Here is a 287,429-nt window from a genome sequence, read left to right as displayed (position 1 = left end):
AGAACTCAAATGTGAAGTTGCGGAATTGTTAACTAAGGTTAACTGAGGTTTGTAACCTGTCCTTTAAATCAGCTTCTGTACCCAATGACTGGAAGTTAGCTAATGTAACGCCAATATTTTAAAAGGCTCTAAAGGTGATCCCGGCAATTACAGACTGGTAAGTCTAACGTCTGTACCAGGCAAATTAGTCGAAACAATAGTTAAGAATAAAATTGTCCGACACATAGAAAAACAAACTGTTGAGCAATAGTCAACATTGTTTCTGTAAAGGGAAATCGTGTCTTATTAATCTATTAGAATTCTTTGAAGGGGTCAACCAACATGTGGACAAGGGGGATCCAGTGGACATAGTGTACTTAGATTTCCAGAAAGCCTTTGACAAGGTCCCTCACCAAAGGCTCTTATGTAAATTAAGCTGCCATGGGATAAAAGGGAAGGTCCTTTCATGGATTGAGAGCTGGTTAAAAGACAGGGAACAAAGGGTAGGAATTAATGGTAAATTCTCAGAATGGAGAGGGGTAACTAGTGGTGTTCCCCAAGGGTCAGTCCTCGGACCAATCCTATTCAACTTATTCATAAATGATCTGGAGAAAGGGGTAAACAGTGAGGTGGCAAAGTTTGCAGATGATACTAAACTGCTAAAGATAGTTAAGACCAAAGCAGACTGTGAAGAACTTCAAAAAGATCTCACAAAACTAAGGCCTGTTCTACACTACGAGTTTAGGTCGAATTTAGCAGCGTTAATTCGAATTAAGCCTGGACACGTTCACACAACGAAGCCCTTTTTTCCGACTTAAAGGGCCCTTTAAACCGGTTTCTTTACTCCCCTCCGACGAGGGGATTAGCGCTAAAATCGGCCTTTGCGGGTCGGAATTGGGGTAGTGTGGACGGAATCCGACGTTATTGGCCTCCGGGAGCTATCCCACAGTGCTTCATTGTGACCGCTCTGGACAGCACTCTCAACTCAGATGCACTGACCAGGTAGACAGGAAAAGGCCCGCGAACGTTTGAATTTCATTTCCTGTTTGCCCAGCGTGGAGAGCACAGGTGACCACGCAGAGCTCATCAGCACAGGTAACCGTGATGGAGTCCCAGGATCGCAAAAGAGCTCCAGCATGGACAGAACAGGAGGTACGGGATCTGCTCGCCATATGGGGAGATGAATCAGTGCTAGCTGAACTCCGTAGCAGTAAACGAAATGGCAAAATATTAGAAAAAGTCTCCAAGGCCATAACAGGGACGCACAGCAGTGCCGCGTGAAAATTAAGGAGCTAAGGCAAGCCTACCACAAAGCCAGAGAAGCAAACGGAAGGTCCGGGGCAGAGCCGCAAACATGCCGCTTCTACGCGGAGCTGCATGCCATTCTAGGGGGTGCAGCCACCACTACCCCAACCGTGTGCTATGAGTCCCTCACTGGAGAAACACACAGGGAAGCGGGTTCGGGGTACGAGGAAGATGAGGATGGAGATAATGTAAATAGCTCACAGCAGCAAGGAAGCAGAGAAACCGGTTTCCCCAACAGCCAGGATATGTTTATCACCCTGGACCTGGAACCAGTAACCCCCGAACTCACCTAAGGCGTGCTCCCAGACCCTGAGGGCACACAGGGGACCTCTGGTGAGAGTGTACCTTTGTAAATATTACACATGGTTTAAAAGCAAGCGTGTTTAATGATTAATGATTCATTTGCCCTGGCAATCGCGGCCAGTACAGCTACTGGAAAAGTCTGTTAACGTGTATGGGGATGGAGCGGAAATCCTCCAGGGACATCTCCAGAAAGCTCTCCTTCATGTACTCCCAAAGCCTTTGCAAAAGGTTTCTGGGGAGGGCTGCCTTATCCCGTCCACCATGGTAGGACACTTTACCACGCCAGGCCAGTAGCACGTAGTCTGGAATCATTGCATAACAAAGCATGGCAGCGTATGGTCCCGGTGTTTGCTGGCATGCAGACAACATCCATTCCTTATCTCTCTTTGTTATCCTCAGGAGAGTGATATCATTCACGGTCACCTGGTTGAAATGGGGTGATTTTATTAAGGGGACATTCAGAGATGCCCGTTCCTGCTCGGCTGAACAGAAATGTTCCCCGCTGTTAGCCACGCGGTAGGGGGGAGGGGGGAAGTGATCATCCCAGAGAATTGGGTGTGTGGCGGGGTAGTTGGGTTTGTGCTGCATGTTAACCTGGAAACCGCAGCCTCTCCTTTTACATTGCAAACTCATTTTAAATGGCCAACCCAAGGGGAGCTTGGTATGGGAAATGAGGGCGCTACTGTTTGAAACCATTCCCACATGTTAAGAAGGTTAAAAAAGCCAAAAGACTGTGGCTTACCATGGCTGCCTGCAAGCCGAAATCTGTTGCCTGGCACTGCGTGAGTGATCTCTCACACCAACCGGCAGGCCCTCAATATAAGAGGAAAAATGCGACCTTGTAACGAAAGCACATGTGCTGTGTAATGTGAACAGCAAAATTTAACGTGAAAGAGTGTACCCATTGTTCTCTAAAATGTGTCTTTTTTAACCACCTCTCCCTCCTCCTCCACCAGCTGCAAATGTTTCTCCTTCACAGAGGCTAGCGAAGATTAGAAGGAGAAAACGGTGGACTCAGGATGATATGTTCACGGAGCTCCAGATGTCCTCCCGCGCTGACAGAGCACAGCAGAATGCGTGGAGGCAGTCAATGTCAGACTACAGAAAAGCACAATATGAACGAGAGGAGAGGTGGTGGGCTGAATCGCGGGATGAACAGAGCAAGTGGCGGGCTGAAGATGATAGGTGGCGTCAGCTTGCAGACAGAAGGCAAGAGTCGATGCTCCGGCTGCTGGAGCATCAAACTGATATGCTCCAGCGTATGGTTGAGCTGCAGGAAAGGCAGCAGGAGCACAGACCGCTGCTACAGCCCCTGTGTAACCAACAGCCCTCCTCCCCAAGTTCCATAGCCTCCTCACCCAGACGCCCAAGAACACGGTGGGGGGGCCTCCGGCCGCCCAGTCACTCCACCCCAGATGATTGCCCGAGCATCAGAAGGCTGGCCTTCAATAAGAGTTAAAGTTTTAAACTGCAGGGTGTCCTTTTCCTTCCCTCCTCCCCCACCCATCCCGGGCTACCTTGGCAATTATCCCCCTAGTTGTGTGATGAATTAATAAAGAATGCATGAATGTGAAGTAACAATGACTTTATTGCCTCTGCAAGCGGTGCACGAAGGGGGAGGGGAGGGTGGGGTGGTTGGTTTACAGGGAAGTAGAGTGAACCGGGTGGGGGGGCGGAGGGTTCATCAAGGAGAAACAAACAGAAGTTTCACACCGTAGCCTGGCCAGTCACAAAACTCATTTTCAAAGCTTCTCTGATGTGCACCGCGCCCTGCTGTGCTCTTCTAACCGCCCTGGTGTCTGGCTGCACATAATCAGCGGCCAGGCGATTTGCCTCAACCTCCCACCCCGCCATAAATGTCTCACCCTTACTCTCACAGATATTGTGGAGTGCACAGCAAGCAGCAATAACAATGGGGATATTCTTTTTGCTGAGGTCTGAGCGAGTCAGTAAGCTGTGCCAGCGCGCTTTTAAACGTCCAAATGCACATTCCACCACCATTCAGCACTTGCTCAGCCTGTAGTTGAACAGGTCCTGACTACTGTCCAGGCTGCCTGTGTACGGCTTCATGAGCCATGGCATTAAGGGGTAGGCTGGGTCCCCAAGGATCACGATAGGCATTTCAACATCCCCAACGGTTATTTTCTGGTCCGGGAAGAAAGTCCCTTCCTCCAGCTTTCGAAACAGAGCAGAGTGCCTGAAGACGCGAGCATCATGTACCTTTCCCGGCCATCCCACATTGATGTTGCTGAAACGTCCCTTGTGATCCACCAGGGCTTGCAGCAGTATTGAAAAGTACTCCTTGCGGTTTATGTACTCGGTGGCTTGGTGCTCCGGTGACAAGATAGGGATATGGGTTCCGTCTATCGCCCCATCACAGTTTGGGAATCCCATTGCAGCAAAGCCATCCACTATGGCCTGCACGTTTCCCAGAGTCACTACCCTTGATATCAGCAGGTCTTTGATTGCCCTGGCAACTTGGATCACAGCAGCCCCCACAGTAGATTTGCCCACTCCAAATTGATTCCCGACTGACCGGTAGCTGTCTGGCGTTGCAAGCTTCCACAGGGCTATCGCCACTCGCTTCTCAACTGTGAGGGCTGCTCTCATCCTGGTATTCTGGCACTTCAGGGCAGAGGAAAGCAAGTCACAAAGTTCCATGAAAGTGCCCTTACGCATGCGAAAGTTTCGCAGCCACTGGGAATCGTCCCACACCTGCAACACGATGCGGTCCCACCAGTCTGTGCTTGTTTCCCGGGCCCAGAATCGGCGTTCCACGGCATGAACCTGCCCCAGTAACACCATGATTTGCACATTGCTGGGGCCTGTGCCTTGTGAGAGGTCTATGTCCATGTCAATTTCCTCATCACTCTCGTCGCCGCGCTGCAATCGCCTCATCGGCTGGTCCTGGTTTTGCTTTGGCATGTCCTGGCTCTGCATATACTCCAGGACAATGCGTGTGGTGTTCATAGTGCTCATAATTGCCGCGGTGATCTGAGCAGGCTCCATGATCCCAGTGCTATGGCGTTTGGTCTGAAAAAAGGCGCGAAACTATTGTCTGACGGAGGGAGGAGCGAGTGACGACATGGCGTACAGGTACAGGGAATTAAAATGAACAAAGATGGCTGTGCATCAGGGAGAAACACAAACAACTGTCACACAGAATGGCCCCCCCAAAGATTGAATTCAAAACCCTGGGTTTAGCAGGCCGTTGATTTCACGGAGGGAGGGGGAAGCAAATGAATACAGAACAAATCTATTTTTTACATCTTAAGCTGGCAGCCGATGGTGCAGCATGACTGATAGCCCTCGGCATCTTCTGGGTGCTTGGCAGAAAATACTGGGCGCTTGGCAGAAAATAGTGTACTACGACTGATAGCCGCCATCATCATTGGGAAGGCAGCAGAATATGACTGGGGGACATACGGAGTTTCAGCCATCATCTGATCGAACTGCAGTATGACGACGACGGATACCAGTCGTAATACACCATCTACTGCCAAAAGGCAAGGGGCTGCTGCTGTGTAGCAATGCAGCCCCACGTCTGCCAGCACCCAGATCGCCGATGAAGGCTACCAGTCATACTGCACCATCTACTGCCAAAAGGCAATTAGCTGCTGCTGTGTAGCAATGCAGTACCACGTCTGCCGGCACCCAGATGACATATGGTGACGGTGAGCTGAGCTGAGCTGAGCGGGCTCAATGCTTGGCGTGATATGTTGTCTGCACAGGTAACCCAGGTACAAAGGCGCAAACCGATTGTCTGCCGTTGCTCTGATGGAGGGGGAGGGGCCTGACGACATGTACCCAGAACCCCCCACGACACTGTTTTGCATCATTCAGGAATTGGGATCTCAACCCAGAATTCCAATGGGCAGCAGAGACTGCGGGAACTGTAGGATAGCTACCCATAGTGCAACGCTCTGGAAGTCGACGCTAGCCTCGGTACTGTGTACGCGGTCTGCCGACTTAATGCACTTAGAGCATTTTATGTGGGGACACACACAATCGGCTGTATATAACCAATTTCTATAAAACCGGCTTCTATAAATTCAACCTAATTTCGTAGTGTAGACATACCCTAGGTGATTGGGCAACAAAATGGCAAATGAAATTTAATGTGGATAAATGTAAAGTAATGCACATTGGAAAAAATAACCCCAACTATACATACAATTTGATGGGGGCTAATTTAGCTACAACAAGTCAGGAAAAAGATCTTGGAGTCATCGTGGATAGTTCTCTGAAAATGTCCACGCAGTGTGCAGAGGCGGTCAAAAAAGCAAACAATGTTAGGAATCATTAAAAAGGGGATAGAGAATAAGACCGAGAATATATTATTGCCCTTATATAAATCGATGGTACGCCCTCATCTCAAATACTGCGTACAGATGTGGTCTCCTCATCTCAAAAAAGATATACTGGCACTAGAAAAGGTTCAGAAAAGGGCAACTAAAATGATTAAGGGTTTGGAACGGGTCCCATATGAGGAGAGATTAAAGAGGCTAGGATTCTTCAGCTTGGAAAAGAGGAGACTAAGGGGGATATGATAGAGGTATATAAAATCATGAGTGATGTGGAGAAAGTGGATAAGGAAAAGTTATTTACTTATTCCCATAATACAAGAACTAGGGGTCATCAAATGAAATTAATAGGCAGCAGGTTTAAAACAAATAAAAGGAAGTTCTTCTTCACGCAGTGCACAGTCAACTTGTGGAACTCCTTACCTGAGGAGGTTGTGAAGGCTAGGACTATAACAGCGTTTAAAAGAGAACTGGATAAATTCATGGTGGTGAAGTTCATTAATGGCTATTAGCCAGGACGGGTAAGGAATGGTGTCCCTAGCCTCTGTCTGTCAGAGGGTGGAGATGGATGGCAAGAGAGAGATCACTTGATCATTGCCTGTTAGGTTCACTCCCTCTGGGGCACCTGGGATTGGCCACTATCGGTAGACAGGATACTGGGCTAGATGGACCTTTGGTCTGACCCGGTACGGCCTCTCTTATGTTCTTATGTTCTTTATAGTAAGTGACAGAACAAGATCAGATATGAGGATATTCAAAGCCAAACCCAGCAACTGTCTCCATCAACACTGCTTTTGTTTTGGTGACTTTATTGGTAAGGACATATTATTAGAATGAAAGACCAATGAAGCATGTTTTCCAAGGAATGCTACTACACTGATCACATAGGCGCCAAAAGCTTTGGTGACATGAAAAGATTGCCAGTAATAGATATAAACTATGAATATCCAGCCAGACCACCTTACGGACCTAGCCAGAGATTGATCGGGTGGCACTGATGCTTCTGCAGATCCCAGGCAACTGAAGTTGGGCACCCAGAAAATCATAGAATATCAGGGTTGGAAGGGACCTCAGGAGGTCATCTAGTCCAACCCCCTGCTCAAAGCACGGCCAGTTCCCAACTAAATCATCCCAGCCAGGGCTTTGTCAAGCCTGACCTTAAAAACCTCTAAGGAAGGAGATTCTACCACCTCCCTAGGTAACCCATTCCAGTGATTCACCACCCTCCTAGTGAAAAAGTTTTTCCTAATATCCAACCTAGACCTCCCCCACTGCAACTTGAGACCATTACTCCTTGTTCTGTCATCTGGTACCACTGAGAACAGTCTAGATCCAGCCTCTTTGGAACCCCCTTTCAGGTAGTTGAAAGCAGCTATCAAATCCCCTCTCATGCTTCTCTTCTGCAGACTAAACAATCCCAGTTCTCTCAGCCTCTCCTCATAAGTCATGTGCTCCAGCCCCCTAATCATTTTTGTTGCCCTCCGCTGAACCCTTTCCAATTTTTCCACATCCTTCTTGTAGCGTGGGGCCCAAAACTGGACACAGTACTACAGATGAGGCCTCACACACAATTAGTGGCATCTATAAAAGTTGGGTTTAAGTAACTTGACAAGCATCACACAAACTCAGTGGCAGAGACAGGATAAAATTCACTTCTCCTCACTGATATTCAACTACATAAACCACAAAACTATTCTGACTTCTTCACTATGCACTTTCCAACTTCTGCAACAAATTAAAGGGGTCCTACAGCCAGTGCCTTATTACCTACACAACTCTGATTCATTTCCTAAACACTGTCCATCCTGTACACTTTGGAACCCTAACATTCTTTCAACTGTTTTTTGGGCGTAATTTCCAAGGTTCTTAAAACAAACAAAACCCTTGAAAACAGAGAAATTCCATAATTTGGAACCATTTTGACTCCCATATAATTCCTAAAGTAATCTTAGAACCCTTAGATACACAGCACAGACCTCTGCCATTTGGGGCTAATGCAGTAACTGATAGAGGACAATAACCTACTGCTGCTATGTGAGCCAGCCAGTAGGGAGGGAGGAGGCACACATTTTTCCAGGGAGTTTCACAGATATTTGCTGACAGCAGAGGGATGTTGAGACTCAAGAATCTTTGGTTCTATTCCAAGTTCTAAGAGGATTGTATCCAGTGGTCACAGAGATTTTTACCCCAGGCCCCTTCAGCTCTCAGAGCAAACCCTTCCCCCCCACACCCGAGTCAACGCTGCGTCTCAGTCCCAACCACCTACCAGGTCTCCCTCAGCGCTCTACCCCAGTCTCTGCATCCACATATCCATGGCTCCATGTCCCAGTTCTCATTTCCCTCCCCTTCATCCCAGTCCCCCACTCCCATTTGGCCCCTTGTCCCAATCTCCTCTGTTATCACCACCCCAAGGCCCGGCTCCTCACCCCTCTGTACTCTAATCAGGCAACTTCCTCCTCCTTCTCCAGGCTGCCTGGCAGTGGGCCCAGCAGCAGAGGGAGCACTGAGAGAGACAATCTTCCTATTCTCAGGTCCTGTGCCTAGCATCACAGCAGCCCCTGACTGCGAGATGCATCAATTGCTGGGAAAGTCCACCTCAACCTCTGCAACCACAGGAAGGGAGCATGATCAGTGAAAATGTAATCATCTGAGAATTTAGCTGCCAAACTAACAGATATTTCAAAAATTTATAACTTGGCCCAAACTGTGGAGATTTTCAAAGGATACTAAAAGACATCCCTGACACCAGGATGAGCACCTCTAGCTCTACCAGATATCAATAATGTAAGGAGGAAGGGCTAGAAACCATAGGCAAATTATGTTTCCCTGCAGGAAGGCATTCTGTAAGTGGTTGCTGAGGAGACAGAAGGAGGGGATGACTTGGAGCACAGAATGCTCCACATCTACTTACTACACAGCCGAGATAATGACCTAGACAGGCAGGGTGACCAGATGTCACTATTTTATATGTAGAGTCCTGATTTGGGGCTTTTTCTTATATAAAGGCATCTACAACTCCCCACTCCCATTCCAATTTTTCACACTCTCGGTCTGGTCACCCTATAGACGGTGTATGGTGGTGGTCTGTTTTTGCTTTCCAGCAATGTAAGACCAGTTGATAAAGTTATAGGTATTACACTGGAAAGTGTGGGACAATCTTAACTACAGACTTCACTACCTGTGCCACTTATAACAGGAGTTGGATGACCACATTATACAGTAACAAATATAGTAGATAGAGGAATATCAAAGGTAGCTAAGGGCTTCTTCAAGATGGGGATGGGCTTGGAGGAAAAAAATATGGCCTTTTAAAACGTTTGTAAGTGACAATTATTTGTATTAAATATTTTAATTTTTTTTTTTTCCAATAGTTTCCACTTAAAAAAAAAAAAAGAAATCTGGTTAGGTTTTTTTAAAAAAACCTCTTTTAGTGCATAAGCTAATATGACTGCTATATGTACTTCTCTTTGCATGTGACCATTATCAATAGTATAATAACTGTTGGTGACCTCTGATGGCTCTATAATTCAATTATAATATTGTTGCTTGGCCATATAATATACTACCAGGAATCAAGAGTAGATTTTCAAAATTATTTCTCAATATATAGTTTTTGAGAGGAGATTATTAAAATGTGTAATCTTTAAATAGCTCAAATTTAAGCCCTAAACTAAATTAAGAATATATATATTATAAAACACACTGCAACCGTAGGGTCCAACCCTACTCCCACTGAAGTCAAAGAGAAGTTTGATCATTAATACCAAATGGGAGCAGAAACTGAACCACAGTATAATTACATGGGTTAACAGACTGTACCTCTCAAATGGCCCTCACCCTCAAGAGATATCATTCAAGTTAGTCCCAAAGTCACTAACATTTTACACAAATGTGGTGTCCTCATCCTTTTATCACTGAAAATTGACACACAGGCCCACTGGTGGTTCACTACTCGGTGTCAGTTACTGAATGGGGGAGGGGGTAAGAGACACAGGACGGAAACAATAACAGAAAATGTGAAAATGAAAGAAGTGCTAAATGACCTTTTTGTTTCAATTTTCACCAAAAAGTTTAGTAGCAACTGGACACCTAACTGAATGCCAATGAAAATGAGGTAGAATAAGAGGCTAAAAAAAAAAAAAAGAGAGAGAGAAAGAAAGAACAAGTTAATTACTTAGACAAGTTAGATGTCTTCAAGTAATCAGAACCTGATGAAATACATCCTAGAATACACAAGGAGCTGACTGAGGAGATATCTGAGCCATTAGCAATTATCTTTGAAAAGTCATGGAAGGCGGGTGAGATTCTAGAAGACTAGAAAAGGGCAAATATAGCACCAATCTATAAAAAAAGAGAATAAGGAAAGCTCAGGAAATTACAGACCAGTCTTAACTTCAGCACCCAGAAAGATAATGGAGCAAATAATTAAGCAACCAATTTGCAGACACCTAGAAGATAAGATAAGTAACAGTCATCATGGATTTGTCAAGAACAAATCATGTCAAACCAACCTAATAACCCTCTTTGACAAGGTAACAAGCCTTGTGGATGGGGTGGCAAGCAGTAGATGTGGTATATCTTGACTTTAGTAAGGCTTTTGATACTGTCTCACATGACCTTCTCATAAACAAACTAAGGAAATACAACCTAGATGGAGCTACTGTAAGGTGGTGCATAACTGGTTGGAAAACCATTCCCAGAGAATCATCATCAATGGTTCACAGTCAAGCTGGAAGGTAATATCAAATGGGGTCCTGCAGGGATCAGTTCTGGGTCCGGTTCTGTTCAATATCTTCACAGTACACTTATAAAGCTGGGAGGGGTTGCAAGTGCTTTGAAGGATAGGATTAAAATTCAAAATGATTGGGACAAACTGGAGAAGTGATCTGAGGTAAATAGGATGAAATTCATCAAGGACAAATGCAAAGTACTCCACTTAGGAAAGAACAATCAGTTGCACACATACAAAATGGGAAATGACTGCCTACGAAGGAGTATTGCGGAAAAGGATCTTGGCATCATAGTGGATCAGAAGCTAAATACGAGTAGTGTAACAGTCGCAAAAAACCATCATTCTAGGACGTATTAGCAGGATTGTTGTAAGCAAGACAGGAGAAGTAATTCTTCCACTCTACTCCATGCTGATTATGCCTCAACTGAAGCAGTGGCATCCAGAACTGTGCGCCACGTTTCAGGAAAGATGTGTACAAATTGGAGAAAGTCCAGAGAAGAGCAACAAAAAGGATTAAAGGTTTAGAAAACATGACCTATGAGGGAAGATTGGGGGGAAAAAATGGTTTGTTTAGGCTGGAGAAGAGAAGCCTGAGAGGGGACATAACAGTTTTCAAGTACATAAAAGGTTGTTACAAGGAGGAGGGAGAAAATTGTTCTTAACCTCTGAGGATAGGACAAGAAGCTATGGGCTTAAATGGGCAGCGAGGGCAGTTTAGGTTGAACATTAGGAAAAACTTCCTGTCAGAGTAGTAAAACACTGGAATAAATTGCCTAGGCAGGTTGTGGAATCTGCTTCATTAGAGATTTTTAAGAACAGGTTAGACAAACACCTGTCCTGGTCTAGATAATACTTAGTCTTGCCTTGAGTGCAGGGGACTGGACTAGACCACCTCTCAAGATCCCTTCCAGTCCTATGATTCTATGAAAAGAACTCCTTTTTTATGCATCACTGAAGGAGCACAAAGGACAGTGGTTTTTGCATCCATGAAAGCTGGATATTGGCCTCGGGAGCTGGTGATGCTGAGAGGTAGTTTTAGATGAGAAGCTTATCTTAGACAAAGCTTTCAGCCTGCTAATGCTATGTTTAGTCTCTTAGAAGCGTGTTTTACTTTTGTTTTATTTGTAACTATATCTGTTTCCAATATCATTGCTCAGTATCACTTAAATAACTATCTTTGTTAATAAACTTCTTTGTTTTATCATACGTAGATTTCAGTGTTTAATATTAAACCAAGTATGAAGTCTCTGTTGAATGAAAGAAGCTGGTTTATACACTGTCTTTGCAGATAAACTTGGTAATTTTTGAGAGTGTTCATTAACAAGCTCTGAATGCTGCAGGGGGATCAGAAACTGGAGTGCACTAAATGTTACCTGCAAGGCAAAGTAAAGGCTGACAGAGCTTGGGAGGAGATTGGTTGGGTGGCTAACTGACTGGGTATTAGAGAACTTGAACTGACATACAGTTTAACACGAGCAAGTCTCTCTTGTGCTAAGGCAGAGGGGTAACTAGATGACCTATAGTTCTGGGCACCCTGAGAAAGTATCACAATGATTTACATCGAAAATAAGCAAGCATGAAACTGAGATAGACTGAATCCCAAAGCACATTAATTTTACTGCATGAATAATTTGTGTCCTTCATATTGTGGCCCTTGTCATACATTGCATGCCGCATTTAGACCTGAGCAGGTTGGGAGGTATGAAGCAGGGTGTGCGAATGATACTTTTGAGAAGCAGTGTAGTCCAGTGGTTAGGGCACTGGACTGGGATTCAGTGACCTAGTGTGACCGAATGCACCCCGTATTAACGCCCTACATACTATTGTAATAATTTTTGTACAAAATATGCCTTGTCAGCTATCATTTTAAGACTAATAGCTCACTGGTCAGTAGTATCATGGTGAAATGGGTGTAGCAACATCATATGTAAAGTTATGAACATAAGCTGAAATTATGCCTGAAATGTATTTATCAGACAAGTCTGGGGAGTGGATAAACCTATTCCTTAAAAGACGAAGGACAAGCTAACACCTCTAGCCAGGTGTCAAAGTTGATTGGCAATCACCACTCAAGTGGCCATTCTTTGGCAATGGGGGGAGGGGTGGGATGTGAAATCAGGAACTGACTGATCTGCATTTTAAGAAATGACAACATGGAATTTCTTTCACCACAAGACTCCATGTTTCCATCCTCACAGGAAGAAGGAACTTTATCCCTCAGTAATGTGCATTTTAAAGGGTGACTGGACTAGAAAGTGAATGGTAAAAACACCCCCATATTTTCTCTCTCTCACCCACCTGAGAAGACAAAGGAACCAGCCTTTTGACTTTGGGAGGGTTCCTGACAAGAATTTGGTTAGTGATGTTGCTGGGAACATGATAAGGATTTTATCTTGAACCAAGTTTTAATTACTAGAAAGCATTTTATCTTTATTTCTCTTGTAACCATTTCTGAGTTTAAAGCCTTATACTCAAAGTGTTCCTCTTTGTAGTTAAATAAACTAGTTTTATTCTTTAAATCAAAAATAATACAGAGATGTGTTTAAACTGAATTGTTTGATAACTCCATTTAAGGTAGTGTGTTGTCTCTTGACATAATATCCGAATGGTCCTGGAGAGGGCTGGACAGTGCAGAACACACATTTGGGGGGAGGCATTTGGACTGGGAATGTGTTGGGGACCCTGCAAGTGGTAACCAAGGTGGGTGGAAGCCAAAAAGTGTGACTGAAGTGTTGCTGGCGGGACACACACACACACACACACACTTTGTTTGTAAGGGGCCCAGGTTGGGACTTACAGCAGCAAAGCATTAGGAGGCACTCAAGGTTGCACAGGTGGTGATTAAAACCTCATTAGTCTGGAGTGCACCCCAGCATGAGACACCCAGGTCCTGTTCCTGGCTTTCCTGGATGCCCTTGAGCAAATTATTACACCTGTTTCTTGGTTTCCGTCCCACCTTTTGTCTGTCTTGTGTATACCTGTCAGCTCTTCTCTCTTTCTGTGTGTGCATAGTGCCCATCAGAATAGGGCCCCAATTTGAGATGATGCTGGTAGGTGCTACTGAAATATAAATAGCTTTCAAGAGCGCTTCAGCCTGGCCTTTAAATTTTTTTAGTGCAGAGTTTTGAGTTTTTCCCTGATGTCCATATTAAATAAAACAACTTGGGGAAACAGAAAAAGCGTATAATCTAAATGACTGAAATGTATGTTGTGTTAAATTATTACTGATTTAAATTTATGGAGCAGGTAGAATTTCAGTAATTACTGTTCTATCCCATGTCCCCACAAGTATGAGTTACTGCAGGCTGAGTGTGCAGTAGTTTATGTAATACATCATGGCCAAGTTCATGTACAAACACCACAGTGATCATGGGGACTGAACCTCAGGACTTTCAGCACCAAAACCAGAGGTCTTTATAACTTGAGATAAAGGAACTCCTTCAAGTGTATAGTCATTGGGAAAACAATGTTTATAGTTAGAAGGGAGCACCCAAGATCACAGATACAAGGGGGGAGGGGGGGGAAATAGAGCCAGATTGCTGATGGGTACATTTTAAGCACTGTATTACTAAAATTGCTGCTCCCAGATTATATGCAACTCCCACCTTTTTCTGGTTATTTTTAAGCCCTGGGGAAAAGCAACTAAAGGGAGACATACTCACAGTAGGCCAGTTTCTTATATTCAGGGCCAGCTCCAGGCACCAGCCCAGCAAGCAGGTGCTTGGGGAGGCCAACGGAGAAGGGCGGCATGTCCAGCTCTTCTGCGGCAATTCGGTGGCGGGTCCCTCACTCCCTCTGGGAGCGAAGGACCCGCCGCCGAATTGCCGCCGAAGACTGAAGCAGCGGCGGTAGAGCAGATCACGATCGCGGCTTTTTTTTTTCCCCCACTTTTTTTTCCCCTTTTTGCTGCTTGGGGCGGCAAAAATCCTGGAGCCGGCCCTGCTTTTATTTACACCATTTCCCCCCACAGCACTGTAGAATGTTCCCTTGAGGTTAGTATCACAAATGGCAGACAGCAGATGACAAAGAAACAGGGGATCTGAACCGTGGAAAACTGGGGCCTCCATGCAGATTGCCCTTGCTTCCTTCAGATCCTTGAGATCCACAGGGATGACTGCAGGAAGTTCTAGCCTTTTATTTATGTATTATAACGCCCTTATGTAGATGTTAAGAATAGGAATAATGATGCCCTATGTTTATTACAAAACATTTAAAGATGAATTTTCTACATTTAAACCCATTTCTTTCTCCCTTTCCATAATTTGTTAGTATCTCTTATCAAAGATAAACCCTGTGTACACTAGAAAGCAAAATAGCAAGAGTAAGTAAATGAAAACGAAAGCTACTTCTGTCACACTAACCTGATGAGACAAGAATGGAAATAATTAGGGCTTCAGTTAATTGCAGTTAACTCATGCGATTAACACAAAAAATTAATTATGCTTAATTGCAGTTTTAATCGCATTGTTAAGCAATAGAATATCAAGTTAAATTTATTAAATATTTTTGGATATTTTTCTATATTTTCAAATATATTGATTTCAATTACAACATAATACAAAGTGTACAGTGCTCACTTCATATTATTGTTGATCATTTTTAGAGTGCAAATATTAAATACTATTTTCCAATTCACCTCATACAAGTACTATAGTGCAATCTCTTATGAAAGTGCAACTTACAAATATCAATTTTGTTACATAACTGCCCTCAAAAACAAAACAATGTAAAACTTTAGAGCCTGCAAGTCCACTCAGTCCTACTTCTTGTTCAGCCAATCGCCAAGACAAACAAGCTTATTTACATTTACGGGACATAATGCTGCCTGCTTATGTTTTACAATGTCACCAGAAAGTGAGAACAGATGTTCACATGGCACTGTTGTAGCCAGCGTTACAAGATATTTATGTGCCAAATGGTCTAAAGATTCATATGCCCCTTCATGCTTTGGCCACCATTCCAGAGGACATGCTTCCATGCTGATGATGCTCATTAAAAAAAAAATGCATTAATTAAATTTTGGAGGAGAATTGTACGTCTCCTGTTTTACCTGCATTCTGCCATATATTTCGTATTATAGCAGTCTCGGATGATGACCCAGTACATGTTGTTCATTAAGAAAACTTTCACTGCAGATTTGACAAAATGCAAAGAAGGTACCAATGTGAGATTTCTAAAGATAGCTATGGTACTTGACCCAAGGTTTAAGAATCTGAAGTGCCTTCCAAAATCTGAGAGGGACTAGGTGTGGAGAATGCTTTCGGAAGTCTTAAAAGAGCAACATTTCAAAGTGGAAACTACAGAACCTGAACCATCAAAAAAGAAAATCAACCTTCTGCTGGTGGCATCTGACTCAGAGGATGAAAATAAACATACGTCGGTCTGTACTGCTTTGGATCATTATTGAGCAGAACCCTTCATCAGCATGGACACTTGTCCTCTGGAACGGTGATTGAAGCATGAAGGGACATATGAACCTTTAGACCATTTGGCATGTAAATATCTTGTAACACTGGCTACAACAGTGCCATGTAAACACCTGTTCTCACTTCCAAGTGACATTGTAAACGAAGCGGACAGTAAAATCTCCCGCAAATGTAAACAAACTTGTTTGTCTGAGTGATTGGCTGAACAAGTAGTATGATTGAGTGGATTTAAAGCCTCTAATGTTTTACACTGTTTTGTTTTTGAATGCAGGGTTTTGGGGTTTTTTAAACCTAATTCTACGTTTGTAAATTCAACTTTCATGATAAAGAGATTGCACTACAGTACTTTAAATGGGGGAATTGAAAAATACTATTTGTTTTTTACAGTGCAAATATTTGTAATAAAAAATATATACTGAGCACTGTACACAGTTTATTCTGTGTTGTAATTAAATCAATATATTTGGAAATGTAGAAAACATCCAAAAATATGTAAATAAATGGTATTCTAGTATTAACAGCACAATTAATTTTTTTAATCTCTTGACAGCCCTAGAAATAATGCACACCGTCAGTGTGTGGGCTAGAATAGGAACAAAAAGTCTGTTTTAAACTCAGGACAAAAACAAGGGGTGGGAAGGGGAATTAGTGGTGACATTTTAGTCCTATTGACACAGATCAAAAACATTCTGGCTACATGCAGGTCTTTAACCATGAAGGATATTTCAGGAAGTCTTTTTTTTTTTAAGTTAGCTGGCAATTATCCTCTATTTCTTCTTTGATCATTGCTAGACTGAAAGCTTTATGGTCAAACTCTCACTGTTATCTTTACCATCTATTCTCAGTGTGAATTTGAAACAACAGTCAAGGAGGTTGTAACAGGAAAAAAACAAAACAAAAACAAAAAAAACACCACTATTCTTTGGCACCAGCAGGCCAGGTTGCCCAGGGCTGTCGGAGGTAAAACAAAAGGCATCTGGGTTTAAGTGATGAAAACAGACAGTGCCTATGACTTAATTAAGGCAGCTGGGAGAAGAAGAAGAAGAAGAAGAAGAAGAAGAAAAAAAAAAAGATACAGGGACTGATTTTGCCTCCCTTACTCATGTTGCTCATTACCTTATTATGCAATTGTTCCACTGATATCTGAGGAATGCTCAGTGAGAGTAAGGGTGGCAGAATCAGACTCATGGTTCATTAGTAGCAATATAAGCCAATATAAACCAATCAAGGGGAGATTAAACTCATGTTTCCATTGTGCGTTTCTGCCATGTTATTTTAATAGCATGCATAAGCCTGCAAAATCAAAGCATGAAGCTAACAAAGCCTGATTGATTAAAGAGATACCATTTTTTCCTGATTGGGCAACTTCAACACTGTACACCACTTGTATAGCCAAAGAGACAAGTGAGCTTCCAATTTGTGTGTCTGTCAGGATATTCTGATAGTCATGTAAGAAATGACTAGGGCAATTTTCCAATTACAAGGTCTACACCAGGAGTAGGCAACCTATGGCACGTGTGCCGAAGGCGGCACGCGAGCTGATTTTCATTGGCACTCACACTGACCGGGTCCTGGCCACCAGTCCGGGGGGGCTCTGCATTTTAATTTAATTTTAAATGAAGTTTCTTAAACATTTTAAAAAAACCTTATTTACTTTACATATAATAGTTTAGTTATATATTAAAGACTTATAGAAAGAGACCTTGTAAAAACACAATTACTGCATTCTCTTCATTTAAGCCAATGGCCAAATTGTTGCCTTATATTAAGAAGTTTAATAAGTTAAGTACATATCAAATGTAAAAAATAAAATATTACAATTAGATACACAAGTCCTGATCAGGCTTATTTGTGCCATTAGCACCAAACAGCTCTAAACCGAATTGATCCTACCCTAAGGATTTCCCTTTGTAACGGGATACTCCGGTGGTTTAAGCCAACCTTTTCTATACCATGACCTCTTTTTTCCCCCTATACTGACACTTGTGTGGTTCTCCTATCCAGCTAGGCCCCCCTTCCTATTTATCACCATATGAAGGGCAAAGTAGGCATGATCTGGAGAAGCAATAATTAAACCAATCCCTGCGGCTGGAATAGAGGAAAAACCCTATGGGGGGGGGGGGCAAGAGAAGAGGTGTAGCTTACATTTCCCTGTACCCTCGTCACAGCATACAGCCATCGTGTAGACACCAGATGTATCTGACAGAAAGTGAAATAAGAGGCCCAAGAGAGACATGGAGATAGACAGGTTAGTGGCTCCTTGAAGAAGGCTAAATCCAATTTTGTCAGATATGTTCTTGTAAATAGTTCATTAAAAACAATTTATAAAAGCCTGCAACTCCATGAATACTACTGCACAAACAATCCCTGGCTGCTTTCATGTTCCCTTCAGGTGGAACATACATGAGCCATGGGACTGAACCAGGCACAGAACAGCTCCAACATTAGGGTAGTGCCAGGGTAGAGACTGTTCCACCCTCCTTAGCTGTACCAAGTAGTCATTGGCTGCAGCTTAGGTTCTGGCACAAGTATGCTATTTATACAGATTTACTGTATGTATAACAAAAGTTACATAACTACTTGTTCCTAGTATAGACAAAGATTTCTGAAAGGCTAATTAAGACCTTTTTCTAGTGTTACTGTGTATTAATACTTGTATTTTGCTTTTCATCTTCAAAACCCTTTATAAACATTAATTTATCCACACATCACCACTATGAGTTGAGTATCAGAACATTTAGGAGGAAATGGATAGTTTTACTCTTGCAAGTTGTGTCTGTTTTCTAACAAAATTACTACAAATGAGCTCCAAATGGAGTTATTCCATTCAATATCAAAGAAAAAAAGGAAGAGAAAGTTTGATTCATAATGACTAAAAACACCAACTTACATATGGAAAGTAAATCTGTCATTCTGTATTCCCATTCTTGGTTATGGATGGGAAATACTTTGTAGGTCCAGTTAGGTGTTACTTATCATACTTCCCAAAAATAAATACATCAGCTACTCCAACAGCTATTTAAAATAGCATCTAGTCAAACTATTTCTGTCTCAAATACAGCAATTAAAGGAATACTAGTTAATGAATCACTAGTTTGTTTTTCTTAGATAAATCTCCCTTACATGGCTGGATAAATTATTTACATTCTGTGATATGGTTGGAGACTATTGAAGGAAATAGAACTGCAGTTATCAGATTAGGATTTGGCACCACAAAGTAAATTTTTACAATCTGTTATATCGTATGACATTAAGACTTAAAGCTGTTCACATTCCTTTAGTTACACATTCTTTCTGAGCTGTGCACACATTCTTCCATCCATAGCAAAAACTGATGCATTTTTGATTTACGACCAGTTCTGTATTGCTGTGAAGAGCTCTGGCATTTTATTTAGCCAGAAATATTTAGATCATTTCAAAGTAGCAAAAAGCACTTTGTGAATATTCTTCCCAAACCAAAATAGCCCTTTCCATTTGGCAGATACATTATCTGAGTCTCAATGCTTTTAGATCTATCTACGTAGTGTAGTCTTGAGGAATCAACACTGGATTGAGAGTCAGGAAGTTCTGCTTTACGAGGCCCTGGTCATGCAACACACAACACAGGTGTAACTTTAAGCATGAGAGTAGCTACATCTCATTAAAAACTGCCATATTGAATTACTTATGCACTTAACTGCTTCGGTGGATTGGATCCTTCTGATTTGCTTTGTGGCTTGGGGCAAATCAATTTAATTTTGCCTGTTTCTCCATCTGTAAAATGAACATAATACTTATCTGCCTATCTGGCAGGGGTGTTGTGAGGGTTCATTTGTTAATGTTTATACAGTGTTTCTGATACTGGCAAATTGCTATGCAAGTGCTATTTTCATAAGTTTGAGACAAACTCATTCACAATGCCATGACATGTGGCACATTGTGATGCCCTGTGTTGAGGTTGTATTAAAACATTGTGATGTGGTATAAAAGTGTCACAACAACACCGCACAAACCCAAGATTGATTTCATGACTTGTAAATGATGGTTCCAGGAAATTCAAGATGGCTGACAACTCTCATCCTACTCCAAATAATATTTTCCAAATTAAATCTTTTTAGAGAAGATTGTAACTGTTTGAGATTGTAGCACCAATGACCAATGTTGTGCTAGAAAAATGCCATGGGACTACGGGAGCTAGGGACATATGTAGCAAATAAGGCGTAACTCAATGATAGCAGAATGCCATCTTGATAGATGAAAGTCCCTATATAAGGGTCTTTGTTTTTCTTTCAGGCTCCTCAATACAGAAGTCAACTGTGGGCACAAAATGTCACCAAAAACACTCACTTTCAAAGCTTCAGATGGTAAAATACAGTTCATCATTCCTACTCTAGACACTGGGAATATGCATCTCTGTTGATGGTTCTGTCTGTTTATCCTTTGAATCTCTTCTTCAGTACCAACAAGCATACAACTCTACATCTTATGTTGGATGACTTTTCTTATTATGAGACTTAAGTTCTTTCAGCTTTGACATCAATATAGATTTGGGAAGGTTTTTTTCCCCGTCCCAAAATTGGGATGTTTGTCCGAAATGATTTTTTTTAAATGCACAAAAATTGCTACATTAAACTCAGAATGTGGTTGAAAGCTTAGGTTGGCACCATGACAGAGAATGTTTTATAACCTGTTCTGCCCAGAAACACACAAATGAAGTCTTTAGATCCCTTTTGGTCTCCAAGATATGAATCCAGCAGGAAGTCACATGTTAAAGCAAGTGAAACTACCAGTATTCCTCATTCACCCTCTAATAGTGGGGAAAGCAGGCATAGTTCTATCACAAATCTTGACAAACATGTTTAATGGAAGAGGGGAGGGAAATATATACATATTAAGCTATGTTATTGTTATAATTATCTACTCTTTCTAGAATAAATAGATACAGGTACATGTAGACTTGGTGTAATATTAATTTGTTATTACAAGAATAGTCATACCAAAAAGAAAAATCTATTATTGCAGTCAAAACTCCTAAAAATATTTAACAGATATGTCTAATAGTTTCCTATTCTATCTGTAAAAGTACATAGGTCAGTAAATATGTATAATATTACACAATGAGTGCATTTGTTTACACACTATACTTGCATAACAACACAAAAAAAATGCCACCTAGAGTGAAAAAGAATATATAGTGTGGAGGAGAGAGAGAAAAAGAGTGAGAAATCATACCAGATGTAAGCCAAATGTTTATGGAACTGTTGCCCAGTGCATATATATATATTCAGGATCTGGCTAGTTAAGAAACTGTAGTTTGCCAATGGGTATGCAATATTATCATATGAAAACATAGCCACATGTTGGCATCTACGCTTCAGATAACTTACCAGACTTTACTTATATTCAGATGGATCTTGTAAAGGCATTTTCCCCCCCAAACCCTGATGTTTCCATCAGGGAACTGATCAATAGTGCCATATTGGGATCTATTAATCCAGATTTTTATGGAAGAGGATGAATATTTTGGCCATAAAGTTGCTATTAGAAAATTCCTGCATTCACAGTAGGACATTTTGTATAGCTATGACAAGAGTCAAAGCAAAACATGCAGGGTACAAGAGTTATATCCAAACCAAGAGTGAAACTAATCCTTTTTAAAGGTGCTCTCTTACACTTGCACACATGGAGTGTGTTTGATATAATTCTCTGTGCCTAAAAAAAAATTACAGCAATAAGGATAGTAAATCTGTATCAGAGGAAGATACTGTGTGTTCACATAAGGATGATTTTATTTTTATTTCACTTCTAGGCTGAAACCCTGAAAGCATTTTCATAAACCACAGAGTGAGATGGGGGAGGGGGGGGGGGGAAGGTACCCTTAACTCTATTCTGTGGCTATTGTTATTCATACATTGTAAACACACTGCTGGAAGATCTTTCTAAATTGCAACAGATAAAGACACTTTTTATTTTGCTTTACATAATAATGTATTTGACAAAGGTGAGATCTGACTAACCAGTCTCTCTCAAAAAGAGATCCAATATCTGTCAAAGCACCAACAAAGAGGCCTGAGCATTGTCTAATATTTTTCTTACAGCCAAACTTAGTAGTAACCTTCCAATATAAGGGCCCAGTCCTGCTCCCATTGAAGACTGTGTGTCACCTTTACACTCCTGAGATGCCTGAGGCTGTTTGGGGTCATTTAGGCTTCCAGCACAAGTTAGAGCAGCCTCATGGCCTGCCGCATGTAAATCATGACTAGCGTGTGCACAAAAGGGATCATAGGTTTGAAGATCTGGACCATAATGAACCTAATTCCTGCCACAGAAGTGTATCTTTAGCAACCCCATTATGTGACATCCTCAGTAGTGCTACAGAGCTTTATAGAGCTAGGTATGGGAATAGGATGGTGAAGCACAATAACCATAGCTCACTAAAATCATGGTCCTTAGCTCTGATTTTTCCAGTTCAAAAATCAGATCAGGACCATGACAGGCTATGGCCCTTTTCCAAGATAAAAATTCATCCCTGATTCCAATGGTATTACACCAAGTCATTTGGTCCATAATCCTTTATTATTTATTGGCTACTTTTACAGACCCCTCACACAAACTTCGAATGCCTTTCTAGCTACATCATGGTCAGATCAGATATTACTTATTTCTGCCTGAAAGGCTTCTTATTTTTCAACACCTTAAACCTCTAACAAAAATACTGCACATATGTTCGGTGCTTACTGCTCCCTCAGATTAATGAAAATACCCAGCACCTTCCAACATAATCAGAAATGACTGTTTAAGAGTACTCTGTTGCACAATCTATACAAACAGATATTTTCTAGAAACAAGGTTATTATCCTTAAGAGCCATACTTATTGTGGCAGACTTAAGTTAATACACAGGGCATGCTGCTACTTGCCTCTCCTCATTCATACCAGCTCTGCCCATGCTGTATGTTAGAAACTGTGGCAGAAATCAATATAGTCGGACACCTGCACTCAGGTTCTCCCACATTTTGGCAGGCAGCAATTTTTTCTATTCAGAAATAAAAGCTCACTTCCACATCTTCCTTCTTAGTCTAAGGACCTGATGCAGATAAGAGTTGAGCTCCTGTGACCATTTTTAAACTTCAGTAGGAGTACCAGGTGTTCAACACCTCTTCGGATGACATTGTGGTGGAGCACCGGTACTGCTTATACTAGGAAGGTTCTCTTTGAAGAGTGATATGCCCTCTGTTTAAACACAGTGGAAAAACACATTCTTATTCTTTGAGAAGTGGTTTTCAACCTGTGGTCCACAGACTATGTCTAAGATTTCCAAAGGGGTCTGCACCTCCATTTGAAATTGTTCAGGGGTCTGCAAATTAAAAGAAAAAGGTTGCAAACCACTGTCAATGTCTGCATTGCAATCAGAGATGTGACTACAGAACATGTAGACATACGCTAGCTAGCTTTCATCTAGCTAGCTCGAACGATAGCTGTGAAGCTATGGCAGCATATGCTATCCACACAGGCCTTGGATACATATTAAGCAGCCAGCCCCTTCTGCCACCCATGCAGCTATGGCTTCAGTGCTATTGTTATTTGAGCTAGCTAGATGCAAGCCAGCTCAGGTATGTCTATATGTGCTCCAGTAAAGCCTCTGATTGCAATGCAGACATATTTTGAGTGGATGAACTAATAGTTTTTAGGGCCACCTGTCTCCAAAAACATTTGCATTTCACAAGATCTGGTAGTTAGGTTTTTTTAACTGACTTAAACAGGTTGATCCCTCGTTGACTGAGGATATTCCTTCTCCTTGTTTACCATTATGTGGGAATCTTTGGCACTTTAAAAAATTGTTCCTTTCTACTGCATTTGGTTGAAACTTGAACATCTGGCTATTCTTCAATATTATATTTAGTACCTTGTGAATTTACCTGTATCTGTTTTCATGTACTAAGATAATATGTTCTTTTGGGCTCTAATTTATATACCAATAAGATTTTTGAAAACCATCTGACTAAGCAATATACAGTTCTGACATTATAACCAACAAATTCACAGAAGTGAATTACGAGTTACATTTGACATGCTGACAATTCTTTTGAGTTTAAACCATGAAATGCAGCCACATATCTGACTCTTATAGTGATAGATTGAGATGTTTGGTAAAAATGTTGACAGTTATAATTTTATCATCCAAGTTTAATTCCTCTGTTAAATTAAGTTGTTCCTGTTGCAGTTTGTACTTTGAGACACATTTTGTACAGAACAGAACAAGACAGCAAAACTGAGCAAGACAGTAAATACATCTCAGGGTTCTGCTTATATCATAAACCACTCATGCATTGCTTCAATTAACCCTTGATGTACTTATAACCCTGTACTTTACAGTTACCGCTCATTTATTCTATATACAAGTGACTACCCAATGTAGGTAGGAAAGTCAAAACGTGCTCATTATATGTAAACATCAGCCAGCTCACTGTTTGTTAAGACCTCACCTTAACAAGGTCCGCAAGTGTCTCTGAGAAAAGCATTTATCATTTAATAAATACCTCAAACTATAGCGGCAGGCTACTGGACTCTGTCCATACAAACCAAACTTAAAATTACTGTAAAACAAAGCTCCCTAGATAAGGTAAAGCCCTCAGGTTTTGTACTTTGAGGATTCTTTTAGACAAATAGTTTCACTTCTCTTTGTGAGCATTAGACTACTACTAATTTGGGGTCCGAGCCTGCTCCTGTGGAAACCAGTGACAAAAATCTTTAGGCTGGATCCTTGGCTCTTTCTGGTTCCTTTGCATCTCTCTAGAGATCCATGGCTAGCATAGTAGACTCTTGACAGCTACTAGCTTGTACCTGCCAGTAGAACAGCCAGAGTAAAGGTCTCTTTGCATCAACAAGAATTAGGCCTTTAGTGTTGTCATTAATTTCCGTTAACAATTTGACACACACGACCTGATGCAAGGGACAGTTTTGGGTGACCAAGTAAATGAACACTGTCATGGTTCCCTCCCCACTCTGAACTTTGGGGTACAGATGTGGGGACCTGCATGAAAGACTCCGTAAGTTTATATTCCACCATCTTAGGTTAAAAACTTCAAGGCAAAAATTCATTGTCCTTAGACGGTATCTCTGCCACCACCAAGTGAGTTAGACAAAGGTTCAGGAAAAAACACTTGGAGTTCCTGTTTCCCCAAAATATCCCCCCCAAGCTCCTTCACCCCCTTTCCTGGGGAGGCTTGAGAATAATATACCGACCAAATAGGTAAACAAGGTGAGCACAGACCAGAACCTTGGGTTTTTTGGACACTAAAAACCCAGATTCTTAAAAACAGAACTTTATTATAAAGTAAAAGAAGCACCTCTGTAAAATCAATGACTTCAAGTGACAGAGAATCCACCATTTACACTAGTTTAAACCTGCAAGTGACCCGTGCCCCATGCTGCAGAGTAAGGCAAAAAACTCCTAGGGTCTCTGCCAATCTGACCTGGGGGGAAATTCCTTCCTGACCTCAAATATGGGAATGTTAAAACAATGCTTAGGCTGGCTTTTTTTTAAGTGAACAATTCCTTTTCACTGCAGCCAGCCCTCCTATTTCAAAAGGCAGACAGTTGCTTTAATAATTGGATCTAAATCAGGGGTGGGCAAACTACAGCCCGGGAGCCAAATCCAGCCCTCAAGCTTCCGCTGGGGAGCAGGGTCCAGGGCTTGCCCTGCTCCACACGTGCAGTGGCTCCGCATGGATCCCAGAAACAGCAGCATGTTCCCCCTCTGGGTCCTATGCCTAGGGGCAGCCAGGGGGTTCTGCATGCTGCTCCCGTCCCAAGCGCCACTCCCCACAGTTCCCATTGGCCAGGAACTGTGACCAATGGGAGCTGGAGGAGTGGCGTCTGCAGGCCTGGCTGCGCCTCTGCGTAGGAGGCGCGGGGGGGGGGGATATGCTGCTGCTTCTGGAAGATGGTTCAGGTTAGAGCCACCCAGAGCCTGCATCCCTGACCGCCTCCCGTGCCCCGACCCCCTGCCCCAGCTCTGATCCCCCTCCTGCCCTCTGAACCCCTCAGTCCCAGCCCAGAGCACCCTCCTGCACTCCAAAACTCTCATCCCCAGCCCCACCCCAGAGCTCACACCCTCAGATGGATCCCCCCACACACCCCAACCCTCTGCCCCAGCATGGAGCTCCCTTCTGCACCCTGAACTCCCCATTTCTGGCCCCACCCCAGAGCCTGCACCTCCCACCGGAGCCCTCACCTCCCTCCCACACTCCAACCCCCAGTTTTGTGAGCATTCATGGCCCGCCATAAAATTTCCATACCCAGATGTGGCCCTTGGGCCAAAAAGTTTGCCTACCCTGCTCTAAATTCTCCTTGGGAAGAGAGAGTCAGTCATTTGCTATAATGGTTTCTCTTTTTGTAACTGCAATGGAGTTGGGCTATGAGGAATGAAGTGGCATTTGGTAGCTAAAGCATGGAACTAAGAGGTGGGGTTCCTGGGTTACAATTCTGGTTCTATCACTAACAAAATGTGTGACCTGGAGCACGTCATTACTCTTGCTCTGCCTGTTTCCTTAGTTGTAAGAGATAAAATATTGTTGCCCCTTTTTGATCCAAGTGGCTAGTCAAAGTCTAGGGAACTGAGGACATTCCAGTTGGGAACAGAAATTGGCGATAGTCTGGTATTTATACATTTTATGTCCAGGCTTATCCTTACAATTATGCTAATTGAAGGGTACAATTCACATCAGTGTCAAGAAGGTTTTAAACACAACCCTTAACAAGGTTTCACCCAGCTCGTAACAGACTACCTACCTCACAGGGAGAGAAGGGGGGTGTTTACTGAGGAGTTAACTAGTGTAGGTAAAACATTGAGGCCCTTGAATGTAAGATGTTAGAATAAGAGTTTTTTTCTGAGTAGATTGTAATATTACAATAAAGTTAAGAAAACCTTGGTTCCAGTAATTTTTCTAAGAAAACTTTTGTTGCTTAATCCTCGTTAACCATTTATCAGGCATCACTGTGTGGAGGAAGGTATTCACCAAGTTTATGGGAGAGTGAACATCTTTTAGGATTGGGTACAAATAATCCCTCCAGTTGTGTCAAGAGTTTACTTCAACAGGAGACCAAGAGTGGAAATAGCCAACCAAGGAACTACATAAAAGTCACCAGTAAACACACACACACACACACCATTCAGTTTAGTGTTCCATCCAAACTGAATTAACCAGCACCATCTTATGACTCATCTACCACATGCTGCCTCCTCAATTTGTACTTTACCTCATGAACAGACAGACTAAATCTTCATGAAGGAAAGTTTGCAAAACAGCCTTGGAACCTCAAAACCAGAAATACAAGTGGATGAATTTCTATCAAACTAGGACTCCTACAGCTCCCTGGATGTACACATAGGGGCAACACAGTACAACACTAAGCCCTGTCTATACAGACAGGGATATAAACCTTTCGAGGACCATTTAATTTAAAACATTATGGTTCAAACTGTTAAATTCATCCATTTTTGCAATCACAATTGATAATCCAAATTCAGTTGTGCTTTACAATGCACAGAAGAGGACTGAAAAAAGATTAAATGTTTAGTTTAGAGAAATGATAAAGATTTATAAAATGACAGATAAGGTAGGTAGATCAGGTACTTCTATTTACCTTTTCTCTGAATACAAGAATAAAATTCAGTAAAACTGAAATATAGCTATGACAGATTATTATATTAGTCTGTATCGATCTACAAACTCCATTCTGTTTTGTGAATGCCATTTTCATTGTAAACTGTACCCTTCACATTTGCACTGTAGCCTCCATCTTTGACAGGAGACACCCAGGAGGTGTTAAAAGAAATCCTTATACCTAGCAGACACGCTAGCAATGGGAAAGTCATCAGCCTTGATGATATTTCATTCAAATGGGTCCACCCTAAAACATGCCGGACTGTGGAGTTGGAGCGAAGCAACTGATTGCCTGACAAGTGGTTGAACTGCTTGCACTTAATAGAGAGAGCCAGAACCCTAAGAGCTGGATCTTCTCAAGCCAAGGGCTCTCTCATCATTCACTGGATGATAACAGGAAGACTGAGCAGGAGGAGGAAGGTGCAGGAGGATCCTGGAATCCTGAAATACTAACCAAATTCCAAAAGACTTTGGAGTGGTGAGGACATTGGAGGGAGTGTTACTTTTGCATAGATCTATAACTCTTGTGCTTTGTCTAGGAGTAAAGTGTATCTGGTTTACAAGTTCCCTTGCAAAGTGAGAGGAACCTTGTGACAGGGAGGAAACAGAGAAACTATGAACTGGAACCATACAAGTGGAGGTCTAAGGTTGTGTGCTAGACCTACTGACGAGATTTCAGGGGCATCAGCACTGTCTTGGGACCTAGGCCAGCTGAACTGTGTGATACCACATCCCATGAAGGGTATCAAACAGGGGGCCTGTATCTTGGGAGTTTGCCTGAGAGGCTGTATTTAGAGATAGTGTCTGGCCAGTGCTCAGACCCTATAAGCCTAGAAACATAGGACCCAAAGGCTGGGTCCAATACTGCAGCCTGGTGCCCATCCACAAGGGGAAGCTCAGTCAAGGCTATAAAACAGTAGCACATTTATAACTGTTAAAAGGATATTTTTGTGCAGTGTCCAATTAAGCTTTGGAACTCACTGCTACAAGATATAATTGAAGCCAACAGGGCTTTGGAGCAGAGCCCGGAGCAGCTCCGCAGCAGTGGAGCTGCAGGTTTTTGCCTGGAGCTGGACTGGAGCCGGAGCACAGCTCCAAAGCCCTGGAAGCCAAGATGTTAGCAGGATTCAAGAAGGTTTAGACATTTATATGGAGTTTACATTCTGAATAGCAGGGGGCCTGGCTCATTTTCTGTAACAAAGTTTCAACCTACAGATTTATATCTTGCATACATTTAAATACAGTAACACTTCTATTTACTTAGGTTTGTGTTTTCTTGTGCACCTGTCTACTGGTTTATATGTGAATATCTATAGACTTCAAACATTTATATTGGGATGTTCTTTGATTTGTACATAACTTGCTTAGAAATTATGGCAATTATGGTCTCAATTTCTGAACGAAATGGATAACAGTCCCACTCTAATTGCATATTCTGTACTACGGTCCTGTCAGCACTGCTTAAAGAGGTACCGATTCAATGCAGTGGAGAGACAGCCAGCCTAGAGGAAGCAGTTGGTGGCCTTTTACAAGTCACTCAAAGATTGATTTTTGGTGTTGAAGGATCAGGTACAGTCTGTATCTAAGATACTTGTGGGGTCAGGGGGTACCCAGCTGGAACTCTGTATACTAGTATCGGGACCTTATTGTGCTACCACTGGAGCTTTATGTTATACTTTATTGACTATTACTACAATAGCAAAAACTAAATATCTGGTATACTTCCTGTGCAACAGGGAGCACATGTACCATAGTTTATTATATATTTGACTGCATTGCTTCTTGCTAACACCTAGATCTCAAGAGTCCATGGTGCTTCATGTCTCACTGTCTTCTGTAGCACAAAGAATAAAGCAGTAGGAGAAAAAAAAGTACTAAACAGATTTTGCAAAACACACAAACAAAAGATTGGACCACATTGTTACAGATTTGGAGGTACTGATACTAATAAGTTGTGTTTGCTTTGTTCTACCATCAGACCCTAAAACAGGTCAGTGTGACTAATTAAGAAATCCTAAGATTGACATGTAGAGACAATAGAAAAGAACAATGGGCCATATCTTCCAGTTATGCTTAGCATAATAGTAATGCCACCACACTCTTATATGCCACTTTTGATGAATAGATCTCAACATACTGGACAAAGGTGGTCAAAATTGTTGTCCCCATGTTACAGATGGGGAAACTGAGGCACACAAGGGGAAGTAACCAGCCCAAGGTCACTGAGCAGGCTAGTGACAGACAGGAATAGAACCCAAATCTCCTGAGTCCCACTAAGCCACAGTGCCTCACATGTGTGTGAACAGTTACTTTTTTTAATATAAAAAGTAAAGACCAGAGGAGGGAGAATAGGACAAAGGTAGCTTTACAATCTGGAGGCCTGCGGAGGGCGGATAAAGTCCCTGACATAAATTAGAGCAACTCTTGGGATACTTAGGCTATGCTTCCCCTACTCCAGTCCCTCTCCCTACATTGGGGGAGCAGGGTAGGAGATACTTCATTGGCTCTAGGCCACACAAGTATTCACCGTTGCAGGGGGAAACTTCAGAGAACTGCTTCCATCAGCTTTGCGATGCTGGAGCAGTGCAAAATAGTTGGAGAGGGTCTGATGTTTTTCTGCTTTGTTTTTGTTTATTTCAGAATGTTCCTATATTACCTATGGCAATATTTGTTTGTTTTGTTCCTTTGCAACTTTTTACATGTAAGATTCACTTTTTTTTTTTAAGTGTGAAAATGAACATTCCAGTCTGCACAATACTCAGCCTACCAAATAAGGTTATGATTACTGTAATTACATGTAAAGCTACGACTACACTTGTAAAAAAATCTCCACAAAAAGAACAGTGGAGCTGGGGATTCTATTTTAGCCACTAAAACTTTGTCTCGCCATTTTTATAGTAACCACTGTAGCAGGAGAGAAATACAATATTCTAAATAAAGATGTTATTGTTAAAAAAAATATATCACGGAGAGAAACATTGCAAGAGGTTGCAACCCCAATGACATCAGTGGTGGCAGTTGCAGACTGAAAATAAACAAAGACCGGTAATTTATAAAAAAACTACTATACTACAGCTACTCTAATTTTATCCGGTACTGTCTCATGTATTTATAATGCATCCAGCCCCATAAGATTTTAATTTAAAAAACAAAACAAAACTACATTAAAAGTTATTTAGGTTGCAAATTCAAGAACTCAAAAGTTAGGTAAAGCCTGATTTATGGTTGCCTGGGCAAATTCAACTCTTCTCTCTTGCCCATCCAACCACCAATTGAATGAGGCAGGGGCCTGTGGAAAAAAATAGTATGTGATTAAAGATTATCATAATGCATATGCACACAGGATCAAATTTAAGGATGTTTTTACTTCTGCAGAAAGAAAAAGAAAGTAATGATGGTTAAGATTTTTAACAGTCGGTATTTGTTAAGAGTAGAGATGGAAAACTTAAGCTCCTAGGTCTTGTCTGCACTAGCAAAAAACACTAGTTTGTCTGTGGCTTCAACTCCAGTGTTTTTTGGACTGATGAAAGTTCTAGTGTAGACTGGACTTGGGGCATTAAAGGTTTATACTACTACCATCAGTGGGGGAACAGTGCAAGCCCAATTTTTGCTAGTGTAGATGCACCTAACCAATCAGACAGTTCCATCCTAGAGAGTTCTAATATTCAACTTATGTTTAATATTCTTGAAATGTTGCATACATGTAGACCTTGATATGACCTAGGGAACACTGTTTTATTAGGATTATGTTTATATTGTATAAATGCTTTAAAAATACTAGCAGAATTAAACAGAAAAACATGAAAACTCCTTGGTAATCAGAAGTCTAAGAGCTCATTGATATGCATTTTATTATTATAAACACAAACATGATGAGGGCAAAGAGAAGAAATATCATAAAAGGCTGCATTGACATTGAACCCCATAATGCTGTATGGAAATATGCTTATGAATGTATACATGACATAATTGGAATATTCTATGCTACATATGCCATGTAACATCTCTGCAAAGGTTATAATCTACTGAATATATTCATCCTATTTGTATGCATGTATCATTTTTGTATTCAAAGTTATAAATATTGGCTGTGTACTTGTTTGATTTTTAGTAGCCTTAGTAAGGCATTTGGTCAGCTTCTTAAGAATGGACACAACTTGCAAATTCCTATCAAGAAACACTTGACAGACAATGGAACCTTGGAAGACTCCAATTCACATAAGGAGTCTACCTGGGAACGTTCAAGGTAGCATGTGAGCAATGGCTGCCACCTGTAAAAGCTCTGAGTCATGCATGGACCATGTGACTTGCCCATGTGACTCCAAAACTCCATCTTGTAGCTGGGATTCTACACAGGAGGAGGGAGGGGTCTCCACCCACAAGAGAAAGTCTATATAGATTCCTGGGAGACCCCTCCATTTGGTCTTCAGCTGGCTCAAGAGATAGGTATCCTTTGGGGTTGGAGAGGCTGAAAGAAACTGGAACAAAGGACAGTAACCACGGGGGTGAGAGTGATTGCTGGACCCCAGACTAGAAGGAGGCTAGTCTGTAAAAGAAGCTCACTGGAACATCTGAGGGTGAGATTTCATCTGTAATCACTTTCTTACTGTATTAAGTTTAGATGTACACGTTTTATTTTATTTTGCTTGGTAATTCACTTTGTTCTGTCTGTTATTACTTGGAACCATTTAAGTAAAAAATGATGTTATTGAATACAAAATAGGATTTATTAACCCAGAATATGCATTAATACCTGGGGGGGGGGGGGCAGGTGTGCGCAAACAGCTGTCTCTCTCTCTCTCTCAGGGAAAACAATCTTATATAAGCTTTATACAGGGTATAACGGATTTATTTAGGGTTTGGACCCCATTAGGAGCTGGGCATCTGAGTGTTGGAGACAGGAACACTTCTTAAGCTGTTTTCCGTTAAGCCTGCAGATTTTAGGGGATGTGGTTCAGACCTGGGTCTGGGTTTGTAACAGGCAAGTGTGTCTGGCTCAAACCAGGCAGGGCACTGAAGTCCTAAGCTGGCAGGGAAAACAGACTCCGAGGTAGTCAAAGCACATCAGGTGGCAGTCCCAAAGGGGGTTTCTGTGATCCAATCTGTCACAGATACTAGCCTTAACTGTGGCAACTACAGGTTCAAAATAAACCATAACCTATAATTTATAAAATTATAAATAGATAGTGAATTCAAAGGCTAATATGTTATTAACTTTTCTATTAACTTCCTCCCCCATTACTGCAGTAACTTTTTAAAGCTGAAGTTGAATCCAGACCTCAATTTCATCAAAATTTTGGAGTGTTCAGATTCTGGAGCATGGTTTGTGCCTCTTTCTTAAAAAAAAGAAATATTAAATTTTAAAATTTAGCAGTAATTGGTAAGGAATCAATTTATTCCTTGGGGATATGCAATTCCCCCTCATAGCCACTGGGTGGAGCTTGAGAAACTAGAAGTTTTTTTTTTTTTTTCCCCCCTTCTTCTTCCAGATAGCAGTCAAGACTGAAGTATGTAAGCACCTGAGTGAGACACATTGTATTCTGGACAACAGAAAACATTTTCTGAAGAAAATATCTGAACTTAAAGAGCAAGGGAGAGGAAGAGATTTTAATTTCTAATTTTTATTTAAGACTTACTAGAACTCTGGTGCATTCTATGCGGTTTGAATACTGTACTGTACAAAGAAAGCAAATAGTTGTGGTATAGAAATGGATTTTGTAGGAAGAAAATAAACCTGTGATTTAGCAGTAGAATGGAGACTATATTTGGTATGGAGTGCTAAAGTTCTAAGGTAGAATTACTAATGATTAAGTACTATTTCATTGAGTTTTATGCAGGTAATCAAGTCACAATGTTTACTTTGTTGAGCATGTTTGGAAATAGAGACAAACCACAATTAAAGTTCTGTTTGATTTTAAAAAGGAATATTTACCTATCTTTAAATTGTTATATACTGTAAGCATAAGTTATAGGACTATTTGTTCTAAATATTGTAAATTTCTCTGCCACAAGAAACATCAGAAAACGGGAATTGCTGTATATAATATAAAAAAAACACTATAACACTAAGTAAATGAATAAAAATTAAACCTTCCCTCCCACCCCAACTCTGGCTGTTGCAATAGTACTTGGCATTTAGTATGGCAGTATTTCTGATGTTTAAGAACAGCCACTATTTCAATACTCTATTTGCAGTAGTTGATACTCTATCCTGTGTTGCACTGTTGTTACTAAGGTATGTAAATGATACCAGTTATACGTGGGACTAGCCACTAAATTCACCACTCACACAAAGTCAAAGTAAATGGCTTTGCTGTGAGGAACTGAGGATTTGGAATGGAATTCATACTCCTCAATCAGCAGGCAGAATTCAGAGACATAACACATCCCTTCTATGAATGCTGTTCCAGTCTAGAGGCTGGAATAGTGGCTGATAAAGACCCTTCACCCCTCTCTATAGATAAAACCATAGGATCCTGAGGTTGGGTATATCCCACTGTCGAGAGCCCCCCCCCAATGTGCCATATTATCAGGAGCTGGGACAAACCTTCTATCCATAATCAACAAATGCTGTAGAGGTTCCCCTGTATACTTGAACTTCCTGTGCCCTTGCCTTACATTACCTTGGAATGTAATTAACAGATCCATAAGTGGGCTCCACCCATTGGTGTCAATGTCACCCTGTTTATTTTATATCAGGAACTGGCGTGCTCCATAGAGTCCTGGGTATTGAGGGGCAAGGTGTGTTGCTATGGCAGTGATTGAGACCCACTTCAAAGGATGAGTGAAATCTAATCAAAGGCCATCTCTGTGGGTGGAGCAGGGAGGTTTGATCTGACCCACAGTCAAAGGCTGTTGTTCTCAGACCTCTACAGAGACAACATATGGGAGAGACATTGTAAACGTGACAAACATGCACTTCCAAAACTCACTCCCCTCCTTGCAAATCTTCCTACCTTAACATCAAGAACTCTGGATAAAAACTTCCAAAAAGATCAGATTCACAATTTTAGAATGTATCCATAGCTTTTGCTGCTTTCTACAATATGCTGCAAATTTTAACCATTAAAAAAAATGCAGTAATTTACACCTGTGCAAACTCACTATAAAACATTACTAACAAGAGCCCCAGCTCAGCAAGATACCCAAGCACATGTGTAATTTTAAGCATGAGTAGTCAGTGGGACTGAGGATTTCTGCGGATGGGGAAGAGGAGGAGGAGGAGGACGACGACGACAACGAGCTTGCGGAGAGCATACACCACTCCGTTCTCCCCAACGGGCAGGATCTTTTTCTCGGCCTAACTGAAGCACCCTCCCAACCCCCCGACAATGAGGCCATGGAAGGGACCTCCGGTGAGTGTACCTTTGTAAACATAAAACATGGTTTAAAAGCAAGCATTTTTTAATGATTAATTTTCCCTGAGGACTTGGGATGCATTCGCGGCCAGTACAGCTACTGGAAAAGTCTGTTAACGTGTCTGGGGATGGAGCAGAAATCCTCCAGGGACATCTCCATGAAGCTCTCCTGGAGGTACTCCAAAAGCCTTTGCAGAAGGTTTCTGGGCAGTGCAGCCTTATTCCGTCCTCCATGGTAGGACACTTGACCACGCCATGCTAGTAGCAAGTAATCTGGTATCATTGCATGACAAAGCCTGGCAGCGTTTGGTCCCCGTGTTTGCTGGCATTCAAGCAACATCCGTTCTTTATCTCGCTGTGTTTTCCAGAGAATTGGATGGGGGGAGGGGTTAGTTTGGTTTCTGCAGGGATCTTCCCTGATACCAGCCATGCGGTGGGGGGGGGGGGGGGGGAAGAAGAGATAAAGCGATCATCCCAGAGAATTGGATAGGGGGGCGGGGAGTTAGTTTAGTTTCTGCTGCTGCACATTAACAGGAAAGCCGCAGCACTTAACGGGCTTTGCTTGGTATGTGGGAAAGGAGGGCGCTGCTTGTAGGAAAGCTGCAGAAGCCGAAAGACAATGGCTTACCATGGCCGCATGCAAGCCGAATTCTGTTGCCTGGACCTGCGTCTGTGCTCTAACACCAAAGCCGCAGGCACTCAATATTAAAAGATGCAAAATGCGACCTTGTACCAAAATCACATGTGCTATGTAATGTGAATAGTGTTGTTCACCGTGAAAGAGTATAAGCATTGTTCTATAAAATGTATCGTTTTAAATAGGTCTCTCCCTTTTTTCCCCTCCCTCCCGCAGCTGCAAATTTTTCAAGCCTCCCTCCCGAAGGCTATCTCAGATAAGGCATCGAAAAAAGATGACATGAGACGAAATGTTCTCGGAAATCATTGAATCCACCCGCAATGAAACAGCTCATCTGAATGAGTGGAAGGACACGGTATCAAAGTACAGGAAAGATGCCAGTGAACGTGAGGACAGGAAGGACACTTGAGATGAGAGGTGACAGGCTGCAACGCTGGGGCTGCTGCGTGATCAAACGGACATGCTCCGGCGTCTGGTGGAGCTTCAGGAACGGCAGCAGGAGCACAGAGTGCCACTGCAGCTGCTGTATAACCTCCCTCCCCCCTCACCATGTTCCATAGCCTCCTCACCCAGACGTGTAAGGACGCAGGGGGAGGGGGGAGCCTCCGTGCACCCTCCCAATCCACCCCAGTGGACAGCCCAACCAAAAGGCTGTCATTACTTTGAACTTTTTTAGTGGCCTTTTCCTTCCCTCCTATCCTCCTCCCCCCAAACCCCACCCGGGCTACCTTCTCAGTTCTCTCCCTCTTTTTATAATCAATTAATAAAGAATGCATGACTTTTAAACGATAGTGACTTTATTTCCTTTGAAAGCAAGCTGGGATCGAAGGGGGAGGGTGGGTTGCTTACAGAGAACGAGTCAATCAAGGGGGTGGGTTTTCAATCAAGGAGAAACAAACAGAACGTTCACACGGTAGCCTGGCCAGTCATGAAACTGGTTTTCAAAGCTTCTCTGATGCGCAGCGCTTCCTGGTGTGCTCTTCTAATCGCCCTGGTGTCTGGCTGCGCGTAATCAGCGGCCAGGCAATTTGCCTCAGCCTCCCACCCCGCCATAAATGTCTCCCCCTTACTCTCACAGAGATTGTGGAGCACACAGCAAGCAGCAATAACAATAGGAATATTGGTTTGGCTGAGGTCTGAGCGAGTCAGTAACGTGCGCCAGCGACCTTTTAAACATCCAAATACACATTCTACCACCATTCTGCACTTGCTCAGCCTGTAGTTGAACAGGTCCTGACTCCTGTCCAGGCTTTCTGTGTATGGCTTCATGAGCCATGGCATTAAGGGGTAGGCTGGGTACCCAAAGATAACTATAGGCATTTCAACATCCCCAACTGTTATTTTCTGGTCTGGGAAGTAAGTCCCTTGCTGCAGCCATTTAAACAGAGTAGTGTTCCTGAAGATGCGAGCGTCATGAACCCTTCCCGGCCATCCCACGTTGATGTTAGTGAAATGTCCCTTGTGATCCACCAGTGCTTGCAGCACCATTGAAAAGTACCCCTTGCGGTTTACTTACTGGCTGCCCCGGTGCCAAGATAGGGATATGGGTTCCATCTGTCACCCCACCACAGTTAGGGAATCCCATTGCAGCAAAGCCATCCACTATGACCTGCACGTTTCCCAGAGTCACTACCTTTGGTAGCAGCAGCTCAGTGATTGCTTTGGCTACTTGCATCACAGCAGCCCCCACAGTAGATTTGCCCACTCCAAATTGATTCCCGACTGACCGATAGCTGTCTGGTGTTGCAAGCTTCCACAGGGTTATCGCCACTCGCTTCTCAACTGTGAGGGCTGCTCTCATCTTGGTATTCTGGCGCGTCAGGGCAGGGGAAAGCAAGTCAAAGTTCCATGAAAGTGCCCTTATGCATGCGAAAGTTTTGCAGCCACTGGGAATCGTCCCACACCTGCAACACTATGCGGTCCCACCAGTCTGTGCTTGTTTCCCAGGCCCAGAATCGGCATTCCACGGCATGAACCTGCCCCATTAACAGCATGATCTATCAAACCGCGGGTCCTGGCGCTTTGGAGAATTCCATGTCCATGTCCTCATTACTCTCGTTGCCGCGCTGCCGTAGCCTACTCCTCGTCGCCTGGTTTTGCAGGTTCTGGTTCAGCATAAACTGCACGATAATGCGCGAGGTGTTTACAATGTTCATGACTGCTGTCTTGAGCTGAGCGGTCTCCATGCTTGCCGCGGCATGGCGTCTGCACTGTTCACCCAGGAAAAAGGTGTGAAATGGTTGTCTGCCATTGCTTTACAGGAGGGAGGGGAGGATGTACCCAGAACTACCCGTGACAATATTTTTGGCCCCATCAGGCATTGGGATCTCAACCCAGAATTCCAATGGGCGGAGGAGACAGCGGGAACTATGGGATAGCTACCCACAGTGCAACGCTCCAGAAATCGACACTAGCCCCGGTACATGGAAACACATTGCTGAATTAACTTGCTTAGTGTGGCCGCATACATTTTACTTTATACAATCTGTTTTCAAAAACCGGTTTCTGTAAAATCTGAATAATCCCATAGTGTAGACATACCCTTTGTTCATTAAAAGAAGTTGCATTCCTTGTGTGGACACTTGCAATACCTATAAAGTAGTTGGAAAGAAGAAGAATTTGCATTTACAGGAATCTGGATATTCCTAATCCTTTTACCCTGCAATATGTTTTTGTTTAGATATAATCGACTCCCATCATTAGAAAATGGTACCAGAAGTCTTTCCTCCTCTCACACACACACAATTCCAATGTCAATCTCTGAGTTTTAGGGACAGGGTCAACTCTTAATTCCCTAAGCAATGCCTAATTAGAAAACACCACAACCACTGCTGTGCTAGTTTTTAGATCCTTGAGCATCTCCTCAGTTACTTGACAGTTCTTATGGTTCTTATAGCCTAAGGCTGTAAGGGCCAGATTCTGATTTTCATTAAATTTATTCCATTGTAAAAGCAGTGTAACAGATTAACTCATGATTTGTGTAATAGGAAGAGAGCCTGAGACACAACTTAAGTTTGCTTTACATCACCAGCAAAGCTGACACTACTTTAGCCCAGGTCTCAGGCCTCTGATACAAGGGCTTATGTCTCAGGCTCTCTTCCTACTATAAATTGTACTGAGGCAAGTGAGATCACGGATATCACTAGAGTGAAAGGCATGTCTGAGAGCATTTTCCATTAAAATACATAATTACTGTTCATGGCATGCCTATCTGCTCACTAGATTTGCCTGTGGCATGCCACAAAATGCTGCAATCCTTACTGCTTTCATTCATAAAGAAGTTCTTGGTGACAAATAAAATTTGAGAGATGATCAAGCACTCAATATTTGGCCCTACTGTGATATGTGAGCTTTGTATATATTTTCCCTGGCATATATGATTTCAGATCATTTATTGAGGCCCTGGTCTTCCTGTGGAAAAAGTAACGGCACTTCAGATAATGTTATTCCATATATTGACAGGGGCAAAACTATTGCCTAGGGAAAGAGCATAAAGAAAAGAAAAAGACATTGCACACGGAAAACACAGAAGAACCACCACATACAGGCAAAACACAAGTGGGAAGAGTGATGCTGTCCATGTTGAATGTAGACAAACTCAGGAATAGGGTGGTGATTTTGAAAATCCTTACTCCTGAAAATAGCCCTTATTCACATGAGTAGCCCTGTTGACACCAATGGGATTATTTGAGATTTATTCTCACAAATAAAGGTTTGTAGGACTGGGTCCCAGGATTACATCAAAAGAAGCTTCTCAACCATGTCTCGAGAAGTGAAAAAATGATAAAGCAGCCCAGTCTAAACTGTGAATCTCATTGTACAAATAGCACTAAATAGCCCCCTGAAATGGTCCTTCTGAGTGGCGTTATTTAGAAATCCCTGGATTCTTGAATACAATGTATTATATTAAATAAAAAGAAAGTGTCATGTAAATTTATATAGCTATTAAAATAGAAACTGCATCCAAATATGGATACCTACAGACAAACTGCCAGTGAAGGTGTAGTATCATTCACTAGTACAGTAAGGCCTAAAGTCTTGATTTTTAAAAATGTGTCTAGGCATTGCTGCACTCAGTGCTGCAATGCCTAACTGATTTATGAATCTAAGTCTCATTTTCTAAAGGGATTTAGGCATGTAGGAGGCAAAATTCCATAACTGCCAATGTAAAGAATGATTATGTATCTAAACTTTGTGGCTCAAAGGCAGGACTGAAGAAGCAGAAATCACTGAGACCACTATATTCATTTGCATGATAAACCTTCAGGTTAAAGATGAAAATCCATCCCCAAAAGCTATCAACAGTGCTACCTCAGAATACAAAATGAGAGCAAAAGGAAGAGTCCCAGAGATTAACCTGGTGAAGCACTGGATTTCAAAGAGCAGATCTCCAGGAATTTCCATTAAGGAAAACCATCTGAGTGCATCCTAATAGGCAGGTATGCAGCCATTGACTAATCCTGGGGCCAAAACTTCAATAAGTATCTGAACTGTTCAGCAAAGAAAACATGTTTATTTGCACAATAGTATTAAATTGCTATGTTACTCAATTGCTAATAAGATACCAGAAAGCCATAATTCTAAGGGACACATTTTAACATCCAATATGCCTCATGTATAACTCAAACTGTGCAGCCAACCAACATGACAATCTGTCAAAATATGCAACGTCTGCTCAGTGATAGATTTCAAGGAGGTGATGGCAGAGAAATTCACCAGCACCACCTCCTCTAAACTATGCTTTGTGACCTTGGGGAAAATCATTTGATAATAATTAACCTCTCTGTGAGTCAATTTCCCTACCTCTGAGGAGTATTTAGAGATCCTGGTACGAAAGGCACTAAACATGAAAATTACTTCATAGCTTAAGCATGTAGTTTCTCCTTCTCTCTCTATTATCATTTGCTAATTATGGATGCCATCCAACTCCTACTGGAGTCCATGGAAACATTCCCACTGAGCTCAGTAGGGTTTTGATCAGGAACCATGACATAACATTCTACTTCTATTCACAGCTTGACGACCTTTGTGTGGTTTCAGTCCCCATATGTAGAAATTTCACAAATAAATCATTGATTATGCTGCATGCAAGGTTAGAATCCAGAAGCAGTTATATGTTTTCCTACAATAATTTGTGTGGTGTGAAAAACAGCAAAAAGGCATTGATGTAAAACTCATGCAGCTGATGTAGAGTGTGTAACTGAATTAGTATAGTTTCCCCCCCCCCCCCAAAAAAATAAATAAATAAATTGGTCACTGCCCACACCCGCTATAAGAGAACACAACAAGTGCGAGTCAGTGTCTGCTCAAAGCAACAGCTACCTGGCACCTTACCTGCTAAGTGCTGAGTTGCATTTTCAGAATAGAGCCTGACCCCACCTCAGCTGACCCCGAGTCTGTTGTGAGTGTTATCTTGTTCCAGGACAATTGCACTCTATTTGGTAAATCCTTTATAGTAGAGATGGAACAGTGACAAATTGTTTAGAATCTTTTCCAAGTGATATCTGAACATGCTGCAGAGCTGGGGGGGAGGGAGAAAGAGTTACCAGTAAGAGATGCTAACCTAATGAGATCTCAAAAGGGGGTTGGTGTTACCATTTTATAACATTGTCATCAGTATTATTTGGGCCCTACCAAATTCACAGCCATGAAAAATGTGTCAGACCATGAAATCTGGCTCCCCTGTGAAATCTGCTCTTTTGTGTACTTTTACCTATACTATAAAGATTTCATGGAGGAGTCCAGTGTTTCTCAAACTGGGGGTCCCCAACCCAAAAGGTGGTTGTGTGTGGGGGGGGTGTCACAAGGGTATTTTAGGGGGTTGTGGTATTGCCACCCTTACTTCTGCACTGCATTCAGAGCTGGGTGGGCTAGAGAGCTGCGGCTGTTGGCGAGGCACCCAGCTCTGAAGGCAACAGCACAAAAGTAAGGGTGGCATGGTATGGTATTGCCACCCTTATTTCTGTGCTGCTAGCAGCAGTACTGCCAGCAGCAGTACTGCCTTCAGAGCTGGGCTTCTGGCCAGCAGCTACCACTCTCTGGCCCACCCTGCTCTGAAGGCAGAGCAGAAGTAAGGGTGGCAAAACAAAACACCAGCCCACTAAATATTGTGGGTTTTTATTTTTACTATCAAAAATAAACAACAAGGAACAGAAGAGAGCATCCTATAGTGTGATGTACTGCAAGTTAAAGACAGGAAATATAGCTCTGCTTTTGAATGAGAAAAGAAAAGATTTAAAAATATTTGTTTAAAAACAGAATTTGCCTTACAGTAACAGTTTCTCTGCTTTTCTCATGTATTCAGCTGGAAAGCTGCATGGCATACATGGTAATCTACATCATTGGATGGGAGTTTCTGCTGCAAAGTATCTTTAATATGGAAGCTTCCATATTTCACACCACTCACAGTTAAGCAACTACTGATAGTGACACTTCTGAAAGCCTAGTTTAGAAGTTTATTTTAGATAGATATATTCTTGGGCAAAACATTTGTTTAGCTGCCTATAGTGATACACTTAAAGGAAAACTAGTGATTAAAGACATGAGAGTTTGCAACTGTACATGGTGCAATATTTTATGCAAATTTTGACAACTTACACATTTCTGGATAATTTAAGTATGTGGTCCACATTTTGCCATAAGCCATAGTGGAGTTAGAACATGGATTGCCAAAGCTTGTGAAGCTTCGGCAATCCCTCTCCTTTGGTCTACGCTTAAGAAATTTTACCAACATAATTGTCACTTAGGAGTGTAATTTTTTGTTACATTAGGTCAGTAAGAGCCCTAGGGTAGATGCAGTTATAGTTTCATACAGCTGTATGATTTGTTTTAGCAGAGCACTTTTATACTAGTATAACCACATCTACACTAGAGCTTTGCTACTTTTACTATGCCAACATACTTCATTGTACAGTGAGAGTCTCAAATTACTACCAGTTATCAATGTTTGAGTTTTTACCTCTATAAAGTGGATGTAAATGCCTACATAGAGCACAAGGAAGTGATAGAAGCAGGGGCGGAAGCCAGGAATAGAACCCCTGATTTTAATCTAACCAGTATACCCAGTGCTTAATTTGTAATGAAAGAGGTGCTGGGGCTCAAGCACTTTTTTTTTTTTAAATATACATACAGCACCCAGAGGTGCCAGGGCTATGAATGGCCAAGGCGAGAGGTGCCAGGGTTAAGCTCCAGCACAAATTAAGCACTGAGTATACTCCACTACTATGGTTATAGTAAACTATTAAAATTGTAGAATTATCACTTAAATGGTCAGGGGTTTCTGGTTCTGTTGCAAGCTTCTCCAGTGCCCTGTAACTTGCAACTGGAGTCAGGTCAGCAGCAGACAAGGTAGCGTGCAGGTGAGTGAATGAGTCAGTTGTACTTTGGTTTCAGGGAGCAGGTGGCTGTGATTATGAGGTTCTTGATGTAATTGTTTAATTACAAGAACTAAAATAGGGAAATTCTGAAGCCTTTGGCAGGAATATTTTTTAATGTTTATTTAACATCTGTTTGTGTGCAGCGAACATAAGTTACCTTTCAAGTGATCATTAATCCACCAAACAGGCCTGTTCCTAAACCTGAACTTTGCAACAGTTACATTCCCAGTTGCTATTAACACTTGCTTCCTCCACATACCACCCTATTCCTATTTTTCCTCTACATAAGTAGGTTGGGAGTTCTCTAAAAGAGAGATATTGAAGTATTTCAATATTTGTTTAGGGCATGAAATATAATTTGCTTTTAGGACTCTCCTTCTCTGAGGTTAGAATGTTATTAGTTAATTTACAACTTGAGACAAGGTGGATGAAGGAATATCTTTTACTGGACCAACTTCTCTTGGTGGATGAGACAAGCTTGAGCTTCACATAGCTCTTCTTCAGGTCTGGAAAAGATAGCCAGACAAGATAAATACAAGGTCAAACTCATATGATCCGTATTCCTTAAAGTGAGCAAATTCAGTAATTATGTTTAGAAGTGGAATCTACATCTACCTCTACTGCAAGTGTATTTGCTTACATAGATGGCTATGCCGCAAGTCCTGCTTAATTTGGCTCTCATTTCAACCTATACTAAATTTTCCAATGCGGAGTGTTACTAATTGAAAATGCAGGTACATCAAATTACCTGTTTTGTGAACACCACTACATTTTGCAAGTGTATAACAGTGTCTTTTTGAAAATATTAATTCTACATTAGCTGATTTGATCCTGGTTGGCATTACTAAGTCAATGTAAACATTTTACTATTCCTTACTATTAAGGCTAAGATTTAATCATGGGTATTTTTAGTAAAAGTCATGGACAACACACGCTCAGGGCCCATGACCCGTCCATGTATTTTTTACTAAAAATACGTGTTTAAAGCTTGTGGGCAGGCCAGCCAGGGACCACTGCCTTGGGGGCTGGCCGGCCAGGGACCACTGTTGTAGTAGCTGTGTTTCTTATTCCATATTAAAAAAAATTTAACTATTTCACACACTGTCACAGAATGAATGGAGTCTTTAAAAACAGTTAAGTCACCATAAAAAAATATTAGGATGCTTTTCAAACAAGTTCCTACTTGCTGAAAGTAATTAACACCACTTGTGAAAATATGGCTAGTATCACTTGGACTGTTACACTAAAAGTGATATTAGAAAAACGTCAGATAGGGTTCTCTTGGAATGGAAGGCCAATATACTCAAAAGTACTGCATATCTGATTGGAAGTATTAAATAAAACTGAAATGTGACATTATAGCAGATGCAGTATTGCAGCTGGATGTAGAGTATTGCATAGCCACAGTAAGACATTCTCTTAGAACAGTCTTAAAATTCCTTCTATCCTAATATAGAGAGCGTTGTGAAGTTAAAAGGAACCTGATTCACCAATGCATTACTCTAGTTTTATTGTGGTGCAACAGTGAGTTATACTGGTGTAAGAAAGTGATGCAGTGGTAAGTCAGTCCCATAACCAGAGTATACAGATGTGATGTACATATCACACAACTATAGTGCTTAATGTCCTACCATATGGTGGTGTGATCCAAACTTACGCTATTAGCAGAATGGGAATTCTAACATGACAAAACTGTGACAGCAAGTGGGGCAAGGTCTTCTCAAAGGGTCATCAAGCTTGGGGCTACAATAAACCATGTAAAAAGAGAAGCCCATTCCCATCATCATTTAACTGCCCAGACCCAAACAAAAAGTGGTACCTCCACACTTTGCTACTTTAACTGGGTGTCCCGCAAACCCCACACTGAGTGAGGGGATTTTACTAGACACTGATGGTCTGTCCAGGCTTATCTTACATTTCTGATTATGAACATCCTTGGGGGGGCCTAGTTTTCCCCCCCACAGTACCAGCATTTAACTGTACTGTTTCTGCTAATTGTTGCATCACCAGTTTCCCCTCATTTTACAAACAGAATTTATCACTTTCTAGTTCTTATCTTGTGTACCAAATTAGAAATCACCTTTTCAATCATACATATTGGACAGCTGTACTTAGAGCTCATGATGATCAGCTTCCATTTCCTCCTTAGCAGCTGTTTCTCTTCTGGTGACCTGCTGTTAAGAAACTAAGTTCTGTGGCCAATTGCATAGCCTTAAAGATCAATGAAAGGATACAATGCTGTATCTACAAGTCCAACTTAAGATCTGTAAATTGGTCCATTATTGTTTTATCCTGGAAGTCTTCATTGGTATACACAGATGCCAGCAAGACAAGTCTCCACAGGTCCTTTGTCAGTTCTCTTTCCCAGCTCTTAGAGACAGCCATCAATCTGTGATTACTAAAGTACCTATCAAGGACTTGTACCAGATCTGGATAATTCAATCTTTTTCCTGGGTACAAGTTCTGTAGCACTGTCAAAACTGGGCCATTCAAGCTAGCTCCTAGAAATCTCTTTTTTCTGTTCATCTTCCCAAGCATTTGTTTGAGCTTGGATGTCAAACTGAGTGAAATAAGTCTCCCAAGAGTTCCTCCTCCCCCCAAAAAGTGGAGTTTGTGTTATTTTAGCTGGGGCAAACCACCATCCATTCTGGGCCTCTGTGGCTTACAAACTGGGTAGGAAACTTTCTAAGTTCTCTGGCTGGCTCAATTCTACTTCCATCCAGGTGGCTGACTTCCACTATCACTTGGGACCCTTTCATTTCCTAGGTAATTTTTCAGTTTAAGTCCTTGCTGCAGCTCATCTGTTAGCAAGTTCCAAGCTGACAAAGAATTTTCCAGTCTTCACTACTTCGTGGAAAATTTCTGGTCACTAGTCACCTCAGCAATCTGTTTTACCATTCCAGATCGGAAGCATTGCAGCTGGGCTTCCTAGTCTGCCTGGACACTTTGTAGTTGCTCCTTCAACAAAAGACTTCCTCTGCCTGCAGGTCCCCAACCCTTCCTGGAAGCCTGAAGATGCTACTTTATTGCCTTTTGTGAAGTCACCAGCTCTGATTTTAATTCCTTCTAGCCATTTTTGATTTCTGCAGGCACCTCCATTATTTGTTCTGTCTTCGTTGACTATACTCTCTCCTTGTAAACTGGGACCACTCACACCAATATTAATCTCTTGGACTCAAATGGTTAGAAACAACCCTCAAGATCTTAATATTGGCTATTAGGAGAAATAGATGCAATCAATTACTATTTTGATGTAATCCCATTTATTTACAAAGAATGTACACAAAGTCCTGCTTTTCTGACCACAATAGGAATTAAACAGGAAAGTTTCTTTGCTCAAGATGCCAATCCTCTTTTTGCAGCCACTCTACCCAAAAAGCACTCCGCTTTCTCAGTCATACAAATACTTCTCTGGTCATCCTAGCTTTCTTCTGCCTTCTGTCATGTTTCTGGCTGTGTCTGCTCACACAGTGCTGTACCAAGACAATATACCCAGCCCTCTGCATTGACATTCAGCCCCTACTGAAACCCCTCTACCCATATAGGTCACACGCAAGGCCAGTCAGGAGCAAAGCTGTGTTTGGGGGAGAGTTCAATTGTTTCAGCCATCTTATTCCAAAAGGAGCTTGACAGCTTTTTACATTTATCCTGAATGAAAGGTAGCTACAATGTCCATTATCTTCAGAAAGGTATATTATGCTGGGTGTTGTGAGAAACTAGAGCCCAGATTCTCAAAGGTGTTTAGGCACCTGCCTCCCAGAATGCCCCCTTGTGGCACAGCAAGGCCCTGGAGGCACATTCCGCTCAGCCCCCTCTTTAGGGGGTTCAGAAACAAGCCACTCACACCCAGAGCCTTTAAACAATATTCCCCTTCTCCTGGGGCCTAGCTTATTAGTGTAATCAGCTTATCCACAAGAGAGTCCCCCTTTATACTCAGGGGTCTTCATAGACCCCTTCTTGGGGCTGGGTGAGAATTTCATGTCAGGCTGCTTCTTTGATACAGGAGGCCCACAGCCCTTCTTGTTAGCCTGGCCAGAACAAATGAGCACAGCCCATCTGTGTCCTCAAGCTACATTCCTCCTGCCCCCAACCTGGCCCCTTTCTCCATCAGTGAGAAGAGCTCAGCAGACAGTAACCTTCCCCTGTTGGTGTCCCCCTTTGAAGGAAGAGGCAAAAATATACATTGCCCTCTTTCTCAGAATAGATTCTAGTTGGGAGAGGGGGAGCCTCACTCTGACCTCTCTTCAAGGCTTTTTCATGGGCCCTTGAAGAAATAGCAGCAGATTTTCCCCAGGCACAAACTGTTCCCCTGAGACCACTTCATCTCCCCCCATATCCGCTTCTGCCACTTCTCTATGCCATCAGGTACCTCAAAGATGCAGAAATCTTTGAGGGCTATATTACAGAATAGGGGCTGGCTGACTCCCTAGGCTCTACAAGCCTGAAGGGGACAGACCACTTCATTATACTCCCACTGAAATCAATGGGAGTTAGGCAGCCAATACCTTTGAGGATCCAGGCCAGAATCAGGAGGTGGTAAGAGGGAGGGAATAATTTATTACCCTTTGCAGGGATTGTATGGTTAAGATGGGGGTGGAGGGGGGAGAAGGAGAAGAACTTGGTGGGTCTTTATTTTTTACTTTGAAGCATGGAACAAATAAAATTAATAGAAAACAAATTCCATCCACCATATTTGCATGTGTGACCCCCATTTCTTTTTCTTATTTCATGGTGTTCAGCCCAAACCACTTATTGCTGTAATTACAGTTGCTCTCAGACAGGTGGCAGTATAGAGGAGTGGCCAAACTCTGGCTTGTGAGCCACATGCAGCTCTTTTACAGTTAAAATGCAGCTCCCAGAGGGCCCCCCCCCACACACTTCCCCATTCTCCAGGTATAAAACTGGGCAGAGGGAGCTTGGGGTTTCCGCCTTGCAGAGGCTGGTGGGACTAGGGGCTTCTGCCCTGCAGGGGGTGGGGTCTAAGGACTTCAATGGGTGGGCATCAGGGCAGAAGCCCTGCACCCTGGCAGGTACTGCCCCACAGGGCAGATTGAGAGCCACAAGACATGCACAAACTTCTGAAGATTATTGTATGTAGCTTGGAGCGTCAGTAAGTTTGGCCACAGCTGGTATAGAGCTATCAGTGATTGTAAAGTAGTTGCTATTTCAGCACACTAGAGGGAGTGCAGGAAGTTATTAGCCACATTCAGTAAGTGTTTTGAAGCTAGTGTGGAAGGTAGAGATGGATAAAGGTCTCCTAGGGCCCTAGGCCAAAGCAAGTGGGGGGCCCCCAGAACCATGGCCCTGCCCCCATTCCACCTACAGCCCCCCCCCTTCCCATCCCCTGCTCCCTTCTTTACACACACAACCCCAAGAGCCAAGTAGCTCTGAGACTCTGCAGTGGCCCCCTCAAGAGCTCTTCCAGCCCTGAGACTGTGTTGTGGGGATATTTTTCTGGGATCCCCTGGGTCCATGCAATAATCTGCTACTGATGGAAGGCTCCATTAAGGGCAAACATTCCTGAATTTTACACCCCTCTCAGTTAGAAGCTCATGGCCAATTACTAGCGAGTTCTGTCAGGGGTACAGAATTGGCAGCCATTCTGAGCACCAGTCACATCCAGCCCAGCCGGGTAGGATAGAGCTGCACTGGGTAATCCAAACTAAATCTATGGGTTGGATCTCAATATAGTATCCTGTAATTTTACAGGAACCAGTGAGATTGAGACTTGTGAATACTACCATAAAGGAGGAATGAAGACTGCAGGCCAGAGGTGTTCAGGACATGTACTATATCATTGAAACCAAGAGTGCGAGTGTAACACCTACAGAAAATTGAGGTTTTTTCCTTATTTGAAGTGGTTTATGTGCTCAATAGCATGGATGGTGAAACTACTGATTATGTGGTATAACTAAAAGTTTAGTTTAATTGTCAATACCCAGGGTGAGCCTACATGAAAGATCTCAGATTGTCAGAAATCCCAATCCCTGTATTTATTTTGTAAGGTATTATATGTACATTTAGGCCTTGTGCTATATTCTTCATTTTAAAAAGGAAATGAAGGGAACCTCTATTTAGCTATGTTGGTCTAGGTAGGGTGCATTGTAACTGCTGTGCTGTAATGTTTCCTTGTAGTGTTATTCATAAAAAGGAATTTATGATTATTAATTGTGTGCATGCATAACTGTCTGATGGCAAAGACTGGTACTGGATTCCTAAAAAATGAAAAAAGTGACTTCTATTATTTCCACTTTTGGTATCCAGAAGTTTCCTATAGAAAATCCAACTATAGTCTCTTGCAAAGATAGGAACTCATGGTCTGTGCAAATACTTTAAGTCAGAGAGGAACTCTGTAGCACAGAACTGTTGAGTAAGTAGACTTACCTTCCTGTTACATAGATTACACATTCATCAGTGCTGGAGTTCTGTTTACAAAGTTAGGGGCTGATCCTGCTTCCACTTAATTAAACCTTCAGAGGGTTGCCACAAACATCATACTCATACATGAGACTTGAGAATGAACATATGTTATAGTTAAGACACTCATTTGCTGGTGGAACCCCCCCAAGAAAGTCTGGTATCCTCTCTTTAAAAATGTTAGAGAATTATTGTAAATGCAGCCAAAGCAGGCATTGATTAAATCAAAGTCTTATAGGAAGGTGATGGAAGTGTTATAATATATGTAGCATACTATAATTTAGAACAGAGAAAGCTGTATCTCAGAAGAAAATACATACCTATCAGGAGAAATTTTGAAAATCTAAAGACACAAATAGGGGAGATACTACTTGTAACAAGCTAGCCTTAACTGGAGCACCCTCCTGTGGCAGTTCTCAGCATGCCAGGCACACTTGCCTCAGTTTCCCCTCCTTCAGAGTTGCCCAATAAACTCACACAAGCTTTGTCTCGATAAACTGGCCCCAAGGAAGGATATTATTATCAAGGTAGTACAAGTCAGTCCATAACTAAGAGTCCTAAATAGTCCATATCATACAGTGCATATAATCCTTAAAATCCCATTCCCTGATGGGCCACTTGCTAGCATCTTCCACCACACCTCAGCTGCTCTTTAGTCCTCTTTTGTCCCTCTGCCAGGACAGCCACCCAACTGAAGTACAATTCCACATTAAAGTGTAATTCCCACAGCCTCTGTAGAGGGAGATTATCTTAACCAGGGGAGCATCCCTCACACCGCCTGGCTCTCCCACTCTTCTTCAGTTCTCCAATAGTAAAGATATCAGTGGGTAAGCCCCTCTGCTACTCTCCTGCCTTCAGCCCTGGCTCACCAGTTTAGAACAAATAGGCAACTAGCTCTACTACTACAACTGCTTTCAAGCAGCCATTTCCCACCTATGGTCTCTAGCTTGGCAAAAGTTAGCCAACAAGCCTCTTTTGCTGCTATCATCCTTACCCTTAGCATTCCTCCAGGAAACACCTTCTACTTCCCCCAGGAGCCAAAGTCATCTTCACTCCCCTGGTCTCTATCACCTTTCAACTGCCTTTCTTAACTGACCAATAAGCCCTAATTCACAAACTTTCTTACTCACCCGGTGCTTCCTCAACCAACTCTGACTGAGTAGCTTGATCACTCTCTGACCCTTTATAGCCCCAGGTACAACTCCACCCCCTTAATTGGGCCAACTGAGAGCACCTGTTCTGATACAGGGGCACTGGACCTACTTCAATTACAAGAGCTAGCCACCCTATGACACTGGTTTTCTCCTGCCCCCTACAAATTATTAATGTCAGGGATGGCAGGGCCTTTCACAGATGAAAGAGATTGTCATGGACGTTCATGTCCACTCATCCCCAGCAATGGGAAAATAGTAACAAAAGACATGTTTTGGTGTGAATGTAACAGTAAATCTGCAAAGCTTAATGAATGCCTACAAAATGAAGTAATCATCAAAGTAAAAAAGCTGCTCAGCAATAACATATGTAATTAAAGATATTGTATTATTCTATTATGTATGTAATTTAGATGCTCATTAAGATCTTCCTGTAAAAGTACTATGAAAGCATTCTCACTTTGTTTACCATTCTCCTCAATCCTGTAAAAATAGATGCAGATTAATTTATGAATTTATAAAGACACTGAAGTTCTTTCCACAGGAAAAGGCTCTCATCACTTGCAAAGGTATAACTCCATGAAAGGAGCATCAGAGCCTCCATCTCAACAGGCATGATCCAAAACTCACTAACTTCAGTAAGACAAGTTGGTGAGGTATCTTTTATTGGACCAAATTCTGTTGGTGAGAGAGACAAGATTTCAAGCTTACACAGAGCTCTTCTTCAGGTCTGGGAAATGTACTCCGAGTGTCACAATACAAGGTTAAACAGGGATAGTTTAGCATAAGTAATTAACACATATTTCAAGGGACCATTCAAAGTGAAGTGGCCAGTTTCCCCCATGACTGGAGAGTCTCCAGTCATGGGGGAGAAGGAAAAAAAATCTGGGGGGAAGGAAGGTTGAATTACAGATTGTTTTAATAAACCATAAATACAGTGTCTCTATTCAGTCCATAATTTTTAGTGTCTAGCAAAGCTATGAATTTAAGCTGACAGGCTTGTCTTTTGAAGGCATTGTGCAGCAGGTTTCCTTTGAGAATGAGGACTGAGAGGTCAGATATACTGTGAATGCTTTGTGAAAAGTGTTCACCCAGTGGTGATATGGTGTTTTTGTCATTTATCATTTTTCTGCGTGAGTTCATGTGAGGGTAGTGATTGCCTGGTTTAATCCACATAGTTGTTATTGGTGCATTTAGTGCACTGGACAATGTATCCCACATGTGACAGGCATGTGTCGGATCCATGGATCTTGAAAGGTGTCTTATGGGCAGTGTTAATCATCAGAACAGTGGAGATAGATATGTCTACATCTTACAAAGTCCTCACCTAGTGCTGCCATATAAAACTCCCCAAGCCCTGCTCCCCTCACCAGGTGCTAATCTGGAGCATTAGCCCAGCCCCTGGAGTGGTAAAGGGGAGATTCACCAAGCCACCCCAGGGCTAGGGAGCCGATATCCACAGCAGAAAAGCTACCCTACACCTTTATGATAATGGAGGATGTGGGTGAATGACTGCAATACATCTTTAAATAGGGGGCTCAGTGTAGTAGGTGCGCGGCGCCACCTTAAGAGTCCAGGGGAGGAAGCAAATTCTGTGCGAGGATGCGAGTTTATTACCCGCCTGCGGCTCGCGCATTAATTCGACGTTTCGCGCGCTCTCCTGTGATTGCCCTATGGCTCGCGCAGTGGCTCACAGTCCCGCACGCGCCCCAGCGAGATGTACGAGTTTAGCTCGCGCACAGATCAATGCTGGTCTCTCTCTCTCGCGCGCGCGCGCGCGCCTCCTTGGCCGGCTGCGTGTCTCGTGCGCGTCCTCGCGCCTTGGATAGGATTCTCGAGCCACGGCGGTTAAGCAACTGGGCGTGTCTGAGTCTTATTCGTGAGTTTGGCGCGAGCTTGTGAGGGTGACGTGTCCTGCCGGTGACCAATCGGAGCGAGCAGAGGAGGTGGCAGAATGTGCCTCGCCCCCTCGCTCTTCCCTCATGCCCGTATTGGGCGGAGCCGGCGCTGGCCTGGTAGTGATGGCGGACGATGGAGATGGGAAACTAAGAACTGAGGGTAGCAGCGGTGGTGTCCTGGGGGGCGGGGGCGCAGAGGAGCCGCCCGCGGCGGCGGCGGGAGGCTGGGCTGTGGGCGGCGAGATGCTGCTGAACGTGGGGCTGCTGGCGCTGGTGCTGCTGGCGGCCTATCGGCTCTACCTGCGCTGGGGGAAGCGGAGCGGCCCGGGGGGCGCGGCCCAGCAGAGCCAGGCCGCCTCCCTGCCCCGCATGAAGCGGCGGGACTTCACGCTGGAGCAGCTGCACGAGTACGACGGGGCTCGCACCCCTCGCATCCTACTGGCTGTCAACGGCAAAGTCTTCGACGTGACCAAAGGCAGCAAGTTCTACGGGCCTGGTGAGGAGCCGGCGGGGGCTGCGGGCGCGGCTTCGCCTCCCCCCACAGCTGCTCTTCGGCTGGGGTGGGATCGTGCCCCCAAGCGCAGCACGATCCCCCCTCAGGCGGGGGAGCCCCGGCTCTGCCCAAACTCCCCTTCCCGGCGGGGAGCAGGCGCGCTCCGTGTGCTCCCCCTCGGCTGTCTCTGGCTGGCAGGTTGCTCGCTGTGAGGCTGGTGTGGGGATGGGTGGGCTGGCAGGGCGTGCGCGTATCCATGCGGGGGGGGGGGGGCGCTGTTCTAAAGTGCAAGCTACCGTTCATGCTGCTTATCTCATGCTGCTTATCTTAAGCCCGCCCGTGGGCTGCGTGCTTTAAAATAGCCGAGTGCTGTTTTGGGACGCCCACATGTGAAAGGTTCTTGCAGACCCTGCTCTCTTCCCCCTTCCTGGCCTTGCAGCTACAGTCCTGGCTGTTAACACTCTTGCTCACTGAGCTCTGACTGAAATGTAAAGGGGCGTCTGTGAAATAGTTGAAATTCTGAGTGGAACTGGAACTAACCGTCTCTGTTTGCGTTTAACTTAGTGTAGGTATGTAGTACTTCGTTTCTCAATCTGTCCTAATGGAAGGTGGGTCGAAGTGAAAGTTGATGGTGTCTTATTGACTTCATTCTAGCTTTAACAGCTGGAAAACACATGGAAGATTTGCTTATTTCATGGTGCGAATGACCTCTTCTGTTCTTAACACTACAAATCTTAACCTCAGGATAATTGACGTGTAAGAGACTTCAGGTATCAGCACTACTTATGTAGCCTTTAAGAGTTTAAACTTAATCTCTTGGGGGCAGAGATTGCTTGTAAGATTTACTTCTCAGGAGCAAAAAACCTACGAAATTAAATGTAGATGTGTAGCAGTGTTCGTCCCAGGATATTAGAGAGACAAGGTGAGTGAGGTAATATCTTTTATTGGAACAGCTTTTGTTGGTGAGAGAGACATGCTTTTGAGCAAACAGCTCTTCTTCAGCTCTGGGAATGATACTCTGAGCCTGACAGCTAAATGCAAGGTGGAACAGGTTGTTTAGCATAAGTAGTTAGCACATATTCTAGGGACCATTCAAGGTATACTGGCCTGTTAACACCTCTGTGTGACAAAAAGCGGGGGTTAGTGGGTTATAAATCCAATGTCTCTAGTCAGTCCATGATTTTCATGTCTAGCAGAGTTAGGAATTTAAGCTCCCAGGCTTCTCTTCTGAAAGTGTTCTGTGGATTTCTTTTGAGGATGAGGACTGACCCCTTTGTGAAAAGTGTTTACCCACAGGTGATGGGGTGTTTCATCTTTTATCATTTTCTTGTGGGAGTTCACTTTATAGTGATTGTTTGTTTTCACCCACATAGTGGTTTTTGGGGCATTTAGTACACTGGATGATGTATACCACATGTTGTGATAGGCATATGTAGGATCCATGGATCTTGAAGGGTGTGTTTGGGGGTGGAGTGGGTTAGATCATTGTAGCAGTGAAGATATGTCTGCAGGTTTTGCATCTGTTGTTGCTTTGATTTGGTGTGTCCTGGTCTGTCGGGAGCATGGCTCTGATGCTGAGCTTGGGAAGGTTGGGGGGTGGTTTAAAGGCCAGAAGAGGGGGTTCAGGAACAATTTCTTTCAGGATGGGGTCCCCCTTGAGTACGAGTTGTAGTAGATGATACACCTATGGGTTTCAGTATGGGGTAGTAGGTGACAACAAGGGGCCACTCTACCTTGAATGCTTGTTTCTCTCTCCAACAGAAGTTGCTCCAACAAAATATATTACCTCACCCACCTTGTGTCTCTAAGGGCTAGTCTACACAGGCAATGCTAAAGCGCTGCCACGGCAGCACTTTAACTTGGGTTGTGTAGTCATGGCAGAGCGCTGGGAGAGAAAACCACCACCATGAGAGGTGTAGCTACCAGCACTGGTAGCGCAGCTACCAGCACTGGTAGCGCAGCTACCAGCACTGGTAGCGCAGCTACCAGCACTGTTTACACTGGCACTTTACAGCTCTGAAACTTGCTGCGCTCAGGGGGTGTTTTTTCAGACCCCAAGCAAGAAAGTTGCAGGGCTGTAAATTGCCAGTGTAGACAAGCCCTAAGAAGTTAGTGTTGAATTTCTATATTTACATTGAAGCTTGCCCTGTGCTTTCATACCTTTTTTTTGCCAGTGAGGTGGGTAACTTTAACATTGTACACAAGGCAATTCAAACTATGCTGAAGGAATGTATAGTTGTAATCAATCAAGAAACTCCTCTGTAAACAAGGGTATGTTGGAAAACCTGGGCCAACTCAGCACCTTGAGAATTTTTTTTTAAAGTAGGTATGACACTTCTTTTCTCTGTATGAAGAGATGGGAGAGATGCCCATTTTCTTCAAAAGGGACAATGTCAAGTTAAACAATGTGTAGTTATTTAAAAAAAAACCAAAAAACTTGTCAGCTCTTTTACTACTAATCTGATAAACAAATTTTATAAATCTAATGTTCCTTTTCAGCATTCCTGATGTCTACTCTTGAATTTGAGACCAAATAATGAAACTAGACTAGTCAACTTCACTTTCTGGTTCTTATCCGCTAGTATAGTAATATAAAGTCTGTGCTGCAAATACTGCTGTATAGTGTATACATCCAAACCTCTTTAATATACTTCTTCAAGTATATTAAAACATTTTTACTACTGCGTATTGTAAAATCCTCACAAATTCTGGGCCTGCACTACCTGATCATATCCTCTGTCTAATGGGCAGTAAACAGAATGAAGAAATCTTAGTACATTGTGTCATAGATATATGAATTTTCTTTCTTCTGTTTTTGTCACAGCTTAATAGTTTTATTTTTATGTATTTCTTTGTGGGTTTTTTTAAACTGACAGCATGAGCATTTAAATATAGTGCATATGTGCGTAGAACAGAGGTGGGCAAACTACGGCCTGCGGGACCGTCCTGCCTGGCCCTTGAGCTCCTGGCCGGGGAGGCTAGTCCCTGGCCCCTCTCCCGCAGCGCGCTGCAAGTGCTCTGGCCTGCCGCTCCTGCCCGGCAGCGCGGGCGGTGTGGCTGGCTCCGGCCAGGTGGCGTGGCTGCAAGCTCCTGCTGCTCTGAGCAGCGTGGTAAGGGGGCAGGAGGTCCCAGGGGACAGGGGTGGTTGGATGGGGTGGAGGTTGTGGGGGTGGCGGTCAGGGGACTGGGAATAGGGTGGGTTGGATAGGTGTGGGAACCCTGGGGGGGGGGGGCAGCTATCAGAGGGCGGGGGTGTGGATAGGGGTTGGGGCAGTCAGGACAGGGAGCAGGGGGGGTTGGATAGGGGCTGTGGTCCCGGGGGGCAGTTAGGGGTGAGGGTGTGGATAGGGGTCAGGGCAGTCAGGGAGCTGGGGGGTTGGATAGGCATGGGAGTCCTGGGGAGGGGGGGCCTGTCTGGGGGCAGGGGTGTGGATAAGGGTCGGGGCAGTCAGGGGACAGGGGGTGGGGTAGCGGGGGGTGGTTAGGGGTGGGGGTCCTGTAAGGGGGTGGTCAGGGGACAAGGAGCAGGGGGGGTTGGATGGGTCAGGGGTTCTGAGGGAGGCAGGAAGTGGGAGGGGGCGGGGGCCAGGCTGTTTGGGGAGGCACAGCTTTCCCTACCTGGCCCTCCATACAGTTTGCAACGCCGGTGTGGCCCTCAGGCCAATAAGTTTGCCCACCCCTGGCATAGAATCTACATGCTGAAAAGTTAGGAAGTGTTCTGTAATCAAAATAACTCCATGTAGTAATTTTAAAATCTTCCATCTTAAAATTGTTTAACATAAGTAATATGATTAGTCCACGCCTTGAATCTCTATTAATAGTGTGGGGGGAAATAAAACCCTATCTTTCTAGGAAATTAAACTGTTTTCTGACCCTCGTCAGCAACTATTGTCCCTGAACAGTGCTGATAGTGGATTAATTCCTATTGTAGATGGACCAAACCATTTTTAGCACTGTTACAGAAATCTGTCTCTCTCTAACGGTGCTGAACACATTTTTGTCCATCATAGTAGTTGTCAGACCTCTAATGGCATTGGTTTAGGGAGACTACTGGGGACAGTAGTAGTCCAGTTTCAAACTAGAGATAATTTAAAGGGTGTCAAACTATCCGTTTTTGACATGAATATAAAATGTCCACTTATGAACAAGTTTATCAAAACAGTCTTTTCTACTGAATAAGTTGAGAGCATAACCATGGGTTAAAAGGTGACTTAACTACTGGTGAAAATGATTTGAAGGTTACAGGAATGGATTTTAGATAGTTAATTCACATGGTCATCTTTCTTTGGTGAACAGACTTTGTTCAAATTATACGTGTAGAAATAATGAACACTAAATTTGTTATTTTGATAACACGTTTACATAGCATGCAAGTTTCAGATTGTGCCACTGATAAACAAAATAATTTGTTACAGTCAGCTAAAATACTACATACCTCAAGGGTGAATAAATCAATTTTACCATAGTTGTGAAACCGGCTTAATTGTTGTTGCTGCAGTGTATTTTTCCTGTGCTTAAGCAATAATTTACTTATGTGGGAGCTCCTAATGATATCTCAGAAGGGGCAGATAGTGAAAGCTTGGTGATGTACTTTATTTTAATGCTCAGTCAAATCAGTACACTCGAAGTGAGTTGACTGGCTTCTCGAGCATTTGTTTTATTAGGTCTGGGGTGGTGCTTCTGTGAATAATAAGAACAGGAGTCATGCTTCACTTGAATTTTCATCTTAATACGATGGAAAGACAGTAAATTTGTAACAGTTAAGGTCACAGCTTTGGTTTGTCTCAGTTAAGGTTGTAACTATCTTTCTCTAAAGGTACTATATTGACTGGGTTCCTGCTCTTGGGTATTGTGCTTCTAGTTAAAGACAAGCTGGAACTTCTTCACTCTCAGGGCAGGTCTACACTACAGCCGGGATCGACGCTCTGAGATCGATCCACCGGTGGTTGATTTAGCAGATCTAGTGATTATCTGCCAAATCGACAGCAGATCGCTCTCCAGTTGACCCCTGTACTCTACCCCCAATGAGAAGAGTAAGGTAAGTCTCCCGTTGACCCCCCCCCCCCACAGTGTAGACCCTGCGGTAACTCGACCTAAGGTATGTCGACTCCAGCTACGTTAATAACGTAGCTGGAGTTGCGTAGCATAGGTTGACTTACCACGGTAGTGTAGACATAGCCTCAGGCTCATTGAATAAGTGTGTCTTGAGCACAGATGTTCCACCAGTTTTATTTCACTGTAATTCTTTTGTGACTCCTTTCCTTGTTGAAACTGCACCATTTTGGCCAGTTCTAGCTCTCTGCTGGATTTGTGAACTTAGGTTTTGTTTAGGCTGGTACTGTATCTTCTGACTAATTTGTCCTGTTCCAGTACGTGCCTTAGCACTCTGAACCATGTCCTGGTAGTGGTGGTCTAACTTAGAGATTGCTCTTAGGAGTTGCTTCAATGCTTATCTGTGCAGGGGTATCTCCTATCTACTTCAAAAGTGTTGATTCTCTGTTGAATCATGCTTAGTACTCTCTTGCCTCTGGTGACATACAGGTTGTCAGAATGCATTGTCTTACTCCTATTTTTTCCCTAGATTTGACTGAAAAGACTTTGGAAGATGATCTGGGGTATCTCCCAGTTCTGAAGATATTACCTGAAACTCTGTGATTGGAAGCAGATTGTTTTTGAGGCCTCTAAGTGAGATGGCTCAGAATACTTCAGAAACACCTGGCTCTAAGTAGATTTCCAGGCCCCGTATCTAGAGAAGTTATGGTCTTGTTTGTATGCCTGCTGGATAAAAGGTTCAATGCAGAAATTGCAGAGATTCCCTCCCAGTGAAACCAAAGTTTGGTACATGCTGATTTCCTCTTTGTCCCTCTTTCCTGAAATGTGGCACCCAGAACTGGACCCACTACTCCAGTTGAGGCCTGAGTAGAGCGGAAGAATTACTTCTCATGCCTTGGTTGCAATATTCCTGCTAATACATCCCAAAATGATGTTTGCTTTTTCACAACAGTGATAAACTGTTGACTCATAATTAGCTTGTGGCCCACTATGACCCCGTTCCCTTTCTGCAATACAGTACTCCTTCCTGGGAAGTTATTTCCCATTTTGTATGTATGCAACTGATTGTTCCTTCCTAAGTGGAGTACTTTGCATTTGTCCTTATTGAATTTTATCCTATTGATTTCAGACCATATCTCCAGTTTGTCCAGATCACTTTGAATTTTAATCCTATCCTCCAAAGCACTTGCAACCCCTCCCAGCTTGGTATCCTCTGCAAACTTTATAAGTGTACTCTTTGCCACTATCTAAATCATTGATAACGATATTGAACAGAACTGGACCGCAAACTGATCCCCGCAGGGCCCCGCACTTGATATGCCCTTCCAGCTTGACTGTAAACCACTGATAACTACTCTCTGAGAATGGTTTTCCAACCAGTTATGCACCACCTTTTAATAGATCCATCTAAGTTGTATTTCCCTCGTTTGTTTATGAGGAGGTCATTTGAGACAGTATCAAAAGCCTTATTAAAGTTAAGATAGACCACATCTATCACTCCACACACAAGGCTTGTTAGCCTGTCTAAGAAAACTATTAGGTTGTTTTGATACGATTTGTTCTTGACAAATCCATGCTGACTGTTGTTTCACTTTATCTTCTAGGTGTCTGCAAATTGATTGCTTAATTATTTGCTCCATTATCTTTCTAGGTACTGAAGTTAAGCTGACTGGTTTGTAATTCCCCGGGTTGTCCTTATTTCCCTTTCTATAGATGGGCACTATATTTGCCCTTTTCCAGTCCTCTAGAATCTCACCGGTCTTCCATGACTTTTTGAAGATCTGGTTAATGGCTCAGATATCTCCTCAGTCAGCTCCTTGAGTATTCTAGGATGTATTTCATCAGGCCCTTGGTGACTTGAAGACATGTAACTTGTGTTTTTTCCCTATTTTATTTTCTGATTCTGCCTCATTTTTCCTGGCATTCACTATGTTAGACGTCCAATTGCTAATAACCTTTTTGGTGAAAACTAAAACAAAAAAGTGTGTGTCTGAGATAAAGGCAGGCCTTATTGCTATGTAGTTTTAGTACAAAGATGTTCCCTGAAGTGGGAGTGTCAGCCTGGTAACTTGTCCCTTGAAACCTTTAGGGTTGAGCAAGTAATATATTTAGCACATATATTTAATTTTTCATCAATAGGTCTGTGATTACTTCCCAATATGGGTAAGCATTATCACCTTTTTTGCATATGGGGTAACTGAGTTGAGAAGTAATTTGCACAATCATGCAGCTCTGCCACTAACTTGCTGTCAATAAAACCCAAGTCACCTGACTCCCACTGATATTGGTACCTTGCAGATGTGGCTCTGGTGCAAAAAAAACATTGATTCAATTTTTTGTCACTATAGCATTAGCACAGATTTCCCCAAGGCACTTACATCCACTGGTGCAGGACAGTGCAGTGTTTTTGTCCTCAACGTCACAGCCTGGTGGCATCCAAGTCTCGAAGCTGTCTGTACAGGAGACTTCTGACACTTGTACTGTTTACATAGAGTTTATTCTAAATAAAACTTGTGCACAGAATTCTGCGCCCATGCGGGGGTGCAGAATTCATATTGCCTGCATATTTCTGTGCCCCCTGTGCAGAAAAACGCAAAAGAAATTTGCCGGGGGGACATGTGTCTCTTCCCCTGGAGCAGCTTCAAAGACGCAAATCACTGCGGGGGAAGGGGGGCTGGGTGTGCGTGCCTGCGGGGGCGACGTTGATCACCGTCAAGGGGAGGGGCTGGCCAACAAGCGAGAGACACCTCTGTCCCTCTCTCGATACTGCGGCTCGAGGGGCGTGGAGGAGGGTAGGTCTCTTTGTTATGCAGGAGGAAGGCTCTGTCCCTGAGGCAGAAATGTAGCTGCCTGCCTGCCTAGTAAAATGGAACTTCTTGAGAATTGAAAAAACACTTAATTAATATTCGTATCATGTTACTGAAAATTATTTGTTTTTAAGTTAAAGAAAATAGCTTTTGTAAAAAGCCCCCACATTTTGTTCATGTTGCTGTTGATGGTTAATTGATCTCATTCTCTGAGGCAGAAATGTAGCAACCTGTGTGCATAGTAAAATCGTTATTCTATTGTTAGCTAACTGTTCCCATTCTCACTCAGTTCCCCTGGGAGCATAAAAACCTGTAAAAGTTTTAAGGCCCCTACATTGCCAGAGTGATGTAAAGCCTTATAAATGACAGTAAGGGAATCCGCTAGGAAGATCTATGTGCTTTCTCACTTTTTTCCTGTGCCAAAGTGGCACAGTGGGGTTAGATTTTTACTTACCCATTTAAAAGGCAAATTCACATGGTCAACATTTACCAAGCAGTCAATAAAATGTCAGGACAATCAGAACCAAACACGTACCAATGTACCCACATAGGTCCAGGATAATGATTAGCAAAACTCTGACTTTCATGTGTGAAAGTCTGAGCAATTTAAAATGACGTTCTACGTTTTTTTTTTTTTTTTTTCCCTGTTTGGTGTTCTGTAATGTAATTTAAATGAAAATCCAGGATTAGAACTGGAATGCAGGGTATTAGTTACCAAGTATTTGTAACTTAACGTTCATGTGTTTAGGAAATGCTGAATAGTTATTGTGACTTTTTTCTGTATTGTAGTTTAAATAACTTACCAACACATTTGAAACTGGTGTGATTCTATTGGATTATTTTGACAAATAAAATTTGCAGACTTTTTAAAAAAAATTTGTGCAGAATTTTTAATTTTTTGGCACATAATTTTAAATTGGCGCAGAATTCCCCCCAGGAGTAAAAGCTTTGCCCTGTTATTAGATATTCCAAGATGGAGTTGTAAGCATAATTTTTGCAAGTTGCAGGTGGGCTGAAGACATTAAGACAAAACTTGATGTTTAGCATTGTTGTTTTTTATGGCTTTCATTCCATTCAAGGTGCCTAACCACACAAGCTTGAGAGGTACCCTGCTTTTCAGAGATATGTATTTTACTAATCAGATATACAGAGCCAGTGAGGATGGTATTGTATTTCTGACTATGTACTGTGTTGTACAATGAGGTGGAAACAGGGTCAGAATTTGCAGACTCAACTCTCTTAACATCTGGTGGAATGACCAGACTCTGGGGTTGATATGAAGCTATCAATGGAACTTGCTCCAATCTGTGACTGAAATCTGTGTAACATAAAATAATTTCCTTGTCTACCAACTTGTTCTAATTGAATGTTAGTCAAAAAGTTACAGTGGTAACATAAGCTTCCTGTTGGCAAACACAGCATCCCATTTGACCTCTTGCAAAAGACTGCTACTGTCCACTGTCATTCTGTGCATACTGATTACTCATTTTAATTTAGGTATTCGTTGCCAGCTCAAATTAGGACTTCAGTCTATAGTCAGAGTTTGAGGGGACAAACCACTAAGGTCCAAGACTTAATATTTCAGTTAATTGAATTAATTGCACACACGGGTAGTGTACAAAGTGGTAGGGTTAGGTTCTGAACAAGGTGAAGTACCCCAACTACTGCATTTCCATATACTTTTTTTTAAATATGCCAACTTAAAAATAATTAGTGTCAGGAAATTCTAAGACTGACACTAGCGTCTTTTCTGGTAAGTTACCAATTTGTATAAACCATTTCATCTTGTATCTTAGAATTTGTGGTTGGTCATGTTCAAGAAAAAAAATCAAAAGCAACAAAAAGAAGGTTGGAATTTTGCATATCATTTTTTTTTAACTATTACTATGTTGGAGTGGAAAAACATCCATTGCCAGAAACGGAATGCTTCCAAGTAAAGACTTAAATTTAACTGAGGCAACTTCTTTTGTATAGCATCTTTCATATACACTGTACCTGAAAATACTTTAATGTTAATTTCTCTCAGCAGTGCAAGTAGGCCGGTACGCTCCGGTACGCCGTACCAGCAAGTTTATTTATAGCCAGTACAGCGTACCAGAAAGACACAGCAGCAGCCCTGCCGGAGGAGAGGGCTGGGGGGCAGGGCTGAGGGTTCTGCTCCTCTCCTTGCTGGGAGGGGCAGCGGGAGAAGGAGCAGAACGCCAGCAGCTCCTCTGGCGGCTGTACCGGCCCCAGCTTTGCCCCCCCAGCCCTGTCTCCGGCAGGGCTGCTGCTGTAGTACGAAGAAGGACAGACGGAGACGCAGCTCTGTGCCTGGAAGGGGCAGGGCTGGGAGTTCAACCACCGGAGGAGCTGCCAGCATTCTCCCTTCCATGGAGCTGCATCTCTGTGTACCACAGCAGTAGCCCCGCCAGAGGAAAGGGCTGGGGGGGTGGGACTGGGGGTTCTGCTCCTTTCCATGCTGGGAGGGGCAGCGTGGAAAGGAGAATGCTGGCAGCTCCTCCGGTGGTTGTACCGCTGGCCCCTAGCCTCGCCTCCCCAGCCCAGTCTCTGGCATAGCAGGAGGAGGACAGAGGGTCCTCCCCACCCCCCGGTAACATGGGATGGATATGGGGAGGGGATGGGGAGAGCGTGGGGGCGCTGGGCTGGGCGGTGAGGAGTCCATGGAGAGGTCACGTACCCCCCCTGTACTGGTAAGACATGGATTTTACATGCACCACTGAATTTTCTTCTTACCTATGCCTGTTAACTTAAACTAGCAGGCAAGACAAGTTTTCATTTGACACCGGAACTGAATTTGGGAGATACAGGAAACCAGTTCCTGACAACAGGAGCTACAGAGAAAGTAGTATTCATGCTGAATTTGAAGGGGACAGGCTAATTCTCAAACTCCCTCAATTTGTTTGGGAATAGAGATAGATCTATGGAAGGCTGGAGCAAGCTCATGGATTTTTTGTTGTTGTTGTTACATTTTATATGTATAGTTGGGATTGGAAAACATAATCCCGACTATACATATGAAATGATGGGGTCTAAATTAGCTGTTACCACTCAAGAAAGAGATCTTGGAGTCGTCATGGATAGTTCTCTGAAAACATCCACTCAATGTGCAGCGGCAGTCAAAAAAGCTAACAATGTTGGAATCATTAAGAAAAGGATAGATAAGACAGAAAGTATCATATTGCCTCTATATAAATCCATTGTGCGCCTACATCTTGAATACTATGTGGTGATCGGGTCGCCCCGTCTCAAAAAAGATGTATTGGAATTGGAAAAGGTTCAGAAAAGGGCAACAAAAATGATTAGGGGTATGGAATAGCTTTCATATGAGGAGAGCTTAATCAGACTGGGACTTTTCAGCTTGGAAAAGAGCTGACTAAGGGGGGGATATGATAGAGGACTGGTATGGAGAAAGTAAACAAAGAAGTGTTGTCTCATAACACAAGAAGGGGGGGGGGGAGGGAGGTGTAACCAAATGAAATTAATAGGCAGCAGGTTTAAAACAAGAGGAAGTATTTTTTTTTTATTTTTTTTTTTCCCACACACTGCACAGGCAGCCGGTGGAACTCCTTGCCAGAGGATGTTGTGAAGGTCAAGACTATATGGAAAGGTCCATCAATGGCTATTAACCAGGATGGGCAGGGATGGTGTCCCTAGCCTCTTTTGCTAGAAGCTGGGAATGGGCGATGGGATGGATCACATGATGATGACCTGTTCTGTTCATTCCCTCTGGGGCACCTGGCATTAGCCACTGTCGGAAGACAGGATACTGGGCTAGATGGACCTTTGGTCTGACCCAGTATGGCCATTCTTATGTTCTTACGTACATTTATTTAAAAGGGTGATTTTTTTTTTTTTTTTTTTAAACTGGATTCCAAAATGAATGTGGGTGAGGTAATCACACTTCTTTTTGGGTGGTAGAGGGCAGGCAGGAGCATTTGGCACATGCTGCATCTTAAATAAATGAGATTAGAGAAAATCATAGAAGTTCAAACACTCAAGGTGAAGAGATTTCAATATAGGGAGACAAGATGCATAGCTATTTATGGCCATATAAATACACCATGAAAATTTTTTTAAGGAAACATCGATTTAATCACACTTGTCAGAAAACTTTACCTACAAATGTAACGACTGACAACTAAGATACTAGGAGAAAGGAAGAAAGTAGGGCTGTTGATTGATTAAAACTGTGATTAATCGCAATTACACTGTTAAACAATAATAGAATACCACTTGAAATTTATTAAATGATTTTTCTACATTTTCAAATATATTGATTTCAATTATAACACATTTCACTTTATATTTTTATTACAAATATTTGCACTGTAAAAATAAGCAAAAGAAACCGTATTTTTCAATTCACCTCATTCAAGTATTGTAGAGCAATCTCTTTATCGTGAAAGTGCAACTTACAAATGTAGATTTTGTTTGTTTGTTACATAACTGCACTAAATAACAAAACAATTAAAACTTTAGCGCCTACAAGTCCACTCGGTCCATCTGTGGTGGTAAATTTGAAAACGGAAATTGGCTGTTTTTAAAGTCCCATCTCAACAAGGCTTTGTCTAATTTGAAGCTTATCCCCAAAAATCTTTGTTATAGTCACTATATGAGAGAGTTCAGGTGGAAAACTTTTTTAGGGTTTTAGGAGGGATCCTCAAATTCTGGTTTGGAATAGAAAGCAAATTACAACCGTAATAGAGGAAATTCTAGTATGACAGCCAAATTCATTTTATTTGGCAATTGCTCATTTGCTCCCTCACTATAACCCTATATTATATTCTTGATTAAAAGAAATATAACGTGTCCCACATGTAGTAGTGATGCTGTAGCCTATCTTACAAGCTGATTATTTTTCCTTCTGACTTGTCAGCATTTCATTAAGGAATTCCATCCCCTCAAATTTCTTAGACTCAGTCCTAGATAAGGCTATTTCAGGTGGCCGTATACGATGTCTAAATGCCAAGAGTATTTTCAATCTGGAATTTTTGGCTACCACTGCGTTAGCTAAACAAAGCTTCACAGAAAAATGGAAGAATGTAAATTGTGATTAAAATTAACAGAACTTGTATCTTCCTCCTTGATGGTTGGTAACTGCACTCCAGCAATTGCTGGTATGGACATTTATACCTGAGCTGTACCACTTCCTGTATTGCTAGTTGGAACAATCCAAGGTTACCGCTAAAGTGTTGGTCCACATCAATGGTCTGGGAGCATTAGTCTGGTGCATTGTTACATTAAGTCAAGGGCGTAGGACCTATCTGTAACCCTTGATGGCCTGTCGTGACCTAGAGACCTCCCCCCTCCCGATTTGGAGACATACTCAGACCCAATTTGCCTCCCTTCTGCCCCCACAGGGGTTTAGGGGAGGGGGGCTTGGAGCTAGGATTCTAGACACCCCCGCCAGCTGTGAACAACTTGGGGGAGTGGCAGTGAACCAAGACACCACCCACAAAACACAGCCCCCCCACTTAGCCCATGTGGGCAGAGGGTAAGGGGTGGGGGAAATTTGGGGGTCCAGCCATGATGATTGGAGTTTGGGGGCTTGGCAGTATAGTGAGGAAGGAGTTGTTGGGGGGTGGGGAAGGAATTTGGGGGAGAGCATTGTGGGGGTGTCTGTGGAGTGGGGGGGCTCAGCTCAAAAAGTTTGAGAACTGCTCAGAGTGCAGATGGGTTAGCGAGCAGCTCTGTGAAGCAGGGGGTGTGTGTGGATAGCTCGGGATGCAGGGAGAGGGGTAGCTAGGGGCTGTGTGATGGGAGCCCCCCCCCATCGTTGCTGCTCCCCCGAGTGCTCTGCTGGCCCTGGAGCTGGGTTCTACCGCCCGGGTGGCAGCTGCATGAGCAGTCAAAGGGGTCTGGAAGGTGAGGAGCAGCTGCAGCCCTGGGCACCAGCAGCAGGAGATGGGGGAATACCGCATCTGCCTGCTCCATAGCACCAGCCAGAACAGGAGCTGCCCCACACTTCCCCGCTCCAGCTTTCAGCCTCTTAGCTGGGCTGGGGGAGAGAAGGAGGTGTGGGGGTGCATATGGAGCTGCCTCCTGGGCTGCCCCACTCTGGGTAAGGTGCTACAGTTTTGGGGGGGGGCAATGCCCCCTGCACCCTGAATTCCACCCATGGGTTTGGGACTTTATCCCCGTGGGGAGCACTGTGGCCCCCTGGTTGAGAACCAGTGTTCTAGAACAAGCATATGTATATCTTTATTTGTATACCAGCCCATCAGCGTACATGGTGGCTTTTAAAGCATGTTAAATGAGTTAAAAGACTGGCTTCTTGCCTTGAAGAGCTTACAATCTAAACTAAGTAGACAAATATACAGAAGTTAACTCAGAAAGGTCAGGGGAGGGAGAAGAGGGGTCAATCATTTAACCTCCTCCCAAACACAAAGAGAAAAGATATACAGCTGTTAAGTTGCTTGAAGACTTGTTCTGCTGCCTACCCTACCATAAGTGTATTTAAAAATGACTTTTCTTTTATGTTTTGCTGTTTAGTCTATTTGTTTTATTTTTCTTTTGTAACTGTTCAGTCTTGAATAACATTCACATTTAAATGCTAACCTAATACTGCCAAAAGCAATATATATATATATATATATTTAGAACTCCGTTTAATTTTCACATTTTTCTGAGTTAAAATAACTGTGTAACTTTTTTGTAATTGGGTATAATTATGTCAGGCTAAGCCCATTGCATACGATAAACTGTTGCTCTTTTTTGTTACTGTTATTATTCTAATAAACTAGTGCTTTAAAATATCTGACCATTTTTCACTTATTTAATAATATTTGACTAATTTACCAGTTATTTTTGGACCAGTCAAATGCCCAGCATTGCTTCCTGTCTTGTCTGCCTTTCCATGTACAAGTTGTTATACAGTTAATTCACAAGAGGAAAAGATTAAGTATAACTACTTCCACACTAGTTACAACTGTGAATTGTTCAAACCCGACCAATCTTCCTTGGGTCATATTTGCAGTAGGCCCAAATATAAAAGAAAATGTGATTGATTTTGAGTGCTCAGCTGTGACTGATTATTTTCAGGGGTGCTGAACACTCTCAAATCCAAAATAAGTCCAGATGGAGCTATGGGTGCTCAGCCCTACTTATTTCAAGCTGGGCATCTAAAATTAATGAATACATCTAAACATTTTGGCAGCCCTAGTGTTTGTAGTAATGTAGGTGCCCTTTGCAAAATAGCCTACATCACTTGTGACCCTTTGTTTTGCTTTTTTAGAAATTAGCTTCTTAAGACTCTTAGCTATATTTGCTTTGTTTTTTAGGAAATCTTAGTTTATGTGCTTTTGGTATAAAATAACTAGATCTGAATTTCTAGAAGTCAGTCTGCCCATCTGGATTCTTGTACTGAACTCTTCACCAGGATGTCAAGCACATGTTTTTGTACTCTTCTATATCAGATTACATTGCAAAGGACTCAAAAGAAGTATACAAACTTTTACTGAAATGATTGGTTTGTGATTGGCATATAACTTTCTCTTTGAGAGAGAGCGAGAGAGCATGTTTTGAATGAATTGGATTTTGTGCACAAGTTCATATTTTACAGGAAAGGATATTCAGGTTGTAATATGCTACTCTAGATGGCTATAATCATCCACTTTGTATGTGTCAAGTTTCAGTACCCAATTTGATGCTCAAGTCTTAACAAGAGTTCTTGGCTGTTGGAGCATGCTCAGTGTTGTACCTCTTGTGTTCATGAGAAACACAACAGTGGTTAATCTGATTCAGTATTTTTGTGTGTGTAGATCATGTCACAAATGTCTTTGTATCCATTTTCTTTTTCATATCCTTCCTGATTTAGGATTACTGAGTACCGAAATACAGCAGGGTTGTTAATATTATACTGTATTTAAGAGAAGCCTTTTTGGGATTGGAGGAGGTGATGTGGAAATACACGTACCCTTGCCATGTTGGCTTGATGTTACCCTCTCACAAACAAGGCAGTTATTTCAGTGAAATAGTACTGAAGAGAAGTACATTCCATGAAAAGTGCTATGTAAGAGCTAGGTATCGGAAATAGCTCCCTCAACATTTTTCTGTTTGTTCATACTACGGTATGTCCAGTGGGACCTCTAGTTGCTTATAGCCCTATTGTGCGATGTTCAAACACTTACACCCTGCCCTGAATAATTTACAGTCTAAATAGACAGGACAGACAAAGCATGGGAGAAAGGAAGGATTATCATCTCTGTTTTACAGATAGGGGAAATGAGGCACAGAGTAAATTTTACAAGGCTATATGGGAACTCAGTGGCGCAAGGCTGACTTAACACAGACCATTCTGATCAAGCATCTTTCCCGCCCCTAAATTGAATATACTTGCACCTTCCTGGATGACTCTTCTCTGTTAAGTACAAAGAAAATTGTTCCATAACACCTCTTTAAAGTTGGAGTTTGAAAAAATATTTTTAAAATATAGATGGGTGGCAGCCTATTAAATCTTGTAACTAGGTAATTGCCACAGAGGGGCTCAGCAAAAGCAAACAGTGTAATCCAGTATTTGAAATAAAATATTGTTTACTCAGAAATTTACATTCAATGAATCCTGGTGTAAACAACCAGAATGAGAATGTTTTCCCTCTTACTCCAGAAGAAATTGGTGCCTCTTTGGGAGACGTTTCAGAATCACTGCAGCACAGGGTGATGGAAGGCTTATTTCTAATGAGTTCACTTTCTGGAATGGTCAATATACAGTACCTTCACCTGATCTTTCTTCAAGGAAGAGGGAATATGTGGTAAATTCATGCTGGCAATTTTAGGTCAGTTAGACTTGAAATACAGCAATTTGAGTTCCCATACAATGGCTGAAGTCCTATTTCAAGGACTAGCTAGCATTAAATGTAGTGATTTAGACATGACCTTGCTAGTTGAAAAGAAACTCATTTTTGCTTTTGTAATGAACATGTTAAGTCTCTGGCAGAACATTAATATTTGACCATTTTATTAGAAAAGAGACTACTGGAAATTACAGGTCTTATTACTCACCTATAATCATTTTTTGTTGTCAGCAAAACTGGATGGATGCATAATTCTTCACAGGTTGCAAAGCAAACAAAAAATTCCAAAGGCCACCCTAAATGCTTTGAGATAGATCATGAAAACATAATTACAGTATCTTGTTATTTTTACCAATATTCTTGTTATTTTTAATGGAAAATTTTCTTAAAGTAAATAATCATAATCTAATTTCCTGTTTCAATTAGCATGGGTTGACTAGCAGAGAAGTTAATTTTCCTTAAGGAGGGCCTCAAACTGGAATAATTTGCAGCAGGTTGAATATTACATTAAATGCAGCTTTCCAAAGAAACATACAACTTCCCAATTTACAGAAACAGCTGTAAAGCTTGTAAAATCCTGGTAAGTTTTTACTCTAGATACATGGAGCAAAAGCCTTTCTGAGAAACTTTTGCTTAGACATATGTCAGTCCACACATTCCCATTAGAAGACATTGACTTTATACTGAAAGCCTAAGTTACTTAAGTAGGTAATGCATTTATTGAAACATTCAGTATGGGAAAGGAACATTGTTTTAAGTACTTCGGGAAAGAAAAATCTGAAATAAAATGTCATTCCATTCTGTAGGCTGTAGTTAGTAATTGCTTTTTCTAGGGAGTTATGATACCATATGGTATCAGGCAAGGAATGAAGTTTGTGTAGTCTAGTGGCTTATGTTTTTCTAATTTTTTTTTTTTTTTGTACTCTAATTCAGAACTTCAAGGACTAGGTGATGTTATAAGTAGATGTATTGGAGTACTGCAGATTGACTTCAGGAGGATTGTCTTTAAAGAAATTGGTTTTGGTGCTCCTGCTTCAGTGACGAGGGGCCTTCCCCCCTTTTGCTCTGGCTTTTTAAGTTACTATCAATCTTCATACTCCAAAAAGAGAGTCTGTAAATAGAGCTGAAATGATGGTGACTAATACTTAAAATGCTGCAATAGGCTAAAGGCTATTAATAGATATATTGAGTTCTGCATACTTCTTGAGTAGCCTGCAAAATATTAATCATTCAATTTTTAGCCATTTCAATCATTTGTTTCAGTGTTAAGGCTAAATTGACTGTTAAAAGAAAATGGTGAAGGTGCATGTTAAATTGTTTTTTCCAGGGTACAATTAAAAAAATTAAAATACATGCATTCTGGAATGTATTTGGAGTAATGTTTTATTTCACACTGAAATCTTTATTTTAAAAGCACTCTGTTTTCCTTTGTGCCATAAAACAAGTTGGTAAATTTTTTTTCATTCCGGCTTACTTAAATGCTTGTACTGCTTTTTGTGCACAGTTAGTCATAATTGCTTAGGCAAAGCTCCGAGTACCCTCTGTGCTGAGATTCATAAGCTTCAGGCAATCAGTACATATAGTACTGCATACATAACAGGAGTTAATAGGCTATGTGACTTTAATAAAGAATTAGCTTTGCATGTAGAGTTTCATGATCACACTCCTCCATTCATATGCAACTTCTTCTGTCTTCTATTCGCCAGTGTTCTAGTAGTGTGGGATTATAAACAATTCAAAGTCCATCTTTTAGGGTTTAGATTAGTTACTTATTGCCCTTTGCCTATTAGCATTTATTAGTTAAGATTAAATAAGGGCTGAACTAGTTAGATCTCTCTCTAATCAGTCTTGGTATTCCTCTGAGATTCTATCAAAGTGCTCATACTTTCACAAAGAAGTGTGTTAGATGAAAGAGTACTGAATATCTGGTTCAAAAACTTTTTTTTTTTTTAACTACATGATTGGTAGCTAACTAGCCGTAGTGTACAAAAATTGGGTGCTGTTCCCCATTTCAAATACCTTGGTGCAGAAAGGTTTGTTTGAGCTGGTATGTGGCAATGCTGTACCAGCATTTATCTGGCAGCATTACCAGTTTTTGAAGAATCTAAGCTTTCACTTAAGTTTCTTGCTGTTATGTTTGTGAAGAGAACAGTGTGCATATGAACTGATGTCATGGCTATGTCTTCAGATTGACCGAAATGAGATCGGAGTGGTGTGAACAGCCCCGTGATTTAAATATGAATGTTTCATTGCTGATCTATTTAACAGAAACATCCAGCAATTTTTGGGACTGTAGCCAGATATTGGGTAGAGTAGTCCAATCACATTTTCCCCTCCACTCTTGGTGCCTGAGAAAGGGCATAAAAACTTAATTATCCGGCATTTTGGGGAGGGGGGGATGGGCAGGTGCTGGTTAATCAAATATTCTGGTTAACTGAGTTATATTTTATCAGTGGAATACCAATTTTCAAAGTATTAGAATACAATAAAATGAATACTGTATAAAATACAGTAGTACAGTATACAGGTATTCACCAATCCAGTAGTAGTACTGCGCTGCAGAGTGGTTGGTTTCTTGAAGCACTTAAGTGTATACAGGTAAAGTTTTCTATACGTTAGGTTATTTTATGACACTACATATTACTATGGGCAGCACAGGGCGTACACCCATATCACTAAAAATACACTTAACACAAACTACTGAACATAATTTAATCTTTCTTTGATTTAGAAGGCACTTCAGGATCTTGCAGTGCCTCAGGATCATCATTATCAATGTCAATTATCATTGTAGATGTAGGTGGTGTAGGAAATTGGGCTGAATCTGTAATGACCCTATGACACACCCTGGAAGCTGCTTTTTTGAATAAATCCCTGATGTCTTTTGCCTCTTTTGCATAAAAGTAGAGTGCAGAATGTGCCACTGCATAACCTCCTGGGCAGTATATTAGTCCTGGTTACTAGATCGAATATTTGTATTGGAAGATATCAGAAATGCCGGTCAGAGCTTTCTAGTTGATAAAGTGCCGGATAACACAGCTTTTACTGTATATTGTACAGTACTTGCTGCTAACATATTAGCAGGATCATAGATGCATGGTAGGAGCTCAGAACCAGCATAATGAGTGCATATAGGAACCTTAGTGGAGGGGAGAAGCTGGCAAGTCTGGTTTATACGTCTTAAAAATGTCTGTATTTTACATATGACCGTACACTATTAGATGAGATCTTTAGTCTACCACATAGCTATACTAGACAAAGTAATGTCAGTTAGTTATTCAATATATTTTTTCATAGAATCTAACTTTACATTTTGGTTTGTATTTTTTTTGTTTGCTACACATTAAAGAGTTGGTGCTTCAATCTGTAGTATGTAACTGGTTTTTTTGGTTTCTACAGCTAACAGTTCCCAAAGGTTATGTTAAGTGTGTTGTGCTTGAGGAACTTGGCCACCTAACATTAAACAAATTGCCATCGAAGTTTTTGTATAACTATATTTCTTTGTGGTAATTTTTTTTTAATATGTAATCATGCAACATTTGGGTTACTTTATGTATGTAAAGGAAACTTTTTATGGAATTTTAAAAATCTGTTATTACACTTTTGATGAGGGCAAAGAGTTAAGATAAATTCTGGAAAGCTATTTACCAACCTCAACAGGAAATCCTATCCATCAGAGAGTCAGACTTGCTTTCCATACAGTAACCCTCTATTTGATAGTTTGAAGTTTCATTAGCACAGTTGTATGGTTCCTCGGGTTATCTACTGCACTATGTGGTAATTAGTTGCACTGCTATGCTGGAGCCTGACTCAACTGCATTCATGCAAGTGTATCAACTAGCTTTCTGTAGGGAAAAGGTTATGTCCATGTTTGTTCCTGTCAAACTCCAAATTGGGTAACTGTTTGCCTGTCTAAAATTCCTCTTATGTTCAGTTGGATAAACTATTAAAAGTAGAGGCAAGATGTTTATGAATGTTGGTCTGTTATTCTGAAATAGGTGTGGAGACTAACTTGCCTGTAATCTCCACAGAAATAATAAAAGGGTCAGAGATAGGCAACTGCAGTCTTCAAGTGTACTTATAAAATCTAAGATTAAATTGGCAGTTGAAAAACTTGTTACTTTTGTTTTTGGAAAAGTAACTGGCATTGTTCTCAACTCAGTTTTAGTCCCAAACTTTGATTTGTTTTTACAAATAAGGTCAGTAGATCAGCTTCCATGACTGGGAATAAATAGCTGTGAATGGAAAAAATTTAAGACACTGCTATGTTTGAAACCCAAAGGTGGCAGAATGGAGAACCTGAAAATAAAATGGACTTCCATCAACTTTCATTGCTCTGCCTGAGAAAGAAAAAGTAAACAATACAAATTATAACGTAAACTGGATTAGAAAACTAGTAAACTTTAATATAGGTAAGAATGCTTGTTTATTTTAAACAGTTATATGCCCCTTTAAACACTGATATGCTGTGACTATGATTCTGACTCGATCCTGCAGTAAGCTGGTTATTAGCCTTCAAGTTGGGACTAAACAGTTAACTGATTTACACTACCAACCTTAGACATCTTGCAGTCCAGACCTTCATTATAGAATAACTTGGAATCAAATCAGTGTAATTGCTTCATTTCCCATTTCATTGTGTTAGGGCAACTTTATAACAACTCTGAGTTTGATGGTTCATAAAGCATTTCTTTAAAAGAACTGTGTAAAATGGTTGGACCAATACCCTGGTTTTACATTAAAAAACTGTTCTTCCACCCTTGGTATCACAGTTGAGTTCAGTGACTTAACATCAGGGAACTTAAGTTGCAAGTCTTTAATGGATTTCCATTTTAAGATGTTGGTAGGACTTGAGGTCAGAGGGCTAAGTCAAACTTAAATGGTCTCTTTTGTATGTATGAACTATTTCCTAGTAGAAAAGTTTTTCCTTTCTCATTCTGTTCTCATGTGCCTTCAACCTCAGAATGCAGAAGCACTTGAAATCACTTTCTCACATAAGACGACAGTTTGACTTTTGATTTGGTCTTGTCAGGTAGCTGTGTAAAATATTTATTTTTCCTGCCTTTGCTTCTCTTGTCAGCCTTCCCTGTCCATCTCATAGTGATGCCCATTGTGGAGATGCAGTGCCATTAAATGCTTCAACATTACAACGCTGCTGTTCCCAACAACTCCTCCAGAAATATGGGATGATGTAAAGTCTTGTTTTTCCTGCTGTTTCTGCCACACACCTCTTACTCAAGTGTTGAGGTCAATCACTATAAACAAACTTTGAAAATATCAATTCTGTTTTCTATTTTCAGAGGGTCCATATGGAATATTTGCTGGGAGAGATGCCTCCAGGGGACTAGCAACTTTCTGTCTAGAGAAAGATGCACTCAGAGATGAATATGATGACCTATCGGACTTAAATGCTGTACAAATGGAAAGTGTTAGAGAATGGGAAATGCAATTTAAAGGTAACTTTTTAAACTAGCAAAATGTAATTGTTTACTTATACTACTGAATCTCACTGACAGATGGGTGGGCGCTTTTTAAAATAAGTTTCTTGCTCACTGTACAGAAGTTACGGCAATATTTTTCTTATTGGAAAGGGAATTCTGACTTACTGAGTTTTATCTATAAAAGGAATTTTAATAGCACCCAGGTATGTATTTTTAATTACTTTTGTTTATATAAATAGCTAAATAGGAAGTGTCATATTTCAGACTTGATGTGTTGAAGTATAGAATTTCACTCCACTGACAGAACAGGTCTTGGAGTGACTAATATAGAATATGGCACCTTACAGTACTAAGATGTTCAGTGTAGATTCTATTTAATCTTTCTTGTTTGGGTGTAGTACTGATCTGTTTGGTCTTAAAAGTTGCATTTTCATCAGGCACAGGAGATTAAAGTCAATTTTCAAACCACACTAAAATCAACAGGCTAATCAATGGGGTTGCAAAGGTATAAGGATAGAATTTTCACCAACTGTTAAGTTGTGGGAGAGAGTGGTCAAAGAATGGACAAGTGGAAAATCCCTACAAAGATATTTCAGGGTCTGATCCTGCTGTCAGTCAGTGTTTAAAATTCCTTTGACTGCAGTGATGTGGAATCAGAACCTTAGCATGAAAGAGGGGGGGAAGGGGTGAGGAACCTGATCTGTAATGCAAGTTAGTTACAGCAAAGAGATTAAGTGGAAGTAGCTGCATTTGACTGTAATGGATACATAAATGTCTTTTCCAGAAAAATATGACTACGTAGGTAGACTCCTAAAACCAGGGGAAGAACCATCAGAATATACAGATGAGGAGGATATCAAGGATCACACTAAACAGGATTGAACTTTGTAAAAACCAAAGTCGGGGCCTTCAGAACTGCAACCTCTTATTTCCCCCATCACAATGTCCTGCATCTTTGGGTACAGTTCATCTGCTGCAAAAAAAACATTCAACAGGTTTTGTACAAAGAAAATAACACAACGACGATTTGAATACTAGGCATTATTTGTGCTGCAAAACTTTTTGTTGCAGTTTATTTGTAATGTGTGGTAAAGGCTTCATTTATGAGGAGGGGCTAGGGATGTAAAAGGTAAAAAAACAAAAAACAAAAAAACCCTACTCCTTTTTAAAAGTAAGATGAAGCGTTCACATAGTCCATACTTACAGGCTCTCTAAGCAAGTTTTTTAAGAAAATGACAGGTTGAGTTTTGTTTCACACATTTTCTCCTTCCGCATTAAAAAATATTTACTCATGTACATCAATACTAGAAGTCTGGGCCACTGCAACTGGTGTTAAAATGTGAATTTCCAAATTTGTTTTGTATGTAGGCAGTACTAGCCCTGGCAGAAAAACTTCAGTTTTCTTGAGAGACATCATTGCAGATTTGAAGGACATACAAGTGATCTTTCTCTCAAAAGGATCTGGTAAAACTATCAGCTGAAGCCTGCCTTTTACCTGTCCCCTAAATCAAATCAATATTAATTGTGCCTTATTTCACTTAAATAGACTTGAATTGTTTTAAGGGAAAGCCCCCAATATGTGGTTTCATAGGCACCATTGAGACTGAAATTAAAATGTTCTGTTGACTAGCAAACCTTGATGTCATTCTGTATATAGAATGGAAAAGGACTACTCAGTGTTACTGCCATATGTTAATATACATAAACTTAATTAGCATTGTGATGGCCAAATGCATTCCCTCATGCTTCCTTTTAAATAAACCACCCCACCATGCCCCCTCAACCCCCAGGAGCTGCCTAATATTTGGGAGCCTAGCCTTCACAACGCTGTAGTGAGGGTGTGTGCCTCTGGGTGGGTGTCTGACTGCAAGACTTGGGAGGGATTATTTCTGCAGATACTGTAAATACAAGTACCATTTTAATAAAGCATGTACAATACCAAATGTGCTGTCAGATTGTGTGTGTAAGCTATTAGTCAGTACATTGGAACAGAATGCCCAGGATTGCCATGTGCATGTAAAATAAGGGAAAAACCTAGGGCATTTAAATATTTGTGTACTGCCATTGAATAAAACTATATCTAGCTCTGTTATTTTTCTATTACACCCTCATTCATGAGGAATCTTAAATGAGATTTGTTCAGGTAAGGTTTGGTTTGGCTTAAATAAATGTGAACCATAATGCATTATGGTTCAAGAATATAAACTCAGTGACACAGAAATGAAGCATTCCAGGGCATTGGTATAATACACACTAAGTTAAGAGGCTATGACCACTGTTGGCTGAAATGACTGAACTAGCCATTTAACAAATTTCATTGTTTAATCCATTCTTTCAACATATTAATTGCATGGCTGCTTTGTTATCCAGTGAGAGGCAAGTTGCACTAAAACTACAATCCAGTTAAGGGTTTTTAATTTTATGAAGACTTGTCTTGCTGTACTGATTAAAGTTATGTGGCACTAGTAGACCCTATTAAGGGAGAGAGGTGTTACAAAAAAGACATAGATAAGTCCTTTGATTTCAGTTAAATATATTCTAGTAGTTAGAATATTTTACACTATCACAAATAGTATTCAATAAGGCTACTCTGAGGGGGATTAGAGTTTGTGTTAATCCAGAACTTTCTGTAGCACTCTTCAAGACCAGAACACTTACAAAACAAGATGCTGTCAAAGATTCTGTCTTTGTCTAATATAGAAGTGTTAAAGGGAGTTCATGGCCAGCATCTTAAGTGCAAACACTAACTACTCTACAAATCATTTGCAGAAGCCTGTTGATGTAGCGCAATCAATTTGTCTAAAATGCATGTAAGGATTGTGTGGCAAATTCCAACATCACACTTTATTACTATACAATTGAGAGAATACATCCCTCACAGGCAGATAAAACAAATACATGAACCCCTTAAATTGAATTCTGCTCCTAAAAACTCTCCCTTAAACTCACTTGATCACAGGCCTAAACACCAAGAAACTTCGAAAGTTGTTAGTTTATCACACTGAAGACAACTGAAGAATTTTTTTTTTTTTTAGTTAGGGGCTGCTAAACACCAGTTTGATTTTTCTCTTTTTCACTTGACTAGAGCTCTAGACTTGTCAAAGTACATTAGCACTATTAAATAAACATCCTATTTAAATTAGTCAATAAATCCATATTTATATTATAGGAAAACCCCTTAATCAACATTGTACTATAATTCAGACCCTATAAAGATTGTTGCATTATGTTACCTTACATGAATGAGAACCACCAGAAACAGTTTTAATTAACTTGTACCTAGAGGAACAAGATTGGGCAGGCTCAAAGTGTGTAACCTAATGCTAGGTGGATCAGACATCCTTCTGACAGGTACCTCAAGTTTTTGTTTTCTTTTTACTTTTTTTTTTAAAATACTTTGGCAATGCTTGTACAGTTTGTCATGCCAAAAAAAGTTTCATCTAAATAAAGTTACGTTGGTGGTATACAAGAGGATACTATAGAATGGTTTGTATGGTTTCACTTATAGCATTTCGTTTTGCACATACTAATGAATCAAGCCACATCACCCCACAGAGAATGGAAACAGAAGAGACAACTTGCAATTGTTACACAGGAGGTCTGCCTATGCCAAGGTATCTACAGTAGAGGCTTCTCTACATGGTGGGGGTAATGTGCTCTACAGGGGTGTGATTTCTAAAGAGCACCTACATGCTGCACATTAATTGGTCCATATAGACCCTGCATAACTAATGTTTAATATTAAATTAATTAGTGCAGTCTGTTAGCAGACTTTAGAAATCACACTCCAGTAGAGCCCATTACCATATCATGTGGAAAAACCTGTGATTTCTTGCATCAGTGCTTCTGTGAATTTGGCTCCAGGAGGGTGTATCAGTGTTGTCTAACCCTGCACAGTGGCAAAAACAGTTCAGCTAGTCTGTCTTGCATACAGTACAGCTACCACTCTTGCCATGTGCAGTGCAACTGCATCTCTTGCTATTTAACCTGATGCCTACACACAAGCACATTCATGTGACAGTTTTTTCCGGTTGCAGAACACTACATGTGTACAGATACTAAAACTGGTGCCTATTTTTTTAAAATATATATTATGTATATAAACATAAAACTAGATTCAATTCAGTTTTTAAAGCTGCAATATATGATGAATCAACAGGAGAAACATTTAAAAATTTACAAGCTAATAGTAGTAACTAATCTCTGAATCCCAAAGACTACATAACGGTCCCACTAGAGCAGAAAGATGCCCAATTCCTGAAAGCAAAACTTAAGACTTGATATTTGTCAATAGAGGATTATAGGTCCTATACTACCATCAGTAGACAGTGCTCTGTTGCATTAATGCAACTACATGTACTTCAGTAGATTTAACACAGGTGTAAGAACAATTAGGTCCACTCTGTACAAAGTGATTAACACTGGAAACTTCTTAAAAGGTATCAAATTCTTAGCTCTTAAAAAAAAAAAAAAAAAAAGGGTTGTTAGTATTAGTCTTTCATTGAACTACTTATTGGAGTCAGACAGTAAGAAGAAACCGAGGGGGTGCAGGGTTGGCAAGGCTGTTTATACCAGCACTATGAGCATGTGGCACCAGACAGCGCTGGAGCTGACCTGAAGATGCCACTCAGGGAAAAATTCCACCAACTCTGCTCAGGGCACGCACACACCTACATTGGAATTGACACATGCAATACATCTCGAAGAACAACAGCTACAGAAAAGTTAGTAACAGTTTTCACTCGCAGGCTGTAGGACACTAGCAACTTTGTAGCAGGACAGAATATAACTGGAAACCCGTTTAGACTCTGTGGACATAGGTGTACCTTTAATCATGTCCACAACGGAAAAAAAATCAAATAGCTCTAGTCCTGTCCAAACAGAAGGCTAAACCCCTCCAAATATCCAAGGTGTGAAGGACTGCATCCTCCTTAGACCGATGAGGTTTAGGGTGAAACCCCAGAAGATGAATAGTCTGATATGAATCTGATGTGATGGTAGGTAAGAATCCAGGATGTGGGCAGAGGGATACCTTGTCTTTAAAGAAAAGAGCATAGAGGGTGGTGGTTAGCCATCAAAGTACTTAACTTACCAACTCTCCAACCAGAGATGATATAGCCACAAAAAAAGCGGTTTTCAGGGACACTTGTAAAAGTGAAGACATAGCCAGAGTTTCAAAGAGAGGCTTCATCAGAGAGGTGACAATTAAGTTCAAATCCCAGGTCGGGGTGAGTTCCTTGATATTTGGAAACAGGTTAGATAACCCTATAATAAATCTAGAAGCAAGCGTATCCGATTGCCATGAGCAATGGTACTCTCTTGGTATGGAGAGTAGATTGTGGGCAGACCATCTGCCCTCAACAGTATGGTCCTATAGGGGAGCTCACCATCCTAGAAGGGAGGAATCAAACTATGGGATGACAGGGAATGGATAGTTGAAGGGGATTCCTCAGCAGACCTGTGGATTTTTCCACTAGGTGAGAGACTAGCACATGCTGAGGAATGCAGAGCAACTTTCAAACTGTGTCTGCTGGGGTATAAATGTCCTGAGCCAAGCCTGGAAACAGCAGAAGTGCAAGTGGGCATGTAGCATGATGAAGACAGATGCCACCATGTGACTGAGGAGCTACAAAGGCTCAATGGGACATGAATAATCAAATGTGTCAGAATAAGAAATCTGTCTTCCGGTAGGTTGCTGTATTGCTGAGCAGGTAAGAGAGGACTTCTCAACGTTTAATTGAAGTCCTAGCATGGTGAGCAGGGCTGAAGCTCTCTAGATGGCAACCTGGACCTCAATGCAAGAGCATCCTTTAAGCAGTCAATCATTGAGGTAAGGGAAGACTGACTCCCCAGCAATGAAGTAGGGTGGCGACAACTGCCATAACCTTTGCAAACATCCCAGGGGCAGTAGAGAGCCTGAAGGAAAGCACTCAACACTGAAAGTGCTTTTGACTGATGACAGATCACAGAAACCTCTTGTAAGAAGGATGGATCACGATGTGAAAATACGTATCTTGTAGCTTAAGGGTTGTGAACCAATCCCTAGGATGATAGCTGTGAGTGTTACTATCCTTGTGTCTTGAAGTGCCCCTTGAGGCGAAAGCTCCATGAAAGTCAGGCTGAGGTAGATGATCAAAAGAACCTTGGATAGAATATTTTGAATCAGAAGAGCTGTTGTCTCCACAATCCAGAAAAGGGGGCGGCCATAGACAAAGGTGGAGGAGCAGATTATCTGACAGTTTGCATAGGTACCAGGGAACCAGTTGGTACTGGGGATGAAATAGACTATGGTACCATGAATCTTCTCTCACACATGAAGGAAGACTCACTTTCATTGTTAGAGACAAGCACAACTTTGGAGAATCTGAATTCCTGCTGTACTGGGCAGATCTGCGCAGAAACCCGATGAGTCTCTGCAGCAGAAGCCTGTGGTACTGAGAATAATAGAGTGTGTTGGCACAGATTGACTGGTAGATCTGGGTACTTTAGGACTCTCTGAAGAAGTGGAGGTTGCCACTGATATAGGTTTCCTCAGTACAGGATCAATAGTGTCCACGGGATTTAGATGTGAATGAACCTTCAATACTGAGATGACTTGGAGCATCAGCAGTACCTTTTGTGAGGAGCAAGTTCTCCCATACTGCAAGTTTCTTGTGGCCAAATCCTTCCTGAGCTGGTTTGGAGTGCCTTTTGGCAGATTTGATACTATTACCCACAAATCTCTCTTGCACAATAGTCAGGAAGGCGATCAAGCTGCAGAAATAGTGTGTTGTGGTCACTTAAACTGATACACAGTGGAGTATCTGGGCTTGGATCTAATACAGGTTGGAGGGATTGCTCCATATGTCCCTGTCTGTCCTGTAATGACTCTTGAATCCCAAGCAAATCTTGCACTTAGAAAGCACGTGAGTATCCTCTGAACAGTGGATATGGTGCAAGTGGCCATCACTAACTGGGATGGACTCCTACCAACTGAGGCAATACTTAAATCCTGGGAATTTAGGCATACCCCAAGGAAAAAAGTTCTTCAGTAAAGGAGAGTTCCCCTGGAAAGGAGGGAGGCTAAAAGCCTCCCGAAACTTTTGCCCCCTTTAACTAAACTAAACCTATTAAAAATAAAACTGTTAAGATAGTCTGTTAGGACTACCAGAGATTAAAGTAAAGATTAAATAAACAAACAGATAGCTAGCAAAGCAAGTGAGCGCTACTGAATGCTCTGTCTCAGGCATAGATGGTGGAAAAAAGAACTGGGGATGGTTCATCTCTCGTAGCCCTTTATGCCCTTCGTATGGGGCCTGAGGATAGCTAGGGTGTGTGTGGACCGAACAGGCACTGCAGCTGAAAATCTCTGACCCAAGGCACATGGGCAAATTAAGATTTTAAGACTACGCTTGAGGGTTGATTTGCAGATTTACTCTGTGCAGAACATTAGTCTCCTTTGTTTATCAAATAGCAATGCTACGGTCTCTTTCCCATCCCAAAATGTTTTACATGCCTTCTGAACAATATTCATGCAGGCACTGGAATGAGATGATTTTTTATGAGTTTTCTTTTTATATTTCTAACACATTTCAGAACGAGTTTCTCCATGATGGGTCAAATTCACTGCTGGACTAAATGACTTGAATAAAGTTTTCTTTTCCCCAGCTGTGAATTTGGGCCCACGGTACACATTTGAATTAATTCAATCACTATTTAGTTATAGCCCTTCTACACTCCTTGCATCCATCATTTGATTATAGACTGCCCACATTTTAACTGCTTATCCAACTCATTCTATTCGACGTGCCATTGCGGCTCCGTTCTATGCAGGGAATGGGATCCTTGAAACTGATGCAGGTCAAAGTAAGCCGAGTAACAACAAAAGGAAAATCAAATGTATCTACAATTTTACTAGATGCTAAAAGAGTTCTAGTTTTCCCCCTTCCTCAAAACCCTTCATTGTTTCTCTGCATAAAGTTTGAATTCCTCATCCTCATTTTCAAAGTGCTGTTCCAACACTACGCTTGCATTCCTCTTTAAGTAACTTCCCACCTCAGGACGTAGAGACTCTTCTTGCTTAGATACTCCTTTATCCCCTCCCACTTGGATCCTGGTGCTCTTTTCAAACTGCCTTTTGACTGGAATAACCTCCTTTTCCTCTTCATAGAGTCCTAGGACAGAAGAGACCATTGCGATGAACTAGTTAATAATTTACACCTTACTTCCAGTCTGAACGTATCTAGCTTCAACTTCCAGCCACACTGGAACAAGTTACACCTTTCTTTGCTAGACTGAAGAGCCCATTAAATATTTGTCCCCTTATGTAGGTACTTAAACTGAAATCAAGTCACCTCTTAACCTTCTCTTTGTTAAGATAGACAGATTGAGCTCTTTGAGCCGATCACTAAGGCATGTTTTTTAATCCTTTAATCATTTTCATGGCTTTTCTCTCTGAATCCGCTCCAATTTAGCAACATCATTCTTGAATTGTGGACATCAGAACTAGATACAGTATTCCAGCAGTGGTAGCACCAGTGCCAAATACAGAGGTAAAATAGCCCCTTCTCCTACTCAAGATTCCACTTGATACATCTGAGGGCTTTAAAATCCTCCCTTTAAAACCTACTCCCCTTTGCCTGATTTTGCACATCTATTTTACAGTTGCCATATTCACAAAAAAAATAAAAAATAAAAATTTCAGATATGAATGCCCCCCCTCCTGTTTTCTTTTTCTTATTTGTGTTCTCTCTTATCCCTAATGTGTGATATCATTTCCTGCACTTGTCTAATATAAATGAAAGGCCTTTGGGCAGTGACTGTGAATTAGTTCTGTACAGCACTAGAGAAACTTATGTCACTACATAAATATTGAATAGTAAACTGGATTTTTAAAACAGTTATTGATCTTGTACATCAGAGCTACAACAACTTCAAAGGCTTCCACTCAGTGCACAGAATCAAGCAGGAATAGTTTTTTTTGAAAAGAAGTGCTGCAAATTGAGCTAAGTAGACATTTTGGACTAGCTTAATTACAGCATTAAGCCCCAAGAAGCAGCATGAGCCAAAAGAGAACATCTAGGCTGAAAGGCAGATTGCTGTTGAATTAGTTTGAGAAACTTTTCTTTCAAATGAAGAGGCAGAGTTTGAAGCTTTTCATCAATTACATATGATTCATTCAACTCACAATATTCTAAGAGCTGGAAAGATCAGAAATTCAAGAGATGGCAGATCCCAGGTATGTATACTAAATTGTAAGATTATTTACAAAGGGGATTTGTAAAAACACACAGCATATTTGCCTAAACAATTTAACTATTTGGATTCCTACATTTTTAGGAATTTTATAAACATACCATACTCCAAGTTACACAGTCAGTCAATCTCATGCTGAAGACAGTAAGCTACATCTTCCACCTCAAGAAAAGTAGGTGTACACATTACTGATTATCAAAAGATCATGTTGTGTTGCTTGCTACTTACAAAAAGTCATATCCACTTCTGTAATATTGCTTTCTTACCATTCACACATTTCCTCCAGTTCTCCAGGAAAAAATAACTTTAAATCATGGAATTCCACCAATATATAGGCAATACATTTCAACTAAGAATTATTTCCAATTTTGGGTATTATCTAGTACTGGTGACTGTGTATATGCTGGATATTTAATAAGATACTGGATACTCAGAAGGAAGTATGGGGAGAGACATGCGGCTGCAGTTAAAGATGGTTGCAGGAAGGAGTTGTATTTGTTTTTGAGGGAAAAATAAGCTAATCCATCTCAAAGAAGATTACTGTCTTCTGCTTAGGGCCATGTTTAGCATTTTTTACCTGCCTCTTTGTTTTAAACCAAGAACAGGATTATATGAAAATGATTCTATTAAAATTGCAGAAAACTGGTTATGAATTGGTGAATCAAGCCATTCCTAATTTCAACAAGATTAAATTCCATAACAAATGCCTTCACTCACCTATAAAAGTAAAGTTCATACAAGTCTACAATCTCAGCTTTAAACAATGTTTTCATGTATAATTTTACAAATCACAAACAACACAATTGGGTTTTTTTGATATTTTTATAAAATTTGCAAAGATATAGCACAAATTACACACACTGAATGCTAAATATGCACACATTTCATTCAATAAAAAGTGAAAGTAAATATTCAAAGTCTATTACTTGTATATACAGTTTCAATCCAAATTTACATTTGCATCATTTTCATGGATAGAAAGAGGCATGGATCAAACAGCTCTGAGATGTATGACTAGTATGTTGAAAAGATGCTATTTAAAATGTTCATTTGCATCAATTCCTATTATGTTAGTTCCTATTTTCCTTTGAAAATAGGTTACTTCTAAAAGGCTCAATTGTGTATTGAAATTACTTTAACTACTAGGAAGGCCACTGCTATATACTCATTTACAAGTGCGTATGTGTTCATAATTGTTCCATTCAGATTCACAAGGTAACATAACTGAAAAATTTTAATGGACTTGAAGTTACATCAACTTCTAAAATCCACTACAAGTTTAAAAATCATTCTTTGGATGTTGAGTCGTTTAGGACACCTCCCAGTATTAAGGCATCAGTGTTAGACATTACTTCTAGTTATAAAGTTAACTGAAGGCGGTTTGGCAGTTAACAAGTATAGCAAAAATGAACTCATTCCTATCTTCCCACCTACCTAAGAAAGAAGTCATTTCCTCAGTTATACTAAATCTTCTAAATCAAAATAAATGACGTTAATAAGTAATTACGGGTGATAAAACTCGTGATTTTACTCATGTTCCAACACTAGAAATGAATGTTTATTTGAATTGTTTACATTTAATGAAACTAATGTCTTGACCGGTTTGTTGAAATCTCATTTAGTCTTATACCTAGCAGAATTTTAAATTATAACTTCATTCACATACATTCTAAAATAGAAAAACAAATTTAGAATGAGTGCTTTAATTTTTAAATTTGTCTCAAAAGTAAAACTAAATATTTGAGTTGAAATTAAAATAAAATCTTAAAAAAAAAATCGATCTGCTATACCTCTCGTAGCACACTTTATAACCATGAAATAGAGAGAAATGAAAAAACAAGAACCTCTATGAAACTGAGGATGATTTGAATGTTATTTGCTATTTTATGAACCTGCAAAAACTGCAGATATTTAGTGAATTTAGGACAGTACATAAATCAACATACCCACTTTCCCCTTCTACTTTACTTTTGCTCACATTCATATAAAAACAAGTGTTGAACACTTCCTTAAAACTAAACCAGTTGATGTCCACTTAGAAAACTCCACACCTAACAAAAACACTAACTATGGAGATCCTGAAATAAAAAATAGAAAGCAAAATAATTAAATAGAATCCAGAAGCACACACAGTTCCTTAGAGTTTCACATCCTTAAATGTGCTTTTACTTTTTACAAAAAAAGCAAATATTTTTATAGTTATATATGTAAGAAGGAGCCTACAAACTTAGATCCTTTCTGTAATTTAAAAAAATATACATTCTCTCGGCTTTGATACGTACAATTAATAATTCATAATGGGGAAATTAGGTGGAGAAAGCTCAGTAAGTAACATGAATATACTGTATCTTCTTTAAGAAGTATGAGCTCAAATGTAAGGCATTCCCAAAATATTTTTTGCATATAGTACAGGAATGCCATTTTTGTAAACAATAGCTCAAGGAAAGCAATACTGAAACCATAGACATTTTCCTAGAAACCCTTTGATGATCTCAGAACCAGCCACCCCCAACCATGGGAAACATTTTTAACTTTCTTGTGAAAGAGAAAATGCAATCCTTTGTCTTCCCATACATTTGTTTTTAATCAAGCATTAGAACAGCTCCCCCTGAAAATTTCTGAACTAAAATATTGATGTAAAAGTTGGCCTCAAGAGCACTAACTTGTCTTAAGTCTATTTTTCAGATATGTCACCTTCTGTTGATTTTGTGGCAGCACTGTTCTGGCCTAACTTGTCAATTGATTCCTGCGCAGTATTCCCATCGTGAAAGTTTACTGGGATCTGAAACTGATGGTCAGCTGTGGTTTCAGCAGCAATTAGAGTCTTAGAAGAGGATGTAGGCTGATGTCTATGACAACCACTCTCCTCACCTATTGAAGGTGAAGGTCTTTTTCTCCCAGATATTTCACTAAGAGGAGGCTGAAAACATTAAATTAACCAGTTTAGTATTTTTTCTACAAGTATGGATATTACTACTTTTACTTTCATAGTAGAAGATCCAACTAGAATGACATGTTTAAAAGGTAGGAAGACTAACCCACTAAAACAGTGCTATTGTTATGAAAAATCTTTAACATTATAAACTCAGTAATGTTCTAGTTTTTTTTATAGACAACGTCCATGCCCCCAAAGATTATATAGTCTAATTGAATTTTAAGATAGGTATTTGACTCCGTCCTGGCATTAAAAAAAAAAAAAGTCAAGCATGAAAAGAATAACCCACAACAAAATATGTGGTAACAGTTAAGAGAAACATGAATTAAACAAAACTGTCACACGCTAATGCTCTGGTGGTACACAAGGTCCCCACCCTGTGCACTGAGCACCATCACCTACCCCAAAGTCACTGAGTTGGGAGCACACAGCACCTAAAGGAACATTAATTGGCTACCCAACATCACAGTCTTAATGCCCAGCCATTTATGGAAAATTAACATTACATGAAAAAGCACAGAGTTTTCCTTTATACCAGGAGACAGACTCACAAACAGCAATTGAAGTCAGTAGACACTAAATAGTAAGTGTGATGGCTGTCAGTGCAATTCAGTAACAACTGCTCACTGGACATTATTGACTTGCTGCATTCTTATAACTAGCTGTTGAGAGATTACCTACACTAAGAGCACTAATTACAGGTACACAGTCAGATAATTAAAAACAAAAATGTCCTTACTTATTAGCTTAAGTTTATGAAATTGAACATTTTCTAAATCTATTTTTTTCCATTAGTTCTATTTAGCATTGGCATTTCACTCATCCTAGACAGTGAAAATGGATTGATCAGTTTCAATTTTGTTTAGTTTCACATTCTGGCTTCTTGTACCATGCTGCAAACATTAAAAATTAGCAAATCTAAACAAAAGTATTTTATTTAAATGTTGTAAAAAAACCCAAAACAATCTTGGTTTTACAAAACCTAAATTAACCTGATAGTGTTCCTTTAGCAATAGTACACTGAATGCTTTGTTAACAGAACTTACAAACTTACATCAACTCTGAAGTCCTCCAGTCTCTTAAAGTTACAAAGGTATTCCTGCAGTTTGGGGTCAATGGGTAGAGTTTTGGATTGAGAGTATTTCAGATAAGCCCAAAACTTTTCTAATCCATAAAGCTGACCTAATAGCAGAAAAGATCATTGACAATTTTACAAGTTACAAAAAAGGAGTATTAAGTACCTAACTGTAAATAGGTAATTTCTCACAATTCCCCCTATCTTTAGAGAGCCTTAAGAAATGGGAATTACCAGATTCATAGTCTTTTTTTGTTTCTTCTTGGAAATCCTTGAAGATCTCTTGTCTGAATTTTTTTTCCAAACCATAGCTGTAAAATCTAAACAAGCATTCCAATCCATACCTGCAAACAGAGAATAATGATTTAAGTGCATATTACACTTCCTCAAGGGATGTAAATGTTCTGTCCTTCCCCTTTACACTTGAGTAAAAATTAAATACAATGGTTTAAACTTTCTTTCCTACCCATCTGATCCCTTCCTTCCCTCCATCCATTTTTACTTACTTCTAAATTTCTTTCAGTGTTGTAAGTATTCAAGGAGTCAAATAAAAGAACGGCTCTTATAAAAACATACTACTGACAATGGGTCTCAGATGGTCCCTCAGCTCCCACAATTGTGTGTGCAGCCCAGTGGAAGACAGGTTGATGCTTTGTTTTCCTATAGATTGATATTTTTAACTTTGCAGTGAGGAAACGTGCAGAATACTTTAAAGATGCCAAGAGCTCGTTGACTTCATTCTCTACACATTTTCCTCCACTTTGAACCAAGTGCTTTGTGGAATAATCTCCACTTCTAACATGTCAGTCACTTGAATCCTTGAGCTTCTGGAGATGTCAAACATATGGAATCTGTAGATGCTAAGCAAGGACTTCAGATTTTCTTTATTCCTTGATTACTTGGAGACATTCTCAACAAGATTTTGCACTCAAACCTTCCATGGCACACCCCCTTAAAACACAGTGTAATTGTTTGTTAAACTCCAACAATATGCTTGTCACTGGTACAAGACAAATAGTCTCTGCCTTCTTGCTTACAGTCTAAAAAATTAAGACAGCGTCTTAAACAAGTTCCTTGAAACCAATGAACTGCCGTTTTGTACATCTTCACTTCTCCCAAATCCAGGGAAATCTATCTAAACTCAAAATCCCAGTTTTGAGGAAGTTATACCAGAGAAATATTATTGGAATATTTTTGTTGTTTTTCTAGTAGTCTGAACAAACAAGAAGTTTTCCTCTTTTTCTGACTCCCTATATAGCTGTGAGCAAATTATTATATAATCTATATATATTTTAAATAAGGTCTACCTTAAGCAGAAGTTACGAACCAGATCCAGAAGTCACTTAGTGAAATTCTAGGTCCGTGTTATGCAGGAGATCAGACTAGATGATCCAAATGGTTTCCTCTGGCCTTAAAAATCTATGAATCTAAGCAGCAGCAGCAGCATCTCTACCTCATATTCCTCACAGTCAGTAAAATGGGTAATACTTACTCTGCCTTCCTTATTGTGAGGATTAGTGTTGATGTAACACTTTCCAATTACAAAGGTGAAGTAGTAGTATATACTACATTAAAGGATTTGGAAGAAGCTCTATCATGTGCAGGGGAAAAAAATCTTTCATGGATAAATCACAACTAGCGTGATCAGATCCTACATCCTACTTTCAGTATTATACCAATTCTCCAATTCTAAGCACTGCAAAAAATATGAAGACCGCTGTTTGAACAAATGGAAAAAAAGAGCTATAGACTATTGAGCTACATGGAAAGAATGAGCCAAGAAACTGTTTATACCACAAAAACTATTATCATGCAATTGTGCATTCCCTGCAGAGCCAAAACATCCTGTAAGTATACATACCAATAACTCACTAAACTGTCCTAAATATCAAAGTATCTGAACACTTAATTTTATAAAATACCAAATTGATAGTCTATTTTGTCATACTCTCTCTCCATTTCCAAGAATAGAAGGGATGTGTTTTTCTTCTTCTATTATCTTAATTATGGAAAAGGACAAATAGATGGGTTTTGCATTTTGTCTTGAGGACTTGTAGGGTTTATAGTCATTTTAGATCATTCAAAAAAGGAGTGTGGAGAGTTCCATCATCCTTGCAGCTATGTCGGGGCAGAGGGTGGAAGAGAGCACATGCACCAGGCCTTGGTAATTTAAAGCCAGAACCTTAAAACCTGACTGACTGATGAGCAGTCAGTGAAGTGACCAACACACCAGATGGATGTGTTCTTGTCAGCTTTGTGTTGCTCAGTAGGCAGGCTGCTGTGTTCTGGAACAACTGCAGTTTCCTCAGCATCTGCAGTTTCATTCCCAGATACAGTGTGATACAGGAAGTCTGGACTTCAACGTACAGGTTGCTGTGGCCTACAATTCATAAATCAAGATAAGGTGGAGTGTCCTGGACAACAGTAGGCAGAAGCAGTTCATTCTGGCTATTGTTATTTGGGTAACCAGCATCAGCAAGTTCAGCAAGACTCAGGCTGCATACCAATTTGATGATGGGAAAGCCTCTCGCTGACTGGTAAGGCATTAACTAGTTCCTCAGAACATTTCACTCTCCTCATCAGCATTATCTACGGTACTTGTCCAGTTTTGCTTCAGTCAGCTGTTCTTCATCCAACAGCTGATCTCATTCAGGCTCAGGGACAGCTAGGAAACAGAACTTATCTTTATTTCATAAGCACACAGTAGGGCTGGGTGTGTCTCCATAGTGCTAGCTTTTAAAATCATGGTCTGACAGACAATAAATAGGATTTTGGAGAGCATAGAGCTTTGGGGATTTTCACATATAAGCTCTGGATGTGCACTTCCCATTTCCCAACACAATCCTCTGAATTCAGAGAGTGAGGAATAGGAACCATACTATCATTCTAATGCCCTATTATATCTTTGAAAGTGAGCTAGCAACATTCCATACAATATTCTAGGACCGCATGTACCTTCTGCCAAATCTTTTGAAGAACTTGGAAATCACACTAAATTGTGGCGGGTGTACTTTACATCTAACTCCCCATACATCAGAGACATCTGTCACCAGATTTAAGAGCAGTCAAGGACCTAGCAGAGTTTAATTACTTTTGGAGTTGTATCTGATAGCAAAAAGATCCATCATCACTGGATGACCCTCTCAAAGATTTACTTTGCTACAAAACTTCTGCTCATGGTGGCCTATGATTCTGTGATTTATTGGGTAGTATGACTTTTTCCTCTTTTTTAAAATGCTGGTCAGATGCACCAATGAGGAAGACATTTTTATCTGAGATAAACCATTCCCAAAGACTTGCTGCTTCTTGATATAATAACAGAAGACAAAATTCTTCTGGGATTTTAACAGTACATTACCACTATGTTACCTGTGAAAACCTGTCCCAACTTACATTTGATCAGAGGAGCAACATTCAGCGAGCAATTTACAGGCCCAAAAATTGTGCGCGCCATATGACCTCCATCAGTCTGCAAAGGTCTTGGGTCACCAACAGGCCCAGATGAGTATCCTACAACCTAAACTACGAATGTCCATTTTAACAAAGACAGAACTGATAGTGCAAAGGAAATCTCCAGCAAAACATGGTCTAGATGGGATCATCACACTGGAAAAATGACAATTTCCAGAGGAGTCCAAATCCTGTCTAGATTGAAATAATGCATTTAGAGAGGAAATTCAACCAGCTTTTCTTTTGCTCCTGGAATCCAGCTGGGGGTCTACTTTTTCTTGAGCCCTTATGATAGCAGCGAAGAGGATACCATAGGGAAAAGACTACACAGATTTCATCATCCAAGGGGATGTATTCAACATCAGATGATGACAACAGACAAATTAATGGATTTCATTTGTATGACTTAGATCAGACATTGGTATTGATGACTCAAGAGTTTTTGATCCGACTTAGCTGTTCCGTCCTCTTCTAAAGAACCTTGAGATTCCTATCCCTCTCACTTCAGACTTAGGGTGGAAAGAGTGCAAAAGCACACAGCTGTGAGGTGAATGCCCAGATCTCCAAGGCATTTTTGGCTTTGGGCACATTGGTCCATTAAAGGATTACTGCTGTAGTGAATAATGTAAAAAGTGATTACTTTCCACTTGTACTATGACAAAGACCCAAGTTTACCAAGGCTTAGAATGTCATTGGTCTACCTAAACTTTAACCTACTGTACACTGACAGTAGAATATTAAAAAAATAGAAAACGATATAAGTGTAGCACAACAGAACATAATGAGGATGTGCTTGGGGACAGACCTTTCTATACTCACAGAATGCTCGGATCTATGACCAATGCAGGGGTATCCCTTAACAGTTTTACTTCTACCCATGATTTTGTGGCTTGCAAGGCATTACACATGATTTTTAGAGTATGAAATTAAGACAATTTGATGAAGAAGAAACTTTTGATCTTTTCGAGATTAAGACATCATATGTTTTGAATCATAGCAATGTCAAGTCAAAGGTATTGATAGCCACAGGGCAATTACTCCCACAAAAGAGAATTCTTCTGTTGTGCAGAGACAGAATAGCAACTCCTCCGTACTTCTGGCAAAGAACGTGTGACCAGAAAAAAAAGAGACATTAGTGGGGCTCTTCTACCCTGCTAATTCCCAGTTGCCATGTCAGCCTCTAGTGCCACTGGCATCCAATATAACTTATAGAAACGCTTAGGGTACTCTAATTTATACTGGGGTGTTCACACCAGCACACAAACACCTCAGAACTGGGAGGAAACAAAGGTATTAAAACCATACAGTAGCAATTTTCTTTATTATATAGTGCTCCTGGAGGAGAAGAAATAAATTTTCACCAATTTTAATTAATCAAGGGGTTAAATAATTAGGTTGGCTTACAATTCACACAATAGCCAAATTTGAATAAAATTTATTTTGAATTTCATAGAGTCTAATGATCAATAATTGGGGATCTGACATCATGGTATGTCTAATGTCATCTATAGCAGCATTACTATTATTTGATTGTTTACACTTTTCTAATTTGCTAAAACTGCGTTTGTTATTAAAGAAACTTGAAGACTAATTTTGAAAATGCTACAAAGAGTCAAATTGATACTATAAAAGGTTCAAGTTCTTTAAAGTTACTCTGAACACATGGACCCCCATTTCTTAAAATGAAAGGTAGAAAGAAACCCAAATTATTCAAAACTTACAGAATAAATGTAATACCTGTAGTGTTCTTTTGCATCATCTAGAGCAAGCTGTCTGAATTCCTCGTACATTTTCTTGTTAAAGTGATCTCTGAGAAAAAAGGACCAGAAACGAAAGAGTGTGTTCATTTCCTGGGATTGGCCAATTCCCAACCGTTTTCTCTCTGGAGAAAAAAAAAATCCAAACAATGACAAAACAGCTAGTTTTAACTATATAAATACACTATCAAATATAAACTGTTGGAAAAAAATCTATTTTTTATTAGTCGAATATACAATAAAAGTTCAGATGGTGTAAATATAAACTCTCCTCAAAAAACAGTTCAAAACAATTCTAGTTATTAAGTCAATTTGAATGAAGTTTCTAAATTCACCTAAATCAGTTAGATATTACTTGTCAAGCTGATATTTATAAGATCAGTTGTTCAAAATAGTCACTTAAAAAAAATAAGCAAACTCAAAGCCTAACAAATTTTTTACAAAAATTTAACCACTGACATGAAAATTTCAGTAATACAGCAAAGAACTGATGTAAAATGTATAAATGTTTTTTCCCCCTAAATTTCCATTGAATTTAAAAGAAAACCAACCAACCATATATAAATTGCTCCAAATTACTTTCTTTTACAACATGTAAGTGCTTACGTGATAAAAGTTACACATAAAATAAACATGCTCACAAAATCCATCAGAGATAATTTGGACTGCCTTTCCAAGCTAAGTTAAAGTGGGCACCAAATAATCATATAGACATTTTTCTTAAGAATACTTGGTTTACTATATAAAAAGCAGGCAAAGAAAAAAAAAGTGGAAAAATAGCATTATAATAATATCTGATTATTGCCAAGTAAAATTTCTGAGAACGTGTTTGGCATCTTACCAACTAGGCACCTTCGACGATATTTGTGGTACACTTGTTGTGTAAAGCCATTTTCCTTTAAAAGTTCATGAGAAGGATGCTGGAACTTGGGAAGTGAGTGAGGGGTACACCCATAACTTCCTGCTTTTGGAGCACCTTCTGAAGGTGAAGCATTTGAACTGCTGTTGAAACAAAAAATATTTGTAAAAACAATGAGGAGTACTTGTGGCACCTTAGAGACTAACAAATTTATTTGGGCATAAGCTTTTGTGGGCTAAAACCCACTTAATCAGATGCATGGAGTAGAAAATACAGTAGGAAGATATATAGAACAGTACATGAAAAGATGGGAGTTGCCTTACCAAGTGTGTGTGTTTGTGGGGGGGGGTGTCGAGACAATTCAATTAAAGTGGGCTATTATCAACAGGACGAAAAATCACTTTAGTAGTGGTAATCAGGGTGGCTCATTTCAAACAGTTGACAAGAAGGTGTGGGTAACAGTAGGGGGAAATTAGCATGGGGAAATTAGTTTTTAGTTCTTGTAGTGACCCATCCACTCCCAGTCTTTATTTAGGCCTAATTTGATGGTGTCCAGTTTGCAAATTAATTCCAGTTCTGCAGTTTCTCGTTGGAGTCTGTTTTTGAAGTTTTGTTGTTGAAGAATTCATAGATTCTAGGACTGGAAGGGACCTCGAGAGGTCATCGAGTCCAGTCCCCTGCCCTCATGGCAGGACCAAATACTGTCTAGACCATCCCTGATAGACATTTATCTAACCTACTCTTAAATATTTCCAGAGATGGAGATTCCACAACCTCCCTAGGCAATTTATTCCAGTGTTTAACCACCCTGACAGTTAGGAACTTTTTCCCTAATGTCCAACCTAAACCTCCCTTGCTGCAGTTTAAGCCCATTGCTTCTTGTTCTATCCTTAGAGGCTAAGGTGAACAAGTTTTCTCCCTCCTCCTTATGACACCCTTTTAGATAGCAGATTTCAGGTATCATGTCCCCCCTCAGTCTTCTCTTTTCCAAACTAAACAAACCCAATTCTTTCAGCCTTCCTTCATAGGTCATGTTCTCAAGACCTTTAATCATTCTTGTTGCTCTTCTCTGGACCCTTTCCAATTTCTCCACATCTTTCTTGAAATGCGGTGCCCAGAACTGGACACAATACTCCAGTTGAGGCCTAACCAGTGCAGAGTAGAGCAGAAGAATGACTTCTTGTGTCTTGCTCGCAACACACCTGTTAATGCATCCCAGAATCATGTTTGCTTTTTTTGCAACAGCATCACACTGTTGACTCATATTTAGCTTGTGGTCCACTATAACCCCTATATCCCTTTCTGCCGTACTCCTTCCTAGACAGTCTCTTCCCATTCTGTATGTGTGAAACTGATTTTTCCTTCCTAAGTGGAGCACTTTGCATTTGTCTTTGTTAAACTTCATCCTGTTTACCTCAGACCATTTCTCCAATTTGTCCAGCTCATTTTGAATTATGACCCTGTCCTCCAAAGCAGTTGCAATCCCTCCCAGTTTGGTGGTATCTGCAAACTTAATAAGCGTACTTTCTATGCCAATATCTAAGTCGTTAATGAAGATATTGAACAGAGCCAGTCCCAAAACAGACCCCTTGCTACTTTTAAGTCTGTTATTGAGTGTCCAGGGAGATTGAAGTGTTCTCCGATTGCTTTTTGAATGTTATAATTCTTGACTTCTGATTTGTGTCCATTTATTCTTTTGCGTAGAGACTGTCCCGTTTGGCCAATGTACATGGCAGAGGGGCATTGCTGGCACATGATGGCATATATCACATTGGTAGATGTGCAGGTGAATGGGCCCCTGATGGTGTGGCTGATGTGGTTAGTTCCTATGATGGTGTCCCTTGAATAGATATGTGGACAGAGTTTGCAATGGGGTTTGTTGCAGGGATAGGTTCCTGGGTTAGTGTTTTTGTTGTGTGGTGTGTAGTTGCTGGTGAGTATTTGCTTCAGGTTGGGGGGCTGTCTGTAAGTGAGGACTGGCCTGTCTCCCAAGGTCTGAGAGAGTAAGGGATCATCCTTCAGGATAGGTTGTAGATCCTTGATGATGTGCTGGAGAGGTTTTAGTTGGCGGCTGAAGGTGACGGCTAGTGACGTTCTATTACTTTCTTTGTTGGGCCTGTCCTGTAGTAGGTGACTTCTGGTAAACCTTCTGGCTCTGTCAATCTGTTTCTTCACTTCAGCAGGTGGGTACTGTAGTTTTAAGAACGCTTCTTAGAGATCCTGTAGGTGTTTGTCTCTGTCTGAGGGATTGGAGCAAATGCGGTTGTATCTTAGAGCTTGGCTGTAGACAATGGATCGTGTGATGTGGTCTGGAGGAAGCTGGAGGCATGTAGGTAAGTATAGCGGTCAGTAGGTTTCCGGTATAGGGTGTTTATGTGACCATCGCTTATTTGCACTGTAGTGTCCTTGAAGTGGATCTCTTGTGTGGACTGGTCCAGGCTGAGGTTGATGGTGGGGTGGAAATTGTTGAAATCCTGGTGGAATTCCTGAAGGGCCTCTTTCCCATGGGTCCAGATGATGAAGAGGTCATCAGTGTAGCACAAGTAGAGTAGGGGCATTAGGGGACAAGAGCTGAGGAAGTGTCAGCCATTAAAATGTTGGCATACTGTGGGGCCATGCGGGTACCCAGAGCAGTGCGCTGACTTGAAGGTATACATTGTCCCCAAATGTGAAATAGTTGTGGGTGAGGACAGAGTCACAAAGTTCAGCCACAAGGTTTGCCGTGACATTATCGGGGATACTGTGTTATTGCACAAACACCACATTTTTTCAGGTTTAACATTAAGAAGTGCCAGCCATCTTGCATTAACTACTCCCAGAGCTGTTAGAATAGCATAGTTACCAAATGGCCACCATCACATTTGCATTGGCCCCAAGACATGTCCTCCCACTCACACCAACAAAAAAAAGGGATCACCAAACTTTGAGATAAAGTGCACAGGGAGAAATCTAGGATGCCAATGGCACAAAATTAAATACAAATCTATATGCCAAAAGCAAGGGAAAGTAGAGCAGCAGCCTAGGACAGAGAGGACCAAGAGTTAGGGTTGCCAACTTTCTAATCACAGAAAACTGAACACCCCTACCCCGCCCCTGTGCCTTTTCCAAGGCCCTACCACCCATTCACTCCATCACCCCTCCCTCCGTCGCTCGCTCTCCTCCACCCTCACTCACTCGCTCATTTTCACCGGGCTGGGGCAGGCAGTTGGGATGCAGGAGTGGGCTCAAGGGATGAGGTGTTTGGGGTACGGGAGGGGGCTCTGGGCTGGGGCATAGGGTTGGAATGCGGGAGGAAGTGGGGGGTGTGAGCTCCGCAAGGGAGTTTGGGTGCAAGGGGGGGCTCAGGGTTGGGGTGCAGGCTCCGGGCGGTGCTTACCTCAGACGGCTCCCAGAAGCAGTGACATGTCCCTTAGGCTCCTAGATAGCGGGGTGGAAAGGGGGCTCTGCACAGTGCCCCTGCCCGCAGGTGCTGCTGTTCCTGGCCAATGGAAGCTGCGGAGCCCCCATGTCCGCCCCTATGCCTAGGAGCCTAAGGGACATGTCGCCACTTCCGGGAGCTATATGGAGCTGGGTAAGGAGCCTATCTGTGCCGCCAACCAGACTTTTAGCGGCCTGGTCAGCGGTGCTAACTGAAGCTGCCAGGGTCCTTTTGACTGGGTGTTCTGGTCAAAAACTGCACACCTGGCAACCCTACCATGGGTCGATTGCGAAAGAAGTGGAGGGAGCTAGAAGCTAAAGTAGAGATGGCGGAGTGGGCCGCTGTTGACCACCTCCAGAGCTTGCTGGGTCACCTAAAAAGATAGCAACAAGAGCTAGAGGATACAAGTACCTCCTAGCGGAAGATTGATTAGTTGATAGAACTGAACAGGAATTAGTCCAGTTAGGGTGTAGGCAGAGAGAGAGAGAGAAACAGCAGTGCTTAATGCTGAAGCAGGACTTTAGCCAGGCTTCAGGCAGACAAGGAGGCCAGGAAACAGAGGCTGATGGTAGAGCCGTGAGTTCAAGGAGGTACAATGGGCATCCAGGCAGAGACTTGAACTCAGTGGGATACAGTGGAGACCCAGACAGTACATCAGCAGCAGGCCAGAACACGTGAGAGGCCAACAGTGCAAATAGTGGTCCTTTGGGGAAAGGGAAATAGGACACCCGTTTTATGGCTCCCATCATGAGGGCTGGAGATCAGAATTACTGGCGGCCGCAGAATGAGAGCTACATGTAGTTCAGTGAGGGCAAGTCTACACTAGAGGGCAGCAGCGGTGCAGCTACACTGATGCAGCTGCGCTACTGTAGCACATCTGGTGAAGACACGCTATGCTGATGGGAGAGCACTCTCCCGTCGGCGTAATTACTCCACCTCCACAAGAGCGCAGAAGCTATGTCTATGTGAGAGCATTTCCCACCAACATAGCACCAGTGTGGACAGCGCTTAGGTCGATGTAACTTACGTTGTTTAGGGGAATGTCTTTTTCACACCCCTCAGCACATAAATTACATCAACTTAAGTGGTTGTGTAGACCAGCCCTGAGAGAAAGACCTGACTGTGGAAGATCAGGACACTTGCAAGGAAAGGTCACCTGATCTTGATAGTCAGTGAGCCTGAGGGAGAATTAGAGACTGCATGCAGAGACTTTGAAACCCTGGAGAAGATGATGAGGGTCTATATAGACTGATTGGTCTTGAAGATATGAATTGTAATACTGGTATTAAGGACTGTGCAGAACTTGGGGAATCCAGGTATATATGAATGAGTTTATATGGAATTTTTTTTGTTTTGGGTTAGGGGTGAGAGCAGTCCAGATGTGGCCTCACAGCTCAGGGAAAAATTCTGCCTGTGAAAGAGGCAGGTTTTTCCTGAAAAAGGCAGAGAGGTATGTCACAGGGTAGCTGGCCCTAAAACTGAAATAGGTCTAGCTCCTCTGTGCCCGAACAGGTGCTCCCTGTTGGCCCAATTAAGGGGGCAGTGCTGCACCTGGGGCTAACAGTTGATGTGTCTCCTTGTATTCTCTCTTCACTGTTTCCCTGCTATTCTTTTGTATTTTATTCTCACTTCTCTTTCCCCAATCCCTTTTTCCTTTCTTGCTGTATTCCTTGTCCACCAGTCCTCTTCATTTGTAAATACGTTTTGCATATTCACATACTTCTCACCAATAACTGTTCCACTGGCTCTATGCACTGAATAAATCACAGCAAATTATTCCATGATAAAAATTACTACCTCACAGATGATGTTCTTGGCCTGTGATCTCTGGAATCCATTACCCAACCAACATGGCATTCTAGCGGAGGGTTTGTACTATGTCGTGTTTTTCTTTTTCTTGGAATCTAAGAAAACAAATGCAACATTGCAAAGTATTTCACTGATGTAACTGCAGTCACTTTCTGAAAACGGGAAAATCACAAGTGATCAGGTAAGCTGCTATTTCCCCCAAACTACAGCTCAAGGTTTCATGTTGCGTATAACACATTGTGAAGTCATAAAACTCCAGGATCATAACCCAAGAACCAGTCTTAAACAGAAATTCAATGTCTTTGGATATTTTGCCTTTTCATTATGGAATTTCTAATGATATTTACCCAACTCAAAGATGCCATTTCTCAGAACCGGAGAAAACATCAGTAAGATAAGTTGTTTAAAACAATATAAGCCACCCCCCGTTACAGAAAGTGAAGATAACTAACAGTACTGTTGCATTATGTTAATAAAAAAGTTTGACCTGATGAAACTTTATGCACAAGGTTTTTCTGTTTACCTTTACATCAATGGATCTTGTTTCTTTAACAACAGGATAGAATCTTGGCGTTTTGTTAGGATCTTGTAACCTTGGGGTACGAGGTGTTTTGGGTGTTCTGGCAGGATGAACTCTTGGAGATTCTGGGACTGCTGTTGGCAGTGAACGAGCCATTGTTGTTGGAGGTACTTCTACAACACCAAACAATTTGCAAGCTAGCTCATCTGTTAAATCTGTAAATAGAAAAAGAGACTTAGATTGCTAACATACATGTATGCAGAAGTATTTCATTTTCAGTTGACATTTAATGGACAGACACAGAATATCTTTGAAATTCATTTGTATTCTGCCTAAAAATTTCGACATTAATTAACAAAGGACAAAGTATGAGTTTATTGATGCAGCCCATATTGCTTAACCTCAATCTAAATTAACTCAATTTATGTAGTTTGGGTTTTAAAAGCTCCTGTTAATCAAGACATACAAAACTCACTGGAAAAAAGAGAGTTACCTTTTCAGTAACTGGAGTTCTTTGAGATGTGTTGCTCATGTCTATTCCACAATAGGTGTGCGTGCTCGCCACATGCACTGCTTCCGGAAGTTTTAACCCTAGCAGTACCCGTAGGGGAGCGCCCTAGCAACCCCTGGAGTGGCGCCTCCATGGCGCGGTATAAGGGGAGCTGCACGCTCCCCCCACCCTCAGTTCCTTCTTGCCAGGCAACTTTGACAGAGGAGGAGGGTGGGATGTGGAATAGACATGAGCAACACATCTCGAAGAACACCAGTTATGGAAAAGGTAACTGTCTTTTCTTCTTCGAGTGATTGCTCATGTGTATTCCACATAGGTGATTCCAAGCTATATCTGTTGGAGGTGGGAAGGAGTTCACAAACTCTCGGGATGGAGAATGGCCCTGCCGAACCCGCCGTCCTCCCTGGTCTGAGAGACAATCGCATAATGTGAGTTGAACATGTGAACTGAAGACCACGTGACAGCCCTACAGATGTCCTGAATGGGGACATGGGCCAAAAAGGCAGCCGACGAGGCCTGCGCCCTAGTTGAGTGCGCCTTCACAATTGGTGGCGGAAGGATTCCCGCCAGGTCATAACAGGTACGGATGCATGAGGTGATCCAGTTGGAGAGCCGCTGAGTGGAGATCGGCCGACCTTTCATGCGCTCGGCCAAGGCGATGAACATTTGCGAGGACTTTCTGAACGACTTATTACGCTCCAGGTAAAAAGCCAGAGCCCATCTCACAACCAGTGTGTGGAGGCGGCGTTCCTCACTGGACGCATGGGGCTTGGTGCAAAGGACCGGCAGAAAAATGTCCTGACCCATGTGATAGGCAGAAACCACCTTCGGGAGGAAAGAAGGGTGTGGGCAGAGCTGGACCTTATATTTATGAAGCACCGTGTACAGGGGCTTGGAGGTCGGGGCCCTGGGTTCCAAGACCCGCCTAGCCAATATGATCCCAACCAGGAAGGCCACCTTCCAGGAGCATGTGGCTAACAGCTCAAATGGGGGCCCCATGAGACGGGCCAACACCAGGTTTAGGTCCCACTGCGGGACTGGGGGCCTAACATACGGGAACAGACGATCCAACCCCTTAAAGAACCGGCCTGTCATAGCATGGGAGAATACCGCGTGGCCCTGCACCGGCGGATGGAAGGCCGATATGGCCGCCAGGTGCACCTTGACTGACAAGGGCGCCAGGCCATGGCCTCTAAGATGAAGGAGGTAGTCGAGAATAAGTTGGATCGGGGCGGACACCGGGGAAACGCCCCGCTCGTCCGCCCATCTGGAAAACAGAGACCACTTTGCCAAGTAGGCTCAGCGCGTGGAGGGCCGCCTGCTTTCTAGGAGGATGCGCTGAACCCCTTCTGAGCACGTCCTTTCCTCCCTACCTAACCATTAAGCAGCCACGCCTTGAGGTAGAGTGCCGCTAGGTTGGGGTGGAGGAGGTGGCCCTGGTCCTGGGAGAGCAGGTCCGGGTGGGATGACAATGGCCATGGCGGGGCGACCGCCAGGCCCGTGAGGGTCCCGTACCAATGCTGCCTGAGCCATGCCAGGGCAATCAGAAGGACCTGGGCCTTGTCCGTCTATCTTTTCCAGGACCTTGCCGATCAGCAGGAACGGGGGTAAGGCATCGAGAAACTGGCTTGACCAGGCCAGGAGGAAGGCATCGGAGATAGCGCCCCGTCCCAGCCCCGGAGCAGAACCAGGGACAGCAATGGTTCTGCCTAGTCGCGAACAGGTCCACCTGGGGAGTTCCCCACACTTGGAAAAGTCTGTGCACCACCTCTGGGTGGAGAGACCACTCGTGCTGAGAGGAGAAGTCCCTGCTCAAGCAATCCGCCCATGCGTTCCGGGCGCCCGGCAGATGGAAGGCCTGTAGGCAGATGTCGTGGGCTATACAAAAGTCCCACAGCCTGAGGGCTTCGTGGCAGAGGGCAGAGGATCAGGCCCCGTCTTGCCTGTTGATGTAGAACATCACGGCCGCATTGTCCGTGAGGACCCTGACCATCCGGCCCTCCAGGTGTGAGCAGAAGGCCACACACACCAGCCGTACCACCCTGAGCTCCTTGACGTTTATGTGGAGAGTCAGATCCTGAGCCAACCACAGATCTTGCTTCTGAACGTTCCCCACATGGGCCCCCCCATCCCAGGTCCGACACGTCGGACACCAGTTCCAGCGACAGGGCCCTGCCCCTGAATGGGACCCCTTGGAGCAGGTTTCTTGGGGAGGACCACCACCGTAGGGAGGTGATCACTGGCTTGGGCACTGTGAGGACTTAGTCCATCCTGTCCCTGGCCTGGGAGAACTCCGAGGCCAACCAGAGCTGGAGGGGCCTCATCCTGAGTCTGGCATGACAGACCACATACATGCACGCTGACATGCAACCCAAGAGCTGGAGGCACGCTGTCTGTCTGTCACCAGAAACCTTGTGACCGTGTCGATGAGCCCCTTCAGGGTCTCGAACCTGTCCGGTGGGAGGGAGGCTCTTCCTAGCCTTTTTGGCGTGTCCCGTGGACAGGGAGCGGTGCTGACTAGTCGATGGCGCCGAAGGGTCGCCGCACACTGACACCGCAGTGCCCGTTACCGACTCGGAGCAGTGCGCCAGAGCCGGGGTCAGCGCCGACTCCATCAGAATAGCCCGGAGCCTAATGTCCCTTTCTCTCTTGGTCCGAGGCTTAAAACAACTTGCAAATCTTGCAGCGATCGCTGAGATGGGTTTCCCCCAAACAGCATAAACAGTTTGCATGCAGATCACTCACTGGCATAGATCACCTAGAAGTGTCGCACAACTTAAAACCCAGGGCACGGGGCATGCCCCGGCCCGGGTGCTCTAGATAAACTAAACTAACTAAACGTACCATACGCTGAATGAACAACAGTTTTGGGGATGAGCTACAGCAAAGCTGGAGCAGAGCAGTTCCAAAGCACCTTCACTGGTGGCAAGGAGGAACTGAGGGTGGGGGGAGCGTGCAGCGCCCCTTATACCACGTCATGGAGGCACCACTCCAGGGATCCTATGGGCTCCCCTACGGGTACTGCTAGGGGAAAAACTTCGGCACCGGTGCATGTGGCGAGCACGCACATCTATTGTGGAATACACATGAGCAATCACTCGATGAAGAACTATTATGACTTATAAAGAAAGTTAAGAAATTCAAAATTTCACCTCAAACTGCCTTTCTTAAACTATATTCACTGCTAGAAGCTATATCTACATCTTGCAAATCTCTTGCCTTGATTACTGTAACTTTCTGTCCCGACTACCAAATCCAGTTTATCCAAAATGTTTCAGTTAAATCAGGGGTAGGCAACCTATGGCACATGTGCCAAAGGCGGAACGCGAGCTGATTTTCAGTGGCACTCACGCTGCCCGGGTCCTGGCCACCGGTCCGGGGGGCTCTGCATTTTAATTTAGTTTTAAATGAAGCTTCTTAAACATTTTAAAAACCTTATCTACTTTACATACAACAATGGTTTAGTTATATATTATAGACTTATAGAAAGAGACCTTCTAAAAACTTTAAAATGTATTACTGGCACGCGAAACCTTAAATTAGAGTGAATAAATGAAGACTCGGCACACCACTTCTGAAAGGTTGCCGACCCCTGAGTTAAATCACCACAGGAGATATCCAAGATCAGAAAAGGCTTTTATAGGAAAGGGCAGACTGGTGATTTTAGAAAAGCAACAGTAAAAGGATTTAGGAAGAGACTAAGTTAGGGGAGAAAAAGAAGAATAAAAAATGTACTACAAAAATAAGCTGAACATATTTTAAGAAAACAGAAAAATGTCAGTGATTTTCTATCAAGCCTTCTATAAAACACTTCTTACATAAATGTTTAAAAAGAGAACATTACTTAAAAGCTTGTTGAAGTTCCAGTATTTCTATGGCTTGAGCTCATTACAAGAAAACTGTAATGTTGCTAACAGTCATGAAGATATATAGGATGGGGAAAATATATTGCGCACACAAAAAAAACTATGGAGAACATGGTGACTAATGCTGGATTTATGTACATTTTAACAAAAAGTTTTGCTTTCTTTTTGTTTGCATTTTAAGCAAAAAGTATAATAATTTTAGAATCAGATAGATAATCTGTACTTTTTTCCCCTAGGAGCCAATGTTTTCCTGATTCCATTTCCCCTTCTATGTGTAACATAAGAACTAGTGAGTGTGTGTGTTCCTCTTTCTGCTGCCAGATGGAATTAGACTTACCTGTAAGAGGCAAGTTAGGTGCCTAACTTACTTAGGTCCTTTTGAAATACCACTAGGACCCTATCTACATCTTTAGGCTCCTAAAAATCTTTGAAAATCTGGCCCTAACATCCTTTATAAAATGCAGCCACTAGACTGAAATGTGGTCACACATCTGAACAATGGTAAAATTGCCAAAAGTGCTTCAGTGACTTTGGTGCCCAAGTTCTATTTTCAAACCTGACTTAGGCACTTCCTAAGTCTCAATGACTTTTGATGAGCTTCTGGTTCTCTTCAGCACCTAACTAATTTTGAAACTGGAACTTGGGCTCCGAAGTCACCTAAGCTCTTTTGACAAAATTTCCCCCAAATCTAATTCTATCCAGAGGCAGCTATGGTATACACATACCATTGTCTTACACAAAGAGGGAGGAAATTAATCAGAAAAGGTCTGTGTCTTGGGGCAGATGGGTATAAATTCTATCTAAAATTCTTAGATATCTCAAACTGGACAAGTACAAGTTGAAACACAGGCCTGTATATACTGAGATATTCAAAATCAGTGTCAAAACACGTACTACTTTGATTTTCAATATTATAATTCCTGATGTTTCTGTAAATTACAGTAGCAATTTAATGGAAATAAAACATTCATAAAACAAATTGTGAAGTTTTGATAACACTGTATTCATTTATGGAAACAGTGAATTATTCTAAAAACTACATAAGAACAGCCACAATGGGTCAAACCAATAGTCATTCTAACCAGTATACTGTCTTCCGACCGTGGTCAATGCAAGGTGCCTCAGAGTACTCCTGGGGGAATTCCATGCTACTCCACAGGCACAGAAGTCATGTTGTCCGCAGATTTCTTTGCTTCCCTGCAGAAAAATGACTTCTGAGGGGAAAGTCACAAGAGCAGTCATTCGCCCCACCCTGGCACCCCAGAGCAGCTGGCAGAGACAAATCAGTGGGGGAGGAGTGGAGGGAAGAGGGGCATGGGTGTGCATGTGTGGAGAGATGTCAATCACTGCTGGGGGGGCAGGGCGGGACAGAGGGGCGTGCGAACAAGAGAGACTCTGTCCCTCTTGCTTGCTATTGTGGCGCACCCAGTGTGGAGGGGCAGATCTAAGGGTTATTTGGAGGTAGGCCTAAGGCAGGCTTGTCCCCTCAGGCAGAGCTAAATGTAGCAGTCTGACTGCTTAGTTGTTTCCATTGTGTTAGTGAATAGTTCCCATTCTTAGTGAATTTCCCCAGGAGCATAAAACAGGTGTAAAAGTTTTAAGGCTCCTTTACATTGCCTGAGTGGTGTAAAGGAGCCTTATTGTAAAGGATAGTATGAGCTTATGGTGGTTTAGTGATTAGAACTGGTCTAAATTTTTGGACTGAAAATTTTTCCTATCAAAATGTGCTTCATGAACTGTTTACTACTGACCTTGCTGGAGATGGTCAGTAGCCAATATACATTGTGAGTTTGATTCCCCAGCCCTTACTTGCTCTTCAGTTGCCTATGATGTAATACTGAGCATATGGCTGAATATATTAGTTGACTAATAACTAGAAATAAAGGGTCACACTTAGCTACATTATTATTAGATAAAGGCAGTTTGGGGATTTCCCTCCAATGCTCCCCATCCCCGTTCTTCATCCAGCTCAGCAGTCCACCTGCATCCCTGCCTGTGTCATATCTCCCTGTGTACTATCACAGAATAGCAGAGATCATCCTGAGGCACTTTTGCTGATAGCTTAACTTTATAGACCTTTAGAGTGGTACAAGACACATCTTTTTGGTCAAGCACATGCTTGATTTAAAATCTTCAGTATGTTATTTATGGTTAGTTAAGGAATACAAGGTCAGGGGCAGTTACTCAAAAATATGCCAGCTAGTGGGTCTCCAGTGGGTCATCTTCAGCTGGGGATGGCAAGAGCGTAGCATGCTGAGCATACTCCTTCCCCCACCCTTCCTTGTTTCCTATGTAGGGATTGGCATGGGACAGTAGCCAGGACTCTTCTATACCAAGGGAATCCTCAGCTAGGAAGATCTATGTGCTTTCTGGCTTTTTTCCTGTGCGAGAGAGGTTAGATTAGCGTTCAGGATCTATTTTACTTATTGTGACTTTTTTCTACATCGTAGTTTAAATAAATTACCAAAACTGCAACAGGTATGATTATATTGTGTTATTTTGACAAAGAAAATATGCAGAATTTTAAAGTATTGTGTGCAGAATTCCCCCAGGAGTACTCAGAGTGAATGAACAGAACAGGCAAATCATTGAGTGATCCCTCCCATTATCCACTCCCAGCTTCTGGCAATCAGAAGCAAGGGACACCTGGAGCATGGGGTTGCATCTCTGACCATCTTGGCTAATAGTTATTGATGGACCTAACCTCCAACTAATAAAATTAAACTGCTTTTAAATCGTTATTGCGAGCCTCAATATTTCCTACCCAAGATAGGAGACAGCCTGGTAAGTTTAACTCTTTGATGTACTGTATAGCAATATGATAAAGCCAAATACAGTGATATGACAAATCCAAATTGTAAATGGATGTCTGTATCAAGTAGAAAAATATCTTTGGATTGTAAAATATTTATTTGTTCCTTAAAATCTAAATCCTAGTGACCATAATGCCTCACTCCAACAGCAGCTTTTGCTTTGCATATTGTAATGGCATGTTGCACCATAGAACACTTTCTGTTGGTCTGCAGTAGTAGTGAAATAACTGAAATTCTTGCTTATGTGTACTGATGCTGATGCACATTCATTTATTTTCCTGTATCAACATATAGTATGCTCTAATGCAGTACAGGCTAACAAAAATATCTTTTAGATAGAGCTTTGGTTAAAAACAAACCAACCAACCCAAACCCCCAGACTATAGTCAGAACCAAAATTAAAGCACATGAAGTTTCTTTAATGCAGGATTTCTTAAACACCCCCTCCAGCTTTCTGTGGGTGCCCTACAGAGCTCTGTCCTTGGTTCCTTACTCTTCTCCCGCTACACCTTATTGCTGGGTTCTCTCATCCAGAAACGAATTCAACTACCTCACAGATGATTCAGAGATCTATCTGTACTCCAGACCGGTTTCCTGCTGTCCAAACTAAATCTCAGCCTCTCTCTCTGACATCTTTTTGAGAATGTCTAGCTGTGAGCTCAAGCTCAACCTCAACATGGCTAAAACAGAGTTCTTACTCTTCCTCCCCCTAAGCTGTCCCCCTGCCTGACCTCCTTTCTGGATCACTGACACCACCACCATTCTACTCTGACTGAGGTGTATAACCTGGGTACCATCTTTGACTTGGGGCTCTCTCTAGAGCCTCACATCCAGGCTATGTCTAAGTCTTGCTGATTCTTTTTCATTTCTCAGATATGGCCCTTCCTATCCACCACACAGTTAAATCTCTTGTCCAGGCTCTCATCATTTTATGTCTCAATTACACAACATCCTTTTCTCTGGCTTTTACAAATGCCATCTTGCCCTGCTGGTAATGTTCTTTACAACAGCATTCTGAATGGTTTTGACCATGTCATCTTTCTCTTGCAGGATGGATTGATTTAAATCAAGGAGATATAAATTGCTGATTTAAATAATGATTTAAATCACCAAGTGGAAAGCTTCAATTTACATCAGATTTTAAACAACTTTTCCATTGGTTTTTCAATTGTTTTCTAAAGAAAGGTGCATTCTCACTGGTTACATAACCATTAATTTAGTTGATTTACAACTAAATAGAGGCTTTATACTAGATTTGGTACATCTTTTTGCTACCTCAAGTGGTATAGCATAACCATATACATTTATTTAAGCATATTTTCAGATTCTAATTGTACACATTTTTAGTATATTAGAAAATGGTGAATATTGCTTATTTACTAGATAACTTTTTGCTCAAGATTTGTGTCAAACTGCATTAAGATGGTAACTGGAATTTAATTAAATACAAAACAGAACAAATTTTTTTATTAAACAAAATAAAGCCCTTAATATAGTATGTGACCTCCTGTGCCACATTTATAAAGCCTGACTTTCTAAAAAGTATTTTAAGAGATTATAAGTAGTTTAAGCCTTAACATAGTTTGTATCAAATTCAGATTTCATTTTAAACAGGTTTACTTTTAAAAAGGAAAGCTTATTACAATTTAAGTAACAAAATAAAAAAAAAAACACCAATTTTTATCCATCCTGCTCTCTTTGCATCCCTTCACTGGCTCCCTCTTCTCTATCATATCAAACTAGTTACTTGTCTTTAATTTCAAGGCCCTTCATGATCTATCCCCACCCTCTCTGTCCTTCAGTATAAAAAAAGTCAACTTCCATCTCCAATCAGCCCATGTTGTCAGCCTCCATTGTGCACTTGTTAAATTTTCAAACAAGCATCTTTGGGCTCTCTCATGTGCCCCTCACGCCTGGGAGAAACTTCCTTTAAACATTGACAAAATTAACTCCTCATCCTTCAAAACTCTCCTGAAAACTCTACTGTGCTATGATGACTACAAAAATTTTTACAACGGTTGGGCTGCTGACGTGCTGAGACCATTGCTTATCATGCTGACCAGTACTGTCTCATTGTTTCCTTGTACTTCCCTGTCTGTACCCATCTGCTATCACTTGTTTTATATTTAGGTTATGAGCACTTAGGGGCAGGGACTGTCTTTTTGTTCTGTGTTGGTACACACCTGGTACAACGAGGTCCTGGTCCATGACTGGAGTTCTTAGTAATGAGAATAATACAAGTAACAAAAATAATAAAGAAAGTACAATTATATTACCTTGTTGTGACCTTGGAGGCCATGGAAGAACTTCCTGGTTTGGCTCAGGTGTAAGACTGTCAAACTCTTCTTTACTGATGAGATTTAGTTTCTTGAAGTTTTCAACCTCTTGCTGAATTTGAAGAGAAAATTTCACAATTACAAAAGTGACAATTGTGTATCAATCTAAAAACAGACAAGTTCACAGAACTGAGTTGCACCAGCATGCAACATGTCAAGCAGAATTCATTCACAATTGATCCTGCACAACCACAGTCCTTTCTGTTGACTTTGGGAGGTTGCACACAGCAAGCTTGTGAAAGAAAATGGAAGATGAAGCCACCCCTGGACATGTGCAATGAGCTTGGCTTATAGAAGCAAAGTGTGCGCCCCTTAGTATTGTTTGCAATGACCAAATTCATGAAACTAGAAAAAGTTACCCTACTTTATAAAAGAGGAACAGAACCCTCATTTTCCCAGTTTCTGTCCTGTGCCAAACCATCTTTCCTCTATAGTAAGGTGTGCACAGGAAGATTCTGGCAGTTTGGGCAGGGGACGAAGGAGTAGGCATCTCCTATTTACTCTATCTCTCCCCATTTCAACATTAAACACAAAGAATTTCAGGAGTAACTAGTAACTTTGGATGCCCAACTTGAAATTCCTTAAAGATGTCTGTTTTTTCAGAGGGTGGATGCTAAATACTTTCTGAAAAATGAGGCCTCTTTGAAGTATCTCAAGTTGGGAACCCAAAAATCAATGCACCCAAAAAATAATCACTAAGCACTTTTGAAAATCTTGACCAACAATTAAAAGAATGAGGTGGGAGAAAACATTTACCTCTCTATTCTTTCTACTGTCCTCTTGCAGTTTACTGTACAGTCTACAGACATCTTGCATTTTCGATCTTTATCTATTCCTTATTTTCTCCTATATTCTTTCTTCTTCTTTTCCCATCCTTGTATCTATTTCCCCTTTTCTTTAGTAACTCCCATTCTTTTGTCCTCTTTCCTTGTCCCATACTGAAATAGGGTCCTGCCACCATGATTTGCCTCAATCCAGTGCTCACCAAGGGTGGAAAAAATGGAAGTACAAACACTATCCTAAATACGATGGTAATCCAGCTCAGCTGCCTGTAAACTTGCCACTCACAGCCCTGCCCAAAGTCAGAAGTGGATCTGACAAGGAGCAGGGAGGACTAACTCACAAAGAGGGGTTCCTTGGAATGACTGATTAGTGAGCAACATGTGACAGGGCAGGAGTGGAGAAATCTGAGTTCCTGAGGTTCCAGCAGCTCAGCTAGCTTGCTACCACATTCACTGGCCAGCTACTTGGTGTAAAACCACCAGTGTGTTTAAAAATCCATTGGTTATAGATGGAGGTGTTTGTCCTTTAGGGACACAGGCAGGGGTGAAAGTAACTTAAAGGACTTACCGGTATGCCGGAGTCCTGAGTGGGGGTGGCCTCAACCGGAAGAGGTGTGACCTCAATGCAAAGAGGCGGGGCCCTTCAAGTTTTAAAGGCCCTGGGGCTCCAGCTGTGGCTGGGAGCCCCAGGACCTTTAAATCACCCCGGAGCTACCAGCTGCAGAGGCCGACACGGAGCTCTGGGCCCCTTAAATCACCACGGGAGCCCTGCCACCGCTACCCCGGGGCGGCAGGGCTCGGGCTCGGGCAGCGGTAGCCGTGGCAGGGCTCCGGTGGTGATTGAAAGGGCCCGGGGCTCCGGCTGCGGCGGGAAGCCCCGGGCCCTTTAAATTCCCGCCTGAGCCCGGCTGCCAGAGCTCTGGCGGTGATTTAAAGGGCCCGGGGCTCCCCGTAGCAGCTGGAACGCTGGGCCCTTTAAATCCCCGCCGGAGAAGCCGGTCCAGTCTGGCACGACATACCGGCTCTTGCCAGTACGCCGTGCTGTACCGGCTTACTTTCACCTCTGGACACAGGCCACCTTAGTAGTATTCCATATTATAGTATATGGACTAAACTTCTGCAGGTTCACTCCTGTTTTGTGGACCCACAGATGGGCAAGGAAATAGAAATATAGATTAAAATGAGGTTGTGGGTATTAAATCTGGCATTTTACTTGCACTTTCATGCAACCTAACTTTATAGATGATAAAAAAAATTGAAGATAAAATTTACAGTGCAATGACTTCAGTTTCATTCCCTCATACTCTACCCTACCCCCAAAACAGGGAAATCAATTTGTCTTTCCTATGAACACATTTAAAATTTTTATTAAATACAAGCTGTTTGAGCACATGTAAAGTCTGAATTATCTATTGTATACTCTTAGCATTCAAACACTACCCCACCAGCCTAAAATACCCTATTGTTTAAAACAAACTATTCCTTCACTGGCTTAGATCTAAGTTTGAGGGTGAAGAGATACATTTATCTTGAATTTAGCAACCTCTGCTACACCTAGGGTCTATAATAGAAAGCAAGTAATTAAATTGCAATCAGAAGTTAAAATTAAACAAAATAATTACAACACATACTATAGGTATACATATGATAATTATTTTCTATTTTCTTCCACCCAATTAGATTTTTGATAGTATAAGTAGCAGCAATAATAGTCAATTTTAGGCTTGTTTGGTCAAACATCTGTTTAAGTTGTATGACAGAAAAAATTACCTTTATGGCTGTAGAATCATTTTCACCCTGGTCCATCCATAAATCCTGTTCATAATAGTATAAACCATCATTAATAGCTTTAGCAAGTTCTGATGTAATTTTTGCACGAGACACATGGTTGCCAGTGCGATCTCCACCAGGATGTTTTCTCATATAAGGTGGTGTCTGTGTTACAATCAAAATTTTGTTTACATCGTGGTCATCAATTTCATAATCTGAATCATTGTCTGACCAATCAGTAAATGTATTTTTGCGACCTTCTATTTGTTCCATCTCCTCATCAAACAAAAAATCAAGCTCTTCTTGTTCTTGTTCCTGTGAAGGTGGGGCCTGCTGTTGCTGACTTGGTGTGTGCTCTAGTGTATGCACAGATTCCTGAATGAAGAAAGGTAACATATGACATTTTCTTTGGGAAACAAATTACTTGGTTATTCTGTTACTTCTTTTAATGGATACTGACAGGATCATCTCAATGGATGAAAACAACAAACCTTAAGAGGAACATTTTGAAAGGCATTTTCAAAGGCACAAATGGCTGTTAGCTGTCTAATTGCTGTTGACTTGCAAGGGTTTCTTAAGCTTAGTACAAAGACAAAAATTACAGTGCTAAGGTCCATAGAGAATTCTGACACCAGCTTTTCACTAAATTCTCTCTCACACTGTAAAACATATAATTTCTCAACAGAACCTAAACACCTCCAGTTGTGCCACTGCATATGGGCCCTATTTTAAGGCCCAGTTCATTTTCCAAAATTAAGAGTGGTCTTTCCTTCTACTTTTAAATACTCTTAAGATTCCAAATTAGGATAAATTATTACATATATATTATGTATATTGTAATATCAAGTTAGGTGATCCATGATAATATGAACAGTTCTTTGTTCAATATAATGGACAGTTTTATGATCTGGAGCAAATTTAGTTCATTCTGCTCATACAGACTGCAAGTATCCTGAGGAGTGTTAATTAGGCTTATGTGAAGGTATCAGCACTCCCTCTCACTACATAGCAGTGGTATACTGTAGTATTTCAAAAATATGCAAACAATGAATTTTTTAGGGGGGAGGTGTTTTAACATTTTATCAAGGTAGCTAACAGTACCTTTAGTTTGACTGGGGATGGACGATGCCTCTTTTTCACTTCTATCCAAGGCTCAGAGTCCAGATCTGGCAAGCTCGTAGACAATCCTTTAGACATTGTTTGAAGGTTACTTGTTTCAGTGCTTTTCTTTGGGCTTCCCATTCTTGGAGAACTTGGTGCAGACTCTAAAATTGTAAATTAGTTGTGTATTCAGGTTTTTCTTTTTTTTGTTGCATTAGAGATTTTACTTTCATTGTAGCTATAATTCCTATTTCTAATTAAGGTTTAAATATGACACTGATCAGAACAAATTAAAAAAAGACTCAATTACTTGCTATTCTATATTTTAAAGAACAGTTTACATTGGTGACTCCAGCATAAATTAAAAGTGCCTCTGACGGCCTGAGAGATGGAAGTTATCCATAAAACAAACAGCATGATTAGTGACAAATTCAGTGCTCTGTATTTGGCAGTGGTTCGAGCACTGCTAGAATATTGTGTGCAGTTCTTGTGACAACAATTCAAGAAGAATATTGATAGAGTTCAGAGAAGAGCCACAGAATGAACAAAGGATTAGAAAACAAGTCTTATAGTGACAAACTCAATGAGCTCAATCTATTTATCTTGAGAGAAAAGGTTAATGGATGACTTGATTACAGTCTGTAAGTACCTACATTGGGGTGTGTGGGGGGAAATATTTAATAATGGGCTCCTTCAATCTAGCAGAGAAAAGTATAACACAATCCAATGGCTGGAAGTCCAAGGTAGACAAATTCAGACTGGAAATGAGTAAAATTTTTAACCGTGACAGTAATTAACCATTGAAACAATACACTCAGGGTTGTGGTGGATTCTCCGTCCCTGACAACTTTCACATCAACATTAGATGTTTTTCTAAAAGATATGCTCTAGGAATTATTTTGGGGACGTTCCATATCCTGTGCTATACAGGAGGTCAGACTAGATGATCACAATGGTCCAATTTTGGCCTTAGAATCTATGAATTATTCTGAAATCAGTTTGAGGTGATCATCAGTCATACACTAGAGATGTAGTCCTATGGATAGGGATATATTACAGCTGGCTCCTTTGGGGAAATATATGTTTTAATAGAGTTAATGTTATAAAATATGACAAGCAAAGAAATTCAGTTTTAAATCTGAAACTGTCTTGACTCTCTACATCTTTCCATTTACCAAAGAGAAGGTAATCTTACAAAACATGCACATCTCTTGGAAAAACATGCAACCTTAACCACAAGTTTACTGTCTTCTGGCACACTGTGCCTTTCTAACTGCCAGCCTTGCAATTCCCATTCCAACTAGCAGAGTTGAATTTTATACTTGCTATTCCTACTATGAAATCAAATATTAATGAAAAATAAAATGCAGACTTGTTGGACTAGACAGCAGTTTCAGTCCTAAAATTTTGAGTTTCTATGAAATAAATTCTTTACCAGTATATGAACCAAAAGCTTTGCCTGGTATAAATTCTGGGCAGTTGATGAGCTGAGAGAAGTCAGTTTGTGGCTGATTCCGTGAAGGTGGACCAGGAATTGGCCATTTTTCTGGGTCTACCCTTTTTCTCATCTTCTGATCCACTATTTCCACTTCTGTACTATCCTTTAGGGCCTGTGAGATAAACATGTTTCACCATTAAAAAATATACACAATCGCCAACACTGCTGATAACCATATCTTTCACTCTCTCAGTGAAATTAAACACAATCCCATGATTATCTGGGAGGGAATTTAAACTATGTCCTCCTCTACAGATCTTTACATTACTGTCCGATATGAGTAGGAACATTTTCAATGCAAATGAGCGTTAGGCTCTCAAACACCTGCATGCCAGAAATTAGTGACTATTTTAAAGAAAACTTACCTTTAAATTAGGACAACCTGGACGAGTCAGTATAAAACTCAGCACCACTTATTTTCAGTACCATAATTTTAATTATTGTGGCATACAGTTTCAAATATTAGCTGCTAGTTATATTTTTGAAGCCCAGATGCAGAGCACCAATTAACCAAAATTGATGATTCTTTATAATTCCTTATTTAAGGGACAGCGTTCACTCAGAATATGAAGCAAACTGCTTTTCTGGACAATTAAACAATGAAATGAAGTTGAGGAGTTCAGCAACTGCCAAAGTAGTTTATTGCAATTATTTCCCAGTGTTAATGTGATATGACAAAGTTGCAAGAAACAATACCAAAAAAATATTGCTTGACTTACAAGGATTTAGAAGTTGTGTAACTTTTTTCTTCATTTTTGGCGTTTGATGAAAAACGGAGCGGAGTCAAAAAGTGAATAATTTTAGGTAGTCTGTATAATGGAATGGTCTGTCACATGAAGTTGGTTAGTGTAAGGCTGAATGGGTAACTGGTATTAATCTCCTCTAAACTCCAAGGGAAATGGAAGGATAGAAACCAACTGCTGAGTGTGCCCTACAGTGTTGGTTTCTCCTTCCCTTTTTGCTAATAGGTTTACAATTTGGGTAGCTGTGCAGCTTGCTGGTGGAGTTCTCCTTTGACATGAGGGAGGATGCAGTGATTGCTGCTAGCTGGGAAACTCCATTCTGAGTCACGTGGAGAGCGCTGACCGGCCACAGCTTTGTTGACCTTTGAAACCTATAACTTGCCTATGAGTCAAACTCCCACAGTGCTTTGGGAATCATGCTAAGAGGAGGGGAAATAGTTTGCTGAGAACTACTAGAAAAGATCTGACAATTTACAAGGATTGTTAAGCAAGATATATTATTTTTAGTGATGCATTAACAACAAGAAACATATGCTTAGGTTAGAATTTAATATGTTTGTTTATCTCTTTTCTGTAAACATTTAAATATACTGGAAATTTATGGGTAAAAATAAGATGTTATTTCCTGTTTTCCCATACAGAGAACAAAATTGTAAACAGGCGGGCTACAAGAATGTCAATTCATAAGCCAATTCAGAACAAAAACAGTGCAAGCTAATAGTCATCGGCTGCAAAAACAGGTTCTCACAAATTGTGGTAATGTATCTGTTATTCACTGTCCAGTCTAATAGACTAATAAAATTCAACCAAGCTAACTGATCTGACATCTCTTTAAATTACTAAGTAAATTCAAACCCATGTGGGGAAACACTGGTGGCCCATACAGGGACCTCAGTAGCCAGTATTGACTGAACCTGACAAAGCAGGATCATAACCTACTTGCCAGGAATAAGATCAAGCAGTAGGGAAGTTGGAAACACTGACTGAGAGGCATCTAGAAAACTCAGCACATCCTGCTGCCAGGCACCTTGTGGGGGATGTAAGGTTAAATAAGAAATAACAGATAAAGTGAAATGCTAACCTGTGAAACACCGTAAAAAGTAAAATTCTGACTGCTAATAGTAATAAAGGAGCTCTGAAATTCAATTAGGTACTAAAACCTTTAGTTTTGAATTACTTGGCAAATTCATTCAATATTATTTTAACAAGGTTAACTCATCTAACCTTTATAAAGATTTGTTTTTCAAGGGTGAAATTACCCAAGAAGTTTGTTATCTACGTCCTGGCATGTCCAAAGTAAAAAATTCCTAACTTTTCTTTTTGCAGGTTTTTGTAACAGGACCACAAACAGTTTTTCTTTACTTTAATCTGTGACCAAGACACAATTATTGAGGCAAGTGGATTATAGTAACTTTTAAAAAAAAATTAATTCATTTTATTTGCCACTAATCCATTTGCTTTATGCCCATAAAAATGCAGTGTAGTCAGAAGCAATAAAACAGGTACAGATGGGGAAGGAATTGTCACAGGATTCACCTTTAAATCCTCATGAACCAAAATTAATCTTAGCAACAAGGAGCTGTTTGCCCATGTATGGAAGGAAGGTACCAGTGGGATTGGGGCCAGAACAAATTCACAACAATCTGATTTATCTGGTACACAATGTCCCCCATCATAAAATCATGCAAAATTGGAAACGTTAGGCTAGTGGTCACAAATGAGGGATTTGTTTGTGTTTTTTGGAACGTAAGTTCCTACCCATTAATGGTTACAGAGAAAAGCTTAAAAATGTTACCCCTACTACATTGTAAAGACTCAACCCAGAAGGCAAATAAAAGAACCCCACTTTTAAAATCTCATTTTAAGCCAATTATGATATTTGAGGGCCTGATTCATATTTTAAAAAAACATTTGAGGTGGCAATACAATGTTGCTATGGGAATTTTTGTAACTTTATTTTAGTTCCTACAGGACCTACAATTATTTAAGAAAGTAGTATGTTTCACCCTACATTTTTTAATGCTTGTGAGTAGTCTTCTGCCTCTTTCCCCTTCAATCCATAGTTCATGGATGTTGGATTACTGTGAGACAGTGGCGCGAAGTGGCTAGACCCGGTGTGTGATTTCAAAGTCTGAAAGAACATTTGATTTTTCCAAGTCAAGAATACTTTTTGTTGTATACACAAATATAATTTCATGGCAAGGTCTTAGTCCTTCACAGAGTAGTGAGAAGTCCTCTCCATAGCAGAAGTTAGCATTGGACTCTAGGAAGAACAATGTCCTCAACCCAGAAGGGATCTCATTTTCTTTATGGACCGTTAGGCCTGGTCTACACTACGAGTTTCTCTCGAATTTAGCAGCGTTAAACCGAATTAACCCTGCACCCGTCCACACAACGAAGCCCTTTACTTCGATATAAAGGGCTCTTAATATCAATATCTGTACTCCTCCCCGACGAGGGGAGTAGCGCTGAAATCGGTATTGCCATTTTGGATTAGGGTTAGTGTGGCCGCAATTCGACGGTATTGGCCTCTGGGAGCTATCCCTCAGTGCACCATTGTGACCTCTCTGGACAGCAATCTGAACTCGGATGCACTGGCCAGGTAGACAGGAAAAGCCCCGCGAACTTTTGAATTACATTTCCTGTTTGCCCAGCGTGCACAGCACAGGAGACCATGCAGAGCTCATCAGCACAGGTAACCATGCAGTCCGAGAATCGAAAAAGAGCACCAGCATGGACCGTACGGGAGGTACTGGATCTGATCGCTATATGGGGAGAGGATTCAGTGCTAGCAGAACTATGTTCCAAAAGACGAAATGCCAAAACATTTGAAAAAAAATCTCCAAGGGCATGATGGAGAGATGCCACAATAGGGACTCACTACAGTGCCACGTGAAAGTTAAGGAGGTCAGACAAGCCTATCAAAAAACAAAGGAGGCAAACGGTCGCTCTGGGTCAGAGCCGCAGACATGCCGCTTCTATGCTGAGCTGCATGCAATTCTGGGGGGGGGGGAGGGGCGCCACCACTACCCCACCTCTGACCGTGGATTCCAAGGTGGGGGTAATCTCAGCCATGCCTGAGGATTCTGCGGATGGGGAAGAAGAGGAGGAGGAGGAGGAGGAGGAGGATGAGGATGATGACAAGCTTGTGGAGAGCACACAGCACTCCATTCTCCCCAACAGCCAGGATCTTTTTCTCAGCCTGACCGAAACACCCTCCCAACCCCCAGACAATGAGTCCATGGAAGGGACCTCCGGTGAGTGTACCTTTGTAAATATAAACCATGGTTTAAAAGCAAGCATTTTTTAATGATTAATTTGCCCTGAGGACTTGGGATGAATTCGTGGCCAGTACAGCTACTGGAAAAGTCTGTTAACGGAGCGGAAATCCTCCAGGGACATCTCCATGACGCTCTCCTGGAGGTACTCTAAAAGCCTTTGCAGAAGGTTTCTGAGCAGTGCAGCCTTATTCCGTCCTCCATGGTAGGACACTTGACCACGCCATGCTAGTAGCAAGTAATCTGGTATCATTGCATGACAAAGCCTGGCAGCGTATGGTCCCGGTGTTTGCTGGCATTCAAGCAACATCCATTCTTTATCTCGCTGTGTTATCCTCAGGAGAGTGATATCGTTCATGGTAACCTGGTTGAAATACGGGAATTTAATTAAGGGGACAGAGGTGGCCGTTCCTACTGGGCTGTTTGCCTGTGGCTGAAAAGAAATCCTTCCCTGCAGTTAGCCAAGTGGGGGGGGGGCGCTCCTCACCCAGACGTGTAAGAACGCGGGGGGGGGGGGGGAGAGGAGGCTCCGTGCACCCTCCCAATCCACCCCAGTAGACAGCCCAACCAAAAGGCTGTCATTACTTTGAACTTTTTTAGTGGCCTTTTCCTTCCCTCCTATCCTCCTCCCCCCAAACCCCACCCGGGCTACCTTCTCAGTTCTCTCCCCCTTTTTATAATCAATTAATAAAGAATGCATGACTTTTAAACGACAGTGACTTTATTTCCTTTGAAAGCAAGCTGGGATCGAAGGGGGAGGGTGGGTTGCTTACAGAGAACGAGTCAATCAAGGGGGTGGGTTTTCATCAAGGAGAAACAAACAGAACGTTCACACGGTAGCCTGGCCAGTCATGAAACTGGTTTTCAAAGCTTCTCTGATGCGCAGCGCTTCCTGGTGTGCTCTTCTAATCGCCCTGGGGTCTGGCTGCGCGTAATCAGCGGCCAGGCGATTTGCCTCAGCCTCCCACCCCGCCATAAAGGTCTCCCCCTTACTCTCACAGAGATTGTGGAGCACACAGCAAGCAGCAATAACAATGGGAATATTGGTTTGGCTGAGGTCTGAGCGAGTCAGTAAAGTGCACCAGCGACCTTTTAAATGCCCAAATGCATTCTACCATCATTCTGCACTTGCTCAGCCTGTAGTTGAACAGGTCCTGACTCCTGTCCAGGCTTTCTGTGTATGGCTTCATGAGCCATGGCATTAAGGGGTAGGCTGGGTCCCCAAGGATACCTATAGGCATTTCAACATCCCCGACTTATTTTCTGGTCTGAGAAGTAAGTCCCTTGCTGCAGCCGTTTAAACAGATTTGTGTTCCTGAAGACGCGAGCGTCATGAACCCTTCCCGGCCATCCCATGTTGATGTTGGTGAAACGTCCCTTGTGATCCACCAGTGCTTGCAGCACCACTGAAAAGTACTCCTTGCGGTTTACGTACTGGCTGCCCTGGTGCTCCGGTGCCAAGATAGGGATATGGGTTCCATCTATCGCCCCACCACAGTTAGGGAATCCCATTGCAGCAAAGCCATCCACTATGACCTGCACGTTTCCCAGAGTCACCTACCTTTGGTAGCAGCAGCTCAGTGATTGGTTTAGCTACTTGCATCACAGCAGCCCCCACAGTAGCTCTGCCCACTCCAAATTGATTCCCGACTGACCGGTAGCTGTCTGGCGTTGCAAGCTTCCACAGGGCTATCGCCACTCGCTTCTCAACTGTGAGGGCTGCTCTCATCTTGGTATTCTGGAGCTTCAGGGCAGGGGAAAGCAAGTCACAAAGTTCCATGAAAGTGCCCTTACGCATGCGAAAGTTTCGCAGCCACTGGGAATCGTCCCACACCTGCAACACTATGCGGTCCCACCAGTCTGTGCTTGTTTCCCGGGCCCAGAATCGGCGTTCCACGGCATGAACCTGCCCCATTAACAGCATGATCTCCAAAGCGCCGGGGCCCGCGGTTTGATAGAATTCCATGTCCATGTCCTCATCACTCTCGTTGCCGCGCTGCCGTAGCCTACTCCTCGTCGCCTGGTTTTGCAGGTTCTGGTTCAGCATAAACTGCACGATAACGCACGAGGTGTTTACAATGTTCATGACTGCTGTCTTGAGCTGAGCGGGCTCCATGCTTGCCGCGGTATGGCGTCTGCACTGTTCACCCAGGAAAAAGGCACGAAACGGTTGTCTGCCGTTGCTTTCCAGGATGGAGGGGAGGATGTACCCAGAACCACCCGCGACAATGTTTTTGGCCCCATCAGGCATTGGGATCTCAACCCAGAATTCCAATGGGTGGAGGAGACTGTGGGAACTATGGGATAGCTACCCACAGTGCAACGCTCCAGAAATCGACACTAGCCCCGGTACATGGACGCACACCGCCAAATTAATGTGCTTAGTGTGGCCGCATACATTCGACTTTATACAATCTGTTTTCAAAAACCGGTTTCTGTAAAATTGGAATAATCCCGTAGTGTAGACATACCCTTAGAATTCCTCCCCTCAGCCTAGAGCACCATTTGCGTATGCTCCATATAGGCATTTTCTTCTCACTGACAACTGGACAGAACTTGCTTGGACTGGGTCACCAATACTTTAATTGTTTTAAGGAGTTCAGTGATACAAGGACTCCTGTCTCTTTCTTTTTCATCAAACAAGACTAAGCATGTTTAAGATTTACATTTTCTACCTTCCATGTAAGAAAGCACTTTGAGGCATGGTCTACACTTAAACATTTACTGACTTAACTATGTTGCTAAAGGGTGTGACTTTTTTGCTGACAAAGTTATGCTGGTAAAAGCCCCTGTGCAGACAGTTACACTGTTATAAAGGCACTTTATTCCAATATAGCTTTATTTTGCTTCACAAAATTGAAATAAATTTATATATAGAAACAACACTAGAGTGGGTTTTTTTTTCAGCTTTAACTATGCTGGTGTAGTGCAGAAAATACAAATACGTTTAGTTAAATGTAACACTAAGTTACACATAAAATCAGGGAAATAAAGAGTTAATCTTCCAACTGTAAACTTAGCGTCTTTGAATATACTATATGCTTTATAGCAGCAGTTCTCAAACTATGGGGCAGGCCTCCCAAAGGAGGTGCGGGAATGTGTCAAGGGAGGCATGAGTGGTGTGCTTTTTTTTTTTTTTTTTTTTTTACTTCTTTTTTTGAAGAGCTCTGGCTGTCAACCCTGAGTTGGTGGGGCTTGTGCAAAAGAGCCGTGCACACCTGGGAGGAGGAGATCATGGGGACAGCCGGAACCCCACCACCTGGGCTCAGGATTTCCTCCCTCTCTGCCCCAATCCCTCACTGGGAGGCAGCCAGGGCTCAGGTTCTTCTCCCCTCCCCTTCAATCCCTCACCAGGAGGCGGTGGGGGCTCTGGCTGTCAGCCTTGGAATGGCAGCAGCAGCGCAGAAGTAATGGTGGCAATGGGGTGCTAAAGCTGCTGTGAAAAGTGATATCAATGAATATCACTTTTCACATGGCCCAGCCAGCAGCTGCTGCTCTCAACTCTGCCTTCAGAGCTGGGTGGTGAAATATGTACTTGTGGCGGGGGGTGGGGTTGGGGGGGGGGAATGATGATAAATGACTATAGACACAAAGAAGGGTGGCCCAATTAAATAAGTTTGAGAATCACTGCTTTATAGGACATTTTGTATACTTTATCTTAAGAGTATTACTTTTCATATCACAAATAGTATGTGTATAGTGCTGTTAGCTTAACGTCGCTGTTGAAACCTTAACAGAATACAGCCAGCTTAATCACACTTGATCCAATTCATACCTACTATTACCAGTAATGACTACGATGAAAAATAACTAGAAATTTGCAGGAGGTGATCCTTCCAGTTTGTCTACTTTGACTATGGAGGTTGAGGAATGAAATGCACCTTTTTCTCGTGTTGGTGTGGCTCTTTAACACAGCAACAGAGAAGAGAAAGTTTAAGAATGGGAATTTAAAAAAAAAAAAAAAACACAACACAAGAAAGGGCCAGAGCATGACCATAAGATCAGTGTATATTAGTTAAAATTGTAATCTAAAAATGTTTTTAGTAATGCCATCATGTCTGAGCCATGTTAAAAGAAAACAGAGCTAAAAATATGAAATTACAAGATTTGCATTCCTTTATCCTGACGCCAATATTTAAATTACCATAACAAAATTTGTCAATTATTGCACTGTTCTATTTTTGCATATTCTTAAGAAAAAAATCTAATTTAAAATACGTGATTCTACAATCACAATAATTGCCAGGATGACTCAGATAGGTGAAGTACCTGAAACTTTAAATTCTTATTTTACACTTACTAGAATCCCTTACATTTCATTTTATGACTTCAATTTTAATTGAATAACTTTGTTACATACAAAAGATTTCAAGTTTGTTTCTAAAGAAAGATAATTAGAAACAGACATAAGTTGGAAGTTTCCAATCAGTTCCTATTTAGCTGCACACACATTTTCAATGCATCTCTTGTGAAGCACGTACATTACAACTTAAATGTTTTAACAGTATGCACGTCAAACCCTCATACTTAGTCAAAACCAATTGTTTTGAAATCTACGGAGACAGTACTCCTCTCAGTGAGCACGGTTTACATGCAAAATTTCAACTTAAAAGTTTACTCAGTTCCCCCCACCCCCGCAAAAAAAAGTTGTTACAGAACAATATACAATCAAACATGGCTCAAAATTAGCTCAATTCTTCCCCTTCTGCCCCCCCAAAAGGAAACCAAGAAACCAAGCATGGAAAGTTTTAGCAGAAAATGAATTTTCAGAATATTATGAGAAATTTTAAACAGAGGATCAATGAAAACCATTTTGCAACCTTAATTATAGCAAATACTTTAGAGCAATTGCTCTAGTAAAATGAAGGTTACTAACCTGTAACTGCAGTTCTACAAGAGGGACTCCACACATTCATGCTTTTGGGAAGCACTAGCAGTACAACTCATAGTAAAACCTTCTTGTAGCAGTGCCCACTGAAGAGCTCTCACATCTCCCCCAATCCTTCTCTTCATTGTTCCTGAATGTTCTGAGGGCAAAAGTATAAAAGGGGACATGGCCCTCTGGTCAGCTCAGTTCCTTCCACTGCTTTCTTAGGTCCAAGATTTTAATTAGGATTCTGAAGTAGAGAGGAAGGTGGGCAGGGAGTGTGAACGTGTAGAATCCATCTTGAAGAACTCCAGTTACAGGGGAGTAACCTTCATTTCTTCTTTCAGTGACCTCTACACATTCCCACTCTTGGCATAGTTTGATAAGCAGTACTGTCAATTGAAGAAAATGGTACACTGCATCCTATTTCAACAGTGACTGAGTACTGCCCTACCAAATGCACATCACGTATCAAGATCCTAAATCAAGCGGACAACATTTAGTAAATATGTGTACAGAGCACTATGTTGCAACTCTGCAGATTTCAATAATGGGAATATGTTTAAGCCATACTATAGAAACTGACTTAGCCCTAGGGGAGTGTGCCCTCACTCTTGCAGGAAGAGGAGCAGAAGCTAGTTTGTAACTCTCCTTCATATGCAGTCTAACCCATTTGGAGAAGCATTGTGATGGGATTGCCTATTACGATTATCTATATGAAATAAAGTGATCTGAGGACTTTCTAAAGTCTAGTTCTTTTTCAGATAGAAGGCTACTGCCTATTTAGCATCTGATGTGTGCAGTTTTGATTCATCTGAAAGTGCAATAAGTCTGGGAAAGACAGTAGACTAATTGACTAGTTAAGATGGAAGGCAGTTACCACCTTGGGCAGAAATTTTGAATGTAGATAAAGGAACACTGTTTCTATGGAAAACTGAACAGTGGCTCTGCCTTCAAGGCTTGTAGTTCGCTTATGGTTCTGGCAGATGTTACTGCTACAATGAATGCTGTTTTGATTGATAGATAAAACACTAAGCACTCAGTTTCAGATGATGGTCTCAAACTGAATAAGGACTAAGTTAAGGTCCCATGATGACGGAGAATCCTTGTCTGGCACTATACCCTTCCTAAACCTTTAAAAATCCTTCATAGACCTTTAACACTATACCTTTCGTAGACCTTCTCCACCTGGGGTAAGAGCATTTACGAGTAGATTGCTTTCTGGAGTTTAGCAGGATGTGTTGTACATCTGACAAACCGGCTCTCTCTAAATCAGTGAGTGTCCTACAGATCTTGCTGCTAGGTGTACCACAGGTCCATATGCAAAATCCAGCCATCCTGCTGAGGATAACAGATCTGCGGTTGCTGGTAGAGAACAGTATACTACACCTTGAAGAGGTGAAGGAGAGCTGGTAAGCACTTTTGTCTTGACCATGCCTGAGCAACCAGAATTACTCTGTTTTCATCTTCTGTTTTGTTCTTTGGATTAAAAGAAAAATGGGTAAAGGTATGGAAAAGACCTAATCTCCAGCTGAGTAGGAATGAATTTGAAATGGAGCAGAAGCTCAGGCATCTGGCATCGTGTCTCATTGTGACCAGATCTACTTCTGGATGATGCCAAAAAGTGAAGATTTTCTTTGCAACTGATGTATTTAGAGACCATTCGTTAACTCCTCTTAGTCTCTGCTGAGACAATCCACCAGCTTGTTTTTCCCCATTAGGTGAAGAGCTATCAGGTAAATATGAGGTATGCACCAGCTCTGTAGCACTGTAACATCTTTATGTAGTTGTGAGGAATGAGCTCCTCCCGGTTTGTTCACATTGAACATAGCTGTCAAATTGTCAGAGTACTTTGTCTTGTGAGGCAGAAAGGATCTGAGAGCTAGACTGATTACCTTCAACTCCAATACAGTAATATGTAGCTGTTTTTCAAAGTGCTTCCAATGACTGTGGGTTATTAGGTCACTGAAATGCACTCCCATCCCAGAGTGGATGCATCCAACTGATAGTTGCTGATGGGAGTGGAGGCTCGAATGCCACTCCTTTCAGGATGTTGACTGTATCCATCATGTACGAGACAAGAGCTCCTCTTCCGGGAGAAATAACTTAAGGACATGCTGTCTGAACTTGGCAGGTAATTTTTCACCAGCCTATGTTACAGAGCTCTCATTCTGAAATGAGCACATGGAGTTATATAGGTTGTTGAAGCCAGCTCGGCCTGAGGAAGAACATTACCGTCAGGTTGGGGTTCCCCTGAAGTCTGATAATGGCATACTGAGTTTTTAAGGATCTTTCCTTTGGAAGGAAGACTCTTCTTGTTTAGGAATCTAAAATTACCCTGAAGACAAGGATTTACTATGTAGGACTTCTATTCCTACAACTATTTGCAGATCCAACTTGTCCTACTGATAGCACAGAGGCATTGGACCAGACATTCAGAATAGTAGCACTCGTTACAGAAAGAGTATAACATGCTTTTAGGGATTTATGCTGACCAGCCACCTTACGCTTCGGTCTAGGATCTAAGGATGTTATAGGACTCAATCCAGAGGAATAAAAGCAATTTGGAACAGTGACTGGACCTACTGACAGGGGCTGGCATTATGTACCACAACTCCTCCCAAAACCAGGAGTACTGGATTCAAGGGAACTCCTAACAAGATCGGCTCTGCTGACACTGACACCTGGACCATTCTGCTACATTAGGAATGAGGATCCTTTGGTACCAAGGGCTTTATCACCCTTCTTCCTGGATCAGAGGATGGTATCTTGAACAGAAACTTAGGAAGCTTCCTCTTAGTTCCCAAAAGAATGGGGGCCAATGCAGGCCACTCTTTACTCATGGAACCAGATTCATCAGCACTAGAGGACTTGGTCTATAGGACCTCCTGCAGCAGGAGGTCTTGGAGCAGATTTTGACACTCCTTATGGGTTCTTGAAGTAGAAGTCCTGCATACTGTGCACTGGAAAGGAAAATGTCCCTACGATAGCACATGAGACACCTCGTACGAGTGGGGGAGAAAAGACAATAGTGAAGAGGCACATCTTAAATCCTGGCTACCTTCCCTTCAGATCTGCCTCAGAATATGGGAACCACCCTGGGGTGCAGAACCTATAAGTATCCTGATAATTGTAAAACAAAACACATTTCAATAAAATAAAACAATTAAACTACTCCTAAAACTAGCTAATAGCACAGACTTGCTTGCAAAGGTGGATCTGGAAGGGTTCCAGTCTGTTTGCAAATGTAGCTGGAAGAAACTGAGACAGCTGGAGTGCCACCTACTTTATAGCCTCATCCTCAGAATACGCACAGTGAGGGAGTGGGGGCAGGAAGGAGTGCAAGAATGCTCCAATGGGTCTGGCTATGAATCGTTCCACCATCAGAGCTGCACTGCTGGAGCGTCCCAAAGTGGGAATGTGTAGCAGTCAAAGAATTAAAAAACTTTTCCATTCATGGTCTACTTATTGGATCCTTATCAGCATAACCCAATTCTTGTTAGCATGGATTGACAAACACCTAGTACCTGGAGGACTAACTGGTTGGAGGTACTAGACTGAAGGTGGGTGGGGAGGAGAGAACATACCAATAAGGTTTAGCACCAATGAGCAGTGCAGTTTCCAGGCTACCTCATGATACTGTGATTTCTACTAGGGTGCTTTCCCTGGCTTGGGACTCCATCTTTCGGATCATCTCTGATAGTAGGTATCTGATAAATCTGAAGCTCACCACATAACCCCACCAGCTGCTGCGAGAAGCATCATTCTGGTCTTCTCCCTCTACAATGCTTCCTGGATGCTGAAGGGGAGGCATGAAAAGGAAGGGCTCTTCAGTTCTCTAACCTTCTCCCAGACTCTTGGCTGCTGCAAGAAGGGGAGAGGAAAGTTTCTACTGCTCTCCACCTCCTCCAGTCTGTTTTTTGAAATTTTCCCCACTCTGCGAATAACTACTTGTCTACCTGTTGCTATGCAGCTTTACCAACGGCAACGTGAAACAGACATGACTGACAGTTTCACTACTGCCTACCGATTTCTGAAAAGCAATAGCAAAGCCCTTTTGTTAGCTTTACTTTGCCACTTCTTGGCAAAGCTATGAGCAGCAGCACTGCCATCTGCTAGCAGACAGCACTGCATCAGTTTATACTGTTCACAGCTGAAAGGTTCTTCGTGTAGCCTTAATTGGCTGGCAACTTTAAAAAAAACACCCTATATTCTGAAGAAATTGATTGTTTAGGCCAGCCACGCTCACCAAGAAATATTTACACCCAGCCACTTGCAAAAAGGTGAATGGAGTTTTCAAGATTTGATTGTAATACATTTTAAACTATACAACATTTGTACACATGCATTTAAATCACTTTACCTCTAAAATTAGGTTAACATTTGTAGTCAGAGCTTGCACACGATGGAAGCTGGCAATTAAAGAAATAGGCAAGAATCCTTGTTGGTCCATCTTTCTCCTCAGAAAAAAGTCTCTTTCCAAATTTTCTATGCTGAAATAATACTCACTGGAGAGAGAAACATGTAAATATGAGCCCAGTGTAGGGTATAGTCTCTTTAATTTTTAATCCAAGTTCATCCTTGTCAAAACCTTTAATAAAATATACCAAGTTTTGTAATATCAAAAAGATTGATATTTATCACTGTATGTTTGTTACTTATGAGCTAAAAGTTATAAAAACAGCATCGGTAATCAAATAAGCCAAATGAAACAGTACTTTAAGGTGATCAGTACAGTACATTCATCCGAGGTATAATCCAGGCCTCATTTCTCATTCGCCCAATTAGCATAAATGAATGACAAAAGCAAAATAGAAAAGCAATATCCCTTTTCTGATCTTTCTTTTCTCCTTCTTACATGGATGAGAGGGAAATGGTATTCTCTAAGCATTCATGTGGATGATGCCCCATATAGTTGTATCAATATCTCCATCCTGATCTGCATCTTTTTCTACTACTCAGGTAGCCAGCAGATCAGAATGTTTAGGTGCCCTATCCTAGAGTGAAGGCATAGGCACAAGCATGCAGTCTAGATCATATCTTCATGCAAGCTCAGGTGAGAAAGAAAGCAAGCAGAAAAATACACTTTCCTTTGTTCAGTACACTGAGGCGTAGTGCCTGAATGCTCCAAAGGTTACTTGGCAAAAGTGAAGTTCTTCAAAAATAAAGGATATTAAGGGAGTGAGACGTGGGAGGGGGGAAAAGGTGTAACAGGCTCTCTAGGTATCCCAGGTCAGGGGAGGGATAGGTTGAGGGAAGAGGAAAGAGTCTCTAGGGTGATTAAGTTGCTTTATGAAATGATCCCAAGATGTCAAGATCTACCAAATCAAATGATGGTGTAAAGACATGAAGGAATTATAACTGGGAGCCATTACAGAAAGATATAAACCTGAAGACATCCTGGGAAAAGATAAGGAAGCTCAAACTGGCAATGGCTACCAAAAAGCTGGGCCCCTCTGACAGATCCTGTGTGAGACTGTTTACATGCTCCCTAATTTCTTAGGGTGGAAAATACCTTGTATGAATGTGGTCCTTTAGGAACTGGATACTTTAGGAAAAAAAGGGAGTTGAGAGTAGAATGCTGAGACGATCTGAATGCTGAAAAGGTAAGGCATTAATGTAGATGAAAGGAATTTTGGTTTCTGGAGAGAATCATATTACGTGAAGACCTCTCATGAAGTTTAACTAAAGACAGAAGGTACCAAAAAGGGGACTGCAATGTCACCATTGACTCTGAGCTGTAAAGGGGGAACCAAATTTAATCTTTCATAGCCTTCAGTACCAAAGAAGTTTGAAGAGCTAGCCCTCTACATGAAAGACTTAACTCCAGCAGAGAACAGATACAAAACTTCAGAACTGGAAGAGATGTAAGCCTCCTCTTAAAGTCTGAACCAGCACAGAAGAGTCTTTAAGGCTCTTTTTACCTGAAAAGCAGGAACTTCTTCAGCATGCTGTAAGCAAAGTAAACTTTGATCAATGAGGTCCCTATGCAAACTGAATAGGGCCCAACCTTTATTCCCTGCAATAATATTCCACATGCTATTCTGAATTCCTAACTTTTTCCAGCTGTAAGACAAAACAAGTACAGACCAGGGCCGCCCAGAGGATTTGGGGGGCCTGGGGTCTTCGGCGGCAGGGGGCTCCCGCCGCCGAAGACCCGGCACTTCGGCGGCGGGTCCCGGGGCGGAAGGACCCCCCGCCGCGGGTCTTCGGGGCACTTCGGCGGCAGGTCCCGGAGTGGAGGGACCCCCCGCCGTCGAATTGCCGCCGAAGACCCGGAACGGAAGAAGCTCCGGGGGCCCGGGCCCCGCGAGAGTTTTCCGGGGCCCCCGGAGCAAGTGAAGGACCCCACTCCAGGGGCCCCGAAAAACTCATGGGGGCCCCTGCGGGGCCCGGAGCAAATTGCCCCACTTGGCCCCCCCCGGGCGGCCCTGGTACAGACACACTAACACTGTTAACTAATATGTTACCGTTACATCTATAAGGTAAAGGTAAAACCCAAGATGTGTTCGACCTAATCTCCCAAGTTCCAAAAGCAGGAATGAATAAAGGAAACTGAAGAAGTTGACTCAAACTCTTAACTACTTTACTGGTATCCACCATTCTGAAAGAGGGAATTTGAAAGAACATTAATGAAAATGTTTATTTTCATGTTCTTCCTGTTTTTCTCTAAAGTCTTTTGAACTTATTTTCCCTCCCCTCCGGAGATGCAAGTTTGGATATACTCCTGTGATAACTTTAAATGAAATCTACTTTTTGACGTGAACTAAAGCATTTTTGAAGAATCAACATAATGTTTGAAGTAAGTCTGATGCAATATATAGTTACTTTTTTTAAAATAAATGTTAATATGCATACCTATAATAATCCTCCTCCCCAATCAAGTTGGTCCCCGTTACATGTACAGAATTGCTCTATCTTGACATTTTTGTTCTTTACTGTAATCGGAAATCCTCTCAAATCTCAGATGGAGATTTAACATTTTTCATATTAAGAGGTTAATAGTTCTAAAACTCATTTATACACAAGGATACAACCTTACTTATCCAAAATATCCTTACTTTCTTGGACTCCAAAAAGAACTCCTCTCTGGAGGGCTGAATATTCTGTACAAGTTTATTTTGCATGAACTTCTCTCTCTGGCATTCTAGCTTTCATAATTTATAATTAGAAAAATATCAGAAGCAGAATGTTAAAGATTTCCATTTAGATGACATTTAAAAAATAGTTGAAGAACTGTAGCTTTCCACCCCTTTGTTCAAATGCAACGAGAAAAGAAGAGATTATGGAACCTCACAGATTCCCAGAACCATTTGAAATGAGGGGGAAAAATGAAAAAGTTATATTCTAAACCTGCTCAACAGTATCTCTCATGAAAGGCAAATTCCACAACCAATGAATCTTAGGATTTCGAACAGGCCAGGTGACCAATTATGCTGGTTAACCAGCGATCTTAAGCCTTTAACTGACACTTGCCAACATCTTGTTGCTAAAAGAAAATACAAACAACATCAGAAGTGACCAATGTGTCTGACATTTTGCTGAGCATCAGAGGGGGACATCAATCTGTCCTACCTTAGAAGACCTGGATTCTACACTGCATGCCCAAAAATCTGACCAACAGTGGAGCGTCTGTGCTCCTCCCTCACTTGTCTGAGGACAGTGGAGGGCGATTATCCTGACATGGAGCTGCATTGTCCACTGTCAGGTCTCAGAGGGGCCTGGCAGCAGGAGTTACAAAAAACTGCAATATAGGATTGAAGTTGATAGCCATATGTCAGATACTTTCTGCCCTTTAAGAGGCCTTTTTTTTTTTTGCATCGACTGTAACAAAAGAAGCAAGAGTAAAATAAGCAAATAGCTTCATGGAATACAAGGGCAATATAATCCACCACAAAGGCATCACAGACAAATGCCACTGGCAAAGTATAGAATATCAGCCTGTGGTGGAAAATGTCCCTTTTCAGTAGTGACTTAGTGTGTTCCAGGATTTTGCATGATATGCCTCTTTGCGATAATCGGCCTTCCAAATGGTTTCTCACTTCTTAATGATGTGCATGGAAAAGTAAGTATTTCAGATTATTGAAAAATCAAGTATATGGCTCATTTAAAAACATTCTTATTTGGTTCTTTCAGGTGAAACACACTGACAAAATACAGAGCTGAAAAGATTTTTTTTAAAATGAAATTGAGAACAAATGGAGGAAGTCCCTTCAGAAATTTGAGCTACATACCCAGGAAAGAGTCTTACATGATAACAGACCAACAGTACTCTAAGGACAAGCAGACAGACATCCATTCTTCAATGTCAAGCCCAAGTAAAGGAAGAGATGTACCATAAATAAGGAAGGTACGTGGATTAAAGGCAGACTATAGTGCCAGAAGGTTGAAGATCTTTCTCAAAGTTCCCACTTCTCAGATATTCAGGTTTTTTTCACCCCATTACTCAGCATAATTAAGCAGATATTTACTAGTAACGGATAAACCTCAAATGGTTGGTCGCTAGTATCTCCAGCGCTACTTAAGTGGTATACTGAAGACAGAGGTCAAACATTGTTTGAAATGAATTATTTTATCTTAAGTAGATGCCTGAATTTTGTCTAAAAAAAATATTCATACATTAAGCAGTGTACTTACATTTGACGTTTAATGTATTCTTTGAGCAGTGTTTCAGCCACAGAATACATTTGTACTCCTGTTCCATCGTCATAGTAATACATCATACTAGCATTAAGTTCCGGTTGAAATGGCTGATTGGTCCTTTCACCATATAGTTCTTGGTAACCATACGAATACTCATAGTTCACTTAAAAAAGAATGGAGTGAGGAGTAAGGGGAAAGAAAATAATTTAAGATAAAGAGAAAAATCCAATACAAAAATATTGTAAGGTATATAAACCAATTGTCTTATTTGTGTAACAGGCATTCAGTATCTGTTCTCAATAAAAAGTGTTCAAGATATACTACTTGCAACGTGACATGCAAGCCACATAGATTAATATACAGGATTTGATTTGAGGCAAGGGGGGTTGTATAACTTAATGTTTAAATCTTAATATTAAGTTACATTTTCCATCTTTAACATCTATTCTCATACTTCGAGGGTTTCCTCTGCCACGCCCTCTTCCTCTGCCACGCCCTCTTCCTCTGCCTCTAAAGAATCCTCGAATGCTGCCACCTTCACTTCTCACACTGGAAACTTCATCATGGTCATCTCTTTTCTCTCTATCACGGCGCCAAGCTTTTAAAGAGAAAAAAAATAGTACTGTATAGAGAATCAATTGAGAGGTTCTATCATGAATAAATAGCCTCAGATAATTATTCCATGGGTATTAGGTACATAGTTTTGCACTCTAAAGCGTAAGTCAAACATCATAGAAGCTGACTAGTAAAGCAGGAAGTGATTTTCAAGTATAACCGATTTCAAAACAAAAACTTATGAATTGCCTTAGCCATTCCATATTTAAGGCTGACATTCGCTCTTTAACAATATTTTGAAATGTTTTAAAGTCCACAGGCACACTCGGATTCTCTTGGAAACTGTACTGCATCATCAGGATCCTAGGGTTGTTGTATTAATTTAGTTGGAATATGAGCGCTCTAAACAGCTAATATTTCTAAGTGTTCTCAAATCTACATCCATACTCAGATTCTTCTGAAAATTTCAATACCTCATCGTGACTAGGGATAAAGTTAGTAGTGCAAGTTTGGGATCATTTGACCAAGGTGTTCTGCAGATAAAATCAGCTCCCTCTGGGGCAGCTGTAACATTCAAATTGCTCTAAAATTCACATATATACGGTATGACATTGCACTCCATATATTTCATGGAAATATGCTAATGAGTGTGAATATAATATAATGAATATGCTTTATGCAAAAGGTCTCTTGTAAGGTATCATTACAAAGCTTATAATCTACTGAGCGTGTTCATCCTATTTGTATCAATGTATCCTTCTTGTATCTGCTGGGGTCCTATTGTATAACTCTGGGGTCCTATTGTAATTATGCAAAGTATGAGCCATTAATAGTGGTTTGGAATCTGGATGGCTCCCACTAACTAGGACAATTGCCTGTAAATGGCTCTGTTTACTTGCAAACCTTCATGGGTGGGCCAGCTCATGGGTAATGAAGAATGAGGTCTCACAGGACATATGACCACGTCACATAATACTGGAATCCATCTTAAACCTAGTGCTTTTCCATTTAGGAGGAGGGGTGAGGACCCAGAGAGACAAAAGATTCCTGCCTTGTGACAAAGCTATAAAAAGGGGGTGGAAGAAAACAAAGGGGGCTGCCAGTCATGAGAAAACCCCTAGTTACCACCTGAGCTGGAACTAACAAGGACTGTACCACGGGAAAGGATTGGGCCCAGACTAGGAAGGAGTCTAGTTTGTGAAAGAAGCTTATTGGAACATCTCTGAGGGTGAGATATTACCTGTATCAGTTTCTTAATGTATTAGGCTTAGACTTGCGTGTTTTTGCATTATTTTGCTTGGTGACTTACTTTGTTCTGTCTGTTATTACTTGAAACCACTTAAATCCTACTTTTTATACTTAATAAAATCACTTTTATTAATTAACTCAAAGTGATTAATACCTGGAAGAGCAAACAGCTGTGCATCTCTCTCTACCAGTGTTATAGAGGGTGGACAATTTATGAGTTTACCCTGTATAAATAAACTTTATACAGAGTAAAATGGATTTATTTGGAGTTTGGATCCCATTGGGAACTGGGTGTCTGGGTGCTGGAGATAGGTGATCTGCTGAGCAGTTTTTGGTTGAAGTCTGCAGCTTTGGGGGCGAGGACCAGACCGGGGTCTGTGTTGCAGCAGACTAGCGTGTCTGGCTCAACAAGGCAGGGTTCTGGAGTCCCAAGCTGGCAGGGAAAATGGGCTCAGAGGTGATTCCAGCACATCAGGTGACAGTCCCAAGGGCATCTCTGTGACTGAACTCGTCACATACGGACAGTGTCTTGAAGACAGATGTGCCACAGGAGGGCCTGGAGCAGACTTTGTGGTGCAAACTTAGGTCATTTGGTCAAGAGATTCCTCCTCTTCCAAAAGTGAGCTGTTTATAAAATGTTCAGATTCTTCTATTTTTATTGGTGCAGCGCTAGAAAAAGAATAAGGCTTCAACTCTCAGCTATGTATACAATTGGACTGCTCCCAAGCTCAGTTACTAACAGTACTATGGATCATTTTAGAAATTTAAAGTTTATTGCACTATAAAAGCTTAAGCAACTCTACCTAGAGTCTGTTTCCCTGTAAGCTAATGTTTCAGCAGGAAATTCTTTGTGAGTGCCAAAGTCCTGTATCTAAATGGTGGCTCAGGGGAACAAGCACTGACTGCCCCCTGAACCCAAGGGTCATGACTCTCCTCTGGAGATCTGAATGATGTGCACATTAGTGCTCTCAATGTGCCTTTGCTTGGTGTCTGCAGCCACAAAACAGTTCCTTTTGGAAATGTGAGAGGTGCATGCAATGTTGAGGAAGCTTGGCACCCATCAGTATACCTATCCAACCCTGGGATAGTATGGTGGGCAATACTGTGTCTGGGATATGTATGGTGGTGTGGGATAGGCTGTTATGGGAGGTACTAATTGCCAAACTGAGACAGTCAGACCAGAGAGGCCAGTGGAAGAATCCCAGCCAGGATAAATCGGGTCTATGCCAAAAACGCTGGCTGAACTCCTGCCGAGAAGCACTAGATTTGACAAACCAGGAATGTGCTGGGCATTGGAACAAGCACCAGGCACACAATGCTGAGGCCAGAGTGCGAAGTTCTGAACAGGCATGTTCCATGGACAGCACAGGCCTAAAAGCACTGAGCCCCCAAGGGAGTGAGGATGAAGACACCACTGCAATGAATTAAACAGTTCACATCTTTCAGAGCTTTTGTTTTAGGCTGTATTCATCACCATCAGATTCAGCTGACATTGCATTGAGACGAATAGGCCACTATATACACCTCCATGAGCCTCCTATTCTAAAGAGAGGTGTGCACAGCTACTTCTCCATACACACACTAGACCCAGATTTGGGGCAAGGACTCTGAAGTTCCATTCTCTGCCCCCTTTCTGCATCCAGCTGGCACATGTACTCCTCCTCACAGTTGCACCATCTTTCTTTTTCCCCAGATCCATCCACACTCACCACAGCATGGAGAGAGCCATGAGGAAGGAGGTGCTGCTAGCTGAATAGTGAAGAGTTATGTCCAGAAAGCCTCATTGTACCCACCCCACAACCACCCCTTAATCATTCCTGCCTCACTATCACCACATTCTCAAAAGGGAAATTCACTACCAAAAACTATATCAGAGTGAAAGTGGCTTAGCATTGCTTCACGTCCTTCCTAGATTAATGAAGTAGGGCTAAACTGAGGCCGCAAAGCCAAGAAATATAGAAACTTCTCCCGCAGCACCTTAATTCTGCCCTGCTGGAGCTGGCAGTAGGCACTGGGACCAAACCAAACCTAACATACCCCTAACAAAAATCTGTGATTTTCTGTGGTGTGCTGTGTTGTGTCCAACACAATTCTCTACGATCATTCCTGTTGACACAATCTCCATGATTTTCACTAGCTGTACTGATTTAGGGATTAGTAGCAGCAAATTTCTAGATCCCTATTTTCTGACACACATTATGCAGGAGGCCTGAGCGGATGATTTAAAGCAGATGGCCCTCTTAGCTCTAAAATATAATATATTAAAGATTTTAAAATATCTGTTGCATTTCAAGGTTGGTGGAATTACTGCCACTGTGTCCTACAGAGGCTGACATTGCAGTAGGTATTTCAACAAGATTAGGGAAAACAAGATTGTTTCAATTCATTCTAGCTCTCTTACATGTTCAGTGCTCACCAGAATTTCACATCTGCACTGGCACTCTCACTGCCATGCATCCTCTGTGCCATGCTATGGCTCAGGGGAGTTCCAGTGGTCTTCTGGCATACATCATAGTGTACTATAAGGCTCAGTCAGGGCTAACTGAAGGTAAGGTGAGGTCTCCGAGGAAATGCTTAGGACAAGGATGAACAGGTATTAACATCTGACAAGTCTTTAGTCGTTTGTTTGGAGTCAGTAAAGTGGTCAAGAGTTAGCTAAACCTGACCTGCACACATTTGCTAAGCTGGACCTAAACTCAACATATATCCTAATCAAGAAAAGTTTAAGAGTTACCTCCTCACACACTAACCTTCACTTTTTTTGCTGTGCTCCACTGGCTCAAGAAGGGTACCATCCTCTAATCTCTCAAAAGGGCAGCTTTAAGGTTGTGTGGTAAGACAGACATCACTAACTTTTTATTTTCTGGTTTTGAGAGGTTAAGTTTGGCCACTCTCCACATTCTGAAAGGGCACGAGTCAGTGCTCAACAACCTTAACTCTGTTAACAATGTACTTGGCAGTGATTTATTATTTGCAATTGTGTGCATGTATACACACGGACGTTCCCTTCTGGTGTTATCTGGACCAGTCATCTGCTAGGCCTCTCCAATCCTTGACTCTTGGAGCCAACCTTACCGTGCTCTGCTGTGAGGATCCCCACTCCTGGGCTGTTCATGCACAGCCTCTGGCATGTAAGCTGCTCCCAGCTGCTTGCAAGCGAATGACACTAGTCAATATCTCTGGTCCCAGACACAACCCTGGGAACCTCTGTCTTGCAGTGTCCAGTTATATCTGCTGGACGCTGCACGCTTATATAAGTTTGTCAATTTAACCAAGAAATTGATATGTACCAGGCTTGTTCTCCCAAGGGGAGTCTCTAACACACTGCAAACCAAATGCACTGCTTCAGGTAGAATAAACAGATTTATTAACTATAAAGGTAGATTTAAGTGATTATAAGAAGTCAAAGCATAACAAGTCAGATTTGGTCAAATGAAATAAAAGCAAAACGTATTCTAAGCTGATCTTAACATTTTCAATGTCCTTAAAAACTTAGATGCTTCTCACCACAGGCTGGCTTTTCAGTCAGGCTCTCCCCTTTGATCAGTGTTTCAGTCGCTTGATGGTGGTGGTGTCTGTAGATGTAGGTGGGAGAGAGAGAGCATAGCAAAATGTCTCTCCCTTTTATCATGTCCTTTCTTTCCTCTTGGCTTTGCCCCCCCACTTCAGAGTCAGGTGAGCATTACCTCATCGCAGTTTCAAACTGACCAAAGGAAAGGGATGAGCCCCTCCAGGGAGTAACAGATTATTTTATTGCTGCCTAAATTGTTCTTGTGAGGCTGGACTGGGTTTGTCCCATCCATGCCCTGACAAGGTGAGAACTGCCTCTCTGTTCTTGGAGAGTTTTTGCATGGGCTTGCTTTAAGCCATGAGGATACATTTTCAGCCTCATAACTATATTACATGAAATTATAACCTATAACTTTACTATAACATTACTGTAATAATTACTATAACAACCATGCTCAGTGCATCATGAGCCTTCCAAAAACACCCAACATGACAAACTTTGCATTGGATACCACACAATTGTTTTATAAAGATGAACACGGGAGTGTAGGGTGTTCCCCGAGGTACAGAGCGTCACACACACACACACACACACACACAGCATGAGTCAAAATCTTAAACAGTTTTAAAGAACAATTTTTTTCCGTTCACTATTCAACTACTCAATGTAACGAATTACAATTTAGTTCTTTCAGATAAATTATTGCATTGTTAACACTAAAGTCAAGTTTCTGCACAACCAACCATGTTACTGAAGTCTGTTCAGGAGACACTCAATATTGGAATAGTAGGTCAAGAAAAAAGGCCCTGGACAGATGACATGGACAGGCTTTAACATCCAGTCTCACAACATACCTAGTTTCGATCAGTGTTTTACTTTAACTGACATGAACATTCAATGAACAAAAATTTTAAGTTACACTTGGGAACCACTGTAAAAGCCAGAGTTAGGACTGAAAACCACTTACTTCTTGACTCGTTTCGTCTGTTGTTGTATGGCACTAATTTGCTTGTTTCTGGCTGAGATCTTGAACTATTTCGAGAGCCTGTTCCTTCTTGGCTATCTGGTCTTACATCATCTAAATGAAGTGGTACCCACTTCTGCTTGTTACCTTAAAAGAATGAAAAAAATATATATTCTCAACTTTAACTATGGGGCAGCTAGGCATTTCACTATAATTTAGCTGTTTAAAATAAATTGTATAATTAATTTGTAAAGGAAGAATAAGTAGCTCTTAAATTAGTTTACCTAAAATATTTAGGCAATAGGAAATATCTTAATACCAATTCTGCAAGTAAAAATAAAATCAGAAAATAATAACTTTTCAGTTTTAAAAGATGTATCTTAAGTAAGCTTTGAATCTAATAACTGAAGTGAGTATGGCCAAGCTTAAAGGAGGAACCACAAGTGGAGGTTACTTAGTGTAACCGGAGGTTCTTCGAGGTGGGTGGTCCCTATCTATATTCCACATGTGGGTATGCATGCAGGACATGCGCCCAAGTCCAGAACTTCTTCAAAGCAGTGTCCGTTGGCCCGCACATGTACAGTAGTTTTCCTCATGCTCCCGACCAAGGGCTTAAGAGGCAGTGTGGGTTGACACCTCTCCAGTTCCTCCTCTTACTGCAAATCCAACAGGATCCAAAGCATAGGGGATGGGGGGGGGGGGGAGGGATAGTGGAGTACAGATAGGGACCACACATATTGAAGAACCTCCATTTACAGTAAGTAACCTCCACTACTTCAAGTGATTGTCCCTATGCGTATTCCACACATGGGTGATTAGTCTAAATACTGCTGGCCAGAGGCTGGTAAGAGGAAGCTGGTAGCAAAGATGCTTGCAGCACTACTGATCCCACCACATCCACAGCCAAGGCATGAACTAGAGCATAGTATGTCACAAATGTGTGAATCAAACTCCAGGTGGCCTCTTTGCAGATGTTCTGCAGCTGAATGTCTAATAGGGATGGAGTGAGCAATGACACCCCCAAGGGGAAGAATGTTTGATATCTTGTAGCACTTTAAGACACATCCTGAGACCCACTTAGAAATCCTCTGGGATGATATGGCTTGCCCATGCAATATCTGCTATGGTGACAGAGTCTGGGTCATTTCCCAATAGGCTTGGATCTTTGTAGTTAGAACGCCAGGGCCTGCCGGACATCAAAGGAGTGAACTCTCGTGTCTTCAGAGGAAGTGTGAGGTTTCGGTAAAAATAAAGGTAAGTATTGTTTGATGTGGAACTCAATCTTTGAAGGAACTTGGGTGTAGTCAAAGAAAAATCTTTTCTTTGTGAAATGCTGTATCAGGAGGGTCCACCATGTTAGCTCTGAGCTCGCTGACCCTCCTAGCTGAGGTGACAGCGATTAAGAATGCCATCTATAGACAAGTATCAGAGGGGTAGCCGTGTTAGTCTGAATCTGTAAAAAGCAACAGAGGGTCCTGTGGCACCTTTAAGACTAACAGAAGTATTGGGAGCATAAGCTTTCGTGGGTAAGAACCTCACTTCACTTGCATCTGAAGAAGTGAGGTTCTTACCCACGAAAGCTTATGCTCCCAATACTTCTGTTAGTCTTAAAGGTGCCACAGGACCCTCTGTTGCTTTTTATCTATAGACAGGTGGACATGGCACAAGTCGCCATGGGGTCGAAAGGTGGACTAGTGAGCTTGGACAGGATAAGGTTAACATTCCATTGAGGAGTAGGTTTAAGCACTGGTGGGAAGATCCTGATCAGGCCTTTCATGAATCATACTGTAGCTGGGAGAGTAAAGACCACTTGAGGAAGGAAGGTACTAATTGCTGCTAGGTATACTCTTAAAAAGCCAGCAGAGACCCCGGAAGTCTTCAGGGACAGGATATACTGCAGCCATTCCAGTTCTAGACTATCTGGAGAACAATGATGTTGTTGCGCCCAGGCTGAAAAGCATCTCCATTTAGTCTGATGATAGGTTCTAGTAGACTCTTTTGTACTCTGGCTAAAGATCACCTGAACTGGGGCTGAACAAGAGCATCCTATTTCCAACACCAATCCAAAAACCAGGATGTGAGGTGGTATGAGCCTAGATTGGGATGCTTCGTCTTCCCCCATCTGGGTTCAGGAGATCCAGGAACGGGCAGATCCTGATTGGTGGGGGGGCAGACATCAATAGAAATTCCGTGAACCAAAGCTGTCTGGGTCAGTGGGGTACAAGGAGAATGATCAACAAAGAGTCCTGTGGCACCTTATAGACTAACAGATGTATTGGAGCATAAGCTTTCGGGGGTGAATACCCACTTCGTCACACGCATGATGTTGAGAATGATGTTGGCTTTGTTGCGATGCATCTTCCCTATGACTTGCAGAAACAGAGGAATGGGAGGAAAGGCAATCTGAGGCCGTTCATCCAGGACATCAGCAAAGTGTCACCTTGAGAGTCACAATAGGGGGAGCGTTCTGTTCATTTGCAACTCAAAGAGGTCCCATAGCAAAATAACCTGCTGTGCAAAATCTCACTTAGGACTGCGTCATGAACCTCCCATGAATGGCCTATCAAGAAGCTACTGCTTAATTTGTATGCCAGGGAGTTGTGAATACCCATAAGATATGTGGCCTGTATCACAATGCGGTTCCTGACATCCCTGTTCCAAAGTCTGACAACTTCCTGGCAGAGTGGATGAGACCTCCCTATGTGTTTATATAGACCACCATGGTGATAGGGTCCAATATTATGTGTATACAGAGTGAGCATATAAGTGAAAGAAAGACCTTGCATGTAAGGAGGATCAACCTCATTTCCAATAAGTTTATATGTAGTCTGGCCTCTCATGGGGACCTAGTGCCCTGAGCATCCCACCCCAAAAGGGAAGCGTCTGGAAGTGGCATTGCTAAAGGGAACTCCCACTATGACCTTTTCTGGGTTTGACCAGTAAGGCTATGGCTACACTTGCAGATGTACAGCCCCGGGAGTTATACCAGCCCTCGGAGACAGCAGCAGGGAAAGCGCTGCCATGTGTTCACACTGTCAGCTGCAAGCGCAGTGGCGTGGCCACATTAGCAGCTCTTGCAACGCCACAGAGAGTAGTGCATTGTGGTAGCTATCCCAGTGTGCAAATGGCTGCAGCATGCTTTTCAAATGGGGGTGGGTGGGTGGAGTGTGATGGAGTATGTTGTATGTGGGGGGGGAGACTGTTTTGGGGGGCAGAGAGTGTGTCAGCATGCTGTCTTGTAAGTTCAGACAGCTGCAGGGGAGAAGGGGGAAACCCTGACATCAGCCCCCACCTCTTTCACACACACACGCACAAACACCTGCCTCTGCAGCAGGAGCATTCCACAGTAATGGTTTGCTTTGTGACCCGGAGCAGATAAGCATGCCAGCTGTCAGAAACAGAGCTTTGAAAGGGGATATCTGCATGCCTGCAGCCGAGTTCAAAACAATGATGAGAGTGGGCACTTGACTTCAAGGGATTATGGGATGTTTCTGGAGACCAATCACAGTGCAGTAATGCAACACGTCGTCTACACGGACACCCCAGCATTTCAGCCAGGGCACAGCAAGCTCTATGCTTCTCGTGGAGGTGGATTACTGGGACGCTCCAGCCACGGAGTCCAGGTGCTTTATGTGCCTTGCCAGTGTGGACACCTCAGGAGTTAGGGTGCTCGGTGCTGATTTAAAGCGCTCGAACTTGCAAGTGTAGCCAAGCCCTTAGTTCGGGAGGTGACGACTCTAGCAGGAACTACGACCTTGGAGTTGATGTGGTCCTTGCTTGGTTGATAGATCAAGTGGAGACAAGCCTGCAGGCACTGCAAGTGGAGTCTGGCAAAAGGAGTCACAGGTGCACGTGGCGATGTGGCCTAAAAGTGAAAGGCACTTGTGTACTGTGGCTCACGTTCTGTGGGTGATGTGTGACATCAAATTGCTCATTGCATGAAACCTTTTGTGAACGCTTTCGTGGAAACTGAGTCCAAATTTTGCCCCTATAAAAAGTTTATTGACTGGTGGGTAACAAAGACTTTTCTTCATTTACGCAAATGCCCAGGGCAGTTAAAAGTTGTATTAAAAACCCTGTCGCCAACCTGACGAAATCTGAGGAAGTAGTGACCACCTTGTCCAACAAAGAAGCACCCAGTGAAACCATCGGATCAGGTTCCACCTCCTTCCTCCTGGTACACGGACGGAACCAGCTTGCAAGAGGAAGAGGCGTGATATAACTTGAGAGGGGTCCGGATGCCTGCCATAAGGATCCCACAAACCCCAATAAGACCAGAAAGAGGGATCAATCGGTTGCGGGGAACTCCCAAGGAAATCACTACCAGCGGTCCTTGGGTCGTACCTGGCGGAACAGCAAATATAACCTCTCGACTGTCTATTGGGGCTCAACTGCCTCCATGGAGATACCCGTGTGGCCATCTCCTCTGATTCATCTCAGTTCGAGAATTGCTCCATCAGTAGCAGCAGTGCTCTCGGTGCCGGGGCACTCCTGCCAGAAGGCTGGAGGTGAGACAGCTCCTAGGATAGTTATGTAGCTGCCTCCTCTGGATAATGACATCTCTCGGGAGGGCCAGGCCAGAAAGAAGTGGAGACCATGAATAAGGAAGGAATATATCCTCTGGTGTTACACAAGTCTTGGTATGCCTTCCTGCCTGAGAAGTTCCCACGGTTAAAACTGACAGATCCAGTGCATCTGCAGAAACTGGACAGTCTTTACATGGATGAGGCAGTACCGACAATGGGTCCAGACCATCACTTGTAGACAAAATCAGCGAATGTCCATCCTGACGATTCATAGGACCATAACCAGGGCGGGGTGAACCCAGGGTGCAAAGCCAGTGGGGGGGGGGGGGGAAAGAGATGGAAAAATAGGGTGGACAAATAAACGATAGGAGGTAGAACTCTAGAGTCCTCAATAGGGATTTGTCCTTGCTCCCACGGGAGCACCTAGCAAAGATGGGCTCAGATGGTGAGGGCTTGACTCCAAGGCCCATGCTTGGAGAGACACTGCTGATCAATTGAGGGGGCTGATGTACATAGGGGTCCCGATGGCCCATATCAGAGAGGGATGTCATAGCATTCTCCATCAGGGCTTCCATAGGCAAAGTTCCTGGGCAGGAAAGAGCAACAGATACTGCACTTCGCAGAGATATGCGCTGCACCCTGAGAGTACAGGCTGCATTGATATTTGTCACTGATGGAGAAGATCAATGGCAAGAGATGCAATTCTTGAATCCCAGGACTCTGGGCATAGTCCCAGAGCTGGGGAGAGGCTCCCCAACCGGGGAGAAAAATACTTTATACTATACATTTTAACTAACTTAAGAATACAACTATTTACAATTTTTTTTAAAAATAAAGTTATGCAATGAAAAGGACGACAATTGTAACTCAGGCCATGCATCAGTAAGGAACTGGAGAAGCATTGACCGGCGCTGCCTCTTATACCCTCAGTCGGGAGCATGAGGTGAGCTAATGTACATATGTGGGCCAACAGATGCTGCTTTGAAGTATTTCCAGAGTTAGATTCATGGCACACATGCATACCTGTGTGTGGAATATACATATGGACCATCATTCGAAGAAGAATGTGGGATGTTAAGTTGTGGTATGCTAAAGTATAACAAACACTAAGATGAGGCATATAAGAAAAATCTTAATAGCAAAAGGGTAAAAAGATTCATAACACTAGCTCTTTAACAATAACATCTGCTATTCTGCAGTTGGTTGGGAGGTGGGCAAGACACCTTAAATCTTATGCCCCCCCCCCCAAAGTGTCCAATATGGATCATGAATAATAAAAAAAATCAGGTATCAACAGATGAAGCAGATAATTCGGGATTTAAGTTCTTCAGACTTCTGATGGAAAATATATTTTAAAGTTGACAAATATTTTTTGCATCAACACAAATTCACCATTATCATTACAAAAAACAACAGTTTCATGTGATAGAACACCAAGACCTTTACCCCTGTAGTGGAGACCTCTGTTTTAACAAGTATTGTTTGTCAGTTTTATAGGTATAAATGATACCAAACTGTGTTCCAAAGCATAAGATTCTCTGCTAATAGAACACAAATTTTGTTCTTGCCTGGCATATTGTATAACAAGAGCCAAGAATATGACATGTGATTCACTAATAGAAGAACTCAGCTGTCTTTGGAATTTCCAGTTTTGTGCATTATCCACTATTTGCAACTCTAGATCAATGTTTTTAGAAAGTGTTCTGCAATTTTTAGATATATTTGCCTTAAATACCAGTATACAACCTATCCAGAATTCCTTAAAGCTGAAGGCTTATAGATCTCAAGTTATTTTCCAACTTCAGACTTATAGTTCTCATAATTTGTGCTGGCCCACAAACTAATCTAAGTGTATGGGTTATACTTTATCCATTTGAGTTTTGAAAATGTGTCTTTGCAAGATACATATAATACAGTATCCATTTTATTTTCCATATTTTACTGTGGAGAAGGAGTTGGAGGAGAGGAAGGTGATCAGGAACAGTCAACTTGGATTCACCAAGGGCAAGTCATGCGTGACCAACCTGATTGCCTTCTACGATGAGATAACTTGCTCTGTGGATATGGGGAAAGCGGTGGACGTGATACATCTTGACTTTAGCTAAACTTTTGATACAGTCTCCCACAGTATTCTTGCCAGCAAGTTAAAAAAGTATGCATTGGATGAATGGACTATAGGGTGGATAGAAAGCTGGCTAGATTGTTGGGCTCAACGGGTAGTGATCAACGGCTCGATGTCTAGTTGGCAGCCGGTATCAAGCAGAGTGCCCCAGGGGTCGGTCCTGGGGCTGATTTTGTTCAACATCTTTATTAATGATTTGGATGATGGGATAGATTGCACCCTCAGCAAGTTCGCAGATGACACTAAGCTGGGAGGAGAAGTAGATACGCTGGAGGGTACGGATAGGATCCAGAGTGACCTAGACAAATTGGAGGATTGGGCTAAAAGAAATCTGATGAGGTTCAACAAGGACAAGTGTAGAGTCCTGCGCTTAGGATGGAAGAATCCCATGCACCGCTACAGGCTGGGGACCGACTGGCTAAGCAGCAGATCTGCAGAAAAGGACCTGGGGATTACAGTGGATGAGAAGCTGGATATGAGTCAGCAATGTGCCCTTGTTGCCAAGAAGGCTAACGGTATATTGGGCTGCATTAGTAGAAGCACTTCCAGCAGATCGAGGGAAGTGATTATTCCCCTGTATTCGGCACTGGTGAGGCCACATCAGGAGTACTGCGTCCAGTTTTGGGTCCCCTACTACAGAAAGGATGTGGACAAATTGAAGAGAGTCCAGTGGAGGGCAAAGAAAATGATTAGGGGGCTGGGGCACATGACTTACAAGGGGAGGCTGAGGGAACTGGGCTTGTTTAGTCTGCAGAAGAGAAGTGTGAGGGGGGATATGATAGCAGTCTTCAATACCAGAAGTAGGATTCCAAAAAGGATGGAGCTCAGCTGTTCTCAGTGGTGGCAGATGATAGATCAAGGAGCAATGGGTTCAAGTTGCAGTGGGAGAGGTCTAGGTTGGGTATTAGGAAACACTATTTCACTAGGAGGGTAGAGAAGCACTGGAATGGGTTACCCAGGGAATTGGTGGAATCTCCATCCTCAGAGGTTTTTAAGGCCCGGCTTGACAAAGCCCTGGCTGGGATGATTTAGTTGGTGTGGGTCCTGCTTTGAGCAGGGGGTTGGACTAGATGACCTCCTGAGGTCTCTTCCAACCCTAATCTTCTATGACACCTCAAAAATGAGAAGGGCAGGGGGGAAAGTTTTAAAACCTTACACTGCACACATCGTATCCAGTCTCATGCACATACCGAAAGGAGAAAATAGAAAAGCATAAAGCATGTCAAGTCACTCACCTTCCTATCATCTGGAAGGAAGTTTATCAAAAAAATTTAGTAATGCTATAACAATTCTGAGTTATTATTTTGCGTAGTGCCTCGACCAACCTTTTTTCCTTTGATTGTTACACTGAGCCTCATCTTCACTGACATTTTCTCCAGGACCATCAGGCTTTGCTTGCAGGTTCTCAATTTCACTGCTTGCTCTCTTTTCAGTTTTCTCCTCCTTTTCTTTTTTATTTAGTGGCTTTTTATTCTGATGATTTATGGTTTTGCACTGCAAGAGATATTGCTAAATATTTAACATGATTTTATGGATGCGGACAGCATAAGTTACATTTAAAGCAAGTTTCTGTACTTATTAACATGACTTAAGATAAGTGGTTCTCAATCTTTGAGCATGATAAGCTCCAAAGTTATGAGCTGTGTAAATTATAAATTATTATTATTATTATTATAAGGGAGTCCTCAGACTTACGACGCTCACTTACGTTGGACGCCACTTACAATGCTTTTCAATTGACTGCCCATTTTACCCCCATGACACTTGTTTTGCCCTTATGACAAAAGCTGGCAGGGAGAACGGCACACATCACATGCTGAGCCTCAGCCAATCACTGATTTCACTGTTCAAGCTTTCTGATTGGCTGAGCCCGGGGCTGGGAGCTGATCAAAAACAAGCTACCCTGGTCATGGAAGCCAATCAGACAAGCGACTGCAAGGGACCCCCTTCCAGCTTCATTCATTATAACGCGACCATAAAGTTATTTAGAAGCAATTCTGTAAAAAGCAAGCCCAATTCTGCCTAGTATGGTGCTGACATTCTGAGCAGCCGCCTGTCTGCCCAGCCAGCCCTGCTGCTCCAGAGAAGAATCAAGGGAAACCAGCAGCCCAGACTTCAGAGAAGCCCCCAGCCAAGTGCCCTTCAAAAAGTTCTGGAAAGTCAAAGCATGTGTGATTTTGTGTGTTTATTTGAATGCGGTTTACCAAATAAATACATTGATGTTGCTACATTAGTCATCTATAATTCATTTAGTACAAAAATCTGGGTTATTGTGGTGAAAATAGTGCACCAAACCTTGGTTCAGGAACAATCCCCCCCTCCCCCCCATACCATTGATTCCTATGGGAAAAGCAGTTTCGACTTACATTTCAACTTACAAAACAATTCTGAGGAACGAATTGTGTCGTAAGTCCGAGGACTCCCTGTATTATTATTAAACAGATTCTAATTTTTCATTTTAAAAATGTTTCTAAGTTACAAAAATTAACTTTAGAATGCAGTTACAACAATTAGATATACTAAATATGTAACACTGCAGAATATACAATTATAAGTATTTTCAATAACAATGTATAAACGATATCTTGTTAAAGTGAAATTATCTAAATTATAGCAAAATATAAGAAAGGGAAGTTACTTATCTTATTGTATTCAAAATGTGTGGTCCCTATCTGTATTCCACTGTGGGTAAGAAGGTGGACCACATGCCTGAGACCAGAGAATTCTTGCAAGCGGTGTCTGTTGGTCCATGCTTTCACCTCCGCTCTCCTCATGCTCCACTCTGAAGATACAAGGAGTGAAGTGGACTGACCACCTCTAGTTTCTTCTCTACTGTGAATCTTGTCATGATCCAAAGCAGCAAGGAAGGAGGGTGGGTAATGGAATACAACTAGGGACTACACATCTCAAAGAATTCCAGTTACAATAAGGTAAGTAACTTCCCTTTCTTCAAGGGCTGGTGCTTATGTGTATTCCACTGTGAGTGACTGAAACAGTACTCAAAGGACGAGGGTGCAAGAATGGAGGCGATATAACTGCTTATAGAAATGCTGTCCCAAAGCATGTGTCAACGGAGGTATCTTGGACCAAGGAATAAGGTCTACTGAATGGGTGGATGCAACTCCAAATAGTTACCCTGCAGCTATCAAGCCAGGGCATCTCATGAAGTGACACTACAGAGGTTGCTTATGCCCTTGTAGAGTGAGCCCTTACCCTGTGAGGTGAAGGAAGCTGTGCCAAGGATACAGTCATAAATCCACTTATATTCTTTGAGAGGATATAGCTTGTCCTCATACTTGTTCTGCTATTGCAAACAAACAGTCTAGGTAATTTTCTGATCTGTTTCATTCTCTGCGGATAAAATGCCAATACTCACCTAACAACAAGGGAATAGTCTTCTTGCTTGAGGCATGGGGCTTCAGGGACAAAAAAAACCCACAGGTAAGTGAATTGACTGGTTTATGTGAAATTACAAAATTTCAGGTGTAACTGTAGTGAGACTTGGTCCTTATGGACTATTATGTATAGTGCATCGGTCATTAGGGCCCCAAATTCACCTACTCTTCTGGCTGAAGTGATGGCAACAAGGAACATGACCTCCTCTGACAGGTAAGACATGGAACACCTGATTAGTGGTTCAAAGAGGGATTTAAAAGATCTCAGTGAAGGGTGCAAAGGGTGCAAAGTTTCTGAACAGACTCTTCAAAAACCTGGCTGTTACTCAATGAGTAAAGACTGAGTAAATGTCCATTGGCAGGAGACACGCTGATATGTGGCCAGATGAACGTGTAGCGAGCTAAAGGAAAGGCCCATTTCTCTTAAGAGTAAGAAGATAGTTCAGAATAGCAGGAATATCTGCTGTCTCTGGAAATACATGGTTTTGCTGGACCCGGATAGAGAAACATTTCCTGATGGAGTCCTTTCTGCTATTTTTAAGAATTATTTCCACAGCTTCAGACTAGGACCATTCTAGGCTTGATGCTCTCCAAATACCAAGCTGTGAGAAGAAGAGCATCTGGGTTGGGATACCTGATGCAGCCATTCTCTTGGGTCAAGATGTCTGGGAAGGTCTGAATGCTGATAGGTGGACAGGATGAGATTTGTAGGAGACTTGGCAACCAGAACTGTCTGGGCTGTTTGGGGGTGATGAGGCTGTTGCGTGCCCTGTCCAGTCAAATCTTATGAAGAACTGAGGTAATAGAGGGATGACAAGGAAGAAATAGCTCAAGTGATCTGACTAAGGCAGTAGGAGACCATCATCTCTGGAGTACTGTCTTTCAGCTCCCCTGGAGCAATGTATGTTGCTATTCCTGTATGCCTGGGGGAAAACAGGTCCAAAGGAAGGGTTCCCCACTGATTGAAGATCCTGTTTACCACTGAATCACATACTTCACATTTCTGATGGGTGGCAAAATGCTTGCTGAGGCTGTTCGCCGGTGAATTTTGGGCTCTCAAGAGGTACACTGCCAATAGAGTACCATAAGTTGATCACTTCTATAAACAAGGGGGATGGATCTCACCCCTCCATGCTTGTGTCAACAACACACACACACACACACACACACACACACACACACACACACACACACAGTTATATTGTCTGACATTATCAGGACATTCTGGGATTGTAGGAGTGCTAGGAATGCTTTGCAAGGTTCTCATACAGGTCTCAGTTCTACAAGTTGTGTGTGGATTCTGGCTTTCTTAGGCATCCAAGTGCCTTATGTTATATGACCCCAGCCTATCGGGTAGGCATCTGTAATTATCTTGTCAGATGTGCGGGACAGAAAGAGAAGCCCCCACAAACATGTACAGGGTACCTCCCCATTTCAGGGAGACCCTCAACTCAGTGGGGACTGTCACTAAGGTGTTCATGCTGTGCTTGCTCTGGTGTATACACTGTTCAGAGCCATGCTTGTAGGCAATTGAGTTGGAGTCTGTCAAATGGCATCACATAAGTACATGATGCCATCTGCTGCAGAAAAGTGAGGCATATCTGAACTGATGATCAAAGGCTTTGCGTAGCTAGATCTGAATGCCCATGTCATGAAATCTGTCCTTAGGGAGGTCAGCCTTTGCCCTGATTGAATCCAAGGTAGATCCTATAAGTTCTATGCTCTGTGTTGGAGTCAGTGTAGACGAGATGTTTATGCAGATTCCCAGGGATACTAGAAGGTGGAACAGCAATGAGGTTGGCATTAAGACCTCCAGGCAAGAGCTGCCCATCAGAAGCAAATTGTGTAAGTTTCTGAGTTGCCTCATCTGAGCTGCTACTATCGAGAACACTTTTGTGAGGGCTCTGGGAGGTGTGGTTAACCCAACAGGAAATACCCTGAATTTATAGTGCTGGAGGCCTACCACAACCTGAGGAATCATCTGTGGAGTGAATAGCCAAATGAAAGCACATATTTCACATCAAGAGCTGTGAGCCATGTGTCCTTTTCTGGGGATGGTGTTATTGATGCCATTGTACTGTTGTGATAATTGGGTCTACAAATTTACCTAATTGGGAGCTCAAGAGTAAAAAAAAAGTGAATGTTCATAAGATGCCACAACAACCTACAAATGTTGATGTCAAAATTTATGAAAGGGAGACAAAGCCTGAATTAGTTCAAACAAAAAGGCCTACTGATATAACGCAAGGACTGTGTAAAGATCATGCTTGGTAAATACAAGAAATCTGTGAACCAAAATTGGTGTGTACGAAAACAGGCTTAATTAGTAGACAAAATAATGACAGGATGGACTATTCCCCAACCTCTCTCTGTGTGGGTCCTTAAAGAGACTGAGAAGTACTGGCTACTGGAGCCAGCTTTATCATTCTGACTGCCACCCCCACCATCTTGTGGGATGCTGGACCTTCTTCAACCCGATCCTGAAAGATGCCCAGAATGGGACAGAGAGAGGGACCCAGATGACATTGCAACCTTTATTGGCTCCGGTTGAATCTCAACCACTACGTGGGACAAAATAGGATCAGACTAACAGCAACAGCAGCAGCTGTAACCCATAACTAATTTCTCCTTTCCCCAAAAGGACAGTTATTTGATACCTTTTTGATACCATCTAAATAACTGTCAAACAAGGAGATTTTACCTTCTAAAATGTCTTCAGATAAAGGGAAAGGGAACAAGGGATGTTGATAAAATGAAAGCCTTACTTATTATATTGCAAATGTTTTTTTTCTTTTTCTTTATCCTTTTGTAAAAGGTTCAAAGGATTTTTAATGGTGTTTGTGCAATAGTACTAAGCAGACTGAGGGCTCTGAACCTGAACCTTATTTAAACACTGTCAAATGTTGGACAGTAGCTGGGTTAACATCTATAGCCCATATATTCCATCTAAATCAATATAATGGTACCCATATGGAATTTCAGTTTGCAAATAAAAATGTTGAGTCAATGCAGCTCGAGAATGAGTCTCCAGCCTCCTTTCTTCTTAGGAACTAGGAAATATTTCCCCAATGTTGAGGGGGTACCTGCTCTATTGCTCCCTAGTGGAGAAGAGATTCAACTCCTTGGAGGATCCCTCATGAGAGAAGTCCTTGAAAAGGGATGAGGAAGAAAGTTTTGGAGGTGGGGAGAGAAACTCAATGGTATAGCTAGAAGGGTGATATCCAGCACCTACTTGTCTATTATCAACCACCAATTGTGGGATAAGTTCTCTAAACATCGCCCAAAGTGGATCTTGGCGTTGGGTGAAGATGGCATCAATATTGGTTTGCAGCTCTCGATGGTCTCGTCAAAAATATCTCTTGGTCAGGGAGTGAGACCGGGTAGCTGCAGTTGAAGTGGAAGATGCAGCATTGTGACAGTCTGTACCCTTATGTTCACCTCTTCTGCAAGATTATGATAAGTTTTGTACAGAGTATGCTTTGTGAGGTATCATTTGAAAACTTACTTTGCTGCTCATTATTGCCCTGATAAAATGTGTGGCAACATTATTTCCTGAACCTCAAAAGGAAATGATTCTCAAAGAAGAGAGAGCTGTAAGAATTCCTCCCTTTCTCTCTACACACGGCATGCACAACACCTGAAGAACAAAGGAAACCACTTTGGATGGGGGGAGGGATCTTGACTGAAAGGAATTCAGCCAGTAAGATTGCTGAAACACATGGTGAGAGAGACCTTTGCTTTGAATTCACTTAGCTTGTTAAGTTAGGTATTAGCTGCAATTTACTTTTATTTTCTTGTAACCAATTCTGACTTTATGCCTCTTTACTTGTAGTCGCAATCTATTCTTTTGTAGTTAATTTGTTTTCTTGATTCATTTAGACCCAGTGTATTTTGTACTGAAGTGTTTGGGAACCTCCATTTGGGATAACAGTATTTGTGCATCTTATTTTCCATCAATAAAATGATGGACTTTATATGACCTTACATTGTACAGGAGAGAGCTGGGCAGTCAGTACAAGACGTACATTTCTAGTGGGAAGTCTGGGACTGAGAATTTGCTGGTGGTATTCTGCGTTGTAATTCAAGACTGGCTGGCTATAGCACTCATACTATAACTGGGAGTAATTTACATGCTGGAGGCTGAGAGAGAGCAGACCAGGACTGACTGCTCTCAGTGAAGCAGTGTAAAAGGCACCCCACGCTGGAGAACTGAGGGGACACAGCTATTCATCGGTCCAGACTGTACCCTGGATAATATCACAAGAGTATCTTGGCCTTAGCATTTTTCTGCCATTTGCGAGGTGGCTCATAAAACTGCTGATGATAGAAGGGTTGTGGTAAGGGGCTCAGTTTGTAGGGGTGTTTATAGTATTTTCTCTTTGGGGCTGATGTTTATATATCCAGAGAGCAGAAGGTTGCCCTGGAGTCCTTCAATGACTGCAAAGAATTGTCTGTTTTCTCACTGAAAAGATTAGCCTAATTAAATATTAAGTCCTCAACAGTGTTTTGGTCCTCCTTGGGAAACCCTGAAGAGGACAGCCACAATTCCCATCACAGCACAATGGTGGTTGCCACAGATCTTGGCCGCACTAAGCACAACTTAAAGTGAAGTTCTAGCCATCTGTCTGCACTTCTCAATAAGGGCTTGAAATTGAGCTCTGTCCCCTTGATGTAACTTGTCCCTAAAGTCCAGGAGCTTAGAAAAATTCAGAAAATCATATCTGGCAAAAAGAACTTGTTAGTTTGGGATTCTAAACTACAGATGTAAACATCTTCCTCCCCCTACGGTCTAGATGCACAGTCTACTTATCTGCAGGGGTGGCCACTGGATGTTGTGTGGATCCTTCTGGCCACGTACCGTACCAAGGATTTTTGTGTAGGATGGGTGAATAAGAACTCCACTCTCTTAGCTAGAACAAAGTACATCTTTTCCGCCTTCTGTGGCCTAGGGGCACAGGTAGCCAGCATGTGCAATACAGCCCTTGCTGGTTCTAGTATGGCTTCATTTACTGAGAGTGCAGGATATCTAAAAGCTTATGCTGAGAGTCCTGAACCTCGTTTAAGGAGATTTGGAGCTCTTCCATGACACTAACAGCTCCTGAAATTGTTTAGGATAGTCTGGAGGAAGACTGAGGCTGGAGCAACCACCTCGCTGGGTGATGAGGACATATTCCTGTTGGTACCAGACATACCAACGGATCTGGCTCATCTTCCCCTTCTTCCATGGCCTCAGAGGGAGGCTTTGGTTGGAGGAGAGGGGTGGTAAGGCTCCTCATTGGATCACATGGATTCCATGTACCACGGGACCCAATAAGGCCAGTATGAGGAGTCAAAAGTAGGTCACAGTGGTCTGAGACCTTTAGTACCACCCGTCTTCTGGAGGGGGCCTCTGTTTCTGTGGCCAAGACTGGATCCAGGAGATTCTCAATGTCCTGCCTGGGCTGATCTCTTTAGGTGGAGGTGAAGCTGAATCTCCTACCATGGAAAGGTTGGATATGGCTCCACTGGTGGTACTGTTGATTACATTGAGGGGAAACCATGGCTAGTGGACAGGACAGCAGATAGACTTCCAGAATCCCCAATTCCTGCTGCTGGTTAGATCTCCCTGGTGAGGATTAGTCTTGATAACAAGTAAAATGTTGGGTCGAGGAGGAGGAAGTCCCCCTGCTCCACCCTTTGGAGGTTATGTCTTATCATTCCATACCTTCAGAGTAGGTGTAGATGGTTGTTCCTCACAGGGCCATGACAGTACCATCAATGAATGAGTCTCCAACCCAGTTATCAAAAGTACTGGTGATTCCTCGTATGTCAAGTTAGTAGGTACTGCAGTCAGTAACGCAGTCAATGGGGAGGCTGGTACTGAAGAAGCATTGCTCCTATGTGGCTTAGGAGGGGGGACACCCTAGCTCCATATGACTTGTGCCTCAAGACTCACCTGACTTGGACAGGGTCAAAAGGAAGCATCTCTCCTCTTAGAAGGTCAAGGAGGGCATCTGCTTGTGTGTGTGTGTGTAAAAGAATGCCCCTTACTCTCATGATAGGGCCCAAATGAAGGGACCTTCCTTCTGCTCCTATCTGCTCAGGACTCCAACATAATACTAGGGGGCATGTTCCTTGATGACTCTGGCCAATGTATGGGGGAACCTCCTGGCCTAGGTCTCACTGGGGCCTCTTTGCATGCTCAATAAGGTGCTTCCAAAGCTGGAGTTCTTGCACCTGCTGTGTTCAACTGGGAAAAGAGCAGCAGATACTGCACTTAGATACTTCAGATATGAACTTCTCTGAGGCAGTAGAGGCAGCACTGGCAGTTGTTGCTCCCCAAAAAGGAATGGAGCCAGGCGAAAGTTTTTGAAGCCCAGCATCCTGGGCATAATCTAAGTTCCACCCTGGGATACCGTGAAGGTTCCTTGGGGTGGGGATTCTAACACTAACTGGGGAACTATTAAAAAAATAAAACCTAAGAAAATATAAGTTTGGACATTTACAGGGAATGAGAAAGGATCAGCTCCGAACTGTAGGATTCTGACTCAGGCTATGCAGCAGTAGGAAGGAATTGGAGAGGCAGTTGGTCCTCCCCACCTCTTATACCATCAATGTGGAACTTGAGAGCAGGGGTGCAGGTGCAGACCCTGGGATACTGCTTGCAAAAATTCCCTCATCTTTGTTGTATCCATAGTGAAATACACAGAGACCAGCACTCAAGAGATGAAAGTTTACTTACCAGTCTACTTGAACTGTAGTTACTGTCTTTATAGAGACTCACTTACAGGACACTAATCTGTTTTAATCTTTAAAGAGAATATCTCAGAAGGCTCTGACTAGTGGAGCTGTAAGTATGTTCCCTAATCAATCCAAATATTTGTTCAAGGTTACAAAGAACCATGGGCACCAACTCTCGTTCTTCCATTCCATTTAATCAGAATTTAAAAACAGATTAAAAAGGGTACCAGAAGGTGGTTGATGATATCAGTCTATATATTTTACTTACAGAATCCAGATTAAGGAATTTACAAGTAACTGTTTTCCATTGAGTACTGCCTGTATACTGCAGATCACTTCTGGGAGATTCAGTAACAACAACTCTCAAAGAAGGAAAATTGTGTAGTATTTTAAATAAATATTGGAAGACTTTTCTTTAATTGGGCATCATACTAACAATCAAAATTATGTCTTGCAAAACGATCAGAAAGATTTTTCAGAAATGTTGCGACAACTGCTTTGGATCTGTTAGAATACACTTTAGGTATCACAACATAACAGATTTGAATGCAAAGCTTAACCCTTTAGACAATCTTTTAGCAAAGATAGTCTCCCCCTGAATTTATTACCATAAGCAATGTAGGAAATTTGCATATAAGTAACAGTCCTACATATGCTGCAGCTAAATGCAATTTTAACATCTTGCACTATGCAACATAGCCTCATCTGGTAATGTGCAGGATCTTAGAAAAATACTGTAAGATAGACATATTCATTCAGAAGTCAGAAGCCACCAAGTTAGCAATTTGGAATGTACCTTACTTTTATGGAATACTATTTAGGGCACCTCAGCAATCACGACTGGCATCTTACAGACTCTTTTGGTTGATGTTATAACCACTAAATACCTCAAGGAGCAGCAACTACAACCAGGTAAATGGTAAAGATCCTTGATGCTGTAGAGCATGTGAAGGAATCTGTTTTGGTAGTGGTCTACACACAGAGAGAGACTTAAGTACTTTCAGTGGACCAGCTGGAAAGACATACAGAAATAGACTTCTTTTAGACAGAGCCCCAAATCAATCACACTGGTTTAAAAAGGGATTAAAATCATACAGAATTTAAACCTCTTTGTGTACCTGTTCAATTTCTTAGCTCCAGTATAGGACAGTTCCCTAGTCTCTCTTTCCCCCATATAAACTAGGAAATGAAAGAAGAACTCTTTCCAAATATTTCTGGGGAACTTCTATTGTTCTCAGTCGTGGGAGGGAAGTTACTTCATGTTGCATTTTCTCACAAGAGGAATGCCTGAAAAGGTATGGGAATGGCAAAGCAGCTTGCAATAGACTCAAACAGAACTAACACTGAATAATCTCTACATTTCCAGCTATCAGAAGACTATACAAACTCAGACACCCTGACTTTTAGTTCACATATGAAGTATCAAAGAAGGAATGGATGAGCCCCTTTCTGACCTTCCTTACTAATGGCTTATGTCTATTTTCAACTACCCAGGAAGGCACTCTGACAAAGGGAGGAGCTTATCCCAAAGCAGATAGTTTTACCTCACCAGCAGCACCCATAAATTTGTAACTTTATGGTGCAAAGCTGCTGCTGAGCACATCTTATGACACAGTTAAGTTCATCATCTTTGTCTCCTTGTCAAAGAGTGTAGAAAGTGGCTCTCTTCATATCCTTGACCCCTCAGTGACTGCTGAGAATGCCATGGTGTTGCATGGGTATATAAATGCTCAAAATCCAACTAAGGAGCCTGATACAATCTATCCACCAACTTGTATATAGGTGGCATAGATAACAAAGGTGGTATGGCACCTCTTAGAGCTGTTGTTTCAGGCTCTCTGCAGAACCACATGGGCATTGATTGTCACTGGTTTACATCCTGTTCAGGTTTTCCCTGCAACCATAAGGGCTAATAACAATTCTTTAAAAAAAACGGAAGTTGAGATCCTGAAGCAAAATTTAGTAGGAAGAAGTGAATTCTGTGGCAGACTCTCAGAATATACATTATACACTTCTATTGTTTTGAACGGAATCTGAGGCCTGGTCTACACTAGGAGTGTATGTCGAATTTAGCAGCGTTAAATCGAATTAACCCTGCACCCGTCCACACAACAAAGCTATTTAGTTCGACACAGAGGTCTCTTAAATTCAATTTCTGTACTCCTCCCCAACGAGGGGAGTAGCGCTAAATTCGACATGGCCACGTCGAATTAGGGTAGATGTGGATGGAAATCGACGCTAATAGCTCCGGGAGCTATCCCACAGTGCACCACTCTGTTGACGCCCTGGACAGCAGTCCGAGCTCGGATGCTCTGACCAGCCACACAGGAAAAGCCCCGGGAAAATTTGAATTCCTTTTCCTGTCTGGGCAGTTTGAATCTCATTTCCTGTTTGGACATCGTGGCGAGCTCAGCAGCACTGGCACCGATGCAGAGCTCTCCAGCAGAGGTGACCATGCAATCGCAGAAATAGAAAGAGGGCCCCAGCATGGACTGATCGGGAAGTCTTGGATCTGATCGCTGTGTGGGGCGATAAGTCCGTGCTTTCGGAGCTGCGCTCGAAAAGACGGAACGCAAAGATCTACGAGAAGATCTCAAAAGCCATGACAGAGAGAGGATACAGCCGGGATGCAACACAGTGCCGCGTGAAAATCAAGGACCTGAGACAAGGCTACCAGAAGACCAAAGAGGCAAACGGACGCTCCGGATCCCAGCCCCAGACATGCCGTTTCTACGAGGCACTGCATTCCATTTTAGGTGCGGCCACCACCACTACCCCACCACTGACCATGGACTCTGAGGATGAGATTTTGTCGAGGGCCGCTTCTTCGGAGATGTTAGCGGACGGGGAAGATGAGGAAGGAGATGAGGAGGACAAGGCAGTCGACAGCGCTTACAACGCTGATTTCCCCGACAGCCAGCATCTGTTCATCACCCTCACAGAGATCCCCTACCAACCGTCCCCAGGTGTTAACCCGGAGCCAGAATCAGGGGAAGGATCAGTCGGTAAGTGTTTAAAACATGTAAACATTTATTTTGAACAGAACAGGAATATTAACAATATTAACAATGGGTTTTTCATGATTAGTTTGCCCTAGGCGCTTAATGTTTTAGTCCTTGGCAGTGCAACTACTGCAAAAGACTCAAACAATGTCCGGTTTATGATGATTAGTTTGCCCTAGGCGCTCTACTTTTTAGTCCTTGCCAGTGCAGCTACTGGAAAAGAAGGTCTATATGTCCGGGGATAGAGCTAAAATCCTCATGGGACATCTCCACGAAGCTCTCCTGGAGGTAATTGGAAAGCCTTTGCATGAGGTTCCTGGGGAGAGCGGCCTTATTGGGTCCTCCGTGGTAGGAAACTTTTCCATGCCAGGCTATCATCAAGTACTCCGGGATCATTGCCTTGCAGAGCATGGCGGCATACGGCCCTGGTTTTTGCTGGCTTTCACGCAACATGCGGTCTTTCTTTGTCCCAGAAATCCTCAGCAGAGTGATGTCGCTCATGGTGACCTGCTTTGAATTAGGGGAATGTTACTGTTGGGACTGCTTGCCTGTTCCTTTACAGAACTGTAACCGGCGGTTTACAGCCACGCGGTGGAGGCCCACCCCGCCATAAAGGTCTCCCCCTTGCTCTCACACAGATTGTGGAGCACACAGCAAGCTGCAACAACAATGGGGATATTGGTTTCGCTGAGATCAGAGCGAGTGAGTAAGCTTCTCCATCTCCCCTTGAGACGTCCAAAAGCACACTCCACCACCATTCTGCACTTGCTGAGACGGTAGTTGAAGAGTTCTTTTTCAGTGTCCAGGGCGCCTGTATAGGGCTTCATGAGCCAGGGCATTAGCGGGTAGGCTGGGTCCCCGAGGATCACTATAGGCATCTCCACATCCCCAACAGTTATTTTGTGGTCCGGGAAGTAAATACCTTCCCGCAGCCGTCTAAACAGACCAGAGTTCCTGAAAACATGAGCGTCATGAACCTTGCCCGGCCATCCGACGTTGATGTTTGTAAAACGTCCCCTATGGTCCACCAGTGCTTGCAGCACCATTGAAAAGTAGCCCTTTCAGTTAATGTACTGGCTGGCCTGGTGGTCCGGTCCCAGGATAGGGATGTGAGTTCCATCTATAGCCCCACCGCAGTTTGGGAATCCCATCGCGGCAAAGCCATCTATGATGACCTGCACATTTCCAAGGGTCACTACCTTTGACAGCAGTAGCTCAACGATTGCGTTGGCTACTTGCATCACAGCAACCCCCACGGTAGATTTGCCCACGCCAAAGTGGTTCGCGACTGACCGGTAGCTGTCTGGCGTTGCAAGCTTCCAGAGGGCTATGGCCACTCGCTTCTGGACAGTCCGGGCTGCTCGCATCCGGGTGTCCTTGCGCTTCAGGGCAGGGGACAGCAGCTCAAAGTTCCAGGAAAGTTCCCTTCCGCATCCGAAAGTTTCGCAGCCACTGTGATTCATCCCAGACCTGCAGCACTATGCGGTCCCACCAGTCCGTGCTTGTTTCCCGGGCCCAGAATCGCCGTTCCACAGCATCAACATGACCCATTGCCACCATGATGTTCACGGCACGGGGTCCCGTGCTTTGCGAGAGGTCTGTGCCACTCTCAGACTTCATGTCCTCAACGTGATGCCGTAACCTCCTCGCCCGATTTCTCAGCATCTGCCTCTGGAAAAGGTGGACGATAAGGTGCGAGGTGTTGACAACGGCCGTAACTGCAGCGATGGTCGCAGCGGGCTCCATGCTCGCAGTGCTGTGGCGTCTGCGCTGTCACTCACCAGAAAAGCGCGCAAAATGAAATGATTGCCCGCCGGCGCTTTCAGGGAGGGAGGGCGAGAGTGACGGTTGGATGACAAAAGTTACCCAAAACCACCCTCGACACATTTTTTTCCCCAGCAGGCATTGGGGGCTCAACCCAGAATTCCAATGGGCAGCGGGGACTGCGGGAACTGTGGGATAGCTGCCCACAGTGCACCGCTTCCAATGTCGACACTTGCCCCGTTAGTGTGGACCCACAAAGTCAAATTACTGCCCTTAGTGTGGATACACACGTTCGACTTTGTAATATGGATTCCACATATTCGATTTAAGTAAAATCGAACTACTCTCGTAGTGTAGACATACCCTGAGAGAACACCAAGATTAGTGGTGCTGCTTCATCTTACACTCCTTATATGCCCTGATATCACAGACCCAAATCCTAGAGTAGTTTCTTTAATATTTGCATAAGTTTCAATGTTGATGTCATCAGTGCAGTCATTGGTGCCAATGAACTTGGCTGGATCTGGCCCAAAAAGAACGTTGACAGTAGAGGATGACAGTTCCATGCAAAATGCCTTCAGTAGACTCAGGTTCCTGGCAGAATTGAAGAGCAAAGGTTGAACAGATTTTGGTCTGTGAATATCCCTAAAAGAGACCCTTGAGGTGGCTCCTTTGGCTCATATCAGATATTGTACCATCATAGGAAGCATGAACTGTATCACTTGAACCTCAAAACCCTTTGGTTGGTTCCAGCATCAAGAAAATCATGATGGGGCAGAATGGAGCCAAAGACTGAAACAGCACTTGTTGAAGTCACAAAACTAGTATGAAGCCTATCTAAATCCAACAATATATTATGAATGACAAAGAACAGTCATTGGGCCAGGGAAAGAGAGAACACGATTCTACAGCCTGCTGTCTAGGGCACTCACCTAGGATGTTCAAATGCCTGCTCCAATGACTAATTATTTATAAAGTGTAACAGCTTCAACAGAAGAGTTTGAGAGATGTCTGTCCCAGAATACCCCCTTGCCCAGCAGTTAGGGCACTCTCCTGTAATATGGAAGACCCAAATTCAAATCCCTTCTCCACATCAAGCAGACTGGGGGATTGAAGCTGTGTCATCCACATCCCAGGTAAGTGCTCTAGCCATTCAGCCACCCAAAAAACAAACAAACAAAAAAAAACTTGTTTCAGGCCAAAGGAAATGTTTTGTTTAACCCAAAACAGATCTTTTCATTTCATCAAAAGTTGTCACAATATTTTCATTTGGTTTGACCTGAACCAAAGTTGGTTTTTCTTTTGTACTGCCAGTGAACTGAAATAAGAGTTATTAGCCCAGCTCAACACACCAATATCATGGTGACAGGCAAAGTAAGAATTTGAATGTAACAGAAAAGTTATCCAGGGATTCAATGTTCACTCCTGAAGCAGACGAAGGAAGCAGGATGGAGTCAGGGCCATGGCTGCTTAAAGAACCTTGCACTAAGCATTTAGATCCATGAGGAAGCATGTACACAGCCCCAAGGGTTACAGCGTTGCAAATGATTCATTCTCCATGCGCACACATCTCAAAAAGGAAGATCCATGCTGACACTTCTGAAAGGTGAATTAAGAAGTAAAATTATGGGATAAATCCTGTACACTTCCATGTATAGGACGGTCCTGAAGTCAGCAGAACTGGTGGTGTTCCACCTCGGTGGGATAGGCATGTATCACCTGAATCATAAACTGTACTCCGTGAACTCTGACTCATACCGCAAAATACTTTTCCGTTTTTCTGCTGAAACCTTAAAATGCCTAACCAGATTCACCATATAATGAGCTTGCAACAGAGGGGTCCACAAGCTTTGTAGGTTTATAAAAAATATAATTCAGACTATATATAAAATATATAAAAGTATATAAACATAGTATACTCACTTCGTTGTTTGCTATTTCACTTGGTGTCGGCCAATTTGTGATATCATTGAAGTCACTAGCCTGTAAAGTTACAAAATATATGTTTACCAGAACAGCATTTCAGAATGAGTGGATGAGGTCTGGCACACTTAACAGTGATGGTCAAAGATGGACTATGTTTCATAGCAGTAATCAGAATAAATCACTTCTCATTTGATATGTGAACTGTAACGGAAACCAGGTACACCATTACTTTAACCAACAACAACAACAAAAAAACAGTATGCAATCCAGTCAGCTACTCAGAGTGGTTGCCTCCAATGCAAAGTTCTACACAACAGTAAATTAAGATTTAAAATAAAACGATGTTAAAAAGGGGATCCTAATGACAAACTTCTTTAGCTTGCTGTTACTGTAATTGTCAGCCTAACTCTTTGATGGACAGAGTTCTATTTAATGGATATGGCCATAAAAAGCACTCCCAGCAACTAATTAAAAACCCCATATGTCACAGTTACAATATGCTACTGGACAGGTGTATTTCATTTGGATAAAAATCTTTTAGATGAAAGCAACTAGACTGCTAATTGTAATATATGAACTTTTTTTCCCTCTTTAAATCTCTGATAATCTCCCCTCTGCCCACAGTTCTCTTCACAGCTACGTTAACAGTCCTAAGAAAAAGTGTTAAACAAAGGTTACTCACCTCATAACTAGTTGTCTTTGAACTGTGTTGCATATGTCCACTTCACTGTAGGCGTAATACACCCATGCTGCAACTGTAGGGCTGCAATGCATGCTCCCTGGTTTCCCTCATGTTCTGAACAGAGAGTATGAAGGATAGAGCCTTCCTACCAGAAGGTTAGATGAGGACTCCAACGCACTGGGGAAGGAGGGTGGATCTTGGAATGGACATATGCAACACATCTCAAAAAAGCAACAGCTACAAAAAGATGAGTAACCATTTTGTCTTTTGAATGATTGTATAAGTCCATTCCACCGCAGATGCCCCCAAGCGATTTTCAGTGGAGGTGGGGCTAGGTGTCTCATTTGAAGACAGAATATAGGACTGTTTTCCCCACCTTCTCATCTTCCCTCGATGGCACAGTAATAACACAATCTAGCAAATATGTTAACAGAGGACCACATTGCTGCTGTACAAATGTTGATGATGGGGGCGTTTCCCACAAACATAGTAGAGGAAAAATGCAACCTACATGCAGTGTGCTGACTTTTCAGGAGGTGTTCTACCTTTAACAGAATAGCACATAGCAATGCAGCTGGTAATCCATCTCAAGAGCCATTGTGTCGTAACAGGATGACCTCTTAACTGTTCTACAGAGGATCTAAAGAGCTGGGAAGAAACCAAAGGGCTTTGTTCTACCCAGACAAAAGGGTAGGGCTTGGCACACACCTGAAGTGTGCAGCTTTTAGTTTTGTGAGCATGTGGATTCAGAAAAAGGACCGGTAAGTGTATTGACTAATGAAGTGGAAATCAGATACTACTTTGGAAAGAAACTTCAGGTTTCACAGATTCCAAGGCCAGCATGTTGATAAATGCAAAGTAATGCACATTGGAAAACATAATCCCAACTCTACATATAAAATGATAGGGTCTAAATTACCTGTTACCACTCAAGAAAGAGATCTTGGGAGTCATTGTGGATAGTTCTTTGAAAACATCCACTCAATATGCAGCAGTCAAAAAAGCTAACAGAATGTTGGGCATCCTTAAGAAAGGGATAGATAAGAAGACAGAAAATATATTGCCTCTATATAAATCCATGGTATGCCCACATCTTGAATATTGCATGCAGATTTGGTCGCCCCATCCCAAAGAAGATATATTGGAACTCGAAAAGGGCAACAAAAATGATTAGGGGTATGGAATGGCTTCCATATGTGGAGAGATTAATAAAACTGGGACTTATCAGCTTGGAAAAGAGACAACTAAGGAGGGATATGATAGAGGTCTATAAAATCATGACTGGTGTAGAGAAAATAAATAAGGACTTGTTATTTACTACTTCTTCTAACAGAAGAACTTGGGGTCACCAAATGAAATTAATAGGCAGCAGGTTTAAAACAAACAAAAGAAAGTATTTTTTCACACAACGCACAGTCAACTTGTGGAACTCTTTGCCAGAGGATGTTGTGAAGGCCAAGACTATAATGGGGTTCAAAAAAGAACTAGATAAATTCATAGAGGATACGTCCATCAATGGCTATTAGCCAGGATGGGCAGGGATGGTGTCCCTAGCTTCTGTTTGCCAGAAGCTGGGAATGAGCGACAGGGAATGGATCACTTGATGATTACCTGTTCTGTTCATTCCCTTCGGGACCCCTGGCATTGGCCACAGTTGGAAGACCGGATACTGGGCTAGATGGACCTTTGGTCTGACCCAGTATGGCCGTTCTTATGCTCTTAGAAGAGAATCTTGTGATCATCTAGTCTGACTTCCTGTCTAACACAGGCCAAACCCTATACTGCACCTTGTCCCTGTAGACTATATTCATGAAGAATCTGTTACCAGGGCATGTAGCTCCCCCACTCTCCCCACAAAGGTGATGGCTAGCAAAAAGGCCATCTTCACCAAGAGGTGTAACATTGAGCAAGAGTCTAAGGGCTTGAATGGAGGATCTGTAAGACCTGACAGAACTAGATTCATATCCGAAGGTGAATCTGAATCCTGAATAGGTGGAAAACAGTTTATCTAGTCCATTTAGGAACATGGTTGTCCTAGGATTAGCGAAAACAGTCCTTTCAGCAATACAGGTGAAATGTTGAATTTGCAATCAAATGCACCTTAATAGCACTGAATGTTATACCTGATTCTTTAAGATGTAAAAGACAATCCAAAATCTTTTGAATTGTAGATTGTGTAGGAGACATTATGGCTAGCTGCTCAGGTAGAGAAGCGCTTCCATTTACAAAGGTAAGGAGCTTTCATGGATGGCTTTCTGCTGCTGAGCAGGATATTCTGGACTGTCACTGAACAGTGCGGCTTCTCTGGTTTTAAGCACCAAGGAACCAAGATGAGAGGTTCACCACATGCAGATTCAGGTGCAACATGTGCATGTAATGCTGGGAAATCAAGTCTTTGCCTAGTGGCGGAAGTAAGAGTTCTCTGATGGACAATCTGTGCAGATCCGAGTACTAGAGTTGCCTCAGCCAGGCTGGAGCGTGAAGATCATTCTGCCTCGTTCTTGCTTTAGTTTCACTATGTCTTTGGAATGAGGGGTGCTGGGGTGGTATGCACACAGGTTTTTGTCCCATGAAAGCATCTGAAATGGACTGTGGCCAGCTCAGGAACAGAACTGAGGACATTTCCTGTTCTGCTCAGTTGCGAACAAATTCATCATAGGAATCCCCACACACACTCAAATCACTGACCTTAGAACTGTCGTGTTGAGAGCTCATTCATGATCTAGGCTGAACAGTCTGCTCAGGCGGTCTGCCAGGCAATTCTGAACTCCCAGCAGGTATGATGCATTGAGAGTTAAGGAGTTCCTGATACACCATGAGTGTCTCCTAATACAGCTTGTTTGAGCTGAAGGTTTAGAATGGGTCTGAGATCCCCTTTGGCTTTAGGAAATAATGATAGTAACCCCGCCGCCTCCATGTTGAGGAGGCACCTCTTCTTTAGCTCCTGAACACAGAGTCTCCCCTTCTTGCCTTAGCATGGACTTGAGAGAGGAGTCCCTGAAAAGGGACTGGGAGGTGAGAGGAGGATATAAAGAAACTACTGGGTATATCCTGAATCCACCATGTTTAGCACCCATTTCTCTGTGGGGATAGTCTGCCACACACTTAGGAAATTGGATAACCTGTTCCCACAGGCAGAGAAAGGGCCAGTAAGATCTGCACTGATAGGTATGCTGTCCTCAATGGAGGAGTCAAACAGGATGCTTTGAGGCCTTTGGCTGCCTTGACGAAGTGACCAAGGCAGATAGCGGAAGCCTCATTCTTCGCAGCCTGTGTTTGTGCCTGGTTTAGTCAAACTGCCTGGAGAGGTAGAACTGTTGCCTCAGCTGAAACGGAGGATAATATTTTGTCCTCCTGGGAGCAAAAGGAAAAGTCTTTAATTGTCTGCTGTATTTCTCAAGGAATCCCTGACGACCACAGCTGTGAGAAATGGTGCATCGTTATTGCCATCACCAGGATCCTTGAAGCTGGGACAGCAGTGTCCAAGGAAGCCTGCAGAGCTGACATACGGACCAGATGACTTCTCACCAAGAGGGACTGAAACTCATCCCTAGAGTCCTTAGGTAACTTGTTTAGGAATTTAGACATTGGTCCAAGAGAGCGAGGTCGTTGACAATAGGACTACTCAAATGGGGAGGGGCAATGCGAAACTATAACCCCACCACTGAATACACCTCTCTCCTAAAAAGGTCTAGCTTTTTTGCATCCTTTTCCTTTTGGGTAGCCTTAGCTCAACCTTTGCAGTACCATTCATTCGCTCCAGCTACCACCGGTGAGCCCGGTGTAGGGTGCAAAATAGAACTGGTCAAACCCATGAGACAGTATCTGGTATTTATTCTCTGTATTTTGCCACAGATGAAAGGATTTGTGAGTGACTTAGTAGGCTGCATTATCCCCTCATTTTTAGGAAGGGCTACCTTCACTGCCATAGCTGGGTGTAATAGATCTATAAATTTAGGAGAATTTTCCTCCACCAGTTCTATTTGAACACCAAGAGCTATAGCCGTCATTTTCAGTTCTTGGTAAACTCTGAAGTCATCGGTAGCAGAGAAGAAGCTTCTGGTACCAGAGCCTCATTAGATCCCTCTTGAGGCAAGTCCTGCACAGCCAAATTAGAAGGTAAATCCAAGGGAGGTTGAGGAATTGCCCGTAGTATAGTGTCTGTAGGCTATTCTGTATCAACAATCGCTGGTCTATTGATACTGGGCAGGGAAGCCTCTCCTTTCTCAGAGACCGGCTTCTGTGAGGAAGTGGGGATGACAATCTTGATGCCAGAGCAAGGCCAATGAGGAGACGGATATGGTATGAAAGTCCAATTGTGTCAAGACCAGGCCACCCAATCCTTCAATCTGCTCTTGCTGAGTGTCTTCTATGAGAGTAGGAATGAGTTCTGGAGGATGAATTGGACTGTCTGTAATGGGAGGCATAGGAACCCATTCTGGATTCCAATGAGAAGTAGGAATACTTTGAAGGTCAGATTGGTGCAATTCTGGAAAGAGACAAGTGACCAGGCCTAAGATCTATGGTGAGAATGCAGTACTGCAGCAGCAGCAGAGGCTTCCTGGCTTTCAGTACTGAGCACAGAGGTGGAGCAGGTACCGTAGGCCTAGATGTCATCACAGAAGAAGCTAAGGAAGATGGTACTGGTCCTCAGAGAAAGGGTGCCATAACAGACACCAATGCTGGTAAAAGTCTGCGCTGCATGCAATAGTACCAGTAAATGGCCTTCACCATGAATAAGTGGTGATACAAACACAGAGGTACAACAGGTCCTTTGTAACTATGTAGCTTCAGTTTTGTTGACATTAAGATAGACAGTTGATCCACAGTAAGCAGAAGTGCCAGATCCATTGTAGTCACCAATAAAGAAGCCTGCCTTAATGGCCCCCGTATGGGTACCTGAGTCAACAGCTCAGTCCTATGACAGTCACTGTGAGACAGTACCAGGGACCTGTGAGACAAAATAGGTAACCTTTGGTACCGGAGTGGCTTACTTTAATATGGAGATATACCTATCTCATAGAACTGGAAGGGACCTTGAAAGGTCATCGAGTCCAGTCCCCTGCCTTCACAGCAGGACCAAGAACCGTCCCTGACAGATTTTTGCCCCAGATCCTTAAATGGCCCCCTCGAGGATTGAACTCACAACCCTGGGTTTAGCAGGCCAATGCTCAAACCACTGAGCTTCTGCTATAGAGGAATCCTGCACCAAGGACTTTGAAGAAGTCAGATAACAAGAATGCTCCAAGTGCGTAGACTTGCTGGAGGATGACTCTGGTGAAGGAGATCTCCTCTGGTCAATGTCAATTAGCAAGGTTGGAGGAGCACTTGTGAAGGAACGGTCGATTCGCTCCCCTGCACCAACTGAGCCATGTGAAGAATGGCCGCTGTGAAAATATATCTAAGGCATCTAAGGCACTTCCTTGTTCTTGATTTGTAGCTGCAGCAGATCAGACACCTGTCTCTAATGTGGAACAGTGAGAGTGGGGGTTACTAATGAGCCATTGGCTTTTGACACTGGGAGCAAGGCATAAAGCCAGGGGCCTTGGCATAGCCTCCCCCAGTACCAACCAAAGTTTGGAGAAGCCTACTGACCTAGAGCAAATAAATTAAAATAAAGACACAAATGTACAAATGGACAAAAAAATGAGTACTACTAATTAAGAATTATAACTATATACAATCTTTGTGTGTTCATAGAGGAACGAGGGACTGTACCAAAGCACAGTAATATGCTCCAGCCACCAGACAGTTAAAAGGAACTGAAGGAAGGGAGGGGCATGAGAGAAACCAGGGTGCATGCGTGGCCATCCCTTCAGGTACTGCTAGGGAAAACACTCTGCACGGTTGCATGAGCCATGCAACATCTACAATGGACACATGCAATCATTCAAAGAAGAACTCATAAAATTTAAGAATCTTAGGCTTTCAATTAAAAAAAGCATTTGATGCTAAAACAGCCCTAACAATAGCCTTTTTTGAAAAACAAGAAATGTTTAGAATGTTGACAAATTTTCACTGGAAGCAATCTGTTATTGCTCCTAAGGTCAACATCACCAGACATTATTTTGAAGCTTCAGAATCATCTAATTATAAAAATGAAATACAATTGACCCTAAATAAAATTCAAAGACATTTTTAGTCAAAAATATTTTAAAACCATTGGAAATTCGTCTCCAACATTAGATTACATACATAACTGCTGCTTCATGTTTAAAAGTTCAAATTACTTTGTACACTTGGAGTCAGATAAGCCATCTACTCTTAGAAATCAGACATCAGAAATCTGAAACGTTATATACACAATGTAATATACAAATTCATTTTATTCTTACTATAAAATTGGAAAACAACACAAGAAACCTAAGACAACACTAATCATCAGGCTCCAAAGATTACTCCCGAGGGAATTCCATGCCAAAAATCTTAAAAATTCTGCTCCCCAAAAATAAAAATTCTGCACACAATATTTTAAAATTCTTCAAGTTTTATTTGTCAATAAATAAATGTAGAGGCTCCAGCGTGGCAGTGGGGAGTGAAGGCCACTAGTTGCATGGAGGTGGAAGATCACCCTAAAGCACCACCTCTTCCCTGAGACAGGGACTTGGTGGTGAGGCTGCACCCAACCCTGACACAGGGCAAGAGCCAGCCCTGCTTCTCTGCACCAGGCACACAAGTGTGGGCAGATGGATTCTGCTGGGCCGAGCCTAAGTGTGGAGGGGCTTAGTGTGGGGGGATCCAGGCATAGAGTAAGAGGGTTCTGTGTGGGGAAATCTGGGTGCGGGCATCTCAGTGGGAGATGTGAATGCACAGGTGCTTGCTGGGGGGTTGCAGGGGCAATGGGACGCTGCAGTGGGGTCCAGGTGAAGGTGGCTGGAGCTCAGCGGAGGGGATTTGGGGGGGGGGTGTCTGGGGCTCAGCAGGAGGGTCTGGATGTGGGGGACTTAGTGGAGAGGTCCAGGTGCTGGGAGAGTGGGGGTCTAGGTGCAAGGGGCTCAGAGTGGGGGTTCAAAGGGCTTGCTTAACAAGGAACCCCAGCTGCAACTGCTGTTGAGGGGATGCTACATGCCAGTCTCCCGCTCCCCCCTCCCTCCTGATTTCCATATCCCCTCCTCATCTCTCCCAATTGTCCCCTGCCACATCCCTCTCTCCTCACTCCCTCATCCCACCTCTTTCCTTCTCCACTGCCTCTCCCCCCCTTGCCCTGCCACACCGTGGGGACTCACTGTTGTACACAGAAAGAGAGCACAACTGACACTAGGACCCAGGAAGCGGCATCCTGCTGCAGAGTGGAGCAGCACACCCTCCTACAGCAGGGCAGCTCTGCACGTGCAGAAATTGGGAAGGCAATGGCAAGTGATACCATGTGCCCCTCCACGCCTTGCCTCTGTTTTGGGGAGGCATTGCCCACCCCCAACTACGTTCATGGGCGTCCCCAGCCTCCCCTCCCTGCCCCCGCACTGCTTCCCTTTGCTTTCCACGCATGCACTAGTGCACAAAATTCCCCCAGGAGTAAAAAAGATCACCACAGACCAGTCTAGCTTTGCTTTTGTGGTTACCACCTCATCAGAATCTTGTGTGTTCATGAGTACTACTGTTTCTGCATACTATCCTCTATATTTGTTAACCAGATAATCCTACTATACCCTTTACAAAAATCTTTCTTTGCTGCTTCCGATGCTACAGCCTTCAGCTCTTTCTAAATTTTTGATCATGTCCCCTTTTTTGAAACCCCCCCCAACTATCACCTGAATTAACCCATCAGCCAGGGAGATCATAACACATCTTTAGGGTGCAACCTTAAACATTTCCCAGCAGACTAAAATTTACTTGAACAATACCAGCTACTTATACAGATAAAATATTTAGGAAAAAATATTTCTCTAGTGACAATTTACATTTCTTATCATATCAACAGTGCAGTTAAAATGTTAGTTCAAATCAATAGATTGTATTATATGGTTTCAATCTAATCAGACCTGATATTCACAGGTTAAACTGCTTTTCTGGCAAATACAAACCTTGCTGGGTTTCCTGGTCTTCGGTTTCCCTGCTTTTATAACTTTAGTGGAATTTGGCCGTTCTAAAGGGAAGAAGGAAAAACATTTCCAGGTAAGAAATTACATTTTGATTATGCTTTTATATTAGAAAAACCAAGTGTGGAAGAGTATATTCAAAAATTTTGCTCCCCAATCCTTAATACAATGCTAAAGCTCTTTTCTGTGGCCCAATACAGCCAAGCAGGTAAGTAGTTCTACTCTAGTTAGTGTATTTTTAAATAATTGAGACTATTCATGTGCTTAACGTTAAGCACATGTTTAAGTGCTGTGCTAGACTGGGAGCTATATAATTTATTTTCATAAATATTTACAGGTTTCTACAGATTTGAGGGATTTCAATATTAGGTAAATTATACTATGAAAATAAAATCTTTGACACAATTGTCTGCATCATAAAATATTGGGATCTTAGGCCCAGATTTTTAAAGCTATTTAGGCATTGCAGCATTCAGCATTGCGACGCCTAATTGATTTATGAGCCTAAATCTCATTTTCAAAAGGGATTTTGGAGTCTATGGGATTTCCTTCTGGAAAAAAAATGAGATTTAGGCTCTTACATCACTTAAGTGCTACCTTTAAAAGTCTGGACCTAAATCTAAAAAAGGCTGATTAAAAAATGAGCAAAATCTGCAAAACAACATATATCTTATCAAAAGCTATAATATTTTAAAGATCGAATTCTTTCATACCTACAATTGTGTAAATGCACATGATAAAGAACTTATTACAAATTCATAAATCCCTAGTAATCTTTTTTGCCCCAATAACTCATATGCTAGTTTTACCAGAGAACATTGCCTGGAACATAGAAAACGAGAAAGAAAGGAAAAAAAAAAAAAGATACACACACAAACTGCATATTAAACAGAAGTTTGCCCATTTACACAGAAATACCTATTTCAAGCATTGATGACTGCAAAAAACATTGTCCAGAAAACAACTGTTGCTCATAACCAAGCCACAATCAGTCAGCAAAGTAAATAAAAAAAGCTGAGAAAAGCAAGAGTGAAACCCATTCAACAATGCTACTTTATATCCAGGCTTGGAAGGATTAGATTTTTGTCAGCAAATGTCGATTTCTCCATACACACATACATGTGTCAAATTTCAGATAGGAAGAGAAAGAAAAATGCTGCTTGAGATCTTATTAGTTTGATTTAAGGCTGTTTACTTTGATCAGATAATTGTCAACAGCATATGTCAAAATATACAATCTCCTGCATAACATGGGTCATAAAGTTTCATCCAGTAATGCCTGTAATGAAGGGAATTATTTCCCTTACTATCCAGGAGAACATCACGAGGTCCAATAATGTGTGGCTGACCCACTCTGGGCATGTCTACACTATGAAATAGGTCGATTTTATAGAAGTCCATTTTTAGAAATCGATTTTATACAGATGATTGCGTATGTCCACACTAAGCGCATTAAGTCGGAATGCATCCTCACTACCGTGGCTAGCATCGACTTTCGGAGCGGTGCACTGTGGTAGCTATCCCACAGTTCCTGCAGTCTCTGCCGCCTATTGGAATTCTGGGTTCAGCTCCCAATGCCTGATGGGGCAAAAAAAAAAAAAAAAAAAAAGATAACGGACAAGGTAGCCTGGGTGTGGTGGGGGAAGAGGGAAGGACAAGGCCACATTGCTTATTGTAGCCTCACTAAAAATCAAACTGTTTGAATGACAGCCTTCTGTTGCTTGGGCCATCCTCTGGAGTGGAGTGGCTGGGTGCCCGGAGCCTCCCGCCCCCCACGTTCTTGGGCGTCTAGGTGAGGAGGCTATGGAACATGGGGAGGAGGGTAGGCAGTTATACAGTGGATGCAGCGGGGGACTGTGCTCTTGCTGGCTTTCCTGCAACTCCAACAGATGCTTAATCATGTCCATTTGCTCCCCCATTAGCCTCAGCATCGCGTCCTGCCTCCGCTCTTCGCGCTCACTTAATTCTTTCCTGGCCTCTGCCACTGAATGCCTCCATGCATTAAGCTGTGCCCTATCAGTGCGGGAGGACTGCATGAGCTCGGAAAACATGCCCTTGCGAGTGCATTTTTTTCGCCTTCTAATCTGCGATAACCTCAGGGATGGAGATCATAGGGGGAGCGTAGAAACATTCTACGCTCTATGATTCTGGGGGGACTGCATGGTCACCTGTGCTGCTGAGTTCGCCACGCTGACCAAACAGGAAATGAAATTCAAAAGTTCCCGGGGCTTTTCCTGTGTACCTGGCTAGTGCATCAGAGTTCAAAGTGCTGTCCAGAGCGGTCACAATGGAGCACTCTGGGATAGCTCCCAGAGGCCAATACTATCGATTTGCGTCCACACTACCCCAAATTCGACCCAGCAAAGTTGATTTTAGCGCTACTCCCCTCACCGGGGAGGAGTACAGAAGTCGATTTTAAGAGCCCTTTAGGTCGACAGAATGGGGTTGGTTGTGTGGACACATTAATTTTTAAATCGACCTAACGCGGCTAAATTTGACCTAACCCCGTAGTGTAGACCACGCCTAAGACCAGCTTTCTATTTAAATCTTGACTCTAAGGGTATGTCTACACTGCAATTAGACACCCATGGCTGACTCATACCAGCTGACTCGGACTCAGGCTGTGGGGCTGTTTCATTGCAATGTAGACTTCCAGGCTCAGGCTGTAACCTGGGCTGTAACAAAGTGGGAGAGTCCCAGAGCTCAGGCTGCAGAAGTCTGCACTACAGTGAAACAGTACTGCAGCACTAGCCAGCTGGCATAGGCCAGCCATGGATTTTCAATTGCATTGTAGATATACTTTAAGTGCTCTAAAATCTGCGGCCTTACTCAGATTGCCTTGAAATTTGGTGTACTTCTTGGAGGTTAGTGACTCCAAATTTGGGGTAATTTGACGAAGTGGTTCCTAAACAGCCCCCAAACAGCTTTTTAAAAAAGATTAGCTAATACACTCTACCAATGTTTTTTGCCCAGACCTGGGGATCGAACTAGGGCTCTGATCCTGGCCCAGGAATCTCAGGTGCTCAAGAGTTACCCCCACCTAGAGTTTGGCACCCACTGGCCTTTTGGGAGGGCACATTTCACAACAGTGTTCACCAAACAGTTTAGCTCTCATGCCTAATGCTCATGATTTAACAGTTTACACAAAGCATGTTCAGAGAAAGGAGCCAGGAGTCTGTATCACATCAACCGGATAGCTCAAGGAGTTGAAAAATAGCCTGACCAATCCAGCTAGTGTCAGTTTGAATCCCACCTAGAACAGAAATCTAGAAAAGGTCTGTAACCACACTGCTAAAACCCATCTGTCAGGTTATCATTATTTTGGGGGAAATAAAATCAAAATATTTTTGAAAACAATTATATATGTGAATAGTTGCTGGGAGAGAAATGAAATTTGTGAGAATGGGGGAGAGGAATTTGGAGCTGCAGCAAGAGAAGGAGAGAGAAATGGGGATGTGTGGTATGGGAGAGGATTGGGGGCAAGTGGCAGGCAGACTGGGGAAGAAAAGGGGCAGGGCCAGTGCCACGGGGGGCAGAGCCAACCAGGAGTTGGTTGGGGGTGGGAGGTGGGAAATGCCTCTTCTTGCAGGATCTGAGCCCCTCTCTTCCAGGTGTGTGCCAGTATCTGTGGGCCACCTGCCCCCTAGGAGCTATGAGTCCCCTCTCCCTACCCTCGCATGGGAACTAGGATGTGGGGGGCCTTGCCCTTCTGGGGTATCTGACTCTCTTCCTGCCAGCCATGTGTGCTGGGATCTGGGGGGGATCTGCCAGTCTGGTGGTGTCTCTACCCCTCCCACCCCACAAGCTGAGATCTGGAGGACCTTGCCCCTTTGGCTGTTAGCCCTTCTCCCTGCCCCCCTGCATGTGCCAGGATCTGACTCCCCCCCACACTTCCTGCCTCCCATGATCTACGATCTGGGGGAGCCCCTCTTACTGGCCCCACATGGGATCTGAGGCTTGGTCCCTCAAGGAGGGTCAGAGCCCCACTCTCTACCCTACATGAGATGGCATCTGGAGAAACCCTGGGGATTGGAGAACAAGCATCCTCAGAGTATGAGCCAAGAACACACTATTGAGACTGGGGCGGAGTTGAGAATGGGCATGCTTGATGCACATCATAGGTTTCTCAAGCGCCACGGAGGGGAATGGGAACGCCCACTGAAATCAATGGAGCAGCTCACATGGCTCAGAGCTATTATTTCAGGCTGTATTCATTTCTATGGGGTGTTCTCATTCAGCTGAGACCACAGTGCGATTAACAGGGTACTTGTTAGGCTTTTGTTTTTGGTATTTACCAATTTTCTCAGGACAATTCCTGGGTTCTGAAAAAGCCAACATGTGGGTTTTACCAATTTTTACCTGAATTTTGGCTTTTTGGGGGGGACCTGGGAATTTTTTGCAGCGGAAGCAGATGGGGCGATGCTGAAGGACCAGGGTACAGGTGTTTTTGGCTACTAGAACTAGACTCCCTGCCCATCTTGCTCCCCCACTTCACCAACTGGCAGTTTCATTCCTCTGCACAGGCAAGCTGGCAGGGACTCTGCAAGTGGGGAGCCAAAGGCTTCACCCTGTGAGTACTGCCCCCACCTCATGCTGGTGAGAGTCCCTTCCTGAGCCTGGCCCTTCAGATCTGTCCAGCGAGAGGAGGAGACAAGGCTCCGTCCCCTGGGGAGTAAGACTGGCAGAGACCCAGGTTACAGCAGCCAAGACCATACCGCGCCGGAAAGGGCCTCATCCTAGCCCCAGCCCTTCAGCACAGCCCCTACACTTCCCTCTGTGTGGTGGGAAGTGAGACAGGCAGGAAGCTGGTTCCCAGTCACAGAGCACACTGACCACTACATTTTGAGTATTCCCAGGCCTCATAAGTACCAAGCACCTCCCTCACCCTTCATTTTTGTTTTTTAACCAGTTTTCACCACTTCTTAAAATTTATGAATGAACACTGATCAATTCCCAGGAGGAAAAAAAAATTATATATATATATATATATATACACACACACACACACACTTTAAATAAAATACCAAAATGAAGGGCTTTAGCTATTTCATACCTCTCAAAGCCCCTATATGTCTTCATGATTATCCTGTCCTGGAGGTCTAGATATAGCAAAGCAATTGCTGATGATTAATTTCATATTATTCATATCACAGAGTGCCAGCTCTGCTACAGTTAAGATTGGGAAGACTACTGTTTAAAGGACAATTCTTCTAGGTGCTTTACAATCTGATGCACACCTGGATTGTCATAAAAATTGGTCTTTTGGGGGCAGAGGGAAGAGTAATAATCCAAACTGGGGTTCATTTAGGCAAGAGGTTCCTGATACAGCGTTCCCCAGACCTCTTGCTAGCTTTTCTTAAAATTCACAGAATCTAACAACTTTTGTGTGTGCACACCTGGCTTCTAAAGTGCTAATGGTTTAAAGGGCAGATGACCTGGAAATGATGGGGGGAAGCTATATGTTGCAGGGGATGGAAGAAGTCAAGACACACACCAGCCTTCTCTCATATGCTTCAAGTTACTGTAACCATGATGTACTGAAACTGTAAAGTTTGAGACGAAGACCGGCATGGAAAGATTAGATTTTTTTTGGTAAATGTTGATAAACATTGATATCAACACACAAATAGATAAAAATATTTCTGTAAATTTCAGTTATCAACAGATAGGCAAAGTAAGAAAAATGCTGCTTGGGAACTTATTTGCTTTAAGGATATTTACCTTGTATATGTTAACGTATGATGTTGACAATTTGTTTAACTTTTTGAATCTCAGTAGATACCATCACTAAATTATTGTGTAACCTGCCCACAATTTCCTGAGATTGTGAAAACTTAAAATCAATAAAAATTGAAAAAATGCTTAAAACCTATAATTTTGCACAACTTAATATTTAAATCAATAAAAATACTTAATAAATATTGATATTATCCACTGAAATTTTTTTAATCAAATTCCGCCAACCTAGACAGATCACGGCTGAGATTTCTCTCATTCAGCCTGTTATCAAGTACACTTTCCAAACACTTCAAAGCATGACAGTTATCCCCATTCCATTATAACAAAGTGTATGTGTGTGGAGAATGGAACACTTAGGAACCATAAAGTAACCCTGCAGCCTAATGGAGAGGGCAGTGGATTGGGACTCAGAAAACCTAAGCTCTATTCTCAACTTTGCCACTGGCCTGCTGGGTGACTTTGGCAAAGCCTTCACCTCAATGTGCCTCAGTTTTCCATCTGTAGAATAGGGATAATGATTTTTTCTTTGAGATCTACTGACAAAAAACACTATGTAAGAATTAGATATTATCTGGCCACTGTAACATCTCAACTGCACACCTAATATGGTGATTACAACTGCCCAAATGATCACTAACTCATACCAACCACATTTCTTTGTTAAAACACACACTCCCCCTCACCCCCAGGAAATTCACTGACAAAGAACTTTGTTAATGCAGAATGAAGGTTGCCTGTTGCTATTATCATGCTCTTCCAGAACATCAAGTTCAGCAAAATTCATACTTGTGAACATAAGGAAATACAGAATTAAGACACATGCTCATGCAACCTTAACTCTGCCTTCTTTGCATGATGCCTCAAAACGGCCATAATACATACCTGCATTCTTCCTTTACACTGTACTGAACAGGAGTTACCTACAGCTGCCCTGAGCTGAAACACTTAAGCCATTCCAGAGAAAACACTACATCTGCTAAATATTACAGTCCCTTCAACCTCTTTTACTACCCCCTTCACCTGTGTGTGCACAATGCTATCTAACACTGTACTTTCACTTACCCTTCATTAAACTCACAGACCACACACATCTCCCATCTAATTGCTGGCAATCTCCTTGACAAGATAACAATATGCCCCAATACTGACAGTATACACAACACAGAGCTGAAATGAGACATACTAGATCTTTCAAGGAACATATCCAACTATTCCCTTTCATCTCACAGGTTTGGAAAAGGAGATCACACCTCCAGAGGGGGACAACCCCTCAAGATCACTAGCCCAAAAAGGAATTATATTGGGGAAGTTTTATAGCCTTTGTTATACAGGAGATGAGATTAGATCAGTGGTCCCCAACCTTTTCCGTGGGGCAGCCGCCGGACGACTAGCCGCTGAGGACTGTGGCCGCCAGACAAGCAGCCGCCGAAATGCCGTCGTGAAGCGGCAACGTCAAGAGGCGTCGCCGCTGAAATGCCGCAGTGAAGCAGCGTCGTCAAGAGGCGTCGCCGCCGAAATGCCACCGAAATTCGGTGGCATTTCGGCGGTAGTGCTTCTTGACGTTGCCGCTTCTCAGCGGCTGCTTGTCCGGCGGCCAGTAGGCGGGCGCACATGGATGCCCCGGTGGGCGCCATTGCGCCCGCGGGCACCGCGTTGGGGACTCCTGGATTAGATTATCACAATGATCTCTTCTGGCCTTGGAATCACCTCATTTAACAATCACAGCTCTTTCAAAATTGCACCAACTAATTCTTCCACCACCAAATACAGCATACCTAACAATGAATGCCACTGGAATACATGCAGACAATTCCCAGTGGCTATTGGCAGCTCCAGGAATGGAAAATTCAGACTGTATGACCGTGTACCTTCACTATTTTCTAGTTTTCAGAAATGAGTGTTGCTGAACTCAATGTTCTGGAAGGACACCATATATCATTGGGCAACTGTAATTGTGTTAACTTTGTCAGTTAATTCAGTCTCAATTTAAAGATGAATTTACTAGTTTTCATGGTAAGTAGCTAATTACCATCACAATCATTTTCTTACCCATTTTGAATTTTTTTAGCTTCAACTTCCATCCATTGAATCTTGTAATTTAGCAGACAAAAGCATCACAAGGAACCATAATGTCAGATTTTTTTTCCCTCTGGGTAGGTACTTCTAGGGAGTGATCAAATTACCTGTTACAGCTTTCTCTCTGTAAGAGATCAAGCTCCTTAACTCTTATTATGAGGTATATTTTCCAGACACAAATGCATGCAGCTGTTCACTGAACCTTCTCCAATTTCACATCCTTTTTAAAAGATGGACTCAAAACTGGACACAGTTCTCCACTGGTAATATCACCACCCTACTCATGTATGTATCCAAGGAACTTGTATTTATTTGACACAGCATCACACTGGCAGCTCACAATCAAGGTTTACTACAATGACACCAAATTTCTTTTCAGAGTCACTGCTTCATAGAATACAGTACACCATCATATAACCACAGACCATATTCGTTATTCCTTAACATACGATATTGCATTTGGCTGAATTAAAACATGTTTGACTGCATCTATCTTACTTAGCCATCCAGATTACCCTGAATCACTGACCCTTAATCACTATTATCGCCTCACCAAATTGTGTCATCCATCAACTTTTTTAGCTTGATTTTAAACTTTCTTCCAGAGCATTGACAACAATAATGAATAACACTAAACTGAAAACGGATTCCTGTGGGACTCCGCTAGAATATCCCCTCTCATTGTTGATTCCCCATTAATAATTAGGTTGTGAGATCTTTCAGTTAGTTTTTAATTTAACATGTCATCCTGATTTTGTGTAGGGTTAATTTTCTTAATTACAAATATCATTTGTTAGTAAATCAGTGCCTTAGGGCAATCCAAATATAGTACATCAGTTATCTTTATCAAGCAGACTTATAACCAGTTCATTTGGCAAGACCCATTATATTTGTACTCTGATTTTTCAGAATGAAGTCTCATCAGTTGTTCCATTGTTTTGCCTAGGAATACTATGAGGCTAAACACCCTTAATTACTCAGGATGTTTTTAAATAGTGGCACATAATTAGCTTCTTCAGAAGTTTCCCCAGTTTTCCAAAAATTATTTAAAAGTTATTAGCACTCCAGAGTGCCCCTTAGCCAACCCAAAATTCATGGCACAAGTTTTTTTGACTTGTTGATTTTGAAATGTACAGCCTTTATAGATTCTGATTAACATCTTCAGTTAAGGTTGGAATAGAAAGTATTTCATGATTATGAGATAGATGTGTTGTCCAGTGTAATTACAGAATATTTAACATTTTTTCCCCTGCATAATTGACAGTTTAACAATCTGCATCTACTAATGGACTATATCAGCGTTAGGATTTATTTTGTTCCACATTGTCACAGGTTGACTGGCCCTTTAAAGGAGAAATAGGTTGCAGTCCCCCCATGACTAGAGTGGCCACTGATGGATCCACAGAATACACAATGTTCCCACCCTCGCTGGCATGTCCCAGCATACAGATATGATAGCTAATAAAACCTGTACCAAAAAAACACTGCCACATTTAAAATGCCCAGCTCACTCCTATCATACTAAAAGACTAATTCTGATTTTTGGCTAGTTTAGTTTAATGCAAATCAAGAACCTGCATTCAGTTGTGTATGATTACACAAAACAGAATAAAAATTACAGCACAACTCAGAACTTCAATAAAATAGTGTTCGTGTGTATAGGGAACAATGTGACAATGTAAATACAGTTAGACTTGCTAGCGAAAAGTGGATTCAGTGGTGTGCCTAATTCACAGAGTACTATAACCCTTTATTTGTGTTGGCACTTTTGCCCATCATAGGCCTCCTTCAGAAGTTCTTTGTTCTTGAGGAACTCAAAGTACATATTCTTGCATTCCCCTGTTAAATGGACAGATTTCTGAAGCTCCACTTTCATGCTTTTTACATCCAGCCTACTCTTTTCATTTTTTCAAGCTGTGGTCATCAGAGAGAAAACCCTCTTCATGTGAGCATTCCTGCACAGTATTGGGGGGGGGGAGGAGGGGAGATATAAAAGAGCTGATTTTCTTCAAGTTCTTGAAGTTGCCCTGTGTTTTGGTGAAAATTTTCAAGTACCTCTCCCTCACTAGTCAGGCAATCCTTTAACTCAGGAGAAGAAATGTAAAAAACCTAAACACCAAATTCTTCACAGAGCTCATCCATGTCCACTTCTTTCATGCTGCCAGCACAGCTTCCGAAAATTCTTCAGTCTTTCACAGAAGGTCATAAAGTCCTTTTTACACCTTCCAACAATATTTTAAGTTTCTTGAGCTCAGAATTCACTGCATAGCCAAATAACTTGTCCCTAATCCTTCTCTCCAGTTTCATGTTCAGTCCATTGATGAGCTCACACACTGAAAGAACACGTGGCTTCAAAAGCCTCAATAGTCATAAATAGCTTCAGAGTATGGCTCAGGAGGAGAAAACGTAGTTCAGCAACCTCATTGGTAGTCCCCTCATCCCCAAAGCAGTTCCAAATTACTTTGGGACCCTCCTCTCCTAAACTCTGGAAATAGCTAGTTAGTGATTTCCAGCACTTCAGTAATCTATTGATTGCTGGCAAAAGAGACAGCCACCTGATGTGTCTGAATAGATTGCACTCTTCCACCTCAACAGTCACAAATCTCCTTTAATTGTTCTGTTCCGATAGCAGAAATACTAAAGTGGGAATAAACTTTAGAATTAAATGTTCTACACTGATGTCAAGCTTTCCCACAGTGTATTTTGTTGCATTATGAAGAATATGCACTAAGCAGGTGGCTGCTATAATGTCCTCTTTGGCATTTTTCAGTTTCTTGTAAAAGCCGTTATGCTTCCCATAACTTACACTAGCATTATCAACTGCATACGATGACAGCTTCTCCAAACTGAGATCAAAAGCCTTGAGTTTTCCAAATATTTCTGCAGCAATGGCCTCTGCCATTTCCTATCACTGTAAAAATCCAGGAGAGAGTGCAGAATCCCTTCTTCAAAACTGAAATACCTTAAGACTGATGAAAAACACTTTGTTGCTCCCTTATCTGAAGCATGGTGATGATAAACAACGTTGACTTTATTTACCACAGCAGTGACCTGATCCATGAATCAGTGTTTGAGAAAACACCCTATCTGTATGAGCAGTGCAGTCATCCTGACCACGGAGATTATAAAATCCTGATACCTGGTGAAAAATTAAAGACTCAGATTTTTCCATGGTTCAGATACACTGACAGGTGTTTCTGTACTATGATGATTGGGCAGGTACAGTATAAGAACCCAAACAGAGCAATACCAAAAGCCTCAGCAGAACACAATGAAGAATTTTCTTTTTGACTCTTGTATGCAAAATACTGTCTCCAGTGAAGTTTACACCTGCTTATGCCAGATCTGAATCTGACCCTCTCATGATAGCAAACCTAGCATGTCTGAATCTTTGGTTATGTTGTTATTTGCTATCTTTTTCTGCAATGAAGCTACATGTGGGGCCCATTGAGGTGATCATAACATGAGCCAAATATTGCAGCTGTTTTTGAGTGGCCCCAGTAATATGCAATGAAAGTAAACAGGTTATTCAGAAATACAGCTTCCACCAGTGCTCTGCCTAGCTGCAGAGGCAGTGGTGCCATACAAGTGCTGACATCATGAGCAAAAAGTTCTGCTAGAAAGGGATCTATCCCACCATTTTCAGACCAGCACCCAGTACACGGTTAGTGAAAGACTGTTTCATTGTTGGCTGCTTATCCAGACCAGAAATCAGCATTACTAATGTCTTTGATAAACAAAAGGCAGTGATACAATGATGGAGCCACATGTTCTGCTTAGGAGAGTCAAGTGTGGCAGGCTCTGGAGTCTGGATCAAAGAGTCTAAGCACACAGTCTGTTACTGTTTTGTTCACAAAGTTTATTGGTGCAGCATCAGGGACTGAAAGACCTGGGTTCCTGCTAGACCTGAGATTACTTTTAATATCAGGCCCCCGGTTGAGAAGATCTACAGTTCTAACACCTTTTCAGCCTCCCTCTCAGCCACCAGGACCTTGTCCTTGGCTTTGGTTCACAGTTACTTTTCTATTTCTGATTTGTCTCCAACCATTCAATGGAAATCTTGTATTTCAGCCTCACCCTCTCTCTCTGACATCCACTCCTGGTTGTCTTCCTTTATCTTAAATTTAACATGAAAAATTTAACTGCTTTCCTCTCAAGCCCTTCCTACATTTTCCTTCACTGTTTAAACATCTTCCCTGTCAATAACTCAGTCTGTTAACTTGTGAGTAGTCTTTGATTCTTCTTTCTCCCATGCCCCCACATCAAGCTGTGTTTTTCTTTCTATTGTTTCTAAAATCTGACCTTTATCATTCTGTACACCCTGCAAAAAGTCTTGTCGCTCATCTCATATTTTAATTACTGTAATATCCTTTTTCACTGGCTTCCCCGACAGGCTACAGCACAAGCCAGCTGAGCCCCCTGCAGCAGAGTCTAACCAGCTGTTAGCCCTGACAAAGTATTGGCTGGCTGGCTGGCATGCAGTGGCAGCAACTGGCCCAGCTGCATGGAATGAATGGCAGAACAGCATGGAGCATGGGTCCACCCCTGCCTGCATCACTCCACACAGAGGTGCCACTACTGCCCCCACTGGCATTCTCCTGCACCCACAGTTTTTTCTCCTCCTCCATGTCCGGTGCTAAGTCCCTACAGAACAGGGACAGTGCTCCACAAAATTAGGTCTGGCTTTAAACTGGATGAATGGCCTCCCTACCTGTGACACACAACTCACTCCCATAGGTGAAAAGAATGAATAATGTCACATGACTGGCAGGTCATATGGCTATATCAGGTTTTCCAGGGCTACATATGACAGAAGCCTAGGATTACTGTAGGAAGCAAACTGGCTGAAGGAAAAGCCTCAGGAGGGAGTTTTGTTTCCTTTCAAACTCTTAATAATCTCAACTTCAAGAAGGGTATTATTTGACACACAAATGTCTATGTGGAATTACTGAGGTGCTAAAGAGGGGGAAACTGAGGCAGTGGCAAGCCAGAGCCCAGACCGCATAAGCAATGCTGTGACATTTTAAAAACACCTACATATTGGCCTCTCTCTCTACTAACCACAGATATTTTGTTGATATATTAAGCTTCCTTTATTAATTGCCTGGTTCTTACTTTCTAACCCCTATTCATTGCCAACTACCCTCTCCTCAATGTTCTCTGTATTTTTAAATTGCTGCTAAATTTCTCCCCTCTTAATCAGGAAGCCTGTTTCATTTTATTTTTTAAACTAAACTTAAAAATACCATTTTCCCATGACTGACATACAGTGGCTTTTTGTGCACCCAGTAGATGCTTTTAAATCAACTCCCAATTTTTGTTCGCACTCCTGTTTCCGTTACAATGTTTGCTGCTACCAATTCATTTCATTAATTATAATGAACAGAACATTTTTGCCTTTGGAAAATTGATCCCCTTAAAGCACTATTTATATAGGTGCAGCTGGTAGCACTGCGTATTACTATGGTTGCCTAATACTTGCCACTATAAGACCGTTTTCACTTGCTTATAACTTTGCCAAACTTTTCCAACCTAGGCGTCTGCCTCAGGCTGATTTGTTTGTTTTTGAAAATTTCTGCCAAAAAATTCAGCCATTTTTGAGAGCAAGGCTAGGGAAAGAACAGTTACTTATCATACAGTAGCTAGGTTCAAGATGTTTTGGCCACAAATTCCAGCTTGGTGCGCATGCACTGCATATGTGTAAGCTCATATTTTTGAACAGCAGTCTCTTTTGGAGCCATGTCTGACCTGGAAGCCCTTGTGACTACCATAGCTGAGATTGTAAGAGTAGCGGTGCCTCAACCGCCTCTGTTTCGCTGCTGGTAAGAAACCCCATATGACAAAACTCCAAATTAGCAAGGACAGAGAGCAGGCTGTGGAATCTGTGTGGACAGCACATCTCAAAGAACCACCATTAGTGTAAAGTAACCATTCTTTCTCTCTCAAGTGACTGCTGCAGGACAGCTGAGGAAGAGGCCAAGGGATGTGGTTGATAAAACTGTTCTCTTCCTTGGTGGCTCTGAAGTGTTGCTGTGCCTTGTGTCTATATAAGGATTGCTATTGCTCTCATTTGTGTAGAAGCTGTCAAATACAACTCCAGCAAACAAAGGGTCACTTCTGCATCTTTTAATGAGCACAGGGCCTTCTTCGTGACACTATTAAGTGGTTTGTTGCCCTGAAAGGGTAAGCCCTATATGATCACCTGGACCTCACGTGGGATGCCAGACACTTACAGACAGGATGACCTCCTTTTTGTCATGGCCATAGCCATGGTCCTTGTTGTATCTGATACATCCAGCATTGTTTGGAGTACTACTATAGCGGTAAACTGGCCTTCTGGTCTATGAGATTTTAGCTCCTCCTGATATTCTTTGGGGAACTTGTCTACTATGGTCGACAACTCGTCCCATAATAAGAAGGCATACTTCAAAATAAGCGCCTGATAATTAGCAACTCTTAGATTGAGACTGAGGAGTATACTTTTCAACCTAAAATTTTCAACTGGGAATTTCTCTCTCAGGAGAAAGGTTTATGCTGTTGCTTTGATTTCTCGTGAAAGGCTTAGGGAGTTGAAAGTAGTATTTGTATCCCTTACACAGCACCTGGTATCTCCTATCTGCTCAACTGGAGGTCACACAGGTAGATGCAAGAATGTGGCATAATCGTCTTTTCCATTTCCAAAGGGCCTTCATTGAAGGGTAAAGCCATTCTTCCTGACAAAGGCTGCAGAATATTTAACTCATAATACAAGAAAAACATTAGTGGAAACATTGGATATCCAGTTAACCACCTTATCAGGTCTTGAAAAAAATGGTTACTCACCTTCTTGTAACTGTTGTTCTTCATGATGTGTTACTCATATCCATTCCAATTAGGTGTCTGTGCGCCACGTGCACAGTCGTCAGAAAGTTTTTCCCCTAGCAGCACCCGTCAGGTTGGCTGTGGAGCCCCCTGCGGTGGCACCTCCATGGCGCTCAATATAAGACCCTGCTGACCCGGCGCCTCCTCAGTTCCTTCTTGCCGGCTACTCCGACAGAGGGGAAGGCGGGTGGGTTTGGAATGGATATGAGTAACACATCTCTAAGAACAACAGTTACGAGAAGGTCAGTAACCATTTTTTCTTCTTCGAGTGCTTGCTCATAGATTCCAGATAGGTGACTCCCAAGCCTTACCTAGCTGGTGGGGTTGGAGTTATGGAATCACAGACTGGAGCACTGGTCTGCCGAATGCCACATAGTCTCTAGCAGGCTGGAAAAAGTGTGCATGGAGGACCACATCACAGCCCTGCAGATCTCTTGGATCAGCACCGTCGAGGAGGCCTGCGCCCTTGTGGAATGGGCTGAGAGCTGGCACGTTGGCCAATTCGTAGCAGGTGCGGATGCAGGAGGTGGTCCACAATGAGATCCTCTGCGATGAAACCGGAAGACCTTTCATGCAGTCTGCCACCCGAAAATCGGACCAGCTATTCATGGCGAATGGCTTTGTGCGTTCGATGTAAAAGGCAAGTGCCCGAACATCCAGTGAGTGAGTCTTTGTTCCCAGCTGCTCGCATGAAGTTTAGGATAAAAAAAACAGGCAGGAAAATGTCCTGGTTGGAGTGAAATTGGGACACAACTTTTGGAATGAAAGCAGGGTGAAGTCTAAGATGCACCTTGTCCTTAAAGAAAACCGTGTAGGGAGGGTTGGAGATGAGGGCCTTAAGTTCTGAGACCCTCCTTGCCAAAGTAATGGTGACTAGAAAGACAACCTTCCATGACAGGTACAGAAGCAAACAAGTTGCCAGCGGTTCAAATGGGGGCCCCATCAGTTTGGAAAGAACCAGGTTGAGGTCCCACCTGGGGATCGGCTGCCAAATCTGTGGGTACAGACACTCCAGATCTTTGAGGAAGCGGCCAACCATGGGGTTGGTGAAGACAGAGCACCCTGCCACTCCCGGGTGGAATGCAGAGATAGCTGCTTAGAGGCCTGCAATGGCAGAGCACAGCTCTGGGGGCACTAGATTGCAAACCTTTTTGACTTAGCCAGATAGGTGGCCCTAGTGGAGGGCTTCCTGCTACCAAGCAGGACTTCCATAACAGACTCCGAGCACATGAGTTCCGTGGGGTTTAAATCATGAAGCTTCCAGGCTGTGAGGTGAAGAGACTGGAGGTCTGGGTGACGAAGGCAACTGTGGTCCTGGGTGATCAAGTCTGAAAGTAGCAGCAACGTGATCAGGGCGTCCAATGAAATTTCCAGGAGCATGGTGTACCAATGCTGGAAGGGCCATCCTGGTGTCAGCATTATGACCGTCGCCATCTCCCAGCGGATTTTGAGCAGGTCCTTGTGCACAAGCGGAAACGCGTACAGCAACTGATCTGATCGGGGAGGAGAAAAGCGTCCGCAAGGGCGCCCTGGCTGTGGTTTTGAAAGGAGCAGAACTCTGGGCACTTCCTGTTGCTCCGAGTAGCGAACAGGCCGACGTGAGGAGTTCCCCACCTCTGGAAAATGGTGTGAATGACATCCAGCTGGATGGACCACTCGTGGTTGTAGAAGGATCTGCTGAGGTAGTCTGCTAGCTTGTTCTGTGAGCCTGGGAGGTATGTCACCTCCAGGTGAATGGAGTGGGCTATGCAGAACTCCCACAGCTGCAGGGATTCCTGACAGGTGAGAGGAACGGGTCTCACCTTGCTTGTTTATATAAAACATTGCAGTTGTGTTGTCTGTCATGACTCCCACGCACTGACCCCGCAGGTGAGCCTGGAAGGTTTGGCACGCTAGCCGTACAGCCCTCAACTCCTTGATGCTGATGTAGAGCGAGAGCTCGTGCTGGGACCAGAGGCCCTGCGTCTGAAGGTCCCCCAGCTGTGCGCCCCACCCCAACGCTGATGCGCCCGTTACCAGGTATGGGGAGGACTGGGGCCTGTGGAAGGGGACTCCTTTGCACACGTCCTGCAGGTTGAGCCACCAGCCGAGAGACTGGAGGACCTGCGCCAGAAGGGGGACCACTAAGTCCAGACTGTCGCACCCCAGGGCAATAGGCTGACACAAGCCAAGCCTGGAGAAGTCTGAGGTGCAACCTGGCATGCTGAACCACGCATGTGCACAATGCCAAATGACTGAAGCCTCAGGCAGCCGCGGGCCGTGATGTTGGGGTACGGTCTGAGGCCTTGTATGATCTCCGACATTGTTTGGAAACTGGCCTCCAACAGGAACGCCCTGGCCTGACCAGAGTCCATCACTGTCCTGATAAACTCTATCCTTTGCGTTGGCACCAGGGTTGACTTGCTCTCACTGAGAAGGCCCAGCCTGTCAATGGCATCCACCTAATCCCTGGAGCGCTCCTGCCTTCGATGAAGGAAGACTGCCACAATCGATATACACTTGGTGAATACTCGGGGGGCTGTCAACAGGCCGAATGGAAGGACAGTGAATTGGTAATGGTGGTGGTTGACCACAAACCTGAGGAACCGTCTGTGAGCAGGATGTATAGATATGTGGAAGTATGCATCCTTGAGGTCGAGGGCGGTATACCAGTCTCCCGGATCCAGAGAAGGGATAACGGAGTTCAGGGAGACCATGCGAAACTTCAACTTTCTCATGAGTATGTTGAGGCCTCGCAGGTCGAGAATGAGACCCCCCCCCCTTGGCTTTGGGGATTAGGAAATAACAGGAGTAGAATCCCTTGCCCCTTAGCTCCTGAGGAACCTCCTCCACTGCCCCTCCGGCAAGAAGCGTCTGCAACTCCTGCGTGAAGAGATGCTTGTGAGAAGGGTCCCTGAAGAGGGGTGGGAGGGAGGGGAAGAGCAGAACTGCAGAGAATATCCCACTTCTACCGTGAGAAGAACCCAGATGATGTTATTTGGGAGCAAGCACGGTAGAAGTGAGATAGACGGTTCAGGAAGCAGGGATGAGGATACGGTCCACTGGCTGGTACGTTGTCCCCAGGCACACCTTCAAAAGGCCTGCTTAGAGCCCAAGGAAGCGCGCACCTGGTCCTGGTTAGACGAGCACTGGGACAGCTTGCGCCTGCCATTCCTGCCACACTTCCTAGCTAAGTTCTGTCTAAGGCATGGCTGGTAGAGGTGCTGTGAGGGCTGAGGTTTGAAGTGTTTCCGCTGACTGGCTGGGGTATGTACCCCTAGCGACTTCAGCATAGTCCTAGAGTCTTTAAGGCTATGCAGCCTGGAGTCATACAAGAACGAGGGGAGCACCTGCGCAAGCAAGCCGCAGTTTCAACGACCATCACGGGTGGTAAGAAGGAACTGAGGAGGTGCTATGTTGGTAGGGTCACATATTGAGCGCCATGGAGGTGCCTTTCCAGGGGGCTCCACAGCCAACCTGACAGGTGCTGTTAGGGGAAAAACTTCCCGATGACTGTGCACGTGGTGCACACACACCTAATTGGAATCGATATGAGCAAGCACTCGAAGAAGAATGCTCTAAGCTCATCGGTGGAGGATGGAATTGGAGAAATAGTCGCCTAGTTGAGAGAAGCAAAAAATAGCTAGAGGTTGTTGTTGATCAGGGTAAGGTCATCTCAGCTGAACTCCTGCTCTCCTTACAGCAATTGATGATGTGCTTGGGATAGGTGCTAGGGCAGGCTCTCCTATAAAGCCAGCGGAGAGTATTTTCATTTTTGGCTCAAAAAGGCATGTGTGGAGTACATTCTGAAAAAGAGTAACTTAATATTTCCTATAGCAAAAGGAGGTAATTGCTAATTACAGCCATGTTTCAGTTCCCAAAATGATATATTTCCAAGGCAAAAAGCATGAACTCCTAAAGGTACAATACTTAGCCAGAATACAAATCAAGTTCTCTTGATGCCATTATCCATAAATAAGGCTATGTTTTAGTCACGGGTATTTTTAGTAAGAGTCATGGACAGGTAACAGGCAGTAAACAAAAATTCATTGCCAGAGACCGGTCCATGACTTTTAATATATACCCCTGACTAAAACGTGGGGTGTGTGTGTGGCCCTGACGGCACCGCGCGTGCTCGGGGGGGGGGGGGGGGGGGCGCGGCGGACACGGACCGGGGTTAGTGGAGCTGGGGCAGGTTTCCTACCCAGCTCCTGGGAAGCAGCGATCTCCAGCTCCTAGCTCCACATGCTGCCTCTGCTCCGCCCCAAGCCCCAGTTCTGCAGCTCGTATTGGCTGGGAACTGCGGCCAATGGAAGCTGTGAGGGCGGTGGCAGCACATGGAGCTAGGAGCTTAAGGAGTGGAGTTCCTGTCGCCCTTCCAGGGAACCCCCCCAGGTAAGCACCGCCCCGCACCCCAATCCCCAGCCCTGACCCCCCCCCACCCCGAACTCCTGCTGCTGGGGGTAGAGGGGCCCGAGACTGCCCCAACAGCAGCCGGTGCGACTGGCCCAGGGGCTGTCCAAGCTGCTCAGGCAGCTTCCGGGCCAGCCGCACGGACTGCTCCAGAAGTCATGGAAAGTCACGAAATCCATGACAAACATGGAGCCTTATCCATAAACAGTATCTAGCTTTAAATAACCCCTTTCTTAAAGGGGATTTTTTTTAAATACACATCAAGAATTTTGTGTTATCAAGGTACATGACAGTTTAGAGGAAGCTTATAATGGAATTATAAAGTATGCAAATATATATTGGTCTCTTAAAAAATTAAGGGCTTACCTAAAAACGTTTTATTCAATATCCTATATTCTCTCCCACTTTCTTCACCCCTCTCACTTTCTAAACTTGGGGGAGGGGGGCACGGAGGGTGTTATTTAATAAACAAGCAGCATGCAAGTGCTCTTAACTGGGAAGTACTCAATTCAGTCTGTTACTCAGAACCTCCGAACAAAATCAAAGTTAAAGTGGGAACACAATAGTGAATTAGCCAGCAATTAAATTCCTGAAGACTGGGTAAAGTCTAAATTAAAGAAGTTAATTAAAACAAAGATTCCAGTTAATTCAGCTAATTTCCAGGCTATCCAAATTAGTTTCCATAGCCACAATTTTTTCCATGCTGCCAAAGTTATGGTTTACTCTGGTATTGAAATCTGAACAGATATCTTTACATTACTGTAGCCAGAAGCAATACAGTTGATGAAAGACCCAGGTCGTTTAGGCTACTTCTGGCCTCAGCAAAATATTCATGCAGATGTCTACCCCAATGATCCACACAGCTAGCTGGAAAATGGATTTCAGTCAACACAAACATGAAGCCACAAATTCTGAGAAAAGAGAATTTACAAATTCCTCACTTTTTAAAATTACTGTGTATATAAATACAGATAAATAATAAATTTCAGTAGCACACAATAAGTCAATGGTACGCCCTCATGTGGAATAGTGTGTCCAGTATTGATCATTCATCTCAAAAAGGATATTACAGAATCAGAAGGGTTTCAGAGAAAGGCCAGTGATTTAGACAATGACAATTCTTGTATTCTTCATACCGTTCCTTGTGCATCTGGACACCTTATTTGCTTTTTTAATTGCAGCTGAACACTGACTAAAGATCTTCATTGAGGGTTTTTTCTTATTATACCTTCCTCTGAATCAGCTTGTGTTGGCCACTGTTGCAGACAGGATATTGGACTAGATGGAACACAGGAATTAACGTACCAGATCAGACCTATGTTCTTTTATTTAAGACTTCTAACGTGTCCTGAAAGCTATCCAAATTTTTAAAACCAGTTTTAGGCTTTGCATACCTTTAATTTCATGAAGGCTTGTTTCCCAGCTTGAACCCAGTAAGATAGGCAATGACAAGAGAGATGTTGCCTTTAATTTTTCCATGTCTTTACAAAATCCCTTTTAAGTTAAGTTTTATAGTGTCAGCATTTTAGGGGAATTTTTAATAGGGTACAACTGCTCACATACACAGGACCCTCCCTACAGCAAGAGAAATTGTCTCAGACCCTGAACCAATTAAAAAGTTTAATCAATTTTATTAATCGTGCCCACAAAAGCTAGAACCACTTCGGCTGATATAGACTGGGATGGCAACAACTGGCTTGCTAAATCAACCTGCTGCTAAGAAGACTGGTATTGAACAGGACTCCAAGTAGATTAATTTGTATAGGAACAAGTTCACTCTTGTGTTTACTACAAAACCTGTCATTAGGTAATGAGACAAACTCCTAGAATGCCAGAAAAGCTACTAGGTATGGAAAAATTGTTCATCTTCCAGCAGAGAAGAGCTGCTACTACCAATATAGGAACATTTGACACCACAGAGGAAACCACTGCACATGACAAAGATGTATTGAAAAAGATCATGGAACTAACATATGCTGGTAACAATGCCACTGATGGATACCTGGCACACTAGTGCTAAAAATATAATTTCAGCACAGCTTCTTCATTACATTTATCCAAACTAGGAACCCTACTGAGTTGGTTAGACAAACATTCTGATTTAGAAAGCAACAGAGGGTCCTGTGGCACCTTTAAGACTAACAGAGGTTGTAGAGAGGTGAAGTGTGTAATGTAGATCTCCAGTCTTATTTTAGTAAAGTCCATTTGTGTGGAGGGTTGGTTATTTATGAAAGTTTCCAGGTTGGAGAGCTCTTTCTTGATGTTTTTCTGTTTGCTGTATAGGATGCTGATCAGGTGGTTCCTCAGTGCCACAGGACCCTCTGTTGCTTTTTACAGATTCAGACTAACACAGCTACCCCTCTGATTCTGATTTAGAGTATTTAAAAGAATGTGGCAACAATACTGTATAGTTTTTACTCAAGTTGTGCACCTTCATGTGCACTTGAAAGGCAGGTATGGTCTTGGGTACAAGTACTACAACATGTGACCTTTTCAAACTTGTACTTTACTTACTGAAATAATAGCAAAGTAAATTACTGCCTGTTTTTTAAAAAGTTATTTTTAGTGCAACTGACTTTTTCGGGGAGACCTTCCGGTTAGATTTAGTGTGGAGTAATTGAGAGGCAAGGACGAGGAGAGCACAAAGAATGAGAATATCAGAAAATCATGACTGACATGTACATACAAGTTTTGCCCAGAAAGTTGGCTACATTGTTCAATAACATACAGAAGACTATAAGCAATGTTTGTGAAAAAAAAAGTTATTTTGAGGGGTTATTTGTTTGAAGCTTTTTTTTTTTAAACATTATTCCAACTGGGTGGAGAGGGGAAGATGATGCTACTACAGTTTTTTTTTTTTCCTGTCTCCATTTGTGTTAAGGGGACTTTTATTCCCTGATAACAGAAGGAACGTAGAAAATTTCAGTTTTGATACTACATTTAATACTGTATTTTATTGATGTTTGAATAAAAATAAACGTTTTCTAAACTAAGTGAAATATTGTCTTGCTGTAGGAAATAAGATATGCCACAAACACCAATAGCATTTTTACAAAAATGTGCCTCAAGGTGACAATTCTATGACAAATGCCCACAGGCAATATTGTAGATCTTAATGACTTCAGTAGATTATAAGGAAGATTGTCTCTGCACCTTTAATCTTAAATTTCATTATCCAACCCATCTTTGTAGCAAGGTGGATTAGATTTTTATAAAGATTTAGATGAAAGAAATTTTCAAAGTGACAAAAAATGCTTCAAAAGAATTTTAACAAGACCATAGAATTTTAAAAAGATTAAAGTAAGGGCTAAAATCAGACCCTACCATTCTGGGAAATAACAGCAGAACAGTCATCTAATTCAGCATCTTTTCCAAATAACAGTTGCAGCATGTCCTGGGGCTGCCACAAGCCTACAACAGCTCACCTTGGGGGGGTGAGGAAATCGATCTACGTTACACAACTAAGTCGATGTACTTAGACCTACTAACTGCGCTGTCTTCACTGCGGTGAATCGACTGCTGCCACTCCCCTGTCGACTCCGTCTGCGCCTCTTGCGGAGGAGTACAGGAGTTGACAGGAGAGCGCTTGGGGGTCGATTTATCGCGTCTAGACTAGACGCGATAAAATCGACCCCCCTGGATCAATCGCTGCCCGCCGTTACCTACTACTTCAGTTACCTACCACTTCCTTCAGTGTGTCTACCTGCCCTTAGGGTCAACATCCAAAAACTGTCACCCAGTGTGTTTTACAATGTAAGCAGCTTGAGGACAACTAAGAGCATGCAATTTTTTTTTTTTTATTATTATGCTATAAAATGGTGAATGATGTTTCTTATTTCCTAATTTTTTTCTTTTTTGGTTACTGTTTACAGTGTTGTAGCCATGCTGGTCCCAAGATATGAGAGAGACAAGATAGGTGAGGTAACAACTTTTATTGGACCAACTGCTGTGGGTGGAAGGGACAAGCTTTCGGGCTAGCCTACACAGAGCTCTTCCTCAGGTGAGCTGAAGATTTCTGTGAAGCTTGAAGCTTGTCCCTTACACCCACAGCAGTTAGTCCAATAAAAGTTGTTACCTCACCTAGCTTATGTCTCTCTCTTTTTTTTTTTTTTCTGGTGATTTGTGTCTAGCTCTATTTGGATGGGAATTCAAATTCCATTAAAGTGCACAAAAACAGTCAAATTTTATTAAATAACGTTATCTTAAAAGTGATGAATACATAAACTTTTTTCTTATCAAACTATGTTTTGTTTTTAAAACAGAGTAAAATTAAACAAAGACTGTACAGTATACTCCTGATTATCTGAATAGCTTGAGAGAGAGAGAAAGATTGTATTTGGAGAACAGGGAGTTCAGATTTGGAGAGGGCAGGAGCCATTCAGCAACAGAGTGGCCTCCCCCACAGCTGGGGGTCCTGTCCTCCTCCTCATAGTCCTGGCCAGGGGATCTCTGATCTGCCAGCTCACTCACTCCCATGACAGTGAGGCTGCAGAGGACTTCTTTACACTGCACAGAGCCAGTGACACCCAACCCCAGCAGGGGCAAGATGTGGGGCAGAGCAAAGATCCCCGGACGGAACTCTGCCCTATCAGGAGGATTGCAGTCTTCCCTTAATCTTGCACCTGCAAGGATCAGGTGTCATCAGCCCTTCAACAGCCCAGGGAGCCCTCTGCAGCTCAACCATTTCCTGCACTGCCACATAAGCCATTCAACTTATTACATATATATGTAGTTAATTAACTGAACTGATAGTTTCTGGTCACCATGTCCTTCAAGATTTTAGAACTAGAAAGGTTCTCATACTTAGGGTTTGTCTACACTGGCACTTTACAGCGCTGCAACTTTCTCACTCAGGGGAGTGAAAAAACAGCTGCAAGTTTCAGCGCTGTAAAGTGCCAGTGTAGCCATTGCCCCAGCACTGGTAGCTACTCCCCTTGTGGGGGTGGGTTTTTTTATAGCGCTGGGAGAGCTCTCTCCCAGTGCTATGCGGCGACTACACAAGCCAGGTTAAAGTGCTGCCGCCAGGGAAGAGGTGTTCTCAATTTTTATTCAGAGACTGGAAGAACACAAGTTTTCTTGCTTTTTTCGTCTCTCAACTTTGAATGAACTAGTCACTGAAAAAGTTGAAAAGAAAATATTGTCTCTGAACCTGAAAAAGAGGGTACTGTTATCAAATGCTGGTTCAGCACTTCAACAAACTCAGGTTCTAGGTGCTTAGCCAGTAACTTCCACCAGCTTAGTGGCTTGACTCTCTTTAAAAATTGGCAGCAAACACGTACTAATATTTTTTAAATTTAATTTAAACTATTTTGATAAATTAGAGAGAGTTTAGGCTTTAACATATCTTGTCAATTTCAAATTTAGTTTTCAACTGTTTATATTCAAAAACTAAACCTGTATATAATTTAAACAAAAAAAATCCTATTTAAATTAAAAAATCAGATTTTTGATATTTTAACATCGATTTTTATCTACCCTGCCTACTGTATGAGAGTCACAAATCAGAAGTCAACAAAAACAACAGCACACAAAACTATATGTTGAAGAACTGAAACCTGTACCTGAGAATACGTAAATCATGGGAATATTTTAAATCCCTTTAAGGTTGGGAAACTGTCAAGGTGATGTTCCCTGATAACTCTGGAGTTTAAAACCATAAACTAAAGCTAAGTTGTTCTAACACCCAATGAACTCAAGGGTTCATGCCAATAGAAGTGTCTTTTTTTAGTTATACCAGTGGAACAAGTGCAAGCTAATCAGATTGCTAGACAGACACTCATTTACTAAATACAGCCAGAAAACTCAATATTGCTCGAGCACAATATAGTTTTTAAGAAATTACTTTTATAAACTGCTCACTTGCATGAGAAACACAAAACCCACTTTATAACAATTAAGAACATAGCTATTCAAAAGTAATTACAGTGAACTGGTTCTGCTACAGAAACAATCAAATGAGTTATTCAGAAATGCATAGCAGTAAGACAAATAGAATACAACATAAAACAGAATGAAGTGTGCCATAATACAAGTTAACTCTATGCTTCAAGCACTCTATGAAGCACAAAGCCAAAAGGTTTTAAACCACTTGAGATATAGTTACTTTGTGAAGTGTTTTTACTGCTTTCATAAGCTATTTTCAAACAATTAACCAGTGAATCATTGGTGACCCAAGCAGTTATACAAAACTTTTGAACAGTCAGAACTTATCAGCTGGATTTCTTCCTTCATGCCAAATTTACAAAAAAGAGGAAATATCCTATTGAAAAGTTTTTGTGGTTTTCTATGAGCACGAAGTGGGAGTAGTTTTATGTAATAAATTCCATGGTAGAAAACAATAAGTCACTGCAACCATTTTATAAGGGTTGCATTAGATTTTTAGGTGTTCTATGGATCACCAAAATTTCCAGACACAAAACCACCAATGATTGCAATAACTATATTACCAATGACTATATTAAACGAGATAACACAAGAGAAAAGCTATTTTCGTCACTGCCATAGCTGACATTGTAACAAACTAAAATGTTCAAGATTATTTTCTATAGCGCCATTCATGTGTTGACAGAACTTAGTGTCAAGCAGAAGCTCGCTGTGGCTCCAGGTGAGGGCAAGAATCTATCAATACGGAACAAACTGCAGATCAAGGCCTAAGATACCTGAATTTCCAAAAATCACTATAGTGAATAATTCCAATAGCTATTTTTTTTTAATGGCAATTTTCCTCGAAGACATTAAACAAACTCCCATTAAAAACATGCCATGAGAGAGTCACAAATTAATTTTTACAACTAAGTGATCATCATACAAGAATGGTTTAATGTGAAATTACAGATAACTGATATATATGTTATGCTATTACAATTATTTTTTACCTGTTATGACAGGATCAATATCTTACTTGAAAATAAAACTTCAGCTTTCTTAGCATTTATTTTCTTGTAGTAGCAGACCAACTTCCTTTCCCTACACTCCCCAAACATGTTCCTATTTCAATAGTATTGGGTCAAATTCAGCCCTGACACAAATAGATGCCATGCCATTTAATTTCCAGAACTGAATCTGGTCCAACGTCTTTTCACTTTCTGATGTAATTATCATTGCAAAGATAAGGTAACTTTTCAACCACCTGTATCTATACAACTTTCGGCCAAGATGTACTAGGTAAACAAGGTTGGGCCAGGCCATTACTTTGATGGGAGACTGTTTTATATTTTATCAGATTGCTTCTGGTTATTGTTTCGCATCTCACCCTAATCCTTAACATCAGTGACAATTTTAAAATAAATAAGCTTGATTTGGCTAATCACATTCTGCCCACATAAAAGTTACATCTGTAGTTGCAACTGGAAAAGAAATTAGTTTCTTGACCTAAATTGCTGTATGGTACTGCTGATTTTAATCTTACAAGGGGATTAATGGTGGATGAAGTGAGATTTACACATAGCAATATACAGTGGCATCCTGTGAAGTCTTTACATTTGCTTTTGCAAGTAAATGTTACTATAGTATTCCCTATATTAAATAAGCTATACACTGGAAATGCTGTTCCAAACCTGCAACTCAGAATGACATTAATTTGAGGGGCAGTGATGTTACGCTTCAATTATTTTATTTTTACATATTATTTTAAATGGGAAAGTAAACACTTCATGGAAACAGAATTTTTTGTCTTTGTACAGAATCTACCTCAACAGTACCCCAATTCTGACCAGGGCCCTAGAGCACTACCACAATAAAAATAAGACGTTTCCTTGGTGCCGTACCAGTATTGTTACTGGCGAAGCCAGTGAGGAAATTGTGTGTGTCCTATTGAAAATTCCAGGGGAAGTGGGTGGGTGTAAGCCCACCCACGGCTAAAAGACCCTCCCCCAGCCTTTGGGGAGGATCCACTGAGCCGGGGAACTCAACTGATTACGGGGGACAACAAAAAAGAAAACAAGGGCGTGTGTGAAGGTCATAGGTCAAAAAGAGAGAACCTAAAGGGGACACGGAGCAGAGAATCCCAGACAGTGCCCACTGCTCCTTGAAGGGGGTCAAGGGAGCCAGCAGATGCCGCCCAGAGGAACTCCGCCCAGATGCATGAACGGAGGGAGGACTGGAAATAGGCCCCCCAGTCTCAAAGAACCCCCTCAGCCAACCTTCTCTCCCTGGTGTTATAGATGGCCACTTTGGCCATAGCCAGGAGGAGGCTGACGAGGAGGCCCCGCGATTTCGTGTGGCCACGGATAGGGTGTGCGTAAATGAGAAGATGGGGGAGAGAAGTACAGCCAAAAACATAATAAAAGATCGAGGAGCCGGAATAGGAGCTGTAACCTACCGCACTCCAGATAAACGTGCACTAGGGTCTCCCTCATGCCACAGAAGGGATAGGCATTAGGGACGGGTGAAACGCGACAAGTACACGCCCGTGCTCACGGCCAACCAATATCCCCGGCGGGGTGTGTGTGTGAGGGGCATATTTTAAGGTTGCAAGCTGTACATAAATAGGAAAAATTGGCAATCTGCATAAAAGAAAGAACAGACTAAAAGGAAGAGAAGAAAGTATGTCCAACAGTCTTCAATAAGTGCCTACAAGTTTGATGTTTAAACTTGGGCAAAGGTTTCAGTTTTTGAGACCAGAGATATTTGCTAATTAGTCCACTGTGTTAGGTTCAGAAACAGCTTCTCCCTATATGTGTATTTGACCACAATGTTTGTACAGTCCCCTTTTTCATCTTTTTTCACACAGCAGAAATGGAGAACACACTTATTTAAAAAAAACAAAACTTAAATTGCAGTTGTAAGACAACAAAAAATTGGCAGGGGGATTCAGGGACAAGTGCTGTACCTGAAATCAATCCAGTGTCAAAAATTTCAAGTTGAAACAGAGATCTGTTTAATGTCAGTGGTTTGCATCTGGCCCAAGATGATACTGACTGAAAACTGCTATCCTCTGAAAGATGGTAGTTTATGGTAAACAAGTTTGTAATTTCAATCCAGTTCCCCTGCTAGCAATCTGCACACAGAAATCAAATACTCTATAGTGACTAAGACTGAAATAACTTTATATCTACAGACAGGGGGGCCCTACACCTTAAAGAAATAGGCACATTTATCAGGAAACTTGCATTGCAACTGTCTGCACTATACCCTGTGCTATCAATGAACAGTTGAAATCCCCAAAGCTACCAAGTCAATTGCTTTCATTAATATTTACACTTAAAACTAATTTTTAAAACTTTAAACTTGAACCATGGATTTTATCAGGTGCTTTATCATGTAATTATATAAAAATGATCTACAAAAGTCAATTGGGTTACTATTTGTTAAAAAAGGGAAATGAAGTAAAAACATTACAATATTTATTTTGCTACTGCTACATCTCAGAAATCCCTAAATCTTGCAACTAGCACTTTAAAAGCTGTAGCATAATCTATCTCCTAGCTGGTAAAGGAGGAGCTACCTGAAATTCACAAAAACTATTTACTCAGTGTAAACAGTAGTACTGAATCTACTACCATCAGCTCCATACCATAATTAACTTTGAGAGTAACTCTTTTCTAAGTAACTTTTCATTCACTGCAAAAATACTTAATAACCAGAGTAAATATCGGTGTCTAGTTTAAAATCTAACAATTTATTAAGAAATTTATGCGTTACAAGGAATTATGGGTAATATCCTTCCAAACTTATTTCGTTGAAAATACTTAGCACTGATTTTGGAACCACTAAAATTTCTAAACAAAGAGCCTCCAGAGTTTGGGAATTTGCAAAAGAGAAACTAAAGCTCGAAGAAATTAAATATTAAAGGTTTCAAACAGAACAGGATTAAATTACGGGCAAACCACTTGAGTTCACTCACGCAGTCACCCACATGGTTTGCATAAACTCAGGAATAAAAAGACATCATCCTGTTTTAAACTTCAATTTGGTTGTTCGGCCCAGCAAACTGTAATACGACTACAAATCCACTCTCTTAAATGCCCACCTCCCTCCCTGCCCAGAGTAAAAGGACGGGGACAGACCACACCTCTCCACGCTCATTTTCCTAATCTGTCCATGTATGTAAAATGAGTGTGTGTGAACGCGTCGACGACTCTTGGAAACAAATACCTTGGCCTGACCGAGGCGCCGGCGATTTAAGGCAACCGCTGCTACGCTGTACAGCAAAGGGACAGTGTGTTTAAAAAAAAACAAGTTCCCAACCCGGACAGATTCAGCCAGCGGCAGCGAAACTATTTTCCCATCGGACGCTGGGAGCGGCTCTCCCAGCTCGTCCTCCCCAACCCCGCCCGACTACCTTCCCCCCGCCCCACACCTGAGTCCTGCAGGACAAGCTGGGTGTCCGCTGCTGCCGGGGACGGGCTGTTGGGGATAGGTTTTCTCCTGATCCAGGGGTTTTCCTTAGGCAGGGGGGCCTCCACCACCTGCCGCCGTTTCTCGTCCTGCCCTGGGGGATCCGCCTCTCGGCTACCGCTGCTCTCCCCGGTTTCATCCACCTGCGGCAGCACCTGGCTGGGCTCCGGCAGCTCCTGTCCCGTCTCCTCCAACTCCCGGGAGCGAGTCTGTCCCGAGCCCCCACCAGTCTCTGCTCCCCCAACCTGCTGCTCCGGGGGCGCTACGGACACTCGGGCGGCTGCGGACATGCCGAGGGGCCGGGCCGCTGCCGGCCCCCCAGGCTCCAACGGGGCTGAGGCGGTAGCTGCGCGGCTCAGGCGTGGTGACGGACCGACTGCGCTGGGGAGCCGTCTTCTCCGCTCGGCGCCGCCCGCCGGCCCCGTCCGGTCCCCTGGGGTGGGAAGGGATCGCTGTCAGCCTTCCCCGCCCCCCCAGCCCGGCCCGCGGCCGGCGTCACTCATTCACCGCGGATGGTTCAACTGCCACGCTCCGCTCCCCGCCCGATACCGAGCTGCAGGGCGGGGGACGTCTCTGCCGCTCCCTCCTCCCGGCCCGGCTGTTCCCTTACAGAGCCGCCGCGACCGGCCCCTGCCTCGCCTGTGGGGGGGGGTGGGGACGAGGAGGGAGGTGAGAGCGGCAGGCAGCGTCTGTAACACCAACGCTAGGGTAGGGCGGAGCCTCCAGCCACTCCAGTGCGTTATGACCTCACAACGGCCGGCGCCGGAGCCCGGCAGCGCGTGCCTCGTCCTCGGCCCGCGCGTGCTTCCGGCGCTCTAGGGCGGAGCAGCCAGTAGCGGCCCCCACTAGTGTTCGGGTTGCGAGGGTCCGCCCGCCCTACAGCTGTGATAAGGTAAACAGCGGGCTGCGTCCCGCGTCATCTTCGGGAGGGGAGGGATTGAGTCCATCCCACCTCCTCTGAGGCGTGTTGCTGCGGTAGGTGTAGGGTGCAGTCCGTGCCCGGCAGTGCCAGAGGACGGGCCCGGCCCTGATCCTTCCGTACCCCGTGATTCATAGGAGTGGCGCTCCCCAGAGGAGCGAGGAGGGCCCTGCGCTCGCTCCTGAAAGCACCAAACACTTCCTGGAATATCCACCGCGGCATGGAAACAAGGCTCGGTTCGCTCCAGGAGCAGATCTGTTCCCCCGCTACTAGGTTCCTTTCGCCAACCCAGCGAGAGGCGCTTGGTGGTGTTAAGCTGAGCGCACTGACGTGTCCGTTTGTTACGACGTTAGACCGACCCACTAAGACTCTGCCTCCTCAGCGCTGACAGGAGAGGAGCTAAACTAATGGTTGCGTCTTCAGAGGCACCGAGACGCTGGGCTTCCCCCATTTAAGCCCCAAGTCTGCAAAGCGATTCACAGGGGAGCGTCCTTCGGCTTTTTTCTTTTGAGTCCCACTGAAGTCGATAGAAGTTCCTGGGGTCGCCTGCATCTGCCGTCCTAGCTCCGACAGGAGGGCACTATTTGCTTTGTCAGCACCTCACCTCCTCGGGAAGTTTTGACTAGACTTATCCAAAGGCTGTGCTAAAACCATGCTGGACTGATACGCAGTGAGCTCGGCCGTAGGGCAGGGCTTTAAAAATGAATCCAATTCGGATTTCAGCTTTCCTATTTTCACTTTCAGAGCTTTCCACCATTTTGATGCAACAGACTGTTACCGGGCTTCTTTGCAAACAGCTAGATATTAGAAATCTGCATCTTGTATTATAGGGTAGGTAGAAAATAAGGAAGGCAGGCAAGATTACATTGTATCACCACATTTTATCTCTGAGCCCATCCTATGATCTCTGTATTTAGTATCCGCTACAACAGCTATATAATGGAAATATTCTGTACCTTTCTGTTAATTTTTCACTTTGTCCTTCTATGGTGCTTGGGGTGGGGGGTAGTGTGCTGAAGACGCAATTTAAGTAACACTGCAACAGTACCCCTATCAGGCTTTAAGCCATGCAGTCCCTCTAAAATCTCCTTCAATTGCTTTTATAAGATTAGTGCTATCAGTATTTTTTTTTGTATCTTTTCCTGTCAGTGACCCAGTGGTGACAAACAGTAGTTTCAGGAGCATTTTTAAATTTCCACAATTGTTAAGACTGTTAGGTGTGACTTTTGCACCCAGGTTTAAAAAAAGATGACTAAGATCCCTGTCAGACACTTAAGATGATTGCAGTGAGAAATTCCCATTTTTTAATTTGTCTCCGACCAACTAAATTGTCTTATTTCTTTGTAATCTTGGATGGCAGCTTCAGCAGCTTGAACTATATTTTCCATTGTTTGATGGTATGAACTGGGAGTGCATAACACTATACAGATGTCAGATTGAGTGGTGAAAGAACCGTCCACTTTACACTGTTTTAAGTGAATATAAAAATCACACCAATTTCCACATCAGCTGTAGGCAATTCTGGTATTTAGACAAGATTAATGTGAAAAAGTGATAAAAAAAGTATCCAAGTACATTGATATAGGTTGTTGATTGGAATTGATGTTCTGCTGGAAGCCAGTAAATATATATTTTAGCCTTGGCCTCCAGTTAGGAAATCTAATTACTAAAGTTTGCAATTTCTGCAAAGGTTAATCTAACTCAGGGGTGGGCAAACTTTTTGGCCTGAGAGCCACATCTGGGTATGGAAATTGTAGGGCAGGCCATGAATGCTAATGAAATTGGGGGTTGAGTGTGGGAGAGGGTGAGGGTTCCAGCTCGGGGATTGGGCTCGAAATGAGTTCAGGGTGCAAGAGGGGCTCTGGGTTGGGGCAGGCAGTTGGGGTGAGGGACCTGGAGTGGGACTGGGGGTGCAGGAGGGTGCTCCAGGCTGGGACCACAGTTTGGAGGACTGGGGTGGGGGGTTGGGGCCCGGGAGTGGGACAGGGATGTAGGCCTCAGGCAGCGCATACCTCATGGCCAGGTGGCTCTGTGCATTGCCCCATCTGCAGGTGCTGCCACTGCAGCTCCCATTGGCTGTGGTTCCTGGCCAATGGGAGCTGTGGGGGCCGTGCTTGGGGTGGGGGTAGTGTGCAGAGACCCCTGGCTGCCCCTATGTGTAGGAGTTGGAGGGGGGGATATGCAGAGCAGGGCAAGCCCTGGACCCTGCTCCCTGGCACGGGCTCCAGAGCCCTAGTTTGGCCACCCCGATCTAACTGATCCACTTGTTACAGGCTTCTGAATTCAAAATGCACTTTCATATACTACAATACATGGATCAGTCCCAGATCCTGCAGGGACCATTGTTCCTACCACTGATGAGGGGTAGTTCCTGTTTTCTCCGGGCTTCTTTGCTGTTCTTTGCTCCCATTGATGCAGACTCTTTTTTAGGCAGGATGTTTTCAACAAGTGGTTCTTGGACTGTGAAGTTTCTTGCATTAGTTTGCTAGAGTTTGAGTTTGTTGACAAAGTATTCATAAGCATGTGATCAGTATACTTACAAATAGGCCAGACCTAGGGAAAACCCTCTCATCATGGCATGTTCCAACACGATCAGGTAGTGTCTGACAACCTTTTGATTCCTGGCTCTCTTTATACAATTCAGCTAACTTTCTGGTTTTAGCAAAAATCCAGTTTGAAGCAGATATCTTGGTCACTTTCCTTCCTCCAAGGCGTTCCTTTCTTACCTCCTCCCCCCTCCCTGCTTACCAGCAGAACAAAGTTTATGTATGCTTGTATCTTTTAAGACAGCTTTCCTTTGTCTTACTATTCTAGCTTTTCATTTTATCAAGTACTTTTTGAACTGTACATCTTTCCCACACTGTAAATATTACCTATTATTCTGATGGTCTTCTTTTACTTGCTGATTAGCACCTTTTCCATACTAGCCCCAAACCATAAAACAGATAGCTTAAGTTTGGTTAAGAGACTAATAGTTATGAAATAAAGTTATCTTTACATAACTTTTTTACTACTATTGAATTTAACAAAGTGAGAGACTTGTTCATGGAAAAAATAAACATTACTAGTAGTCAGTTATCTACTGTCCCTTAGAACAGTGGTTCTCAAGCAGGTTTCAGGGGGCCGCCAAAATAAACCAGAGAGCAGGGCCACTATTAGACCCACTGGGGGCCAGGGCCGAAAGCCGAATCCTGAGCCCTGCCGCTCAGGGCTGAAGCCCGAGCAGCTTAGCTTTGTGGGCCTGATGGGGCGTGAGGCCCTGGGCAAGGGCACCAGAACGGGGTGGGCCACAGGCCTCCCTGTCACGCCCACCCAGGCTGGCAGCTGGAGCCTGGCTGGGGAGCCCGGGCAGCATGTGGTGCTGTGCTGCGGACCCTCCACCTGCGCAGGGTTGGGCTGACAGCAGCCCCTGGCCCCCTGACCCAGAGCAGGTGGAGGGTTCGTGTTGCAGCTCCCCAGCTCTTACCATGGCCAGGGTGTGGCTCCAAAGCCCTGTCCTCCAGCCATAGCGGGGTTGGAGAGGGCCACGCAGAGAGCTGAGGGGAGCCACAAACCCTCCACCTGCCCTAGGCAGGAGGCCTGCGGGGTGGGGACACAGGCCGGGAGGCTGCTCTCAGCCCGCTCTGGTTTGCCTGGGGCCTCAGGCATAAGGGGCTCCACTACCGCTGGCTCTGGGTAATTGCTCTGCTTACTACTCCATCAGACCTGGCTTTTAAGCTACTGAAAAACAGCTGTGGCATGGGTGGGCCATGGAATTTTTATAGCACACTAGGTGGGCCTCCGAAGGATAAAGGTTAAGAAGCCCTGGCCTTACATCATGCTGTTAGAAGATAATGGATATTATAGTTAAGGTATTGGATTGACATTTCAGAGATCTGGATTTATTTTCCAGTTCTTCCACAGACTTCCTGTCATTTAATTACTTTGTACCTTAGTTTCCTATCTTTATAATAATACTTTCTTCTAGGCTTTGCCAGGTCTATTTAGACTGTCAGCTTTTTAAGAAAAGACCTGCGTCTTATGTTACCTAACAAAAGAGGGTCCAGTCTGATGGGAGCTCTACAGTAATATAAATAAGTTAATATAAATGTTTCCATTTATCAAGATGCTTGATACCTACTTAATAAGGGTTTTCCTGCTCTATTCTTTTCCCCTCGGTATTAAACTTACTAAGAAATTTCCCCCCAATAATAAAGTTATTACTAAAAGGTAAACTCAAGAAGGTAGCAGGGAAGAGTAGATGACAAAGATTTATCAATAATAGTTTCCCTCACTTTTGGAATAGTCTCTAACAGATCCCCCACCACTGGGACTTAGAGGCAGTAATTGTCATACTCTGAGCCCCTTATGCTTGGAATACCTAAGCAAGACTGTAAGAAAGGGAATGACTCAATTGCCCCATTTATTTTCCTTGCCTTCCTAATGCATATGTAAGAGTACATTTTAAAAACTGGCAGGAAAGTGTAGATCTTAGTTCTTCATTAAATGCTACCAGTAAGTTACTAGGTTGGCAATTTTTCATCACTCATTTCTCTCCTCTAGTAACTAGCCACCCACAAGGCAGACATACTCGTTGGCATATTGTAATGACAAGTCTTCTTGGAGTAGGGAAATATGGGTGGACAGACAGTTTACACTAAGAAAGGGGCAGTAGACTAGCTACTCTCTCTATTTCAACATAGGACCATGGCAACAATAGCTTCCAAATCTCCTCCTTGTGGTTGATCTTCTCCACCTCCTTCCTTGCTTTCAACCTAGTTCTGTATCAGATTTCCTTATTTTTCTTGCTACATCTGGCTTTACTACTGAAACAGCTCAACTGGACACATCATTGCTATCGCCGATGAGGAAACATCAGACTTACCACAGTGCTGGCTTCTTGCAACTTGTACTGAATCACAAGATTGGACCAGAGAAAGTTAATTACAGACAGCACCTATGGGGGGCCGCAATCTAATCTGGGATGTACGAGTCTGAAGCATCTCAAAAGTGGAATAGACTGGGTGCTGTAGCTCAGAAATGGAGCTGATTAACAGTTTCAGGGAAATGTGAGCTGCAGAGGCCCTGTCTATTAACTGTCAAGCAGGGAGTTAGCTCTAGCTCAGTTTCCTCCTCCCCTTGCACAAGGGCTATGTGGAGATAATGAAGTAAAGCCATAGACTGTTAAGGAACAACATGGTATAAGAACCTGAATAGAACCAGAAAGAAAGTAGGAAAATGCTTAAGAGAATATAATTGTTATTTTTTAGATTGTATGCTTTCTACTTCCTTAATGAAAGCAACCAACAGTATGTGCACTACTGCAATCTAAATAATATATTAAAGTAAGTTATTTCATTATACATTTTTATTTTAGAATCTAAGTTATTTTTCTAAATTTGGTGTGTACCAGTGGGAAGTGAGAACAGAGCACATTATACAAGGATCTCAGACCACCATTATAGTGGGTCATGGCAATATACATGATAGAGTGGCATTTTATTCATATTTCTGACAATCACTTATGCATGTGATTACATAGCTAGAGAATATGTAAACCTCTGACAGAACCTGCAAAATTTAAAATAAAATAGAGCCCTGCCACGATCAGTTTGTACTAACTGTAAATAATTAAAATCTGTTTAAAAAAAACAAACCCAAAAAGCAGAAGTGCTGAATTTAGTGGGTGGACAAAGGCCATTAAAAAGTGCTTGTAATGCTATGGTATTAAGTCAAAGTAGTTTAATAGACCAACACAATTTTAACTTTATACACTATTCTTTCAAAAATGATGATAGGCTGTGAGGGCAATAAACCATTTCAGTGGAATAACAATAAGATCTCATTAATTCAAGAAGTCACCACTCCTCTGTGGTTTAAATACTGATTCTGTAAGATTAATGTAAAACAGTACAATTTTCCTTTTATTAAAGAATGGAAGTGGCTGTTTTTAGTTACATATCCAAATCTTGATTTGATTGTACAGAGAAAAATCTACAAAACTTGTATATTACAGAATGATTAGACCTGTTTTATCACAGCAACTTTTAGGAAATTGCAAAAGCCTAAGGAATACAAAATATGTTATAGATTATGTTTTTATATAAAGTTTCCATTTTTGATATTTTACTGCAAAAAATACAACTGTGCACTAGCTGCTTGCATTGCAGGTAATTCTGAACATCAACTACTGTCCCACAACTTTCTTTTTTTAAAAAAAAAATTAACGGATTTAATTAGTAATTTAAACAAACATGAAAGTCAGATGCCTTTATTCCCCATGATAAATTTACACCTGATGGTTCCAGTCTAAAATCTGATCTGTGCTGATGGATTCCCTGCACCTGTGTGGAGCCCCACTGATTTCACTGTACAGAGACATAACTGTCTCAGTGACACTAGAACACTTTTTATAGGGGGGTGTTGAAAGCCAGCTAATGAAACTGTAAACCATGTATGTTCAAAAGTAAGGTGAAAAAAGCACAATTCCTGCTCACACCACATGTGTGCAGCATAGCTCTGGGATTCTCAGGAATCGTGAAATACTATTAGCTTACAGCACCAGCAAACTTTTCACAGTGAAAGCTGGGGGTGCAACAGCACCTGCCAGACCCATAGTTCCCATAGCTATGAACGGTCCACCCATCCAGTCCAGCTTGCAGGATTATAACTTTAATAACCAGTTAATCTTTGATCACTAGAGTAGGAAAGTTCCATAAATTGCTTCCAAGGAAGCAAGATCCCAACCTATTTAATTGTAAGGAAATGTTTACCAAAAAAATGAAAAGATTAATAAAAAAATCAGCAAACTTTGCATATAGTAACAATGTATTCCATACTGTCACAGCTCAGGACAACTGCAACTGTATTTCCCCTCAGTGGTTCAGCAAGGGCACCCACTTTTGGCTTCCAGCTACCCAGCTGTTGCCTCTCTTGGGTGGAGTCACATGTCCCTCTCTTTTCTGACGGGGGTATTTCCAGGCTGCACAGTTTTCTGCCTTCACTGTGTATTTCCCAGCACAGACAGATTGCCAAAGGGCACCTGCTTGCTTTCTCTTCTGAGACTGATAACAGAGTGATTGTCAACAATTATAAGTTACCATGCAGCACTTCCTACACAAGCCTACTTTATTCTTAAGGTAAAAGAGCATTACAGAAAAAACATACTAAAAACAAAACAATAAAAACCTACACACATGCTAATAAGCTTGCCAGAATTAACCCCAACCTTAAAATGCATTCTGGCAGCCTCCATCCTTCCAACTCTACCCTCAGGATTGGGGCCCTCCATGGAGCAGGGTTTCTGCTGGATCAGGCAGAAGGCCATGAGCCAGTTTAAAATGGCTTTTTATCCAAAAATCCTTTGTCTACTGATCCTTGGTGAATCAGTTTGTACTAGCATATGCATACCTTTCCAAGTGAGTGGCTTCTCTGGAGATGTTACAATCTGAGTGAATTTGCCTAATCAGCTTTCTGTTCTCCTATTTACCCTTCTTACATAAATACATACAATTCCACAACACATACACAAATTGCATTTTTAATACAATGAACTCTAAAGATGGTAAAATTAATTCAATAAGGTTTAACTTAGTTCAATAAATTTCATTTAGGATATTGCAGGAAATTGTCAGTCTGTCACACATACTTCTAAAATAAAGTAATTGTTATGGTTCAGGGCAAGCTGTACCTTTGACCTCTCTGTCTTTCCATGGGCACTCCTTTCAAGTGACAGGACGCTCAGGTACTACCCTCAAGGTGGACTCCTACGATTGATCCCCAACTTTTAGTCTGTCAGCAGGTTACAGTACCCACATTTACAAACCAGGCCCGCAGCAGGTGCCCTGCCAGAGAGTTTCCAGTAGGAGCCTGAGACCAGTATAAAAATGCAAGTGACAGAACAGCTTATTCAAAACAAAGTTGAATTTATCTAAAGGAACATTAGAGAAAAGAGTTAAACCAACAAAAGGCTTATATGTGTATTATTTTACCTAAACCTCATCCCGTTCTCGCAAGTGTAGATAGGCTCCCATTGTCCCAGCATGCTTCACCAGTCCCAATATGGGGGAGACAATACTCCTGTAGCCTCTGACTCTCAGTCGTGTTTCCCCCTCCCCGAGTTTGCTGTCTTTTAACCATTTCAAAGTCCTTTTGTCCTGCAACACCAGAACATGGTAAATCTGCTTTTATTCACCTCTCCAGGAGGATCAGAGGTAGACTTTCAGTAGTGGATTCCCTGTATTGTCTATTTTAGCACTGGCAAATGAATTGCCTGGTTCCATGGGTACATGTGGAGAGCTTCAGCTGGAACTAACTCTTAGTGTTCCACAGATCAAGCCACACCACAATACTCAGATATGCACATAATATTAATAAAAATACATATCTCCCAATTTTTTCATAGTAGAGAGAAAAAAGGGGTGAGGTAATAGCTTTTATTGGACAATCTGTCATTTTTCATTGACCAATTTTTCACAGTAGCATTTGCAGTTGTACATTCCAAATGATGTGTCTTCAAACGCACCCCCATGACAAGGATTCCCATGGGAGATGAATAAAACAGTACATGAAAAACATCAGAAGGATGTGGTAGTTATACAGAATGGTGTTTCTGTATATAGCAAAGCAAACAATCCTCACTGGAGGACTACATGAAATTTTAAATTCACAGTTATCAGAGCTCAAAAGTTTCTGCACACTGTTTGCAACACTTTAATCAGGTAGCTCAAACGAATAATTCTGATTAAATGGTCTTAAAATCAGTTCCTTCCTCTCAGACTTAAGTAAGCATGAGAAAAATTAGTCTAATTAAGCTACTAAAAAGAGATTAAAGTTGAAACCTCAATTATAACTATATCTCAATTAGTTTCTACTTCTGCACAGTATATTTTCTGTATTAGGTGGTATCTGCAAAAAAGAATATAAAAGCAATATCTATATCTCGATATCTATTTATTGTGTGAACTATTTTCTGAATCAGGATAGTTACTTTTTCTGTAAATTATACTATTAGGAGAAGAAATAAGGAATGAGAATGCAATGAAGTCTTAAGTTTATGTTGTCATGAAAGGCATGACTAGCTCCTTTGTAGGGTTTTACAGGAAAATGATCAATGACAGTTTATGACAAAGTTAAAATATTCAGAGCTTAACAGCTCACTTGCTACTCAGCTTCAGAGCAGAAGCCTTGCCTCTAAGGCAGAGGTGGGCAAACTACGGCCTGCGGGACTGTCCTGCCCTTGAGCTCCCGGCGGAGAGGCTAGCCCCCCGGCCCCTCCCCTCCCCCACAGGCACGCTGCCGCATGGGCGGTACTCTGGGCAGCAGGGCTGCGCGCTGCTGCAGGGCAGCGCAGCAGCGTGTCTGGCTCCGGCCGAGCGGCGCAACTGCCAGACATGCTGCTCTGAGCGGCATGGTAAGAGGGCCGGGGGGTTGGATAAGGGGCAGGAGGTCCTGGGGGGCAGTCAGGGGACAGGGAGTGGGGGGGTTGGATGGGGCGGAGGTTCTGGGGGGCAGTCAGGGGACAGGGAATGGGGGGGTGTAGGATAAACGTGGGAGTCCCGGGGGGCCTGTCAGGGGGCAGGGGTGTGGATAGGGGTCGGGGCAGTCAGGGGACAGAAAGAAGGGGGGGTTGGACAGGGGTTGGGGTCCTGGGGGACCACTTAGGGTCAGGGGGTCCCAGGAGGGGGAGGTCAAGGGACAAGGAGCAAGGGGGGTTGGATGGGTCGGGGGTTTTGAAGGCGGCAATCAGGGGACAGGAAATGGGAGGGGCGGGGGTCAGGCTGTTTGGGGAGGCACAGCCTTCCCTACCCGGCCCTCCATACAGTTTTGCATGTGGCCCTTGGACCAAAAAGTTTGCCCACTGCTGCTCAGTATGTCTGCACAGTAAATGAAAATGGGACTTTAGCATGGATATGCCTATCTACATGCTACCTTTAGTCTAGCTAGCACAAATAACAATGAAGATGTGGGGGCACAGATTTCAGCATGGGCTAGCAACTTAAGTATGTACCCAGGGTCCCCAGTGGGCATGTACTTGGACAGATGGCAGCATGGGCTTCAGCTCAGGCTAACTCTTCAATACTATTGTTAGCCATACTAGGTAGCTTGAAGCTAGCATGGGTATGCCTGCCGGTGCTACCATCACACCTTCACTTGCAGTATAGGCATACAGTATTTTTTGTTCTCATTGAATTGTTATATTAGAATTACATATTCATAATTTGTTACTAACACTTCATAGAATCGTTGAATATCAGGGTTGGAAGGGACCTCAGGAGGTCACCTAGTCCAACCCCTTCCTCAAAGCAGGACCAATCCCCAGACAGATTTTTACCCCCGTTCCCTAAATGGCCCCCTCAAGGATTGAACTAACAATCCTGGGTTTAGCAGGCCAATGCTCAAACCACTGAGCTATCCCTCCCCCTACTTAACCATGCAAATTGAAAAACTGACTTCTACAAACAGGCTAAACATATTTAAGCATCCAAGCCCAATTTAATTATCTCCACATACCAAACAAACAGGTTACCTCAGCCAGTCCTCAGACATAAAAGCCTGGCATACAAACATCCTTATTATAAATCTTTGTTTCTAACCTAAGAAAAATAGCAAATACTTCTCCTTGGAACTCACTCTGATATTCATTTGGCAACGTTCTTCACTGTTATGAATTGAATATAGTTATTGGCTCTTGTTAAGAGTCATTACCATCACTACTTATCCCAATATTTCTGCCTCTACAAAGAGAAGTTATGTTAAAACAAGTTCGCTTAACACAAGGTACAGTAAATATTTTTTGAGAGTAAAATCTTACTAGTGCAACCATCTGATGCCGTAGGATGTCAATTTTCCATTAGATTTGTAATTCCTAGTATTGAGCTCTCTAGAAATAAATTACTTTGGCAGGTTATAGTTTGTAGTCTAGAAACCAGTTAATTTAAGACACCCATCAAATTTTTGTTTTTGCTCTTCCAGGCACTCAAGCCTGTCCCTTGCCACAGATTTCCCCCCTTTATAGCTGCAAGAGGAACATGGCATAAACACAGTAATGTACAGAAACAAACAAGTTCAGAATGTGGCCATCTGTCTAGATTTTGTCAATTCTTAGCTAATTTTTAAACAACTTTCTTTTGTAAGATATCCTAGTTAACAAAAGTAAAGAACAAGATGTCTATCAGGTTATTTGTATGCATTTTAGTCCCGTACTCCCATTTTTTATTTAAAAATTAATCTTACATGTATTTGCTTTTGAAAACTTGCATTTTCTAAATTATAAACATTCAGTATTTTAATATCACAAATGTTTTAGTCACTGGATGAAGCTTATCACTTGCTCACAATATTATACACCTCTACTCCAATATAACGTGACCCGATATAACACGAATTCGGATATAACGCGGTAAAGCAGCGCTCCGGAGGGGGGAGGTGTCGACGCTCCAGGGGATCAAAGCAAGTTCGATATAACGCAGTTTCACCTATAACGCGGTAAGATTTTTTTGGCTCCCAAGGACAGCGTTATATCAGGGTAGAGGTATACATTTTCTATCAAACACTGCATCAAGGAAACAAATTCCATTTTAAACATTTCAATTAAAAGAAAAGTACTATGGTAGAGTTTCAGTACATTTGGTTCTTGAAATAAATTTAATTACTATAAATGTGTGTTTTTCAGTTTTTCCTGGACTTGTTATCCAGTTTACAGATAGACATATCTGGTCCCATTTACAATCCTCATTTGCAAGATTATTTTTTCAAGAGTGTGTTTGTACAAGCAAAATTTTATTTGCTCCATATCCTTTATATGTAAAGTAGAAATTTCAACATTTAAACTTAATGAAGTAAAATGCTCTGCTTGAAAGGTGAAAGACACATATCCATTACTATTACACTGAGCTGAAAAAAAAACGAGATTTGTAATTCCCAGTCATCTTCTATATCAAAACAATGCTAAAAAACTTGCTTCAACTGTAGCTTCCTCCCCCAATCTATTACTTTTAAATAGTACTGCCAAAGTATTTAATGGATAACTACTTTTAAACTATGGATGTGTTATTAGTTTACTAAATTAAGTTTCATGTCTTGTATGAGACTACAAATTTTATTAATTCTTTAAACATGCTCAGAATCCTAAATATTTTACTTTCATCCAATTAAAAAAACTTTTATTGTTGTAAAATTAGGAGAGATTACAGAAGATCTAAACTGCCATCTTTTGTAATGTAGTCTGTGTAACTCTAACATGTTGTAAAAAGAAAGGTATGTTTGTAGCCATGTGCTGATTACACTTTAAAAAAAGGACTGTCCACGTATCTGAAACATTGGTTGTCTTAATTCTACAGCAGAATATAAGGTGCTTTAAACAATACATAGAATCAACAGTCTTTGTGCTACAGGTCTGTCTCATCTTACGCTGGGGTTATGTTCCGCGGTCAGCGCGTAAAGCGAAAACTGCATATACTCAAAATTACATTGAGTTCAATGGCGGGCGGAATCGCCCGCACTACAGGTACAGTATTAAAATGGTTATTTTTCTCTTTTTGTTTGTTTGTTTTGTTTTTGCCGACCGCGTAAAGCTGAAATCGCGCATGTTAAATGCGTGTAAGATGCGACAGACCTGTATTATATTCTGCATTAAGATTACTCCCAAGAAACTATTTTCAGTTACAGCAATTCTATTATAAAATGCTGATGGGACCAGACTTATACATTGTTCAATTATACAATATGTAAAAATCAATTACTGGGTGCTCTGTTTTCAGTTACTCTTTTTTCAGCTGTGAACATCTATACAGTTACTGTGAATGATCTACGTGTTTTGTTTTTTTTTAAATAAAAAAGGACTTCCATAATAGAGAAAGCTTTCAAACATGTCAATAAAATATGCCTTTATTTACTTTTTTCCTAGATAACACTTTTTTGAGAGAGACTTTTCTATTCCCATTGCTGTCCATCTTCTCTTATTTATTCCTGCAGTTTTAAGTCACGACAGTGAATTTGGGACAATCGCAAACAATGGCAATGAAACACATGAAGTTGGGCTTGCAAGAGGAGCTCTTTTTAAAAAACAAATCTTTAGCAACAGCACAGGAAAAAGCGGGCAAAACAGTGTGGGCAGGAAAAAAATTGGTAACTGGAAAAAACAGCAATGCATTAAATATAGAAGTGTTAAAATTCTAAAGGATAGATTTGAACAGTTCTATTGGCATTATATTGGTCTTTTTGCAGCTGATATGCAAACTATTCAGAACAGAATGTCATATGTGAAGTGATAAAATAGTAGACAATATGAAGTACATAGAATCCCTCATACATTAACAAATGTTGCCAAAATTTTCATGGTTCAAATTAATGCAGATATGTCTTAGATGGGCATTTGGTTGAACTGAAACTACTATTATTAATGCTTTGCCAATACTGATAATTGCTGGGTATGACATTCAGTGTTGGTGTCCATCCATTCAGTATTGGTGTAATTGGCTGGCTTTCCAAAGCACGCCAATATGCAATTCCAGACATGGAAAGCTCACACAAGACCACATTGAGCAAATTAATAATGAAGACCATTAAACAGCATATTTTTGGAGAAAGCGCTCAAATGCATCATAAATGGCTTGCCTAAAAGAGAGAATATGGAGAGAAAGAATTACAGGCTACTAGTATAATTTGGGAAGGGGTAGACGCAGGCTGCTTCCCCCACCCCCCCTTTGTAAAAATAGGGCCTTAGAAGTGCTTGGTACACCTGAGGAGGGTGAGAGCTCTTAATTTCCCTGATCCACCACCATTATGCCCATCCAACCCCAAGCTCTAATCTGCACCAGTTGCCAAATGTCCCAATGACCCCCTACAACAACTGGGAATCTGCCTGGCATAGGGAGTCAAGCCAGACCCCACATGGCAGGAGAACGTGGTGTGGTAGCTTCTATGACATCTAAAGGATCCACACACACAGGACAAGATTTTCCAAAAACTGGATTTAGGGCTTCTTTGCACCAGTACAAAGGAGCTGAAATGAGGCACAGGTTCAGAGCCCTCAATCTTCTTATTTTTGGAAGGTTAACATTTACTTGTTATGGGGCTGAATGACTCAAGGGGGATTAAAAATGGCATAATGCACATTTCAAGGATACTGGTTCAAACGCAGCAAAGGGCAGTAAGTGTCAGAATCCTCACCAAGAGCTGTTCAGTTATCTATGTGAAATAAACAAGTGGTCTAAAACCAACATGCACAGGGTTCCACATTAGTAAATCTATTAACATAAATGGCAATCTGACTAGCCAAGGATTAAATATGTAAATAGGCTTAACTCAAAAGTTTAAGTCAGGCAAAAATAACATTTTAAATAACAAGAGTTCCCAAGGCTTCCCAAATGTGAGGAATTTCACTTGGTCAGCTAGAAATACAAGATATTTGTGTAAAATCTGAATTCCTCAAAAGCAAAGGAGTTGGTAAACAAATATTAATGAGGCCCTACATTGCAATTGCTTGAAGTATGGGAACTGGAATGTCTCAAAGAGAAATCAGGGAAGTGGTCCACAAGTCTGAGACAAAACACTAAGAGAGATGTGGTGGGTGAGAATATCTTTTATTGGACCAACTTCTGTTGATGAAAGAGAAGCTTTTGAGCTCTTCTTCATGTCTGTGTAAGCTTGAAAGCTTGTCTCTTTCACCAACAGAAGTTGATTCAATTTCTTTCTACTATCCTGGGACCAACATGGCTACAACACTGTAAACAAACAACATGACTTATTTAACACATTAATAAATCACACATTGAACAAAAGGAAGCCAGAGAAAGGAGGAAACATTTTTCACAAGAGGGCTGGCCACAAATATCCAATCAACCTTACCCCAAACTTAGAAAGATTTCATTGACAATGTAAGCACTGCAAAAAGGAGAGGGAGGCAGCAACAATGAAGACTCTAATACTGAGGGAAATACCTTTAAATTCATATACAGAATGCCAGTCATTCTAAACAATTATATATGTACTGCGAGTATAGAGTCTAATACTCTCCAGTGTCGCATTTCAGAAATTATTTAGACTGATGGGAACAGCTCTCCAGACCATCTGATCTCATGTGATTAAACCAAAGATGATATTAGGAGAGGATTGTGTCCACATGGCCATGCTTTAAAAAACAACAACAGTGTTCTTCAGCTCTAATTTGGTACTAGGAATTCTTTTTCCCCTCACATCACTTCCCCTGTCTCTTTGGCCTCCAATCCAGCAAAACATTTATGTGAGCAGTTGATGCTTAAAGTTAAGCACATGCTTTGTTGGATCAGGGCCTTTTGTACTCAACTCTCTCTCAAGAAATTCTGATCACACAAAGATCTCTCTTCTGTATTTTCTATTTATTGCGACATCTTTCAAAAACTATGCTAATTTTACACAGATATTGATCCTGAACCTTGGTATGTTGATCTTTACCTTTTTTGTTTGGACTCCTTCAAATGGGCTATCCAATCCTCATTAATCCCTGCATCTCCAGGGAATTTAGTACATCAGGAGTGTTATATTATTGTAACTTATTAAGATTTAAGAATTGTATTTATATAAACAACATTTCAGAAGGTTGAGATGCAATGTCAAGTCTGGAGTTATAGCAACGTATTACTTGTCTGACAGGTAAGCTAATATCTTAAATTTGGACTTCACCTACTTTTCATTCTAACAAAGACAACACTTGCAAAAATAAACGTAGGGCAACTGTTGCCTGCTGAACATACACTGGCTATGAAATAAATTATAGTGTTCAATGAATGAGTGGACTGAATGAAGAGTAATACAAGTTGTTTTTTAAAAAGAAGAATGACATGCCAATGTAGAAAACTAATTCCCTCAAAAATGTGGTATTAGGGAAAGATCACAACCATATTTTTGCTTCCCTGTTTATACATAACTTCTCACCTGAAGAGTCCTTGTTTGAAGAGGTAGGCACTGATATGACCTCCACCCAGATACCTGATTTCACATCCTGGCCATATATCTTGAAGGCTGCGCACTCCAGTTCGTGGAACATATGCATCCTCCTTGGCTTGAACAACTATGATTAGACTTGGGTCAACTGGAACTGAGCAGAAAAAAAGAAAAAGCTAAATTTTTCCAGTAAATGCTCACTTTTTCTGATTAAACTGTTTTCTACTCCCAAATCAGTATTCCTCAGTAACTTATGAAGCTACTGTAATGCGGCTAGTAGGAAAAGCCCACAAGAGTTGGGGGGCATCTCTTGTTTTCATTGGCAAGTCTCCCTAATGATCAGGTTACACTTTGAGCTCTCTGCATGGAAAACGATGAGAAACTCTTTAAATGAAAGCTTAGGTCTCCAGCCATCCTTGGACACAGTGTATTGAGCTCAATGGAGCATATATTCCGTAGTGTAGTTGCAAAATAAAAGATATATTACATAACTATATTTTGATCCTTGGTACTAGATCTCTGCTGGGGGAGTCAGTGAACAAAGTTTTATTTCTCCTCGACCTTCTGTGTTTGTTACAAGATGGTAAAAAAGTTAGAAGATTTTTTGAACTCTCATAAACCTCTCTTTTTGGGGTACTGCAAGTCAAGAATTCATTATCTAGGTAACATCAAATTTTGCAAACAGCTTCATTTCAGACAGACATAGCCCACCAATATGAGTTCAATATCACACGGGGGCGGGGGAGGGATAGAGGTAGAGGGGGTCTTTGCTTTGAGATGAGAGGTGAGCGCAAAAATCAATTTTATAATGTAATTCGGCAGTAATTTTAATTATGGATAACTTCCATAGGTTCAGTGCTAATCAGGGGTGCTGGAACAATTTGTATAGTGGGGGTGCTGAGAGCCACTGAACCAAACTGTAAACCCTATATATAATGAAAACCATTTCAAGACAGGGGGTGCGGCAGCACCCCCATAACACCTAGTTCCAGCACCTATGGTGCTAATTATGGGGTAATCTGATGACAAACTGAGGGAATAAGACAATATTCAGCACAGCCATCTCTTGACCTCTAAAGACAACCTGTGGTTTTATAACAGTGGTAAACAGTGATATGCTAAACATATTTCAAAATGGACTCCTAGAAAAATCCAGACATCCCTTTAAATATGTAATAAATCACATACCATGGGTATGCATGCTTGCATAGAGAAGTAGAGGATTAGGAAATATGTTTTCCCACTTAAAAAAGAGCCCCAGCAATACCTGAAGCAGATGAGCTCATGTTATAGGCACTTGCTAGATGTAATCACACTTTGTGTAATATACCGACATACTTCTTAAGAGAAAAACAAAACAAATAAACACAAGTTGAAACTGGACTTAGAGACTTGGTGGAGCTCCTGAAGCATCCCTCTCTGCATATTTCTAGATCCGGGGTGGGAAAACTACTGGATCTGGCCCACAGGATTGCCGGAGGGGTGGGGGGGCAGAGGGCTCTGCGTGCTGCCCTCGCCTGCAGGCACCGCCCCCTGCAGCTCCCATTGGCTGGGAACGGGGAACCGCGGCCAATGGGGGCTTCGGGGGAGGTACCCACAGATAAGGGCAGCGCACGGAGCCCTCTGCTCCCTTCCCCCAGGGGCCGCAGAGACATAGTGCCGGCCGCTTCCGGGAGCAGCCCGGGGCCAGGACAGGCAGGTAGGGAGCCTGCCCTGGCCCCGGTGCGCGCTGCTGTCGCCCTGGAGCTGCTCCAGGTAAGCGGCGCCGGGTCGGAGTCCACACCCTGAATGCCTCCTGCACCCCAACTCCCCGCCGCACCCCACACCCCTCCTGCACCCCAACACCCTGCCCTGAGCCCCCGCCACATCCTGCACCCCAACATCCTGCCGAGCCCCCTCCCACACCTGAACGCCCTTCCCTGAGCCCCCTCGTAAACCCCCGCCCCCTCCCACACCCCACACTCACTCCCGCACCCCAACCCTACATTCATGACCCTGCATGCAATTTCCCCACCCAGATGTGGCCCTCAGGCCAAAAAGTTTGCCCACCCCCTGCTCTAGATGGACATAGCTAAGCAAGTGGTTTTGAACCACCAGGGTATTTGTCAAAAAGGAGGTTCCTCTGAAACTAGATGATCCATGGGGGGGGGAGGGATAGCTCAGTGGTTTGAGCATTGGCCTGCTAAACCCAGGGTTGTGAGTTCAATCCTTGAGGGGGCCACTTAGGGATCTGGGGCAAAAATCAGTACTTGGTCCTGCTAGTGAAGGCAGGGGGCTGGACTCGATGACCTTTCAAGGTCCCTTCCAGTTCTAGGAGATGGGATATCTCCATTAATTATTATTATTATTATGTCAGATATAAGTCTGATATACATATTTTTAAAAGATGTGTCCATTCTGTAAAGACAGCCATGACACACTTTCTAATTCAATATACAAGCTTTTTGAGAAAACTGTATGAATACAAAATTACTGCACAGATAATAAAAGGTTATTCTAGACAATTATCCCAATCCCCACATTAAAATAAACAAGTACCTGAGAAATTAGCTACATGAGTACATTCATCCATAACTCCTTTCATGAACCTTAGTGATTCTCTCTGTAAAGTGTCCCTTTTCCTTTCTTCACTTATCAGGTGCTCCTGCAGACTGGTGAAGTTCTTATTGCTACTGCTGCTGGTTGAAAATGTTTGATTTATACACTGCATTTTAGGAGCATCTTGCAGTAAGAGTCTTTCTGATGAGGCACTTAGAGTACTTTTACTAGTGCTAAGGCAGTGAATGGCTTCTGTAGACAGAATTTTGCTTGTGGTATCCAGATTCAACATTCTGGAAGTCAGAGCTAGGTTGTTCAGACTGTCCACACTGTTGGGGGAATTTTTAACAAAGTCTTGTCCCATCTTGAAAGAGTCTGTCTAAAAAGAAATACAGGCCTTTTATTAAGGGTTTTTCACATTTTTTGGTCAACCTGATTAAAAAACGGTGAGTGAATTCAGTGCTCTTGACAGAGAGAGCACAAGCTCTGGCATGAGCCAGACACAGTGCTAGGTGCACAGGCAAAGTCCAAACTTTGGCATACAGCTTGGTCAATGATCTAAATCCTGACCCATATCACCACCTTATATCCTAGTTTGGGGCCTGTCCTAAGCAGACAATCATGTAGCAGTAAGTACTCAATTATGGTGGTGGTTCCTATGATGCAGATTTCTGTCCATTAGGAAATGGAACTAAAACACAGAGTATCATGTCAGATGCAAATTACTTTTGGTTATTACTGAACTGATCTAGCATCAAACAAGTAATTAAAAAAAGGAGTACCCTTATTCTGTTAAGAATCCTATGAACCATTCAATCCCATCACAAGTGGTGTTAACTGTCTTTTGACGAGTAAAGCAAGTATATATTGGGAAACATTATACATGAGGAAACTACCTGAAAATTTCTATGCAACTTCTCTAATTTTTTCCAATTTTGTTTCTTCTATTAAGCTTTCCCTCATATTTCTGAGCATATTACAATGTTGCAGATATTACTAGAGCAGAGCTATATCTGGACATCTGATTTAGAATTCTGTATTATGCTTCCACGTTTATGTTATTTCTGTATAAAAACATTGTACTTCAGTTTCTGGGAAAAGAGCTCAAGTAGTCAGCTTTTCAGAAATGCTCTTCTACACAATAGCATTGAATTTGCTAGGGAGGAAAAATTAATACTAACAGCTATTTATTCAAAGGACTAGAAGAAAGTCAGGTACCAGTAGACAACTTATTGACCATAACTGTTGAGGTTAGGGAGAGAGCAGACATCCAAATTTACTTTGGGAAAAGGCTATAGTCAGAACTTGGAAAATCCATTTGCCTGTGGATACTAGGAAGATATCCTCAAATCTGAGTTCAGTGTACATTGATAGCTTGTCAACAAACAGCCAGCTGACAGTTCCTCTGCTCCTGTCAATACCTTAGCACTGCTGGGGTACTGCCAGAAGAACAAGCAGATGTCAAAGCAAGGCACCAAAGTAGAAGACAAGGTTGCAACAAGCAAAGGGCACCCAACAATTTCTTGCTGGGATCTAGTGAAGAGCTGAAGTGATCGCCATTGAACGGTCTCCTATGCACAGCGCCGTTGTTAACAATGGGTCAAGAAAGAACTGAAACATTCACAGGGCAGCATTTTGGTAAAGGGTGATGAGACAACTGTAAAAGTTTCTGGGTTATATTTTTACCCCATTGCCATCACAGTACAAACCCTGCAGAACCAAAGGAGTTCTAATCAGAACCAGATCTGAGAAACCTGCACAGATGGTATCTTTAGAGAATAAGGTTAGATTACTAAAACAATTAAAAGAATCCAGGCCAATACTACAAAATTGAAATTGCAGCGCATTAAAAATCAGGCCATAACAGTGTTCGAATAGGAAGAATTTTAACCCACTACACCGTCACAAGATATTTTCTTCTTAGGGTAAACAATTATTTCATATAAATCATATACTCACATCTGGTCATGTCTTTTTTCATTGCTGAAGTATGTATAAATATTTCAACAAAAGAATGAGCAAGGTAATTGATTCAACAGTAAGTCACTTCTTTATTTGGCACTTTGGGCTGGTCTACACTGGGGGGCGGGATCAATCTAAGATATGCAACTTCAGCTACGCTATTCGCGTAGCTGAAGTCGAAGCATCTTAGTTCGACTTACCTGGCCGTCCTCACGGCGGCAAGTCGACCGCCGCGGCTCCCCAGTCGACTCCGCTTACTCTTCCTGCTGAGGTGGAGTACGGGCGTCGATTCGAGGATCGATTTATCGTGTCTAGACGAGATTCGATAAATCGATCCCCGATAGATCGATTACTACCCGCTGATCCGGCGGGTAGTGTAGACATGGCCTCCAATACACTATACCAAGCTATATGGCTAGTTTTCTGACATTTGGGAATTTGGTTTTCAATGCTTTGATTCCCCACCCCTACAAAAACTAACATTTCAAAGAACATTCTGAAAGTTCTTAATTTTTTTAAAGCTTCTAGCACTCAAGAATTTTTGTTTGTTTGTTAGACATGGAGATATGATAAATTAATAGACGTGCTTTTATGTACCTTGATTTTGAGAACTAGAGTAAACTGGTATCTGTCATAGCTGGTCATGAACAGTAATCTAAAGAGAGTTCAACACTTATAAAAATGCATTACATGACAATAGGAGGTATTAATCTTTGCTTATTTAAAGGGTACTTCTGCATCAAATATTTGTTAAACTAAATCAAAAATGTAAGAAACCATTAATGTTAACATGTTGTATAATGAATGTCTGCTCAAAGTATCTAGACATGACATTATGTATTCGATCAGATTTTGTATGTAAACTATATTTTACATAAAGCTAATAGCAAAAACAAACTGTACTTACTCCACAATATTCAAGCATTTGAATGATTTCTTCTTCATAAACAGTTTGTGTATAGTACTGTTTCTCTAGCTCTCTCCAGTTCACTGCTTTGCTCAACACACCCTGAAATTACAGTGCAAATAAGAATTCCCAGAATAAAAAAAAAAATCCGAAGAATGTATTCTGAAGTGATCATCGAAGTCCAAGGCAGTAGAACTAAGGAAAGATGCAGAAAATAGCTAAATCTGTATATGTTAAAGTTAAGATTCCCAAACTTTATTCTGGCCAGTGTTGACTTAGAAGCTGTAACGAATTCCATAGGACACATCAGACAAGAATATCCATAACCATATTTCTTGTCTGAAAACTTTACTGCATTTTTCATTACAAAAACATACCTCCCCTGAAGCTCCATCTCACCTGTACATTAATCAGACCACTCTACAATAAGCAGATGTGTAAAAAAGTATTGAAGTCCTTGCCATAGAGCGCTTACAATCAAAAGAGGCATGGGTGTAATACAGAACTCAGTGGTGTATGGCTACTATACCAGGAAGAATCATATTTACCCAACAGTAACTGCGATTCTTTGAGATGCGTTGTCTATATATTTTCAGTTGTTGCTGCGCACGTGTCCGATGCATTCAAGTTCAGATTATTTTGGCCAGCAGAATCTATTGGGACTGTGACTGCACCCTCAAAATATCCTTGTACTTCCAACCTAAGGGTGTAAATGGTAGCGTGTCCCCAACCATCTCTCAATTCCTTCACCACTACAGAAACCAGGTGTTACAGAATTCCATAATAGTGGAGGAGGGAAGGATGTATATACCTCAAAAGTGAGTCTCTTATAGCACAACTTAATGCACGTGGAAATAAAATGAGAAAGCCCCAGCACTGATAGTAATTTATGAAGAGAGGGACAGAGGTCAGACTAATAACCTAGGTGATACCCTAAACGGTTTAGACCTATCAAGTTGGAAGGAAAGTACCCTAAGTATGTCTAAGATTTGAAGTTTAGCTTCCCCTTTGTTGGAATGTGGCTTTGGAAAAAAGACTGGCAGAGGTATTACTTTGATAAGATGGAAGTCAGACACTATGTTCAGCAAGAACTTTGGGTGAGACCCTTTGCTTGTTCATATAAACTTTGCTGTGGTATTGTGCATCATGATCTGAATAAACTCTTAAGAATTTGGTGGAATACTGTGCACACTCGATAAATGGCCCTTAGCAGTAAGGGTACATCTGCACAGTAGCTGGGAGGTGGGATTCCCAACTCAAGTAGACATGCACGCACTAGCTAGTGCCTAAAAATAGTAGTGTGACTGCAGTGGCACAGGTGGTGGCTTCAGCTAACTACCTGAGTATGTATCCAGGAGGTTGGCTTGAATTGTAGTTGGGTGGTTATTTTTAGGAGCAGAGCTAGTGCAGATGTCTACCCAAGATGGGAATTACATATCCCAGCTGCTGTGTAGATGTACCCACAAGCCTAATGTTTGAAGACTGTCCAAGTGGGCTCTCCACCCAATAAGCAGCTGTCAAAGTTTCTGATGGCAATGGTGGAGAGAAGGGCACTCCCTTACAAACTTCTAGAAGGTCCTTCCACCAAATTAATGACAAGACTTCTGGGAAGACCTGTACCCTCACGTATAGGTGATATCTGTTGGGTTGATATACAGACTTTAGCCACTCTTCCATACACCAAATGTGAAGTCAGGCATGCTGAGTTATGTGTAAGCAGGATGCCATGTGTCCTAGAAGTTTCTGAGGCGAAATTTCACAGATATCAGAGAATGAACTTGTAGGTGGCTGACAAGATCCGCTATGGATTGCAATCTTTCTGGGGCAGATGAGCCATTGCTGTAGTGGAGTCCAGAACTGCCCCTATAATTTCTATCCTTAAAATAGGAACTAGCACTGATTTCTCTTCAATTACCTTGAGCCCTAGAGAGGTGAAAAGTTGTAAAATATGCAGCAGAGACGACTGAAAAAACAAAATTTTAGTTCTATGAAAATTTGAATTTTCAGAAATATTTTTCATCCCAAAATGGAATGAAAAACAAAAGTGCAAATTATCAAAAACTGAAATCCTGCAATATTGTGTTTCAGAAGCAATAAAATGTTGTATTTCCCAAAGTGTGCTCCCCTTGATCCCCAGTTGCCAACCTGATAGGCAGCCACAGAGCCAAAGACCCTGGAAGATCTGACAGCCCATGACCGAAACTAACAGGATTGTCAGTTTCACAGGTGCACACCACTGAATAGCAGCCATGAATCTGACCAGACTCTTATTAACTTGACAACAAAAGTCTAGTAAATTTCACGACCACTATTCAGTGATGGGCAGATCAGTCTGACAAAAATTGTCAATTCCAGTCCAAGTCCAGTTTCCAAGGTTCCCAATTTCCTGGCAGCCATCACTGCTGGTAATCTTGGGAGCTCAGGGCCCTTGGCAGCCACCTTGGAGGGAAGAAGGGGAGCTAGGAAGCCCTGGAAGTGCTGGCCCTGCCTGGAGTCCGTGAGAAGGTCATTAAAATTGAAACTTTTGCTGGAATGGTTCAATTGACAAGTCTGCAAATTCCAAAGAAATATGTTTCATCAGAATTTTCCTGATCACCTCTTGTCTGCTGTGTGAAATTGGTCACCTATTGTGGAGCATTCACATTAATGAGCCAAACATCTAAGTATGGGTAAATCTGGACTCCTGGTCTTCTCAGGTAAACTGCCACTACTTCTGCACATTTTATAAATACCCATGGTATTGTCAACAGATCAAATGGCAGGATTCTGCATTGCTAGTGGGAATAGTCCATCTGGAACCTTCAATATTTCCTGTAGGCAGGATGGGGGACTGCTTTATGAAAATAAGTGTCTGAGTTCAAGAGCTGAATGCCAGTCCTGTGAATCTATGGTTGGAATTGCTGAGGCCAGAGTTATCAACCTGAACTTCAGCCTGCACGTAAAGGTGTTCAGCTGCCTCAGAAGTCCAGAATAGAGGGCCTGCCTGCTCCCTTTTTCTTGGGAATAAACCCCCCTTGCCCATATATTCTTGAGTCACATCTTCCACGGCTCCAAGCTTCAGAAGTGACTGAACTTCTTAAAAGTAGCATACTCATGAGCGGGGTCCCTGAGAAAGTGCTGGGGAAATTGGATAGAGAGGGTTTGGGATTGGATGGAGTATCTCATCTCTACAGTTTTTAGGGCCCAGAGGTCTGTGGTGATGGTGTACCAGGCCCCACAAAAATAAAATTAACATTTCCCAAAAGGAGGATGGGGTGGGGGGGGGGGAAGGGGTGGAAAAGGGATCCAGTATAAGTTACACTTTTCTCCTGACCAAGAAGTCATATTTGCTGCCTTGATGAAGACAGAGCCTGGTGAGAAAAATGTAGTAGAGGTAGAAGATTCTCTCCTTTGGGAGTGCTGGCATTTTGAGGGAAGTTCAGAGTGTGCATAATAGGACTGACTTTGACAGGATTAAGGCCTAAATTGCTTTCTTTTTGATGCAAGAGCACAAACTCCTAGAGATCTCAGCATCGCTCAAGAGTCCTTTTGAGAATGAAAAGGCTCATTAGTCTTTGCATTGAAGCATTTGCAGTAGAGGTGCAGCCTCTACTGTTACACGCATCCCCTTTAGGGCTTCCAGACAACTGAAGCCAAAAGGATCTTATCAGGGCAAAGAGGCCATGGAACTGGATGTCATGTATGCAGCATCGACCAGTCACTTGAAGAGATGTGTGCTACAAGTTGTTCCTCTACAACCACAGATTTCCAGGCCTCTGTTCTTCTGTGGAATTTTGTCAGCAAATTTGAAGATTGATTCCCAATTCAAGTAATCATATTTTGCCACTAAGGCCTGATAACTAGAGATTCTCATTTGCCGACTTGATGAATAATTTTTGCAAACAAAAAAATAAAATTTTCTAGCATTCTTTGTCTCAGGATGTAGATTTCTGGTGACCACAGTGTCTGGTTTTCTCATCAGGCACTGCTACAACCAACAACCCATGTACAGGATGCATATGAAATAGTTCAAAGCCTGATGAAAGCACCTGGTAGCAGCAATCTGCTCTCTGTCAGAGCTAGGGAAGTTGGGGGTCTGCCAAAGCACCCTGTTGGACTCCAATGATCTCTTCATTTATGGGCACTGCAAGAGTTCCAGGCATGTAGGTGTGTAAGATGTCCAAGGAACTTGTGAGACTTCTCCTGACAACTTCCACTGGAATTTCCAGTGGATCTGCCGTCCTGCGCAGCAAACACTGGAAAGTTTTGAAATCCTGGGGGTCTGAGGTAGACATTGGAGATACCACAGCTTCACTATTTCTTGCATGAGACAAAAGGCAGCTTCTATAATTAGGCTCTATCCAGAAGCATCATTATGGGGGAGATTTTGAAGGCTCAGAAGACAGTTGGGCATCCAACTCCCATTTGTGCCTTTGAAAAAAATCTCTCCCTTAATGTTAATTTGCCCAACTCAAACCTTCGAGATTTCACATCTGTTCATATTCTAGAATATTAACAAAACTAAAAATAATTTAGTTACCGTGGTAAAGACACCAGAAGCTGTGGACCAGGAAAGACAAGGAACCAATGGCAATGGTTTAGGCCAGTTTGTCACTGCTAGTGAAGCCATCTGTTAAATAAAAAAAAACTTCAATATCAAATGCTCTACTGCATATTTTAATAAGACATTTCAACAAAATTTCTCTTTAGTCATTTTTAGAATTCTCGTCTTTAAAGTATTTCTTCACACAATAACAGCTTGTCTCGTGTAGTATCAATGCTAAGCATCTTTGCAGTTATATACTTCTCCTCCACAAAATCCACAAAGACTGATGAAGTCTATTCTCTCCAATAGTCTCCTTGATACGTTAGCTTTGAAACTGGTTCACAGCCAAAGTAGCAGTATTTCTGCTTTAGGTACAAGAGTTTTCTTTTAATAGAACACTCATCCTGATGCAAAATGAATCAGGATTCTTCCATGAGAACTTCATTTATCATCTCAACATGTCCCTCTCCTCAAGGCCTCTCAACAACCTTATAAACATATTTCAAAACAAACAAGTTGAAGGTGAGTCACAAATAGGACTATCAAAAATTCTGCAGCTTTTGAAATACATTTAGGGAATTTGCAAGCCACAAACAGTAAGGTTAAGAAGAGAATTGAGCATGTAAATGGACTTCTATTTTCATCTCCCTTAGAGTCCAGCTAATTCCCTCACCTCAGAATTATCAGAGTGCACTATGTGGTAAGTTCTATTCATCACTAAATGCTGGAGCATAGATGCAGCACACAGGAGGATCAGAAAAATGCTTCCCCCACACCAGTTGCATGGTTTTGCAAAGCTGTAGTTTAATATAATACTCTTGGGCATACTGCAAAACCATGAGGATAGCAGAAAAAAGTACTTATCCACTCCACACATTTTTAATACGGAGAACTATTACGTGTATCTTCATTAATAAAAGAAGCAACATAGTAAAGTGGTCAGGGCCATAGTCTGGGAGTCCAGAGAGTATGGATTCCATCCCTGTCCTTGGTTTCCCCAACCTTTAAAATAGAAATAACGATGCTTACCTTCCTTTTTAAAGCGCTTTCTAAGGATGAAGAACACTACATAAGAACTTATTGCACTGTGATGGTGCCTGGGAGCCTTCAACATGAACCAGGGCCCCACTGTACCAGGTGCTATACAGACACAGAATAAAAATATGGTCCCTACCCCAAAGAGTTTACAATCTCAGAGAGACAAGGTAGGTGAGGTAATATCTTTTACTGGACCAACTTCTATTGGTGAGAGAGTCGAGTTTACACAGAGCTCTTCTTCAGGTCTGGGAAAACTTAGGCCTGGACTACACTACACAATTAGATCAATGTCAGCTGCCTTGCGTCAACCTAGCTAGGGAAGTGTTTTCATGTAAATTTGGCTCCCACTGATGTAAGTGCCTCTCTATGCTGATTTAGTAACACCACCTCCCTGAGTGGCATACAGTCACAGCCAATGTGATTAGGTCGAGGCAATGTCAGTTTAGACACTCCATTGCTTACATAGACTGTTACTGGCCTCCAGGAGCCATCCCACAATGCCCCACATTGACAATACAATCAATACAAACGCTCCTGGTGAGGATGTGCACCGCCAACACAAGGAGACAAGTGCACACATAGAAGTGATTTAATAACTGTGGTGGCTTTATGCTGACCTAAGTTAGATCAACATAATTTTGTAGTGTAGACATGGTCTTACACAGAGTGTCACAGCTAAACACAAGATGGAACAGATTGTTTAGCATAAGTAGTTAACACATATTTCAAAGGACCATTCAAGGTGAAGTGGCCCATTAACGTCCCTCCAGTCATAGGGAGGAAAGGGGAGAGGGAGAAAGCAGCTGGGGACTTGTTAGTGGGTTATAGATTTTTGTAATAAGCTATAAATCCAGTAATTGTATTCAGTCCATGATTTTTAGTGTCTAGCAGAATTACGAATTTAAGTTCCCAGGCTCATTCTTTTGAAAGGTTTGTAGAGGTTTCCTTTGAGGATGAGGACTGTTCACCCACAGGGTCTGAGCCCTACAGTCTGTCAAAATTTAAATAGCTAAATTAACAGATTAAGCAGCATGACAATAAAAGTTATTGAGAATTACACTGCTACAACCTGAACATTCATCTGTAAGAGAGTTTTATGGTATATATACAGTGAGAATACATCTGCATATTCTCAATAATGGCATGTCATGCCTAAATATCAAGTTATGTTGCTCGTTATTCTAAACTTGTTCATGTTAAAATAATCAGCCTATGAACACTGTAAACGGTTAGGTTTCCCTAGTTATTAATATACATATAGAATGCCAAGAAATAAAAAAAAAAAAAAAAGATAAAACAAATTTCTAACAGTAAATATAAAGGCTTACATGTCCTCCCATGGATATTCCAGTCATCCCTAGAGGTCCATAGCCCTCTCTCTCTAGCCAGTGCAAAAGAGCTGCTGATTCTAAAACAAGAGCTCCTCCCATCACAAACAGGTCCGAGACATTTTTTAAACTTGATCTTCTTTCCTCACCAGAAAAGAAAAAAGAAGTATTTTATTTTCCAATATCAGATTTGCACAGTCTTCATTTAATCAGTCTACTTTTACCCTTAAACAGAGCCTGGTCATACTCCCAATGAAGCCAATGACTGAATTTCTATTGAATTCAATAAGAGAAGGAGTGAGTCCAAAGTCTTCAGTATCTTTCTGCATTCAAGGCCCACAGGACGTGTGTTTGTTTCTTCTTCTAATTTTTTGTGATCCAGGCTTAAATGAGGACTAGAAATAAGCATCTTCTAAATTACTAGTGTAGAATTAGGGAACACCATATCTTCAAATAACTGAGGTACTGCAAGCACTGGAAACTCACGAGCAGTAATTTTCTGTGCTATGAAGTAACAACGATCCTTTTTATTTTAAATCAAACAAAGCTAAGTGATACAGTGCTAGGTATACAAGAAGTCATTGGCAGAGACAACCTCTTTTCCTTATTTACCTGTTTTACATCACTGAAAAATTGCATACAACATGTGAAGAGCAATCAGAAAGTCAGCTTTGGGAGCAATCATCAGTGCCACTGTAAGACTGAAATTATAAAGTGGGAAGTTTGTCACTGCACTGAGAAATCCGTGTAGTGTCTCCTACAATGCATTAAACAAATTTAAAGAAAACAAAAAAGAAAAATTGAAAGCTATTCAGTTTGAACTCTCACAGTGACCAAAAGTCTAGTAGTTGTTTGCATATTGGGGCTCAACGGTGCAATTACTCCATGTGCTGAACACTTTTAAGTGAATGGAGTATGGCTTACAGAACAACTACAGCACTGTGCTTGGACAAAACAGTTTATTGTAAATATTATCATGTTTTTGACATCATGTCTCTAAGTTACAGAAGGCTATAGCCCTCTTGTGCCAAAATATCACTATACTTGGGATACATTTTGAGGCAGGAGTACAGCCTATTAGAACTGTTCTGTAAGCCATGGGAGAAGCAAGGATATCAATGGCTGTTGCGGACCAATATTTTTAGGATATTTTAAACACTCCTCCTATTGCTTAGTGCTTTGTTATTAAAGGTACTTCAATTCTCTACTATGACTGTCATGCTAATTCAATGATTTACAAGTACATTCCTTAGAGTGCTAATACTGCTTTGAAGCCTTCTACTGAAATGTGCAAATTGGAGTTTGGGACAACAGAGCATTTGCCCATTATCTGCAAGATGGAAGTATTATTCTATCAAGTTGGACAGCTGTGACTAGTGCATAGAATTTGCATAGTGGAGGAAAGATTTTTATACTTTTTTGTTTTTCTGAGGTAAATAATATGCCAGTAGCAGAAAACCCACTAACTATATTCCAGCATTGTACCTACCTGGTGTGTCTTACTGTGATTTTAAAAATGCCAAATGTTATCATCAAAACAATGATATCTTTAAAAACAAAACAAAACGTATCTGTCAAAGAGAACACTTTCCCAAAAAATCCTTTATTGGGATTTTTTTAAATTAAGATTTACTAAATTATTCAGACCAATAAACTAATTATAATGCAGCAACAATTACTTTGGAAGGTACTCAAGGCTATTTTTTTTTACTGCTTTTAACTTTCACTTCTCTCAAAGTGAACAGAGAGTCCTGTGGCACCTTTAAGACTAACAGATGTATTGGAGCATAAGCTTTCGTGGGTGAATGCCCACTTCGTCGGATGCATGCAATACATCTGTTAGTCTTAAAGGTGCCACAGGACTCTCTGTTGCTTTTTACAGATCCAGACTAACACGGCTACCCCTCTGATACTTCTCTCAAAGGGTAAATTCTTAATTAGCTTTTAAATTAGAAGAAAATTAAATGTTTAACTTGTGGCACATGTTAATGAAGCACTACTGAAAGCAACAAGCTCTAAGAATTGTAGTTTAAAAACAGATTAGTTTCCTCTTCTTTTTGGAGATAGCTAAGCAAGCAGAATTAAACCAGTCTTTTTAAACCAGTCACCTCCATTTAATCTTTTTATAACTATTCATCTGCAAGGAACAGCTGGCAAACTAACACCTTTATTTTGCCTCAGATACAGGATCTATTGTCCTATTTATATTCTACCACTTGCAAATACAAAGTCCAACCTTTTGTTTTGTTTTATAAATTAGTCCCTAAGATTAGGCTTCTAAGTCCATATTTAGGCAACTGAATAAGTGACTTGATTTTCAAAGATGCTGGGTACGCTGCAACTCCCACTAGCATGAGCTTCAGGGTAACCAGTATCTGTGAAAATCAAGTCACTTATTCAGTTGCCTAACTTTAGATACTTAAATGTTGCCCAAAAACTATTTCTTCAAAGATACTCAATATTGCACAAAAAAATATGTTGTAGATTTTGGACAAGTGCAATGTACAAACTGGTAAAATGCACTGTTTCTTGGTTGCACCCTTGCTGATGTGGTTTTTTTAAAAAAGTCCATCTACTTTGGGTGGAAAGTGCGAACCTAGGCATTTAAGCATAAAATCCACATAAAGCAGTCAAGCAAAGTGTTTACAACTTCACATAAACAAGGTATAGCTGAGCCAAATTTGCTGCTATTTATAATACATTATCAAGGTTTCTATGTTTTAAGTTTCTGGTCTTCTTAACAAACCCAGTGTCTTGAGGACAGAAAATAGCTGTGAGAAGTAATCTTAATACTTACATTTGGTCCTTAGGTTTTCTGCAGCCATGTAAAGACTCAAGTTAAAGAAAATAAACAAATGTAAATATATTCATTTTCTAGGCATCACTACATAACTTTTTATTTTAACTCTTACATTTTAAAATTGAGACAAAAATTAAAAATCACTTGTCAGCAGTACAATGAAGAATTAAATTCTGTAAATTAAGTTATTACCCAATTACATTGTTTTATTGGTACAAAATAAAATCAAGTGTAAATTGTGATGAAGTCATTCATAATTTAGGACAGTGCGCTAATGAAGTAAGTAGTAAAGGAAAAAAATGAAGTGTGATAGTCTGATTCTTCTGCGTGAAGCCTGGTGTAGGCATTTGGGGGCAGTTACCCAACATTGGAAAGGAGGATGGATTCAGGCTGGTAGCTTTTGTCAACAGAGAGAAAAAATGCCTAAAATGTTAGTGATAAGGCAGGTGAACACTATCAAAGGGATTTGTAGTACCAACAGTTTGTATTCAACAAGTGAAGGCAGGAGAGACATTTTGTCAAAAAAAAAAAAAAAAAAAAAAAAAAAAAAAAAAAAACCCACAACCCTCTCCCCTCCCCCCTCAAAAAAAAAGGACATATTTGGCCATGGCTAGGAGAAGTTTGTCAAGTACTTTGATGACTGGGTTACAGAGAGATCAGTATCAAACTAGTACCCCAGTAACCAAGGAGAGTGGTTTGGAAGTTTTTTTTTTTTTTTTAAGTTCAGAAGAGCAACACCTTATGACATAGCCAGTCTAACACATCATCTGCATTGTATTCCATGGTTATGCACTTAGAGATACTACTTTGGTTGATGTAATAAGATTACAGTAAGAAGTCACGTCTCTATGACCAACAGCCATATCCCTACTTTCAACTGATCTATGCCAGTGGCTCTCAACCTTTCCAGACTACTATGCCCTGCATACCCCAAGTTTCACCTCACTTAAAAAACTACTTGCTTACAAAATCAGACATCAAAATACAAAAACGTGTCACAGCACTCTATTATTGAAAAATTGCATACTTTCTCATTTTTACCATATGATTATAAAATAAAGCAATTGGAATATACATATTGTACTTAAATTTCAATATATAGTATATAGAGGAGTATAGACAAGTCATTGTCTGTATGAAATTTTAGTTTGTACTGATTTCACTTGTGCTTTTTATGTAGCCTGTTGAAAACTAGGCAAATATCGAGATGAGTTGATGTACCCCTGGAAGACCTCTGTGTACCGCTGGTTGAAAACCACTCATCTATGCAACCTGTACCATTTTGATAAAATAATCAACAAAGAGTCCTGTGGCACCTTATAGACTAACGAATGTATTGGCGCATAAGCTTTCGTGGGTGAATACCCACTTTGTCAGACGCATGACGTATTCACCCACGAAAGCTTATGCGCCAATACATTCGTTAGTCTATAAGGTGCCACAGGACTCTTTGTTGCTTTTTACAGATCCAGACTAACACGGCTACCCCTCTAATACTTGATAAAATAATGTTATTCTATCTTCCTCCCCTTGGTTAGCACTTTGAGACATGTTAAAGCATTTTGTTTTCAACAAAAGGATATAGTAAGGGTTTTCTAACAATAGAGAAGCCATGCAAGCCTCTTTGATCATTGGACGGGCCATTAGTGTGCGTCTTCTCCAGTAGTACTAAAGAGGAAATGTTTAAACAAGAATACAGTTAAAAGATTACTGTTAAACTTAAAAGTATTAATGAGAAATTAAAGTTTTATATACTTACATGATCTCCAGTGCCTGCTAGATGAATGCACACAGGTTTGTATTTGCTGTTCCATCTCTTGGGTATTATGAATTGAAACCTATCAAAAGCACACTATTTAATATACATGATAACACAGCAAGATATTCACACTCATGCAAGTTAAACCACCAAACTACACCCTTAAAAAACAGTTTCGTTACAGGCTCAGGCAAACTGCTATTAGTCTAGCAATATAATTTTTTCATGAATGAAATTAAGAACACATCCAAAAGTTTTCACCTTCAGAAAGTCACAAGCACCAAGAAGAAAGGGAGTTATGAGCTGAAAGGTCACACTCCAAATGAGATTACTACTTCATTACTGTATTCTAAACTTTACTGAATAGAGACATGGGGCCTGAGATTAGGCAAGTGTGGCTAGATCCCCTAAACAGCACACACTTTTCTCCTTAAGTGGGGGGGAACTGAAACTGAAAATTAAAAAGGAACTATAAAGTTGTTTTTTAAAAAAATACAGCTAACAAGTGTTTCTATATAAATATAAAAAAACAGTTTTCCCTTCTTCCCTTCTCTCCTTCCCACCCACCCCTGCAAAAAAATCACTCAGTTTCTTCAGTTACTCCCTCCCTTACACCCCACCAAGCTTTTCTCAGGCCAGCTGTAACCTACACAAGCAAACCACTTCTGTTGAGCTATTGGTATTTCACCACAAGGGGGTGTCCTGTTGCAATAAAACTTGCTTCTTTAGCTAGTTGTGAGTAAACGTTTTTGCATAAACTATCCATATTTGAAAAGCACTCAAAGTCTACCAAAGTGCTGCTTTTCACACATGAAAACTACTTAAAGCTCAAAATAACTTTTATTAATGGATTTAATTTGATGTTATGAGCTTGAAAGAAAAACAACTTGTCTTTATCTTATCTAATGTATTTTGGATTTTTAATAGCACCTATAACTTATCTAACCACTGCATGACAGTATGTGGAAACTATTAGTAAATTGCATTTTCAGATGTGGTATCAGTTAGGCCAGGAATTTTAAGTAGTGACTCCCTTTATACCCAACAACAGGGAGTAAAAAGCCTACTGAGCATTTTTTGAATAATGTCTTCAGAGAAGGTAAGCTGTAACAAAACAAAAACAAAAACAAAACAAACAAAAAATGTATTGACTGGTCACAGCTGTTGATGTCATGACACCAAGGCCTCCTAGATTGAGGTAAATTTTTATGCCCAAAGCAAAGCTTGAAAAACTTAAGACTTCTGCTAGCAAGAAGTCTAGCTCTGCTAGCAAGAAGCCAATAAAAAATGATGCTCCCCACCCTACCTCCAAAGCAAGGCTCGGTGAGAACATTAGTATACCACCACCACCCAACTGCTTGAGTGTGTAAGCGTGACAAGACTTCTTCAAGGGTACTACTACGTTGTTTGGCTTCTCAAATAGAAAACATAGGCCAAATTCAATGTATGAGCTACACTGAAGTTAACATGTGCATACATATATGGTTAAATTCTGATAATAAGTGGAATAAGTTAATAAATATGGAGTGTTTCTTAGGAAAATACAGAAATGAGAAACTATTTTCTTGGATAAACTGCTGGCCTTTACAAAAATTCATATTTGCAAGGGAATTGCATTTCTCCATCTTGGACATGCGATGTGAGTTGTATATCTCACAAACAAAACAAAACAAGTCTTTTTAAAAAAGGAAGAAATCAGTCTCAAAACATTACTTGATGTTGTGGCAGACTGACAAAGACTAGTAAATCCAAGTCAAGGCTGTTTGTTAGTACTTTTGCTTATATATGAATCATTTCCCTCCCTTTACAAAGGGAGGTAGGTAAGAACAGATCATAGTCATATTAGAATTCTCTGGCTTTCCTGTGTCAAAACTAGTTACCAAAATACAGTTATAGGTGTTCCATTAATTATTTTACTAAATGAACATGTAAAACTTTTCTAATGGGATTACATTTCCATTTTCAGAATTAAACCACCTCTTTCACATAACACATCATGTTTTGCTAGGGCCACCTCCAATTTAGAATAAGCGCATCTAGAAAATAAATCATTCATCCAAGGATGGAACCATCAAATGAACTACCTGTGTTTTCATTCTAACTTAAAACATCTAAATATTTTTCAAACAGAGATCACAGTCTGAACCATTTTAAAACAAAACTGAGTATTCAGATTGTAGCTGTAATAAAGAATGTAGAATAAGTAATTTTTATAATACAGATTTCTTTGATTTCTCTACAGAGCTAGTTTCAGAACCAAACTGTTACTTCCTTTTCCTTACCTTGCTATGATGGATTCAGTTGGCAGGATATTGGGAATGTAGTGAATCAAAGGGGAAATGAAGTGCCCATCAAGTATTTTACAGTCTGATTGCTCCTCAACCTATGGAGAGAACTGAAAGTTAAAAGTGTGTATGATCAGCATACATTATATGCACTGAAGGCTGAACATTAATATATGAGTTCCTAGGCGGGAATCAAATTTTAGCACAAAAATCCACAAGCAGTTTTGAAAGTATAATTTCAATCATCACATTACATGAGCATTAAAAAAAAGTCTACCACAAGCCTACTCACTTAAATAAAAATCAGCTCAGTTATAACAAAATTCAGTTTTTAATGCAATTAAAGCCTAAATAGGGTTTGGGGGGGGTTATTTGTTTGTTAAAAAATTTAAACAAATAAATTTTAAACAATTCTTTAAGATAGGACATACCTGTGTTTTCTCCCATGCCACCCCAAAGGATGGGAAAAACTTCACAATAAAATCTGTACAGCTATTGCTCTATCCTTTTAAATCCCTTCTTACAACTCATCTCTGCAATGATGTAAAAACCTGTCTGCTGATGATGGACAGACAGATGACTAATTGTAACAACTTCTCACCTTCCCATTCCTTTCTTCCTTACTAACTCCCACGGTCCTGACATTCCCCTCATACTACCTCTACTCTCAATGAAAAATACCAAAATATCTGGTTTACAGAACCATGCCAGTCACCATTTTCATTTGCTTGTATGTTACTTCTCCCTCCCAGCCCTTTGTTTATACCTTTTGGATTTTATAATCTCAGGGACAGGATTGTCCCTTATATGTGTCTGTGTCACACCCAGCACAACAGGTCCTTAAATCCTCACTGGAGCTTTTGGGCACTACCATAATAAGTGTTTCTTTAATAATACTGACTGGCTACATATCTAGTTACATGCAAAGTACGCTTTCTTCTTTTTCCCAGTGGAATCCTATAATCTCCAACCACCTCTACACCCTCCCCTATATATTTACTCCTTTCTTGAATATTTTCACCAAAGGACAGCTGGGTGCATCCCTCTGGAATCTTTCAATGCTACTCCTCAGTCAGAGAGAGGAACTACTAGCGAGAGAAGCAAACTACATACTGCCCCTGCAAATGCTTACCACGTTCCTTCTGCCACTCTGTTAGCCCAAGATCAGGCCCTGAATTCTGATCCCAAATCAGTAACATATGCTGTACTGACATTGGGCTGAGCCAAAATATCAATAAAACCTACAATCCACATTGCACCAAACCTAACTACTTTCTTCTCCAGTACAGAGAGCTTACTAAAGACTTCATTTCACTTCACTCATACATAATATGTGAGAACGTAATTTTAGTTACAGTTACATTTTTTGCTATTGAATACCTTGTCAATGAACACTGGATAATCTCTTGAAACCAGCTTCTGGCATTTTTCCCGGTTTCCAATAATCTTTCTGAATTCAAATATTCTGTTAAAAAGCAAGATACAGAAGAGAGTCAAGCCTTTTTTAACGGAGTATTTCTTTACATCAAAATCAGAAGTCATGCTTTTATCTGAATTAGTACATCTTTCCCGTATGAAAGAGGCTAAACTAAAGGAGAGACAAAGACCAGGAAGTTATTTAATTTAAAAATCAACTTCTCATTTCTGGGTAAACCAGCCTAGTGAGAGCTGTATCAGTTTGGCTTTCGCAGAAAAGGAATGGCTAGAATTATTTTACTACACTGCTTGGTTTCGCCAAGTTTTTAAAACATTATGTTATAACTTTTTTTATCAAGACTTAACTTCGAATTTCAGCCTAGGTCAGATAAAGGCATAAACATTATAGGCCCAGGCCTAGGATACTAGCTCCTGGAGTCGTGTGATTACACCATTCATTTTAAGAAAAAATAAGTTTAGTCCTCACTGTTGCAAAGAAATACTTGAAAGTGTAGCCTAATTGATGCAGTGACACCTACCTGAATCTGCAGATTATGTGAAATAATAGATCTGAGAGGGGTTAACTGCTACATGCACCTCAATAGGGTGTTAACTGCAAGACCTATGGCTCTAGAGGACCCTGTCCAATACTACCTCAGAAGAAAAGTGAAACGGTGGGTCCGCCCAACACAGCAAATTAGCCCAGGACCCAGGGTGTAACACTGGATATGTCTGCACAGCAACTAGACACCGGCAGCTGGCCAGTGCTAGCCGACACAGGTTCGCGGGCTGCAAGACTGTTTCATTGCTATGTAGACTTCCAGGCTCAGGCTAGAGCCTGGGATCTAGGACTCTCCAGGGTGGGAGAGTCCCAGAGCTTGGGCTCCAGCCCAAGACTGGAAGTCTACACAGCAATGAAACAGCCCTGCAGCCTGAGCCTGAGTCAGCTGGCACGGGCCAGCCACAGGTTTTTCTATGCTGTGTAGACACATACCCACTGAGGCCTCACTCCTGCCTCTTCAGAGTGAGGGAGAGGGGACCGCTGCTGCCAAGTAAGACCAGGGACAAACATATAGGGCCTATGCTACTGCCTTTGTCTTGCTTGGAGAGGAGGCAGGCCAGTTTATTGCTGCTACTTGGGACGGGGACAGGGCCATAGCACAAGGCAAGGGTGTTGGGGCAGAGTTTTAATTCAATCTCAAATATGGTAAAAATGGTACTTATGTGATCCCCTATAGGGAAACCAACTACAGAACACCGCTAAAGTGACATCTCCAGCGTGGAATAAAGCTTAGTAAAGTAAGTTAACATTAGCTAAGCCTACTACATAGGGATTAGATCTTGCATTGGCAGGGGGAAAGTGGGCTAACATTTTTTCCAGCAATAGCTTATGACCTTTGCTAGGACATAATATAAGAATAAGAGCTGGCAATAAATCAACTGGCATGAAAAGTATCAGTGTCTCTAAAAGAGAACACTGGTGAGTGGCTAGCTCTCAATCTCTTTGTATTTTCTGTTTTTCCTGAACCTTTACTCAGGAAGAAAATTCCAGTAGATGTCAGGGTCAGAACTACAGTCATAATTATAGGTACATTTGCACCTGCAATATATATCAAGTGACACATACTTCCCTAGTTTTACAATATGTTATTACACACATGGAATATGCTTACTTCCCCCCCCAGTATATCCTGCAATCTAACCAATTTCTACTCCACAATATAGTATTTTTAACTAGTTGGTATGTTTGGGTTTTCGTTTTTTTAAATCCCTATTATACAGAAATGTGAATTATAACAAATGCTATAGTTAGTTATAAAATAGCTTCCATTTTAACCCATTATTTCAGATACATGTAACTAGACAGCTTTCTGGAAAATATTCAAGTGCTTTTGTCTGACTCTACTGATTTTCTGGGAGCATTAGTGGTTGAGAGATAATTCCCCCAAATGTTACAATATCTCTGATGCATCTCATCCAGATTACCCTTTGGAATTTTATTTTGAACATATATAGGAAATGCCATTCTGTTTTTCTATATAAATGCTTGTAACGATCTGAAAAAGTGACCCTGTTACAGAGTTACAAAGAAAATAAACTCATCTTCAGCAAATGCTTCCCTTTCCCATTCATCCAAATTAAAATGAGTTTGATCCTCAAAAGGATGACCTTTTCTAATAATAGAATGTTACATGTAACAAACAGCTCTGAAGTTTTCCCCTAATCTATTTTCAATGGAGAGAGACAAAGGTTGAATGGAAGTTATGAAGTCAGTTGGTATTGGGCCAAAATTCTCAAGTGACTTGCCGTACAACATATCAACACCCAAAATTAGCATTAACCATGAAACCCTGTCCCAGTGACTTCATAGGATGAGAATGGGGATTCCTACCACTAGTTTCAGAACTAGCAGCACAAATTATGAGCATTTTATACAACAAAGAACTAAAGTAGTATGGTTGAGGTTTGAAAATTCCCATTACATGCAGACCATGAAATATGGTCCCATGGGACTCTTATTCCCATGGGACTCTGCCATAGTAGGGAAGAAGAGTGGGTTGTGGAATACATGTGAATAGAGTTATTGTAGGGTAACCAACCATTGGTTTTTTGAGAGACTGTTAACATGCATTCCTCTTCTGGTTGCTCACAAGAAGTAATTCATGCCTTTGTGGCAGGTGCTCGGAGTCTACTGGAATGGTGACTGCATGACAATTCAGCCAAGCAGGCATCTAATGTGGAGCCCTCCACCATGGAATAGTGCTGGGGGAAGCTGTGAAATGAACTCCAGGCAGATGCTTTTCAAATCTCTGGGATTTGGACACCTCACAGGAAAGCCGCAGAGTCAGCCTGAGCTCTGGTGGAACAGATCCTACTCTGCCCAGGTGGGTCACCACATAGCATGTCTTAATACAGTCCGAGTGGAGACAGGTTGGCCCTTTATTCTGTCAGCAAATGTTAGGCACAATCTAGGAGAGTTCCTAAAAAGATTTTTCTGTCCAGATAGTAAGAAAGAAACCTATGTCCAAGATGTGGTGCCGTTTAGCTTTTCCCCAGATCACATGAAGCTTGGGAAAGAAGACAAGCAGGTGGATCATCTGGTTAAGAGGAAAATCAGAAACCACTTTGGGTAAAAACTTCAGGTGAGGTCTTATTGTCACTTTTTCTAATGGATTATTGTATAAGGTGATCCTGCCATAAGAGCCGGAATCTCTCCTGTTCTTCTGGCTGAAGACAGTCTTCATAGGAGTGGTGCAAGGAACAGGTTGCCAAGGCAACGCCCATCAAACCTGTTAAAACACTGTTGATGTCCCAGGAGGGACATGGTGAAAAGCCGTAAGAATGGCCACACTGGGTCAAACCAATGGTCCATCTAGCCCAGTATCCGGTCTTCCAACAGTGCCCAATCCAACGTGCTTCAAAGAGATCCATTCAGTCGTCCAGTCCCAGCATCTGGCAGTCAGAGGCTTAGGGACACAGAGTATGGGGTTGCATCCTGACTATTTTAGCTAATAACCATTGATGGACCTATTCACCGTGAACTTATCTAATTCTTTTTTGAACCCAGTTAGTTTTGGCTTTCACAACATCCCATGGCAACAAGTTCCACAGGTTGACTGTGTGTCGTGTGAAGAAGTACTTCCTTGTGTTTTAAACCTGCCACCTTTTAATTTGATTAGCTGATCCCTAGTTTGTATGTTGTGTGAATGGGTAAATAACACTTCCTTATTCATTTTCTCCACACCATTCATGATTTTATAGACTTTTATCATATCCCCATTACTTGTCTCTCTTCCAAGCTGAATAGTCCCAGTCACAAATGAGAGGCTTTTAAGAAATCTAGCCTCTATCAGACAACGTGGCCTTCTACTGGAGGATGATTAGCAGAGAGAGCTGCTAGGTGCACTCTTAGGGAGCTGATAGAAAGACCCGAATGCTTTAAGGTGAGGAGGTAGTTCCAGAATGGCAGCTAAATGTGCTCCCAAAGGAGTAAAATGACTCTCCAACACTCAGATAGAGAACCTCTTCCATTTAGCAGCATAGGTCAGCCCAGGGGAGTACTTTCTGCTGCAAGTCAGGATGTTTTGAATCGCTATAGAGAGGGACCAGTCATTAGAATCATAGGACTGGAAGGGACCTTGAGAGATCATCTAGTCCAATCCCCTGCACTTATGGAAAGACTAAGTATTATCTAGACCATCGCTGACAGGTATTTGTCTAACCTGCTCTTAAAAATCTCCAATGATCCGATTCTACAACCTCTCTAAGCAATTTATTTCAGTGCTTAATCACCCCAACAGTTAGGAAGTTTTTCCTAATGTCCAGTGTAAACCACCCTTGCTTCAATTAAGCCCATTGCTTCTTGTCCTATCCTCAGAGGTTAAGGAGAACAATTTTTCTCCCTCCTTCTTGTAGCAACCTTTTTTGTATTTGAAAACGATTATCATGTCCCCTCTCAGTCTTCTCTTCTCCAGACTAAACAAACCCAATTTTTTCAAATCTTACCACATAGGTCATGTTTTCTAGACCTTTAATCCTTTTTGTTGCTCTTCTCTGGACTTTCTCCAATTTGTCCACATCTTTCCTAAAATGTGGCACCCAGAACTGGACACAATACCCCAGTTCAGGGATAATCAGCACAGAGTAGAGTGGAAGAATTACTTCTTGTGTCTTGCTTACAACACTCCTGCTAATACATCCCAGAATTATGTTTGCTTTTTTTACAACAGTGGTACACTGATGACTCATATTTAGCTTGTGATCCACTATGACGCCCAGATCCCTTTCGACAGTACTCCTTCCTAGGCAGTCATTTCCCATTTTGTATGTGTGTGTGTAGCGGGGTGGTCACCCCGCTCCAGCTCAGAAGGGGTAAAAAGCCAGGCCTTGGGAGGGCTAGGGGCTGAGAGCCAATCAGAGAAGGCTGGGAGGCAGCCAATCAGGACCAGGCTGGGCTCTATAAAAGGGCAGCAGGGCCAGAGGGCTGCCAGTCTCTCTCCAGCCTTGGAGAGGGAAAGACTGGCTGCCTGCAAGCAGAAGGGGTGTGACATGGCAGTCTATATGGTTTCATAAAAATATGCTAACGAGTGAATATAATGTAACTGGAATATGCTTCATGCAAAAGGTCTCTTGTAAGGTATCATTACAAAGCTTATAATCTACTGAATGTGATCATCCTATTTGTACAAATGTACCACTCTTGTATTTGAAACTAGAAATATGAAATATAACTGAGGGCCTATTGTAATTATGCAAAGTGCCAGCCATTAATGGTGGTTTGGAATCTTGATGACTCTCATTAACCAGGTCAATAGTCTGCAGATGGGTGTGTTTTACCTGTAAGTCTTCCTGTATACCTGTGTGCTGGCAAGTGGGCAATGAAGTCTTGCAGTGACATGTGATCATGTCATCTGAACCGGAATCCATCTTTAAGTCTTTCCATTGAGAAGGAGGGGGTGGGAACCCAGAGAGGGACAAAGGATTCCCGCCTTATGCAAAAGATATATAAAGGGGTGGAACAGAACAAAGGGGAGGAACCATCATGAAGAATCCCCTAGCTACCACCTGAGCTGGAACAAGAGCTGTACCAGGGGAAAGAATTGTGCCCAGGCCTGGAAGGTGTCCAGTCTGAGGAAAAAACTTACTGAAGCATCTCTGAGGGTGAGATTATCTGTATTCAGTTTGATTAGACATAGATTTGCGCGTTTTATTTTATTTTGCTTGGTAACTTACTTTTTCCTGTCTGTTACTACTTGGAACCACTTAAATCCTACTTTCTGTATTTAATAAAATCACTTTTTAATTATTAATTAACTCAGAGTATGTATTAGTACCTGGGGGAGCAAACAACTGTGCATCTCTCTCTATCAGTGTTATAGAGGGCAAACAATTTATGAGTTTACCCTATATAAGCTTTATTCAGGGTAAAATGGATTTATTTGGGTTTAGACCCCATTGGGAGTTGGGCATCTGAGTGTTAAAGACAGGAACACTTCTGTTAGCTGCTTTCAGGTAAACCTGCAGCTTTGGGGCAAGTAATTCAGACCCTGGGTCTTTGTTGGAGCAGACGGGAGTGTCTGGCTCAGCAAGACAGGGTGCTGGGGCCCCGAGCTGGCAGGGAAGGCAGGGGTAGAAGTTGTCTTGGCACATCAGGTGGCAGCTCCCAGGGGGTTTCTGTGATCCAACCCGTCACAGGGGGTACCTTGGACAGAGCAGTGCTGGGAAGAGCAGGAGGAGCTCCAGCCTGGTGAACTCCCCCGCTGAGGCTTAGATTCCAAGGCCTGAGGAGGTACTGGGGCTGTGGGGAAGCAGCCAGGGAAGGAAGAGGCAGCCAGTCCAACCCTCTTGCCGATAATGAGTGACCACTTCAGACTGCAGTTTGCCCCTGAGGGACGGGGCTAGTTGAAGACTGGCCGTGGGTCATTGAGGTGAGGTGGGATTAAGGGATTGGGGTTTCCCAGGGAGGGGAGGACCCCTGAGTCTGGGGGCACTGCTGCGGGGCAGTACCCCAGAGAAGGGGCACCACGGGCCAGGGGGGAAACGTGGGGCATACACTGATGCTAGCGGTAAGACAAGTAGCGACAGCAGGAGAGACACTGGCCAGCAGAAGGTGTTCCAGAGCTGGAAGAGCTCATTCCCAAGGTAACCAGCTGGAGGCACCGCGGCGGTGAATGCATGCCAGGCTACAGTGCAACTGATTGTTCCTTCCTAAGTGGAGTACTTTGCATTTGTCCTTATTGAATTTCATCCTGTTTACTTCAGATCACTTCTCCAGTTTGTCCAGATTAGTTTGAATTTTAATCCTATGCTCCAAAACACTTGCCACCCCTTCCACCTTGGTATCATCCACAAACTTTATAAGTGTACTCTCTATGCCATTATCTAAATCACTGATTAAGATATTGAACAAAACTGGACTCAGAACTGAACCCTGCGGGACCCCACTCGATATCTCCTTACAGCTTGACTGTGAATCAGAGATTCTCTGGGAATGGTTTTCCAACCTGCTCTGCACCCACCTTATAGTAGCTCCATCTAGGGTGTATTTCCCTAGTTTGTTTATGAGAAGGTCATGCAAGACAGTATCAAAAGCCTTACCAAAAGTCAAGATATACCTCACCTACTGTTTCCCCCCACCATCCACAAGGCTTGCTACCATCTCAAGAGATGTTAGCCAGCCAGCATCCAGGCTGTGAGAGAGAGGGATGCTGGATCCAAGTGCAGGACTTGTCCCCAATTGTGCATTCATGTCTGGGTGTGTTGGGAGCATGATCAGGGACCATGATGACAGGTGCATGCAGTCGGAATACCAAAACTGTACAGGCCATGCATCCTGTATGATCTTCCTGAAAACTCTCAGCATCTGGGGAATCGGCAGGGGTAGGAGGCAAGCATACAAGAGCCCTGGTGGCCATGGGCTCAGTAGGGTGTCCAGGGAGCCAGCACAGGCTCCTCCTCTGGAGCAGAACCTGCAGCACTCCTTGACCTGTTCACATCCAACCAGAACCCAATTTTGGGAATCACCACCTGTGAAAGATGTCTTGCCGAATGCAGTATTGGACAATTATTGAATAGTTGCTCAGAGTATTGTCCACCCCGTGAGATGGTCCACCAGGAGGTTTCATAGCCTGGGAAGGTGGAGGACTACTGGTAAGATGGTGGCTGATGCACCACTGCCAAAGGTGGATTGTCTCTTGGCACAGGGGCAACAAACCAACACCTTCTTGCTTGTTGCTATAGGACATGTCTGTAAACACCTGTACTATGGCATCTCGAAACACCAGGAGAAAGACTTATGTATGCTAGCCAAATGGGTCTCAACTCCAGGGTGTTTATATGAAGGCTCAATTCCTGAGCGGGGCCAGAGGCACTGGGTCTGGAGGTGGTCCAGCTGAGTTTCCCAATGTACATGTGTCTGTCAACAATGTCATGCTGGGGACCGGTGAGGAGATGGGGGATCTGTTATAGACATGTAGAGTGTCCTTTGACCAATCTAACAAGGAAAGGACTTCCTGGGGGGATTGTGACCAACATGTCTTAGGTACCTGCTGAGTAAGTACACTGATCTCGACCACCCTTGCATAGAGTACAGGTTGCAAATGTGTCATGTAGGCGCAGGAGGCCATGTGACCCATGAGTCTTAGGCATGTTCTGACTAATGTTAAGGGTGTGAATGAAGCTGTTGACAAAGCTTAGAATGGTGAGAAACCTGTCCTCTGGCAGACCGGAGTCCGTACTGCCCCTATGAATTTTATGCTCTAACAAGATGTGAGAGTGGACTTCATTCCATTTACTGAGGTCTGATGCAGCAAAGAGATTCAGAACTACTCAAATAGAGTCGTTCAGGTGTTGAGGTGACCAGCTCGGATCAGCCAGTCATTGAGGTAAGGATAGACTCAAATGTCTTTCCTTCTCAGATGTGAAGCCATGACCTCCACGCATTTGCAGAAGACCCTCAAGGTCAGAGAGAGAGAGGCCACAGGGAAGCACTCTGCATTAGTAGTAAGACTTTCCCACAAGTAACCTGAAATTTCTTTGAGGCCGGGTGAATTGCAATATGAAAATATGTGTCTTGTAAGTAGAGTTGCAAACTGATCTTGAGGATCCTAGGTGGGGATTATGGACATCAGCATCACCATCCTGAACTTGAACCCACAGATGAATTTGTTGAGTCAGTTTCAGGATGGGGCTCCATTCCCCTTTCTGCTTGTGATCAAAATAATCCACCCTGCCCTGGAATTCCAAGGGCATTCTTTTACTGCTCTGAGTTGCAGGAGGGAATCCACTTCCTTCCTGAGCAATACCTCATGGAAGGGGTCCCAGAAGGGATTGGGGATGTGGGGAGGTTTGCAGGGGACTGAAACTGGATAGAGAATCCTTGTCCAAAAGACTCCAGAACCCTTTGGTCCCAGGTAATTTGGTTCCCTACCTCCCCAAACAAACAGCTCTCAAAAGGGGGGGAAAGAGCTGGATCTGCTGGCTCTGCAAGGCTCTCAACTGCACACTCAAACCTGCTATTTCAAGGTAGATGGAAGGTGTGCGTCAGAGGAGGAAGGGGCAGAAGGTATCTTCATCTGGAACTTCTGCCTCTTCTTCAGTGGCTCAAACAGTCTCTGCTGTCTATAAGAGTACTCAGATGGTTGTGTCTGCCTTGGACAGGGCTGAGGCTTGTACCATCTCCTTCATGGAACCAAGATGCATACACCCAGAGAGCAAAAGGTTGTCTTTGATGTCCTTCAACAAGCAAATAGCCTCATCAGTATTCTTATTAAAGTCACAATCCTCAAAGGGGAAGCCCTCAATGGTTGCTTGAGCCTCCTCCAGTATTCTCAAGGACTGCAATCAGGAGGCCCAATGAATTGTTATTATGCTAGCCATATTACAGGCCACTGTAGGTGAGGTGTTGAGAGCAACCTGTATTGAGGGCCATGCAACCAGCTGTCCCTCCTGCACCTGGGATTTAAATTCCTTGTTGTGTTCCTGTTGGAGTTTGTTGGTGAATTGGGATGCATGAGCCCGGTTAAGAAAGCTGTATTTAGCCAGGAGTGCTTGGTAGTTAATAATGAATGCTTATAGGATGGCTAAAGAATACAAATTCCAATCAAAGAGGTCCACCAACATTTTAAGATCTTTATCCCTGGGAATTGCTTTATGTGGACCTTGTCATTTGGACTTCTCTTGGACAGTGACTATGATCAAAGAGTCGAGTGTTAGATGGCTAAAGAAATATTCAAAGCCTCTGGAGGTGATCTGATAGCACCTGTCCATTTTCTTAGATGTAGGCACCATAGAGGCAGGAGTCCAAAGGTCTCTAACTGATTCCATTAAGCCATAGGTGCCGGCTGCGTGGGTGTTCCAGGGCTGGAGCACCCACGGGGAAAAAAATTAATGGGTGCTTAGCACCCACCAGCAGCCAGCTTCTTCCTCCCCCATCCCTCCAAGTGCCTACTGTCCGCCGGCGGCCCCGCCAATCAACTCCTCCTGCTCCGTCCCAGCACCTCCCACCCGCCTCGATCAGCTGTTCCATGGGAGTGGAGCAGGGATTGGAAGAGGCGGGGCATGGGTGGGGGCTTGGGAGAAGGGGTCAGGGTGGGGGCAGGGCCTGGGGCGGAACAGGGATCCAGAGGAAGCTGGTGCCTGTGCATTAAGCTGTTATTTATTGGCACTACCAATCTGCTGGGGATCTGAACATATGCAGAATATGGAGAAGGTAGTGCAAGAGAAGTCATATAAACTTAGCTGACATCTTGGAAATCCCAGTCATCTCCTGAGAAGTTGCTGGAAGATCCAGCAGTCATCAGGCTGGTTTGAAGCTATAACAGTTCACTGAAGACAACAAAAATCACTGTCAGGACATGTTGGGCTTCTTTCTTCTGAAAGTCCTCTTGCTCACTCTCTGCATCAGGTGCATGATATGCCAGATGAGTGAGACCTACAAGGGAAGGGTGACCTTGCTGTAGTTGCCTGAGAGGCAACTGGAGTCTTGCGAGTAGGATGCATCCCATATAGGATTCAGAAAGACCTGCATGAGGTTCTGGAAGGGGGTGCAGGCCATGATGGGTCCCGTGCAAAGTACTGCTCGTGATTGTCCCTGAAGTCCCTCATGTGGATTTCTGAATGCTCTTTCAGACAGACAGAGTAGGCTCATAAGGGTCCAGGGACCAAAGCACTTGGGTGAAGCAGATCTCTTGAGTGCTTGAGTAGAACCACGAGGCTCCTGAGCTGGTGGCACTGGGTTTCTTAATAGAAGACACCAATGGAAACTTAGGCTAGTCCAGAACTGTCAACTCTCCCAGTCCTGTGAACTGTGTAGGTACTGCAAAGAGAAGCTCCAGAGGTGAAGATTCAGAAAGAAGAGTTGCGGTACCATCAACAAGTTGGCGTGAAAGATGTCGGTGCCAAAGTTTTCGTTACCAAAGGCACAGTCTTGGTAAGAATGTGCTTTCAGTGCTGGCCCAGAGAGGTCTGAAGAGTGCTCTTGAAGCTGGCTTCAGTGTCAGCTGCTTGGATCGTTGGTAACATATACTGGGCACATCAATGACTATTGAAAAGTGCACCAAGGCCAGTGGGACCTGACCTGTGCCTTGACTTCCCTCCTAGGGTGATCTGTTTGGAACTGGAGAGGACGATCTAGGTCTCCCATCATAGGAACAGTGTTCCTTCAGGCCTCTCTCTTCAGAGGACTGGGCTGCAGTGAAGGATGTTCTGCCTGACTCTGGAGTGGAGGAACAGCACATACACAGCGGCAGGAAGGAAGCCATTCCTTCCTGCACTCACAGGAGGAAAGAATGAACTGGAAAGCAACTGAGTCTGCCTCTGCCCTTTATACCTTTGTCTATAGAATGCTGGAGGATGCACAGGTCACAGGTGCAGCCCCAACAGACATTGCTACTCAAAGGGTCTCATGTGCACGAGGTTCAGGTGCACCTGAAGTGGAATATATGTGGACAATCCACTTAAAGAATCCTACATTTTGGAATTAATTTAACGAATGATAATCCTTAAAATACCTTGGAATAGTTAATACCATTATTACTAGTGTTAGCATTAAAGCAGTGCCAACTGAGATTGAGTCCTCATTGTGCGAGGCACTGTGCAAATACAAAACAGACTCTGCCCCCGAGAGATTACAAGCTAAATAGTACATCTTGTTGAAAAATTTATAACAGAATGTTTTTTCCCCCTGTAAAAAAAATGCTGTTTCATTGAAACTGAAATTTTCTGAGAGAATGTGTTGATTTTGAAAAATTTCATTTTAAAAAAATTGAAAAAAGTATTTTGCTAAGGTCGAAATGCTGTTTTGATTTTTTTGTTTTAATATTATAAAAAATTAAAGATTTCAAAATAAAAATTAAATGTTTTCATTTACCCAAAACAAAATGTTTTCAAAAATTTTGTTTTGCAGTAAATTTTGAAATTTGGCTTTTGTTTGAATTTGGACAACTCTAAACAGACGAACCAGACAAATGGTTGTTGGGAAAAGAGGCTAAGCTATCTAATTCCATTTAAGGATGAACTGTTGCAAGGTTAACTACTATACCTCTCTGGTAGTCTCAATGTACATTTACAGATCTCCACCAACTGCTACAGACAAAACTTCCTCAACACAGTTTCTTGCTCAATGTAGTCCTTTGTTTGTAGTGTTTATGTTTGCACAAAGTCAATTTCTCAGAAATTTAGATCTATAATTTTCATTTTAGTCTAATATAATATATATTATGCATTTTATACACTCAATTATTCAATATTTAAAACTTAAGAAACCATAGTAAGTTGCTTGTATAAAAGCAAAAGCCTTTTAAAATCAATCCACTCAAAGATTCATTAAGAGGAATTAACATTGTATTAAACTATTTTACATTAAATCTTTGGGAATATATCATGCTAATATATAAACCTTAAACAAACATGAAATCAAAAACTACAAAGCAAAAGCTCTTTCTTGTTCTTAATCAACTCTAAAAGGAGATTTTTCTCTCTATATAACTCATTAAAAATGGATGTGCAAAATTTAGCCATAGTTTTTCCAAGAAACCAAATGGAGAAAGCAAGGCTTATACCTATCCTACATTATATGTTTTAAAGTTTGTATTTGGCAAACTAACTTCTTTATAAACCATTAAGTAAAAGAGAAACCGAGTTAGTTCTTTTCTAATTTTATAGGAGATGCCTCCTTCCAAAGAGTTTTACAAGCGTTGTCCTTGGACAACACAAACGATCCAGCTAGCTTTATATAAATTCAAGATCTTTTAAAATGTTATCCTACACCAGCATGTTTAAGTTTCCATTAATTGGATTCTTTGTTTTTAAACAAAGACTGTAACAGCATCTTGCATTTATACACTAAACTATTTTGTGGTAAGGAAAAATATATTAATTTAAAAATTAAAATATTTATTTAGTTTCTGAAGTCTAATTAGTCCTATAGTGTGGTGTTTTACTTTTTTTAGAAAATTGAAAATAAAACATTGTATTTTTAGTAAAAAACATTTATCTGTTCATAGTATTTAAAATAAATTTACTTAGATTAGCAGTATGAAATATTCTGATTTTTTTCTGTGAGGAAAAATAATCACCTTTTCAGATCTTCTGGTCTTCCCCATCCTCGAATGAAAAGTTTAGTGAGTAGAAGCCGTCTGTACAAAATATCCAGTTTACTCACACCCATTAGTAGCAAGCTAACATCTAAAAGGAGAAAATAGGTAGAAATGAGGCCTTAAGTAGGTGGTTTTGGAAGAATATCACTTATTTTTTCTTCTCAGCCAAGAAGCAGCCACAGCAAAGAAGCTCAACAAGGCATCACAGCCCCTCTGAGGGAAAGTCAAGCCCAAAGAACCCAGTCAAACCCATGTGAAGGGGAGCAAAGCCCAAAGAGTCCAACTGTTCATATTTTGAACACCTGCACAATCTGTAGTGCATAATTTTGAGGGCTCAGGTAGGCACAACTTTAGGGTTACCATATTTGAACATTGAAAAAGAGGACACTCCATGGGGGGCCCCGGCTACGCCTCAACTCCACCCCTTCCCCGCCCCCATTCTAACCGCTCCCTCAAAGTCTCCGCCCCAACTCCGCCCCCTCCCTGCCCCATTGGACCCCTTCCCCAAATTCCCACCCCAGCCCCACCTCCTCCCCATGAGCGCACTGCATTTCCCCTCCTCCACCCTCCCTTCCAGCTGCATGAAACAGCTGTTTTGCAGTGAAAGCACTGGGAGCTAGGGGGGAAAAGCGAGCACTCTCTCAAATGATCAACATTCACTCTCTTTCTCGAATGACCAACTCTTCTTTGGGGAAAAATAATAATGGCAAAATCCCGGACGTTTTTAAATATTTAAAAATTCCTCCCAGACGGTGATTTAAGAATCAAAAAGCCAGACATGTCCGGGAAAATACGGACGTATGGTAACCCTACACAACTTAGAAGAAAACCTTTCTACGCCCATTCAGTCCCTGGATTCCACTCTCATCTTCCAGAGAAAACCTGCAGAAGTAAAACTATCATTTTGATGCAACAAACTATGATGCATCCTATTTTGTAAAATTGGATTTGAAGCATAGATATGGATCTTCAATTTTAGATGCTAGAAGAAATTCAGATTCATGTTCCATCAGCTACATTTCAACCTCTTCCCTCTGTTCTAGTCTCAATTTTTGAATAGATGTGAAAAACATTTTAATCATAATTTCAAATACTGTTAAATTTCTGACCATTACATTTCCTTACAGGTTCGTTTTTGATTTCCATATTCAAAGGAAAACTAATTATCCAAAGTTACCAGAGTGATAAGTACTTATCTTATCCACAAACAAGTTATGTTTTTATATCAGTACACATTAGTACACGTTATATCTACCCCGATATAACGCGACCCGGTATAACATGAATTCGGATATAACGCAGTAAAGCAGTGCTCCGGGGGGAGGGGGCTGCACACTCTGGCAGATCAAAGCAAGTTTGATATAATGAAGTTTCACCTATCTAACGCGGTAAGATTTTTTGGCTCCCGAGGACAGTGTTATATCGAGGTAGAGGTGTATCATGACAATAATTTGGAAGAAATGCATCTTAATTGTAATTAGGTTATTTTGTTCTACAAAGGGGTAAACTTTGGGGGACACAAAGCAGGTTACTCAGTGATGTTAGAAATTCCCAGATCACACAAGTTACCCAGAGCACAATAACGCTGCCAAGTTTTAGGAATGGAATCCTAGTAGATTGAGAGAGCTTGAAAAAAATTTGGGGAATTTGATTTTCTTGCAGATAAAAGAGAAATGTATATGCTCTGTGGAATAACATCTATTTATCATGCTGAAAATAGGTCATTTTACATGAACTAATCTGAGTGGAGAAAATGCTTTTCAGATCTGGGAAGACCCCATTATCATTAATCCAGTTTTTCATGGAAAGCTCTTTTATAGAACAGACATACTTCTTTGTCAACCTTGCACTATGCACATCCTATTACTTAAAAAACTAATCCCGTGATTAGCAGAGTTTTGTTACCAATTCTCCCTACATTTCTCAGTGCATACAAATTCTAGAAAATTCGTAATGCGCTTTAAATTGCAATTCTCTTTGAAGTCAAGACACAGACCTATTACTGATGTACTGAAGTGAGAGGATGCTATTCAGCAGGCAATTATATGGTCCCAATATCTATCATTAAATTTGCTTGCCTTTAATTTTGTGATCAGTGCTATAACTCAGAAAGGAAAGTCCATTTCCTTCAACAACATATAAAACGAAAGCTTTAATTCAGATTACATCAACTCCCTACAAAAATGCAAGAGACTGATGCTAAGGATATGGATGCTTGCTAGAAATGTGGGGTACAGGAACACTGCTACAGGAGTGCCTTGTCCTTATTGAGTTTTGGAAGAATATACAGGCTGAAATTAATTTTATTCTTAATTTCCCATTTAACTATTAAAACTTGTTTGTTCTTGCAAACCTGAAGTCATTGTATCTCACAGAATCAGAGTGATTCCTCCTACAGGTCTCTGACATAGCCAAGAAAACAATATTGCAAAATTAGCATTCTTCAGAGAAGTGCTGCAATGAATTGAGAGTTAGCAGCTCTGAGACAGTAACTGAGGCTTTAGCTACACTAGAAAGGGTTTGCTGATAGAGCTATACCAGCAAATCCTCCCAATGGAGAGACAGCTTATACCAGCAACATTTCTTTTGCCGGTATAGCTTATACCAGTTCCCCAAACAAAGGTTATAATGGTAAAAGGACTTATTTAAGGTATAACTGCACATACATTAGGACTTTGCCACCCTTGATTAAGGGGTATGACTGGAAAATCATACTATCAAAATCCTTGACAGCATTCCTTTCAGTGAAGGATACTTCTTACTTATGTTGAAGTTTGATCAGTAAATGGTAGTTTACTGACAAACTTTTAGTTAAAAAGCTACACTTACTAAAATAATGGGGAGCCACTTCTGTGCACTTGATACACCAGGCAAAAAAGTTAAGCTATTGGTTGTGTGTGTCACAGAGTATAAGATCTTCCAATTAAAGTTTCAGGATTTTTCTACACCTAAGAAAATAGATGATTTAATATCAATTAAAAAATTAAATGTATAACAAAACACCATTTGTTGTATGAAACATGTACTGATAAGTGGGATAATCAGCATATTTCCAAATCTCTATCCACTGCATGATCTAAGGAACCTTGCTTACAACCCTTGATTTATGCAGTTGTAGTTCTTTAATTCATCTAGTTTTGTATCTGAAATGCTGTTAACTTGAGCCCATACCACACTCCAATTGCAAGCTCTTTTAAATATAAAAAAAATGATTAGTGTTAACACACTAATAATGTAGTACTTTGCATATCTATAAAGCCAACTATTGAAGGTTCTCAGCCATTTCTAAACAAAATAAAAATATTTAGAATAAACATTTTTGTATTTTTGTAAGCAGAAGCTTCAAACTTCAAAAACAGACTTCAACGAGAAACTACAGAACTGGAGTTAATTTGTAAACTTGACACCATCAAATTAGGCCTGAATAAACACTGGGAATGGCTGGGTCACTACAAAAAAATAATTTTCCCTCTGTTGATACTCACACATTCTTGTCAACTGTTCGAAATGAATTTCGAACCCTAACTGAATTGACCTTGTTAGCACTGACCCCCCACTTGGTAAGGCAACTCCCATCTTTTCATGTGGTGTCTATTTATACCTGCTTATTGTATTTTTCACTCCATGCATTTGATGAAGTGGGTTATAGCCCACGAAAACTAATGCCCAAATAAATTTGTTAGTCTCCAAGGTGCCACAAGGACTCCTTGTTGTTTTTGCTGATACAGACTAACACGGCTACCCCTCTGAAACCTATACTCAAACTGAATCTGTGTAACATAACCCCTCCCTGACTCCCCCAAAATACTGCTTCTCCAAAGAACCAGTAACAGTCCTAAATTCTGACATATAAAACTTAAGGGACAGAAATAAGTGCTTTATAACCACTGAAAAGCCAGGAAATTTTGCTTTCTAGTAGTATGAAGCCTTAATTCCTAGCCCTGCCAGTCTCAAGCAGCGAACTTTAAAGTCACGTTATTCTTATCCCCAGCTTGCTTAGTTTAGCCCACTGTCTTCACTTCAGTACCTTCTAGTCTTTTAAAATTAGATTAATGAAAAGCTTAAGTCATATAAAATAATCTGAGACATGACATCAGTCACATTGGTATTGAAACGTGTATGTGAGGACCATCAGAACAACATGATTTTGAAGATAGATATCTTGCAACATGCCAAGATCAGAAACACTGGTAAACCAGTACAATTGCTTTCAGAAAGGAAAACTATAACTCTGCTGCAACTATGGCAATATTGCTCTCCATATAAAATGAAAGGAAAAGGCACCATTGCCAAGGTTAGAATCACACCAAAAACAAACATCCCTTGCAAAACAAATTTTGCTTCCTTACTTACTGAGAAACCTTGAAAATTGTTGCTTTGGTTCTAGCTACTGTTCTTGGCTGCTGTTCAGTGCTGATCTTTAATGACTCACTAGTAAATATTTTACTGATCTCAATTGTCTTTCCTCCTTTGCTAATGTGTTTTGTTACCCTGTTTATTCATTTTATTCACCTGATTTCTGAACTACTCTAAGCATTACTGCCTGTCTATTCTGCTCATCTCCCAGAAAAATTATTAAAAAAAAGTCTGATAGCTACACAAGCTATTACTCCATTTCTGTTAATGGGCCACCTAGCAATATGGATTTCAATCAAGTTTAAAAAAAAAAAGTTTCCAAAATGGAGTCATGTCCCGCTAGTTACATATCACCAATTAGAAGCTCATTCAACAGAAGGGCTTTTGGTTCAGTTTAGCTACTAGCAATCAGTAAATGAGATGTACTTTGAACAGATCTGAGGTTGGCCAGGATAACAGAAATTAGATCATGAGTATAAGGGTATGTCTACACTACGAGGGTATTTCGATTTCACTTAAATCGAATATGTGGAATCGATATTGCAAAGTCGAACTTGTGTGTCCACACTAAGGACAGTAATTCGACTTTGTGAGTCCACACTAACGGGGAAAGCGTCGACATTGGAAGCGGTGCACTGTGGGCAGCTATCCCACAGTTCCCGCAGTCCCCGCTGCCCATTGGAATTCTGGGTCGAGCCGCCAATGCCTTCTGGATAAAAAAAAAGGGTCGAGGGTGCTTTTGGGTAATTGTCGTCATCCGTCTGTCACTACCGCCCTCCCTCCCTCCCTGAAAGCGCCGGCGGGAAATCAGTTTGCGCACTTTTCGGGTCAGTGACAGCGCAGACGCCACAGCACTGCGAGCATGGATCCCGCTGCGACCATCGCTGCAGTTGTGGCACTTGTCAACGCCTCGCAGGTTATCATCCACCTTTCCCAGAGGCAGATGCAGATAAACCAGGCGAGGAGGCTACGCCACCGCGGTGAGGGCCTGAAGTCTGAGACTGGCACAGACCTCTCACAAAGCACGGGACCCAGCTCCGAGGACATCACGGTGACAATGGGTCATGTGGATGTTGTCGAACGGCGATTCTGGGCACGGGAAACAAGCACGGACTGGTGGGACCGCATAGTGCTGCAGGTCTGGGACGAATCCCAGTGGCTGCGAAACTTTCGCATGCGGAAGGGGACTTTCATGGAACTTTGTGAGTTGCTGTCCCCTGCCCTGAAGCGCAATGACACCCGGATGCGAGCAGCCCTGACTGTCCAGAAGCGAGTGGCCATAGCCCTCTGGAAGCTTGCAACGCCGGACAGCTACCGGTCTGTCGCGAACCACTTTGGCGTGGGCAAATCTACCGTGGGGGTTGTTGTGATGCAAGTAGCCAACGTAATCGTCAAGGTACTGCTCTCAAAGGTAGTGACCCTGGGAAACGTGGAGGTCATCATAGATGGCTTCGCCGCGATGGGATTCCCAAACTGCGGTGGGGCTATAGATGGAACTCACATCCCTATCCTGGGACCGGACCACCAGGCCAGCCAGTACATCAACCGAAAGGGCTACTTTTCAATGGTGCTGCAAGCACTGGTGGACCACAGGGGACGTTTTACCAACATCAACGTTGGATGGCCGGGCAAGGTTCATGACGCTCGCGTCTTCAGGAACTCTGGTCTGTTTAGACGGCTGCAGGAAGGTATTTACTTCCCGGACCACAAAATAACTCTTGGGGATGTGGAGATGCCTACAGTGATCCTTGGGGACCCAGCCTACCCGCTAATACCCTGGCTCATGAAGCCCTACACTGGCGCCCTGGACACTGAAAAAGAACTCTTCAACTACCGGCTGAGCAAGTGCAGAATGGTGGTGGAGTGTGCTTTTGGACGTCTCAAGGGGAGATGGAGAAGCTTACTCACTCGCTGTGATCTCAGCGAAACCAATATCCCCATTGTTATAGCTGCTTGCTGTGTGCTCAACAATCTGTGTAAGAGCAAGGGGGAGACCTTTATGGCGGGGTGGGAGGTTGAGGCAAATAGCCTGGCATCTGATTATGCCCAGCCAGACAGCCGGGCGATTAGAAGAGCCCAGCGGGACGCGCTGTGCATCCGGGAGGCTTTGAAAGCCAGGTTCCACAGTGAGCAGGGTAACCAGTGACTTTTAAGTTTCTGTACAGAGAAGCTGAACCTGCCCCCGTTTCTTTACCTAGTTAAGGATGACTATCCTCTCCAGTTACAGACCCCCTCCACCCCCTTCCAAAAAAATAAAATCAGTTTTACTTTTGTTATTGAACACCGTTGTCTTTAGTACTGTTTTCGCGGAAATCTTTGAAACCGGGGACGCAGACTGTGGTGGGGAGCGGGTGTAGTGTACTGATGCAAATGATCCTTCTAAACTCCAGGAATGACAGGATTCACAGTAGCGGACTGGTTGTTTCAACGGAGCCTGCCAGCCCTCCTGAGTGGGACTGCGTGTATGTGGGGGCTATGTGACTTTATGGCAGGGGGAGGAGGGTTACAGATCCCCTGCTGCGTGGCTCTGTGATCCAGGACAAGGACCGCTGCATACGATCTGTAACTGCCCTCCCCCGCCACAAAGTCACAGAGCAACTAACCCCCCCCCCGCCCCCCACAGAACATGAAAACCACCTCCCAGACTGACCAGGGTAACTAGTCACTGCACTGTGTATGTGCCCTGCTGCTGGACCTGCCCCCGCCTCTGTAGCCTGCTAAAGGTGACTGTCCTGTCCAATTACCAAGCCCCTTCCCCCCCTTCAGACAGACTCTCCCTCAAAAGAGCCTGACTGAAACAGTAATGAACAGAAACATATTTTTTATTAACAACCACACATGAAACTGGGGGGTGAAACTTGGACGGGGGCTTGGGTGAGGCGGCCAGGAAAGGACTTTTCAAATTTTGGGGAATGACAGCCTTCTGGTGCTTGAGCAGTCTGCAGGGGTGGAGTGAGAGTTTTCACGGACTCTTCCGCCCCTCCTTCTTTGGACTTTGGGCGAGGGGGGTATGGGACTTGGTGGCGGGGGAGGGCGGTTACTGATAGACTGCAGCGGGGCTCTGTCCTCCTGCCTCCGTTCCTGCAGAACATCAACAAGGCGCCGGAGCGTGTCCGTTTGCTCCCTCAGAAGTCCAAGCAGCGTTTGAGTCGCCTGCTGGTCTTCCTGCCGCCACCTCTCCTCACGTTCCATGTGTGTCCGGTGCATTTGGGACAAATTCTCCCTCCACTGGTTCTGCTGTGCTGCCTGGGCTCGGGAGCAGCCCATTAGTTCTGAGAACATGTCCTCTCGCGTCTTCTTCTTCCTCCGCCTAATGTGCGCTAGCCTCTGGGAGTGTGATGCCAGGCTGGGTTGGGAGACAGTTGCAGATGTGGCTGTGGGAATGAGGAAAAGGCAGTGAATTCCTCCGAAAGATAAATGTAGTTGTGAATCAAGAACATAGTCTTTCTCTGTGAACAAGACCATGAACCACACCTATCACATGCGCACTGAGGACAAGGTCGAATTTTCGAACCTCGCCTTCAGTGCCTGGGCTTTTGCACTGCCGATCTGGGAACCGGGGCAGGACACGGTACTCTCTGTAGCAGGCAAACATGGTAAGCCATAGACTTGTGGCTGATTAAAACTTTAGGAGTACCACTGGCCTCCTTTCACATTGAAAGCACTGCCAGTCTGTGCTGCCAGCTATCGGCCAAGCAGGAACTCTGGCCCTGTCCCACCCCCTCGCGGATGTGCCAGGGAAAGATCCCTGGATGCTGGCCCTCTCCCGCCCCCACCGCGTGGCTGTAAACCAGCGGTCACAGTTCTGTAAAGGAACTTGTTGCAAGCAGTCCCAATACTAACAGTCCCCTACCTAATTCAAAGCAGGTTGTCATGAGCGACATTACTCTCATGAGGATCCCGGACACCGAGATCCAACGGATGCTTCGAGAAAGCCTGCAGAGACCGGGGCCCTATGCCGCCATGATCTGCAAGGCACTGATTCCAGAGTACCTGCTTGTCTCCTGGCGCGGGAACGTCTCGTACTTCGGAGGACCAAGTAAAGCCGCTCTCCCCAGGAACCTGATGAACAGGCTATCCCATTACTTGCAGGAGAGCTTTGTGGAGATGTCCATGGAGGACTACTGCTCTATCCCCGGACATATAGACAGGATTTTCATATAGCTGCAGTAGCAGGGACTAAAGAGTGGAGCAGCTTGGGCAGCACAATCATGCACAACCGGACACTGTTTGATTTTTTTTAAATAGTTGTTACTGATTACTTAAGCGCCCAGGGGGAAGAAATCATGAATCACAGATTGTTCTTAGTCTTAATATTCAAGTTTTGTAAAAAATAAAGGTTTATATGTTTAAAGCACTTACCGCTTGATCCTTCCCCTGAATCTGTGTCCGGGTTAAATGCTGGGGAGGGTTGGTAGGGCATCTCTGTAAGGGTGATGAAGAGCTCCTGGCTGTCGGGGAAATCAGCTTGGTAAGCGCTGTTGACTGCCTCGTCCTCCTCATCTCCTTCCTCATCTTCCCCGTCCGCTAACATGTCCGAGGAACCGGCCGTGGACAATATCCCATCCTCAGAGTCCACGGTCAGTGGTGGGGTAGTGGTGGCGGCCGCACCAAGGATGGAATGCAGTGCCTCGTAGAAACGGGATGTGTGGGGCTGGGATCCGGAGCGTCCGTTTGCCTGTTTGGTCTTCTGGTAGCCTTGTCTCAGCTCCTTGATTTTCACGCGGCACTGCGTTGCATCCCGGCTGTATCCTCTCTCTGCCATGGCTTTAGAGATCTTCTCATAGATCTTTGCGTTCCGTCTTTTGGAGCGCAGCTCGGAAAGCACGGACTCATCGCCCCACACAGCGATGAGATCCAAGACTTCCCGATCAGTCCATGCTGGGGCCCTCTTTCTATTCTGGGATTGCACGGCCATCTCAGCTGGAGAGCTCTGCATCGTTGCCAGTGCTGCTGAGCTCGCCACGCTGTCCAAACAGGAAATGAGATTCAAACTGCCCAGACAGGAAAAGGAATTCAAATTTTCCCGGGGCTTTTCCTGTGTGGCTGGTCAGAGCATCCGAGCTCGGACTGGCCATGTCGAATTTAGCGCTACTCCCCTCGTTGGGGAGGAGTACAGAAGTCGAATTTAAGAGCCCTCTATGTCGAACTAAATAGCCTCGTGGTGTGGACGGGTGCAGGGTTAATTCGATTTAACTGTGCTAAATTCGACATAAACGCCTAGTGTAGACCAGGCCGAAGTGATTTTAAGATAATAAGCTGATATTACATCAACCCCAAAACACATTGCTAGACAACTGGAGCATGTTAAAAGGAATGCTAGGACACAGGATGAGACAATTCAATATATTCAATCAACTGCATTTATTCACATTAGGACTGCCCAGCAGCTCAGGACCATTTGAAATAAAGAGGCCTGAAAATGGAGTAAGAGCCCCCCTCCCCTGGAAAGGGTTCAGAAAAGGCTACAAGAATGATTCAGAGCCTGGAAAACATGACTTACACTGAAATACTTAAGAAGCTCTATTTATCTCAAGAATCTATTTATTTTAACAAAGAGAAGGTTAAGAGATGATTTGATCATAGTCTAGAAATACCTACATGAGGAAGAGATTTATGATCGTATAGGGCTCATAAAGAGATCCAATGGCTGGAAGCCAAAGTTAGCCAAACTCATACTAGAAATTAGTTGCAAATTTTAATAGGCAAGTAGCCTTTGGAACAACATGCCTAGGGATGCAGTGGATTCTCCATCATGTGAAGTCTAACTCAGGAGTAGATATTTTTCTAAAAATATGCACTATAGGTCAAACAGAAGTTGTGGGCTTGTGCAGAAATTACTGGGTGAGGTGTTTCGGCCTGCGTTACAAATCAGACTTTGGCTACATCTACACTGCACACCAGCATCGGTGGCACAAAGGGTAGCTATATGCTGCAGTGAAAAGCAAGCTATACCCACATTGCAGTGTGCAGCTACATATGTCAGTGAAAGGTTATAGCAGGGAGAAGGAAGCAGGGAGCTGCTAGAGCCTTCCCCTGCTTCCACCCCCCCCAAAAGAACCTCACCCCGCTGCCAGCCTTTCTCCATGGCAGGGGAAGTCTCCAGCAGCACGACACTACTCTGCTGTGAGTAAACTGTGGGTCAGGATGACAAAGTGGTTCGCGACCCCGTTTTAATGGGATCGCCTGAGCTGGCATTAGACTTGCTGGGGCTTGGGGCTGAAGTAAAAGTCCAAGCCCATACAGACAATGACTTGTTTATACTGCTCTATATACTATACACTGAAATGTACTATACACTGAAATGTAAGTACAATATTTATATTCCAGTTGATTTATTTTATAGTTGTATGGTAAAAATGAGAAAGTAAGCAATTTTTCAATAATAGGGTGCTGTGACACTTCTGTATTTTTATGTCTGATTTTGTAAGCAAGTAGTTTAAGTAAGGTGAAACTTGGGGGTACGCAAGACAAATCAGACTCCTGAAAGAGGTACAGTAGTCTGGAAAGGTTGAGAGCCACTGGCCTAAGCAATGTCTCACTATCTACACTGCTATTTATAACTATGCTAGGGGGACCAGCCGTGTATGTATGCTACACATCACCATAAGAAGTGGGCTGTATAGAAGTACACTTTATGATCATAGTGGCCCCCTTCTGGCCTTAAAATCTATCAATTTAGTGCCAGGATACTAACTATAAAATTGAATAAGAGGGGAGAAATGACCAATGTTCTACTGTGGTTAGTTATTGCCATTTTTATTTTTAAAACTACCATTTACACTATGCCATAAGATTGGTGATATTTAGGGGAGAGGAACACAAAATTCTAATACCATTTACAGTGACTAAGTGTCCTAATATTCTGAATTTCATTCAATCAAAAGTTGTAAACCGTTCTAGGGATGGTGAAATGTAGGCCAGGGTTTTAAAAAAATGGCACTACTACAAAACTATGAGAATTTTTAGAAACTATGACTGAAATGTAATATTCCATAGTCAAAGACAGGGGAAAGAGGCAGTGAAACTTAAAATTTACCTTAATTAAACTGTTAGAGTCCTTCATATGGAGCAAGGGCTTTATCGCTTTGAATTCATATATTGAATACTATCTATACATCTCTGCTAGTGTACATGTGTACTCTTTCTATATACACTTATACACAGCCCTAATTACATGATCAACACCACAGTAAACTATAAAGGCTTAGAAAAATGGCAATATATTTTCTGTGCCAGAGAGTCAGACAACTCTTGCCAACAAATTAAACTGATCCGCTGAGAAATTATACCTATTTTCAATGCACTAGCACAGAATACCTACCATCATTCAAGATCATGATAAAAATATTCCTTCATATCGAAGTGACATGATACATTTATCTTTTCCAGTAAAAGACCTGGGAGCATAAAGATCACAGAGAGACCACCAGGATTATTTTTTGTTAATTTGAGAACTATATTTTCAGCATAACTGGGTATAAAAATATTTGTGGAGAAACCAAGTGTGACATTGCACTCTATAAGATTTTATGAAAGTATGCTGATGAGTGTGAATATAATGCAACTAAAATATGCTTCATGCAAAAGGTCTCTTGTAAAGTATCATTACAAAGCTTATAATCTACTGCGTGTGGTCATCCTATTTGTATAAATGTATCATTCTTGTATCTGAAACTAGAAATATATAATATAACTTTGAGGGCCTATTGTAATTATGCAAAGTGTGGGCCATTAATAGTGGTTTGGAATCTTGATGGCTCCCATTAACCAGGACAATTGTCTGTAGATGGTTCTATTTTACTTGTGAGTCTTCCTGCATGTGTGTGCTGGCAAGTGGGTAATGAAGTCTTACAGTGACATGTGATCATGTCACCTGAACTGGAATCCATCTTTAACCTGGTGCTTTTCCATTGAGAAGGGGGGGGGGGGGGACTCAGAGTGACAAAGGACTCCGGCCTTATGCAAAAGATATATAAGTGGGTGAAACAGAAAAAAGGAGGCAGCCATCATGAGAAATCCCCTAGCTACCACCTGAGCGGGAGCAAGGACTGTACCATGGGAAAGGATTGTGTCCAGTCTGTGAAAGAAACTTACTGAAACATCTGTGAGGGTGAGATTGTATCTGTATTCAGTTTTATTACTGTATTAGACTTAGATTTGCATGTTTTATTTTATTTTACTTGGTAATTCACTTTGTTCTGTCTGTTATTACTTGGAACCACTTAAATCCTACTTTCTGTATTTAATAAAATCACTTTTTACTTATTAATTAACCCAGAGTATGTATTAATACCTTAGGGGGGCAAACAGCTGTGCTTATCAGTGCTATAAAGGGCAAACAAGTTATGAGTTTACCCTGTATAAGCTTTATACAGGGTAAAATGGATTTATTTGGGGTTTGGACCCCATTGGGAGTTGGCCATCTGCGTGTTAAAGACAGGAACACTTCTGTAAGTTGCTTTCAGTTAAGTCTGCAGCTTTGGGGCACGTGGTTCAGACCTTGGGTCTGTGTTGGAGCAGATTGGCGCGTCTGGCTCAGCAAGACAGGGTGCTGGATTCCCAAGCTAGCAGGGAAAGCAGGGGCAAAAGTAGTCTTGGCACATCAGTTGGCAGTTCCCCAGGGGGTTTCTGTGATGCAACCTGTCACATCAAGGTCCTCAACAAAAAGTACTACATAATTCATCAGCATCATCATGTAGTCCTGATGATATTATGTATGGATTCTTGTTTTACTTGTTGGTCTTGATTTATATCTGTTGATCACTAGTTCAGTCTAACATTTACTTGTTCAAAGTACAAAACTAAACAAACAGATCAACTGGAGAAAAAGCAGACACTTTCAAAAGTGAAGTATAAATTTAACATAGTAAGTTATAAAGAGAAAACACCAACCAAGTAGTTGTACCAGATACAATACAAGCTGTAATCTACAGGTGGATGACAAGTGGAAGCCACAATATTTTTCTGAATAACTGTTTTAGGGTATGGGTTACACAGAGCAAGCGGAGAACATCAACTGCCCTGTTACCTTCCACTCCAGGTTTGGAGAAATGAAACCAAAGCGGTGATAAGACTGGATTAGTTTCACAGAGGTTTTTTGGAGCAGGGCAGGTGAGCGAGCAGTGACAAGATCGATAAACAGACACACACGGACATGTCTTAAAACAGCAGTCCCGACTGCGTCAGGGTGGGGGCATGGCCATAGCCAGCTGCTGGAACTCGGGGTGCTCCTGAACCCCCTAGCCTGAAGTAGTAGTAACAACCAAATACACGGTTTCCTCCTTCAGAACCCTACTATAAAATTGTTTCAGCACCATTGGGCATCTGCTGATACGGAGACCCGGAGGGAAGCGCAGACACTGGGCACCAGCTGGCCAGGGCAAGGCAAGCGCTCTCCCGCCAAGGAGCTGGAAGGGCGGCGGGCCGGGCACCCGCAGGGAGAGGATGGCGGGGCGAGCCCGGCTTCCCGCACCCTTAGGCTGGAGGCGACGAGTTACTGACCGCAGGCGGAAACGGCCCTTCTCCTTCGAGTCGCGTCCCCAGCACCAAACGATCGTGACGCTGTCCCGACCCAGGCCCCGCATGGAGGCGCGTCGGGCAGCAAGTCCCCGCCTGCGGCCGGAGAGGCCCCGGCCCTGAGACCGGCCAGAGACTCCCACCGCCCGACACTTTCCCGGGGTCACTTACTGAGACGGGCAGGGGGCTCCCCGCTGCTGCCGCCACCTCCAGCTAGTGCTGCCGCACATAGGGGAAGGGACAACCGCTCTCGGGGGCGTGAGGCGAGGAAGGGCTGAAGGTCGCTACCGGGGCGGTGTTGCCACCCGGCCAGCCCCTTCCGCCGCTCAGTTGATGAAGTGGACCAGGAAGAAGATTAGCTGCTACCATCAAAACTCACACGTGACTGGCGCCCCGCCTTTCTCTAGCAGTCTACTGTCCCACGTGACGCCAGCCCGCCAGCCAGCATTAACGGAAAGGGAGTGCGCGCGCATGCGCGACAGTCAGGCGCGCGGGAGGGCGGCTCGGGATAGCCAGCTCCGGAGCGACACCGCCGGCAGCAGCGGGAAGAACAACAACAGCTGGCGTCATGGGCGGGGTGGGGCAGGAGGCTCCTCCCCCCGCCTGCCTGGTGCCGGCGGCCACGGTAGGAGCTTGTGTTGGGTAGCAGACATGGCCGCGGTCCCTGCCGATGCTGCCGAAGGGCAGGAGCCTCTGCTCAGCTCAGAAGGGGATGACGAGAGCAGGTAGGCCGCCCGCACCTGTCTTTACAGGCTCCCGGGCCCGTCTGACCTTGCGGCCGCCGGCAGCTCGCTGTAAAGTGGGGACCCCGACCCGCCAGCATACTGGCGACAGTGATACTGCCCGGCGAGCCCGCACCGGGCACTGCCGCCGGCGCCCCAGCGTGAGGCTGGGCATGGCGCTGTGGAGCCCCTCGCCCGGGGCTCTGGTTCAGCCCGGTTGTGCCCAGCAAGCCCGGGTCGCTTAGTGGCAGCGGAAAGCCAGGCTCCAGCAGCCGCCCTGGGGCAGAGGCGCGGGGCGCGTGAGAGGCAGAGATTCCCCGAGTCGGCAGCTAGGGTAACTCGCTTAGTGGGCTCCACTGGGTAGGGCTTGAATAAGCCTATGGGCTCTGCTAGGCTCCTTCTTGACTGCGTCAAATAACCCAGTTGTGGTATATCCCCCAAATGCCACCCCTACTGGGATATCCCTCGTAGCAAATTGGATCTGTGCCGCTGGCTCATTTCTCCCAGGGAAGGTGAAGTGTAAATCGCTGTCTGTGCGCAGCATTTTGTATCACAGTCTCTGTATTAGTGGTAACTCAGCATACCTGAAGCAGTACCATTCATGTGTACAGATAAGTCCTTAGAAGATACCTATTAATCACTTCCGGAGGCAAGTGCTTATTTAAGCTTCAGCCTTTTGCTGTGAGGGTGGGGAAAGACGTGTGCTAGGTACTGCCCAGATACTGTGATCAGGGCTGGATTAATTTTTTGTGGGCCCAGTGCCAAACATATTTGTAGGCTCCCATCACTATGTGGTTGTGATGGGCCCCTTCCAAGTGTGGGTCGGATGTGACACCACCATTAAATGTGTTAATTTAATGTGTTAGTAAATGTGTTATTGCCGGGATGGGGATGAAAACATTTATTCAATAACAAAATAAGATATTTGAAGCCACACTGAGACCTCCACTGGGCTAACATCAGTGTACCCAGAATACCATTGAATTTGGTTTGTGTGGGAGGGGGTTGTTTGTTAGTTTTGTCTTTTTTCTTTAAACACTCAGCTCCTGCTTGGGGCCCTGAACACAAGTGCTAATTAGCAGAAATAGGAGCCATATTAAGCCTGGATGTAGCAGTCAATGGTGTCGCACCTGCATCTCCCCACCACTTCCTCCTCCACCCAAAGTTATGTTTCGTAAATACATTTTTTGAAAGCTGCATTTTCTACTTTGGTACAATAATGTTTACAAAACTTTGGGGCAGAGTGCGGGGAGGAAAATTGCTGGTGCCCATCTTTTGCAGGGAGAAAGGGCCACTGAGAGAAAACACACACTTTACCACAAAGGCTACCACAATCCAGCCTCAAACTCCTACCCCAATCTTCACACCTGGGCTCTCTCCACCGTCCCTCCTACTATTCCCATCCCACACTACTAACCCCCAACAAAGGCTCTCCTCAATCTCCCTGCTACTGCCCACACCCCCACACACACTTTCACCCCAGAGCTGTCACCTCACTCTCTTCTACTACCCCCACACACACTGAGCCAAACCCCACCTTCAACCCAGACTCTCCCCTCCCTCCATCTGCCCCCTGTCACACCAACCTCTACCTTAACACCCTGCTTCTCCTACATCCCCACACGGAGTCACAGCCAGCTCCCCCATCGCACCCTGACTTGCCCCACAACTGTCCCTTTCCCCCCCAAACTGGGCTGCGCCGCGCCCCATCCCTTCCCCAGAGTGCAGGGGGGCAGTTTCTGGGCATTCCCACTGGCAGGGGGTGCAGCAGCCAGCACTGACAAGCCCCACTGTCACCGCGCCCCCCCGCTCCCAGGGACCACAGACAACCAACCCCCACCCTGAAGTGCAGGGTCGAGACAGTGCCCAGGAGCCCCCGGGCATCACATTCGCTAGGAGGCTGCCCCCAGCTCCCCACTGCCCCAGGAGAGTCGGGGAGATTCAGGGGTGGGGGGAGCCAGGAGCTCCAAGGGGGAGGGGAGTACAGCGGGATTAGCGCCAGGAACCCTCTCCCTGCACCAGACCATTTCCTTTCTTGGGGTTTCTTTTTGGTCTGCTCCGACCACTTCAGCTGGGGTGGCTGGTAGCATGGTGCGGGGCATACTGGGACTAGTAGTGCAGCTGGCAGCGCAGGTCTCAGGGCCCCAGCCGAACACAGCGGTGTGCAAACTACAACTCCCAGCACACCCTGCATCACCAATCCCTTTTGCACCTGCTCACTGCGCTCCCCAGGCTGCTAAGTGTTTCAGCTGGTGCTGGGAAGTTGCTGACTCTTCACATTGCTGGGCTGTGGCCCAGGCTGGATTAACCCTTTGTGGGCCCCTTCCAAGTGTGGGCCTGGTGCCATCGGAGCCATTGTAAACCCGATACTGACTGTGATATAAAGTGCAGCGCATAGACAGCGATTTACGCTTCGCCTTCCCTGGAAGAAAAGAGCCAGCCACACAGATCCAATTTGCTGCGACCGATATCCCAGTAGGGGTAGCATTTGGGGGATATACCACAACTGGGTTATTTGATCCAGTCAGGGAGGAGCCAAGGTCAAGGAGCTTTCAGAGACCAAAGGCCTATTCAAGCACCACCAAAGTGGAGCCCACTGGTAAACCTCCCAGAGCCTGCCCAGCTGTATTTTCAACATCTGTATGGTGGATGGTGGTGTCTCATTTTGGTTACTTGCATGAGCAGAGACTGGAGAATGCCCCCATCACTTTTTTTTCCTTCCTCTTTTGCCTCCAGCTCACCATGTTGGTGATGAGTGAAAGTTGCACTCACCTAGTGTCTGCTGTAAAATGGTTTGGTCTCAGTGAAGATGCCAAAGAATACTGTGCACATCTTTAAAAATCTGTCATAGCTGTTGGCATGGTTATAGGGCAAGCTGCACTCTAGACCCCTTTCAGTCTTTTAGGTCTGTCCTCCTCAATAGAGCCCTGCAAACCAACCTAAATTTGATGGGACCCGACTACAAGTGTGGGGTCCAGGTAAGGTCAACTGCAACAACCAGACCCATTCAGGGTCAGTTTGGCGTGCCTCCTCCTGCCTATGGGATCTCCACAGCCACAGTTGCATGCACTGCTCTGACTGCTACTGCCACCTCACTGTGCAGTGTGTGCAGCAGAGTGAGTGTGCCAAGGAGTCACAGCGTTTCTCATCCCACAGCACATACAGCAAGCAAGATACAGTAGGAGCAGGGGGCACAGCCTCTGGCACACACAACCACCACCACACTGACCCCATGGGCAGGAGGAGGTGATGGTGGTGCTGACTCAAGTTTGGTGGGGAAAGGGTTGGGCTGTGTGGGCTTGGGTCTGAGTAGGGCCTAAAATTTAGGCTTCCTGCCTGTTTCTCAAAGGTGGAACGCGTGGTCCAACCACTCTGCGACTGGCAGTTTGGGTGGTAGCCCACTTGTTTCCCAACTGCATTAACATGAGAGGCACAGATGGGTTTGGCACCTGTAAGCCCTTTTTCCCCGGGAGCCTGTGGCAGCTGCTGATTAAAGTGATTCAAAATAGCTTCTTCAAAACAAAGCATTGTTTTATTCATTCAAAGGTAGGTAGCATGCAGAGCAAAGGGTAAAAACAATAGAGGCCTGTGTGCATACTTCCCCTATCTAAACCTTAATGTTTCCTTGCAAGCTTTGGAGTGTTCCATTCAGCCCAGTTACCTCCATCTCTAGGTTGGGAGGAGCAGATGACTTTGATGCATTCTTTCTCTACTTTTATGTGTTTTTGTCAGCATCTGGGCAGCTGCTGAGAACCACCTCAATCACTCTTCTTCCCTAGGCCAACATCTGTAAGGTTTTAGTGTCCCCTTTAAGTCTAGGCTCAGGCCTCAGAAAAGTAAATCTTGCTAGTGTCAATGAAGCCAGGTATGGGCATTGCTAATTAAAAGCGTCCGCTATTGTTCCATTAAGGATTAGTTCTATCACAGTTTCGTTTCCTCTTTGCTTTCTCCTCACCAGCCTCCTTTGATTTAACTCTACAGTCAGGCAGGATATCAAACAAGGAAACTGAGATATTTAGAAAAAATAATACACATAATTCCCTCATTCTCTGTGGTTGTCCATCTAGGTATTTTATACAGCGCTTTATCACAGTATCTGGGTGGTACCTGGCACGTGTCTTTCCCCACCCTCACAGCAAAAGGCTGAAGCTTAAATAAGCACTTGTCTTCGGAAGTGATTAATAGTTATCTTCTAAGGACTTATCTGTACACATGAATGGTACTGCAAAAACAAACACCCCCCCAACCCCCCACAAAAGAGAAGGGAAAAAAACCCTCACCAAGTGAAAGCTATACTAATACAAAAACTATGTTGACCAGGTCAAAGTACCTATAACAGAGATGGTCCCTCACAAACAGAATTAATCAGAAGAATCCTGTGAAGAAATTGGAATTGTTACTGCCTCTGAAACATAAACAGATCCTCAAGCGATACTATCAGCATACATCGTATAAAAATAATCCTTGCTCATGTAACTATAACAGTACTTTAGATCTTTTATCTTGGAATGATAAAAAAAATTAACTTTTCACCAGTTATGTTGTTTATTTACATTTCACAAAGCCTGGAAATAACGAAAATAGGCTTGTCAGGTTCGCTTTTGATTGTAGTCATTTTCAGTTGTTAGGGTTTCATTTTATTTTTCTTTTAAATTCATAACACTGAAAGGGAATGTTTAGCGGTCATGATTTAGGCGCCAGTCCTATAATCTGTTGCAAATAAACCCTTATGCCTATGTGGAGACAAAGGAGTTTGCCTACACGAATGGCTTGCGGGATTCAGAGGCTAGGCATAAGCAAACATAAATCAGTCTCACTGATTCCAGTTTAGCATGTTGTATGAAGGTTGAATTTACTTGTAAAAGAAAAATACAGCATGGGCAAAAGTGCAGTTTTCCAATAGATTTGTCCTTTTGCTATTTTAGGGCCCTGTGGTGCATGAGTGAAAGGCATATCACATTCTGATTTTTCTCTTCAGTGCTACCACAGTTTAATAGGGAAGTGGGAGCCAAAAAGCAAGTATGTGCTATGAGATAGGTGATGCGTCTTTCACTTCAGCAAGACATACCACAAAATGCTGCAACCAAGAGAGAAAAATATTGGAGGACATATTTATTAGGTATATAATATTGCTGAGCTATATGTGACTTTGTTATTCTAACAATCATTAATAAAACGTGATACAATAGGGTAAACATTTCTTTTTAGAAAAGAAAAGCCATTTAGTGCACGCTGCTGTTTCATCAAAAGATGAGCTTTATGTCAGAAACAAATCAATCTCATTTACAATGTGTGTTTTAATATTCTTCAATGAATGGTTAGGAACAGTGTAAGCTACAAAATATATATACTATTTGTAAAATTTGAGGTAACCTATGAAAAATGCTTTTGATGTCCTTTAGGCTGAGAAATTCTTCATTAAGAGCTAAACAACAAAATGAGATTATTTCTTCTTTTTTTGTTATTGTTGTTCAAGATATGGGGATGTTGTGGAAACGCAACAGCATTATAGGAGTAGGTGGAGGTCCATTCGTATTATGTACCTTACAATGTTTCTCAGCAGTGTAGGTAAGTAATCTTGATATTCATCCAGCAGAATTTCAACACTATTTGTACAATGGATATATTATTTTGATTTGAGAATTCTAAGAAGTCTATATATTAAAACTATTTCTGCTCCCTTACTAGTTATTTTTTTTTATATAGCATAAAAATGCAATGACTATTTGTGAATAGAGAAAATAAGGTTGATGAATTAAAAGGAAGGGTCAATAGCAACCATTAGTATTAAAGAATGAGGATTTCTCTGCGATGCTACATATACTTGCAGATGTTTTTCCTCCTGGGGCATCACAGTACTTTTTGTTTCCCCAATATATCAAAATTACCTTTAACTGCAGAACAGTTTTCTCTTTGACCCCCAGAGCCAAACTCATTAAAGTGTGAATTCAGTTGATTTCTGGTATCTGCTTATTTTTGACTTTTGTGTTGGTTAGTGTGATATTAGGATGGTACTTAGATTGATGAAGGATTGAAGAAAGTATTAAATCTAAATGTAAAATTATTTTTTGATACCAAGAAAATCTGTTTCTTTGAGAGCTCTATTCCCTGATATGGATTGAGGAAAACACCTATATATAGACTTCAGTGGGACCATGATCACACTCTAGGTGTTCAGTGCATTAAACTTTTTTACACATCTACGTAGTGTGGTGCCCTTATTTTAAATAAGAGTTCTTCTAACTGAAAAGCAATTACTGTTCTTTAATCCAGCATGGCAACCATTGTACTTTTGGTTGCCATGTGGAGCTTCAGTTTGAGAATACAGTATTTTTAAAAAGCAGAAGAATCAGCCCCATAATATCCATTTTACAGTACTTGATTAATGATTACATGTAGCAATGTAAAGTAACTCCAATTCTGTTTTCTTGTTTTTATTTTTTTAATACATCACAGGTTTTTCAATTGTAATTATGTCAGTATGGCCATATCTGCAAAAGGTTTGTAAATTTTAATGATGATGATTAATGATGATTTTATTTTCTGCTTTATTAGAACGTAAAATCACTGTTAGAGCTTTATTGTGGTATATAGGGACTTTACAGTTTAAGGCCCAATCCTTCAACAAGCTCTATACAGGAATAGATCTCGTTGGTGGACCAGGGACTTATTTATCTAAACTCCCCTAATAGTTTAAACTATTACATTTTCAGTAATTAGTTTTCTGTTTCACACTTTAATCACACTTTAACGTAGGAATACCGTATTGCTATTTTTAATGATTGATCCTTATTTCCACGGTAGTAATTTCCACTACCATGTAGCATGTTGATTTTTTTGTACTTTTAATTAAATTTGCAGTACTGTATTTATTTAGAAAAGACTGCCAAAGCAATATGTAGATGTAAACATGAATATCTTGCAGTTTTAAACAGTATTTGAATAAAATCAGGATATTTGGGGATAGGTATTTTTCGTTAACTTTATTGAAGTAGGTTCCATTCAGATCCCATTGTGCTAAGCACTATACAGACACAGAGAGACATGAGGTCTGCTTATAGAGTGTACAGTAGAAAACATTACACTTTATAAGAAATTCTAACAACAAAACCAAAACAGTTGTACTAAGTCAATAAGTGGAAGTGTATGACTAGACTGAAAATTCCCTCTCCTAGCCTCTGAGAATTTTTAACACTCCACATAAAATCTGTCCTTTAATTTACCAATTAATAATGGTTCATGTTGTCAATCCTTAAACATTAGGTTTCCCAATCTTACTTCGCTTCAAGTTGTATTGTAAATTGGTAGAAAACTGTAGATATTTTAGATAATTTGTTTTCCCCAAAAGGACTTTTAACAAAGCTGTAAACATACTACATGAATCCTATTTATTTGTATGTTGGACAAGTTGTCCAGACTTAAAAAATTTACATTTCTACAGAACTTTGAAGATAAAAATCCCTATGTGTCAAGGACTATTATACTACAATCTTTTTTTTGCATTGATGAGGGAGAGCCTCATCCTCGCTCCAGTCTCTTTACATCATGTAAAAGGGCTGGAGTGGTGTAAAGGGACCCATAAAAGCCTGATTTCGGCCATCGTAGAAGTCCCCTGGTGCAGGAACTGTGGGACAACTGCCTTCCAAAGACACCCCCCACCCAATAATCTCCAGCAGAGAGGGCATGCTATGGGTGGGAGGATCATGATGGCAGTGTGGGGAGACTGCTGTGACAGGCCCTCAGTGAAAGTTATGCAGGGGGTCTCTCTAGCCTCTGGAGCATTTCAGGTTCAGGAAGGTGCAAAGATGGCTTAAAGCTGCATTAGTGCCCTCTGACCCTCCGCTGTAAGCTCTGCACTTTAGAGGTATAACACAGAATCTTACATGTTGCAGGGTACTGATTCCAAAATTGTTTTTGTTGATATGATGAAGAGCACACTGTAATTTTTAAAATCACTTTACTTGTTTCTGCAGATTGATCTGACAGCAGATGCAAGTTTCTTGGGATGGATTATTTCTTCATACAGTCTTGGACAAATGATAGCCTCACCTCTGTTTGGTTTATGGTCCAATTACAGGCCAAGAAGAGAACCACTTGTTGTTTCAATTGCCATTTCTGTGGCTGCTAACTGCCTTTACGCCTATGTCCATTTGCCTGCTTCACACAACAAATACTATATGCTGGTTGCTCGTGCCCTTGTGGGGTTTGGAGCAGGTAATTGCAGCAGAATTTAAACTGCTGAAGATTAATGAATTTATTTTGTGTCTTACTTAAGAGAGGACAAACTTTATGGTTATGTTAAGCAAAATAATTTATTAGGCAAATAATATCTTCCCAAATGATTAACACAAGTAGTTAGCTAACACTGTGTACAGACCTGCAAAATTATATACTTTCTTGTGTGCATATAATAGGGAAACATGTACCATTAGCAAACTGCTTGTTTGGTGTATAAGAGAGGGGGGGGAAATTGAACTAACTGTGACTGGAGATTTAAATGTATCATTTTGATCTTTTTTTAGGAAATGTAGCAGTAGTTCGATCATACATTGCTGGTGCCACTTCTCTTACAGAAAGAACTAGTGCCATGGCCAACACCAGTGCTTGTCAAGCAACAGGATTCATACTAGGACCAGGTACAACATCTCTTATTTCCTCATCCCTCCAAAACAAATCACACTCCTTTTGTTATTTAGGAGAAAATCAGACATTAAGTTTGGGGCTGGGAATCTCCTTAGCAGCAGTGTGCACAAAAATGAGCATGTTTTGTCATAATATTAAACTGAATACGTTAACATACTGCTGTGGTTTATTCATTATGCAGATATTACCTCCAAAAAAGTCTAATTGTTTGAGTACAGTTCTGTTCACTGTAATTTTGGTGGCAATTTACCAGGTGTAACTGGATTAACAAAGTAGGTTTGGACTGTTACTTCCATTGCTAATTAGTTGATGGTGTACAGAAAATGAAACAAACAAACAAAAAAAAGGCATCTCCACAATGCTTCAGCAGCTACTGGCCCATAAAGACGCTGCAAACTAGCTGTACCTTATTTAGGGTGATGAAAGTTTGGCATTGAGTGCCTGTGCAAGCCTGACCTCATTCCATAGGTAGCTAAAGACTCCACCTTGCCCAGTTACCATAGGAAATTATGGCTGTTGAGTATGTTTAGTATATCTCCTTATATCTCAGGGGGTGAGAGTTTTCTGTGGGGGGTTGGCTGTCAATCAACCCTGGAAGTAGCATTAAAGAGGCTACACAACCAGAGAGGCAGTCTCCCTAAATGACTGGCATACAGGGTGCATTCTTCCTTCCCATTCTCCATTTTGATAGACACTCAGCCAAGTTCCTGATGATCATAGGCTAGGCAGGGGAGGAGCTTTTACATATATTCACACACTCTTGCTCCCACTCATCACCTGTTTAGTGTTTAATTTTTTTGGGGTCTGTTTCCCTTCTGTTGGGCCTAGCAGAAGGGATACCCCCATCCCATGCTAGGACATTCCTATAGATGGGTAGATGGAGTTAGCACATCCAGTTCAACTATAGAGAATCACAAGTAGATGGTAGGTGTGGAGCTAGATAATTTTCCTTTCTTGGCCTTGTGCAGTTGACTGACTTGTTCTTAGTGTCACACTGCTGTTTGTTGAGTATATTCATATGGCTTTCTGGGGATTGCATGTTCTACAAGCTGCATGTATTTCCAGATAGTTAGGATCCCATTGGTATCCATCAGATGACTGTGCACTGGATTCCCCAAAGATAATGCATTAATAATTTTAATGTTTGAATTTCCTGAGGTAATTTTTTTATCTTAAGTTTTTCAGACTTGCTTCTCTCTGATTGGAGAAAAAGGAGTGACATGGGAAATCATTGATCTCCAGGTGAACATGTTCACAGCACCAGTTCTACTGGGAGCTCTCCTAGGAGTTATTAATATAATTCTAATCTTTGCTATATTCAGGTAATTAAATAGAAACTAAAACATTTTCTTGTTTGAATATTGTGGATAGTTTGTTATGGATACTTCCACTTCTGTTGAAAATTATCTTTGGCTACTTATCAAAATAAAATTCACTGAAATTTATAAGAGTAAAGGATAGAATTTTCGAAAGAACATAGCAATAATATGATCACTGTTTTAAAGAACTAGAATAATAATATTTACATCTTGAGCACTTACATTAAAAATATAAAGCCTTGTATTATTCAAAGTGGCTAGCTTCTGTGACTCATGCATCCTCACTTTTTAGTAAACAAAGCTTAGTGATGTATGGCTGAGATACAAACCAATAAAAGCAAAATGTTATGGACGCTAGTGTCAGTAATTCAGCCCTGATATACCTAGTATATAGAATTTGAAACGCATATAGGGCTCTGCCCAGTTCATATTAACCTCCATAGCTGCCGACCTGCAAAGACTTTGCTATCTTTCTGTCTGTCTCCTAGATTATAAACTCTTTGGGGCAGGGTCTATCTTTATTTTTATGTATTGCATGGTGCTCTGCACACTTTGACAATGAACGAATAATTGAGACGTGTATTTGTCATGTTTCCAGCAAAACTTACCCCCTTTCCAGAGATGGAGTTGAAGTCCATCCAGTCTCATTGCCCTGTATAGCAATTTGGCTCGTGACGCTTCTGAAGTAGGCGGAGTTCTTCACTAGGGCCCCAATTCAGGAAAATCCCTAGTCCCATGCTGTAACTGCTTTTTGGAATCTTTGCTTAGCTTTTACTCGGGGAATAAATGTAAAAGGGCCATGTGACCTAAAGCATATCTTTGTGGCTATCATTTCTGGAAAAAAGCCCAGCAAGAGACATGAAGAGATTCCATGGGCCCCAAAGATTACTTATCCCCTCATTCTGAAGATACAGCTGATCGAGAGGGAGGCCTCCTGTAGTTTTCTGTTCAGGTGGTCTGTACCACCTGAATATTTGAGATTAGGGTACATTCAGCAGAGTAGCAACTCCAATGGAATCAGAAGGTTCCCTGCTCCCTTCTTCTTCCAGATATGTATGGATAGTTGGTCCTCACCACATGTTGTTGTGCTGGAGAGTTATTCCAGGCTTAGTGCTATAAGACTTTTCAGTAGCTTGGGTAGCCACAGCAGAGGGAGAGGATTGGACTCAGCATACGGAGTTATTGATATGCGGCATGCAGGAAACTCATTTACATTCCTATGTGTCTATACCTCCCTGCTGCAGAGCTCACTTTATTTTGTATGTTACCATTTTGGTGCATATGTGCTAACTTGAATAGGTTATCCCATTTCACAGCCAATATATGTGAATTTGTAGAGCCATTCCCATCATAGAAAGCCACACAGAATTTTAGCTGAACAGAACCAGTATCTGAAATTACTGTATTGTGCACCCCTGAGAAAGGATCCTATGTTCTACAGTACCAAGGCACAGCAATGCAGACTCAAATATGTTGGGCCAGTCTCAGGCCCTGATTCATGAAAGCAGTTAAAGCACACACTTAAAAAAATTTAATGAATTGGGATGCTTTCCTGAATTGGGGCCTTAAATCCAAATTTTGCTAGGTTTTTTTTTTTTTTTTTTTTTAATTTGGTGGCTTTTATACTTTCAGATTCTGTTTTTAAATACATCTTGAATAGATGGGACAAAAAAATGAGTGCCACATTAACTTCATAGAGGATCATCTATAAATGGGCTTAGGTGGTATCCAGACTGGTATTGATTACAGTGAAATCTTAAGGTATGCACATAGTGTTTAAAAGTGTGAAGACTGGTTAAGATACAAGATGGTACCAATTATTTATTATTAGAAATGTAACTGGCTTGGTACAAAAGAAATGAATTGGGTAAACTGTGCTAATGAGAACAATTTTCAATCTTTAGAGAACATCAAGTGGATGACATGGGAAGACTGTGCAAAAGCATCAATTTTGAAGCAGAAGGTAATATTTTTCTTTGAAAACTGACACATTCTGTGATACTTTAATTTACTATCATATTGTATATAAAGTGGTTTTTTTTATCAGTCAACCCTTAATTTACAAATATTACAGAGGGTGGTGGATTGAACAACTCAGAATTAGTAATGGGATATAGAACTGTCTGTCTCCAGATTGATTGAAATCTGGCCCAAGTTGGTAATGAAACAGTTATTACCATCGAGACGTTTTGGTGATAGTATATGTGGGATGAGCTAATGATCACTACAGTTCCTTCTAAATTTGTCACCTTCTGACAATCTCAACGGAGACCAATGATTAAATTGACATGGAGATTGAACTGCTTGTTCCAACTGATCACATAATGATACTCTTATCAGCTATAACCAGCCACCATTTGTATACATAATTTTGTGTGATATTGTGCAGTTTTACTGTGTATGATCCGTAATTTACAGAGTCCTATTAAAATCTATGTTACACAAGTCGAGGTTTAAATTAGAGGTAATATATATATGTTACATTGGTAACCAATTCACAAACAGTTCTTGCTGCACAAGTGCCGCTCCTACCTACCCTACAATATGTACCATACAGCATTTGTGTACCCTGTTATGCAAAGTTAAATTTTTTACAATGGTGTGCACATCCCATTCACTTGGATAGGGTTTATACTATCTTAGGAAAAATTACAGCTAATCATAAACCCCCTTTTAAAAGGAAACATTATATTGGTAATCTAACTATTTCAGTGCCATATACACCTCTACCCCGATATAACGCTGTCCTCGGGAGCCAAAAAATCTTACCGCATTATAGGTGAAACCGCGTTATATTGAACTTGCTTTGATCCGCCGGAGCGCGCAGCCCCGCCCCCCCCCGGAGCGCTGCTTTACCGTGTTATATCCAAAATTTGTGTTATATTGGGTCACGTTATATCGGGGTAGAGGTGTATTATCGTTTTCTATATTAAGTTATAACAGATCATTGCAAACTATCTGAAAATCAGTTTTTATCAAATTTAAACAAAAATCATTGAAATTTACCATTTCTGCCTTGTTGAAAATTTATTGTGGAGGATGTTGCTGGGGCCCTTTGTTGCTTGGGAATTCATCTGTGGGATATAGAGCTATGGAGAAGCTGATTAAGAAACAGATTCTCTATTTAGTGTGATCTTCAATATTTTCCAGGATTACTTAATGTTTGTTCCTCACAAATAAGGAGAAATCAACAGTAATTTACATATTTTCTAGGAAATGGTGAATACTCTTTCCACCATCATTCAAATCATGCTCACTCTTAGCCAGAGCCAATTTTTTTAATGTAAGTCAAGGGGAATTGAAATGTAAATCCTTCTTTTTTTAAAAAAAATAAAATAAATTAATTTACTCCCAAAAAATGTCTATACCCAAACCCAGAAAGATTCATGTCATGGGGTGTGGCTCCTCTCCCGCCTTCTTCCTGCAGAAACTGCACAGTCTCCCATGGTTGTGTCATCACAGTGTCCTTTTATTTTGAGTTCCCTCCATCCTTTTCACAAGAGTCCCTGTGCAACAATGTATTTACAATGTTAACCTAGCTTTTGGCCCTCTCACCAGCGCCTGAGGGGAATGGAGGTCTCCCACCTCTGTGTGGCTAGGCTCAGCTAGCCCTGTTCCTCCCTCTCCTCTCTTGGCATTTCCTTCCTGTCTCTTTATCAGCCTTGGGCTGATGGGGTAATTGGCTCCTTATACCATCCAACCAGCCAGCCTGATTGACTAATTATCCCCATCAGCTTCCTCAAGAGGAACTAAGTAATAACTGAATGATCAGAGTGCAGGCTCTCCTGTTTGCATCCTGCATTCTGTCACAATTGTACATTATGCATGATATTATTAATACCTGTATCCGCAGAGTAACATTAGAGCTCATTAATTGAATTGTAAAACTTCTTAATTTTGCAATTTAGTTCATTCTTATGTTTCTTTACAGAAAGTGATTATGTGGATCAGGATGCCCAAGGGAACATTGACCAGGTTGCTGTTGTAGCAACCAACATTCTTTTTTTTGTCATCTTGTTTGTTTTTGCTGTCTTTGAAACGTAAGTCTACCAGTTTTCTCCTGTTACTCATTAATTAATGTTTGTAAAGTTCTTTGAAGACATAAAGTGCTCATAGGCTTTTCTGTTACACTCATTACCATAACTGAATGTTTCGCAAATATAAGTAAGCATTATCCCACCTCATCAAAAACAAGCCATAATTAAAATTGAGTTGTATGATATTTTCCATTTAGTGTGGCACATCAGTTTAACACAGAGTATCACTGTGTAGTACTTTTATATAAGGAACAGTTATATTTAAACTTTTGAATGAAATGTAAACCCAAATTGCTGAACATTTGTGGCTATTGAAGATTTCATTGTGCTCCTCACACGAGTTGAGATGTAAACCCCAATGTCACATCAGATTTCAATAGAGGTAATTTAATTCTATCTACCAAATCTCTGCAAGGGAAATAATATTTTCAGTTGGATACATTGTCCTTTACCTCCTGTCCTAAAAATTGTGTAGCCCTATAATGCATTTGTAAATGGCTAGGGCATTCCACTTCAGACTTGTTTCAATAGTGGTTGAAGCGATTCTTATATATAGGTGCAGTTTGCAAAGTACTTTGGTATCCTTTAGGATTAAAGTATCTAGCTATGTTGAGATGTGACTGCAGTGTAAAGGACAAGTCAGTGCTTAACAATAATAATAGGGGGATTTCATAGATGAATGAGAGAAAATGTAATGTACATCTGTTTAGGGTGACTCTTGTACATTAAAATGGGTAAACTGACATAATTTTGAAAGGATAAGCTTGTGTGCAGAATTTTGAGCTATAATATAACATATTTGAAGTTTCTGTTCCCTACTGAGTATGTCTTATAAAAATGTATTTGATATTTACAAAACATCTCTGTTCTGACTTCAGTTTGACAAAGTGTAGCAGTTTTTCCTGTATACAATGGTAAATTACATCGGAGTGATTTTTTTTTTGATTTTTTTTTTTTTTAATGAACATATGTGGCTGCATGCAATAGAACTCTGATGGATCTTAAGTTTGCTTTTTTCACTGGCAAAGGCTGGGAGTGCTATATGGAAACAGAATTGCAAAGCATAATTTTGATGGCAATAGTGTCCAGCCTTTCTTGTTAGATTGAAGATCATTTGGTGGAATAGAGGGAAGGGAAGGAGAAGAAATGAATGGAGGGATTTTAGTAAGTGAACATTTGTTTTACCCCAGTGGCAAAGGGACTGGTGACTACAACATAATGGCCAAATTTTCTTTGCTTTGTGAAAGGAAACAAATGCACATATCCCATTAACAGTAACTACAGCTGTATAGCTAAACCTTGAACACCATAAATAAGTTACTATTCAGCCTTATATATTTATCTTTTACATGCAAAGGACCAGATTTTTCCTTTCCATTGTATTAGTTGTACACCACCATGAATCCATTGAAATAATTCATGTTACATCAGTGTAGAATTGGTATAATGGAATGGAAAGTCAAGCCCAGAGGATTTGTTGTAAGTGATGCATCACAAAATGATGTTATAAACAGCGTACATGTTCTTGTCTGTTAGTCAGGAGGGAAGGCTTCTGTATGACCATATCTGATACTATAGAGAATAAATATATGGATGATGCTGTTCTGGGATAACCTTTGTACAGGTTTTATTAATGTCTCTTATTTTTTACTGCCTAGCATAGCTACTCCATTGACAATGGATATGTATTCCTGGACCAGGAAAGAAGCAGTTTTTTATAATGGAATAATCCTTGGTGCAATTGGCATTGAATCAGTCATTGTCTTCATGGTGGTTAAAGTAGTTGCTAAGAAGTAAGTCACTCATCAGGTTTTTGCTCTTGTTTATCTTAATGTAAACAGACAGGAAAATGTTTATCTTCACGAAAGTCTGGGGAACTTTAGGTCAGGTCTTCATTAGCTGAATCAAATTCTGCTCATCTTATTTTAGCAAATGATAGAAATGTAGGGGCTACAAGGAGACCTCTAGAGATCACCTATTCTAGCCCCCTGCCCTGTGGTAGGATTAAGTATACCTAGACCATCCCTGATAGGTGTTTGTCTAACTTGTTCATAAACACCGCAAAGAACTGGGATTCCACAACCTCCCTAGATAACTTGTTCCAGTGCTTAACTATCCTTTTTAACTATAAGTTTTTCCTCATATCTAACCTAAATCTCCCTTGCTGCAAACTGAGCAGGTTACTTTGTGTCCTGCTCCTGGTGGATATGAAGAGCAATTGATTACTGTCCTTTTTAGAAAAACCTTTTACGTATTTGAAAACTGTTATGTCTCCCCTCGGTCTTCTCTTCTCTAGACTAAAGTAATTATGCCAAATTCTTTCAACCAAATAGTTCTACTTAAGTCATTGGGACTAGTCCTATTAATAAGTTGTACAGGATTTGTATTTGTGTATAGTAGATTATTTTTAGATACATTTGGTCATGAATATGTATTATTTAGTTATAGTTTTCATTATTCAACAGGACTGCTGAGCGTGCTATACTCTGTGGAGGCCTACTGATTATCTTGGTTGGATTCTTTATCTTGTTACCTTGGGGAAAACAATTACCAAATATCCAGTGGGAAGGTATAATTATAAATAACGCTAAACTGTAGTCTAAGCATTTCATTAACATCTTTTTTTAAATGGGATCCCTTGCTTAATTTCACAGATATAAAGAATAATTCCGTTCCCAGAATCATCTTCAATGAAATGTTTACACCTTTCTGGAAGCTCCAAACAACACAACTACCATCCAATCACACAGTAGAGCCAACAGGATGCTCTGTTGTGCAGCCCTGGTGCCTGTACACTCCACTGATCCACTTGGCCCAGTATATAACCTCTGATATACTGATAGGATTGGGCTATCCAGTCTGTAATGTCATGTCCTATACTTTATACTCAAAAATTCTAGGACCAAAACCTCAGGTAAGAATGAAAACTAGGGAATTTGTTCAGATTTTGCTATTACTGTAACATGTATACTTGATGGCATAGTTTGTTCCATTGGTCTTTCGATCAAAACTGCATTGTTGGTTATGGGATGAATCCTCTTGTTTGTTAGACATTTGAAAACAATGAATGTGCATGACTTTTTCTACTTTTGAATGCTCTTTATCAACACACAACATATCCATTTAAAACATCTGCTGAAAGTAACTTTTTTTTTTTAAAGAAAAGTTGGGAAAGAAAATTAACTGATCATTCTGGTCTATGAATCAAACAATCTAACTTGCATATCCCAGGATGCTGAACTTCACCCAATAATTCCTGCACCAGACCCTTATTTTGTGGTTGAACTAGAGCATATTTTTTTTAAAATAGCATCAGTCTTGTTTGTACAGCATCTTGCGCAGTGGGATCCATGTCCATGGCTAGGGATCCTAAGATTATAGTAGGTAGTAAGTGATGGACAATCCAACAGCTCCCTAGATAAGCTGTTCCTGTGATTAATTATCTTCACTGTTAAAAAAACTGCGCTGTATTTATCTAGTTTCAGCTTCCAGACATTAGATCTTGTTATGCCTTTGTCTGCTAGATTAAAGAGCCTTCCATGGTCAGAAATCTTCTCCCCATGCAGGCATTTATAAACTGTGAACAAGTCACCTCTTAACCGTCTCTTTGTTTAGCTAAATAAATCAAATTTCTTAAATCTTTTACTGTAAGCCAGGGTTTCCTGTCCTCTAATAATTCTTGTGGCTCTCCTCTGAGCCCTCTTCAATTTTTCAACATCCTTTTTTGAAATGTGGATACCAGAATTGTATACATTATTCCAGCAGTGGTATTGCAAATGCTGTATTGGTTATGCATCTGAGAATCTTGTAAGCTCACTTTAGCCACAGCATCAGACTATGAGCTCATGTTTAGCAGTTATCCACCATGGCCCCTAAGATCTATACAGAATTACTGGTTTCCACGATATAGTGCCACATCCTGTAAACAGGACCTTCCTTTTTGTGTTCCTAAATGTATGTTATTTATTTGATATTCAGTATATCAAACATATTTTACTAATGGAACTAAAGTTTCATTTGCTCTTAAGGCATAGAAAATAGCATTATGGAGAGCTAGATATAGAATATTGGGTTTTTTTCTGTCTCCACACACATCTAATTAACACATTGGGTCTAGTTTCCAAAGATACAGGTATGTGAAGTCAGACTTATTAGGTTTCCTTCATGCAGTTGGGCCACTTCAAAACACTAGCAAAGATGCAAAAGTAGCAATTGGCTTTCTACACTTGTGCTTCCACTTGAAAGATTAATTTTAAATATCCTGTTCTGAAAATTGTGAAGTCACCAGGTGCCACATGGTATTCAACAGTTTTGTCTAGGAATGGGAGGAAGGATAGGAGACAGAATGATAGCTGTGTTTTTAATTGAGTTTTTAATAAGACAGTTGAGTTTGGCAGGTTTGATGTTTTCAGTTCTTCTTCGAGTGATTGCGCATGTCCATTCCACTTCAGGTGTGTACGTGCCCTGTGCACCAGAGTCAGATTTTTCCCAGAGCAGTACCTGTCGGGGCGACATGTGTACCCTGAACAGTCCAATGCTGCTGCACGGTGGCTTAAAGGGCAGAGTCGCCCCAGACCCACCTCAGTTCATTTTTACTGCCCAGGATTGGTAGTCAGAGTTGTCTTGCATTCAGGACATCTAATTTTTTTAAAAATCTGATTGTTTTAATTGCACTATGGCAGTACATTGCAGTAATAACTATTTGGATATTTTCCTTAACACTGAGGGAGGTGGCTACTTTTCACTTCTGCAGCCATAGCTGTAGGAAGAATTGGTTAAATTTGCTGCTTTTGCCAACAACAAAGGTATTCTGCAACAATAGAGAAGTCTCCAGTGATCTTAACTGTTTTTAAAGTTTAATACAAGTCCCTTCATGAAAAAGAAAAAAATATTACACTATAAGGCGAGAACTTCAATCTATCGATCCCAAGACTTTCCTGTAATTTTCATGATTATTTTGGAGTATGTCATTGTTATATCTAAATTAGATGTTAATCATTAGTGCTGGGGAACACCATTCACATCAGTGAAGCGATATAAAAAATAAATATGAATGTGAATACATGTCCATGCTATCAAAAGGGGTAGATTTAGATAGCTGCAATTTATTCAGTTCCCTCCTTTAGCTTCATTTCTGCCACAATGCCTATAAAGCACTAGTAGCTTACAATGGCTAATCAGGTGGTAAGCTGAGATCACTGCTTAATATAAGTAACTTGCTTCCTTTATCTCCACCTTCTCTTGTTTTTTCTCATCCATCTGTTGCATCTTGTTATAAAATAGATCTTTCAACAGGAACTTGTTTTTTTACTGTATATCTCTCTAGGCATCTGATTATGACTGCTTATCTTTTATTGCTTAAAAAAAACCCAAGTAATGTTCATAGACCAACAGTCCAGAAAAATGAGCAGTGTCTTTTCCTGATATCTTATATATTTTTTCTATTGTAATTGGAGTAACTGAAGAAAATGAAATCAATTTTTTTTCTGTTACTTAACCATAGTTCTTTGATCCTTTTCAGGGTGTCTACATGGGCTGGTTAACTGCCTCTGGAAGTGGAGCACGTATACTGGGCCCAGTGTTTGTGAGCCAAATATATACTCACTTGGGACCTCGTTGGGCATTCAGCTTAATCTGTGGAATAATTGTATTCTCTCTCTTACTCCTGGAAGCAGTGTACAAGAGACTTACTGCATTTTCAGTCAGATATGGAATGACGCAAGGGTAGATTTATTTTTAGCTATGTAAAACGAAAATCAGAAATATGTAATTGTCTTGTTTTTAAACAAGGGTGCCTCAATACAGGCCTATAGAGTTGTACTTGTAACTGAGTGGTGGAGCCTGTGAAGCATGCATAGCCTAATCACTGCTACATCTTGATTAATGCAATTATGCTAAGATTGCATTCTTCCTTGATAGCAAAAGTAGGAAAGCTATGTTTGATCACAATACAGCGCTAGGGTAGTGCATGCTGGAGTTCGTAGTTTCCAAAAGTGTCAGACCTTTGTGTTAAACGAAATGGCAACCGTACGCCCTAGTTGTAGGAGTATAGTGGCCATATTGTAAGCACACCCTTTTTAAAAAGAAAAAAAATGCTGCCTTGATTCTATGAATCAGGACTACTAAAGCTTCTTGTAACTACAAGGTTGACTGAACCATGTGCACTTTGAATCAAAACACCTACCTCTTTTAATCAAATAAGTGAATGTTTATTTTCTGACATGCAGCTTGTTTCAATGGATTAACCAACAGCTAATAGGAAAAATAAACATTTTGTTCTAACAAGACACCTGTAATTTATTGTGAAATAGATGTGTGGCAACTATTCAAAATATTCCAACAGCTTTGAGTGATTTAAGCTGAAATATAAACACTGAGGCTGGGATTTTCACAGGAACATCTTTGAGTTTGGTGTCCAACTCCCATTGAATTTTAATGGGTTTGGGGTATCTAACTCTTATTTTCCTGTGAAAATCCCAGTCTAAAATGAGTTATTTGCAGATCATAATTTAATGCATAAAGTTCAAGAATGTGATTTATATAATTACACAATCACATAGTAAAGTTATGACAAGACATCAAATCAGATTCACTAATGGATAAGAATTATGCGTTCTAAACTGTATTTCAAACAAAGAAGTATCCCTCTGTAGCTGAAATTAGAGCCATGGCTGCTCTTCAGTATGTCTAACTGTACGCTGATTTTAGCGTTACATTTGTAATTGAGTATCTATAAGCCAAGGTTAGAACACAGACTACTGAAATAAAGTTACTTTAAATGCTGACTGAAGGGAGGTCATAAAATTTCCATTCCCTCTGCAGAATCAAGAGCATTTAAAATAGGAAAGGAGCTTGCTCTCAAAGAAGCTTCTGTACTACAGAATAGGATACTTTAAGCATTCCAGCACAAACTAGCTGATAAAATAACGAATTCATGTTAAGAATTCTCTTGAGGGAAGAGCTGTGAAATGGTGATAGAGATCCTGTCTTTAGAGGGCCACAACAAACTAATGACCCACCTTTCTGATTAAAGCGAAGAGTAAGTTATAGCTTTCAAAGAGGAATATGATTAAATATTTTACTATAATAGTATTATTCAGTTAAGTCACTTTGTGTTCGTGTTATGGGTTAATAAAATTACCTCATGCAATATACGGGCTATGTGGTTCTTTAGGGCGGTGGGGCACATACCCTGAAGCGTAAGCTTTAGCTAGTTCTGTGGGAAGTATCCAAGGAGGGTGTAGTGTTGTATTTTAAAGTATCTTTTACTTAACTAGATTTTTAACTTAAATTTAAAATTTAAGTCACCAGCCTCTTTATAAAACAGGAGTTAGAGATAGCTGTATAGGACACTCCTGCTCAAAAGATGGCATTGTTCAGTGTATATTATCTATTTATGAGTTGATTCCTTCCTTGAGTCAGAAGAAAATTAGCTCTAGAGCAGTGGTTCTCAATCTTTCCAGACTACTGTACCCCGTTCAGAAGTCTATGCGTTCCTCACCTAGCAGACTTACTTATCTATCCTGTGTTACCTACTTGTGCATAGATAGATGGATTTTTTTTCTAGCAAAAAAATGCAACATCCAGTTTCAATTGCACCACTACCCCCTATCAGGATGCTGTTCTACTCTTATCGCAGGTTGATCATACATATGCCCAAAGCTGGATACTACCATAAGTGTATAGTATATGATCTATTTATTTTAATAAGAGCATTGAGGAAATAGGATAAGCATTATTCTCCACTTTTAGTAAATTTTCTACTGGAATGGCAGACATGTCTACATTTTACTATTATAAATGCTGTCTAACGTGAAAGCTGCTGTGGCTTTAAGTATTGTAAATCTTATGCTACAGAGAGTTTAGCTGACCTATCAGAAAGGTATGTTAGCCATTTGTGGTCTTGAATAGTAACAGGGCAGCTGTAATAGAACATCTCAAAGGTTGCTTTGACCTGAGAAGCAGAGACTTCAGAAGCAGCACAGGTTAAGTGATGTCATCTTTCCACTTTCAATCATCAACAACAGATTGTTTAACAGGACTGAAACTTAGAATAAAGTGAGTAAAAAAAAAAAAATCTAAGCAGAAATGAGACTTGATTTAATCTTAATGC

The 287,429-nt window shown here is 42.2% G+C and overlaps 4 protein-coding genes across 6 annotated transcripts; 2 read left to right on the top strand and 2 right to left on the bottom strand.

Moving 5' to 3' along the window:
• The first annotated feature begins 52,617 nt into the window (after positions 1 to 52,617).
• Positions 52,618 to 77,064, top strand: PGRMC2 (progesterone receptor membrane component 2). The gene is made up of 3 exons (XM_065404941.1): positions 52,618 to 53,029; positions 74,981 to 75,136; positions 75,906 to 77,064. The coding sequence occupies exons 1-3, from the start codon at positions 52,618 to 52,620 to the stop codon at positions 76,001 to 76,003; spliced, it is 666 nt and encodes a 221-aa protein (XP_065261013.1). The 3' UTR covers positions 76,004 to 77,064.
• An 8,110-nt stretch (positions 77,065 to 85,174) lies between these two features.
• On the bottom strand, positions 85,175 to 200,533 carry LARP1B (La ribonucleoprotein 1B). Its single transcript, XM_065404658.1, has 20 exons — positions 200,206 to 200,533; positions 170,823 to 170,884; positions 162,117 to 162,176; positions 146,638 to 146,806; positions 138,668 to 138,811; positions 132,841 to 132,984; positions 132,381 to 132,549; positions 128,107 to 128,251; positions 114,793 to 114,967; positions 113,358 to 113,521; positions 112,257 to 112,631; positions 109,645 to 109,756; positions 100,182 to 100,393; positions 99,647 to 99,753; positions 94,414 to 94,574; positions 93,553 to 93,697; positions 88,600 to 88,709; positions 88,345 to 88,472; positions 87,050 to 87,275; positions 85,175 to 86,433 (listed from the first exon to the last, which is right to left on the bottom strand). Exons 1-20 carry the CDS (start codon positions 200,531 to 200,533, stop codon positions 86,423 to 86,425), a joined length of 3,147 nt encoding a protein of 1,048 aa, XP_065260730.1. The 3' UTR covers positions 85,175 to 86,422.
• An 11,826-nt stretch (positions 200,534 to 212,359) lies between these two features.
• Positions 212,360 to 264,957, bottom strand: ABHD18 (abhydrolase domain containing 18). Of its 3 annotated transcripts, XM_065404677.1 has the most exons (13): positions 264,767 to 264,957; positions 250,700 to 250,808; positions 237,588 to 237,672; positions 236,205 to 236,305; positions 233,923 to 234,001; positions 233,747 to 233,831; positions 232,161 to 232,188; positions 229,364 to 229,502; positions 226,992 to 227,081; positions 222,473 to 222,574; positions 219,604 to 219,982; positions 217,057 to 217,219; positions 212,360 to 214,758 (listed from the first exon to the last, which is right to left on the bottom strand). In XM_065404677.1, the coding sequence occupies exons 2-13, from the start codon at positions 250,789 to 250,791 to the stop codon at positions 214,707 to 214,709; spliced, it is 1,395 nt and encodes a 464-aa protein (XP_065260749.1). In that variant the 5' UTR covers positions 250,792 to 250,808; positions 264,767 to 264,957; the 3' UTR covers positions 212,360 to 214,706. The 3 variants fall into 3 exon arrangements, with proteins under 3 accessions (XP_065260749.1, XP_065260747.1, XP_065260748.1); XM_065404675.1 differs by lacking the exons at positions 233,747 to 233,831; positions 233,923 to 234,001; positions 236,205 to 236,305; ... (1 more) ...; positions 250,700 to 250,808; positions 264,767 to 264,957 and adding an exon at positions 229,976 to 230,064 and having other exon boundaries at positions 229,364 to 229,507; XM_065404676.1 differs by lacking the exons at positions 233,747 to 233,831; positions 233,923 to 234,001; positions 236,205 to 236,305; ... (1 more) ...; positions 250,700 to 250,808; positions 264,767 to 264,957 and adding an exon at positions 229,976 to 230,064.
• Positions 264,958 to 265,195: 238 nt separating this feature from the next.
• Positions 265,196 to 286,427, top strand: MFSD8 (major facilitator superfamily domain containing 8). Its single transcript, XM_065404851.1, has 12 exons — positions 265,196 to 265,320; positions 270,794 to 270,885; positions 271,774 to 271,817; positions 273,291 to 273,531; positions 273,840 to 273,953; positions 275,138 to 275,282; positions 277,184 to 277,242; positions 279,211 to 279,319; positions 280,975 to 281,109; positions 281,782 to 281,885; positions 281,971 to 282,230; positions 284,838 to 286,427. The coding sequence occupies exons 1-12, from the start codon at positions 265,247 to 265,249 to the stop codon at positions 285,042 to 285,044; spliced, it is 1,584 nt and encodes a 527-aa protein (XP_065260923.1). The 5' UTR covers positions 265,196 to 265,246; the 3' UTR covers positions 285,045 to 286,427.
• Positions 286,428 to 287,429: the final 1,002 nt, after the last annotated feature.

This window comes from Emys orbicularis, chromosome 5 (genome assembly GCF_028017835.1).
Source record: "Emys orbicularis isolate rEmyOrb1 chromosome 5, rEmyOrb1.hap1, whole genome shotgun sequence".
Classification (NCBI taxonomy): domain Eukaryota; kingdom Metazoa; phylum Chordata; order Testudines; family Emydidae; genus Emys; species Emys orbicularis.
This window is presented reverse-complemented; position numbering and strand designations above follow the sequence as displayed.

Coding starts and splice junctions, on each gene's coding strand:
- PGRMC2 (XM_065404941.1), top strand. CDS start 52,618: ATGCCCGTATTGGGCGGAGCCGGCGCTGGCCTGGTAGTGATGGCGGAC. Junction 53,030..74,980: donor CAGCAAGTTCTACGGGCCTG/GTGAGGAGCCGG, acceptor TTCTATTTTCAG/AGGGTCCATATGGAATATTT. Junction 75,137..75,905: donor ATGGGAAATGCAATTTAAAG/GTAACTTTTTAA, acceptor TGTCTTTTCCAG/AAAAATATGACTACGTAGGT.
- LARP1B (XM_065404658.1), bottom strand. CDS start 200,533: ATGTCCGCAGCCGCCCGAGTGTCCGTAGCGCCCCCGGAGCAGCAGGTT. Junction 170,885..200,205: donor GCTTGTCCTGCAGGACTCAG/GTGTGGGGCGGG, acceptor TCTTCCCTTTAG/AACGGCCAAATTCCACTAAA. Junction 109,757..112,256: donor ATGATTCTACAGCCATAAAG/GTAATTTTTTCT, acceptor CTTCAAATTCAG/CAAGAGGTTGAAAACTTCAA.
- ABHD18 (XM_065404677.1), bottom strand. CDS start 250,791: ATGGGTGTGAGTAAACTGGATATTTTGTACAGACGGCTTCTACTCACT. Junction 237,673..250,699: donor AGACCAGAAGATCTGAAAAG/GTGATTATTTTT, acceptor GCTTTTTAACAG/AATATTTGAATTCAGAAAGA. Junction 222,575..226,991: donor CTTCTGGTGTCTTTACCACG/GTAACTAAATTA, acceptor CTGTAATTTCAG/GGTGTGTTGAGCAAAGCAGT.
- MFSD8 (XM_065404851.1), top strand. CDS start 265,247: ATGGCCGCGGTCCCTGCCGATGCTGCCGAAGGGCAGGAGCCTCTGCTC. Junction 265,321..270,793: donor GAAGGGGATGACGAGAGCAG/GTAGGCCGCCCG, acceptor TTGTTGTTCAAG/ATATGGGGATGTTGTGGAAA. Junction 273,954..275,137: donor AGGATTCATACTAGGACCAG/GTACAACATCTC, acceptor TTTTATCTTAAG/TTTTTCAGACTTGCTTCTCT.